Source organism: Saimiri boliviensis, chromosome 12 (assembly GCF_048565385.1).
Source record: "Saimiri boliviensis isolate mSaiBol1 chromosome 12, mSaiBol1.pri, whole genome shotgun sequence".
Taxonomy (NCBI): domain Eukaryota; kingdom Metazoa; phylum Chordata; class Mammalia; order Primates; family Cebidae; genus Saimiri; species Saimiri boliviensis.
In genome coordinates, this window is record NC_133460.1 from 11,249,593 (window position 1) to 11,491,296 (window position 241,704).

General features: G+C 56.0%; 9 protein-coding genes and 2 pseudogenes across 19 annotated transcripts; 4 read left to right on the forward strand and 7 right to left on the reverse strand.

Annotated features, from left to right (window-relative positions):
- Positions 1 to 5,400: 5,400 nt before the first annotated feature.
- On the reverse strand, positions 5,401 to 17,773 carry PIGQ (phosphatidylinositol glycan anchor biosynthesis class Q). Of its 2 annotated transcripts, none has more exons than XM_039477995.2 (11): positions 17,489 to 17,773; positions 13,457 to 14,145; positions 12,317 to 12,448; positions 12,051 to 12,189; positions 10,108 to 10,234; positions 9,805 to 9,958; positions 9,613 to 9,724; positions 8,945 to 9,025; positions 8,270 to 8,384; positions 7,238 to 7,299; positions 5,401 to 6,563 (listed from the first exon to the last, which is right to left on the reverse strand). In XM_039477995.2, the coding sequence occupies exons 2-11, from the start codon at positions 14,134 to 14,136 to the stop codon at positions 6,411 to 6,413; spliced, it is 1,755 nt and encodes a 584-aa protein (XP_039333929.1). In that variant the 5' UTR covers positions 14,137 to 14,145; positions 17,489 to 17,773; the 3' UTR covers positions 5,401 to 6,410. The 2 variants fall into 2 exon arrangements, with proteins under 2 accessions (XP_039333929.1, XP_039333930.1); XM_039477996.2 differs by having other exon boundaries at positions 12,051 to 12,171; positions 17,489 to 17,770.
- On the forward strand, positions 5,412 to 6,277 carry LOC101051712 (uncharacterized; annotated as a pseudogene).
- A 1,448-nt stretch (positions 17,774 to 19,221) lies between the features above and the next one.
- On the reverse strand, positions 19,222 to 19,680 carry NHLRC4 (NHL repeat containing 4). The gene is given in 3 exon segments (XM_003945168.3): positions 19,222 to 19,507; positions 19,509 to 19,620; positions 19,623 to 19,680. Coding segments are annotated over 3 exon segments (456 nt in total).
- Positions 19,681 to 22,105: 2,425 nt separating this feature from the next.
- On the reverse strand, positions 22,106 to 28,568 carry PRR35 (proline rich 35). Of its 2 annotated transcripts, none has more exons than XM_039477733.2 (3): positions 27,110 to 28,568; positions 23,198 to 24,321; positions 22,106 to 22,925 (listed from the first exon to the last, which is right to left on the reverse strand). In XM_039477733.2, exons 2-3 carry the CDS (start codon positions 24,280 to 24,282, stop codon positions 22,307 to 22,309), a joined length of 1,704 nt encoding a protein of 567 aa, XP_039333667.2. In that variant the 5' UTR covers positions 24,283 to 24,321; positions 27,110 to 28,568; the 3' UTR covers positions 22,106 to 22,306. The 2 variants fall into 2 exon arrangements, with proteins under 2 accessions (XP_039333667.2, XP_039333665.2); XM_039477731.2 differs by having other exon boundaries at positions 23,198 to 24,631.
- Positions 28,569 to 32,738: 4,170 nt separating this feature from the next.
- On the reverse strand, positions 32,739 to 59,399 carry CAPN15 (calpain 15). 5 transcript variants are annotated; one of them, XM_039478172.2, is made up of 13 exons: positions 58,894 to 59,399; positions 47,196 to 47,474; positions 38,278 to 39,721; positions 37,456 to 37,664; positions 37,188 to 37,371; positions 36,846 to 37,069; positions 36,017 to 36,142; positions 35,781 to 35,933; positions 35,248 to 35,409; positions 34,931 to 35,160; positions 34,690 to 34,856; positions 34,422 to 34,600; positions 32,739 to 34,009 (listed from the first exon to the last, which is right to left on the reverse strand). In XM_039478172.2, the coding sequence occupies exons 2-13, from the start codon at positions 47,375 to 47,377 to the stop codon at positions 33,832 to 33,834; spliced, it is 3,438 nt and encodes a 1,145-aa protein (XP_039334106.1). In that variant the 5' UTR covers positions 47,378 to 47,474; positions 58,894 to 59,399; the 3' UTR covers positions 32,739 to 33,831. The 5 variants fall into 5 exon arrangements, with proteins under 5 accessions (XP_039334106.1, XP_074237930.1, XP_074237929.1 ...); XM_074381829.1 differs by lacking the exon at positions 58,894 to 59,399 and adding an exon at positions 52,919 to 58,878; XM_074381828.1 differs by lacking the exon at positions 58,894 to 59,399 and adding an exon at positions 47,674 to 58,878.
- A 4,257-nt stretch (positions 59,400 to 63,656) lies between these two features.
- Positions 63,657 to 173,371, reverse strand: RAB11FIP3 (RAB11 family interacting protein 3). 2 transcript variants are annotated; one of them, XM_003928533.4, is made up of 15 exons: positions 172,307 to 173,371; positions 127,750 to 127,843; positions 115,694 to 115,788; positions 102,622 to 102,833; positions 95,453 to 95,602; positions 92,130 to 92,264; positions 87,050 to 87,085; positions 82,074 to 82,167; positions 79,291 to 79,394; positions 73,842 to 73,982; positions 67,101 to 67,182; positions 66,235 to 66,372; positions 65,844 to 65,999; positions 65,550 to 65,690; positions 63,657 to 65,422 (listed from the first exon to the last, which is right to left on the reverse strand). In XM_003928533.4, the coding sequence occupies exons 1-15, from the start codon at positions 172,991 to 172,993 to the stop codon at positions 65,309 to 65,311; spliced, it is 2,379 nt and encodes a 792-aa protein (XP_003928582.3). In that variant the 5' UTR covers positions 172,994 to 173,371; the 3' UTR covers positions 63,657 to 65,308. The 2 variants fall into 2 exon arrangements, with proteins under 2 accessions (XP_003928582.3, XP_010337262.2); XM_010338960.3 differs by lacking the exon at positions 92,130 to 92,264.
- On the forward strand, positions 112,483 to 113,076 carry LOC141580681 (small ribosomal subunit protein eS10-like; annotated as a pseudogene).
- Positions 173,372 to 179,175: 5,804 nt separating the features above from the next.
- DECR2 (2,4-dienoyl-CoA reductase 2) lies at positions 179,176 to 191,210 on the reverse strand. Of its 3 annotated transcripts, none has more exons than XM_039477972.2 (9): positions 191,072 to 191,210; positions 187,795 to 187,863; positions 185,503 to 185,554; positions 182,781 to 182,916; positions 181,881 to 182,005; positions 181,571 to 181,664; positions 181,283 to 181,387; positions 180,786 to 181,003; positions 179,176 to 180,475 (listed from the first exon to the last, which is right to left on the reverse strand). In XM_039477972.2, the coding sequence occupies exons 1-8, from the start codon at positions 191,149 to 191,151 to the stop codon at positions 180,786 to 180,788; spliced, it is 879 nt and encodes a 292-aa protein (XP_039333906.1). In that variant the 5' UTR covers positions 191,152 to 191,210; the 3' UTR covers positions 179,176 to 180,475. The 3 variants fall into 3 exon arrangements, with proteins under 3 accessions (XP_039333906.1, XP_039333905.1, XP_039333907.1); XM_039477971.2 differs by having other exon boundaries at positions 179,176 to 180,555; XM_039477973.2 differs by lacking the exon at positions 180,786 to 181,003 and having other exon boundaries at positions 179,176 to 180,555.
- Positions 191,211 to 192,634: 1,424 nt separating this feature from the next.
- On the reverse strand, positions 192,635 to 195,923 carry NME4 (NME/NM23 nucleoside diphosphate kinase 4). Of its 2 annotated transcripts, XM_039477974.2 has the most exons (6): positions 195,784 to 195,923; positions 194,238 to 194,371; positions 193,882 to 193,983; positions 193,638 to 193,750; positions 193,065 to 193,140; positions 192,635 to 192,979 (listed from the first exon to the last, which is right to left on the reverse strand). In XM_039477974.2, exons 1-6 carry the CDS (start codon positions 195,872 to 195,874, stop codon positions 192,794 to 192,796), a joined length of 702 nt encoding a protein of 233 aa, XP_039333908.1. In that variant the 5' UTR covers positions 195,875 to 195,923; the 3' UTR covers positions 192,635 to 192,793. The 2 variants fall into 2 exon arrangements, with proteins under 2 accessions (XP_039333908.1, XP_039333909.1); XM_039477975.2 differs by having other exon boundaries at positions 192,886 to 193,140.
- Positions 195,924 to 211,149: 15,226 nt separating this feature from the next.
- PGAP6 (post-GPI attachment to proteins 6) lies at positions 211,150 to 222,231 on the forward strand. The gene is made up of 13 exons (XM_039478334.2): positions 211,150 to 211,434; positions 215,718 to 215,895; positions 215,994 to 216,201; positions 216,410 to 216,537; positions 216,788 to 217,056; positions 217,154 to 217,473; positions 217,830 to 217,920; positions 218,006 to 218,129; positions 218,353 to 218,489; positions 218,840 to 219,018; positions 219,085 to 219,231; positions 220,421 to 220,537; positions 220,851 to 222,231. Exons 1-13 carry the CDS (start codon positions 211,308 to 211,310, stop codon positions 221,145 to 221,147), a joined length of 2,322 nt encoding a protein of 773 aa, XP_039334268.1. The 5' UTR covers positions 211,150 to 211,307; the 3' UTR covers positions 221,148 to 222,231.
- A 253-nt stretch (positions 222,232 to 222,484) lies between these two features.
- On the forward strand, positions 222,485 to 226,076 carry MRPL28 (mitochondrial ribosomal protein L28). The gene is made up of 6 exons (XM_039478390.2): positions 222,485 to 222,545; positions 223,178 to 223,472; positions 224,252 to 224,404; positions 224,832 to 224,966; positions 225,051 to 225,137; positions 225,712 to 226,076. Exons 2-6 carry the CDS (start codon positions 223,185 to 223,187, stop codon positions 225,817 to 225,819), a joined length of 771 nt encoding a protein of 256 aa, XP_039334324.2. The 5' UTR covers positions 222,485 to 222,545; positions 223,178 to 223,184; the 3' UTR covers positions 225,820 to 226,076.
- The last annotated feature ends 15,628 nt before the right edge of the window (positions 226,077 to 241,704 follow it).

Genomic DNA, 241,704 nt, shown 5'->3' on the forward strand with positions numbered 1-241,704 from the left:
GGTGGGGCGGCCAGTCGGCGCTGGGCGAGGCAGAATTTCCTCTCCGGGGTGGGGTGGAGTGGGGTGGGGCGGGGCGGGGCGGGACTTCCGTCTGGCGGCGGCGGGGCGAACTGTCGGGTCACCATCCCGTCTGTGAAGGCGCTGAGGTTCTGGAATCCCGCGGCGTCGGCGATCGTGAGCCTTCCGCGCGGGGAAGTGGCCGGCGCGAGCGCAGGACCCGGCCCTACGTGCTCCCCGCGGCAGCGGCGCCTCTCGGGCGGGGACCCAGGTCCCGGACAGCCCTCTTCCTGGGGGCACCGTGGAGCGCTCGGCCGGGCCGGGCCCGGGAGCCGCAGGTGCGTGGGCGAGCGAAGCGGCTGCCCCCGCCTGCCCCGGCGCGGAGTCGTGCGTTGCATGGGCACATGGCTCTTTCTGCGGTGACGAAGAAGCCCTGCCGTCGTGGGGATGGTCCTGCCGCTCGGCGAAGTTACGAAACGTGACTCCCGCACTCGGAACGGGGGAGCTTTGTGATTGGTGCTCTGCGCTCAGAGGCGCTGTTGCAGCGGGAAGTAAAAGCAGTCAGCCCGCAGCGCCGACCCGGCACGGCCCTCTCCAGACCGGCGCGGAGCAGGCCCCGACCCGGCTGCACCTCCGGGAGCAGGTGCTGTTCACACAGAGACCCCAGGACCGGCAGCTCCACACCCAGTGACCTGCCCCGCCCCCAAAAGCTGAAGACATGGCCTTGATTAAGCGGCCACCACAGGGACACCGGATTTTTTCTCTTTTGAAATGGACTCTGTCGCTCAGGCTGCAGTGCAGTGGTGCAATCTGGTTCACTGCAGCCTCTGCCTCCCGGGCACAAGTGATCGTCCAGCCTCAGCCTCCTGAGTAGCTGGGACTACAGGCATCACCATGTTCAGCTTTTTTTTTTTTTTTTTAACCGAGTGTTGTTCTGTCAGGCTGGAGTGCAGTGGTGCAATCTTGGCTCACTGCAGCCTGCGCCTTCCAGATTCAAGCGATCCTCCAGCCTCAGCCTCCCGACTGGCTGGGATTACAGGGACCACCATGTTCAGCTAACTTTTTTTTTTTTTTTTTTTTTTTGAGACAGAGTTCGCTCTTGTTACCTAGGCTGGAGTGCAATGGCGTGATCTCGGCTCACCGCAATCTCCGCCTCCTGGGTTCAGGCAATTCTCCTGCCTCAGCCTCCCGAGTAACTGGGACTACAGGCACACGCCACCGTGCCCAGCTAATGTTTTGTATTTTTAGTAGAGACGGGGTTTCACCATGTTGACCAGGATGGTCTCGATCTCTTGACCTCGTGATCCACCCGCCTCGGCCTCCCAAAGTGCTGGGATTACAGGCATGAGCCACCGCGTCCGGCTTTTTTTTTTTTTTTTTTTAATGGAGTGTTGTGTCATCAGGCTGGAGCACAGTAGCGCAATCAGCTCACTGCAACCTCCGCCTTCCAGATTCAAGCGATTCTTCCGCCTCAGCCTCCCGAGTAGCTGGGGCTACAGGCACCTGCCACTACACCCTGCTAAGTTTTATATTTTTAGTAGAGACTCGGTTTCACCATGTTGGCCAGGATGGTCTTGATCTCTTGACTTCGTGATCCTCCCACCTCGGCCTCCCAGAGTGTTGGGATTACAGGCGTGAGCCACCACGCCCAGCCAACTTTTGCATATTTTATACAGATGGGATCTTGCCAAGTTGCCCAGGCATTAACTGACCCGGAATCACAACCTGGCATGTCAGGGAGGGCCTCTCCTGCCCAGCGGTAACTGCACCCAGACTGGAGCCCTAGCTGTTAAGTCCCTCAGGGCCCTCCATCTAGGGATTGGAAGCATCAGAGATGTGATATTTCCTCCTTGGTTTCTAAGGCTGCCTGGAATTGGGGATGGTGGTGAGCAGCTGTCTCCCCCTTTCCTGAGAACATCAATCAGAAATGCTGAGGCCAGCCACGGTGGATCACCAGAGGTTAGGAGTTTGAGACCAGCCTGGCCAACGTGGTAAAACCCCCTCTCCACTGAAAATACAAAAATTAGCCAGGCATGGTGGAACGTGCTTCTGATCCCAGCTACTTGGGAGGCTGAGGCAGAACACTTGAACCCAGGAGGTGCAGGTCACAGTGAGCTGAGATCGTGCCATTGCACTCCAGCCTGAGCTACAGCTACAGAGCAAGACTTTATCTCAAAAAAAAAAAAAAAAAAAAAAAAGCTGCGGGGAGGCGCTCAAAGATAAACCAGTTTAAAAGGTTGTCATGGTTTTCACAAAAATAAACTTTTTTTAAAAATGGAAAAAAAAAAAAAAGAAACACTCTCCACACCCAGCTGCAGGCTACTGCTGCCTGGTTCCCACCTCCTGGGACAAGAATGGGGCCGTCCCCCGGCTGATGAGAGAGCCAGGCATCTCCTATGGGACTTGCCCAACACAGCCTGCGGAGCCATCACAACCATCAGCACTTTGTAGGTGGGGATCTGTGGTTTGAGTTCAGGAACCTTTCCATAGGGTGGGATCCTCAGCAAGCTACTATGCCCTCCGACCTCGTAGCCGCAGAGCAGAAAAGCTTCACAGGGAACCCAGAGGGGTCTGGGGCAGTGGGCCCAGTGAAGGGAGGGACAGACAGAGGGTGCCATCCTCTGGCATCCAGGCCTTGTGGACCAAGGAGCCATGCCTCCCATGTAGCTGTGTGCATTTCCACAGGGTGTCCTGGGGTCCACCATGTTCCAGACCAGGCCTGGGCCCCAGGGACAGGACACCATCCCTGCTGCTGAGGGACCTCGGGCCAGGGGCAGGGCAGCCAAAGACAGTGGAGTGTGGGAAGAGACCACCCAGAAGCTCTGGGTCAGCCACCCGCCCCCTCAGAACCCATTTGCTGGGCAGTCAAGGGTAATTCTAAGCCCATGTTGGAAGCCTGAGTAGTGACTGGTAGAGACCCTGACAGCCCGTCCTGCCACACGCCATACGCTCTGGCCTTAGCAGGGATGGGCCAGGCCATTAGGCAGAGGGGCTTGGGGGGCAAAGGGAACAGTCTAGGTGTCCACCCTGCCCCTGGGGTGCCCAGCGGCTGCTGGGATGTCCTCGAAGCCCTGCTAAGGGGTGGGCAATTGCCCACTGGGGCAGACAAACTTTGGCCCCTGAAGCTCTGTGCCTAGGGAGTAGCTACAAAAGTTTCGGCTACTCAGGGACCCCCAGCACTGGCCTGGGGCCAAGGGGAGGCCTCACTCACATCCCATGAATGAACAGAGCCCAGCACCTTAGAGGAACCGGTGTCCGTGGCTAACGGCGGTGAGGGACAGAGCGTCAACACGGTCCTGGCTCCATGGACAAGTTGCTAATTACAAGGGAACATGGCTTTGCCGTGGAAAACCCCACAGACAGCACCCTGACCAGGTGGTCATGTTGGCATCACCTGGGATAAACAGATGGGCACCGCATGCTTCCATAGGTGGTCCCCTGCTGCTGCTGCCACAAGCACGAGTGAGTCTTCTTGTGACGGTCATAAGCACACCCAACTAGGGATACTCCTGAGTAACCGGCTCCATCCCTCAAGCACCAGAGGCTTTGGAGACTGGCCCATCACTCATGGGACACACTAAAATAGGGCAGGTGGCTTGGGCGGGCATCCGTGCACTGGCCCTGGGTTCGAGCACTGCTCTGGTGGTCTTGTTCTGAGGAAATGCATGCTGCAAATCCTGGGGGCAAAATGGGCAGCTGACTCGAACGGTGCAGAAAAATATAAAGAATGTCCTGGCCAGGCGCAGTGGCTCACGCTTGTAATCCCAGCACTTTGGGAGGCCAAGGCAGGTGGGTGGCTTGAGCCCAAGAGTCTGAGACCAGCCTGGCCAGCATGGTGTAACTCCGTCTCTACTAAAAACACAAAAATGAGCTGGGCATGGTGGCAGGCACCTGTAATCCCAGCTGCTTGGTAGGCTGAGGTGGGAGAATCACCTGAGCCCAGGGAGGTTGAGGCTGCAGTGAGCCGAGATCGTGCCACTGCACTCCAGCCTGGGCAACAGAGTGAGACCGTGTCTAAAAAAAAATACACGTGGCCAGTGTTCATGAGGGGGTGTGGGTTAGGGGTGCTGGGGAGCACCCTGTGTTATTCTCACAGTATTTAAGTTTGAATCTGTGAAGTACTACGGGACCCTTCTCTGTGGACGGCCCCAACTCTGAAAGGGGAGATATCTGCTTCTTAGGGTGTCCTGAGGGTCCATAAATGGTCCTGGGTAGGCCTTGGAAAAGCTCCGGGCCAAAGCTCTGTCTGGGTCAGTGAGGCAGGGGTGGCCAGAGCCCTGGTGGAGGGAATGAGGGACGTCCACAGGGGCACTGAGGACAGACTGACCTGGGAGGTACAGGCAGCTTCTCTCGGTGGCTCCAAGTGGCTGGGGTGACAGTGTTCCCTTGGCCAGCTCTGCTGCCAAACCTGGGCTGGCCCTCGGGATGGGCAGTCAGCCCAATGCCCAGCACAGGGGGTGACAGCTGCCAGGCATGCCCCATGACATGGCCATCAGAGCAGCGGGCTGAGCTGTGTCAAGGGCCTCACCTGTTGGAAGCCCCAGGAGGAGGGGTGGCGACCCAGTGGGGAGCTGGGGGTAAGTGGAAGGCACAGGTGCAGGAGTGGGCTCAGTAGGCAGCTAGAGGGGGAGTGGGGGGTACAGGTGGAAGGTGTGGAGGCAAGATGAGCAGCTGGGGGGGAAAGGGGACACAGGTGGGGGTGTTCCAGGCCAGGTGGGCAGCTGGTGGGTAAAGTAGGGAGTATAGATGGCGGGTGCCAGGCCAGGTGGGCACCTAGTGGGTAAAGTAGGGTGTACAGATGGGTGGTACCAGGGCAGGTGGGCAGCTGGGGGCTGCAGGGGACAGATAGGGGCTGGTGGGCCCTGGGTGCCTCTGAGTCCAGCCTCTGGTTGCCCAGAAGCCCAGGTTGGCAGCCTGTGCACTTGGGGCTGGGAACGGGCTGTGGGACCCACCTGGTGGTCCCCCAGCACTGCAGGCAACAGAGACGGTTCTCAGCAGATGTGGCAGACGCAGGCTCTACAGGGCCAGGACCCGGGAGGGCCTCACCCTGCACGGAGTCCACCGACTCTCAGCAGGAGCTGCCTGCCCCACCTCCGGAGGCCTGCACCCCTGACCCCGGCCCTGCTGGGGGCTTACAAGGCAGGGTGCACGGGAGGTTGGGGGTCCCGGGGGAGCCCTCCATGTCGGGGCAAGGCCACGACCCCAGGGTGGGCAGCCCAGGTCCACCCACCTCCACCGAGGTCCCCGAGGGCCCATCATCAGGGCCCGGAGCAGGAGGCCGGTGTAGACTCCCCAGGGCTGACCCACGCGAGGCAACCAAGTCCCTCCAGTAGTGTCCGCACCCCCACCTGGAGCTTCCCCGGACCCACGGCGCATATGGCGAGGGGAGGGGCCGAGCCTGCGTTCCAAACACAATGCAGGTTTTATTGTCACAGCAGCTGGCAGCTCCCCAGTTGCCGGGTCACCAGGAGAGTCCCAGGCAGTCCTGGTGCTGTCGAGGTGGGCGCTGCCCCCTCCCCACCCAGCCCGCACCTGCAGGCTCCCCTCCCGAATGGGACTTGGGCTCACAGGGAACACCTGTGCCCAGACCGTCCGGCAGGCACTTTCGGCCTCAGCGCCTTGGCCACTGTCCAGGCTGCTCACACCCGAAGGCCACTGCCCAGCAGGGCTTTCTCCTTCCCTGGGAGACCCGTGAGGGGACACGCAAAATCCACCCTGGGGCACCTCGCAGGGACAGGTTCGGCTGGTTGGTGGGTGGGCGCTCCACTTCCAGTGAGGCTGCTCCTGCCCTGACAGCAGCCTGGCGATGCCCACGGCCTGCTGACAGCTCTTTCACAAAGCAGCCTCTCCAAGGAGCATCAGCAGATAAACCCCGCATGGTTCAGGGAGTAAGGACCCCAGCCCGCTGGAGTTGAGGCCGGGGCCGGGGGTCTGTGGCTACTTCTATCCCCCAGACGGGGCTGTTCAGCTGAGGGAGCTGCAGGGTGCCTGGGAGTGGGGGGTTCATCCTGGGAGGGTTCCTCCACACCCCAAGCCAGCACAGAGCCATTGGGGAGCCCCCAGAGAGACCAGCCAGCCCCTCCACCGGGGGCTGCTGTAGTGAATGGGCCTCTGGACCTGGATGTGGAGGGTGGGCATGGGGGGTGCTCGGGACACCTGGGGCTGCTGTGCTTGCCAGCATGGTGACTGTAGCAGGCGGGAGGGGGTTCCCAAGCCAGCCAGTCAGTGCTGCCCACCCTGCATCTGCTCACCCCTAGTGACCTACAAGCCGGAGGTGTGAGAGCAGGGCCCGCCTGTGTTCAGGAGCACCCAGCAGCATGGGGCATGCACTGCCACTGCAGGCTGCTGGCGCCACCCTGGCAGAGGGGAGGGCTGACCGTGGCTGTGTGGCGGTGCTGGGCGAGCCGGCTGCCTCAGTCCTGCCTGTCCGATCTCTGCCTCCAGGGATAGATGAGCTCCCCGGAGAACAGCCTGCGGCACAGGGAGCCCCAGGAGTGCTGGGGGTGGCAGCCACAGCTGGGGAGACGGTAGGTGTGCACCACGCGGCTGTAGGGCAGTGGGTTTATCTAGAAGGACAAGGCACGGTTAGCGGAGTGGTCCCTGCTCCAGCCCCGTCTGCAGAGAGTGGGCAGTGTGTGCCTGGCTGGCCCTCAGGGTCCCTGGTCTGGATGGTTGCGAGGCAGGCCCAGCGCTGTCCCAGACATTCCCTCCCCTGTGGGACAAACCTGCCCCAACCCCCAGGGAGGCAGGTGAGTGTGCAGCTGGAAGGGAGCGCTGGGGCTGCAGGGCCAGACACCCCGACTCTGCTCTGAGCCAACATCTGCTCCCGCATGCATGGGCAGGCTGCAGGGAGGAGAGACGGAGGCAGGAGCTGCGTGTCCCCTCGGGGCTATCCAGCTCTGAGAGGCCGTTCCACAGGGACATGCGCCTCACCCCAGGACTCACTCAGTCCGCTCTGTTCCACCCAGAACTTGAGCCCTCTGGGGCCCAGGGCAGCCCCAGGCAGGCAAGGGCGCCTCCAACAGAGGGCAGAACAGACCCCATCCACAGGCCCACACCAGGATCCTCAGGCTCCTTCGGGGGATGAGGGTGGGGGTCCCAGGTGGGCCCTGCCCCTCAGCCGTCCCTGTAGCTTATTGCAGGCCATCCTTGGTGCCACCCAGACCTCACACCCTACTGACCCCACTGTCCCAGAACAGGGGCAGCAGCCTGGGGGCTTCCCTACCACAGGGGGCCTCACCTGCATCAGAAGACGGAGGGGCCTGCCAGCCTCGTGCTCCAGGACACGGAACTTCACACCAGCTGCAGGGAGAGCAAGGGGCTTATGAGGCAGGGTGCATGGGAGCTGGCTTTGAGCATCAGCAGAGGCCTGAGGTGCCTTCCTCTCTGAGGGACACCCAAGTGCTGCTGGCTGTGGCCACCCAGGTGGCTCTCCCTGCCCGCTCCCGCTCAACTCCTGGAGCTGGCTGGTAGGCCAGCATCAAAGCCTCCTGCAGCTGGGCGCCGCGGCTCATGCCTCTAATCCCAGCACTTTGGGAGGACCAAGTGGGCGGACCACCTGAGGTCAGGAGATCAAGACCGGCCTGGCCAACACGGTGAAACCTCGTCTCTACTAAAAATACAAAAACTAGCTGGGCATGGTGGTGGGCGCCTATAATAGCAGCTACTTGGGAGGCTGAGGCAGGAGAATCGCTTGAATCGGGGAGGCAGAGGTTGCAGTGAGCCAAGATCACACCACTGCACTCCAGCCTGGGAGAGTGACTCCCTCTCGAAAAAAAAAAAAAAAAAAGGCCACCGGCAGAGCTCCACTGACAGACAGAAGCCAAGTGTCCAGCCAGCAGGGAAGAGCCCGGTGAGAGGCAGGCTGTGCTGCTGAGTGGACAGGCACTTGCTGGGTGGCGGCCGCTCTCTGGCTCTCCATGCCTTCTGACCTCGGTATGCTTGGCTGACTCAGGGCCCTCCACGCCCCTGGCCTGCAGCTCAGCCTCCTGAGCCCAGGGACTCCCGAGGCAGAAGAACAGAAGGAGGCCTGTGGCCTCAGGCAGCTGCGTTTCTGAGCCTGTGTGGCAAGTGGGTCTCTCCTCCACCTCACTGGAGGCAGCTGGTCCTGCAGACCTTTGGGACCAGGAGGCCCTTCATCGCCTGCACGCTCAGACACACACCACAGCTCCAGGCCAGAGGCGCCGTGGCCTGTGCAGTCCCTGCTTCTGTGGGGCCCACAGGTGTGGTGCCCATCTGTCTGCCCAGGGTCGGCTGCTCAGTATGCACTTACCTGCCAGCCTGTAGGGCCGGCAGAGCCGAAGACCGAGTGAGTACAGCGGCAGGGAATTGATGAGGTCCACGAGAAGATGGATCAAGCCCTGCACGGTGACCATCAGCAGCCGGAGCTATGGCAGAGGGGCATTTAAGACCACCCACCGAGCCCGGCCAGACGTGCCTGAGAGCAGAGCAGCCCGACCCCATCCTAGGCCACAGTCAACAGGGACCAGAGGCTGCAGGGCCTGGGGAGACATGGACCCCACCCAGAGCAGGGCAGAGTCTGCTGTGGGGCCTCACCCTGGAGCAGAACTGGAGGCCGAGCCGTCAGCCCTCCTGCAAGTCAGAGGTGCCTCCCACAGCCTCACATGCATGGGCCGCCTGGGTGCCACCTGCCTCCTGCTGTCCACCCCAGCACCAGGCACCAGGGGGTGCTTCCCGCATGACCTCACCTGCTGTGGGTCCTCCCACCAAGCACCCAGCGGCATGTCCAGGGCAGTGAGGGGTCTTCCTGGCCAAGCTAGGGCCCTGCCCGCTCCAGGGCCCACCACACACTGCCCAGAGGGTCCTGAACAGCCACCCATGCGACCTGCAGGGGGACTGCCCACCCCACAGCTGACTGCTCCCAGCCAGCGCTGACAGCAGCCACAGAGCACTGCGTCTAGGCCCGGCGGCCACAGCCACAGCTCACCAGGGTGAACACCAGGTAGTACAGGGCCGTGGTGGGCAGGAGGAAGAGCAGGATGGTGAAGAGCAGAGTCCCGATGAACAGCTGTGGGGGGGAGGGCAGGCACGCTGGGCATGAGCAGGACCCCAGGCCCAGAGATAGCCTGGCACTGTGCCCTCCCCATCCCGGAGCTGCAGTCGGGACCCTGCGGCTTGAGGGAACTTGGGACGGCCTGCTCAGCAGTCCCAGTAGCAGGAAGGCTGTATCTGTCCACACCCCATGGACTAGGGGACTCGCAGGGGAGGTGGGTGGGGGCCAGACCAGCGGAGAGAGTGCGTGGCCAGAGTGTCACCAAGAACGCACCCTAGATGGCAGCATCCAGGGGCTGTGTCAGATGAGAGCAGCAGATGGGACAGCCAGAGCCAGCCTCTGAGCCCGGGTCACCCCGCCTCCCATTTCTGTGCCTGGGCACCTCTAGGCCCTGTGGCTGCATCACCCTCAGGTTTCTGTGTCTGGGACCCAGCGTCCCAGGGAAGCTCTGCGCTGCTTCGGAGCCCACAACACAGCCCACAGCACATACTGGGACCTCTTCCCAGGGCCCGCACCGCAGGACGGAAGCAAGCTGCCCCCTTGTGGTGCCCACGCAGCGGCACTGGCTGGGTGGCAGCAACTCGGGGCAGCCAGCCACATACCTGGTCCAGGTCATAGGAACAGGAGTCCACGCGCCGGCGCAGAGCGTTCCACTTCTTCCCCCGGAACAGACGCCAGAGCGAGGACAGGCCGTGGATCTTCAGGCGGTACAGCCTGCCAGACGCAGTGCGGTCAGGCCGGGCCGCGCCCCCCAACCTCTGCGTCCCGGGGGAGGGAGGTAAGCCCACGCCCACCTGGCTCCATAGACGTAGAAGCAGTAGATGTGGAAGGTGAGGAGGGCGACGATGTCGGAGAGGAGGGACAGGGCCACCGTCAGGCCCAGGCAGGCCGAGAGGCCCACGTGCCACAGGATGTGCTCCACGAACGGGGACATGAGGTGGATGTAGCCTGGCAAGGTGGGTCGGCCCTCAGGAGGCGCCCAGGCCCCAGCCCTCGGCCTAGCACAGCAGGCCTCACACACACAGGACGCTGAGGGCAGAGCTGGGGGTGCAGGGGGCGGAGTCTGGCTGGGCCCCGCCCACCCGCCCGGCACTCACTGATCCACAGGTGGATGTGGTAGAGGAAGAAGCGGCCCAGCACCTGATCCAGCGCGCGGTTCATCTTGAGCCCAGCAGGGGCGCCCATCAGCCACTGCAGCAGGTGCTGGAGTTCCTCGGCCACGTGCTGCAGGGACACGGGGGACACCCTGGGACCGGGCAGCCCGGGTCAGCACTGACATCTCCCCTGGCCCTTTCGTAACGGCCCCCACCCTGGCCAGCCTGGCTCGGCAGGGCACAGGAAGCCCAGGTGTGCGTCCTCCGAGGGCCCGGGCCGCTGCGTCCCAGCGTGGACAGCACACAGGTTTCCCAAGCGCATCCAGACAGGGGATCCCCTTCATGGAGGGCTCCAGGGTCTGAGGAGCCTGGTCTGAGGGTTCTCTCCACAGGCGTGGGTGACACAGCCTGGGAGGCGACGTTTTGGCCCTGGCCCACGGCGCACGGTCCCCTGCATGCAGACACCCAGGCCGCAGGACCCACTGCAGCTCTCAGCCCCAAACACCTGGACACACCGAAGCCCGGCAGACCCTGACTCAGGACCAGCCCTGCAGGGGAGTCCACGGCCGACACCGTCCCCTCCAGAGACCGCACCACAACACAGAGGCTCGGGCCTGCCCCGGCTGGCCACAGGTGAGCGAGACAGTGCCAAGCCTGTCAGGACCCTCGCAGCAGGGCTGGAGGGCAGGTCCCCAGAGGGAGGATGGTGTCCAGATAAGGGCACACACAGGCCCTCGAAGGCCCTCTGCGGCCCCAGCACAGGTGTTACAGAATCCACAGGGCAGGAAGTTCGAGCTGACTGACACAGGCAGCCCTGGACAGGAAGCTTCCATGGCCCTGACTCTGGAGAGCCCCAGAGACCCTGTAACCCCAGCTACTCAGGAGGCTGAGGTACCCCCAAGAACAAGCAAGGAAGCGGGGTCCTGGCTGCCCAGGAAGACAGCCAGCATCCAGAGGCTGTGTGGGTCCCAGGAGGCAGACCCCGAGGAAGCCTCAGCCTCCCCACCCAGGCAACACTGACACTTCGGCCCCCACCTGCCCAGTGGCAGGCCCCTTCCAAGGCTGGGCCAAGGCCTCAGCCACAGCAGGACTGGCAGGAAGGAGAAAAGAACATTCTTTATAAATAGAGCTTACTTAATATTTAAAGGCTAAGAGCTCGGCAGCAGGAAGAGACTTTCATTTTTGAATTAAATATTTATATCTCTGAGCTCTTTTGCAAAAGGAAGGTCTAGGACAAAGCAGGCCAGGGCGGGGTGCTGGAGAGCACAGGCACAGCTGCCCGCCCCTCCCTCCTGGGCTGGGGCTCCCTGCACCCCCACAGCCCACGTAAGACACAGGTGCCTGCTGCTGCCCCCGGAGGCCTGGCCTGGCCACGGCAGGCCGAGTCCACACCTGCAGCCTACACAAGACACACCCAGCCAGACCGAAGGGAGGGCTCTGTGAAGGCCCGCAGGCAGCCAGAAATGTGCCCGGTCTGCCGAGGAGAGGCTGCACCTGGCCGGACTCAGCACAGATCGTTCAGGGGAAGGTGGGAGAAGATGGGAGACGGGAGAGAAGCTGAGCCCCTGGCACTAGAGTCAACACTGGGCAGCACCCGGGCAGCTCTGGACAGGGAAGGTTTCGTGACCCCAGAGGGTTGGGGAGTGCTAACCGCAGGTGGGTGCCACAAGACAGACACCACGACGTGGGCCCACAGGGAGAGGCGGGCTGCCCAGGGCCTCAGCCACAGTGGCTCCCGCACACGGCCCCTTCAGAAGGAAAGGGGGCCCCTGCCAGGCCTGCCTGCCCAGTCCCAGCACCCTTGCAGTTCCCACTCCAGTTCTAGGGGAGGGCCAGGTCTCCAGAGCATGCAGAGGGTGGAGCTGGCTCTGGGGTGGGGGCAGCTCTGGTCCGGGAAGGGTCCCCACAGCCACCCAGGACATGGGGCTCCACCCCAGTCTACTCACGTCAGCCACAGGGACAAGGGCGTCAGCCAGATGCCCAATGCGGCTCCTCCCATGGAGCCAGGACAGCAGCAGGAGGCCCAGGGTCACGTCCAGCAGCACAGAAGCCACCGTGTTGGCCTTCCTGGAAGGGAGGTCCGGCCTGGTGGGTGTGAGGGCGGCTGGCACACCCTGGGCCACAGGAGGAGGCCTGCCTGGCCAGAGGGAGAAGGGGAAGGGGCCGGAAGGCACGCACCGGCCCCACAGAAGAGACCAGGGCAGGCCCGCACCTCATCAGCTGGACAGGGTTCTCTGCCTTCTTCATGCTGAAGATGAGCCTGAGATGCTCCAGCCGGTGCCGGAGCTGTTCACAGGTGGAAAGCTTGCTCCCGAGGAAGGATAGGGGCCACAGCTTGAACACCCTGCGTGGGAGCGGAGAGGAGGGATGGTCCCCACTGTGCAGAGAACCACGAACACCCAGGCCACACTCCAAGCTCAGCAGGGTGGGGGCGGGTAGGAGGGGCCCTCAGCGGCCCGGCAAGGGGAACCAGGGGGTGACCGGCAGCACTCGACGCGCCCACCACACGGTGCACGCGGCTAACACGGAGCCTGGCCTCCTCGCAAGGCACTGACCCCGGGCCACCTGGCCACCACAGGCTCCCAAAGCCAGCGCCTTCGAGCCAGCAGCAGCCCCCACCTGCCCAGAGCCTCGCCCAGCCGACGGGGCCCAGAAGGCTGGGCAGGGGTCTCCTGGGCTGGCCTGGCTTCTCACAAGGTTGAGCACCCCAGGCTTCCACAGTAATCTGGATCTAAGGCCTGGGCAGCTGAGAGTGACCCACAGCCAGTCCCCATGGGCACCTCCGCCAGGCAGAGGGCTCCTGTTGGAAGGTTCCCTGTGTTCTCAGCCACAGCTGGGGGCTGCCCTTGGGCTTACGCTGACCCTTGGCCAGCAGCACCTGTGAGTGGAGAGCAGCAGGGCCTGCAGACCCTCCCCCAGATGACAGCCCAGGGGAATGCTGGGGGTACGGGTGGGGCTGCAGGAGGCCAGCAGGCCTATGTGCCCTCAGGAGCGCCCCTGGGCAGCAGTAATGCATTCTCATCTGTGCTCACCGTCTGATTTCTCTTTCAGGGACCTGAACCACTGAAGTTCACCCTCCACGCCTACTGGGAGGGCCCCGCAATCCCTGAGGCTGCCAGGAGACCCGGCTCTACCCAGGGGTGAGGGACAGAAGCCACAGCCACCACCAGACACCCTCTGAGAGGCCAGGGCTGGGAGGGCAGGATGGGGCCAGGCCCAGGCTTTGGGAAGCAGGGAGGGGGCTGGGCCTGGGAGAAGCCCGCCTGGGCCTCCATGCCCACTGCAGACAGACGGATTTGCCAGCGCTCATGTGGCCCCACTGTATGCCACCTCTCCATTCCGGGACACCTACCGGCAGGCGCCGACAGTGGAGACCAGTGACAGCAGGCTGGCCAGCAGCAGGCAGACGGGCCCCGAGGCCCGCTTGGCCAGCTCGGCGAGGATGCTGGCCTCCACGCCCTCCGACTGCCAGTGGCTCAGCCGCACAGGGCCCTCGTCGAACCGGTCACTGCGGAACAGCGCCTCACTGCGCGACACCGTGTGGAAGACGGCGGCCAAACCCCCCGTGCTGGTGGGGTCGGCTCCCACCTGGCAGTCGGGCGGGACGGCGGGCGGGTGCAGCTGGGACAGCAGCACCTGGCGCTGGTCATAGAAGATGAGAGTGACCTGGTCCTCGCCGGGGGCACTGGGGGCTTGCCGGCGGGTGGCCTCACAGCTCCAAAACGTGCCGCCTCTCTCCCGGCACAGCCGCAGCCAGGGCTCATGGGGGAAGACGGCAGCCAGGCCCTCCAGGAAGCGGCCCAGGCTCTCCTCGGGCTCCTGCCGGCAGTGACACCAGGTGCCCAGCACGGCCACCCCCACCTGGCTGTCCTGCTGCACCTGGGCCAGGAGCTGCTTGACCTGGATAGGGATGAAGGGAAAGTGCACCACAGCCAGGACCACGGCGCAGCTCTGCTCCGGCACCCACCGGCCCACCAGCAGCCCGCTGTCAGCTGAGGCGCAGCACGTGGGGAAGAAGGCCTTGAGCACCATGCCGGGAGGCTGGAAGAGAGGGAGAGCTTGGCTCCAGCTGCTGCCGCCCTGCCCCCGAGGGCTGGGGCACAGACGGACGGCCTGCCAGGCTCGGCCACAGGGCTTCCAGTTCCGGGTCGGAGGCCACAGGGTCCCATGGCTGCTACCTCACGTGGGCCACGCTCCTCCAAGGGGCAGCCGGAGCACAGCCCCCACCTCCACCCCAGGCCCAGCACCCCCCAGCCGCACGGGGCACCCCCCCAGGGCTGTTCTCTCCACTTCCAGACAGGCCGGCCCAGGGCACTGGCCGCCTCAGCACCACCTGCCCGAGGTGTGGGGCTGAACTGAACTCTAGGCTTCTAATTTGTTTTTGAGAAACCTGATTAGAGAGGTGTTCTTAAAGGTGTAACACGTGGAGAAAAACAATCTCATCAACAAGGTCACACAAATTAAAATCTTGACAAGCCATGATTTACTTATTAAACTAGCAAGAATGAAGATGAAAATGTAAGACGAAGTGCTGATGAGTGAGGAAACTGCCCTTGTGCGCACAGCAGGCAGTGCCCCACAAGGTCCCTGCCACCCACGAGCCCCTCCGTGGTGGCAGGAAGGGCCCGCCTCACTGCCGGGGAGCAGGCTCGGTGCACACAGGGCTTCGGCCTCCACTCTGACCTCACTGTGGCACCTGGACAGTGCCTGGTTCTCCCTGACATGCCCACAGCCACTCCAGAGCAGGCCTCCCCCAGCGGAGCACTTTCTCTCCCAGGATCTGTTTCTCCAACCCTGCGGCTGCCTAGAGACGGGGATAGAGGCTCACAGGTCCTGTGCCCTCAGGCTGGACACGGCAGCCTTTGGGGTGGCCTCTGAGTAGGCAGCCACCCGAGACACTGCAGTTCTTAGGCCCTGGGCTCCTCCTCCCGCTTTCTCTTGGGCCCCTGCCAAGCCTCACAGCCAGCTGGGGCTTCCTCCTCCTCCACGGAAGCCCTCCCTGCCAGGGCCCCACAGGGCAGGAGGACCTTGCTGCAGTGGTGGTGCTGCTGGCCGGCTAGTGGGCCACACGTCTTCCTCAGACTTGGAAAGCCCCATCTCGCCTGCCCACCTGAGCTGAGACCCCTCACGCCCAAGGGAGGGACACAGCTTGCCTGAGCCTGGACTGTAGGTCCCAGTGCCCACGACGCCCTTAAGGGACGAGGGAACAGAGCAGGACACACACATCGGGGTCGTGTGACCGGGAAGTCCTCTCCTGAAGTTTGGAGGGGCTGTGGAAGACGCGTCACACAGAAATGCCCAGGGCTTAAGAGGCCAGCGCAGCTGCTCTCCTCCCCTGCAGGAGCCCGCACCAGGGGTTCTCACAGGAAAGGGCTCTTCTGGGTCCGGCTGCAGAAGCCCCCAGATGCCCACTTCCTCAGTGGCTGGAGAGAGCAGGCAGCAGGTACATGCCTGGAGGCCACATGATGTGGGCACCAGGCTCGTCGTGAAAGCAGCTCTGCCCGTGAGGGACCAGCGCTTCTGGCTAAGTGACCACCAGCGGGGACCACCCTGCACAGCCCATCTTTCAGCATCAGCCAGCCGGGACACCCCAGCTCAGCCCAGGGACCCATCACGCCCTGCTGGGAAACAGCTTTCACTGGAACTAAGGAAAACTGCCCACAGATATAGGCAGAGAAGAAACACAATCAGCTTAACAGTAAACAGATGTTGGGGGGAGCGGGTTCTGCATTGGGCTCACTTTGGGTAAATTCACCGAGCTACGCAGGTGCTCACGATACCAGCGCTTTCTTTGTGTGTATTCCTTGTGCTTTATCTACAAACTTTACCTTAAGAAAAAAAAGCAGCAGCTCCTTGTGTCTACTGAAGGAGCTGGGAGGGCCGTGAGAGAGAACTCAAGCTACTACGGGGCAAACGCCCATCACACTCCCACCACAGCCTCTGGGAGGGCCGGCTGCACAAAGAAGCCTGCGCTAGCGGCTGCCGGGTTCACACAGCCAGAGGAAGATGAAAGAGCAGCAATCGATAGCAGAGGAGGTGCGGGACTGGAGGAAGAGCGCAGAAACTCGGGCAGTGTGAGCTCCTTTAAAGACTGAGATTAAAAAAAAAAAAAAACAATAAAGGGCGCCAGGCTAGCCAGAAAAGCTTCCTCTGCTAAGAAGGATCCTGAGTGCTCTTGTGAAACCATTCCCAGAGCAGGCAGGTAGGGAGGGCTCCAGGACACCCCTCCCCACAGAGCTTAGGATCAAAACTCGACCACAGAAAGTAGTAAGACTTTCCTCTCTTCCCCTGAATGCGGGAATGGTGGGACGTCAGCCCAGTTAGGACAGGCCAGGGCTATCTCTGACTGAGCGCCCCTCTCTGCCACTGCTCCACAAGAGCTCAGGAGAATTCGCGTTTCCCAGCGCCTTGTTTGAAAAAATAACCATGAGCCTGGCGCAGTGGCTCACACCTGTAATCCCAGCACCCTGGGAGGCCAAGGCGGGCGAATCAACTGAAGTCAGGAGTTCCAGACCAACCAGGATTGGGGTGAAACCCCGTTTCAACTGAAAATACAAAACTTAGCTGGGTGTGGTGGCAGGGTACAGGTCCCAGCTACTCAGGTGGCTGAAGCAGGAGAATCGCTTGAACCCGGGAGGCAGAGGTTGCAGTGGGCCAAGATCACACCACTGCACTCCAGCCTGAGAGACAGGGCGAGACTCCCTCTCAAAATCAATACATAGGCCGGGCGCAGTGGCTCATGCCTGTAATCCCACCTTGGGAGGCTGAGGCGGGTGGACCACGAAGTCAGGGGTTCGAGACCAGCCTGGCCAACATGGTGAAACCTCATCGCTACAAAAAATACAAAAAATTATCCGGGCGTGGTGGCGGGTGCCTGTAACCCCAGCTACTCCGGAGGCTGAGGCACAGAACTGCTTGAACCCGGAGGCGGAGCCTGCAGGGAGCCGAGATGGCGCCACTGCCCTCCAGCCTGGGCGACAGAGCGAGACTCTTGTCTGTCTCCAACAACGAAAACCAAACACGCGTTCAGCCTGGGCAACGTGGTGAGAACCCGCCTCAGGAAAACCCAAAAAACAAACACGTGCTTGCCTTCCTCAGGCCGGGTTCTCCCCTCTCCTTTGGGGAGGGCCTATGATTCTTCTTTTCGCCCTTTCCTGCGACCCGGGGCAACTGCGAAGGGCCTAGGGCCCGGCCCGGACCCCGACCGCCCCTGCGCAAGGTCTGCGGGGGCCCGGGTCGGAGGCGCAGGCCCAGAGGCCGCCCCGCTTCCCGGAGGAGGAGGAACCAGCAGCCCCGCGGGGGGCGTGCGGGGCCCCCAGCCCGGGCCCGGAGCCGCAGGGGCGCTGCCCGAGGTCCCGCCGCGCCCTCCCACCGCCCTGCTCACCGGCTGCTCCCGGGGGGCTGCGCGCTCTAGCGGGGGGTCCGGAAGGGGTTGAACCCCGCTGGGCGGGCCCGGGCAGATGACAGCGCCCGCAGCCCCCAGCCTCGCCGCGGGACCCGAGCCCCACTTCCGCCGGCTGCACACGTTGCCTCGCGACGGTCCGGCCCCCAAAGGCGCCCGGGCTGCCCGCCCGCCTGCCCAGTCCGAGCGTTCCGCGGCGCAGCGCGCCCGCCCGGTCCCCAGACCCGGACCCCCCGAGCCTGCCTCAGCTCGGCTTCCTCGGGCCAGAGAAGCCGACGACCTGGCCTTCGGGGAACCCGGACCCCGCCTCGCTCCCGCCTCCCGGGGTGAACGGGCCCCCCGGGGCCCAGCCCGCGCCCGCCCCCTCCCTGCAGTCTGCAGAGGGGCCGCCCCCAGATCCCCAAGGCCGGTGGCGCCGGGAAGGCTGAGCCCTTGTGGGACCGGCCCGGAGGCTGCAGCCAGCGATCGTCGGGCGGGAACTCCCCGGCGTGGCAGCAACTCCGGTTTAGTGAGCACCTACTGCATCCCCCGGTTAACCCCGCACCCACAGGGCTCGGACATATGAGGGACCTCTCAGGGGTGGTGTCCCGTGACACAGGCGAGCCCCACCTCCCCACCCCACAGGGGTAGGGCGGACACTGTCCCTCCCAGCTCCCTTCCCCATGCTAGCCCTCCCTGGACCCCAGACCCACAGAGTCACCCAGAACCCTCTCCTTTCACGCCTTATTTCCTCTGTTGTAAAATGTAAGCAGAGGGTTAGCTCCCTGTTTTTTCTCAGTGTGTCCCCACCCCACCCCCCAGACAGAGTCTTGCTCTGTTGCCCAGGCTGGAGTACAGTGGCACAATGTCGGCTCACTGCAACTTCTGCCTCCCGGGTTCAAGCAGTTCTCCAGCCTCAGCCTCCTGAGTAGCTGGGATGACAGGCACGTGCCACCACACCTGGCAAATTTTTTGTATATTTAGTAGAGACGGGGTTTCACCGTGTTAGCCAGGATGGTCTCTATCTCCTGACCTTGTGATCCGTCCACCTCGGCCTCCCGAAGTGCTGGGATTACAGGCCTGAGCCACCACGCCTGGCCTTTTCTCAGTTTTCTAGAGCAGCAGGAGTCTGTCCTTAGAGGAAGGCTCTCCCAGGCCCTCGCAGCACGACTGCACCTCGAGTGCAGAGCTGTTTGTCCCCCTTTGCAGAATGAAGGCTCAGACAAGCCTTCATTCACCGGGACGTGGAAGAAAAGGCATCCAGGCTTCAGCCATTCATGGGCCTCCAGACACCTCCAGGGCTGCCTCCCCCTTACCTCTGCCAGGCCCAGAGAAGCTACTGGAGGCTCAGGACTGTAGGTGCCTCTAACTGGGGACACTTAGTGCTACACCCCTGCCCCAGGTCGCCCAGCCCCGCACAGCTGCACCCTCCCTGCCTGTCTGCCTCTGATTAAGAGGCCTGGGCGGGGGCATCTGGAGAGAGCCTGCCTAGCCATGTGCTGGCAGCTGGCCCGACATGCCAAGGGTCTCAAGGCTTCAGCTGCCAGCTGCAAAGTTCATGCACGGGGCCTGAGTGGACATGGGGTACGTACATGCAGGGGCCAGGGCACTCAATGGGGACAGCAGAGAGTGGCCCCGGCTGGGGAGGCTGCAGGCCTGCCAGGGGCAGCCCGGGAGGCACTGACTCAGGAGCCTCACCAGCAGGAGGACGGGACCCAGCCCAGACAGTGCTGGCATCAGGCAGGCAAGGCCCACAGCCTGCAGGCTCCACCCACACTGAGGGTTCCTCCCATGGTGATAAGGTGTTGGAGCTGGCCCCAGGCACAGGAGGGCTGCTCCTTGAGGCCCTGGTACACCTTGATGAAGTTGTCCTTGGCATTGGCCACCAGGAGCTGGCCCTGGGGTGCAGAGGCCGCTTCTAAGGGCTGCCCAAACCCCTGTGACACCAGGCGGATGGGTGGCCCAGACCGGGGAAACAGGGTCACCTGGCCCCTCTGCTCATCTGCCACAATAATGTTATCCTGAGTTGGAGCAGATGCCTGCTGGGCAGCCAAAAATGTGCCCCGTCCAGCCCCCTAGGGAGCCCAGTGGCTGGCGGGCACTGCCAAACAGCCGCACATCCCCAAACTCTTCACCACAGCAAAGCCCCCATCAGGCCCCGGGCCCACCCAGCAGGGGTCCCCCAGACCCAGCATGGAAGCCCGGGCTAGGGGCTCCCAAGCAGGGCCCAACATGAAACTGTGCACAGCCCTGGGCACGTAGTCCGTCACCAGGAGGCGACTGAGGGCGTCCACAGCCAGCCCTTGGGGAGACGGGAAGGTGTCCACCGTCACCCAGCGGCCCCCCGGGTCCTGGGCTGTGTGCCGGAGCACATGGACAGCCCCATGGATGGGTCGCTGACCACCACGAGCCCTGACCCTGTCACAGCCACATCCTCTGGAACAAAGGCCCTGACCCCTGGAGCACGGCAGGGCAGGAGGCAGACGGGGCGTCCCTCCAGATCCAGCATGTGGACACAGGGCGCAGCCCCGACTGGGACAAAGAGCAGGCCGGCCCTCCTGCAGCTCCTGCGGGCACCCAGATCCACCCAGGCAGCTGGGGCTTCCGGGAGCCAGTGGGGGCTCCAGGAGGGTCCAGTGTGAGGTGCAGACGCCGGAGTCCAGGCAGGCCAGTCACCGTCCCCGATTCTCTGCAACTGGGCCAAGTTTCGGGTGGCGTGGGAGAGAATAAGGCCCCACTGTGTGCGGGAATGGGGAAGTCGCTCCTCCTGGTGCCCTCCAGGCGACCCAGGGCCCAGCAGCCACCCCAGCATCTCTGTGCCTGGAACTTGAGTCTGGGAGGCGCCGTCCATGGAGCTCGCTGTGGGTTTTGCTCTGGGCCCCAGATGAGCTCATGGGCATCACAGCCTTGTGGGGACAGACCAGCAGCATTTCTCAGATCCATCTGCCTGTGAAACCCTTTTCTGCTTGGGGGTTGCCCACACTTAGCCCTTCTCCCTGAGTCCCTCAGTCAGGAAGACTTTTGACCCCTGAGGGGTGAGGGAGCCTGTTCCGAGGGCTTCCACCTGTCCTGCAGAGAGAGGCCAGGCAGGGACGCTTCTTCTACGTGGGGCCTGTCGCGCTGGACGCTTTCCGGGGCTGGGTGGCTGCAGTCTCTGTTGTTGGAAACTAGAGCCCGAGGAAGGGGGAGGAGCCAGTGGCAGGGACGCAGCTGGGCCCGTTGGAGGAGGGAGAGAACAGCCTTGGGCCTCAGCCCCGGAAGCTTCTGTGGAATAAAAACCCAAGTTCCCCAAAGACTCCCGGTGCTGCCTCCGTGCAGACGCCGCCCTCTGGCCGGACGCTGTTCCTTCTTCCCTGCACAGCCCGATGCCACGCAGCCCACCCGCTTCAGGGAGTCCCTCGTGGCCTGCCATAGACAGCAAGTTCATTACTCCAAGTGGCAAGGCAGCCCCAGGCCACCACCCCCAAGCAGAGTCCTTGCGTCTGAACCACGGGCGGGTGACCTGCTGGCTGAGGTGCCCTCTGCAAAACCTGTCCTGCTCCCCACGGGTGACAGAGGAGGTTGTGTCTCCACACCTGTGAGACGGGTGCCGTTGCCCCCAGCAAGGCCATGCTCACCTGTCTGCCCGCGGGGGTGAGGAACTGGGGTGCAGTGGACACATGGAGGTGCCGGGGCTGAGGACAGGGAGTCTCCCTCAGATTCGGGACTTGGGGATACTTCCTGACTGCCCGGGGCCCCTTGCAGCCCCTCCATGAAACCTCTGGGTAGAGGAGCCCAGCCGGGACCTGTCCCCTCTACCCCCCCGCCGCGCTCCGAGCCTGGGCAGCCAGCACCCCAGCTCTGGCCGCCCCGAGGCAGTGGGTTGGGGGTGCCGATGCTATCTCCCTGGCCAGGCAACTCCCCAGCTCTGGCCGCCCCGAGGCAGGGTCTGGGCTGATGCTATCTCCATGGCAGTTAATGGGGCCGCTGCCAGCCTGCTTGGACTGCCCCAGCCCGGCCGGTCCAGCCCAGCTCAGTTCAGGGAGCCGGGCACAGGCAGGAACTGCTTCTCCTCCTCCGGGGCAATGTGGGCTCCAAGGCCCCTTCCAGGGTGGGTGTTGAGGGCGTGGCCAGCTCTCCCAGGAGGGAAGTGATTTGCTGTGGGGGTCCCGGGTGCCCCTCCCTGCCTGCCCATCCCGTGCCCATGGGAGGCTGAGCCAGGCCATGCCGGGAGGGAGGCAGTGAGCTGTGAAGGCTGATGCCTATCGTGGCTGCAGGGGCTGGCAGAGTCCAGCAGAGCCCACGCTGGGTGAGCAGCCTCCAGCCATGGAGCCTTGGGGCCACCGTTTAACTGCAGGAGAGCCGATGTTAGTGCTGCCTTGCTGGATTCAGGGGTCTGTGCCCACCCCCCACGCACTACAACACAGGCCAGATCACCCCAGGCAGCCCAGACCACACTCCTCTCCTTGCTCAGCTCCCCACGCCGACGTCCCCTCCCACCCCCAGACTCTAACCCCCACAGGAGGGGACCGGGTCTGAGGACAGAAGCGCACCCAGGACTCCCAGGCCAGGACGTTTCCTCAGGCAGGTGTCCAGGTGCCTACACCAGGGCCCCAAAAGGAGGAAGCACAGGCGGTGTGCGTGAAGACAGTTTCTGTTTTAATGTCCACAGTTGCGATTAATAAATAACCGTGACCTCCCCTGTCTCTGTGTGGCCCCAGGGACAAGCCTTGGCCACGGCCCAAGGGGGTCTATCCACATGCATGCTGAGTGGGGACGGGTCCCAGGCCCTGGCCACGGGGCTGGACCAGGTGAGAGTCGGGCTGCTTCGGGCGGAGACAGTCAGACCTCGGCACCCGGGGGGCTCTGCAGGCCGCAGACAGCCTCAGGGTTCTGGGAACTCCCCGTCCCGACACAGGTGCCCCAGCCACTGCCAGGAAGGACAGGGTCGTCCGGGGCCGGGAGGGGGAGGCCTGGTGGGGGGACGCTGGAGTCGGCTTCACACTTGGTGGTGTGGCCAGAGAAGGGTTGGGGTGCTGCCAGGCCCAGCATGCTGGGGCGCTCGGGGGTCCCTCGAGCCAACATGGGACCCAGCTCCGGCTGCCCCCAGGCCTCTCCAAGAGCCTCGGGCCCCTTGGCAGGTGCGCGTTTCACAGAGAGGTCGAGGGGTGCGTCAGGTGGCCTGGAGGCCCGCTCCAGCGCCTGGTGAATGGTGAGCAGCTCCAGGCGGATCTTGCCCAGCTGCTCCCGCAGGGGACTCGGGGCTAGGCCCCCAGCGGGCACCAGCTGCCCCAGGCGTCGCTCTAAACTGGCGTAGTCACCGAGGGCCCGGGTCAGGTCCTCACCCACGCGCCCTGGGCTTCCCGGCGCTGAGCCCCGTGGCTGCGGCGGGAAGGGACCCTCGGGGCCGCCCGGCTCCCTGTCCTCAGGCCACATCATCGCAGAGGAGCCGGTGGGCAAGCTGGGGGTGTGGGAGCCAGTTGTGAGGCTGAACTCCCCCAACGGTGCCCCCAGCCCTGCCCCACCCCCCTCATGTCCTCTGCCCCATGGCCCCAGCCTAGAGCCCGGGCTCTCCCGGAGACCCCAAGGACCCCCGCACTGGCTCTTAGGTCTCAGTTGTCCTCTGTGGCCTGGAGCCCGCTTTCCCAGTGGCTGAGCTGAGGATGGACCCCAGCCACCATGCCCAGCCCCCCGGCCCATCCTCCCCAGGAACTGGGCGCCCAAGACACCTACCTGCTCCGGGAACAGAACTTTGTGAGGCCAGGGGGCGCCTTCGGGAGCTCCAGCCTGCTTTCCAGGGACAGCCTCCTCCTGGGGTCACTCCGGGCCGCCCGCTCCAGCTCCCCCTCCTGTCCTGAGTCCCTGGGGGTGACTCGGGGCCACGGCCCCAGCCCTGGAACGGGTGCCTTCAGCAGGCCAGGAGCCAGAGTCCCAGGGGGACCCTTCGGAGGAACGGGGGCCTTGGTAAGGGCAGCTTTGCCTGTGGGCAGCCCCAGAGTGTGCTCCAGGAGCAGCGGGTAGTACAGGCGGGGGACCGGGGTGGGGCGCTGAGGGGGCTGCAGGGCTGGGAATGCCGCAGCCGGGGGCAGCAGGGGGCTGGCTGAGGCCAGGAAGGGCACGTGGGCCGCAGCGGCCAGTGAGGGCCCCAGGTAGGAGAAGAGGCCCGAGCTGAGTGGGTAGTTGACACCCAGCAGGGACAGGTGGAGGCTGTGGGCCTCCGGGAACTCCCCTGGAGCAGGTGGGGGGTAGCAGGGGACGCTGCCTTCAGGGCCTGCTGAGGCCATGTCCCCCACAGCCACGCCCCTTGGGGCCCCTCCCATCCCTGGCTTCCACGACTCAGGCAGGAGCCCACCAGGGCTGGGACCTTTCCGGGTGGCCCTAGCCCCAGGGGGTGGTGGCCCTGGGGACCCCTCAGCCCTGGGCTTGGGGCCCCTGCCACGGTGCAGGGAGTGGACAACAGCATCCACGACGTGGTCAGGCGTGCGGGCAGCATCTGGGGGCCGCGCTCCCCGGGGCAGCCTGCCGGCGTCGGACTCCCCAGGGCGGTCTGGGGTGGGCGCGTGGGGCCTGGGCGTGGTGGGGCGGCGGCGACACGCCCAGTCTGGGGAGTCCAGCAGCAGGGAGAGGGAGTCTTTGCAGAGGCTGTACTTCATGTGGTTGTAGAGGTGCGACTTCTCCAGGCAGGTGAAGGGGCACTGGAAGCATTTGTAGTTGTAGGGTTTGCCCCAGGGCCGCGGGATGTAGTGTGGCTTCTTCGGCTTCCGAGACCGCGCCCTCGCCCCTGTGCCCATGCGGCACGAGCCCGCCTCCCGAGACATGGCAGCCTGCTATGCAGCAGGTCCGGGCACCACGGCCACCTGCAGATGTGGCCACAGTCAGCGCCCAGCCCACTCCCCACTGCTCCCCATGCAGGGCTCGCGAAGCTCCAGGGACGGGAGCCCAGGGTGCCCCCTGCCTCCTCCCTGCACTGCCCGGCCCCCTCTTGTGGCTCCTCCCCATGCACACTTCCAGGGTGGCCAGTGCAGCAAAGTGCAGGGCACCAAAAAAAACACAAGTCCAGACACTCAGCGGCTTCTGACTGAGACCAGCAGCAGCACGTCACTTCTGAGAGTTCGTGTAGCCTGGGCAGCATCGGAAACACACACGAGAAACGCGTTCCTTGTTTATCTGAAATTTGATTTTAACTAGGTGTCCTTTATTTACCGGCTGACCCTACACAAGTCCCCACCCCCGAGGCCAGGCCCGCTCGCTGGCCGATTTCTAGAATAATTCAGCCCACACCCGTCTCCCCACAGCATGTGAGTGGCTAAAAGAGTCAGCGTGACCAGGTCTCACTCCAGGAAGGCATCAGCCTCCGAGTTTCAGGCCCCCCGGCAACCCCTGCTCGCCCCTGTTCGAAAACGAGGGAAAGGCACTGAGACGAGACACCAACACTAGGGCCTGCACGGGATGACGCTGCGGGCGCGCGTGTGTACGCGTGTGTGCGTGTGTACATGTGTGTGCATGTGTGCGTGTGTATGTGTACGTGTGTGTGCACCCGAGCATGCAGAGCCTGTTCCAGCAGGGCGTCAGGTGGACACTGGGGGTCTCTGAGGGGGTCAGCCTCACATGGGGCCAGGCCAGGCTGTGGGGAGTGGACGTCCCAGCATGGCCCCGTGGCTCAGCCACCTGCTCAGCTCAGCTCCATCTGGGTGGCTTCAGGCAGGTCAGTGGCCAAGCCTGCAGCGGCCACACTCAGCCAAGACCCGCTCCTCCCCACGCCCCACACGGTGCTGGTATGCGCTCCACACTCCATCTGGGCCACCACCTGGGCTGCCCACCGCCCCGGCACTGCCTGTGTGGGGTGCACGGCACGCCTGCGCACACGAGCTTCGAGCGTGTGTGCACAGGACACAGGCTCACGTAGAGCCCTCACCCAGTGCCCGGTGGAGCCACCTCTGTGCCATCTAGCCAGCGCAGAACAGTTTGCCACCAAGGGCAAGGACCCTGGCCGCACACACGCCTCGCACCCTGTCACGGACATGGCTGCTCGTCTGTGATAACACACAGCACACCCAGGGTGTGGGAGGCTCTCCGACCCACTCCTACACGGCACTCACGCGTGCACACAGGCACCACACACCACCCAGGACACATGCAGACATGGCTGGTCATGCATGGCAGGTGGGCTGAGCTGGTAGGGCTGGGGCAGTGCTGTCTGCTGCCCCTAGAACCCGGGTGAGCATCGCTGGGGTGACCGCTAACGGCAGGAGAGGGCTGCTCGTCCAAAGGTTTGGGGCCCTGCAGGGGGTCACGGGCTGCGTGGGCAGGCAGAGGCGGACTGGCTGGTTTGTGGCTGAGACAGGGTGGGGGTCGAGAGGCGAAAGCTGGGCCAGGAGAGGGCCTGGGGCTCCCTGAGGGGCTGCACACGACCTGGACTGGGTGATGGGTGCAGAGGCGGCCCCTTCTCCCTGCCTGCCACCCCCCCACCCCATGTGGATGACAAATTGTGGGTGCTCCGGCGACAGAGGCGGCTGTGCGGGGCCATCGATCACCCAGCCCTGCGAGCCACACAGCTGTGCCGACTGGTGCCACAACCCATCCCGCCTCCCAGCAGAAACCCGGAGTTCCTGGGTCAGGGGCTTCTCCGAGGGGCTGTTATCAGCAGCTGCCGACCCCATGGGGGCCGGGAGGATGCCTGGCACTCACCTGGTGTGTGTACACAGAGCAAAAGACACCCCCGGAGAGCAGGCACACGGACGCACACAAAAGCACAGGCACTCACACGCACGTCCCAGCCTGACCCAGCAGTGGCTGCCTGGGCACCCTGCACCCCTGTGCCTGGCCAGGATACCCGGCCCCACTCACCTTTCCCTGTCTGGGGGAGAACTGGTGGCAGAAGGGGCACAAGGCCCCACCCTGGGTCAGGAGGTGGCGCCCAGCAGCCGGGTACCCTTGACCAGCCACCCTCAGACCCCGCTGCCCCCCACCCCGGAAGCGGGGAGCCCCACACAGGCGGGTGAGGAGAGCGCCAGGGCAGGCTCCCGTCCCAGACCGCAGACCCGGCCCCTGCCCTTCCCGCCCAGCCCCTGAGAGCGGACCTCCCTCCCCTCGCGCAGCTCCTGGACGCCGAGAAGTGGGGTGCAGGGTCCAGCCGCCCCTCGCGCCCCCACACTCCTGGCCACCCGCCGCCCCCGAAGCCCCCGAAGCCCCCGCCACCCCTACCTGCGCCCGGCTGGGAGCGGAGCCCGCGGAGCCGCCAAGTCTGAGGCCGCGCGTGGGGCGAAAACTTCCCGCCCTCCCCGCCCCGTGCCGGCAACGACTCGGACCCCGCGGACGCGCTCGGGCTCTCGAGGTAGGATGTGGCTCCCGGGGGGAAACTGAGGCCGGGCGCCCGGAGCCGGACCCCTCGGGCCGGCGGTCAGTCTCGCGGCAGCGACTCCGCAGCCTCCGCCGCCGCCCGCGAACCCCCGACGCCGCTCGCACCCGCTGAAGTTGGCGGCAGAGGCGGGCGCGCGTGCGCCTGGGCGCCGGGCTCCGGGGGGCGCTGCGACCTCCGACCGCGCTCGCGGCGGGAGGGGCGAGCAGCCCCTCGGCGCCCCGGGCCCCCCGCCCCCGCCGCCCCCGCCGCCCCCGCCGCCCCCGCCGCTCCCCGAGCGCACTCACCTGCATCGTGCGCCGGGACCCGCTCAGCTCTCGGGGCGACGCGCGCGGTGGGGCGGCGGGACCCCGGGAGGCAGCGCCCGGCGAGCGGACTGCGGCACAGGTGTGCGGCCGAGTGAGGGGCGCCCCGCGCCTCCCGTCCCCGTCGCCCGCAGGCTGCCGCGGGGGTGCGCAGAGGCCGCCAGGTCTCCCGGGTCCCCGCCCGGCGTGATGGGTGTCAGCGGCGCGGGGCGCGGGAGAGGGGCCGTCAGCGCTCATCCGTCAGGGCTCTGGCCCCTGACAGCCGCCGGCCCACCCAAGCCAAGGCCCGGCGGGCTGAGCCCCGGGACAGGGGGGCCGCGGCCGGAGCTGGCCGGGGAGGGCAGCGCTTGGCGCGGGGCTGCAGAGCCGGGCTCCCTTCGGCGCCCTCCCTGGGCGAGCCCTGCCCTCCCTTTCTCTTTTCCTCCAAACGGGAGGCTGCCAGGCCCGGCCCCTCGCACCCCGCCCTGCGGCTGTCGGCCTCCACCTGGGGCTGATTTCCAGGCATCCTCCCCGCTTTCTGAGTGCAGAAGCCCCTCCAGCCCCCATTCCCCACTCCCCTGGGAGGTGCCTCGGGCTGCACCACCAGACTCTGCACTTCCGTGCCGCCGTTTGAAAGACCCCCTCTCCACGGGAGTCCCCTCCTGAGAGGACGCGGGGGGCGTGGAGGTGGGAAGCAGGGCCAGGGCGGGGCCTGGACCCCCGGCCACACCACGAAGCCCTTCCCCCAATGTCCTCTGGCCAGGGCACCTCCCAGCCCCACCTCCCTCGCTGCACCAAGTTCCAAGTCCCTCCCTGAGCTGCCGGAACAGAGAGGTCTGGAGTCCCACTGCTCAGCTAGGTCCTAGGGGAGGTTGACCTGACCGGCCTGCTCCCTTTCAGACACACACACAGGCACGGCTGGGGTAGAGCCCGACACGACCTCTCCGGAGAGCTCCTGCCTCCGCTCAGGAGAGACGTCCTAAACCCTATGCATGTGATGGGTGGGCCTGGGGGGTCTTCAGCCAGAGGGGAGTGCGCTGTTCCGGGCTGGCTCTGAGGAGGCACAGGGAGCCCCGACTCACGTGGCCGCCCCGGGACCTGGGACTCCCTGCAGGCTCAGCAGTGGGCTCCGGGGCTGTCTCCAGCTCAGGTTAGGGTCAGGGGAGCCCTGGGGAAGAAGGGAAGACCCCATGGGGCTGCTGGGTGTCCCTCCTCAAATGGGACGGAGAAGAGAGTCCAGCAGCATCTCCGTGGCCGCGGCCTGGCTGAGGAGTTCCTCTCTGTGCACTGGGCGGATGGCCAGGCCTGGCGTCTGGCAGAGCACACCCAGGGTCCATGAGGAACGGCCCCTGGTTCTGGGGTAGGCGTGGGGCTCTGTCTCCCTCCTGCCCCCATGCCACCTTCTCTGACACAGCCACCCACACGCGTCTGAGGGAAGTCCCTGGGGTGGGGCCGGGGACTGGGAGGGGTGCTGTGGATGGCAGAGCATGCCAATCTTCTCTCTGCCCGCCTGGCCTGGCCCAGCTGACCAGCTGACCGTGCAGGCAGCCCCGGGCCGGGAGACAGCTTGGGCTCCGTCACGCCAGCAGCCCTGTGGAGAGTGGGGGCCAGGAGGCCGGCTGCTTCTGTGCATAGACCCTGCTCTGGACGTGTTCAGCCGAGCACTGCCCGGCGACACTAGGGGCCGAGGTCACCCTGAGACGGTGACCCGAGGGACTGCTGGTCACCCGGACACCAGTAGCCCCTCACTGGTCAGCCCGAGGCTGACCCTCTGAAGGTCTGGAAGAGGCCACAGCTGACAGCACAGGAGACTGGCTGGCTGGAGGCTCTGGCCATCATCCAGGGGAAGGACAGTAAGGGAGCAGGGAGCCCTGGTGTTGGGGGGCCTCGATCTCAGCAGCAGGGAATGAAGTCCAGTGAAGCTCAGAGGACCGAGGAGCCCCAGAGGGGGACAAGGCCGTGCTCAGTGCTGAGCAGGCCGGAGGGAGCAGCTGGAGCCCCCCACGCCCCTCCTCACCACGGACGAGCCTTTGCAGAAGTTTGGGTGAGAAGAGTAGAGGTGGCAGCCCCCAGGGGAGCCCAGGGGCACAACCCAGACACGTTTCCATCCTCCAGGGAGGGCTCTGGCCAGGAGGAAGAGGGCCTGCACTTGCTGGTGGGGGTCGTGAGACTCAGCCGTGGCTGCACCCAGACAGCCCATGCATGGTGGGGGTGAGGGGTGTGTGAGGCCGGTACCTCGGGTGCCCAGATGACTGTCCCCACCACGAACAGCCCAGAGAGGCTGGGTGGTCAGTGTCAGCACCCCCTAATCCCAGGGCTTCCTGGGCACAGCGGCCTCCTTACTGTGGCCATGACCCACCTGCTGGGACCCAGCCCTTGCAGACAGGGCCGACCTTGGGTTTGGAGAGGTGGCCTCTCCTGAGGTGGTGACTGAGACTGTGTTTGGGCACCTGTGCCCCCCACTTCCTGGGCCACAGCCCCCTTCTGCAGAACGGGGCAGGCACTTCTGCTCTGGTGGGTCCTCGTGGGTGCCCTGATGTCTCGTTAGCCAGTCCCAGTGCAGGGTGGGATGGCGCCCCCACGGCCCCTCCTTCTGCCTTCAGCCAGAAGCTCATGTTGGCCATTAACCTCTTCTGCCCGGTCTGCCCACGGCTGCCCGCCTGTCACCTCCATTAACACCGAGACTGTGTGCCGGGGGGGCGCGAGGCCAGGACGGAGAGCTGGGCTCAGGGAAGGCAGGGAGGCAGCGCCCGGCATGGCCAGTGCCCGGGGACAGGCCTGTCTCATCCCCTCAGCGTCGGCTCAGCCAGTGTCGGGACGGAGGCTGTAAGCCCCACGCGGGGCCTGAAACCCCGGCATGTCTGTCCAGTGGCAGTTAGATGGAGCCCCCCACCCCGCCCCGAGTGGGCTCAGTGCTGTGCAGGGTGCCTGGCCATGGCTGATGTCTGCCCTTTCGCTAACGGACCCAGGGCCAGTGGCCACCTCAGAGCACTTCAAGGACCACAGGCCTCCTGGGGGCTTTCTCCTTCCCACCCACCCAAGGACCCCAGGTTGAGAGGGCAGCCTGGGCCTTGGCCGAAGGGGTCAAGGCCACACATGAAACTGGCACCAGCCCAAAGCTGCCAGCCGTGATGGGCAGGCCCACAGTGGGCTGCAGGGGGATCACGGATGGGGCTGGGCCGTCGAGTTGGCTGGAGTGCCCAGGACAACGGCCCATGGGTATGGGGGGCACACGAAGAGCCTGGGAAGTTCGGGGGTCCTCCACCTGATGGAAAGGGGACCCTGTTAGGAGGTGCCTGCATGGGGGCTCCAGGAGGAGTCGTTGGCTCTAGCACCCTGGGCCTGCACACAGCTCTGCCAGGCGGAGTCCTCCAAAGCAGCTCCGACCGGCCCAGAGCCCACTCCGGAGGGTCCGAGCGCCCCCTCCCCGCCAGCGGCTCAGCTCCAGAAGACCCCGGCTGGGCCCTTCCCCACGCAGTGCAGTCCTCCCCTGGACTTGCCGGACACTGGCCACCCTGGGCTGGGTGTGGGGCTGACCCTCTGTGTGTCCTGGGCGTCTGGGACGGACGGGGCTGCTGGACGCTCCTTGGAGGGCCGAGCTGCTGGAGTGGGAGAGTGAGCCCCCATCCCAGGAGGCTGGGAGCTGGGTCGGAGCCTCGAGCCCGACAGAGAGGGCAGCCGGCCAGGCGGGTGTGATGGGAGGCTCCGGCTGCCCGAGCCCCCACTGGCTCCCAAGGCTGGCACTGGCCAGCAGTGCCCGGGGCCGACAGCAGCCATATGTTGGGAAGAGGAGCTGTGCGCGTCTCTCTGCGGCCCCCGGGGCCGGCCTTCCTGGGCCTGTCACAGATGATTTTCCCCGCCTGAGTGGCAGGCCGGCTGGCGGGTGGGGTGGCGGGGCCTCCGATGGGCAGGTGGGGCGGTGGGGCCCCAGCATGGCCCCCGGCACCAGGGCTGGCCACTCGGGGTGGATGCTGGGCCATGGCCTCCCACCCCCCATACCTCACTAAGCATCCCCCGCCCGATGTGGTCACCCCTGCCCGGGTCTAGGTCGGGGTTCTGGGGGAGCCCCAGCCGGCCAGTGGGGAGCGGGAACTCCTGCTAGGACGTGGGGAGGCAGCCAGGGGTCCACACTGGGCAGCGTGCGCCCCGGGCAGGTGCGAGAGGGCCTGGAGCCTCGGCCCAGTCAGCCCCGCGCCCAGAGCTGTGGAAGGAGGCGCGGAGGCCACGCTAATTTGTACACTAAGTGCTTCTGACAGGGATGCTTCACAAGTGAGAACTCGCCACCGCCCGCCCCGGGAAGGCCACTGTGGCCAACAGTGCCAACAAGAGGGGCCAGGAGAGGGCATGGTGGGGGCACAGGGCTGGCAAAGGCCAGACACATGGGGCAATGGCACTGTTGGTGGGGGTGAGACCCAGGGGGACATGTGGGGAAGGGGAGAGGTCCGCACGGAGGAGGAGGACTGGGGGGCAGCCCCTGACACTCGCCCCCAGGGTCTGCCCTGTACCAGGGCTATGCGTCCTGGCCAGCCAGTCCTCCCCGCACCTGCAGGACGCTGGCACCTGTCCCCCAACCTGCTCCTAACCACCTCCTCCAGGCCCCCACAGTGGCCCTCAACACCTGCTAGGGTCTGAACTGTCCTCCGCAAATGCCCCCCTCCCTCACCACGTTCCTGTTGGAGCTGCCCCCAGCATTCGGGCTTCCATGTGGAGGGGAGGCTGCTGGCTGGGTGAGTTGGGGCTCCGGGTAGCTGTGCGGGTGGGCACAGCCCCCTTGCCTGCTGTGGGGACTCCTGCCCTGACTCCAGAGGGTTCTTCTCGTGGGCCTCTGTCCTGAGCACCCCAGTGCTGGGGTAGCACAAGCCAGAGGTGGGTGCCGGGTGGGGTGGGGGTCCCAGATGCCCCAGGGCTGGACAGAGCCAGCCTGTGCCGGACAGGAGTGGGTGCAAGCCCGGCCCCCGCCCACAGGAGAACTCTGGTGTGGCCTCGCAGCCGCGCAGCAGCGGGGCAGGCGTCCGCCAGCGCCGAGGTGAGATGTGTTCTGGCAGCTCCCCGCCGCCCGAGGCCCGCCCGGAGCCAACACTGCTGGTGGCTTTAATTGCTTTCACATTCAATACGCTGCCCGTGACAGCCTCTTACCCCGCGCCGGCCGCGCCCCAGCCCCCAACTCTGCCCAGGGACGGCCTGGCTGCCAGACAGCAGTCTGACCGGGTGCTCTGCTCAGCAGCACCTGCCTGGGGCAGAGGCCACCCTGAGACGGGGCTGGGAAGGACCAGAAAACTTTTCTCCCCATGCGCCCCCTGCTCCGTCTGCTTCTGCCAGGAGACTGATGGGTTCAGACAGGGCCTCCACTGTAGACGCCTCGCTGGGAAAGGCCGCCCGGCTACTGTCCCATCTGCCCAGTCCTTGCTGGCCCCACAGCCACAGGTTCTGGCCCTGCCCCTGCCCGGTCATCAGTCCTTCCTGGCAGGCTGGTTGCCCCTTACAGGTTTGAGTCACCCACCATGGCCGTCTCCAGGGGTCCCCACATGCAGGCCCTGCCCAGGACACCTGGGCAGGGCCTCTCCCTTGGACCTGCAACCTTCCCGCCCCTTCCACAGGGTCCTGAGTGGGGCAACAGCAGAAGGGAGCGAGATTACAAAACAAAACGCTTTTATTTGGTCCATTGGAGCCTGAGTCGGAAGCCACTGTGGAGAATCCTACCGTAAAGGAACGGGCTGACAGTTGATAAAATAGTCTCTGTGTCACAAGAGCTGGCCATATTTACAGGGTTAAAAATATTCACAGCTCGGAGTACAGGGAGGCCAAAGGGGAGAGGGGAATGTTTCTCCAGGTGTCAAAGCCCCGGAAGCCCCTGAGGGGGCAGGGTGGGGAGCGAGGGCAGGACTGGCCTGCTGCCTGGGGGCCAGGAGGGCTCAAGAGGTCTGCGTGTCTATACTCCCCGGGCTGCAGGGGCCGGTGTGAGCAGTAGAGCCCTGCTGATGCCCTCGATGGGCCAGGCCAAGGGATGGGACTGACTGAGGAGCCCGCTGGTCCCCGGCCTGCTGGGCATCGGAGAGCGGTGCTGAGGACTGGCATACCCACAGCAGGCCTGGCGCCAGCTGCACCCGTCATGGCTTCGATCCTGGCGTGCGCTCCAGGAGTTGCATAGTGTCGCTGGGGGGTGGCTGGCCAAAGGCCCCCGCTTCTGAGACAGGCACAGCCCCCGGGATTTGCCGCTCCACGCCAGGGCTCCAGGGACCCCGCCTGCCTGTGGGGGACAGGGACCCAGGCTCTGGGGGAAAGCTGACCTCATGTCCCGTGAGGGGTGGTCCCTGATCCCACCCCAGGGCCTTGGCTCTGACACCCAGATTTGGTGTGGACAGAGCTGCTGGCCGCCTCCCTGGCAGGAGACCCTAAGCCCACAAGGAGGGTCGGCCTGACCTCGGCCCCCCCACCCTGCAAGATGCTGGGCTCAAGGCTGGCAGGTCAGCTGGGCTGGCTCACAGCTCGCCTGGTTCGAGGTATTCTGCGTGGCAGCTGGGAGGCCTGGCCAGGCGGACTGTGGGTGCTCAGGGAGGGGAGGGAGGGGGGCGGGGTGCCCATGGGAAGCTGCACTGTGGGCTTGGCAGCTCCCTGGGCAGGGTCCTGAGATTCTGATTCAAGCGTCCTCTGTCGGGGTCTCCCTCATAAAGTGCGTGTGGGGGGTGGGGGTCCATCTGTGCACAGCCCCTGCCCAGACATGGTGGTCACAGCGGCCGGGGTCCATGCAGACCGGCAATCTCTGGCGTGAGCGGGGGGCTGTGGGTGCCCTTCGAGGCCGTCCAGTCGCTGAGGAAGGCCTGGGCTGCTTTGCGATGTGCCAGGCGGTGGGTGATGGAGAAGCCGGCATTGCCCTCTAGCTGGGACAGGATCACCAGGACCTGCCTGGGGGAGAGGACCAGTGAGGACCAGTGGAGGGTGGGGGTGGGGTGGGGCTAGGCCCCGCCTGTGCAGAGGCAAGGGCAAGGGGAGGGGCAGGTGCAAGACACCTGTGCAGGGTGGGGACATGTGTTTTGGTGGGGGGATGCCTGTGTAGGGGTGGGGGGCGTGGGCACACCTGTGGAGGGCTTGGGGTGGGGTGGGCACGGGTGCACCCGTGCAGGGGTGTTGGTGGGGGCATGGTGCACCTGTGCAGGGATGGGGGCAGAGGCGTGGGTGCACCTGTGCAGGGTTGGGGGTGGAGGTGTGGACACACCTATGCAGGGGTAGGATCATGGGCACACCTGTGCAGGGGTGTGGCTGGCGGCGTGGGGACACCTATGAAGGGGTGGGGGTGAGGGTGGGACCATGTGGGCACCTATGCAGGGGTGGCACGCTGTCCTGGGTGCGCAGGCTGCCGCGCGTGGATACCACGTTGAAGCTGTCGCTGCAGTCACACTGCACGTGCAGGTAGGCCTTGGGGTGCCGGTTCTCCACCACCACGATGAGCCCCGCCCAGCCGTGTGTCAGGTAGTAGCAGGTCATGCCCTCTCGGCCCTGGACACAGGCAGGGCCATTGTGGGACAGGTCAGGGCCCAGGCACACTCCCCCCGCCCCACACCGCCCTCCCCCGGCCCCCCGCCCACCTCATGCCGCTCCCCGCGGCTCTCGGTGAGCAGGATGATGGCGTCTGCCAGCGTTGTGGGCTGGGCTTCCACGGGCTCCACCATGACCAGCCTTGAGCTGTACACGGCCAGCACGTGGCCTGGCGGCTCCGGGGCAGCTCTCGGGACCCCCGCTGAGGGGCTGGAGGCTACAGGGAAAGGTGTGTGAGCTGCAGCCCTCCCTGAGGGCCCGGGGCGTGGGCCTGGGGCAGGGGGCGCGTACCTTGCGGGGCAGGGGCGCCCGGCGGGGGCGGCCCCCAGTGGTTGAAGGCACAGCACACCACAGCGTACTCGCCCGGCTCCAGCATGACGTCACAGCTGACAAACTTCTTGACGGCACGCTTGCTGTGGGCCAGGAGCCGGCCGAGGCTGAGGTGGCCGCCCCTGCCGAACGTGGCCCGGAACACCAGGATGCACAGGTCCAGCAGGTGGCTGTCTACGGCGTCCGAGCGCCTGTGCCAGACACCGCGGGCCAGGGTCACATGTCATCACGGCCGCCAGCCCAGCCCAGCCCAGCCCAGCGGGGCCCCGCAGCCCCACCTGCTGCCCTCCTGGAAGAGCGCAAACTCCAGCGAGGCCCGCTCCAGCACCGTGAGCGCCGTCACCCCCACGGGCGCGCTGGCCGAGCTGGGAAAGCAGCCCTGCACACGGGCCTCCTGCCAGTCTGAGTGCACCTTACAGATGTCCACAGAGTCGAAGTACCTGGGGGCAGTGGGAGGATGCAGCCCTGAACACACCACGGCCCACACCTCCGTGGCCCAACTCCCGGCGCCCCCACAGGCCGGTGACCTCTTGCAGCCCGGCCCTGGGGACCCATCCCTGAGGCCTACGCCGAGGCGGCTCTTCAGGGCGCTGAGCCCTGGTTGACTTGGGGACAGTGGGGCTCTGCTGACCTAGGTGGACCTGGATTCTGAGGCCAGTGCTCTGGAGCCGAAGCCCCAGGTCCCATGTGCGCTGGACCACGGGCAAGCCATGGTCTCCACCCCAGGTCAGCAGTAGGGCCAGGCTTGTTCCCGAAAAGGACCCAGCCCTGGGGAGGTGGGGTGTGGCGCACACTCCCACAGAGCTGGTACCTGACGAAGTCCCCGTACTCCATCCAGAAGACGCCCTCGCTGCTGCCGTGTGGCATGAGCTCGCCACGCAGGTGCCCCGGCCAGTGCGGCCACTCATCCGACCAGCTGCCGTTCCAAGAGAAACGACCCCAGGGGTTTCGGAGCCGCAGAAGCCTGGAGACCAAGGGGTGAGGGTCAGAACCGCGCCGCCCGAGGCTCCACGGCACGCCGCCCACCCTCAGCCAGCCCGGCCCCACCTGGTACCCTGGACGTCTCGCACATCCAGGATGGAGTAGGCATGGCGGGGGCGCAGGCCCAGGCTCTCATAGGCTGAGTCGTCCACCTTCATGTTGCCCCCACCGCAGGAGGCGCCCATGAGGAACCTGTGTGGCAGAGCAGGCCTTGCTGATGGGGGTCCTCGCTGACCAGGGACCATCACTGGCAGAGGTCCTCACTGACCAGGGCATGGCTGATTGGGGGGCTTGACGGCCGAGGCCCTCGCTGGCCTTGACCCTGCCCCCAGGGCAGGCAGGGGCAGCAGAGGAAGGCCCCGTCCTGCCTGTGGGGACCAGGTGAGGTGTGTTCAGGGGCTTCTGGCCCAGCGTCCTCCACCGTGCCTGAGGCGCACAGGGCCTGAGTTGGGGTGGCTCCGGGCTCCGTGGCTCCTGAGCAGGCAGGCAGCAGCACTGCCCAGGGTCAGCTTAGAGGAGGGGTCTGGGAGCTTCGAGGTGCTTTGTGCCAGGCCACTCCCCACAGGCCTCCTGGGGTCGAGGCACAGACCCGCTGACCAGGGTGTGGCCAAACTCAGAACACACCCCTCATGTCTGCTCTGAGGACGGTGATGGCATTGGGCTCACCCCACAGCCTGGGTCAGGATGTGGCCTTCCTGGCATGGGAATGCTGGTTCCAGCCCCGCCTGAGGAAGGGGAGGTGATGGGGGCTGCAGCCTGGCCACGCAGGGTCAGCCCACTCCAAGGGCGCCTCGTGGACGCAGAACTGGGTCAGAGGGCGCCAGCCCCACGTCTCCCACCGTCCGCCTCGCCTCTCCTCCCAATGCGGCTGACCACGCAGCGCCCCCCCTCTTACCCAGCCTCCTTAGAACTCAGCATTTTGGCCCAGATGAGGTCAGTGTCAACGGGCTCCTCGCGGGGGTTAGTGGAGCTGACCTGCAGCGCCAGGCTCTCGCAGGGGGCGCCGGTGAGCGTGGCCAGGCCTTCGATGGCGCGGCCCGCCTGGAGCGCGAAGTAGGAGCCGTGCAGCTTGGCCAGTGCCTTCTCGATGAGGGCCACCCACAGCTGCTTCCGCTGCGCCTGCAGAGGGCTGGGGTCAGAGGCCACCCTCCCTGCTCCCCACACCACCCCCACTGCAAGGAGAGGAGCTGCCGGCCTCATCGGCAGGGCAGGGGGCCGGGGTCAGAGGCCGCCCCACCTGTGAGAAGAGGAGGCAGCCGGCCTCGTCACAGGGCAGCATGTCGTCCACCAGCACCGTGGTCCACGTGCCGTCCTTACACAGCCGCACCTGGTAGGCGCCCTCTGCGCACAGGCTGCGCGTGACCATCACCCGCTCCACCAGGTCTGGCCGCTCCGCCAGCACCGCCAGGGCACTCAGGAACCTGCAGAGCGTGCGGGTGCCCTCGGGGTGACCGCAGCGGGACACCCGCCCACCTGCCCCACCCCGGCCTCCGTGCGGGCCTCACCAGCAGTTCCCCAGTAGCCCCTGCAGGATGTCCGAGGGCCGCAGTGTGTGGAACACAGACCACGAGGCCCTGTGGTCCCTGAAGACGGAGCAGTTGATCTCCTGGGGCCGCAACCACTGCTTCACGCGCTGCTGCACGCTGTCACCCATGGGGAAGCCCACAGACTGGGGCCCGGGCGGGAAGCTGTCATCCACAAAGTTCACGTTGTTCTGTAGAGACCATGGCCATGTGCTCAGGCTGGGCAGGGTGGCCTCACTCTACCCGGCGGGGACAAGACCCCACCCAGGAGAGCGCCCGAAAGCAGTGCCTGACACCGAAGGAAGGGGTGGAGCGTGTACAGCCCACAGACCTGGTGCTTGGCTGCCCTGCCCTGTGGGGAGGACGCCCTCACCCTGGCGATGGGTGGGGAGCAGGGAACATGTGGGCCCAGGGGCACAGCACAGCCCCTAGGGGGAGGTATGGGGATGGCAGCACAGCTCTTGCCCTGGCCCTGTTGGAGAGAGTGCAGGACAGAGCCAGGCACATCCCAACCCCCCACTTCAACAGCATCTCCATGCTGCCCCTGGGAAGCCCTAGCCTCCCTGTGGCCAACACATCAGAAGGGGCTCTGGGCCCTCCTGGCCACGGAGGAGGGCTGAGGTGGGTAAAGGTCGTGCATCGTGGTCACCAGCAAGGACCTGGGGTCAGGAGGCCAAGCAGGACCTCAGGGCAGCGGGTGCTGCCCTCTCCTCACGTCTTGGGCCTCGTGGCTTCTCCCTAGACGATAGCCAGAGCCCGGCCTGACGAGGGGGAGGGCAGGAGGAGGGCGAGGGTGTGCCTCACCTCCCGGCAGAAGGCCACGATGTTCTCCCAGAGTGCCTTGGCCTCGCCCTCATCCGTCTGCCGCCGCTGCTCCACGTGCATGCTCTCCCTGCGCCGCAGGGGTGCGGCCCCCCGCCGCTGGGCCACCAGGAGCTGGGGCGTGTGGCAGGCGGCGCAGTGCTTGGCCCGCGATGCGTTGAGCAGGGTGCAGGCTGGGCAGGCCCACTGGCCTGGGCGCTCGGGCAGGAGGCGGGCGGCCTTCTGAGCCGAGGGGACCCGTCCGCAGCTTCTGCCACAGGGGCCGGGCTTGTCGGCCCCGCAGTCGGGGCAGTGGGCAGGGGGCTCGCCATGCTCCTGGAAGCCGTGCAGTTTGGAACAGCCGCAGGCCGAGCACCTGGGGGCTGCGGTGGGGTTCCTGAGTGTGCACTTGGCACACGCCCAGGTGGTGAAGTCGGGGCTGGAGGGGCTGGCGGGTGTGTAGCGCACCGTGTCTCCGGCCAGGTCGATGACGTCGCTGCCCAAGGTGGAGCTGCCGGCCTCTGTGCGGCTGGAACCACCCTCCGCAGCCTCTTCCTCCAGCACGCTCAGCCGCTTGCTGGACAGCAACTCTGCCAGGCGGGCGGCCCCAGCCCAGCCTGCGCCCTGGGGTCCCCTGCAGCCGGTGGAGGGTGAGGGCTGGGCAGCCTCAGGCACCGGCGGCTGCAGCTGGGGGGGGACCTCACGTCGGCTTCGAGGCACGGGGTTGTTCTGCAGGGTGGACGAAAAGGGACTGAAGGGTGGGACCCGGGGCGGCTCCGGCTCAGCAGCTGGGCCCTGGCTGGTGGCTGGGGGGTTGGCCTCGGCACCTTCCCCGGGGAGGCCAGGTGGAGGCGCAGCAGGCACAACGTGGAAGCCTGCTGGGGCCACCACTTCCGGGACCACCAGGGCCTCAGGAGGGATTCGTGGCAGCGAGAGCCTGCGTGGGCCCCCGCAGGCGGAGCAGGAGCTGGCCACGGGCGTGTTGTGCAGCGTGCAGCGTGGGCAGGCCCAGCCCCCTCCGGGCTCTGCCACCTCCTCCTCTTCCTCCTCGTCCTCTCGTTGCCCGCTGGCGGGCTCTGTGGTCACCAGCCCCGAAGTCCTCACTGCACCAGCTTCCTCCTGGCAACTGCCCTTGGGTTCCCCCAGGATGGCGGGCGGCCTGGGGAGGACCCCGTTGAGCACAGGCAGAAGGGCAGCCCCAGGCGCAGGCTCTGGGGCGAAGCCGCACACCTCGCAGGCCTCCTTGCCCAGGAAGTTGCGGAAGGTACAGCGGGCACAGGGCCATTTCTGCTCCTCCACGCTGAGCCGCAGGATGTGGTTGAGGTCGGGCTTGTGCCGCGGGGCCTCGCAGATGGAGCACTGCAGCTGGCCAGCTGGGTTCAGGAAGGTGCAGCGCGCACAGGACCACTCTCCGACAGTGGCCATAGACCCAGGCGAGTGGGTGTGGCTGCAAGGGAAGGGGCTCGTCAGGGCCACCCTGGGAGGTCCTGCGCAGCTGGACCCCATCCTCCCCTTGGACTGGGGAAGGACCCGTGGCTCTGCACCCCAAAGCCGGACTGCTCCTCAGGGGCACTGCCTTCTCCGTCACCAGGCCTGTGGCTGTGGGGTGGGCACCCAGGGGCTGCAGCACAGATGGCAGGGAGGGCCCAGCCAGGCTCAGGATCAGGTCTTCCCGGGTGTGGAAGAAGAGGTGCTCAGGCCTCGGGGAGGGCAGGTGGGCTATGCCTCTGGCCCCTGCACACCTTGACAGGCTGGCCAGGGCCTGGGGAAGCCACAAGCTGATCTGAGCAAGGAGCCTCCTCATGCCACAGCACAGCCTGCGAGACAGACTGGCCGCTCTGCCTGGCAGAAAAATCAATTGTTCTTGTTAATATGGCATGAATCTTGCTCTTCTAACGGCAGGCTCCATCTAAAACCTTTTGGTTCAGGAAGAAAGAAAACTTGCCTCTTCATAAGAAGAAAAAAAAACCCAAAAAGTCTCCACAAGCAACATGAGTGTTTGCAGAGCTGAGTGGACTCTGACGCTGCCTTCCCTGTGCTCGGCCCGCATGGCAAGGGCTCTGAGCTGCTCCTGGCAGAGTGGACGGGGAGGAATGCATCGGGCGATGCTCAGTGCATCCAGCTGGAGCAGAGACCCAGGGCGGGGACCTGCTCTAACCGTGGGCTTGTGAAAAGCCCAAGGAACCTGCGTGCAGACAGCCATGCCTCTCCCGGATGACCCACTTGGAGAAGGGCGTGGATGCCGCTCAGCCCGCACAGATCATGTGCAGTGGCCGGGGGAGGGGGGCCCTGGCCGCACCTGCACACCCCCGGCCTGGCTGCTCAGGCATCCGGACCGGTCTCCTGCAGGTGGCAGAGTGGCCGTGACCTTCGCGGCCCCCACTCTGGGAGGTGCCCTCGCGGACTCAGCACCCCCTGACCGCAGGTAAAGGCTGAGGTGGGTGGGGCCTCCTGAGACACGCCGTCTCTTTGGCCCTTAGCCGCAGCGACTGGCAAGGGCAGTGTCAGGCTCCAGAGAGGAGAGAGAAAACGCAGGTCCCCGGGACCAACAACTTGCCAGCAAAGTGTCTGCTGGTCCTGCCGGTGCCTGGGACACATGAGAAGACACCTTTCGGAGCCATCCTGGAAAAACCCAGGCGAGGCAGGAAGATAGCCTGCAGCCCAGGAGGGTTTAGATGAAACAAGGCTGAGGTGGGCAGAGCCTGTGAATGGAGCCACCGCCCCTGCAGCCTGCGCTGTGGAGGCCTCTCTTGTTGGGCCGACGTGGAAGCGGGTAAGGGGTCAGTGGCCGGGAGACCTGGGCAGGCCCCCACCCTCCTCCCTTCCCTCGTGCACTGCTCTGGTCTCCGCAACCCCTCGCCACTCCCTCAGCCGCCCTCTCCTCTGCAGGGCCTGGGCAGGCTCATGGGCTCAGAGACCTGAAATCCTCACGACAATTTGGATGAAGTGCAGCGGCTCGATCACGGCTCACTGCAGCCTTGGCCTCCGGAAGCCAGACCCCCAAAGCCCACAGTAGGAGTCCAAAGACCCAAAGCAAGGACTCAGCAAGGTCCTTCAGGAATTCTCAACCCAGAGCGCTCCTACAGCTGCGGCACACACCGCTCAGCAAGGCGTCCCCGCCACTGTGGGATGCACGCAGGCGTGCCTTCGAAGGAGACAGCTCGGGAGACGGTGGAGCCGCTCCTTCCCACACACAGGCCAAGTTGAATAAAAAATGGAGGCAAGTGTCCAGAAAAATCCAACACAAAAGACTCGCGTGCCCCAGTCAGCTGGGTGTTACTGACACTCAGCTCCAATGAAGTCGCTCGCTGAGTGCAACAAAGAGCCCACCCTGAAGCCGCTGGGACGGCAGCACCCAGAGCGTGGAGGCCATGGGCCTGTGACTGTGCACGGAGTGCAGTCCAGGTCCTGGGATGTGGCCTCTTTCTTAGAAAAAGTGAGGAGGAGGAAACTCATTCAGTCTCCCAGGGCCTCGGCCACCGGAGCCCTGAGGCTGGGGCTCCCTGGGGAGCTGGCTGAGGAGGCCACACCCAGAAACACAGATGCCCTGTCTGGTGGGGACAGCCTTGCGCCAGGCAAGCTCTCAAGGCCCCCTGGGGTGCTTGACATGGTCAGCAGCTCTTCCTGCTGTGCCCAAGGTGGCTGATGCCACAGGGGCTTCTGCCCAGAGCTCTTGTGGTGGGGGGTGCTCAGGTTGGGCTGCCCTCTCCTGGGCTGGCCACAGCCGAGTGCTGCTCAGCCTTTCCGGATGGGGTCTGCCCTTATTGCCTCTGTACCAAGCCGCCGCTGCCTGACCTGCTACTTACTGATTAAGGGAGCTGCACCCAGCAGTCAGCTGCACAGGGACCTCTGGCCCGTGCCAGTGACATGCTGTGGAAGGGAGACAGGGGCTGTGCCCAGCTCTCCCAGGCTCCACAGGCTGGTACACCATCTTTTTCTCCTTACAGGGAAGTGGTCACTGGGGCCACAGCACCTGCTCTCCTGAGGGGTTGTGAGAATGCAGGGGTCACCAGGGCCGAGAGCCGGGCACGCAGCTCTTCAGTCAACACAAGGGTCGTCCCTGACCTTCCCTCATCCCAGCGCCCTGTCACCTGTGTGTGGGGAGGGCTCTGTGTGTCCCTCGGGTGGAGCAGGGGTCATCTGTGTGTGGGCAGGGCTCTGTGTGTCCCTTGGGGTGGAGTAGGGGTCACCTGTGTGTGGGAAGGGCTCCGTGTGTCCCTTGGGGTGGAGCAGGGGTGGTGGTGTACACGGTGGGGAGGGCTGTGTGTGTCCCTCAGGGTGGAGCAGGGGTGGTGGTGTACACGGTGGGGAGGGCTCTGTGTGTACCTCGGGGTGGAGCAGGGGTGGTGCGTGTACACAGGGCGCAGGGCTCTATGTGAGCCCCTGCCCGCCTTCCTGCAGCGTGTCGCCCGTGTCCTCTCTCCCACTGCTCTCATCTGTCTCTAGCCTGGGGCCTGCTCGCCATGCACCTTGGGGGCCTGCTTGCAGCAGCAGACAGGAGCTGCCTGGAGCTCAGGCGCCACAGCAGCCAGCCGTGGCAGGGGTAGCCCCAGGGATGCCCACCCATGGGAGAGGCTGGCGGGAGGCCAGGTTGAAAGAGAAAGAGCCATGTGGCATCCCCAGATACCTTGGCCTGACCCTGCGGGCCAGATCCCAAGTCTAACACATACCCGCCACGCCCGGCACAGCAGACCCCATGCCTCCCCCATGGCTCCGCCCCTTCCCCGTAGCCAGAACCACGGCTGCCACCATTCTACTCCCTGATAGTCCCAGGCAGTCCCTGGGAATCCCAGGCGTGTGGCCTGTGGCCACTGGGAGCTACAGACTTAACAGGCCCGCCTGAGGTCTGAAACTCTGGCCCAGTGCTCAGAAAGAAGGGGCCAAGAATCTTCTGCCCTCTTGAAAAAGAGAAAGGGAGTAACAACTTTTTTATGTTTTTCTATACTACTTAAGTTGTTTTTTTGAGACAGGGCTTCACTCTGTTGCTCAAGCTGGAGTGCAGCAGTGATCACAGATCACTGCAGCCTCGGCCCTCCCAAGCTCAGGTGATCCTCCCACCTCAGGGCTTATATTTTTATGTATTTATTCTTTTGGGATGGAGTTTCACTCTTGTTGACCAGGCTGGAGCGCAGTGGGGAGCTCTCGGCTCACCGCAACCTCCGCCTCCCAGATTCAAGCAATTCTCCTGCCTCAGCCTCCCAAGTAGCTGGGATTACAGGTGCCCACCACCTAAGTTTGTATTTTTAGAAGCATTGGGGTTTCTCCATGTTGGTCAGGCTGGTCTTGAACTCTCGGCCTCAGGCAGTCGCCCATCTCAGCCTCCCAAAGTGCTGAGATTACAGGTGTGAGCCACCACTCCAGCCTGTTTACGTATTTAGAGACAGAGTCTCACTCTGTCACCCGTGCTGGAGTGCAGCGGCACAATTTTGGCTCACTGAAACCTCCACTTCCCCGGTTCAAGCAATTCTCCTGCTTCAGCCTCCCTGCTAGCTGAGATTACAGGCATGCGCCACCACGCATGGCTAATCTTTTGTTTTTAGTAGAGGCGGGGTTTCACTACGTTGGTTGGTCTTAAGCTGCCCACCTCAGGTGACCCACCCGCCTCGGCCTCCCAACGTGTTGGGATCACAGGTGTGAGCCACCGCACCTGGCCTGCTTGAATTCTTAATGAACGTATGGAGCCTCTATGATGAAAAAAATTCTACTAAGGTAAAATTTTAAACTGTAACTTGGAAAAACACAGCCCTGAATTTCAAAACCTTGAACTTTCTTTTGTACACATAAATTCAGTAAAAAAATAAGAGCAAAAGCAGACATCACCCTGTGGAAAGTGTGTGGGGTGCTTGCTGCCTGGCTGCCACACGGCACTCAGCATGCAATCCAGCCACGCAGCCACTGCCCTGGGAGCCACGGCCCAGCCCAGCAGCTCTTCTCTAAATGGAAAGGTAAGGACACGTGTAAAGCCGGACATGTAATCCGGCTTTGGGAGGCCGAGGCAGGAGGACTGCTTGAGCCCAGGAGTTTGAGACCAGCCTGGGCAACAGAGTGAGACCCTGTCTCTACAAACATTATTTATTTATTTATTTTGAGACGGAGTCTTGCTCCCTCACCCAGGCTGGAGTGCAGTGGCGCAACTTTGGCTCACTGCAACCTCTGCCTCCTGGGCTCAAGCAATTCTCCTGCCTCAGCCTCCTGAGTAGCTGGGACTACAGCCGTGCACCACCATGCCCAGCTAATTTTTGTATTTTTAGTAGAGACAGGGTTTCACCCTATCGGTCAGGCTGGTCTCAAACTCCTGACCTCAGGTAATCCACCCACCACAGCCTCCCAAAGTGCTGGGATTACAGGCGTGAGCCACTGCACCTGGCCAACTCTTTTTTTCTTAATTAACCAGCTATGGTGGTGCACACATGTAGATCCAGCTACTTAGGAGGCTGAGATGGGAGGTTCACTTGAACCCAGGAGGTAGGAAGTGCAGTGAGCCGGACCGCAGCACTGCACTCCAGCCTGCGTGACAGAGTGAGACCTTGTCTCAAAAATCAACCAGTCAGTTAAGAAAGAAAAAAAAGGCTGTGTTCGGTGCTTCACACCTATAATCCCAGCACTTTGGGAAGCCAAGGAGGGCAGATCGAGAGGTCAGGAGTTTGAGACCAGCTTGGCCAATGTGGTAAAACCCTGTCTCTATCATAAGGATACAAAAATTAGCTGGGTGTGGTGGCACATGCCTATAATCCCACTTACTTGGGAGGCTGAGGCAGGAGAATCACTTGAACCCAGAAGGTGGAGGTTGCAGTGAGCTGAGATCACGCCATTGTACTCCAGCCTGGGAGACAGGGCAAGACTTTGTCTCAAAAAAAAGAAAGGAAGAAAAGACAGGTGTGGGTGGATGAGACGTGGCCGGCCACCAGGGAAACGCAGAGCAAAGCTAAGGAGAAACCAGCTCCCACCCGCTGGGATGGCCAGAATCACAAGGACAGGCAACAGCAGGCGCTGTCGAGGGGGGGATGCCGGGACCCTCCCCAGCGTTGCTGGTGGGAACCAAGTGGCATAGCCCCTGTGGAAAACAGCTGGGTATTTTCTTTTTTTTGAGACGGAGTTTCGCTCTTGTTACCCAGGCTGGAGTGCAATGGCGTGATCTTGGCTCACCGCAACCTCCGCCTCCTGGGTTCAGGCAATTCTCCTGCCTCAGCCTCCTGAGTAGCTGGGATTACAGGCACGCGCCACCATGCCCAGCTAATTTTTTTTTATTTTTAGTAGAGACGGGGTTTCACCCTGTTGACCTGGATGGTCTCGATCTCTCGACCTCGTGATCCACCCGCCTCGGCCTCCCAAAGTGCTGGGATTACAGGCTTGAGCCACCGCGCCCGGCCTTCAGCTGGGTATTTTCTTAGGAACCTGCGGAGCTTTACCACACAGCCCCACAATCCCACTCCTAGGTACCTACGCAAGACAAATGAAAACAGGACCACGCAAAACCTCGTCAAGAATGTCCACGGCATCGTTCACAGAAGCCAAGCGGAAGCAACCCTCGCGTCCACGAACAGACAGAACGCGGTTCATCCTGACACGGAACAGTGAATGGCACCGCCACGGCGGCAATGTGCGTGAACCTGGAGGGCATGGGGCCGCGTGAAGAAGCCAGACACCGGGCCACGCGTCCTGTGGCTCCACAGCCACGCACCTTCTGCACAAGGCAAACCCGGGCAGGAGCCGGTGGGTGGCCATCTGGGGCTGGGGTCTTCTGGGTTGTGGGATGCCGTAACTCTGGACCGCATGATGGCTGCACAGCTCTACAAACGTCCAAAAGTGACCGAACTGCACCCTAACAGGCGAATCTGGTAAGTTCCACTTCCACAAAGCTGCTGTCAGCACACGTGGAGACGCTCACTCGGACGCCGCTGGTGCAGGAGCACCAGGAACTAGGGACGGGCTCCGGTGCCACCACGTGCAGGAGGAGCACAGAGGCTCTTCCCCTGCCGACCACCAGGCCCCACACGGCCCCTCCATGTCCTGCCTCTGCCATGCCTCCCTGTCCATCAGGGTAACTCTCAGATGGGGCTGCAGGGTTCCCCCACGTGGCCCCTGGCTAATCCTGTGCATTCTCAGCCCTCACTGGCCAGAGCTCAGGCCTTGGCGTGGATGCCACCTGGAGGCTGGTACCCCAGGCCTGTCCACCCACCGTGGCCTTGCCCACTTCCTGCAGCTCCACACCCATCCCTCCCACCTGGGGGCCAGCAGAGAGCAGGACGCCGTCCCACGTGGGAGCGTGGCAGGCCCTTTTGAGGGCTAGACGCAGGCACACTGCCTGTAGAAGCCTGTCCTGGACACTGAGAGGAATGGCTGCCACTGCAGCTCCGGCCCCAAGGCCCCGGGCCCCTGAGTGTCTCTGCCTCCAGTGAGGGCACAGGACGGGGTGACGGCAGGGGCATCAGTAGGGTCCACCCAGTTCAGAGCTCACCACCTCGGGCTCCCCAGGGACCCAGTTGATAGCCAAGGCCACGGCAACAGCTACGAAGAGCCAGCGTGTGGAGGAGCCCGCACCAAACCATGTGGTCTGTGACCCCCGGGGGGCAGCAGGCAGAGCCCAGCAAGTGCCGGCAGCTCTGAAACCGTGGTTGGCAGGCAGCATGCCCAGTGCCTGCAGCCGGCGGGGACCCCAGCTCACAGAGAGGCTTCAGAAACAGCCTCTGCATGGAGCAGCACAGCCTGTGAAAAACAGGGCGGCTGGACCGGACACACACGCCCCATCCCACCACTGACCAGAGGCCGGGGTCCCGGACCTGCTCAGCTCCTGCTTAGCGGGGAAGAGAGCTGCCACAGCTGCCAGGGGCAGGGACCCACTTCTCTGCAAGCACCACTGCCATGGAGAAAGGCCTCCTGCCCCAGGGACCCCTCCGGGGCCGCCCCTCCCCACCTCTTACCTTCGGGCCCGGGGGCGTGGGGGCTGGTGCTGCCGGCTGACCAGGGGACCTCCCCAGACAGGACCCCCTGAGCCGCTCCTACACCAGCCAGCCGCTGCCGGGGGGCCTGGGTAGGGCGGCCCCCCGGGAAAGCTGTGGTCCGACTCGGTCTCTGCGGCCAGGGAGGAGGCGGAGCTCCCCATGGCCCCCCGGCCGGCGGCCGTGCTGACAGCCGGACCTGGTCACCTCTGGCCAGCAGCGGGCGAAGCGGAGCATGGAGGGCAGAGACAGGGCGGCCGGCTGGTCAGAGTGACACACAACAAAAATAAACAGACAGACAGAGAAAATAGAGAAGAAACAGCATGATTCACACATGTGGCCCGGGAGGACTTCCCAGCACGCCCAGCCATCTGGGTGGACTGAGGGGATGTCTCGGTGCAGGGCCTGGGGCCCAAGTTCAGCACCCACGGGGCTCCTCCCTCAGGGGCCCAGGACGCACCCTGGCCCCCAGAAGCGCAGCATCACATCTGCAGTATTCAGAGATGTCTGATTCCTTGTTGAGAAAAGAGATCACACTCTTGTGCTTTATCACAGACGGGACAAGGGGGCGTCCACCCCAGCGGAGTGTGGGAGGTAGCAGAGGGTGTCGGGAGCTGCTGCAGGCCCAGGCCAGATGGAGACCTGGAGCTGGGTCACACATCTGCCCACATGCCATTCTGGAGCCTTCCAGAAGGACGGCAGCCCAACCGGGTGCATCCGCAGAGCCACCCCTGCTGGGAGGCCCGGGAGAGGCCCGGGCTGTCAGGGTTTCTGGCAGGCGGCCCACCTATGCTTCCGGGAAGGCCATTTTGCCCACTCTGGCTGAGGAGAGATCAGATAGGGCTGAGAACAATAACCCTGAGAAGGGAAAACCCTGCCAGCTGCAGGCAGCTGCTCTGTCCCTGAGTCCGACACGCCCCCCTCTCCCCACCAAGATCGGGGCCAAGGTGGGCATCCAGGCAGGCTGGCTGGCAGTGGGTTGACCAGCAGCCCACCTGGCCCAGCAGTTCCTGCCCCTGGGGTCCTCCATCACACCCTCACAGCCCTTCTTCCAGCTTGTGATTTAGTCTCTGGGACACAGCCTGTGTCAGGATAGAGCTTGGGAGGAAACGGTAAAACATGTGTCAAAGCTGTCGTGCATGGAGGATCACTTGAGCCCAGGAGTTTGAGACCAGCCTGGGCAACACAGTGAGACCCTGTCTCTACAGAAAATTTAAAAACCACCTGGGCGTGGTGGTGTGTACCTGCAGGCCTAGCTACTCAGGAGGCTGATGTGGGATGATGGCTTGAGCACAGGAGGTCAAGACCGCAACCGTCCAAGATCCCAACACTGTACTCCAGCCTGGGCAACACAGTGAGAACTCTCTCTCTCTCTTTTTTTTTTTAAGGCAGAGTTTCGCTCTTGTCGCCCAGGCTGGAGTGCAATAGCACAGTCTTGGCTCACTACAACCTCCGCCTCCGGGGTTCAAGCGATTCTCCTGCCTCAGCCTCCTGAGTAGCTGGGATTACAGGTGCCCAATACCACGTGGTTTCACCATGTTGTTCAGGCTGGTCTTGATCTGCTGACCTCAGGTGATCCGCCTGCCTTGGTGGCTCAGGGCACAGGACGCACGGGTCCAGTGTGGGGTGCGGACCACAGCCCAGCCCAAGGCCTTGTCCAGCCTGCAAGTCAACAATGGCTTTTAAATTTTTAAATGGTTTGAAAAAAATCAAAAGAAAAACAATCCTCTGTGCGAGGTGACAGTTACATGAAATTCAAGTCTCGGAGTCTGCAGGAGTCTGAATGTGCACAACCTGGCTCACTCACCCGCAGGTGCTTCTCCCCAGGGACCACCCTGTGCTCACATCTGCCCTCAGAGGGGCACCTGCAGGCCAGGCCGGAGAGCGCCGCGCACAAGAGTCGTGGGTCTCCTGGCAGCCACGTGAGATGGGAGAAAGGAACAGGTAAAACAAGCCTTGGTGATGTGCTCAGCGTGCTGTGCAGTCTCTGAGACGTGCCGCATCCGTATGAAACGAACATAAAACACAATGCAGACATTCAGGACCCGTTCTCCAGTCCGAGTTCCCGGACGCGACTGTGCCCAGCAGCTCATCTCACGCGGACGCGCCACGCTACAGGCCCTGGAGCCACGAGTGCTGACGGCCTCCACAAGGGGCGGCCCTCAAACATGCAGGACACAGGCAAGGTCCACGGGGTCTCAAATGCCACATGGAAGCAAGGCCAGGAGCCCAGCACACACGGAGCAGGCTTGCCAGCTGGGAGCCCACATCAACCCAGGCCTCTTGCGTGGCCATGCCAGATGCTGGAGCAACCCAAAGAGCTCCTGCACTCCACAGCCCATGCCACGCAGGCGTCGCTCACGGGAGATGGCTGGACATTTCTGACACTCCTCTTCTGCAGCCAAATCCTGAGCAGGGTAGGACAGGGCTTGGGTGGGAGCCTGGACTAGTGGAGGTGCCCACGGGCAGACACTGCTTGCACCAGGCCCTGAGCTAGTTTGGCTCTGACAGGAGCCCTGCCCCTGCTCTCTGTGAGGACTGCACACCCGCAGGGGCCAACCTCAGCTCCTTCGACACTTGCCCACCCAGCCACCCACCCATTCACCCTCGTGGCACCTGGAGTCACGCGCAATGCCAGAAACACAGCCTCCCACAAGGCCCCGCCTGCTCCTCACTGATGCCTTCAGCAGGCCGACGGCAGAAACAGTGCCCAGCTGCACTCGGGCAGGAAGTGAGCTGCTCTCGGCCTCCCGCTCCCTAAGCTTGCTCAGAAAACCCTCCTGGAGCCAGAGCCGGTCTCAAGCAACTGACCCTGCGGGACCCACCTGGACAAGAGGGAGGCCTGTCCTTGGAGTGCAGGGACAGCACAGTCCCCTCTCGCGGGTACTCGCAAGACAGGAGCCTGCCCAGAAGAGCAAACGCCCCTGCCACCGAGCCTGGACGGCCAGTTCTGGAAAGGACTCTCCAGGGTTTTCTAGCGCACTCCAGGGGATCTCCAGAGATAGCATCAATGAACCACCCCCGACCCACTGCCAGAGGAGTCCAGAGCCCCGTGCAGATGGCGGGGTGCCCTGGCTGGAGAGGCCCACTAAGGAGCAAGGCCTCCTCCATGCATCTGGGGCTCCTTCGGCACAGCCGCCACCCACGTGCAGACCTGAGGATCCCATCACAGGGGTGGCTGCGGGAAGCTGGCACCGATGCTGCTCCCAAAGCCCACCCGCCAGCTGCCGAGTGCAGCAGTGGGTCCTGTCCCCCTCTGTCCCTGTCCACTCACAGCTGGACAGGTGCTAGTACCAGGTGAGCAGCCTGCGTTCCCCTAGAGGGTGGGAACTGCATTTACGAAAGACTTTGAAGGGCAGGGACCCCAGGAAAGAGGGGCAACGAGTGGTGAGAAGGAAAGAAGGCAGAACCAACCAGGGATAGCCCCCAGGCAGGGGGTCAGAGATAGGTAACTCTCAGGTTCCGCAATGCCATCGCTGGAGGTCCCCTAGAAAGGGCTGGAAAATCTAGGCCGTGGGTGCTAACTCCAGCCAGACCTCGGGAGGGCGGTCATCACACCAGGGCCACTCGCCTGAGGACACCAGGGACAGGGCCTGCTGCAGCCAGCCAGAGGTTGTCAGGGGGAACCTCACTCGCCACTCCCAGGGCCTGGGCACACGTGAAACCCTGAGGAGGGCTGGACGCAGGTCAGCTCACTCTGTGGTTCCCATCCTGGCTCCCTGTCCCAATAACTGGGGAGGTGTGGGGCCACTTTCACCAAGTAGTGCGCCAGGTAGGTCCCCCAGGGACACGCCCTGTGCCACTGTGCTCCTGTGGGCCTGCTGGTGGCCGAGCATCTGTGCTGCTCCTGTGGGCCACACGTGCCCCTACTGGCTTATCTGCCCACGTGTTCAGGCCTCTGCGGTGGGAATCAGCAGGAGGCCTGCCTGCAGGGGCTCACTCTCAGGGCAGTGCCTCAAGAGTGGCTGTGACATACGACTGTCACAGAGCCACGCTGCAGCCACGCCCACCTCCGGGCTCCCTGGAGGGGCAGGGTGAGGAGGGCCCAGGACTGTGCGGACCTGTGCCTTCCCCTACAAGTCCAACCATGCAGCTCCCTGCCCTCGCTGGGAACCGCTGTCCTCATTTTAAATGGGGCGGTGGCCTAGATCCAGCCTCAGGGAACTGGGGAGGTGGGGCTGCCACTATCCTGTGGGGACAAGTGGCTAATGAGCAGGGCCAACTGGCGGGTCCCTGTCCTGCATGAGGCGTGCCACACATGCACCCTGTGAGGGCCTCAGGGAGTGTCCAGCCAGGGGACAATGATGAGAAGGGCCAGGGTGACCACACTGCCCAGGACTCAGCACAGGGCTGGGTCCTGGAGGTGACTGTCACTGCCCCGCTCCATCTGCAGCCGCTGAGGTCTTCCGGGGGTCTCTGGTGCCTTGACAGACCACCCGGGGCAGGACGGGGTCTTTGGGTGCCTCTCAGTAAGTGCTGGGCTCAGCAGGGGTGACAAGCAGGGATGGATGTGTGCTCCTGAGGCTCTGGTGGGTGCAGGCAAAGGCAGCTCCCAAGGCAGCGCCCCATCTGGGGAGCTGGTAGCCCACATGGGAGCGAGGCTGGCACAGCGATCCCCCCTTGCGCATGTGGAACCCACAGCTGTGTCCACTCCACACACACTCCCCACATTCTAGCTGACTAATGACGTACACGGCTGTACTCCCTGGGCCTCCCTGCCTCCCCTGCCCTACAGGTGACACAGGCGTGTCCCACTCACACGGCACCTGCTCCCAGGGGCCTAAATCTCCATCAATCTTTCAGAGCCATATTGACACCATGAGAAACGCAGCAACCCCAATAAGGATGCCCCGATGTCACCCCTGCTCAAGTCAGGGGAGTGGGGGTGGCAGACAGAGAATGGAGGCCCCTGTGTCCTGGCAACTGGCAGCCTGTCCTGGCCCCGTGGCAACCCCACTGTGCCCTAGGAATGCACCCACCAGACCAGAGGCTGCTGGTCAAGACAGGAAGCAAGAGCCAGCCACTACCAGGACGAAGCTCAGGGGTCCCCACGACCCGAAGACCGGCACCTCTGCCTTCATCCCCACTCAGCTAGGGGTACCTGTGGAGGAGATGGCCCTGAGGACGTGAAGCTCCTGCATGAGACAAGTGGGAGGGTTGGGGACAGGGCTTCCCATCACCCCTACAAGAAACCAGGGCCCCGCCTGGGTGAGGACGCGAACTACGACTGTTCACCTCCAACGAGAAACGGCAGGACAGCAATTCTCCAGACACGGAGGGAGGCCGCTCCCCAGGGACCAGGCACCCTACGTGCCCGTACTGGCCAGTGCCCAGCCAGGCCCCCTCCTGGCTGAGGAAAGCAGGGGGGCCGTGCACATGCTCCTCACCAGCCCTTCCAGCACTGCCCCAGCAATGCCATGGGGGGCGGGAGGCTCCATTTGGGGGCCAGAGCCACAGCACAGGGGAGGCCACCAAAGGGACAAGCACCCCCTCAGGATCCCTGACCGCCCTCACAGTCACCTCCCACCACAGGACCACAGCCCAAACGGCTGGGAGAACCAGGCTCTGCAGGGCGGGCAGGGGTTCTGTGAACCAAGGGCTCTCAGAGGGGCCACCAGCCCTGGCACTCCGACCCTGCTGCTCCGCAAACGTCTGCAGCCCGTATAAACCCACACCTGAGCCGCAGTGCTAGGGAACAAACTCACCTGAAGCTGCAGCTGCTCCCCAGCCCCGGTTCCCTGTCTGGCTGCTGACTAGGAAGGGAGGAAGGGAGGCATCTAATCAGGCATCTGGCTTCCTCCGGGAGGACTCTGACCCTGGAACACCAAGCCCCACCTCCGGGCCTCTCTGCAGGAGTCAGAGTCCTTGGAAATCAGTCCTAGGGAACCCTTCGCCTTAGAAGCTGTGACTCTCCGAGAGCCAAAGGCAGCCTGGGGAGCAGCATGGGCTCAGTCGGTTCCTCACTACCCTGGTTTAAGGCCCCGGTCCAGTGCAGTCAAGCCCCAGCCAGCCAGCACCGTGGACAGGGCCGCTCGGGAGCCCGTCCCAATCGCCCACAGCCTGGCTCTGCTGCAAGGAACAGGCCATGGGCCAGAGTCCACGGGCAGGGCCATGGAGCAGCACCAACCAGGGAGGCAGCTGGGCTTCCTGCCAACGGCCAGGGAAAGGTGTCCAGCTGGGCAGAGCTCAGGCACATGGCCAGGCAGCCACCTCGCCTCCGCTGGACCCGGCCACTCTAACCGCCACCAGGGCAGCCACGGCCTCCAGCCAGGTGGCTCTGCTCCTCTCGGCACATGCTTCCCATGGCGGTGCCACGGCGGTGGGTAGGACGCTCACCCTCCCTGCCCCCTCCTTCCTGGGCCATGTGGGGCCCACTGTGGCCTTCTCACTCAGTCATCACTTTCTTTTTTTAAAAATTTTTAAACTTTTTTCAGACAGACTCACTGTCTCCCAAGCTGTAGTGCAGTAGCAAGATCTCAGCTCACTGCAACCTCTGCCTCCTGGGTTCTAGTGATTCTCCTGTCTCAGCCTCCCAAGTAGCTGGGACTACAGGCATGTGCCACCATCCTGGCTAATTTTTGTATTTTTAGTAGACGGAGTTTCACCATGTTGGCCAGGCTGGTCTCAAACTCCTGACCTCAAATGATCCGCCTGCCTTGGCCTCCCAGAGTGCTGGGATGACAGGTGTGAGATGCTCTCCCGGCCCAGCACCCTCTTCTGTGATCAGCACCGAGGATGGTGTGGTGAGGTGTGCCTGTGGCACAGAGAGGGGGGCCCAGGCCTCACCTCGGAAGAGTGGTCCACAGAGCTCAGCCGAGAGTCAGAAAGCATACCCGAGAGCCGAGCACAGAACAGAGGCCTCGGGACTAACCTCTCGCTGACAGCAGGAGGCTCTTCTGGGGCTCTAGATCTCTGTATTTGCCAGGAACCTTGCAGTCTGCAGAGGCACCAGCCACCAGCTCTGGGTGGAAGTCAGAGGACTGGGGGCCCGCACACCAAGAGGGCTCAGAGCAGCACTGGGGCTCCAGCCATTCAGGCTGTGCTGTCCCACCTGGCTCCCCAGACAGGGCTTCACTTCCTTGGCCCGTTCAGAGCTGCTCTGAGACACCTCCGATGTGCTCACTGGTGAACACCCGCACCTTCTGCTGGGCTGGATCCTTTCTGCCTTAGAGCCGCCTGGCCTTCGAGGGTGGGAGGAGAGCAGAGGCGTCTCTGCAGTGAGGGTGAGGAGCTCGGGCTGAGCTGAGCAGGTTGTCTGGAAGGACACACGGGGTAATGGGGTCACTCCTGCGCCCCTTATTGTCTCTAGGGTGGCACACCCCCTCAGTGAGGCCTTGCACGTTTTTCAAAACGATATTGTCAGGGAAATGGGAACACTCAGGATTTTGACTTTTAGTTTCACAAGTTCAGCGTTAACGCTGAATTCTTTTTTGTTTTTTTGGAGACAGAGTCTCGCTCTTTTGCCCAGGCTGGAGTGCAGTGGCACGATCTTGGCTCACTGCAACCTCCACCCCTTGGGTTCAGGCAATTCTCTTGTCTCAGCCTCCTGAGTAGCTGGGACTACAGGCATGCACCACTATGCCCAGCTAATTTTTGTATTTTTAGTAGAGACGGGGTTTTGCCGTGTTGGCCAGGCTGGTCTCAAACTCCTGACCTCAGGTGATCCACCTGCTTCGGCCTCCCAACATGCTAGGATTACAGGCGTGAGCTGCCGCACTCAGCCGAATTCTTTTTTTTTTTTTTTTTTTTTTTTGAGACAGAGTCTTCCTCTAGGCTGCAGTGCAGTGGTGCAATCTCGGCTCACTGCCACCTCTGCCTCCCAGGTTCAAGCAATTCTCCTGTCTCAGACTCCCGAGTAGCTGGGATTACAGGCACGCACCATCATGCCCAGCTAACTTTTAGTTGAGATGGGGTTTCGCCATATGGGTCAGGCTGATCTCGAACTCCTGACCTCAGGTGATCCACCTGCCTTGGCCTCTGAAAGTGCTAGGATTACAGGCAGGAGCTACTGTGCCCGGCCCCAAATTCTATTTTTAACAGGAAAAAAAGGACCAGACAAGCATGTGTGTTTTGGCGCTTCTCTGTTTCTGTGCTTGCCAAGTGGTGGCAGGAGCAGCCCTGATCTAGGCAGCCTGGTGACCTTGCCAGTGGGCCAAGCAGGAGCCACAGGGACGCAGGGGCACCTCTCATCCCAGAGAGGGGGACTGGGGCCTCGGGAGCCGTGCGGTCCTGGGCCCCAGAGGAGGCCTCTTGGCACCTCCTCCCCTACCAGCTCCAGCCTCTCTGCGGCCATCTTTTCAGGAAGGGCAGGGGATCCAGAGAGCCCCAAAGCTTACTGCCTTCTCATTACAGGGGCTGGGAGGTAGGGGATAGGGAGTGGGGATCAGGCAGAGGGCAGAAGCCTGCCTGGGAGATTTTACTTCCAAAGGGCAGAGGCTGGGTGTGGTGGCACACGCCCTCGGTCCCAGTGCTTTGGAAGCCTGAGGCAGGAGGATCACTTGAGCCCAGATGTTTGAGGCTACAGTGAGCTACGATCACAACTGCACTCTAGCCTGGGCGACAGAGCCTGACTCAAAAAAGTAAAATTTAAAACATCTTAAAAATAAAGGGCAACTTTTTCAAGAAAAGTGAGGGGAGGGCATGAGGAGGAACTCTCTCTGTCGCGGAGGGAGCTCCTTCCACAGAGCAGGCGGAAGTGGCAAGCACCACCTGCAACTGGGCACAGCCGCCGAGATAGTTCAAAACGCAGTGATCGGCCTGCCTCCTCCTGACTCCTGACTAGACCCGCTAGGGAGGCGGGGATGGCAACCCTTGTGGCTTCGCTGTGACCTCGGGGAATCTGAGAAATCACTGTGTCTGGAGGCCGGTGCGGAGGGACTCAAGGAGTCTACCCTGGTGCCCTAGGTAAGTCCTGGGGAGTGCGGCCACACTGGCCTCCTGTGCAGCACTCAGGCAGGCCCCGCCGAGAGTGTGCGAATTAACCGCCTGATGCAGCTCATCGAGGGGCCCCTGTGCCAGGCCAGGATGCCCCTGTCCTCCCACAGCCCCTGCTCCCTGCATCCTGGGGACCCAGCAGCAGCCCCTGTCCTACTGGCACAATGCAGCCATCCACAGACTCCCACCTGGGCCATGCACCGTGAGGTCTGCGCCCAGGAGCATGGGGCCCACACGTAACAGGGTGTGGATGAACAGGTCTCCAGACCCAGCCTCCACCCACAGCCTCCCTGCAGGGAGACAGGCATACAAGTCTGTTCTCTCAGACTCAGAAACCAGCCGAAGTCAGGGGTGGCCACTTCCACGCCACAGGTGCCTTTCTGGAGCACCCAGGAGTCCCCCTTGGCCACCAGAACTCAAATATCCAGAACTGCCTGTGGCGAGGGCTGACCATGGTGCTCACTGACCGTCTACTCTGCACACGGCTGGACGGTGCTGGGCACTGGGCCTACCAAGAAACAGAAACGGCCCCTGACCTCCCAGCGCCACATCGAGCAGGGAGATAGGACGGTCCCAAGTGTAACTGCTGCAGGCAGATCCCACGGAGGGGAGCCAGGGACCGCTGGAGGGCAACATCAGAGCCATGCACAGACTTGAGCGTTCTCGCCAGCCGGGGCATGAGCGTCCAGTGGCTCCACGCAGCCGAGGCATAGGCAGGTGGTAAGGAAGCGCACGTTCACAACAAGAGGTTACGAGGGATGTGGAAGAGCTTTAGGGAGAGAATGAGTCCCACTGGGCTTCTGGGCAGTCCGGCTGTGCCGGGGGTCAGACAACGAGGTCTAGGGCGGGACCAGAGGGGCAGAGTGGAACAGGAGAGCAGAGCGCCCGCGGCAGCCCCCAGGCACGGGGTCTCCTCCTTGCGTGTCTGATGAAGAAACCACCCAAGCCGATCCCGTGTTTCTCGTCACGTCAGCCGCCCTCCTGGGCTTCTGTCACTGTTTCTCAGAGACCCCACACTGTGTTGTCTAACGATGTTCTCCTTCTCAGCACCTGCCCACACCCGGTGCAGTGAGGAGAGGCGTCGCAGCGGGGGACAGAAGGCTGGACCATGGGCTGCTTGGCCACCAATGGCCACGTGGGCGGCAGACTCCCTCAGGGTCTTCAGCAATGGCTCAGGCCCATGAACAACTGGGTTTTGGAGGGTTTTTCGGGCAGCAGAATCCTTCCCTCCAATCGCCTCATATGAGGTGGTGGAAGAGGCCCCAGCCCTCAGCCTCCCTCCGCCCCTCCCCTGCCATCACAGACGTCCTGCAGCGTCGGTTTCCTCGCCGGTGGCAATGGGGTGACCAGAGGGCTGCCAAAGGCCTGGGCAAGGATAAAGTGCGGGGTGCCCAGAGAGAGGTCCAGCAGGGCTGAGGCTCTTACACAGAGGCAGTATTAGAGGGGAACGGCCACTTCCTGCTCGCAGAGACCCCAGTCTGTAGAGGCTCAGACAGGAGGCCCTGTGCAGTTGTACAGTCACTGAGCCTTGGGCTCTCCTGGGGACTCAGAGGTCACTGGTTCCTCGTGCCAATCAAGCCGCTCTGGAGGGCCTCAGACACAGAGACAGAAGCGGGAAAAAGAGGGGTGCTCCTCCCAAGAGCAGAAGAACCTCAGAGGAGGCAAGACACACCCAACCCAGGGCCAGGCCAGGCTGGTTTCCTGCAGGACCTGCCTCCCCCTGCCAGACCAGAAATACAATCTCTCTTGCCCTGCTTCACAGTTGAGAAGTCACTCCGAACCCGGAGGCAGAATTACCCCTACATCCTTGCCTGGCCCCAGACTCTGGGAGTGAGGAGGCAATCGTGGGACACGACACTCCCACACTGAACCCTGACTCAAGCTTCCGCACCCCTCAGACCTGGGCAGAGGAGGAGACTCGGGTTTCCCAAAGCAGCACACAACTCTTCAGCACCCGACTGAGCCCCCGTCTTCCCCACACACCCAGGCATGGCCTCAGGTTCCGGGCGTCACCATGGCTTTCTGGGTCCTGTTACCAGCAGTCTGGTAACAAACTCCAGGGCAGTAAGGGGACCCCGAGAGCTCACCGGGCCAGGCAACCTGACCACGCAAGAGTTCTTCCGGCCAGGACGAGACGGGCCTCTTCTGCAGCCAGTAGGAAGGGCGCGCTTGTCAGAGAGCAGAGTGTGCAACTTCCCATTTGGTGCCGCAGCAGCCCCGGAGGGACAGGGAAGGCAACACTGGCATGGCTGGCACAGACAAGGCTCCTGCCGGCCCCTCCATGCCGGGTGGCCGCCCCCAGGCCGTTCCCCAAGTGACCGGGGAGCGATGCCTGCACCAAGCACCACATCCCAAGTACCAGCACCGCACTCTGGGCCCGGATATAAGGGCACTCAAGGGCAGGCAGGACCGAGGCCGCCTCCTGCGTGCGCGGACCCCGGAGCTGGCCTCGAGTGACCCACATGGCCCCGGTCCCTGCCGACTTCCCGCCTTCCTCTGGGCTCCTCTCGGAAGCATCGCCCGAGCCCAGCCCTGGCCCCCACCGGCCTGGAGGCGCCAGCGGGAGGCGAGCTGACCCCACTCCGAGGGCCCGGACGTCCCTGCCCTGGCCCGGAGCCCGGCGCGCTCAGACCCCGAGGCCTCCCGCGCCCCGCCGGGCCCGCGCTCCCCGCCGCCCACGGAGCCCGCACTCCCCGCCCGGAGTCCCCGGCTGCGCGCCCGGCCCAGCTCCGCCGGCGGGTCTCACCTCCACAGCCCGGCGGCGCCGCCTCAGTCCTCGCGGCCCGGGCAGCGCGGCCCCGGCCCCCGGGCCCGCTCGCCCCCGCCGGCCGATCCACAACTTCTGCCTCCGGAGAGCGGCGGGGCCCCTCTCGCCGCCGGCCGCGCTGCCCGGACGGCCTCCCGCGCCTCAGCCGCGGAGTGCCCTGACCCGGCCCCGGCCACTGCCCGCGTCTGGCGCTCGCCTTACGCCACCTCCGTAGCGTAGCGCCTGGCCTTGGCCCCGCGGCTACGGCGCGCCCGGGGCGCACGCGGCGCTGTGAATCGCTCACACGGACTACGGCTCCCACAGGGCCGCGCGGCGCCGCCGGGGCGGAAGCGCTGGGCGGTGCCGGCGAGAAGCATGCCGGGAGTTGTAGTCCTCCGGTGGCGCCTTCCCGGTCCGCCGACCGCCCGGGTTACTCCTCCTGCCCGCGCTGCTGGAGACGGCCAGGCCCCGGGCCTCGGTCCCGGGGAGGTGCCGCGCTCCCGGCTTATCGGGGAGTGGCTGGGACTACAGCTCCCAGAAGGCCCTGCGAGGGGCACGGAGGGGCGGGGCCTCCAACCGCCGCGTCGGCGCGTCCACGGCGACTCGGTCCCGGGAGTCTCGGGGCTGGCCGGGCCGGGGACGTCAGTGTCCCGCGGGGCTCGAGGAGGCCCCTGGACCGAGGACCACGACGCCGCCCTGGGCCCGCCGTGTCCGCGAGGCCCAGAAACCCCTTCGGGCCTCCCAGGGCCGCCCCCTCGCGACGCTGTCGCGGCGGCCAAGAGCAGCAGTGGCAATGGGACCGCCCCGGCCCGAGACGCGGCCTGGCCGCGCAGCGTCGCTTGGGCACAGCCTCTCTAGGTCCCTTCCTCCTCGGCCGCGGAGGGACGCCATTAAACGGCCTCGCCGGGCTCAACGGGGACGCGGCCAGGACCCGGAGGCGGGGGGGCGGGGCGACTCCCGGGTCCTTCCAGGCCCCTTGCTCAGGCCCGATTCTCCCCCACCCGCCCCGAGGGCCCCTTCCCGCTGCCCCGAAGCCGCGCTCCCGGCAGCTGCCGGACGGGCTCTCGGGAACGTGCCTGGGCTTCAAGCTTAGCAGGCTGCAGGGTGGGACGCGAGTGCCGAGGGCAGCCAGGTTACCGCTCAGGGGCAGGTGAGGAGCCTGCGAATGCACTGGCCGTGCGGCAGAGGGAGACGCGGGAGCAGGGCTGGTCAGCTGAGATTCCGCAGAGACTGGCTGTGGTCCGATTCTGTGGGATTTGCAGGTGGGAGGTGGGGTGACGATGGCTCCGGGCCGGAAACTGCGCCAATCTAAGCAAGATCTACACGGCCAGGGCCGGTGCTCCTCAGAGGATATTCATGCTCCAGGAAAGCCAAGGTTGGGCCTCCGTCATGCTCTGGGTGCTGCCATAGGCACATCTGTGCCCCACGTGGAGCTCGGCTTCTAGCTGCAGTCAGGGTAGAAGCTGGCAGGAGGTTTAGTTCTGTCCTGGGAAGCTTTTGGTAAGGAGACTTCATTCCTGTGTCTTGGACACCTCCTAGGGCTGCTGCCCACTCTGTGAAGACAGGCAGGGCAGCTGGATGTGCTGTGTGTTCCCAGCCTATATCCATACCAAGGCATCCCAAGGGCAGGAAATGCCTCCCCGGGGGCCAGCGGGGGTCTGGGGGCACAGAGGACTGCAGTGAGAGCTGGCTCTCCTCTCTGCAACCTGAACAAGGCTCTGGGACGCTGTCCTCCCCAGCAACCTGCATGGCAGGTTACCGGCCAAGTGTGGCCTTAGAACCACGAGAAGACCCCGTCCAGGGCTGAGTGTGGGCTCAGTGACTCCAGCTTCCCTTACCTTCCCAGTCTTTCACTGGCACTGCCTAGGGTGGCAATCTGGCCAGGGGCCAGTGGTCTAGCCAGCAGAAGGTTCATGGTCTTACAACCACCCAACCCGAGAAACAGCTACAGTTGAGCCTGTTGATCTGACGCCGAGGCCCCTGCCAGCTTGTTGCAGAGTGGCCAGTTCGGGCAGGTTTGGCTAAGCCAGGCCCATCTGGGGTGAGGAAAGGGTGGGAGCACCCCAGCCCCACTGAGTAGGAGGCCTGTCATGGTGAAGGAGGAAGCCCATTCACCCAGAAGAGGGCCTCAGCAGACGTCTTCAAGATGACTGAGGTTTCCCTGCACAAGGATGCTGAAGGGAATGGGTGTGATGAGAGAAAAGGGTCTCCCATGCACCCTCGAGGCCAGCCTGTGACTGTCTTGAAGATGAGTCACAAGACAGGCACACAGGTGTGAACTGTGAAAGACGACACAGCAGAAGGTAGGTGACTGGACTATCCAGACCACTGACCAAGCCCTGCTCCATGCCAGTGCAGTACGGGCCTGAGGACACAACCCCCACATCCAGACAGACCTGAGAAGCTAACGAAAGCGCCCAGAAGAGCCAAGGGGCAAGCCATGAATACCCCCCTGGAGGAGGAGAGGATCGGGAGGCCCGAACAAAGAACTGAGGCTGGAGACATCTGTTCAGGCACCGGAAAAAGCCTGACGTGGACACAGCAGCCAACAGCAGACCCCAGTGCCAACGTAGAGCCCAGACAGGCACATAGGGACCTTGCCATGGGGCGTGAGGGTGCCAAGGCCCACAGGCGGCTGACTTGTGTGCTCTGGCGCCGTGCTTGGTTTTGATGGGATGCCCTGCAATCACCTGCTTTATGATCCACACAGGCCTGGGTCAGAAAGACAGAGTGAGACCTGTCTCTACTTAAATAATTAGGCAGGTGCGGTGGTGCATGCTTGTGGTCCCTGCTACTCGGGAGGCAGACAGGAGCCTGGGAGGTCGAGGCTGCGGTGGGCTGGCATGTCACCTGGGTGACAGAAAACAAGAACAGGTGGAGAAGTTCTTGCCCTTCTCTGGGCCCTCCAGGTTCCTGGACTGCCAGCAGGTAGAAGGCCAGGGTGCCTCTGGGGGGCTGCTGAGGGGGTGAGGCCTTCCTAGACCTGCCCTTCAGCAGACAGGCTAGGTCAGGCCTCATATAAGTGGCTATGCACCCACATCAGGGGGTCTCCTTCCAAGGCAAGGACAGAGCCACTCCTCCACTCTGCCAGGCAAGACTCCTTAGTGCTCTTCCGTGCATTCACTGTCAGGAGCCAGCCAAGGAGACTCTGCCTTGGGAGACTTGGCAAGCCCAGTGGCCTGCCCAAACACTGCACAGTTGGGGGTGGGGAGCCGACCTCCCAGGGGAGTGCAGGTTTCTGCGCATGTCCACCAGGTAAGCACACCTGCACACGGGCCACCACACCCTGCTGTCGCTCACCCACAGGGTCTCTGGCAGCCCTTCCGGAGTCTGTTTCCATTTCATCCTATTTCAAACTCGTTTGGGCTGGAGACCCCAGTGGGCCAGCACAGTGACAGCATTGTTTGCTGGTGGGGCCAGGTGGACTGTGGACGGGGCCCACGTTTAAAATCTAGAGTGGAAATGAAGCTGAGGTGCTCCTTGACCACAGTGGGGTATCAGGAGGACACTACCCCTCTCCCCTGCCTGGCGGTGGCCTTGCAGCACCGACTGGGTCCCTCTCCCTACCACCAGCTTCTCCCTTTAGGCAGAGATGGACTCTGCTGGCGCCACACAGAGACCCCTGGGTAGGTGGGAGGGCAGGCCCTTTTCCTGGGAGCAGGAACTTGGCCTTTGCACGCCTGTACATCCCATGTTCTCAGTTCGGCAGCAGCTGACCTGAGGGGACTGGCAGACCTGGGTCCTCAGACTCTCTGGGCGTTGGTTTCTCTGTATCTGAGTGTGACGGGCAGGTGGGCAGCTTGGGTGGGGGCGGGAGGGGGAGAGCTGCAGATGCACAGTCTGCTTCCTGGATGCCGGGCCAGGTGGTCCAGGTTTCAAGGCCAATGCTTTGGGGGAAACTCCTGATCAGATGGGACCACTTCCCCAGGCCATTATTTGTGGCTACAGCGGCACTAAGTTCTCCCAAGCTGCCTGTCTGGCTGCCCCTGTGACCTTGGGAGTCCACTCCCATCGGGCCCTGCCTTCTCACCTTCCTGTGCCTGTGCTTGGTGCTGTGTGTGCGTGCGCCCCCTCTTCTGGGGGAGTTCTCCTACCACCCTGCACATCACTACCCTTTTTAATTTTTTTTTTTTTTTCTGAAACAGGGTCTCTTGCTCTGTTGCCCAGGCTGGCAGTGGTACAATCACAGCTCACTGCAACCTTGGCCTCCTGGGCTCAAGCAGTTCTCCCACCTCAGCCTCCCAGGGAACTGGGACTACAGGGGTGCACTACCTTGCCTGGCTAATTAAAAAAAAGAATTTTTTTTAAGAGATGGGGCCTTGCTATGTTGCCCAGGCTAGTCTTAAAACTCCTGGGTTCAAGGAGCCCTTCTGCCGTGGCCTCCGAAAGTGCCGAGATTATGGCATGAGCCTCTGTGCCCTACACCCCACTCTTCTCTTCCTCCCAGGGACATGACACTCCGACCCAGAGCCATGATGCCCACAGCCCTGTGCTGCCCCCTTTGCCTGGACTACCCTCGATGCTGTCTCAGTAGCTCGTTAGGGTCCAGAACCTGTCCAGAAAGCTGCCAGGCTCTGCTGAGGTGCAATCCTGGGGCCTCGGAAGAGTCTTGGTCTGACCAAGCTGCAGAGCCAGGGAGGTCTCCTGCAGTCTGAGCTCAGACAACTGATGGCCCGGGATGCCTTGAAGGAAGCTCGGCCAGGCCCATGAGACTTCCACCCCACCCTGTGGGCCCCCTGGAGGAAGGAGCCGGCCTCTGCGTGTGCAGTAACAGCTTTAATCTGTGGTGGCCCCTGCCCTCCTGCATCCAGGCAGGAAGGGCCGTTTCTCAGGGAATTAAAGCAGGAGCATGTGCAGGTGGTGCTCAGCGTGTTTCCCACACTGTCTCCTGGGAGTCCATGTTTACAGTTACAGCACTGCTGAGTGGTCAGCAGAAACGACACAGCCATGTCACCAGGGCAGACCTGGGCATAGAGAGGCAGGGTGCCAGTATTTATATATTATACATATATATATATATATATATATATATATATATTTCATGTGTATACACAGATAGTTTTCTCTCTTGAAAGTATTAAAAAATTGATCAACCTTCAATCTATAAAAAATACCTACTCTACATGATAGAAAAATCTCTTCCAAGTTTACACTGATTTACACCCAAGGCTTTCCCCAAATGTACAATAGGAGGCAACCTCTGACATCCTGGTGTGGAAGGCGGTGGATGCGGGGCCACATGGTGCACACGCGCACACGCGCACACACAGATGGTGGCCAGTCTTGGTGATGGGGTCTTGGCCCACCAGGGAATGCTGGGGCCTCAGGGGCAGGCCCACAGCCTTGCAGGATGACACCACTGTGCCTGGGATGCAGGCCCCAGGTAGGCCCACTCCTGCTCTGCTGAGAGCCTTCCCTGCCATCTCTCTGCTGCAAAATGCACCCTCGGGAAGAACAATGATTTCTAAGTTAGACCCAGAAGAAGACAGGATTCCCGATGTTTGGACTCTGGCCTGGGAAGTGTGTGGTAAGGGTGTGCCCTTTAGGAGGTCAGGTCAGGCCGCACCTGTGGAGAAGCAGCACCTGCATGCTGGAGCCAGAGGGGCCTGCAGCATCCACCCTGCCCAGGGAGAGAGCTCTACACAGCCGGACTTTTGGGTCCCGACGTCAGAGTGGAGGGCCCCAGTGGTCAGAGCCCCCAAAGGCTACTGCAGTGAAGACTGGGCCAAAGGATCGGCTGCATGGCCTGGAGGCCCCAGGGCCCAGAGCTGGACTGAGCTGACCACGTCTGGCTGAGCAATGGCCTGAGCAGCGCAGGGAGAGCTGGGGGATACACCAGCCTTGCCTGCCCGTCCTTCCTGCACCACCATGTCTGAGGTGAGGGTCCGGGGGCCCACCGGCCATCAGAAGCAGCCCAGCATGGATGACACGGCACCAGGGTACTTGTGCGGGTGGTGTAGGCAGCAGCACCCCTGGAGGGACCCGTTTTCTTCCTTTCTTCCCAATAGGGCTGCACGTGGGAAGAGGGCACACCACAAGGAGGCCAGTGGGGCTAACCCCACAGCTCTGCACAGAGAGGCTCTCCAGCCCATCCCGCTGAACCAAAGTGTAGGCGTTCACAGCCAGGCTGACCTAGGACTGAGAAGGTCAGCACTGACTGACGGGCGGCCCTGCCACACCCTTCACCCTCTGTGGGCTCCGGGCCCAGGGACTTCCCTTTCTCCCTCTCCTCTGTACCACTCTCTGCCCCTTCAGCAGCCCGTCTTCAGTGGCCTCAGCCCAGCTGCACGAGGGCTCCCTGCATGCTCTGGGCTCTGTCGGCTGTGGGACCTGTGGGTCCTGGCTCCTCATGGTGTGACAGGGCCACTCCCGGTGTTGGAGTCCGGAATCCAGCCCAGGCTGGGCCTTCCTGCCTCTACTTGACCTCCAGGATGGACGGGTTGGTCTCCATGATGGCCACGATGATCCTGTCAATGTAGTCCTGCAGGCGGAAGTTGATCTCCTCCTGCTTCTGAATCGCCTCCATGAGCTGCAGGGTGAGCAGGTGGTCAGAGCTGAGGTGCACAGGCCACAGGCCACCAGGCCTAACCACAGTGCACAGACAGTGCACAGGCCGCAGACCCCAGGCCGCAGTGTGCAGGTGGGGGATGTGTTACCTCATCTCGGGAGACGGAGCTGATCTCTGCAGCCAGGGACTCAGAGAAGGCTGTGGAGAAGAGGCTCTTGGCGCCCTGGATGCTGAGGGTAATGATCTGCCCGTTCAGCTCCTCGTTTTGCTCCTTCAGGTTGCGGTTGTCCTGGGAGGGCACAGCAACATCACTATGGGGCTGGGGCCCCTGCTGGTGGCTGAGCAGGGACAAGGACTGGCCAGGGAACATGGCCTCCAGCTCAGATGCTGGCCCTCCACGTCTCACCCCTTCCCAACCAGCCTTCTGGAAGCTTCTGCCTACCTGCTTCAGCCTGCGGACCTCCTGCTCCAGCTCACTCTCCCGGGCGCGGCTGTGGTACTCCTGCAGGCCCATGCTGCTGCTGCGGCCCCGCCGCTGCTCAGCCTCCAGCTTGAGGAGCTGCAGGTGCTCCAGCTGCTTGCGGAGGTCCTCGATCAGCTGCAGGCCAAGGTGGGGTGAGCCGGGGGGCCTGGGCTCCCATCGGCCACTGTCAGCCATCACGTGGCTGTAGAACCTTGGGGTTGATCTAGCCACCATCTCTCGGGAAGACCACACACACCAGCAGCTATGCCCAGAGCAGTGCAGCCAAGAGCTGGTGTCCAACAAAGGCTCCCCATGGGTTGGGGGAGCGCCCAGTGCTGGGTACAGGGCTGGGGGTGGGGCGCCAGCTCACCTCCTGGGTGGCCTCCTTGTCCCTCTGGAACTGGTGCCTCTCGTGACTCAGCCTGTCCCCCATCCTCCTCTTGTTCTCCTGCTCTTCGCTGAGCCGCAGCGTCAGCGACTCTATCTCATCCACCAGCTTCTGCTTCTCCTGCAGGGGTGGACACCTGTCCTGGATGCGGGTCGCCCGTCCACTTGCACATGCAGCTTGCCCTGGCCGTCTGTCCCTCCCATCTCTCCGTCTCCCAACAGCAACATGGTGGCCCCCGTGCTTGGAGCACGACAGGGCTGGGTCTCAGCTTTCCTGCCTCTCAGTGGAGGTCAAGGCCCCCTGCCTCTGGGGGAAGGCGCATACACAGGCCGCAAGGGCTATTTTTCGTGAGGGGCAGGAAGGACCTTTGTGTGGACAGAACCTGACTCAGTGACTGTGGGGAGCTCCAGTTGGGCCCAAGTGTTCTGAGAACGCCCTCTGGTTTCGGAGCTTCCCAGAAGACACCTGGTGAGCTGGGGGAGGGAGGCCTGGCAATGACCAGCTGTGCTGTGGGAGCCCCATGTGCAGCCTTTGCCTCCACATCTGCAGGGGCGGGGCACGAGTGGTTTGCTGACGTCTTCCCTTTGGAGGACACTTCCCAGATTCAGTACCCTCGGTCCATCTAGGAGTGAACCTCTGGGCCCTGTGGATTGTGAGTCCCTGGGGGAGCTGCAGGCAGAGCACGGCCCAGTGTCTTGCAGCAGCCTGGGTCCTGAGGTGGCCCTGTTCCCTCACAGCACAGTGCAGCCCAGGGGTTGTCATCTTGCTCAGGACAGAGCCCAGGGTAACCTCGGTGCCCACAGGAAGGGCACAGCCCGGGCCTGCTGGTCACAGCTCGAGGCACTCACCTCCTCCAGGCGCTCAATGTTGGCCTTCAGACAGGGTGTGCAGGATCGGAGCTCACTGTTCTCCTCGTCCAGCTGCTGCAGCCTGGGACACAATCATGAAGCTGGAACTCACTCCAGGAAGTGTGCCTCTGCTGGGCCAGGTGCCCCATGTCTCAGGAAAACACTACTGGGGCTGCCCTTGGCCCACAGATGACCCCAGATGAGCAGGGGCAGTCCTTAGGCGCCCACACAGGTGCTCCAGGGCATAGCTTTTCCGTAATCCATGTTTTTTTAAACTATTATTTTTTTTACCCAGGCTGGAGTGCAGTGGTGTGATCTCGGCTCACTGTAACCTCAGACTCCTGGGCTGAAGCAGTTCTCCTGCCTCAGCCTCCCAAGTAGCTGGGACTACAAAGCAGCGAAATGCCCTGCCACCCCTTCTAATTCAACCCAACCTGCACCTACGACTAGAATTTGGCCACCATGTCTGGCTAGTTTTTATATACTTTTTTTTGAGACAGAGTCTCGGTCTGTCACCGAGGCTGGAGTGCACTGGTGTGATCTCAGCTCACTGCAACCTCCAACTCCCTGGTTCAAGTGATTCTCCTGCTTCAGCCTCCCAAGTAGCTGAGACTACAGGCACACACCACCACGCCCAGCTGATTTTTGTATTGTTAGTAGAGATGGAGTTTCACCACGTTGACCAGGCTGGTCTCGAACTCCTGATCTCAGGTGGTCCACCTGCCTTGGTCTCCCAAAGTGCTGGGACTATAGGCATGAGGCACCACGCCCGGCCTTCTCTGTTTATTAATAATCATTTATTTGTGTCACTGTGGACTCACACACTTTATGTTTTGGATTGTAATCCAATGCTATCACTATCAGTTTGTTGTTTTTTTTTTTTTTTTTTTTTTTTTTTTGAGACGGAGTTTCACTCTTGTTACCCAGGCTGGAGTGCAATGGCGCGATCTCAGCTCACCGCAACCTCCACCTCCTGGGTTCAGACAATTCTCCTGCCTCAGCCTCCTGAGTAGCTGGGATTACAGGCACATGCCACCATGCCCAGCTGATTTTTTGTATTTTTAGTAGAGACGGGGTTTCACCATGTCGACCAGGATGGTCTCGAACTCTCGACCTCGTGATCCACCCGCCTCGGCCTCCCAAAGTGCTGGGATTACAGGCTTGAGCCACCGCTCAGTTTGTTGTTTTAACTGTCCCAGCTTTGGCATCTGGCAGCTCCTTCAACTGACCCGTCCCTCTGACATACCCTCAAGTGTCTGTGCTAATGGGGCTTTTTAGGGTAAGCACCTCCTCATTTTCAGGTGCTGTAAGTTGCTGCAGGCTCAGCCTGTATTTTCCCTGTCCCGGCCTCAGAATTGGCCATTTCTCCAAGGAGCCGTGGATAGTCTCCATAATCCAGCTGTCCGTCCCTTCTAATTCAACCCAACCTTCACCCACACCCAGAATTTGGTGTCAGATGGAAACCCAGGGGCAGCACAGGGCTGGGCGGGAAGGGCTTCAGGTGTCCTCATCACAGGAGGGGACCTGCTCTTGCCCGACACTTGAGACGAGGAGCAAAGCAGATGCAACCCTTCCCAAGAGCACCGCCAGCCTCTGCCCACCGGGAAGGCCACGGGGTGCCTGGGACAGGAGCGCCTCCAGGACTCATCTGGGGCCGATCAGACCCTTGGCCACAGGCGTTGGTCAGGAGGACACGGTGGCTCCATGGTGCCACTCTGGTGTGTGCTGGTGCCCTGCAGTCCAGACTTTCAGGGCGGGGACCCTGTTGGTGAGCCTCACCTTTACCCAGCCTCCACGGTTCCCGGTGCTGCCCACTACTGAGCCTTCATGTTCCGGTACTTCTGGGTTGTGCGGCAGCTGATGCGGGGTGCTGTGTGCTTTCGGGGCTAAACCTTTGCCATCTGCCTTTCCTGTTGTTTTGCTGCGTGCAATACACTAAGTTCCATTGCCCACCTCTAGCCCTAGAGTCCTCATGGCTCTACCTACAGCTATTTTCTCCTTCCAAAGTAACACTTGCATTTTTGTTCATAATTATAAAAGCAAATTATGTTTTAATTCTATTGAATTTCAAAACTACAGATAAACAAAGAGAAGAAAATAAACAGCTGGCAGTGTCACGCAGAGCAGCTTTGCCCTCCAGAGGCCTGACCCCTTTCTTTCCTCCTCGTCCCAGCCTCTCGCCGTCTGACACACACACTCAGGTCTGCCCAGCACTGGGGTCAGTCTTTCTGCCTTCTCTCCTTTCATTATCAGGCTAGGGGGAGTCTGCCTATGCGTTCCGGAAGGACGAGCTGTGCTACATGGCACGAGTGAAGGCTTCTCTGGGCTTCCCTGGCTCACACGCTGCTAGAAAGCACCACACACCAGGGCCACGCTCACCCAGGTCACTCTGTGTCTCTGACAGAGCATGTCTCCCAGTGCCGGGGGTACAGCAGAGCACACCAGGGCCACGCTCACCCAGGTCACTCTGTGTCTCTGACAGGGCATGTCCCCCAACGCTGGGGGTCCCGCAGGACACATCAGGGCCACATTCACGCAGTTGACTGTGTCTGTGACGATGGGCCACGTCCCCCAACGCTGGGAGTACAGGAGGGTACATAAGGGCCACATTCACGCAGTTCACTCTGTCTCTGATGATGGGTCATGCCCCCCCAGTGCCGGAGGTACAGCAGGTGCCGTAAGCTGCACGTCAAGTCCTGGGCTCCGTGTTTGCTGCCACCATCAGCCTTCACACCAGGTCTCTGCAGCCTGCCAGGGGCTCCCATACTTTCTGGGTGCCCCGCTCCCAGAGGTATCTGGCTTTCCTAGAACCTCTCCTGGACCCGGTGTCCTGAGATTCAGATCTCTGCCTGTGACTTTTGCACAACCCTATCCTGCTGATGACACACATTTTTCCTTCCCCATCCCTCCAGAAGGATGTCCAAAGTTCCGGCCCCCGCGGCCCCTCCGTCTTCTCTAGGCCCTTTCAGCTTTAACTCTTGCCTCTACTAAGACCCCACTCCCAAAATCCAGCTGTTTTCTCGGCACTGCAATTGTACAGACAGCCACCCCTGCTGCTCCTAGGGGGTTCCAAGGTAGGTGCTGGGGGGTCCTGCCTCCAGATCCTCTGCTCCTAAAGGACCCTGGACTGAGACAGTGTCACTGCACTGGCCAGAGTCTTCCTATACACCAGATGGGCAGAGGCTAAGCTGTGGACAGTCCCCAAGACGCCAGAGGCCCCTGTGCTGGGCTGACCGCAGATTGCTGACCTGGGGCTGCAGGAGCCCTGAGGGCGTGAGCAGCCCTGAGAACCACAAGGTTCCTGGTGGCTACCCCACGAAGCTGCAGGAGGCTGACAAGGTCCAGAACGTGGTGGCACTGACCCCAAGGGCATGGGGCAGGTAGCCGGCTTGCTCACAGAGGCAGTGACATGCAGCCCTGCTTGCTCCCTGAGGGCGTTGTGAGACCTGTCTCTTGTGCCCCCCCACACCGGAGCAGACAGAGAGGGCAGCTTGTCCACAAGGCTGTGCCCCAACCTCAGCCCCAGCTGAAAGGTCCCACAGGAGGTGCTCCCTGGTACTCACAGACAAGAAACATACCTTAATTTCGAGCCCACTCGACTGCACTGTGCCAAGGCCAGGGCGGAACACTTTTTCCTGGCTGCCCTGACCTTGCTCCCCAGAAGATGGTGCCCCACTGCAATGGCAGGCACAGAGGGGACCCCACACAGCCCTCTGAGTGCAGGCCCCTTCCTGCTACCCACTTTTGAAAATGCCTAAGAGCTCTTCTTAGATAAGGCAGATACGAACTTCTTAGCTTTAACAGCTGGAACACAAGCAAAAGAACCTGAAATCTTCTTTCATGACTATTTAAAGCTACTGTATTTTGAAATCTAAAAGTAGTACACTCTCAGTTTAAAAAAGCCGTGTGAGGCGGCTCATGCCCACAATCCCAGCACTGTAAGAGGCTGAGAGTATGAAGAGGAAAACAACAGCAACAAGAAGAGGCCGAGGTGGGAGAATCGCTTTATGCTAAGAGTTCAAGAGTTCCAGCCTGGGCAACACAGCAAGACCTCATCTCTACCAGAAATTAAAAGTTAGCCAGGTGTCACAGAGCATACTTGTAGCCCAACAACTCAGGAGGCTGAGGCAGGAGGATCGCTTGAGCGCAGGAGTTCAAGGCTGCAGTGAGCCATGACAGGGACACTGCACTCCAGCCAGGGACACAGAGCAAGATCCTATCTCAAAACAAACAAACAAACTGTATAAAACGGCTTCCTCCACTCTCATCACCCAGACACACAAGGAGCCCTTAGGACTGAGGCATCATGCTCAGGATCGAGAACTCTAGATTTCTCTGACTACAGACAACTTAAGTTACCTGATACTTTGTATTTTTACAGAAAATGAAGAACCATCCCTTGCAAGTGTATTTGTAAACACACACCAGGTATCCACAGCATCAGGTCCTGGATGTGGACTACTGGAGGCGCCCTGAAGGAGTACTGTGCTGCTTTAATTTAGTGCCTTGGCCGGGCGCGGTGGCTCAAGCCTGTAATCCCAGCACTTTGGGAGGCCGAGGTAGGCGGATCGTGAGGTCAAGGGATCGAGACCATCCTCACCAACATGGTGAAACCTTGTCTCTACTAAAAATAGAAAAATTAGCTGGGTGTGGTGGCGCACGCCTGTAGTTCCAGCTACTTGGGAGGCTGAGACAGGAGAATTGCTTGAACCCAGGAGGCGGAGGTTGTAGTGAGCTGAGGTTGCGCCACTGCACTCCAGCCTGGCGCCTGGCGACGGAACAAGACTCTGTCTTAAAAAAAAAAAATAAATAATAATAATAATTTTTGGCTGGGCATGGTGGCTCATGCCTGTAATCTCAGCACTTTGGGAGGCCAAGGTGGGTAGACCACAAGGTCAGCAGTTCAGGACCAGCTTGGCCAACATGGTAAAACCCTACCTCTACTAAAAATACAAAAATTAGCTGGGTGTGGTGACGGGCACCTATAATCCCAGCTACTCAGGAGGCTGAGGCAGGAGAATCACTTGAACCCAGGAGGCGAAGGTTGCAGTGAGCAGAGATAGCACCACTGCACTCCAGACTAGATGACAAAGCAAGACTCTTAAAAAATAAAAATAGTTTTGGCCAGGTGTGATGGCTCATGCCTGGCCAAAACTATTTTTGTAATCCCAGCACTTTGGGAGGCCGAGGCGGGTGGATCACCTGAGGTCAGGAATTCAAGACCAGCCTAGCCAACACGGTGAAACCCCGTCTCTGCTAAAAATACAAAAAATAGCTGGGGGCAGTAGCACGCACCTGTAGTCCCAGTTTCAGGCAGGAGAACAGGTTGAACCCGGGAGACAGAAGTTGTAATGACTGTGCCACTGCATTCCAGCGTGGGCAACAGAACAAGACTTCAACTCAAAAAATAATAATTTTTAAAATCTTCATTATATATATATTTTTTTAAATTAGTTTTTTTTTGCAGATGGAATCTCACTGTATCATCTAGGCTAGACTACAGTGGCACGATCTCAGCACACTGCAACTTCTGCCTCTGGGGTTAAGCTACTCTCAGGTCTCAGCCTTCCGAGTAGCTAAGATTATAGGCACGTGCCACCTTGCCCAGCTAATTGTATTTTAAAACATTTTTTATTTTTATTAATATTATTTTTTAGATGGCATCTGGCTCAGTCACCAGGCTGGAGTGTAGTGATGTGATCTTGGCCCTCTGCTATATTCACCTTCCGGGTTCAAACTATTCTCCTGCCTCAGCCCCTCGAGTAGCTGCGACTACAGCCGTGAGCCACCACGCCCAGCTGTTGGCCAGGATGGTTCCGATCTCTTGACCTTGTGATCCACCCGCCTCGACCTCCCAAAGTGCTGGGATTATAGGCGTGAGCCACCTTGACCAGCCTTAATTTTTATTTTTAGTAGATACAAGGTTTCACCATGTTGGCCAGGATGGTCTAGAACTCCTGACCTAAGTGATCAGCCTGCCTTGGCCTCCCAAGGTGCTGGGATTAAAACTGTGAGCCACCACACCCAGCCTCCTTTATAATATATCTTAATATCGTATCATGAATCCCCGTCCTCTCTGTTTTCCTCCTTTTTCTGATTCATCCAAGGCTATGTCTCCAGAAGAATGTAAAAGTAATTTTATCAAGTACCTTAAAAAAACATTGGTATTTTAAAAAGACTGACTGTATTGATTCAACAGATTTAGAGAAACTGACACCCACATAGGGTCAGTCTTTTAACTGATCTCTTGTGTCCTTTGGCAGAGTTTTAAGGTCTTCTCCACATACCTTTTTCCCTTTTTCTAAAATTAAGGTTATTCCTAGCCACTACAGCTTTCTGGGGTGGGCAGGCTGTCGGGAACCTTGCCTACCTGGCCTGCAGCTTTCTGAGGTGAGTGGGCTGTAGGGAACCTTGCTTACCTGGCCTGCAGGTTCTCGGGTGAATGGGCTGTTGGGAACCACCTACCTGGCCTGCAGGTTCTGGGGTGAGTGGGCTGTTGGGAACCGCCTACCTGGCCTGCAGGTTCTGGAGTGAGTGGGCTGTTGGGAACCGCCTACCTGGCCTGCAGGTTCTGGGGTGAGTGGGCTGTTGGGAACCGCCTACCTGGCCTTCAGGTTCTGGGGTGAGTGGGCTGTTGGGAACCGCCTACCTGGCCTGCAGGTTCTGGGGTGAGTGGGCTGTTGGGAACCGCCTACCTGGCCTGCAGGTTCTGGGGTGAATGGGCTGTTGGGAACCGCCTACCTGGCCTGCAGGTTCTCGATCTCGATGCTCTTCTCCCTCTCCATCTTGCATAGGAGCTCCTTCTGCCTCCGGGTCTCTTCCAGGACCATCTCGCAGGCTCTCAGCTCCTGTTCCTTCAGCTGCTCCTCCAGGGCATTTGCTCTTGAAAGACAAAGGCAGGAGTTGAGCTGTCTCCAGGCAGGGTGTGCAGTGACTCCACCCCTGCCCAGAAGCTGTATCAGGACCTCCAGGGAACCTTTCCCAGCCTGGAAGGGAGAATGGGAAGGGCATTCCCAAACTCTGGTCAAGGCAGTTCTGAAGCAAGGACCACACCCCAGATGGCCTCACCTCCCAAACTAAAGGCACCTGGGATGACTAGAACAGTGTCCACTGCACCCCAGCCCAGCTGATACCCACAGGCCCTGCTGGCTTGTGGCCTGTGGACCACAGCACCCAGAGGGCCTGAGCCCACCAAGTGACTGCCTCTGAGACGCTCTGTATTGAAGCTAGCAGCTGTTCCACCGGCAGCCACTACATACACCAAGTGCACTCTGAGCCCAGATGCAGGCGGCCTCAGCAGGGAGCATGAAGGCACAGGGCCCAAGGACCACAGCATTTCCAGGGAGTCAGTGTCTGATCAAACACGTGGCCTGTGGCAGTTGACCACTGAGGAACTGAGTATGCTGGGGATGTTTGGGCTTCAGCTGCAGAAAACTCAGCTCATAACACATCTCAATGGTGCTCAGGAAACTTCCTGAGTTGCTGGGTCCACATCGGAGACAGGCTGAGTCTGGCTGTGGCTGCTGGGCACATCCAGGCCCCAAAGGCTGTGAGGCGCCACAACTGGAAGAGGGCCCACTCTGCTCCCAGGCTCCTATAAGCTGGGGAAGTGGGTAGAGAGACCAGTCCCATCCAGGGCACCTCAGAGCAGAGGCAGGGCAGGTGTCAGCTAGACCACAGGGAAAAGGGAACATTCCCACAGGGCCGGGAGACCCTGGGCTTCCCTATATCATCATGTCCCAAAGAGAAGGGCCCAGGCCCCACCCACTGACACAGCACAGCCCATGCCCGCAGGCCCTGCCTCACACAGACCCTCTTATCCTGTGGTGCCTCACACATGCCAGCAAACAGATGGCCACAGATCACCAGACACAACAGGAAAGCTTTCGACAAGAAGTGGCCGAAGCAAACACCAGGCGAGTACCCCAGGGAGACACATCACACGGGAGACAGCAGGGGAAGGCCCCAAAGCCAGCACAAGCCATCACTCTCCGAGAGCCAAGAGACACAGCTGCAGTGTCAGGGCAGCCTGCTACACAAGAGACAAATAAGGAAGAGCTCCCAGGAATTGAAAGCATGGGGAGAACAATGTAAACATCTGATTAAGATGCCAGGCTCACACCTATAATCCCAGCACCTTGGGAGGCTGAGGTGGGTGGATCACCTGAGACCAGGAGTTTGAGACAAGGCTGGCCAATATGGTGAAACCCTGTCTGTACTAAAAATACAAAAATTAGCTGGGTGTGGTGGCAGGTGCCTGCAGTACCAGCTATTTGGGAGGCTGAGGTATGAGAATCATTTGAACCCGGGAGGCAGAGGTTGCAGTGAGCTGACATCGTGTCACTGAACTCCAGACGCGCATGGTGTCACTGAACTCCAGACTCAAAAAAAAAAAAAAAAAAAGAAAAAGAAAAAGAAAAACAAAAAGCAATCAGATCAAGAGCTGAAGGAGAGCTGGGAGCAGCAGCTCATGCCTGTAATCCCAGCACTTTGGGAGGCTGAGGCGGGGTGATCACCTGAGGTCCAGAGTTCGAGACTGCATGGAAAAACCCTGTCTCTACTAAAAATACAAAATTAGCTGGGTGTGGCAGCACATGCCTATAATCCCAGCTACTTGGGAGGCGGAGGCAGGAGAATTGCCTGAACCCAGGAGGTGGAGGTTGCAGTGAGCTGAGATCCCACCGTTGTACTCCCGCCTGGGCAACAAGACTGAAACTCCATCTCAAAAAAAAAAAAAAAAAAAAAAAAAGAAAGAAAAGAATGGAAGGAGAAAACTGAGGATTTTACATTACATGGAAAAAAGAAAAGACAAAGTTAGAGATGAGGGAAGTTTAAAAACGTCGAAATAACCAAAAGGCCCACTATGTGACTAGCAGCCGTTCAGATAGATGAGAGAGGGAGACCGCACGTGAAATAACTTTAGAAGTCTTCCTAAAGCAGAAGTGTGCATTTTCCAGATTTAAAGGCTGAAAACCTAGGCCTGGTGTAGTGGCTCATGCCTATAATCCCAGCACTTTGGGAGGCCGAGACACGCGGATCACTTGAGGTGGGGAGTTCAAGATCATCCTGGACATGGTGAAACCCCGTCTCTACAAAAATTAGCTGGGTATGGTAGCACGTGCCTGTAATCCCAGCTACTTGAGAGGCCGAGATAGGAGAATCGCTTGAACCTGGGAGGCAAAGGTTGCAGTGAGCAGAGATTGTGCCATTGCACAACAGCCTAGGCGACACAGCAAGATTCTGTCTCAAAAAAAAAAAAAAAAAAAAAAAAGCAAGCAAGCAAGCTAAAAACCAGGTACACAGCACTGCAAATAATACAAGATCCTTACCTAAGTATCTAGGGTGGGAAACAGAAGTCACGGAGAACAGCAAGACTCAGCAGCACCAGGCATGGGGTCAGAGGTCTTCAAATTCTCAGGGAATCCTATTTCTGACCTAGAATTTTACGCCCAGCTACACTATGGATTGGAACGGGGTGGGAGGAATAAGCACTTCCAGACAAGCAGTTCTCAGAGCATCTGGCTCCTGGGCTCCCTTTTCCAGGCAACTATCAGTGATGTTCTAAGAAAATGAGTCGGCAAAACACAAGAAAATGTGCAACCCAGAAAATACAGAATCAAACACGGGAGAAAGCACTTGGAATTCCTAGGATGACAGCTGTGTAGCAGGGCTAGCGAGCAGAAAGCTCTTCAGTAGCAATGTCAGATGACGCTGAAAATGGGAAATGTGTTGTTTAGGACAGCACAAGTGAGCACCACAGAGAACAGCCACAGAACTGAATGTGGCCAGGGCTGTGGCTGTGGCCGTGGATGAGCAGTGGGAGGAGCAAGGCAGGAGTGTGGACTTCACACCACACACAAACGGAAAACTGACGAACGTACTCTAGACTCAAATGAAACCTTGACAGTCAACTTGAGAAGGGCATCTAGGCAGGACACAGTGGCTCATGCCTCTGATCTCAGCACTTTGAGGGACAAAGGTGGGAGGACTGCTTGAGGCCAAGGCGTTTGAGACCAGAATGGGCAACATGGTGAGACCTCATCTCTTCAAAAACTTTAAAAATTAGACCAAGCACAGTGGTGGCTCATGCCTGTAATGGCAGCACTTTGGGAGGCTAAGGTGGGCGGATCACGAGGTCAGGAGTTCAAGATAGGCCTGGCCAACATGGTGAAATCCCGTCTGTACTAAAAACACAAAAATTAGCTGGGCCTGGTGGCTCACACCTATAGTACCAGCTACTCGTGAGGCTGAGGCAGAAGAATCGCTGGAACCTAGGAGGCGGAGGTTGCAGTGAGCCGAGATCACGCCACTGCACTCGAGCCTGGGCAACAGAGCAAGACTCCATCCCAAATAAAATAAAATAAGCTGGGCGCGGTGGCTCAAGCCTGTAATCCCAGCACTTTGGGAGGCCAAGGCGGGTGAATCACGAGGTCAAGAGATCGAGACCATCCTGGTCAACATGGTGAAACCCCGTCTCTACTAGAAATACAAAAAATTAGCTGGGCATGGTGGCGCGTGCCTATAATCCCAGCTACTCAGGAGGCTGAGGCAGGAGAATTGCCTGAACCCAGGAGGCGGGGGTTGCGGTGAGCCGAGATCATGCCATTGCACTCCAGCCTGGGTAACAAAAGCGAAAACTCCGTCTCTAAAAAAAATAAAATAAAATAAAATAAAATAAAACAGCTGGGTGTGGTGGTGCATACCTGTAGTCCCAGCTACACGGAAGGCTGAGGCAGGTGGGTTGCTTGAGCCTGGGAGGTAGAGGCTGTAGTCAGCACTCTTCCTGAGCAACAGAGTGAGACCCTGTCTCTTAATACAAGCACACCCGGTGGCCCCTCTGGATTCTCCTTGGCAAGGAGCCAGTGGTCTTTGGAGGTACGGCATCCATGTAACACACTACTGGAGCTCAGCCTCTTCCAGTGTGCCTGGCCCCTCTCCCCACTGTGCAGCAGGTGCTGGCGGCAGGTCCTCCTCTGCTGAGAACCTGTAGAAAAGGCAGCCGCCGCGCCCAGGGTCTACACTTCACAAGAGAACACACTTTACTTGGTTAAAATTAAAGCAATGTGCAAGGTATGCCACAATCCCATGAGGCATTCCAGTTCTCAGCGTTCACAGGGCAGACTGATCTGAAGCTGAAGGATGGGTCAGGAATGTTAGTATCATGCCGGGCGAGGGCTTGGGGGCTTTGGGGGTGCTGACCGCAAATGCCCTGCTGCCAACACATCTGCGTGCAGGCCTGTGTCCAGGCTGCTCAGAGCCCTGAATCTACCTGCTCAGTGGTGATGAAGACACTGAGACTGAGCTGAGAATATGTGCAGGAGCCAGGATGTGCCCAGGCGGCTGGGCAGGGACAGAGGCTCACAGGAAGCAGCTCTTCTGCAGATTCCACAGGTGCCTCTCAGGCCTCCCGGCTGCCTCCTCTGACCCCAAGAGGTTGCTTGTGCCTCCCAAGTGCCCAGCTCCAGGTGGCACAGTCTGAGTGGCTGACTCCTGAGACAAGCTCATCTTACTTTGCATGAAAAAGAGTACTGCCAATCGGTTATGATACACAGCGTGCCTGGTTTGAAAAATGCTGAGAATTACAAGGTATTCTAAGAAAAGTCTGCAAACAGGAGCCGGGTAAGCAGCTCCCACTCTCCCCCTGCAAACACGGCTGTCACACTTCACTTCCTCCCTGGCACGCCTGCCCACCTGTGATTAGACTGCACATTGCCTCACGTATTCAGTAGTCTCTGCTCATTTTGCTTGCTGCTGCTGAGCAACTTTTCTCACCTGCATTCTTCCCAGACGGGCAAACCCCATGTGGACCAGCCTGGTGGGAGAGCTGCACTCCCGTCCTGCTGGTGAGGCTGCACACCGCGCCCTTGTGCATTCAGTCAGTTCCTCCTGTGGGGGCCAGGTCTCAGCGGCTCCCAAGAGGGAGGCAGTGCCTCCCCTCTGGGGCCCTATGTGTGCCTAGAGTTCCATGGATACCTCCCCTCGAGAGCACCAGTCAGAGCCTCAGGTAGCCTGCCTGCAGCCCACTGGGTAGCTTCAGGTGACCACTTGGCACCACCCCCTCAGCCGGCTCCCAGACTGGGATGGACGGGTGGCCAAGCCCCTGCTGTGTGAGGTAGAGAAGTAAATGGGGGCTGCCAGGCGGGCACAGGAGGCACCGCGGAGGGGCCCGGGTCTCCTGGTCCAGGCTCACCTGTGCACCAGCTGCAGGTTCTCCTGCCTCAGGCGGCTGTGCTGCTCACCGGTGGCAGCCGTGTCCTTTTCCAGCTCCAGCACGCGCCTTTCCAGGAAGACGACCTTGGCAATGAGACCAGGTTTCAGGGTCAGGTAGCAGGAAGCAGAACTACCTGGGAGGCCACCCAGGGATTTTCTCAGCACAGAATCAGATCCACCCAACTAGGCTAGAGTTGGGTCCAACTTATCCTTGGAGACTGTCCCATAAACCCACACCCACGAAGGTGTAGCTCCTAATGGGGTCAGGGGCTCGGGGAGCACTGTCATCTCGATGCCAAAAATGCACGTATTGCTGCGGCTCTAAGGCCTAAGGGCCCAGGGGCGCTTTTGGACTGACTGGCCAGTAGGCAGCAAGACTAAGCCCCCTACGCACAGGTGGGATCTCTGCTCAGCCAGACGCAGCTCACAGAGGCAGCCCAGGCGCCCATGGATGCAAGGGATAGACAGACTCATGTCTTAGTCCCTCCCTCCCTCAGAGAGTTCACAGGAAGATGAGAGTCAGACACCTGCAGAGGTAGGAGGAGGAGTGAAGTGAGCAGAGGAAGACTCAGGCTGGGTCAGCAGACTTGAGATGCTACAGATGTCGTAGGGAGCAGGAAGCGGAGGTCCAAGGGGAAGTGAGCTGCAGGAGGAGGTGAGGGTGTAAAGGGGGAGGTGAAGTGGTTCAGGAGGAGGTGAGGGGGTACAGGAGGAGGTGGTGGTACAGCAGGAGGTGAGGGGGTGCAGGAGGAGGTGAGGGGGTACAGGAGGAGGTGAGGGGTACAGGAGAAGGTGAGGGAGTACAAGGGGAGATGAGGTGATGCAGGGGAGGTGAGGGGGTAGAGGAGGTGAGGGAGTGCAGGAGGAGGTGAGGGGGTGCAGGAGGAGGTGAGAGGGTACAGGGGGAGGTAAAGGGGTTCAGGAGGAGGTGAGGGGGTACAGGAGGAGGTGGTACAGCAGGAGGTGAGGGGGTGCAGAAGGTGAGGGGGTGCAGGAGGAGGTGAGGGGTACAGGAGGTGAGGGGGTACAGGGGGAGGTGAGGGGATGCAGGGGGAGGTGAAGGGGTTCAGGAGGAGGTGAGGGGGTGCAGGAGGAGGTGAAGGGTACAGGAGGAGAGGGGTACAGGAGGAGGTGAGGGGGTACAGGGGGAGATGAGGGGGTACAGGGGGAGGTGAGGGGATGCAGGGGAGGTGAAGGGGTGCAGGGGGAGGTGAGGGAGTGCAGGAGGAGGTGAGGGGGTGCAGGAGGAGGTGAGGGGGTGCAGGGGGAGGTGAGGGGATGCAGGGGAGGTGAGAGGGTACAGGAGGTGAGGGAGTGCAGGAGGTGAGGGGGTACAGGAGGAGGTGAGGGAGTGCGGGAGGAGGTGAGGGGGTACGGGAGGAGGTGAGGGGGTACGGGAGGAGGTGAGGGGGTGCAGGGGGAGGTGAGGGGGTGCAGGGGGAGGTGAGGGGGTACAGGGGGAGGTGAGGGGGTACAGGAGGAGGTGAGGGGGTGCAGGAGGAGGTGAGGGGGTGCAGGAGGTGAGGGGGTGCAGGGGGAGGTGAGGGGTACAGGGGGAGGTGAGGGGGGTACAGAGGGAGGTGAGGGGTACAGGAGGTGAGGGGGTACAGGGGGAGGTGAGGGGGCACAGGGTAGGTGAGGGTATGGGGGAGGTGAGGGATACGGGCGAGGTGAGGGGGTACGGGGGAGGTGAGGGGGTGCAGAGGTAGGTGAGGGTGTACAGGAGGTGGCGAGGGGTGCAGGAGGAGGAGATTGCAGTGCAGGAGGAGCTAAGGGGGTGCTGGGGGAGCTGAAGGGTAGAGGAGGTGGGGGTACAAGAGGAGGTCAGAGGGTGGAGGAGAAGGTGAGGGGTAAGGAGGTGAGGGGGGCACAGGAGGAGGTGAGGGATTGCAGAAGGAGATGGAGTGGGTGCTTCTTTACCCTCCCCTTCTCCTGAGGGTCAGACTGGTCCTTGAAAAACGGGTCTTTTTTTTTTCTCTTTTTTTAAGAAGGAGTCTTGCTCTGTCACCCAGGCTGGGGTGCAATGGCACAATCTCAGCTCACTGCAACCTCCACCTCACAAGTTCAAGTGATTCTCCTGCCTCAGCCTCCCGAGTAGCTGGGACTACAGGCGTGTGCCACCACGCCCGGCTAACTTGTATTTTCAGTAGTAGAGACGCAGTTTCACCATGTTGGCCAGGCTGGTCTCAAATTCCTGACCTCAAGTAATCTGCCCGCCTTGGCCTCCCAAAGTGCTGGGATTACAGGTGTGAGCCACCGCACCCAGCTGAAAAGCAGCTCTTGAGTAGGGCAAGGCTGCCTTGCCTGGCTGCTGTCAATTATTGCATTCGGTCCCCAGGAGAAGCCCATTCCTCAGGTGTTGGCTCTGCAGTCACTGCCGGGCCAGCCCTCTTCTCCCAAATTGTGAATGCCCCAGATGCTGTCTCCATGGGCCTGGTGGACCGAATGTCTGGGTGTCCCCAGACCTGACTCAGACACAGTGGGGGGCAGGATACCCAAGGGCTCTCACTCTCACTGTCCGGTCCACTGCTCCCAGCTGGCCCTTCGCGCAAATAGGACGGCTCCTCCTTATCACACAGCCACAAGGTCCCCTGGGGAAACGTGCCACAGCATCGGCACTGGACGGAGACGGAGGGTCTGGGGAGCCCTGGATGACATGGGGCCACCTCCAGCTGTGCTGTCCTTGGGGTATCTGCAGAGGCCCTCAGGTGTGGTGTGTTCTAAATCCCCCACTTGCCACCTGCCCAGCCCTCCAGGGCCTACCTTGTCGGCAATGTCCTCCTCTGGGATCTCCACGAGCTCGGGCGAAGGGTCCTCCAGAGCCTCCATGGTCAGGGCCCCTGACTGGTGCAGGTACCTATGGAAAAGACACAACAGCAGAGGGAAGAAAGGGAAAAACCACAGGACAAGCTCAGTCAGCAGGAGCACTTCCAGGTCAATCTGAAAAGCAGGCAGCAGCATTGTGGGGGACAGGTCCTCCACCTGTCCTGGGCGGTGGTCTCCTCCCAATTAAAGCACTACATACAGTGGGGGTCCCAGGCCGGACATCGGTACCAGGGGCTGGGAGCAAGCAGCCCGTGCTCTGTGATCTCAAGAGTCCTCCTGGTGCTCTTTGGAGCCTGACAGAACACGACCTCAGTCCCAGCCAGTGAATAGCAGAGAGGACTTTGTACTCGGGTACAATAAAACATGATGCCCTTCTTCGAGGAGACATGAACAATCTTGTCTCTACCAGAGGCCTGTGAGATATCAGCTCAGGACCTCGACCTGCATACACCTCCCACATGCACATTCTCGATCTTGAACTTTCACAGGTGCTCTCTGTGGCAGGAACGGTGAGGATCCTAGGAAAGGTGTGGACCCCAGAAGTCTCACTCAGTGTCACCCTCAAGGACACACTGGGAACCTGGTCCAACCAAGTCCAGGAAGGCACCAGACGCAGTGTCCTCTGCGGCACCAGCTCCTGTGGATGCACCCACAGCCCTGTAGGCCATGCCAGGTACTACCCAGGCCAGGCTCGGGGACACTCAGCCCTGTGGTCCTGTGTGGACCCAAAGGCTGCTCTAGGGAGCATGAACTTAGGCGTGCAGTAAACGGGTGCTCATGATCACCTCATGGCCAGATGAGCTGCAGTGAATCTGCACGAGCCCTAACTTGCTGGGAGTACAGAAAAGGCACTTGCACGTAAGTGCCAACAGTAAAGTGGCGTGTTGAGTTCTTTATACACCCTGGGAGCCTCAGTACTGAGCCATGTGACCCTGAGAAAGCACTGACCCTCTCTGAGACTTCCTTGCCTATGAAATGGGGAACCTGAGGAAATCTGAGGTTTAACCAAGGTCAGGCACACAAACAGCTTGGCTAGAAACACAGAGCAAGAATTCAATAAAACGTGAATATTTTTGCCCTGAAAACGTCTATCAAGCGTATGAAGTTCCATTTGCTTTTCAGTACCGACTGAGCTTGAACGTTTTCATTTTTTCCCCATAAATGCTCTGAGAGGGAAAAAAGAAGGGTATCTTCACCCCTGGAGACCACAAGCCCTGTGAACGTGCACCAGCTGGAACACACGAGCGCCCTTCTGGGACTCTGCGGATTTCATCAACTTCTCAAAAGCTGCTGTCGATAGACATCACGCTCTTGGCCAGTCGCGGCTCTTTAACACCCACGACCTTGCCCTCAGACATGAGCCACTCCAGGCAGGACACTGCATCCCAGAGCCCATCCTGAGGAGAGGCCGCAGCCTGGGGCCTGTCAGCAGTTCTCAGCTGTCCTAGAGGCGCAGGTCCTCCTGGGGCTGACTCAGGGATGGGAGGCATGGCCATCCCCAGGCACCCAGTGTGCAGCCACCAAACAAGGCCACCAGCGCGAGGCTGAGGGTCCTCGCTTATTTAAATCCCCCAGAAAGACGGACTCTCCAGCTACACCCCACCCTCACTTGGGAGGACTCTCCCCCACCCCGAGAGGGAGCTGTGGAAAAAGCCTGATCTGCCCTAAAGGGCAGTACAGTAGGTCAAACCTGGTCAGTGAGCCAGGAGGTACGGGGGTTCCTGAGGCCTCCCACCCAGGGCCACGGGAGCCCGCCTGCTTTGAGCCCTTCCTCCTATCCTGATGGAGTCCACTCTTCCCGGAGCCCTGTCCCTGCACACACAGCTGACTGGAGAAAGCCCCTTCCATCTCGCAGACGGGGAGGAGCCAGGCTGAGAGCTTAGCAACACAGCAGGCCGGGGAGCTGTAACAGCTGCCACAGGGCCCACCATTGCAGCAAAAGTGCAGTGAGAAGGGCTGAGAACTGTGAGAAGCCAATCACCATGGTTATTTTGTGCTTTAGCCTCTTGTGGCCCATGTGGGGCAAAACAGCAGATTACATGTTACGTTACATATATTTACATGTGGACAGACATATACACTGCACAATATGCCTCTTTTTGTAAACTCTAACTACACATAACTGCAGATTGGGCTTTTTTTTATACTGCAGGGTATCCATGAAGGAAACATTAAATTTTAAAGGGTATTTCTGACACGAAGCCGTGACAGCCAGCTGCAGGCTGCACCCCATCCTAGGCATGGAAGGCCTCAAGGAGATGCTCCAGCTGGCCTTGACTGGCCTTTCGTGTCACCAGCTGCAGCCTGTCTGGAGTAAAAGACTTGATGAAATGAGAAGGGAGGTGATGCTGAAGTGGTAACAGAAGTGTAGCTAGAGTTCATGTCACATACCTAAGAGCTCAATGCTTTTCTAAGAGGGGTGAGCAGGAAGATGGTTAGAAAAAGATGCATGTTGACATTCACCTCTGCTTCCTCCAGCCCCCAGCCTCTAAGACAGGCGTCCCCAAACTTTTTACACAGGGGGCCAGTTCACTGTCCCTCAGACCGTTGGAGGGCCGCCACATACTGTGCTCCTCTCACTGACCACCAATGAAAGAGGTGCCCCTTCCTGAAGTGCGGCAGGGGGCCGGATAAATGGCCTCAGGGGGGCGCATGCGACCCGCGGGCTGTAGTGTGGGGACGCCTGCTGTAAGATGATAGAAAATGGAAAACAGGTGGGGTGCATGTGGCTCACACCTGTAATCCCAGCACTCCGGAGGCTGAGGTGGGGAACTGCTTAAGCCCAGGAGTTCAAGACCAGTCTGGGCAACTGAGTACAACCCCTGTCTCCACAAATTATCTAGGCATGGTGGCATGTGCCTGTGGTCTCCGCTGCTCAGGAGGCTTAGGGGGAAGGATTGTTTGAGCTGGGAGGTCTGGGAGGTCAAGGCTGTAGTGAGCTGTGATCATACCACTGGACTCCAGCGTGGGTGACAGAGCAAGACTGTCTCAAAAAGAGAAGAGAAATGAAAAGAAAAAGGTTTCCATCCTTGGCCAGGTGTGACAACTCATGCCTGTGATCCCAGCACTCTGGGAAGCCAAGGTGGGAGGATCGCTTAAGCCCAGGAGTTTAAAACCAGCCTGGGCAACATAGTGAAAATCCATCTCTACTAAAAGTTAAAAGACTAACCGGGCCTGGCAATGTGCACCTGTAGTCCCAGGAACTTGGGAGGATGGAGCGAGCCTGGGAGGTACAGGCTGCAGTGAGCTGTGACTGCACCATGGTACTTCGGCCCGGTTGACAGAGCAAGACAATGTCTCAAAACAAAAGAAAATGGAAAAACAAAAGGTTTCCGTCCTTGGCTGGATGTGGTGGCTCAAACCTATAATCCCAGAACTTTGGGAGGCTGAGGTGGGACGATCACATGAGCTCAGGGAGTCTGGGGCTATCGTGAGCTATGGCTGCACCTGTGAACAGCCAATGCACTACAGCCTGGGCAACACGGCAAGACCTTGTCTACTTTTATTTTTATTATTATTTTTTTTCCCTAGAGACAGGGTTTCACTATGTTGCCCAGGCTGATCACAAAGAAACCAAGTCAAGAAGGTTCAACTTTATGGTAGCAACTTCAGCTCTAGAAGATGAGCAATGTCTTCAAAATCTTACCAGAAAACTATCCACACTCACAGTCCAAACCAACACAGTCTCAACTTTATCTTCTGGACACCCCTTTTCACAAGAAGCTACAGAAAGATGTGCTGGACAAAAAAAATGGAGAAAACAAACAAGAAGGAAGAAGGGGCCAGGGCGCTACAGAATCCAACCCCCAAAACAAAGGAACCCACTGCTGTGAGGAGACCTGCCCAGGACCACAGCCACGAGCACCACGGGCAAAGAGGAGGCTCCGGAGGAGATGCTCCAGAGGAAGCTGGAGAGGCCTCTCCTGGCCCTGCTAGAGGCTGGGCCACGAAGCAGGACAGCCACTGGGAAAGCAGAGCACATGAAGATGAGAAGGCAGTCCCTGACGGCAGCAGAGGCCACCTGGCAGCCACATTTCGAGGCTCCCTGGGAAGAGCCTCAACCCTGCATGTTTATTTCACTGAGAACTGGCTGGGGAGGAATATAAAAGTGTGTGTTGCCATCTTTCACAGCAGGAAGCCAACAGATCTACACACAGCTGGAAAATGAAGAAATGGTCTTTAGGAATGGGAGTCAGGCCGACCCCTCACCTTCAACTCACCTTAGGAAGCTGCCCAGACCCAGCTCTGAGAAGCCAGGCTCTCACTGGGTCTCGCCACCTCAGAGCCAACCTAGGGCAGATATTTGGAAATCTGGCCCCTTCCACATCTTGCAGTTAGCACAGAACAGGCCCAGCACCAAAAGGTTCTGACACGTACCTCCTGGTCACAAATCCGGGTCCAGATTCACAGCCCTGGAAACCCCTTTCCCAACACCCCTCTCAGGATACCTTCAGCCCAAAGCCATGAAAAGTAACTTGCAGGAGTTTAAAAAATTCTATGAAAAAGAACATTTTCGCGCTGGGCGCGGTGGCTCAAGCCTGTAATCCCAGCACTTTGGGAGGCCGAGGCGGGTGGATCACGAGGTCAAGAGATCGAGACCATCCTGGTCAGCATGGTGAAACCCCGTCTCTACTAAAGGTGCAAAAAATTAGCTGGGCATGGTGGCGCGTGCCTGTAATCCCAGCTACTCCGGAGGCTGAGGCAGGAGAATTTCCTGAACCCAGGAGGCGGAGGTTGCGGTGAGCCGAGATCGCGCCATTGCACTCCAGCCTGGGTAACAAGAGCGAAACTCCGTCTCAAAAAAAAAAAAAAAAAGAAAAAGAACATTTTCTAAAATGATTCTTTTTTAAAAACTATGATTAATAATCTACTTCAGAAGATTGTTTTTCAGTAGGAACCAGAGACCCACCTACCTTGCCACCTTCTTGCTGGAGAGCCGCTTTGTCGGACTGTGCAGAAAACAAAATAAACAGGAAAACTGTTAGAGAGGAGCAGGAGGAAGCAGGAAACTCAGGCCATGGACATACAGGGCGGGCGGTCTTTCAGTGGCGCTCCTGGCATGCAGGGCCCCCCAGGCAAGCCCATGCACAAACGCTCACTCAGCAAGACAGCAAGGACATCGGCAGTGCCGGGTGAGGCCGCGCACCTCTTGTTACTCCAGCCCCGAAAGAGGCTTCCAGATGCACCCACTCCAGACCGCAATTGAGGGGCCAGCGCCACATCTGCTCCCGCCAGCTGGCCACCCTGTCCCAACACTTCTGAAGCCAAATTACCCCCAAACACTTGGCCTTTGGAGGCCCCCATGTGAAAAGTGACCCAGGGCCCACCATGACAGGAAAGTCTGCCTCTGGCTTCAACCCTGATGCGTCACGCTCAGAGCGCCTGCCCAGACATCAGTTTGGAAACTTTTCCCACTGCCATTTCAGGTCAGTAAATGTAGCCAAGTACAAATCTTCTGTCTGATTTAAACATCTGCAGTGGCACATGGGCCAAACTTACCTTCTCTCCCATTTCTGAGGTCCATAGTTGTAATTTCCAATCTAGCTGCTAAACTATTAGCCTCAGCCTGCAAGAAGACACACGTCCCCTGGGGCCTGAGAACCATCATGGTCCTGAAACTCAAAAGCCACATCTCTCTGCAGTTTACTTGTCTGAAAAACTCTTAGGATCTTTTTTCTAAGAGTCAGGCAGAAAAATCTCCTGAAGGAGTCAGCTCCTGTGCCTGCTGTTAACGTAGGGCCCCTCAGCACCAAGTCCATCCTTTTTACCTGCCTGGTAGAAGCAGAGCTGGGCCCTTAGCTGGCTCTTCCTCCGTGTAGAAGAGGGAGCCATGGAACGAGCACAGCAGGAAGCAGTTGCCTCCTGGATCTGACCACTTTCTGCAGGGCCCTCCAACACATGCAGCCTCCCTGGCACCCACTCCAGGGAGCGTCCTGCCCACTGCAGCCAGTGGCCAGACTCCCCTCAGGTAGCTGTGCTCTAGTGGGTGCCTCTACCAAGCATCCTGCAAGAGAAAAGCTTTCCTGGCAGCCAGGAGGCAGGTTCCCCACAAAGCCTTGACAGCACAGTGGTCTCACTCACCGACCCAGCGAATGCACCTGTGGCTGCTGTCCCTATGCTCTGCAGAGTTCTTTTACTCATCCTAGCTAGTGCCTCATTACTCCAAATGCCTGTGAAAGTCATTCTTTTTCTTTCCCTAATGATTTTTAAATTTTTTCTTTGTTTGTATTATTATTATTATATTTATTATTATTTTTATTTTTTTAAAGATGGGGTTTCACCATGTTGGTCAGGCTGGTCTTGAACTCCTGACCTCAGGTGATCTGCCCACCTTGGCCTCCAAAGTGCTTGGATTACAGGCGTGAGCCACCATGCCCAGCCTATTTTTTTTTTAAGACAGATTCTTGCTTTGTCGCCCAGGCTGGAGTGCAGTGGCACAATCTTGGCTCACTGCAACCTCCGACTCCCGCGTTCAAGCGATTCTTCTGCCTCAGCCTCCCAAGTAGCTGGGATTACAGGCGCAAGCCACCACTTGGCTAATTTTTTATATTTTTAATAGAGGTGGGTTCTCACTGTTAGCCAGGATGGGCTCGATCTCCTGACCTCCTGATCCTCCTGCGTCAGCCTCCCGAAGTGCTGGGCTTACAAGCGTGAGCCACTGCACCCGGCCGTTTGTTTGTATTATTATTATTATTATTTTTTTTTTTTTGAGACGGAGTTTCGCTCTTGTTACCCAGGCTGGAGTGCAATGGCGCGATCTCGGCTCACCGCAACCTCCGCCTCCTGGGTTCAGGCAATTCTCCTGCCTCAGCCTTCTGAGTAGCTGGGATTACAGGCACGCGCCACCATGCCCAGCTAATTTTTTGTATTTTTAGTAGAGACGGGGTTTCACCATGTTGACCAGGTTGGTCTCGATCTCTCGACCTTGTGATCCACCCGCCTCGGCCTCCCAAAGTGCTGGGATTACAGGCTTGAGCCACCGCGCCCGGCCTTGTTTGTATTATTATCTTTTTTTAGAGACAGGCTCTGTTGCCTGTTGCCCAGGCTGAAGTGCAGTGGTGCAACCACAGTTCACTGCAGCCTCTATCTCCCAGTCATGTGATCCTCCCGCCTCAGCCTCCCAAAGCACTGGGATAACAGACGCGCACCACCACACCCAGCTCATTCTTTGTATTAAACTTTCCCTGTTCAAATTACTGTGTAACTCTCCTTTCCTGACTGGAGGCTAATAATATATATTCTAATACAGCTCTGTTTTTTAAAAAACGTTTTCTTTTTGAGGAGTCTCACTGTGTTGCCCAGCCTGGAATGCAGTCTTGTGATCTTGGCTCACTGCAACGTCCACCTCCTGGATTCAAGTGATTCTCGTGCCTCAGCTACCTGAGTAGCTAGAATTACAGGCATGTGCCACCCTGCCTAGTTAACTATTGTATTTTTAGTAGAGACGGGGTTCCACAATGTTGGCCAGGCTGGTCTACAACTCCTGGGTTCAAGTGATCTGCCCGCCTTGGCCTCCAAAAGCACTGGGATTACAGGTGTGAGCTGCTCTGCCTGGCCTTAATACAAATCTAATTTTATCCTATTATTATTGAGACTCCCTAGAACTAGTATGACAGGACAGACTTATCATTCACTTTACCTACTGACTCTCAGGGCCTAGACTGGCAGCCCAGCAGTGTTTACAATTTGAAAATATACCTTCAGGTACAGCACACTTCTTAGTTTCTACAAAATGGAGTGTTTTTAGAGGCTCCAGGTTACCTGGAAAATACAACAGTTGTGGGCCTGTTTTGAGGTTTACCACTGGACACTGTATCCGACATCAAAGCTTCCAGAGGTGAGCTGGACTAAATCACCTCTTGTCGCCCACAAAGCATGACCAAGTTAAGTTTACTTTCAGGAAATTCCATGGAAACCGAAAGGCAAGATTCACCTCTCCTCCACTAAGTGTTATGGGGAGAACTTTCTGACTGGCAGCTGTATGTCCTGATTATGTTGAATTGAATAGCATGTTAACCACTTGGTAGTTTTTTTTTGTTGTTTTTTTTTTTTTCCAGTTAGAGTTTGGCTCTGTTGCCCAGGCTGGAGTGCAGTGGTGCACTCTTGACTCACAGGAGCCTCTACCTCCTGGGTTCAAGTGAACCTCCCATCTCAGCCTCCCAAGCAGCTGGAACTACAAGCATGCACCATTGCGCCTGGCTAATTTTTATATTTTTAATAGAGACGTAGTTTTGCCATGTTGGCCAGGCTGGTCTCAAACTCCTGGCCTCAAGTGATCTGCCTGCCTCAGCCTCCTAAAGTGCTAGGATTACAGGCGTGAGCCACTGTGCCTGGCCCACTTCGTTGAGTCTCAGGAAAAGGGGTGGGAGAACCCGGACGTGAGGCACCACAGGACTTGCTGGTTGTTCTTAGCTACACCCTAGTCCCTTCTTCGCCCACAAAGCCTAGCAGAGGTGACCATGGCAATCTTGGAACTAGTCCTCAACGAGGAACTAAAGCACTTCTACGTAAAAAATCTTCAGAGAATGAGAGATGAGACCTGAGTCTTCAGGTTTACTTTCACATATGGAGATGACAGGCTTGAACTCAACTTATCAGTGGGTGGGAGGGCACGTCTCTGTGTGGGAAGAACAAATGGTCCCTCACCAGCCAGGCTGAGCCTTCATCCTCGAGGCCTGAACCCCAGCTGAACACATACAGCAAACCAAAACTGATTTCTCCTAAAATAGAGGGTAGCGGATCTTTGTAATCATCACCAGATTCTGGATGGCCTCGAGTCTCCCAGGAAGGCCCTCTTCAAAGAGCATTTCCGCTTTCTCCTCATGCTGCCAAGACCCCCTGGTGCTCCAGAATGGCCATCAGGCCTGGGAGCCAGCCCTACCCTCCCATCTGAATGGGCACTGGCTGGAGGCCCTGTGTTTCCAAGCATTTCACGGAACATAAGATGAGTTAAGTTGCACTGGAAATGGAACTAGAGGCAGGACAGAAGCTTCAATAAGACTGTGAGCAGTGAGCGTCCACCACCAAGGCCTTGGCAGAAGCCCCCTGGGGGCAGGGGCAGGCTCAAGACAGGTCAGCAGTTTCACACACACCCCTAAACATGCTGGAGCTATCAGGATAGCTTGCCTTTACAAACCCTCCCAATTGGCCAAGGCCCGTTCTTCAGGAAGCTGGCCCAGATCTCCAGCATGAGCCTTCCTGCTCACTCACCTCCTTTGCTAGGCTGGGGCTGCTGTGGACAGCTCCAAAGTGGCCCATTGCTTCTCCAGACCCTTCTTGAGAGCTGCCTACCCAGGGGTTTCCCCAAAGGCTTTACCACAAGCAAAATCAACAAGATCCCTAATGGGCACATCAATATGTGCAAACCACCCAAAAATGTCTTCTGTAACTGGAGGTTAGCTATGGGGAGTCAGCCACAGGAGCTCCCCTGCTGAGACACAGGGATGGAGCTCCCTGACACACTCACTGTGAGTATACTAAACCCCACTTAAACTAACATTCCTGAAAGCTGTTTACACATCTGTTCTTAAAGACCAAATCTTTATATTTCGAAACTCTGTCTCACGAGCTCAATGAAAGAAATCTTTTAGTAAAATTCAGAAAGTACCCTCTTTCAGACACAGAACAGACAGTACAGCTTGCAAAGACTGATCACCCTCCATGCAGAGGAGGCGGCCGGACCCCGGCGGCCCATGGCATGCAGAGGAGGCGGCGGGGCCCTGGCGGCCCACGGCATGCAGGGGAGGAGGCGGGGCCCTGGCGGCCCACGGCATGCAGGGGAGGAGGCGGGGCCCTGGCGGCCCACAGTGGGCAGGGGAGAAGGCCAGGCCATAGGGAGAGTCCCGAGGCCTGAGTGGCTCCTGGTCGCCTTGGGGCAACTAGGCCAGGGCTCAGGAAGCACTGGAGTCCGGTCAGGCCCTAGAGGGGGCTGTGGGCATCGCCAGTCCCCCGCACCCTGGAAACAGACAGCAAGGCCAGGCGCTGGTCAGTTACCTATTCATTTCAAGATCACTCAGGCGGGCGGAAAGATCCTCAAGGCGGTTGATTTGTTTGTGGCACTGGCTACAGTAAAACTCAAACGCCTCATCAGTGAGGATGCTGTGCAGCTTTGCGGCAAGGGGGTCAGAGCTAGAGAGACAGAAGCATCCGTTCAGGAGAGGGTGGGGACCCATGGGGCCATCTGTGACTCTGCACGAGGGGCTGAGGACAGGACAGAACAGGAAAGGACACGGTGCTAACAAAAGCAAGTGGTGAGAGAATGAGCTGTGGACTGTTCTGGCTCTTGCCTTTAGAAAGCAGTGAGCCCACAACCCTCAGGTGCCTCCAGGCATCCAGGACAGGCACCAGCTGGAGCAGAAGGGGGCCCTGCACACACCTGCTCCTCTGGGTCAGGCACCCAGAACAAAGCAGGAGCAGCCTGCGAGCATCTTCGAAAATCAAAAACCTTCTTAAACAAGAAGGTAAACAACCACACTGCTTTCTCTTTTGGCAAAAACACGTGAATGTGGCGGCAAAGCATGTCTCCAGGTACTTTTACTCAGTGTGCTGTTTATGATTACTCCAAAAACCATCTCTAGCAAAAGCTACGCATGAATGGTACATCTACAATAGTTGTGTGATTTTTAAGATGTGCATTAAAGTCGGGCACGGTAGGTAGCTCATGCTTATAATTCCAGCAATGTGGGAGACCTAGTTGGGTGGATCACTTGAGCTCAGGAGTTTGAGACCAACCTGGGCAACAGTGAGACCCTGTCTCTACAAAAAAATACAAAAATTAGTCTGGCGTGGTAGTTCGCACTTGTAGTCCCAGCTACTCAGGAGGCTGAGGTGGGAGGATCATGTGAGCCCAGGGAGGTTAAAGCTGCAGTCAGCAGTGCTTACGCCACTGCAGTCTGGGCAACAGAGTGAGATCCTGTCTTAAAAACAAAAACAAAAAAAAACCTGTGTTAAAACTCAGTGTTCTGGCCGGGCGCGGTGGCTCAAGCCTGTAATCCCAGCACTTTGGGAGGCCAAGGCGGGTGGATCACGAGGTCGAGAGATCGAGACCATCCTGGTCAACATGGTGAAACCCCGTCTCTACTAAACATACAAAAAATTAGCTGGGCATGTTGGCGCGTGCCTGTAATCCCAGCTACTCAGGAGGCTGAGGCAGGAGAATTGCCTGAACCCAGGAGGCGGAGGTTGCGGTGAGCCAAGATTGTGCCATTGCACTCCAGCCTGGGTAACAAGAGCGAAACTCCGTCTCAGAAAAAAAAAAAAAAAAAAACCTCAGTGTTCTGGCTGGGTGTGGTTGCTCACACCTGTAATCCAAGCACTTTGGAGGTTAAGGCTGGTGAATCACTTGAGGTTAGCAGTTCAAAACCAGGTTGACCAACATGGTGAAATCTTTTTTTTTTTTTTTTTTTGAGACGGAGTTTCGCTCTTGTTACCCAGGCTGGAGTGCAATGGCGCGATCTCGGCTCACCGCAACCTCCGCCTCCTGGGTTCAGGCAATTCTCCTGCCTCAGCCTCCTGAGTAGCTGGGATTACAGGCACGTGCCACCATGCCCAGCTAATTTTTTGTATTTTTAGTAGAGACGGTGTTTCACCATGTTGACCAGGATGGTCTCGATCTCTTGACCTTGTGATCCACCCGCCTCGGCCTCCCAAAGTGCTGGAATTACAGGCTTGAGCCACCGCGCCCGGCTTGTTTTTTTTTTTTTAAAAAAAAAACAAACAAACCCTCAGTGTTCTATTTCATGGTGGTGCGCTAGCGACCCTCCCTGTGACTTCACCTCCACGGGCTTCTTGGGCACTGGCAGGGGGTGACGGGCAGGCAAAGGAGCACTGGGACCCAGGGACTATGGGAAACCATGTGGAAGCTCAAGTTAAAGAAAGGTGAAAAGTGAAACATACAATGTAGCATAGACATTACACTTTTAACAGGCAACAGTGAAAACACTGAACAAGAGACAGGGACAAACTAAACCCTGTAGGAAGAGATGATTACCAAGCACAGAGACACGGAGTTTAGAAACACCCAGTCCTCTGGCCCTTGTCTCAACACCGCATGCGCTGGGAGAGGAAAGCACAGTGCCTCTGAGGACCCCCCACGATGCCTCACACATGCACAACTCTCCCAGGGCACTCGCCGGGACCAACCAGAACACAGGATACCTGTGCAGGGTCCCCACACCCAGGGCTGAAGGGCGGCCTGGGGAGGGCAAATGGGGAATGAGAGGGGGACCCTATGGGCAGACAAGGTGCTCAGCACAAGGAGTGGCCCCTCCTGCACTGCACTCCACCCCTTCCCTGGGCCTCTGGGCCTCAGTAACAGCGGGTGGGCAGTGGGCAAGGAAAGACTCTTGTGGCTGCTTAAAGAGGAGGCCTCAGCCAGGCGTGGTGGCTCACGCCTATAATCCCAGTGCTTTGGGAGGCCAAATTTGAGACCAGCCTGGCCAACAAAATGAAACCTAATTTCTACTAAAAGAACAAAAAATAAGCAGGGCATGGTAGTGGGTGCCTGTAATCCCAACTACTCCGGAGGCTGAGGCAGGAGAATCGCTTGAGCCCAGGAGGTAGAGGTTGCAGCGAGCCAAGATCACACCACTACACTCCAGACCAGGCAAAAGGTCGAGACTCCATCTCAAAAAAAAAAAAAAAAGACAAAGAGACTAAGCCTTACTGCTGGCAAAGATGGAGAACGAGAACCCCGTAGCAAAGGGGAGAGGGGATTGAAGTGACAGCTCCATCAGCCAGGCGAGGGTCTCCCTGAAGTCAGGAGCGTCCTCGAGGGACTGATCCCCAACTCAGGGGCCCCAAGCCCTCAGACGTGGGTACGCAGACCCCATGTTTGGATCCAAACCAAGAGGACTCTGGATGCCTGTGAGCAGCCTTCTTGGCTGCCGGATGTCATGCTTCTATTTATTCAAAGCCACAACCTTCCAGTTTGGGGATGTCAGGTATTTATAAGGAAATGAATCCAAAGACTAACTTTTGATCTCAAGGCCTCCCTCAAAAGCCTGCACAGGCCACGATGTGATCCACAGATCGCAGCTAAGGAACCTGCAAGCTGAGCGTCTGAACACAGCTCTATACCAAGATTCCGCTGAGGCCTCAGAGATTTGGAGTGATCTGGGATGTAGCTGGACAAGAGGAACTTCACCCAACTTTTCATTCAGGTATAAATTTAAAATTTTTGAATACGGTTTATTTAATCACGTTACATGAAGGAAAGGAAGTTCTCTTTTAGCAATGTACGAACCAAAAAGGGAAACTTCTAATAACCACAGCAAGGAGGAGGAGGAGTCTGTACCACCAGCACAAGGTGGCATTACCTGGGCGTGAGGAAAGTGGGGTCACTGCAGCCGAGCTGCCCGTTGCATAGGGTCTCTGGGGACAGCTCTGCCTCACTGCCTTCACCGTAGTCCTCAAAGTGCTCCTCACCCCCGATCACCGTGATGACAGACTGGCCACGTGGATAGGGCCTGCAAAGGAAAACAGAAATGGTATCTTCTGACTGAAGGCCATGGGCACCCCTGAGTTGAGGGGGTGGAAGGTGCTTTCCAGAGGGTGTGCTACAAGCCACACCTGAGTCCTGGGAATCACCTTAAAAAAAATGGGGGGCCGGGTACACTGGCTCACACCTGTAATTCCAGCACTTTGGGAGGCCAAGTCAGGCAGACCACGAGGTCAAGAGATCGAGACCATCCTGGCCAATATGGTGAAACCCCGTCTTTACTAAAAATACAAAAAATGAGCTGGGTTTGTAATCCCAGCTACTCGGGAGGCTGAGGCAGGAGAATTGCTTGAACCTAGGAGGCGGAGTTTGCAGTGAGCCGAGATCGAGCCACTGCACTCCAGCCTGTAATCCCAGCACTTTGGGAGGCCAAGGCAAGCAAATGACTTGAGCTAAGAAGTTCGAGACCAGCCTGGGAAACAGAGGAAGGCCTCATCTGCACAAAAGGAATTTAAAATCAGCCAAAAAACACCATTTTAAATGGCGGCACACAGCTGTAGTCCCAGGTACCCAAGAGGCTGAAATGGGAGGATCGCTGGAGCCTGGGAGGTGGAGGCTGCAGTGAGCAGTGATGGAACCACTGCACTCCAGCCTGGGCGACAGAGCAAGGACCTGTCTCAAGGAAAAAAAAAAAGTAAAGAAACAAGTGAAATAGATTATAAAAAAAAAATTTTTTTTTTAGATGGAGTCTTGCTCTGTCACCCAGGCTGCAGTGCAATGGCACAATCTCGGCTCTCTGAAACCTGTCCCTCTCAGGTTCAAGCAATTCTCTGCCTTAGCCTCCCAAGTAGCCAGGATTATGGCACGTGCCACCACACCTAGCTAATTTTTATATTTTTAGTAGAGACGACGTTTCACATCTTGGCCAGGCTGGTCTTGAACTCCTGACCTTGTGATCCACCTGCCTTGGCCTCCCAAAGTGCTGAGATTACAGGTGTGAGCCACCGCACCTGGCCCCAAAAATTTTATTTAGCTCGGCCGGGCGCGGTGGCTCACGCCTATAATCCCAGCACTTTGGGAGGCCAAGGCAGGTGGATCACAAGGTCAAGAAATCGAGACCATCCTGGTCAACATGGTGAAACACCGTCTCTACTATAAATACAAAAAGTTAGCTGGGTGTGGTGGTGCACACCTGTAGTCCCAGCTACTTGGGAGGCTGAGGCGGGAGAATTGCTTGAACCCAGGAGACGACGGAGGTTGCGGTGAGCTGAGATCGCGCCATTGCACTCCAGCCTGGGTAACAAGAGCAAAACTCTGTCTCAAAAAAAAAAAAAAAAAAAATTTATTTAGCTCAACATGCAGTCATTTCAAAAATTCCAGCCTCTTTACACTCCTCACCCTGCAGCAACTGTGCTCTCCCACATCCCCACACGGGACAGCACAGGTCAACACAGACCAACACCTGGGTTCAAGCACCTCTGCCTCCTCTTTAGGGAGCTGCTGTCCTCACACAACCACCGGGCAAGGGAGTTCAAACTTCTGCTTTCATCTAAAACTTAATAGCAAATTCCCACTGGGAAAAGGAAGGGGATTCCAAGTACCCATCCTCCTTCTGAAGGGAGTGACTCCTCCACAGTCACGCTCTGGAAAACACAGCGGCCGGGGGCAATGGGACACAGCCGTACCTGTATTTTTTAGGCTACAAGGCGGCAGCTACCTGTATGCTAAGTCCCCTCTAAAATTAGGCTACATTACAGGAAGACTCTATTTTCTGTTTTTTTTTTTTTTTTTTTTTTTGAGCCGTACCTGTGTTCCAGCACTCCCCCAGGAGTCCTTGGGAGAACCTGCTGTAAAGGCCAGGTGCTGCTCAGCTCCAGGAAAGAAAGGGGCCTGGGAGAGTGAGGCGACTCCCCAAGCCCAGGAGAAGGGTGCAGAGTCAGAAGGACCTTTCGCTCTGCTATGCCCAGACTGCTGTGCTCAGCTGTGAGAAGTTCCAGTTTCACACCCACAGAAATGTCCACCACACATTAGTCCTGGGGCAGCTCAGGATGAATCCCAGTGCCTTAAACACACATGCTTTCAGTAGAAATGACACAGAAACCAAAACTGGGAGGTCCACACCACCTCATGGCCCTCCCAACACAGTCTTCAAGGCGGCAGCTACCTGTCTGCATCATCAGTCCTCTGTAAAATTAGGCTACGTTACAGGAAGACTCTATTTTCTGTTTTTTTGTTTTTTTTTTTGAGACGGAGTTTCGCTCGTTACCCAGGCTGGAGTGCAATGGCGCGATCTCGGCTCACCGCAACCTCCGCCTCCTGGGTTCAGGCAATTCTCCTGCCTCAGCCTCCTGAGTAGCTGGGATTACAGGCACGTGCCACCATGCCCAGCTAATGTTTTGTATTTTTAGTAGAGACAGGGTTTCACCATGTTGGCCAGGATGGTCTCGATCTCTTGACCTCGTGATCCACCCGCCTCGGCCTCCCAAAGTGCTGGGATTACAGGCTTGAGCCACCGCGCCCGGCCTTTTTTTTTTTTTTTTTTAGATCAAGTCTCACTCTATCTCTCAGGCTAGAGTGCAGTGGCACGATCTCGGCTTGCTGCAACTTCCGCCTCCTGGGTTCAAGTGATTCTCCTGCCTTAGCCTCCCAAGTAGCTGGGATTACAGGCTCCCGTCACCCCGCCCACCAAGTTTTTGTATTTTTAGTAGAGACGGGGTTTCACCAAATTGGCCAGGCTGGTCTCGAACTCCTGATCTCATGATCTGTCTGCCTTGGCCCCCCAAAGTGCTAGAATTACAGGTGTAAGCCACCTTACCTGGCAAATTTACTTCTTAAAAACTAGTAAGAGCTAGACGTGGTGGCTCACGCCTGTAATCCCAGCACTTTGGGAGGCCAAGGCGGATGGATCACGAGGTCAAGAGATCGAGACCATCCTGGTCAATATGGTGAAACCCCCGTCTCTACTAAAAATACAAAAAAAATTAGCTGGGCATGGTGGCGCGTGCCTGTAATCCCAGCTACTCAGGAGGCTGAGGCAGGAGAATTGCCTGAACCCAGGAGGCGGAGGTTGCGGTGAGCCGAGATCGCGCCATTGCACTCCAGCCTGGGTGACAAGAGTGAAACTCCGTCTCAAAAAAAAAAAAGAAAAGAAAAGAAAAGAAAAGGAGTCTGTGATACACACACCTCATAAAGGACACATATCTGAAGGACTCCTATAATCAGTGAGAACAACACAGGAGACCCAATAGACCAGGGGGCAAGGCCAAATCCTGCCACGGCCTGTTTCTCAAAATTGTTTCACTAGGACACAGCCAGGCTCACTGACCCACATGCCTGTGGCTGCTTCAGCATCCCAACAGCAGGGCTGAGCAGTTGCCATGGGCGCCATGTGGCCTGCAAGTCTTCCAGAGAAAAAGTCTGCAGACCCCTACAATCAGGCAGCCAGCAGAGGAGCTCCCAACCCTAAGGAAAGGGGCATACCTTATTAGTCACCCAGGAAGCGCAAGTAAGAAGCACATGGTCCCACCTCTGCACGCCCCCCCACAGGTCAAGCAGGAGAGCACACATGGGACGTGCTGCTGAGGTCAGGAAGCCCAGGAGCCAGGGATGCCGGCAACAAGTGACCCTGCAGCCCCTGCAGGAACTTCCTAGGCTGAAGGGATGAGCTCCCGATGACCATCCTGCTTATGTGACATGGTAAAAGCCCCATAAAACTGCATACCTCAACCATATCTCTGCTTTCTGTTGAAACTGAGCTCTGTAACCCTGATGTGACAGGCGAGCAGTCCAAACCCACACCATCTTGGCCCCTGCGACTTGTAATAAGTAACTAAGGTCTGTAATTTCCACCCTACCCAAGCAGTGTGTAAACTAACGCTTATCTTGGCTTTTGTGAACCACTTAAGTAACAATCGGAATGTCCGAAACCCCTCACCTTCACCCCCCACCCCCAGGGGGTGGTTTACAGAATGTCCAAAGCCCCTGGCCCCCAACCCCGCCCAGGAGGTGGTTTAAGGGCATAAAACGTCTTGACACCCTCCTTTCAGGGCCACGGGTTGGACAGACGCAAGTCCTCCGTGGCCGCCAGCAATAAAGACCCTGCAATTTGGCACACTTTTGTCTTGGTGTTGACTTCCTATGCTCGCTCCAGCACAACACTTAGGGCCATAACATATCCCAAAAGACATGGAATTCCTACAGCAGCTCCACCTTCAAAGCCAAAAACAGTAAACTACTCATTGCCGTCAACAGGAGAATAAATTTCAAAGTCACAGCATCTTCATGCAATTTTATAATAATAAAAGTAAACGGTTTACAGCAATGCACAAAAATAGGGCTGAATCCACAAGCACAAGAGCAAGTGGAAGAAGCCAGGCACAGGAAGGGCCTCACTGTGTGAGGGCGCTGAAGGGAGAAGCAGGGCAGGTGGAGAGCTGTCTGCCAGCAGAAGCCTGGGAACCTAGGAGGTCCGCTAGTGCAGCAAGTTTTTTCTTGCCTGAGAACAGGCCCCTGGGAATGATCAGTTTGAAAAACCTGCTTTTTGTACATTCACAACATGGGCACTTACTTGTGGGTATATTATGTTGGCAAAAAGACTTAAACTCTAAAATATTTGAAGAGAGGCCGGGCGCAGTGGCTCATGCCTGTAATCCCAGCACTTTGGGAGGCCAAGGCGGTGGATCATGAGGTCAGTAGTTCAAGATCAGCCTGGCCAAGATGGTGACCCCGCATCTCTACTAAAAATACAAAAATTAGCTGGGTGTGGTGGCAGGTGCCTGTAATCCCAGCTACTCGGGAGGCTGAGGCAGGAGAATCGCTTGAACCTGGGAGGTGGAGGCTGCAGTGAACCGAGACCGCACACTGCACTCCAGCCTCAGCGACAGAGTGAGACACTGTCTCAAAAAAAAAAAAAAAAAAAAAAATTTTTTTTTAAGGGATTTATTCTGAGCCAAATATGGGTGACTAAGCCCATGAGGCAGGCCCAGGAAATCCTGAGAACATGTCCCCATGGGGATCTGGCTCCAGCTTGGTTTTGTTCATCATGGGGAAATATAAGGCATCCATCATACATGTAAGATGCATGTTAGTTCAGTGAGAAAACATGGGGCAACTCTAAGCAGCCTGACAGGAGGGCTTCCAGGTCAGAAGCAGATGGAAAAATTTTCTGATTGGCAATAGTTTGAAAGAGTTACTATCTAAAGACTTGGACTCAATAGAAAGAAATGATAAGGGGCTGTGGAGACCAAGGCTTTATCAAGCAGATGAGGCCCCCAGGTGGCAGGCAGCAGACCTGAGAAGGTGCCAGACTCCCTCCTGCGTCAGGGAAAAGACCAGGAAGGGAGGAGATTCTCTATAGAGTGCAGACTTTCCCCACAAGAGAGAGTCGTGTAGGGCTGTTCTGAAATGTCAAAGATGTATTTTGGGGTAAAATGCTTTGATTTCTTTCAGGGCCTGCCACCTGTCATGCGATGTTCCACTAGAGCCAGGCTGAAATGCGCGGTGCACTGCTGCTATAAAAAAGTCCACTTTGTCAGACTGTTGAATGTGAATGCTGGTCAGCTCGGCCTGAATTCCAAAGGGGGCGCCTAACAAGGCGTGCCTGACCTCCCCAACCAGGCATAGCCTGAACTAGATTTTCAGGTTTACTGAAGAATGCTCGAGGCTGAGACAGGGGTCCACCAGTTGGTTGAGGGGCTCAGAATTTTTGGTTTACAACTATACTTAAGCATGGTTCGTGGGCCTTTCCAGTAGCACATGGCAACACCTAAAACACTAATTCAGGTAAGCCACCCTACACCTCCCTGATCTGACCGTCTCCCAGACTCTGTCTGCCCTTCCCTCTACTCCAGCCCCAGTAACTCAATATGGGGGCTACAGAAATCTTGAGAGCGGGGGACAGGTAGGTAGAAAACATCCTCCTCAGGGGTGCTGCAAAGGTGACTGGGCTCCAAAACCCTGTTGAGACATTCATGTCTCCTATAATTTCCATCTCTCCTATAATTTCCATCTCTCCAGCTACAGATGCCGAGCAACATTTAAAACCAGTCGTTCTGACAGGGAAGTCAGCTAGGACAGGGCAAGGAGGTGTGGGCTCATCCCAGGAAAGTTGGTCAGGCCTCCATGTGCAAGCCGGGACCCAGGAAGTCTAAAGTCCTGCCTGCCTCGGTGGATCACCTCCCACCCCCACCTCACCCCCGCCAGCGATCGCCATTATCCCTGACTGGACATAAGCTTCCCCACACCCCACCCTGCCATTGTAACTGTTGTTATGATAATGTGAATACTCCTCACCCTACCCCACCATCTTAACTACTCTCATCCTACCTGCCATTGTAACTAAATTTATGGTAAAGTATACTCCCGGCCCCTACCCCGACCACTGTAACTGATCTTACTCTGTAACTTTCCACTGCCCACCCCAAACCTATAAAACCAACTCCTGTCCCACTGCCCTCTGCTAACGCCCTTTTCGGCCTTAGCCCACTTGTACCCAGGTGAATAAACAGTCATGTTGCTCACATAAGGCCTGTTTGGGTGGTCTCTTCATTCAAAGCCCACGTTTTTTTGTTTTTTTTTTGTTTTTGTTTTTTTTTGAGACGGAGTTTCGCTCTTGTTACCCAGGCTGGAGTGCAATGGCGCGATCTCGGCTCACCGCAACCTCCGCCTCCTGGGTTCAGGCAATTCTCCTGCCTCAGCCTCCTGAGTAGCTGGGATTACAGGCACGTGCCACCATGCCCAGCTAATTTTTTGTATTTTTAGTAGAGGCGGGGTTTCACCATGTTGACCAGGATGGTCTCGATCTCTCGACCTCATGATCCACCCGCCTCGGCCTCCCAAAGTGCTGGGATTACAGGCTTGAGCCACCGCGCCTAGCCCTAAAGCCCACGTTTTTAACAGTCAGGAGCTACTGCGGGGCCAAGCCCCACCCCCATGTAATGGATACTAAACAGCACGCACTCCTCCAAGACCCCTATCTGCCCATGAGACACCTCCACAGGGTGCCACATCCCAACAGCCTCTCCAGGAGGCCGGTGGTGAGGTACAGACCTGCCCGGGAGCAGCAGCAGGGCACCATGGTCGGGCTCCTCCATGGCATCCAGGCACTCAGAGGGCACTGCCGAGCCACCAGCGCTGTCTGCGTCCCCTTCCGGTTGCAGCTCAGGGTGCACCAGGGTGCTGGTGTCCTCGTCCGTGAAGGTCTCACACTCACTGTAGGTGCTCTCGGAGCCCATGTACGCGCTGTCCGTCACCTCGTTGGCCTAGGAGAGAGTGCGCCAGCAGTCAGTTGGCACTACGTGGGAAGGGAACTTCGAGGCCCCACACCTGACTGCTGCAAGGCCCGGAGAGGGCAGTGTGGAGGGAGGGGTCTGATGCTGGAAGTCCCAACTGTCTGTAGCAGAGACAGCAGAGACATTACTTAAAAAACAACAATTCAGGTCGAGCGCAGTGGGTCATGCTTGTAATGCCAGTACTTTGAGAGGCCCAGGTGGGTGGATCACCTGAACCCAAGAGTTCAAGACCAGCCTGGGCAACAAAGTAAAACCCATCTCTACAAAAAATACAAAAATTAACCAGGTATGGTGGTGCATGCCTGTAAGTCCCAGCTACTCAAAAGGCTGACAAAGGAGTTTGGGTTTGGAGGTTTTTTTGTGTGGTTTTTTTTTTGAGACAGGGTCTCGCTCTATTGCCCAGGCTGGAGGATAGTGGCACAAGCTCGGTTTACTGCAACCTCTGCCTCCTGCGTTCAAGTGATTATCCTGCCTCAGCCTCCCAAGTAGCTGGAAACAGGCATGCACCATCATGCCCGGTTGATTTTTTATTTTTAGTAGAGACAGGGTTTCACCATGTTGGCCAGGATGGTCTTGAACTCCTGGTCTCCGGTGATCCACCCACCTCAGCCTCACAAAGTGCTGGGATTATAGGAGTGAGCCACCAAGTCCAGCCAGGAGGACCCTTTAAGACCAAAAGCAGTGAGCTGTGATCATACCACTATACTACAACCTGAGTAACAGAAACCCATCTCCAAAAAATTAATTAATTAAAAATAAATACAATGGCCGGCCACAGGCAGATCACCTGAGGTCAGAAGTTTGAGACCAGCCTGACCAACATAAAGAAACCCCATCGCTACTAAAAACACAAAATCAGTTGGGCATGATGGTGTATGCCTGTAATCCCAGCTACACAGGAGGCTGAGAAAGGAGAACTGCTTGAACTCGGGAGGCAGAGGTTGCTGTGAGACAAGTTCATGCCACTGTACTCCAGCCTGGGCAACAAGAGTAAAACTCTGTCTCCAAAAAAAAAGGAAATAAATAAATAAATACATTAAATTAGCTGGGTGTAGTGGCACACACCTGTAATCCCAGCTACTCAGGACGCTAAGGCAGGAGAATTGCTTGAACCTGGAAGGCAGAGATCGCAGTGAGCCGAGATCGCACCACTGGGTGACAAAGTGAGCCACTCTCAAAAATGAAAGTGAAATAAATAAAACAAAATTGAACATTTTTAAAAATGAAAAATAGGTACATGTCTGAGAGCAAAAACAAGGTACTCTGAGTAATTTTTATTGTTGTTAGAGACCGTGTCTCTCTCTGAGGCCCAGGCTGGAGTGCAATGGTATACTCTCAGCTCACTGCAGCCTCAATCTCCTTGGCTCAAGCGATCCTCCCACCTCAGCCTCCAGAGTGGCTGAGACCACAGGCACAAGCTACCATGCCTAATTTTTTGAAATTTTGTACAGATGGGGTTTTGTCACGTTTTCCAGGCTGGTCTTGAGCTCCTGTGATCAAGTGATCCAAATGCCTTGGCCTCTCAAAGTGCTCGAAATGTACAAGTGTAAGGTATTGAGCCTGGCAAAGTAATTTTTTTATTTTTATTTTAATAAAATAGAGATAGGATCTAGCTGTAGCTGGGAACCACCACACCTGGCTCAGCTGTTGTGTATGTATGTATGCATGTATTTATTTAGAATCAGGGTCTCACTCCCAGGCTGGTCTTGAACTCTTCACCTCAACTGATCCTTCCACGCTGCTCAGATTACAGGCATGAGCCATTGTGACTAATTGTTTTTACTGTTTTCTTATTTTTGGCTTTTTGAGATAGGGTCTCACTCCGACCCCCAGGCTGGAGTGCAGTAGTGCAATCTAGGCTCACTGCAGCTCCAAACTCCTGGGCTCAAGCAATCCTCCTACCTCAGCCTCCCGAGTAGCTGGGACTATAGGTGCAAGCCACCACACCCAGCTAATTTTTGTATTTTTTGTAGAGATGGGTGTTGCCATGTTGCTCAGGCTGGTCCCAAACTCCTGAGCTCAAGTGATCTGCCTCCTTTGGCCTCTCAAAGTGCTGGGATTACAGGCATAAGCCACCGCACCCAACTTGTTTTTACTCTTAAGTATCCAGCACCTAGCATAGGACCAGGCATAGGAAGATAGTAAATATTTGTGGATCGCACAAATGAATATAAAACTAAAGAACTATTCAACAGGACATTTTCTTTTTCCAGTTCTTTTTGTTTGTTTTTTGAGACAGGGTCCCATTTTATCACGCAGGCCAGAGTGCAGTGGCACAATCACAGCTCACTACAACCTTTGCCTCTCAGGTTCAAGTGATTCTTGTGCCCAAGCCACCGAAGTAGCTAGGATTATAGGCATTCACCACTGTGCACAACTAACTTTTTATTTATTGATGGGGGCTTGCTCTGTAGCCAGGCTGGAGGGCAGTGGCGATCTCCACTCACTGCAACCTCCACCTTCCAGGTTAAAGCGATTCTACTACATCAGCCTCCTGAGTAGCTAGAACTACAGGCACGCGCCATCATGCCTGGCTAATTTTTGTATTTTTAGTAGAGATGGGGTTTTACCATGTTGGCCAGGATGGTCTTGATCTCTTGACCTCGTGATCTGCCCGCCTCGGCCTCCCAAAGTGCTGGGATTACAGGCGTGAGCCATCATGCCCAGCCTAATTTTTGTATTTTTTGTAGAGACAAGGTTTTGCTATGTTGCCCAGGCTGATCTTGAACTCCTGGCCTCAAGCAACCTGCCTACCTCGGCCACCCAAAGTGTTAGGATTACAGGCTTGAGCCACCATGCCCAGCCAACATTTTCAATTTATAATTTCAAACTTAATGAAAATGAAATTGCTGGTTAGGAAAAGTGGCCAACATTTCATGCCAGAAGACTCTAACAATTTGCAAATAAACAAGATCTCAGAAAAGCTGCAGTCTCAGCAGAAAAAGATGCCCTTTGCACTCTAGTTCTAGTATTGTAAGAAGTAGACAAAGGCTGGTTGCCATGGCTCACACCTGTAATCCTAGCACTTTGGGAGGGCTAGGAGGGCAGATGTTGAGGTCAAAAGTTCGAGACCAGCCTGCCCAATATGGTGAATATACAAGTATTAGCCGGGTGTGGTGGCACACGTCTATAGTCCCAGCTACTTGGGAGGCTGAGGCCTGAGTGACAGAGCAAGAATCCATCTCAAAAAAAAAAAAAAAAAAAAGGAGACCAAGTGTGCTAAGATCTGAGAGGGCTACCAGAGGGCCCCACCCCAGGCTGCACCCACCTGAGCCTCACTGGAAGAGATGTGAAGGGCCAGGCTGAGCTGCCAGGAGTCTGGTGTGGCTTGTGGGAGGCCCTAGTTCCATCTTTGGCCCCTTTATTAAAAGCCGTGTGAGGTCGGGCGCTGTGGCTCACGCCTGTAATCCCAGCACTTTGGGAGGCCGAGGCAGGTGGATCACAGGTCAAGAGATGGAGGCCATCCTGGTCAACATGGTAAAACCCCATCTCTACTAAAAATACAAAAAATTAGCTGGGCATGGTGGCACGTGCCTGTAATCCCAGCTACCTGGGAGGCTGAGGCAGGAGAATTGCTCAAACCCAGGAGAGAGAGGTTGCAGCGAGCCGAGATCGCACCATTGCACTCCAGCCTGGGTAACAAAAGCGAAACTCTGTCTCAAAAAAAAAAAAAAAAGCCGTGTGAGTTTAGACCCGTGACTCAACCATGTGGAGCACTGCCATAAACGGGGGTTATAAATTCTGATCTCACAAGGTGACAGCCTCACCGAACCAAGAGACAACCCAAGAAGGTGCTTTTCAAAGCACATAAATGAGGACTGCAGGGTGCGAGTGTCACTGGTGTGTGGAAAATTCGTGCCAGCTGCTTCTAAAGCCACGAGGGAATAGGGAGTGCTGTGGAGTGTACCTACTCCAGGTGTCCAGTTATGGGACTTACCCTTCCAGGGGAAAATCCAATCTCCCCTAGAATCTAAGGAAGTAATTCATAAAAACCAAGTCATTAAGTATCCACTGTAAAATCCAGAACCAAGAGAGCCTGGTAAGACATTAGGTCTCCTGCTACTCATCATCCCTGGGCAGCTCCCATTCCTGCAGTAAGGCAGGGCCCAGGGCCGACTCAGCAGAGAGCTGGGCTGTCCTGGGCCTGCGGGACTCCAGGCAGGAAAGGCTCAAGTGACCTGGAAAGCAGGCAGGCCCAGGATGTCTCAGAGACTGGGTCAGAGGGGAAAGCATGACAGAGTGGGACGCCAAGCCCAGAGCACAGGCCTGAGATGGTTTGAGGGCAGCTGGCAGCTACCCTAACAGGACTGCACACTCACAAGGGCTTTACTGTCTCAGAGTCATCAGTGACACAGCAGTGACAACTCTAAAGAGTATGGTTATTACAACATCAGGTTCAGCGGTTCATTACGTAGCCTAAATTTTTTTTTTGAGACGGAGTTTCGCTCTTGTTACCCAGGCTGGAGTGCAATGGCGCGATCTTGGCTCACTGCAACCTCCGCCTCCTGGGCTCAGGCAATTCTCCTGCCTCAGCCTCCTGAGTAGCTGGGATTACAGGCACGCGCCACCACGCCCAGCTAGTTTTTTGTATTTTTAGTAGAGACGGGGTTTCACCATGTTGACCAGAATGGTCTCGATCTCTCGACCTCATGATCCACCCGCCTCGGGCTCCCAAGTGCTAGGATTACAGCCTTGAGCCACCGCGCCGGGCTTTTTTTAATTTTTTAGACGGAGTCTCGCTCGGTCGCCCAGGCTGGAGTGCAATGGCATGATCTTGGCTCACTGCAACCTCCACCTCCCAGGTGCAAGGGATTCTCCTGCCTCAGCCTTCCAAGTACCTGGAATTACAGGCGCACGCCACTATACCCGGCTAATTTTTTGTATATTTAGTACAGATAGGGTTTCACCATGTTGGCCATGATGATCTCGATCTCCTGACCTCGTGATCCACCTGCCTCGGCCTCCCAAAGTGCTGGGATTACAGGTGTGAGCCACCATGCCCAGCCTTTTTTTTTTTTTTTGGATAGAGTCTCATTCTGTAGCCTAGGCTGGAGTGCAGTGGTGCAATCTTAGCTCACTGCAACCTCCGCCTTCCAGGTCCAAGGGATTTTCCTGCCTTAGCCTCCCAAATAGCAGAAGGCGCCTGCCACAATGCCCAACTAATTTTTGTATTTTTAATAGAGACAGGGTTTCACTATGTTACCCACGCTGGTCTTGAACTCTTGAGCTCGTGATCCACCTGTCTCAGCCTCCACTCCTCGCGGCTTCAGTGACTGCACCCACCCCTTTATCTGCTCTGGGGTTGTGGACATCCCACTTCCATGCCACCGCTATCCACACTCAGAGCCCCTGGCGGGCTGGATGCCACTGGGGGTTCCGGACAGCTCAGCTCACAGGAGCCACCCGCCTACGCTCTCTCCCCGGTTCAGGCCTGCAGCTCAGCTTCTGCTGCTCAGGGCCTCACCGCATGGAGTTTTCCAGGGCAGCCGTCACCTGCCTTCCAGAGACAAAACATACCTCAAAGCACAGTGCGTGCTCACTCCCTGCCTCCTGGATAAAACACTATGCGACCAACTTTTAATATTTTTACACATTACAAATGTTAAGATGAACTCACTTGAAAATCAAAGTGCATCTTAGAAAACCTTGCTATGTCTAAACGTTACATTCACTAGTTAAGTCCTCCAAATGACCAGTGGACAGAGAATAAGGCCCATGATCAGGGCCATCAGGAACTCAAGTGTGGCCAACACTGTCCCTATCATAGTTCCTTCTTCCCTGAACCTTTCTCCATCACAGAAAAAGGAATATTCCTCTTACCCTCAGATGCTGGGCCGGGCGGCCTCACAGGGGCCTGGCTCTGTGTACAGGTTCCAGAAAGGGCATGCTGCTGGGGATGGGCTCCCCATCGTGTCTCCGTCCCAACCAGGTCACTAGCTTTTCTCAAACAACAACGTCACCCCCTACTTGCTGGTCATGCTGGGGTTTCTGCAAAGCCTGTGTGCTCACCTGGAGGCACATCGCCACCCAGGAGAAAGTTTAACCTGCTGCAGACACGCTCTAATGAGCCTCCTGTTGGTGCTGGCCAGGGAGGGGGAGGCAAAGTTCAGGAAGTGTCCTTGCTGCTTTAACAAATGATTAGTTAGTGCTCACAACAGAGCGGCTTTTGTTTTTGGCTTCCTAAGCTTCTGATAATGGTTTGTACAAAAGACACATTTCGCCATCACTGCACTAAGGCAGCTCTTTGCTCCAGACACTGTGGGTAGTGGGAGAATGAGGGAGGACCGGACGTAGCTTGGCCCAGTGATTCTGTGAGACACACCTTACACTCCCTGACTTTCACTTCACTCTTTGAGAAACCTAGACAAACAGCCCCACCACCCCTGGGCTCCACGTGCTCAGATCCTCAGACATCACTATGCCTGAGAACTCAAGAGGTGCCACAGTCTATCGCCTTCCACTCTTCCCCCCTTACTCAGACACCACAGCAACAACACTCCCATTACAAGCTGCCTGCTGAAAGGATCCTTGGGAAGACATTTCGACCTAGCAGAGCCAGCAGAGCCAGTAACCTTCCCAGCCAGAACAACACAGCTCAACCATTACTTTTTTTTTTTTTTTTTTTGAGACAGAGTTTCGCTCTTGTTACCCAGGCTGGAGTGCAATGGCGCGATCTCGGCTCACCGCAACCTCCGCCTCCTGGGTTCAGGCAATTCTCCTGCCTCAGCCTCCTGAGTAGCTGGGATTACAGGCACGCATCACCATGCCCAGCTAATTTTTTGTATTTTTAGTAGAGACGGGGTTTCACCATGCTGACCAGGATGGTCTCGATCTCTTGACCTCGTGATCCACCTGCCTCGGCCTCCCAAAGTGCTGGGATTACAGGCTTGAGCCACCACGCCCGGCCACAGCTCAACCATTACTAACTGTACCCTTTACCCGACCAACACAGTGGAAGCACTGCAATGCTCCCAGTAAAAAGAAATGGATCTCAGCCAGGCACGGTGGCTCACACCTGTAATCCCAGCACTTTGGAAGGCTGAGGCAGCAGATCATGAAGTCAGGAGTTCAAGACCAGCCTGACTAACATGGTGAAACTTCGTCTCTACTAAAACTGCAAAAATTAGCTGGGCATGGTGGCACATGTCTGTAATCCCAGCTACTCAGGAGGCTGAGGCAAGGGAATCACTTGAACCTAGAAGGCAGAGATTGCAGTGAGCCAAGGGCCTGAGTGACAGAGCAAGACTCCGTCTCAAAAAAAAAAAAAAAAAAAAGAAAAAGAAAAAAAGAAATGTGTCTGACTAGAACCAACTTCACAACATCAATCAATAAAAGGTTTATTTATCTGAAGATCACCAGGGTAGGGTCTCCGAATAGGCTATCTGATGTAACAAACATATTCCCCACTCATATCTTTATTAGGCTTATTTTTTTTTAAGATTATATGATATGCAAGCTGTTTTTTAAAAGAACAATCTTTCCATAAGTTTCACAGTATTTAATTCCACTTTGTGGAAAACTACATCCCACCCTTAAAAAGCAAAGCAAGACATGGAGGAACCGTAAGTGCACATTTACTAACGGAAAGGAGCCCATCTGAAGAGGCTGCATGCCAGATGGTTCGAGCTCCATGACGTCTGGAAAAGGCAGAGCTGTAGAGACACTGAGGATCGGTGGTTGTCGGGGCTGGTGTGGGGGGACGAGCCAGAAGAACACAGGATTTTGTTTTGTTTTTGAGACAGAGTCTTGCTGTCACCTAGACTGGAGTACAGTGGCGCAATCTCAGCTCATTGTAACCCCCGCCTCCTGCGGTCAGGCAATGCTCCTGCCTCAGGCTTCTGAGCAGCTGGGATCACAGGTGTGCGCCACCACATCCAGCTAATTTCTGTATTTTTAGTAGAGACAGGTTTTCACCACATTGGCCAGGCTGGTTTAAAACTCCTGATCTCAATTGATCCACGCGCCTTGGCCTTCCAAGGTGCTGGGATTACAGGTATGAGGCATTGTGCCTTGCCCAGAGCATAGGACTTTTAGGGCAGTGAAACGACTCTGTGGCACATTAACGGTGGACCTGTCATTCTACATTTGTCAAAATATGGAATATACAACATCAAGAGCGAACCCTAATGTAAACTATGAACTTCAGTTAATAACGTATCAGGCCAGACGTGATGGCTCACGCCAGAAATCCCGGCACTTTGGGAGGCTGAGGCCGGCGGATCCCCTGAGGTCGGAAGTTCCACACCAGCCTGGCCAACATGGTGAAACCCCATCTCTACTAAAAATACAAAAATTAGCTGGGTGTGGTGGCGCATGCCTGTAATCCCAGCTACTTGGGAGGCTGAGGCAGGAGAACTGCTTGAAACCGGGACGCGGAGGTTGCAGTGAGCCGAGATCGTACCATTACACTCTAACCTGGGCAAGGAGTGAAACTGTCTCAAAAAAAAATAATAATGTATCAGGCCAGGTGCAGTGGCTCACAACTGTAATCCCAACACTTTGGGAGGCCAAGGCAGGGTATGCTTGAGCTCAGGAGCTGTTTGAGACTAGCCTAGGCAACCTGGCGAAACCCTGTCTCTACAAAAAAATACAAAAAATTAGCCAGGCGTTGTGGTTACTGGGTGTGGTCCCAGCCACTCATGAGGCTGAGACAGAAGGCTCACTTGAGCCCAGGAGGCAGAGGTTGCAGTGAGCCAAGATCGAGATTGTGTCACTACACTCCAGCCTGGGTAATAGAGCAAGACTGTCTCAAATAAAACAAAACAAAACAAAGAATAATGTATCAGTGTTAGAGTAGATCCCTAACTAATGTTTATCACGCCAATGCAAGATGTTCCTCACAGGAAAATTTAGGAGGGTACCAGAATGCTCTACAGTATGTTCGATTTTCTGTGAACCGAAAATTGCTCTAAAACATGAAGGGTACTAATTTTTTTAAGTAAAAAAACTTAAACATTTCCTCCATTCTAAAAAAGAAATTAGGATATAAAAATATGAGAAGGGGCCGGGTGCGGTGGCTCACGCCTGTAATCCCAGCACTTTGGGAGGCTGAGGTGGGCGGATCACCTGAGGTCAGGAGTTCGAGACCAGCTTGACCAATGTGGTGAAACCCCATCTTAAAACAACAACAACAACAACAACAACAACAACAACAAAATGAAATGGAGACTTATTCCAGTCACCACCAAAAAAAAACATAAAAAAAAGTTTGGCCGGGCACGGTGGCTCAAGCCTGTAATCCCAGCACTTTGGGAGGCCGAGGCGGGTGGATCACAAGGTCAAGAGATCGAGACCATCCTGGTCAACATGGTGAAACCCCGTCTCTACCAAAAATACAAAAATTAGCTGGGCATGGTGGCATGTGCCTGTAATCCCAGCTACTCAGGAGGCTGAGGCAGGAGAATTGCCTGAGCCCAGGAGGCGGAGGTTGCGGTGAGCCGAGATCGCGCCATTGCACTCCAGCCTGGGTAACAAGAGCGAAACTCTGTCTCAAAAAAAAAAAAAAAAAAAAAAATATGAGAAGGGTTCACTCTGAAATGTCAGGTTCCACCCTTCTGAAGTGACAAGTGTGAGGCTCGAGGGCCACGCCATTCAGACCACACGGGCCCTTCAGGACAAAATGCACAGCCCTGGCCCCAGCACCTACAGCCACCAGGTACTGATGCCTAAGAAGAACCAGATTGCCATTTATGAACTCCTTCTTAAGGAGGCAGTCATGGTGGCCAAGAAGGACATCCACATGCCCAAGCACCTGGAGCCAGCAAACAAGAATGTGCCCAAGCTTCATGTCATGAAGGCCATGCAGTCTCTCAAGTCCCGAGGCTACATGAAGGAACCGTTTGCCTGGAGACATTTCTACTGGTGCCTTACCAATGAGGGTATCCAGCATCTCCGTGATTACTTTCATCTGCCCGTGGAGACTATGCCTGCCACCCTACACTGCAGCTGTCCAGAGACTGGAAGGCCTAAAGGTCTGGAGGGTGAGCGACCTGCAGGACTCACAAGCGAGGAAGCCGACAGATGCCTACAGACGGAGTGCTGTGCCACCTGGTGCCAGTAAGAAAGCTGAGGCTGGGGTGGGTCAGCAACTGAATTCCAGTTTAGAGGCAGATTTGGTTGTGGACGAGGTCAGCTACCTCAGTAAAATCGGAGAGGATTATTTTGCACTGAATAAACTTGTAGCCAAATAAACTTTAAAAAAAAAAAAAAAAAAGGATAAAATGCATTGATGCCTTCAGTGCCTTGAGTAATGTAACAAGGTATCCATGCCCCAGGGCTGCCACAACAAACTAACACAGACCACAGGGCTTGAAGAAACAGAAGTTTATGCTCTCCGTTCTGGATTTTCTTCTATAATTAATGTTTTATGAGAAAAACTTTAAAGGAAAAGCTATCTTCTCATGACAGACAGGCTGTAATTCTTACATCAGCTACAGAGACATCACTTTGCAAACACAACCAATCCTGCAGCACCCATCTCTCCTGTAGGAAAAGGCATTGGCTTCCAGCCTCTTGGTGATATTCACAGTCAAAGCACCTTGCAGGGCCTGTGACTACGAAAGACACTTAGGTGTCCTCACACTGTCTATTAATTCAACCACTTGCTTAAAATATAACAGCTGCTTATAATGTAGCATTACTTACTCAACACCTTTAACACAATCTATGCTAACGTCAATCACTTATTTTAAAAGTGAAGGTTGGGGCCAGGCAGTGGCTTATGCCTACAATTTCAGCACTTTGGGAGGCTGAGGCAGATGGACGGCTTCAGCCCAGGAGATTGAGACCAGCCTGGGAAGCATGGTGAAACCCTATCTCTACAAAAAATACAAAGCCAAGGTGTTGGCGGGGCTGGTTCCTGCCTAAAGCTCTAGGAGAGGATGCATCTTTGCCCCTACTGGCTTCTGGGAGCTCCAGGAGTTCCCTAGCTGTGGCCAGTCTCTGCCCCCGTCTTCCTAATGTCTTCTCCCTGTGTTTTTGCCCTACTCTTCTGGGACACCTATCACTGGATTTAGAGCCCACCCAAAACCAGCATGATGTCATCTTCAGATCCTTAATGAACTACATCTGCAAAGAGCTTTTTCCAATAAGGTCACAGCCACAGGTTCTGGGTAGATGTATCTTTTGAGAGGCCCCTCTTCAGCCACTGCACCATAAGCAGGATATAAAAAATCAACAATGGGCCCAGCGCGGTGGCTCAGGCCTGTAATCCCAGCACTTTGGGAGGCCGAGGCGGGTGGATCACAAGGTCAAGAGATCGAGACCATCCTGGTCAACATGGTGAAACCCCGTCTCTACTAAAAATACAAAAAAAACTAGCTGGGCATGGCGGCGCGTGCCTGTAATCCCAGCTACTCAGGAGGCTGAGGCAGGAGAATTGCCTCAACCCAGGAGGCGGAGGTTGCAGTGAGCCAAGATCGCGCCATTGCACTCTAGCCTGGGTAACAAGAGCAAAACTCCATCTCAAAAAAAAAAAAAAAAAAAAAAAACCAACAATGCCGTAACAAACCTAAGAGGGGAACAGAAAGACAGATACAAGTGAGAAAGTGTACACAGGCACATGAACGCCCAGCTCCCCAGATGCTGCAGGCCAACAGCTCTGGGTAATACTGCAGGGCTGTGGGTTATCTCTTCATGAAGAAGCCAGGTTCTTCTCAGGGCATAGGAGCTGCCTTCTGGGGTCTTGGGGTCTCCCAGCACGTCCTGCACGCTGCAGACACGTGAGAGGGCTTGACTCCCACCACACATCCTCTGGGCCAGCACCTCACCGCCGCTTCACGTGCAGAAAGAACGCACCAAGACACAGCCGAACTTGGGACCAAGGGTGGGCGCCCTGCCCCAGAAGCTGCAGACCAGCTGATAATCAGGACATAGCTGGAAGGGAGGACCACCCGAGGGGTCTGGGCAGGGTCTGTGTGGGCACAAGTGAAGCTGGCCACCTGAGGTTGACTAATCCCTGGGGCAGCTTCTCAGAGCAAGGAACAGAGTAGAATCCCATGGCTCCCACAGTACAGTGGCAGCCAGAAGTGACTCAAAACCTACCCTCTGGCAGCCTTATCTTTCAAGGAGTCAGTGCTCAGAGGACTGACATGAGAAGCCCAGGCCCCACCGACTGGCAGCTCAGCCTCACTTCCAGTGCCTTTGCTCAGCAGCAGGCTGACCAGAGCTGCTGGCTGCCACCTCCACCTTCCCAGAGCCCCACAAGCGCTAAGGTTCAACTTAATGCATTTTGTGAAGAAGAAAACATTTCTGATGGCAGCCACGTGGCTCTCCTGGAATCCCACCCTCCAGACCAGCAGGCGTGGTTACACTCTGTAGATCACGCTGTGCTCATAGACCCTCTCTGCAGCTGTGTTATGAACACGGGACCCACAGTGACAGGAGACAACACAGCACCGTGACAACCCTGGCTGCATATGAGAGCAGGATGGAGGAAGCCACGCAGGGGCAGGCATTAGTCAGACATCCCCAAACACAGAAAATCATTTGAAAGTTGACAAAAGGAATCCTCCCAAGCTGTCTGCTCCACCTGTGCCTGGCAGTGGTCATGACATCACTGTCCACCCAGCCTCTGCTGGGTGACAGGCCCCGGGGGAGGACTCCTGCCCAAACTGAGGGCGTGTGGGACAGAAAACTATGGGCCTCCTGTCACAGCCAAAGCCCTCAGAGCCCACCAGCCACAGAGCCCCACGGTGCACATAGGCAGGAGGCCCTCCCTCCATGCCAGCTTCTACTGAAGACAGCCCGGGGGCAGGAGGCATGACCTGTGGGGCATAATGGAAGAGGTGGATGCCAGACTTCCCCTAAGCTCCAGGGTGAAAACCACTTGCCTCATAGGTAACGAAGTCATCAAACTCGTCCGGGCAGGCCAGGGGTTCCTCGTCTTGGGCAGATGCAACGCCGCCATAGCGCTGGCCATCGGGATCTGCGGGGAAAAGACCCCATGCTCAGCAGGCCACCCCCAGCCACCTGGTGAGGGGGCCCCTGCTAGCCTTGGGGATCCCTGAGAAGGATGCCCCCAGGGACTGATGTGTGGGAGTTGGGAGCCCTGGGGGGTCAGGACAAGCAAGGTAGTGAGCGTGAGAAATCCAGGGATAGAAGGCAGCCTGGCAGATGGGTCAGAGCCACATCCCCCACGGGAACAAGGCTTCTGGCTAGAATTCTGAGGAGGAAGCACGTAAGAAATTAACTTTTTATTTTTATTTATTTATTTATTAAGAGACAGGGTTTCACCATGTTGGCCAGGCTGGTCTTGAACTTTTGACCTCGTGACTCACCCACCTCGGCCTCCCAAAGTGCTGGGCTTACAGGTGTGCGTTACCGCACCCGGCCAACTTTTTATTTCTCTCTCTTTTTTTTTTTTTTTTTTTATGAGAGGGAGTTTCGCTCTTGTTACCCAGGCTGGAGTGCAATGGCGCGATCTCAGCTCACCGCAACCTCTGCCTCCTGGGTTCAGGCAATTCTCCTGCCTCAGCCTCCTGAGTAGCTGGGATTACAGGCATGCGCTACCATGCCCAGCTAATTTTTTGTATTTTTGGTAGAGACGGGGTTTCACCATGTTGACCAGGATGGTCTCGATCTCTTGACCTCGTGATCCACCCGCCTCGGCCTCCCAAAGTGCTGGGATTACAGGCTTGAGCCACCGCGCCCGGCCGAACTTTTTATTTCTTAAAAGAAATAATGAGCAAGATGTTGAGCTCTGTAAAACTGCTCACAGCCTTAAAGTGTTAGGTTTAAACCTTTAAAAACATTTACATGGGAAGGTGTAGGTATCATGAAATACTATGAAAACACCACCTTTTCCTGGGTGCTGGGCTCATGCAGTTTTCATTTTCTTCTTTTTGCTCATCTTCTGTAATCAATGTTTTATGAGAAAAACTTTAAAGGAAAAGCTACCTTCTCACGACAGACAGGCTGTACTTCCTACATCGGCTACAGAGACATCACTTTGCAAACGTAACCAATCCCGCAGCACCTGCCTCTCCTCCTGTAGGAAAAGGCACTGGCTTTTCCTTTTTTCCAGCCTCTCGGTGATATATTCACAATCAAAGCACCTCCTGAGGCCTGCGAGTGACAGAAGACAGGTGTCCTCACACTGTCTCACTATTCATTCAACCACTTGCTTAAAATATACCAGCTACTTGCAACATAGCAATACTTACTTACCAAGCCTGTCCCGGAACAGGGCTCCCAACCAAGCTGGAGCCTGCTTGCCTGTGAAGCCCACAGATTGTGTTAAAGGTATTGAGTAAGTATTCCACTTATTTTTAAAGTGAAAGTTGGGGCCAGGCGTGGTGGCCTATGTCTGCACTTTGGGAGGCTGAGGCAGGTGGACTGCTTCAGCCCAGGAGACTGAGACTAGCCTGGGCAACATGGTAAAACCCCATCTCTACAAAAAATAAAAAAATTAGGCCAAATGCAGTGGCTCACACTAGTAATCCCAACACTTTGGGAGGCTGAGGTGGGAGGATAATTTGAGGTTAAGAGTTCAAGATAAGCCTGACCTACATGGTGAGACCCCATTTCTACTAAAAATAGTAAAAATTAGCCGGGCATAGTGGTAAACACCTGTAATCTCAACTACTCAGGAGACTGAAGCAGGAGAACCACTTGAACCTGGGAGACAGAGGTTTCAGTGAGCCCAAATGGCACCACTACACTCCAGGCTGGACCACAGAGTGAGATTCTGTCTCAAAAAAAAAAAAAAAAAATTAGGTGGGCCTGATAGCACACACCTGTAGTCTCAGCTACTCTGGAGGCTTGAGCCATGGATACAGAAGATGCAGTTAGCCAAGACTGCAACCACGACTTTCCAGAGCAAGACCCCGTCTCAAAGAAAAAAGAAAACTGGAGATTGGGCATGGTGGCTCACACCTATAATCCCAGCACTTTGGAAGACTGATGCTAGAGGACTGCTTAAGTCCAGGAGTTCAAGACTGACCTGGGCAACATAGCAAAGAGCCAGTGTCTATTAAAAATAAAGGCAGGGCATGGTGGCTCACGTCTGTAATCCCAACACTTTGGGAGGCTGAGGCAGTGGATCACTTGAGATCAGGAGTTCAAGACCAGCCTGGCCAACATGGTGAAGCCCTGTCTCTGCTTAAAAAATCAGCCAGGTGTGGTGGGCGCACACCTGTAGTCCCAGCTACTCGGGAGGCTGAAGCACGAGAACTGCTTGGGCCTGGAGGCGGAGGCCACAGTGAGCTGAGACTGCGCCACTGCACTCAAACCTGGGTGACGGAGTGAGACCCTGTCTCATAAGTAATAAATTTAAAAATAAAAAATTAGGCTGGGCATGGTGGCTCATGCCTCTAATCCCAGCACTTTGGGAGGCCGAGCCGGGCGGATCACAAGGTCAAGAGATCAAGACCATCCTGGCCAACATGGTGAAACCCCATCTCTACTAAAAAATACAAAAATTAGCTGGGCGTGGTGGCGCGCACCTGTAGTCCCAGCTACTCCGGAGGCTGAAGGAGGAGAATTGCTTTAACCCGGGAGGTGGAGGCTGCAGTGAGTCAAGATCGTGCTGCTGCACTCTAGCCTGGCGCCTGGCGACAGAGCAAGACTCGTCTCAAAAGAAAAAAAAAAGGCCGGGCGCGGTGGCTCAAGCCTGTAATCCCAGCACTTTGGGAGGCCGAGGCGGGTGGATCACAAGGTCAAGAGATCGAGACCAACCTGGTCAACATGGTGAAACCCCGTCTCTACTAAAAATACAAAAAAATTAGCCGGGCATGGTGGCGCGTGCCTATAATCCCAGCTACTCAGGAGGCTGAGGCAGGAGAATTGCCTGAACCCAGGAGGCGGAGGTTGCGGTGAGCCGAGATTGCGCCATTGCACTCCAGCCTGGGTAACAAGAGCGAAACTCTGTCTCACAAAAAAAAAAAACAAACAAACAAAAAAAAAAAACAAAAAAAAATTAAATTAAATTACATTTTAAAATGCGAACAGTCTTGCCTGCATTCTCAGCACCAAAACGCGGAACTGAAACCTTTCAAAACACAGCCGAGCGTTTCGGACACAGTGGATGAGAGCTCAGGTTCTGACGGGGGCAAACAATCTGAGAGTCTTGCCCCAGATGGCGGAGCAAGAGACATGAACACAGATGGCGTTTTTATATTCTTGGTAGGAACTAAATACGATTCTCATGTCAGTTTTCTCCGTAAGAACTAAAACAATTTTCAATTAATTGGGAATTTTTCATGTGCATTTATCTTACTCTTCCAGAGCCTGAGGGGTGTGTGGGGGCACAGCAATGGCCTATTTGGAACAATTCCCTCTCTATCTCGTTCTATTCCTGAAACAAGGCCTGTGGCTGTGACGGTGAAGCCTCCTCGTGCTTCCCTGCAAACTAGGTCAGCACATCCTGGTGGCCACTCCCTGGCGCAGACCAGACGGGGCTGACAGACAACACAGGCTGCTGCAGCCACGCTGGTAACAGCTGAAGTAAATGTGGGCTGAAAGGCGGTGGGGTGATCACGTTTTCCTTTTTGAGACAGAGTTTCAATCTTGTCCCCCAGGCTGGAGTGCAATAGCAAGATCTCAGCTCATTGCAATCTCCACCTTCCAGATTCAAGTAATTCTCCCGTCTCAGCCTCCCAAGTAGCTGGTATTATAGGTAAGTGCCACCACGCCTGGGTAATTTTTGTATTTTTAGTAGAGACAGGATTTCACCATGTTCCAGGCTAGTCTTGAACTCCTGACCTCAAATGATCTACCCACCTTGGCCTCCCAAAGTGCCAGGAATACGGGCATGAGCCACCACGCCTCATCCATGTTTTCCTTTCTTCTAAATGCTATGAAATAATTTCAACATCATCTTCGACTTTGTTTTACTCTATTTTCACTCTCCTTCCTAATGAAACATAAATGATGACATTAAATTACACAAAAGCAAAGCAGAGCCTGCAGCCCCAGAGGCCATGTGTCCAATGCCATGGTGGCACATCCTCCCTGAAGCCCCAGCACCCCCCTCTCCCTGAAGCCCCAGCACCCCCCTCTCCCTGAAGCTCCAGCACACCCCTCCCTGAAGCCCCAGCACCCCCCTCTCCCTGAAGCTCCAGCACACCCCCTCCCTGAAGCCCCAGCACCCCCCTCTCCCTGAAGCCCCAGCACGCCCCTCTCTCTGAAGCCCCAGCACCCCCCTCTCCCTGAAGCCCCAGCACCCTCCTCTCCCTGAAGCCCCAGCACCTCCCTCTCCCTGAAGCCCCAGCAACTCTCCCTGATGCCCACCCTACTCTGTGGTCGGCTCAGTGTCCCACTTCTCACACCAGTTCTCAGGGATGTCCCACCACCTCTTCAGGAGCTTGGGGCTGGAGACAGAATCGTGAGGACTGCCTCTCACCTCCTCCTTCTGACCCTGCCTCCGTCAGGCCCCCAAACATGCACAGTGCAGCCCTGCTGGGATGCTGCCTACCCATTCGGGACATTCTGAGAGGCCTCCCTGTCCCTCTACCTCCCTAGCTCCCGTCTCAGTTTGTGGTCTGTCTCCCACCAGGAAGCCAGCTCCCAAGGACACTTCCGTTTCATGCTAGGTCGCAGAGCCTGGAACAGGCTGGTTCAACAGCACTCATGGGCCTGCTGCCCCATGTGTCGCCATCAACAGTCCTCACAAGTCCCAGCTGTGCTCTCCCTCAGCTGCAGCTACCTCCACCAGCTTGGCTCGAGCTCTCCTGCAGTGAAATAGGAGTGCCCTGGCTGGCTCATGATGACTAGCTCACTGTCCCATCAAGTAGACAGCCAGAGGAGCCCTCCCAGGCCCATCTATCCACTGCTGGGAAGGAGAGAGGGGTGCCCCAGCTGTTGTGGGATTGGTCCAGGTGAAGGCAAGGAGGGAGGAAGGGGACAGTGTCTGGGAGAAGGCCCACCTTGGTGTGTCAGGTGGCTGGCAGAAACATCTGGAGATGGGCTGTCCTCGGACGATCACTGTCTCACCTCTTCAGTCACTAAGCCAAGATGCCAGCAACCACAAGGCAGCCACAGTCCACGGCTAGCAGCCCCCAGGCTTCCCAGACAGAGTATCATGCTGTTCGAGAGCAGCAGGCTGGGATGGAGGCTTCATTTTGCTAGGTGGGCGTCTCTGACCCCAGGAAATGGGTCTGCTGGGAGGACACCCTGACTCCTGAGCTGAGAGTGGGCACCTTCCAAGCCAAGGCCTCCTGGGAACCTCTAGAGCTGAACCTGCCCTATTTCAAGTTAGCCACGGTCCACAGGAATAGATCAACCCCCAGCCGGTGGAGAGAACCATGGACCCAGGTGGCTCCCTCCCGCCCAGACCATGGTACCCGGGGCCACTGCTCTTCCTAGCGTTGACCCTGCAGAGGGATCTGAGCACCTCACCTGCCCAAGCCTACAAAACGCCCATCTTAACTCTCCATAACAGGTTGTATCCTTGACCCCTGAGAAAACATATCTCAACCCAAATCTCCTGCAGGCTACCCTCGGTTACAGGCCCAGGAACGCGCGCTGACAGCCACATTGTACAGAGCAAGTTTACCCTGTGACAAACCAAGACCAGCACCCACTGACTGGCCAGGGCACTGAGTGCTCTCAGTCCTTGTGGCACTGAGGAAATGAGTTATCTGTAACATTTATAACAAAATGAGCAGTCACAACAAAGACTTCCCAGTTTTATACAAAATACATAGAGTCACAGTCCTGTTCGCTGTGATTTCACACATGTGGCTGTCACTAGAAAATGAACCACTGCTGGCTGGGCACAGTGGCTCACGCCTGTAATCCCAGCACTTTGGAAGGCTGAGGCGGGTGGATCACTTGAGGTCAGGAGTTTGAGACCAGCCTGGCCAACATGACCAAACACTGTCTCTACTAAAAACACAAAAAATTAGACGAGCGTGGTGGCGCAAGCCTGTGGTCTCACCTACTCAGGAGGCTGAGGCAAGAGAATCACTTGAAACTGGAAGGTGGAAGTTGCAGTGAGCCAAGATATCATGCCACTGCACTCCAGCCTAGGCGACAGAGTGAGACTGCATCTCAAAAAAAAAAAAAAAAAAAAAGGGAGCCAGTGCTGAGAGGCCGTGGCTACTAACAGGCCACCCACAAAATACAAAACTTTTGTATTTTTTACAGGATCTCCAAATGTTGCCCAGGTTGGTCCACTCCCCTCTAAACTCATATCTACTTCCCTCTGTTTTTTTTTTTTTTTTTTTTTGAGACAGAGTTTCGCTCTTGTTACCCAGGCTGGAGTGCAATGGCACGATCTCGGCTCACCGCAACCTCCGCCTCCCGGGTTCAGGCAATTCTCCTGCCTCAGCCTCCTGAGTAGCTGGGATTATAGGCACGCACCACCATGCCCAGCTAATTTTTTGTATTTTTAGTAGAGACGGGGTTTCACCATGTTGACCAGGATGGTCTCGATCTCTTAACCTTGTGATCCACCCGCCTCGGCCTCCCAAAGTGCTGGGATTACAGGCTTGAGCCACCGCGCCCGGTCCCCCTCTGTATTTTCTAAACAGTATTTTTTACAGGATCTCCAAATGCTGCCCAGGTTGGTCCGCTCCCTCTAAACTCGTATATACTTCCCTCTGTATTTTCTAACCAATCCCCATGAGATGCCCTGCCACCCTACACTCTGCCGCGTTTCCCTTCCTCCAATCCTCCAGAACACTTACGTCGCCATCTTTGGTTGCATCAATATTCAATTTAATTATTATGACTATGTAAAATATGGTTTGTGGCTGGGCATGGTGGCTCACGCCTGTAATCCCAGCATTTAGGGACGCCGAGGCAGGTGGATCACGAGGTCAGGAGTTCAAGACCAGCCTGGCCAAGAAGGTAAAATCCCGTCTCTACTAAAAACACACACAAAAATAAGCTGGGAGCAGTGGCAGGCACCTGTAATCTAGCTACTCGGGAAGCTGAGGCAAGAGAATCACTTGAACCTGGGGGCGGGAGGTTACAGTGAGCCGAGACCGCACCACCGCATTCCAGCCTGGGTGACAGAGTGAGACTCCATCTCAAAAAAAACATATATATACGGTTTGTTACTGGGCCGGGAAGTATTCTTGAAGCACAGGCTCTCTCACTCCACTTCATGTTTTTCATGGAAGTGGTCATTGCCGCCTGGTGTCTTGTACTTGGCCTCCATGCACCCATCTCAGCCCCGAACAGAGGCCTCTCTGATGACAGCCAGTTCTGGGGGTCCCCAGCCTCCCTCACCATCAATCTAGAAGCCTGCACCCAGTAATCCTTGACTTAAGGGTGAAGATGAAACACAGCTACACAAAACAAAAATGACAAAGCTGCGAGCTTCATCAGGGGCTTTTCTCCTGCCTGCGACAGACCAAGCAGACGTGAGAGTCTCCAGGTGGCACCTACGTAAACTCAGGGGACCGATGGCTAGAAAGAAGTGTCCTCTCACACATGCCCATCACATGAATAAAAACCACCCAGCCACGAGGCCACAAAACCAACCCAACAAATACCAAAGCACCAGTGTCAGAAAGATCACATTCTTTATTACACACAAAATTCGGTTTGGAATTAATGGCAAAATTTTTTTCGTTTTTTATTTATTTTTGAGACAGGGTCTGTCACCAGGCCGGAGTGCAGTGGCGCAAACACAGTTCACTGCAGCCTCCACCTCCTGGGATGAAGAGACGCTCCCACCTCAGCCTCCCAAGTAGCTGTGACTACAGGCGTGCGCCACAATGCCCGACCACTTTTTTACTTTTTGCACAGCCAAGGTCTCACTATGTTGTTCAGGCTGGTCTCAAACTTCTGGGCTTAAGTGATCCTCTCACCTCAGCCTCCCAAGTGCTGGGATTACAGGCATGAGCCACCATGCCCAGCCAATGACAGGACTTGAAAATTCATTTAGAAATTAAGATAGCATTGAAATAACTAACTGATGCATCAAAGAAGAAAACATGATGGATTGTTTTTTTTGGAGACAGAGGCTTGCTCTGTCGCTCAGGCTGGCGAGCAGTGGCACGACCTCGGCTTACTGCAACCTCCGCCTCCTGGGTTCCAGCAATTCTCTGCCTCAGCCTCCCAAGTAGCTGGGATTACAGGTGCCCGCCATCATATCTGGCTAATTTTTATATTTTTAGTAGAGATGGGGTTGCATCATCTTGGCCAGGCTGGTCTTGAACTCCTTACCTCATGATCCACCTGACTCAGCCTCCCAAAGTGCTGGGATTACAGGTGTGAGCCACCATGCCTGACTGGATTTTTATTTATTTTTTATTTTTATTTTTTGTAGAGACAGGATCTCAAAATGTTGCCAAGGCTGGTCTTGAATTTCTGCCTTCAAGCGATCCTTGCATGTTGGCCTTCCAAAGTGCTGGGATTACAGGTATGAGCCACTGTGCCTGGCCCATAATGGATTTTTTAAACTAAGAGGAAAAAGCTTACACCTAGACTCTCCCTAGAGCTAACCAGTGAACCAGTCAGAGGATAAACTCATCCCTGAGGGTCATGGCACAGCTGCCATGTCCCAGGGGTAACCTGAAGAGAATGGGACTTTCCAGAAGGCCGAGACAGAGGACCTGCAGCAAGCCTCAAGGCACGGGATTCGAGATGCCAAATTCTCACAAAGCCACTACTGAAAGCTTTGTGCAGAAGGACGAAACTTAAATAAACTTTTGAAGTACACACCTATACTCAAAAAATGTTACTTAAGGGTTGCAGTGTATCAGTTAGACCGAGAGTCACAGCCCCATCAGCTTCAACCTCCTGGTACTCACTCTGCAGACTCTGAGGTCTCCTGACTGCCCTCTCTCTTCCTCCCCCTTCTCCTGCCAATGCTGTCTCCTGAGGGTCTGTGGCCACCTGCTCTGCAAGCCCCCTTGACCCAGAGCTTGCCTGCATAATCCTCTCAGCCTCCAGGGCTGGCAGTCTCTCTCCACCCTCATCTTGGGCCCCTCGCCCTACCTCAGGATGACTTCCTCACCAGGGCCAGGTGGTCTTCACCTGGTTGTCAGGGTATCCTTTCTCCCCTCCGCCTCTCCTCAGAAAGGGCTGCCTACCTAGAGCTGGGCTGCGTGGTTGCCATCTCAGCCCCAGCCTGCTACGTTGACAGTGCCAGCACCTCACCCATTTGTCCTCCTGCTGCCGCCTGCTGGCCTTGCTCTGGTGCTGGTTCACCACAGAGGCCTTGGGGCCAGCCTAGCACAGAGGCCATGCTGGTCCCATAACATGTTCATGGGTGAAGGAACACAGTCGAATAAAGAGTAATAAACGGGAGACAATACACAGCACGTTCCCCAGAGCGATCTAGGGACTTGGCATTTGAGAAAACACAGCACCTTAGAGACACCGTCAGGCAATCATTTTGTGGAGGAGACAGACAAGACCTGAGGTCCAAGGGCACCCGTCAACCTGACTGCACCTGCCGACTCGGCAGGCCCCAGCCAAGGTCTGAATTCTCCTACACGTGCAGGAAGGAGGGAAAAGAGCCTGCCACTGTCACTACTACACCAGCTGGCCAAAGATGAGGAAATGAGGCCTATGCAGAGCTTCAGAGCTTGACTTAAGATGGACAGTGTATAGGAAATGATGAGAGTGAAACAGCACAGCCTCTGTGAAGAACAGCTGGCAGTCTTACAAGAAACCAAGTACACTCAGTACATGACCAGCCGTCCCACTCCTAGATACAGGCCCCAAGGACTGGAAGACACGTGTCCACGCAAAGACTTGTACACAAATGTGCCCATTACCAGGAGAATAAAGAAACAAAATTTGGTACAAGCACACAGTGGACACTACTCCACACTGGACCAGAGAGTCCAAAACATGCAAACCACATGGAGAAATATCAGAGAAGCTGTGCTGAGGACAGAAGCCAAGTGAGAGCATACGAGTCCTCAAGAGAGCAGAAACTGGCCGGGCGCAGTGGTTCACGTCTGTCATCCCAGCACTTTGGGAGGCCAAAGCGGGTGAATCACTTGTGGTCAGGAGTTCGAGACCAGCCCTGCCAACGTGGTAAAATCCCATCTCTACTAAAAACACAAAAATCGGCCGGGCGCGGTGGCTCAAGCCTGTAATCCTAGCACTTTGGGAGGCCGAGGCGGGTGGATCACAAGGTCAGGAGATCGAGACCATCCTGGTCAACAAGGTGAAACCCCGTCTCTACTAAAAATACAAAAAATTAGCTGGGCATGGTGGCACGTGCCTGTAATCCCAGCTACTCAGGAGGCTGAGACAGGAGAATTGCCTGAACCCAGGAGGCGGAGGTTGCAGTGAGCCAAGATCGTGCCATTGCACTCCAGCCTGGGTAACAAGAGAGAAACTCCTTCTCAAAAAAAAAAAAAAAAAACCCCACAAAAATTAGCTGGGTGTGGTGGTGGGTCCCTGTAATCCCAGCTACTCAGGAGGCTGAGGCAGGAGAATCACTTGAACCTGGGAGTGGAAGTTGCAGTGAGCTGAGATGGGGCCACTGCCCTCCAGACTAGGCGACAAGAGTGAAACTCAGTCTCAATAAAAAAAGAAAAGAAAGAAAGAGGCAAAACTAATCCAAGATGACAGAAATCAGCATCAGTGCCAGTGGGAAGGAAGGCACTGCCTGAGGGCAAGGGGTATGCAGGACCCACGTGGGGACAGTGATATGCATGACAGGCTCTGCACTGCCAGGCACGGGACTATTGGAGTTCACAGAGGAGCACGCATGAGCTGTACATGGGACTCTGCACTGCCAAGCACGGGACTGTCAGAGCTCACAGAGGAACACGCGTGAGCTGTACATGGGACTCTGCACTGCCAAGCACGGGACTCTGTCGGAGCTCACAGGGGAGCATGCATGAGCTGTACATGGGACTCTGCACTGCCAGGCACGGCACTGTCAGAGCTCACAGAGGAACACGCGTGAGCTGTACATGGGACTCTGCACTGCCAGGCACGGGACTGTCAGAGCTCACAGAGGAACACGCATGAGCTGTACATGGGACTCTGCACCGCCAGGCACGGGACTGTTGGAGCTCACAGAGGAACACACGTGAGCTGTACATGGGACTCTGCACTGCCAGGCACGGGACTCTGTCGGAGCTCACAGAGGAGCACGCGTGAGCTGTACATGGGACTCTGCACTGCCAGGCACAGGACTGTCAGAGCTCACAGAGGAACATGCGTGAGCTGTACATGGGACTCTGCACTGCCAGGCACAGGACTCTGTCGGAGCTCACAGAGGAACACGCATGAGCTGTACATGGGACTCTGCACTGCCAAGCACGGGACTCTGTCGGAGCTCAGAGGGGAGCACGTGTGAGCTGTACATGGGCCTCTGAACTGCCAGGCATGGGACTGTCGGAGCTCACAGAGGAACACGCGTGAGCTGTACATGGGACTCTGCACTGCCAGGCACGGGACTGTCGGAGCTCACAGAGGAACACATGTGATCTGTACATTTCACTGCAGGTAAATTTCTATTCAAAGGAAGACTGGAAACAAACACTGAGACCTAGGGAACAATGGCAGTATGGGCTGCAGTGTTCAGGTCAGTGTGTGAGGAAGCATGCTGACTGTAAACTCATCCCACTCGAGAGGGGCTGGGGGACTGCATGGAGACTGACAGAGACATGGGGAGAAAAGTGCAACAAAGTACTGCCCGCAGAGCACGGGTGGTGAACACCCACGTGGATAGCCATGGTATCTTTCTTTCAATATTTTGAAAGTTTGCAAATTTCCATCATGAAATCTTTGAGGAAAGAGGCAGTAGTTTTCCAGCATTAAGGAAAAGTAGTTGATTCAGCCAATTCTGGAAGGCAGGGTATGTGTGGAAGAAGGAACAAGAAAGGAAGGAGACCATATTGGGGGCTTCAAGGAGAAGGGAAGATGTTAGAGTCGGCACAAGGAGCCTGGTGGTGTGCAGGTAGCTGAGAGGGTGGCTGAGGAAGGGGAGAGGAGGTGGGAGCTCACAGAAGGGATGACTGACCTCCATTTCTGATGGCTGTGATCCCTTGGTAGAAGTCTTCAAAGCTGATCACACCGAGCCCACTGGGATCCAGGTACTTAGTTAAGTCCTTCACCTGTAATTGCCAAATGAGACTAGGTTACCCTAAGCCTTTACAGCAGGGGTGCCCAACCTCAGACTTCCAACCGGCACAGGTCTGATCTGTGGCCTGCTGGGAACAGGACAGCAAAGCAGGAGGGGAGCAAGCATTGCCGCCTGAGCTCCCCTCCAGTCAGATCAGCAGGGGCATTAGCTTCTCAGGAGCACAAAGCCTACTGTGAGCTGTGCATGGCAGGGGTCCAGGTTGTGCGCTCCTTATGAGAATCTAATGCCTGATGATCTGAGGTGAACAGTTTCATCCCGAAACCACCCCCACCTCCTACCCCTGTCTGTGAAAAAGTATCTTCTACAAAATCAAACCCTGGTGCCAAGATGGCTGCAGGCTGCTTTAGGGAATCAGGATTATGTTGTATCACAAGCTTGGCTTTTCACTAAATGCAAAAAAGCAGCCAAAGGGCAGTGTTAAGAGGGACAGACTCTGACTCCTCACATCCAGGAGGTAGCGCGGCCTCCACAGGCCACTGCGCCACAGCCGCAGGATGGGCAACACCCTACAAATGAGCTACCAGCAGCACCTAGGGTAGTGAACCACGGGAGTGTGACCCCGGCCATTAAAAGCCAGCAGCCAGGGTCTTAGGTGGAGAGAGCAGTTCTGAAATTTTAGATACTATTCTGGCAAGGATCCAGCATATTAACATAAATACGTTACACAGATAACACAGATAAGCACACACGCCCATTCAGAAAAGCCTTCCTGGCTGTGAAGAGTCCTTGGAAGAGAACAACTGAAGAGACTCCTGATATCAAAAATCATAAATGCTTAGTAGGATAACTCACATATGGATGTTACAGAGAATGAAACTCTTCAGAAACAATGTAGGTTTATTCTGCCAAGTGTAAATTGGTTTCCATGAAAATTTAAAAATTTTCAGGAGGCGGGGTAGGAGAGCATTAGAAAAAATAGCTGGGCTTAATACCTAGGTGATAGGGTGACAGGTGCAGCAAACCACCATGGCACACGTTTCCCTAAGTAACAAACCTGTACATCTAGCACATGGACCCCAAAACTTCAAATATTTAAAACTTTTATACTCAAAAGACAACATTAATAAAAGCTAAAATGGACACTGACTAGGAGAAAGTATCTGCAAACCGTGTATCTGTTAAACCCCTTGTATGCAGAATGTATCAGGAAAACTTATAATTAAGAAGACCACTCCAAGGCCGGGCGCGGTGGCTCACGCCTATAATCCCAGCGCTTCGGAAGGCCGAGGCGGGCAGATCACCTGAGGTCAGGAGTTCAAGTCCAGCCTGACCAACATGTGCTGGTCTCTCCTAAAGAGAGACCACCCAGTCTCTATTAAAAATACAAAATTAGGCCGGGCGCCACGACACAAGCCTGTAATCCCAGCACTTTGGGAGGCCGAGGCGGGTGGATCACAAGGTCAAGAGATTGAGACCATCCTGGTCAACATGGTGAAACCCCGTCTCTACTAAAAATACAAAAAATTAGCTGGGCATGGTGGCGTGTGCCTGTAATCCCAGCTACTCAGGAGGCTGAGGCAGGAGAATTGCCTGAACTCAGGAGGCGGACGTTGCGGTGAGCTGAGATCGCGCCATTGCACTCCAGCCTGGGTAACAAGAGCGAAACTCTGTCTCAAAAAAAAAAAAAGACAGCTCAGGGCAGGTGCAGTGGCTCATGCCTGCAAATGCAGCACTTTTGGATCTCCCTCAGCCTGCGGTAGGGAGCTTAAGACCAGCCTGACCAACATGGAGAAACAACATCTTAACTCCAAATACAAAATTAGCCAGGTGTGATGGCACATGCCTGCATTTTCAGCTACTCAGGTAGGCTGAGAATCGCTGAACTCAGGAGGCAGAAGTTGCAGTTTTCCAAGATCACACCACTGCCTAGGTGACAGAGTGAGACTCTGTCTCAAAAAAAAAAAGAAAGCTCAATTTTTGTTAAGTGGGCAAAAGATTTAAATAGACATTTCATCAGAAAATATGTATGAATATATTTAGGCACATGAAAAGGTTATAGGCACAGGAAAAGATGCTCAATATCATTGGTCCTTAAATAAATGCAGATTAAAACCACAATGCAGCCGGGTACGGTGGCGCACACCTGTATTCCCAGCACTTTGGGAGGCTGAGACGGGCAGATCACCAAAGGCCAACATAGTGAAACCCCATCTCTACTAAAAATACAAAAAATTAACCAGACCTGGTGGCGCTCACCTGTAATGACAGGTACTTAGTAAGCTGAGGCAGGAAAATCGCTTGAACCAGGGAGGCAAGTTGCAGTGAGCAGAGACTGTGCCATTGCACTCCAGCCTGGGCAACAGAGCAAGACTAGCAAGACACCATCTCCAAAAAATAAAGTTTAAATACAGATAAATATTTGATGATATTAAGAACTGTTTGAGGCCGGGCGCGGTGGCTCAAGCCTGTAATCCCAGCACTTTGGGAAGCCAAGGCGGGTGGATCACGAGGTTGACAGACCGAGACCATCCTGGTCAACATGGTGAAACCCGTCTCTACTAAAAATACAAAAATTAGCTGGGCATGGTGGCGCGTGCCTGTAATCCCAGCTACTCAGGAGGCTGAGGCAGGAGAATTGCCTGAACCCAGGAGGCGGAGGTTGCGGTGAGCCGAGATCACGCCATTGCACTCCAGCCTGGGTAACAAGAGTGAAACTCCGTCTCAAAAAAAAAAAAAAAAAAAAAAAAAAGAACCGTTTGGCCGGGCGCAGTGGCTCACGCCTGTAATCCCAGCACTTTGGGAAGCTGAGGCAAGCAGATCATGAGATCAAGAGTTCAAGACCAGCCTGGCCAAGATGTTGAAACCCCATCTCTACTAAAAATACAAAAAATAGCCGGGCACAGTGGCAGGTGCCTGTAATCCCAGCTACTCAGAGGCTGAGGTAGGGGAATCACTTGACCCTGAGAGGTGGAGGTTACAGTGAGCTAAGATTGCACCACTGCCCTCCAGCCTGGGTGGCAGAGTGACTTTGTCTCCAAAAAAAAAAGAACTGTTTATTTTTGCAGGTGTAATGACATTTTTGTAATTTTTCAAAGAGCACTGCCTTTTACACATATGTCCTGAAAAACTTAGAAATACCTCAAGAATGTGAGATGAGGCACAGATGTCACCAAAGGTATGCCTACAGGTTGCTGCGACTGAAGCTGGGTACCAGTGCACCATTTCACTACTCTCCACTTTTATATGGGTTTGAACTCTTCCATAACGAAAACTTCAAGAGCAAAAGAGGAAAAACAGAACAAAGAATAAAGAAGTGTGGGCCAGGGAGAAAGGAAAAAGGAGGAGGCATTCAGCCACAGAGGGAGCTGACTCCAGAAGGAAGCCCCTCTTGGGTGCGGCAGCGGTGCTGTGACAACCCTCAGCTGTGACAGGGAGAGGGAACGGGTAGCCAGGAGCCCCGGCTGCAGCCACATCCATTAACCCACAAAACCCTGGGGCCTCGGGCAGGCTGTGGCAGATGCGCATCACTGAGTCCCTAGGAAGGCCCCCCAGGCCCTGCACTGAGGTCCAGATGCCAGGGCTGCCACCAAGTGGCAAGCACAGAACCCTCAAGGGCAGCCCCACTGGAGACACCAAGACACAGCCGCCAGAAACACAGCTGCTCCGTGTTTCAGGACAAGGGTGAGGGGGTGCAGCACGTGTTTAGCAAGGCTAATGCATCGCCCAGGAGGCAATCTAGAGACCCCAAAGCATGCAGGGCACCAGAGCAAGACCTGGGCCCCCATGGCTAGACCTCTTGCCACCATCTGCTAACGTGCTGCATAAAGTCAGGCTCAAACAGGGCCAGCCCCAGCTAACGGACCCCACAGTGCGGGATTCCTGAACCAGAGACCGAGTTTCTGCTTCCCCTCCACAATGAAAGAGGCCAGGGCCATCACCCTGATCCTAGGGGTGCCAATGTGTGCTAGCGCGACTCTGGGCTCAGAAGTCCATCATTAGCTGACTTCCCGGAGACAAACGGAGTCTAGAAAACGTCTCCCCACTTATCTCACAAGTCTTCATTCCTAAGAATGTAGAAACTTGCTGAGTACCTGAAGAGTTACTAATCCAGAGTCCAGACTGGTCAATCTGTCCTAAAAATTCCTAAGAATTTCAACACTGAGGCTACTAACTGAACACAAAGTACCAAGTTGTTCATCCTGAAACATTAAACAAACATTTTTTAAACAAATCATTAACTAAAATAGGCCTTTTTACATGTCACCATGTTAGAATGAACAAGAGTTAAAGTATACATTTTTATTTTTATTTATTTTTTGAGACGGAGTTTCGCTCTTGTTACCCAGGCTGGAGTGCAATGGCACGATCTCGGCTCACCGCAACCTCCGCCTCCTGGGTTCAGGCAATTCTCCTGCCTCAGCCTCCTGAGTAGCTGGGATTATAGGCACGGGCCACCATGCCCAGCTAATTTTTTGTATTTTTAGTAGAGACAGGGTTTCACCATGTTGACCAGGATGGTCTCGATCTCTTGACCTCGTGATCCACCCGCCTTGGCCTCCTAAAGTGCTAGGATTACAGGCGTGAGCCACTGCGCCGGCAAAGTATACATTTTTAAAGCTCCATTTCAGGGGGGTGGGGAAGGTGGGGAAGGATAACATGGGGAGAAATGCCAGGTGTAGGTGACGGCAGATGGAGGCAGCAAACAATCTTGCCATGTATGTACCTACGTAACAATCCTGCATGATCTGCACATGTACCACAGAACCTGAAGTATAAAAAATTTAAAAATATGTTACCAAAAAAAAAAAAACACCTCCATTTTCATTATATTTTCTTTATAATTTGTAGAACAGATCAACTTCATGTAATTGATGATTTGGGGATAGTTCTAATTCCCCAAACCCAAAATACTCAATTCAGAGGCTTTAAAAAAAAAAAAAAAAAAAAAAAAAAAAGACTGTGAAAAATAAAGACAGCCCACCCTTCTCTGCAAAATCCAGTAGCGGCAAAAACCAAGCCAAGAGACATAAACCAGAGTGGCCAAAGCCAGTCAGCACCACTCCAGCAGACGGACAGTAAGTTACAGAAACACCACTGGGGAGAATCTACTCCATCACCGGCTCCAGGGGGATGGACTGTCTCCCAGTAGGGAGATTCCAGTATGAAAAACTTACTGGCAAACCACAGTGTTTCTACTATCAGTGGAGAAACATGATCCACTAATCTAAAAGAAAAGAAAGCAGAACAAGTTCTCTCACCACAGTCAACTAGAACCCCAGAGGCTCCACAGGATTCAACACACTGTACTATGGCTTCACAGCACCTTTCAGAAGGAGAAACACCTACATTTCTGCATCTTGTGGTTATTATCGTACTTGAATTATAATTGTTTTCAACAAAGCTTACCTTATCAGAAACCATGGTAATAATAAGCTAAATGTTCCTAGAAGCTCCCGTTAGCTATTTGTAAACTTCACACTAAGATCAGCAAGTGGGCCAGAGTGGGCAGGGAGAGGGGCAGCTCTGAAAGCCTACCTGCACATAACCTCCCAATAGCACTGAAGCCAGCTGCTCAGCAGCCTATGGCATGGAAACTTTTTCTAAAAACGCAAGCCAAGCAGCTACACATATATACAAAGGGTTTTCCCTGCTGTTCCCAAGAAGTGCTCGCTCTTTTGATTTTTTGTTTGTTTTTGAGATGGAGTCTCACTCTATCACCCAGGATGGAATGCATTGGTATGATCTCGGCTCACTGCAACCTCTACCTTCTGCTTCAGATGACTCTCCTGCCTCAGCCTCCCAAGTAGCTGGGATTACACCACGCCCAACTAATTTTTTTGTATATTTAGTAGAGACAGGGTTTCACCATGTTGCTCAGGCTGGTCTTGAACTCCTGACCTCAGGTGATCCACCCGCCTCAGCCTCCCAAAGTGCTGGGATTACAGGCGTGAGCCCCTGCACCCAGCCAAGAAAGCCAATTCTTGTTAAGTTTGAATGAGAAAGAGCATGTATGTGACATTTCCTAAACCTACAGGAAAGTTAGATTCTGTTCCAAGTCACATTAGGCTCAGGGACCTTGTACAGAGTTCCAGACATAGGCGTGTTTCCAGGGTTAGTTTTGTGGGGTTTTGTTTATTTGGTTGGTTGTTTTTGGTTTACTTTTAAGGATGAGGTGTACAGGCCGGGCTTGGTGGCTCATACCTGTAATCCCAGCACTTTAGGAGGCCGAAGTGAGCAGATCATGAGGTAAGGAGTTCCAGACCAGCCCGGCCAACATAGGGAAACCCCATCTCTACTTAAAATACAAAAAAATTAGCCAGGTGTGATGGCAGGCACCTGTAATCCCAGCTACTAGGAAGGCTGAGGCAGGAGAATCGCTTGAACCTGGGAGGTGGAGGCTGCATCGAACCAAGATGGCGCCACTGTACTCCAGCCTGGGCAACACTGCAAAACTGTCTCAAAAAAAAGAGATGAGGTCTACAATACATTGCCCAGGCTAGATGTTAACCCCTAGACTCAGGCAATCCTCTTGCCTCAGCCTCCTGAGTAGCTGGGACTAGAGGTGTGTGCCACCATACCCAGCTAATTTTTGAATTTTTTTTACAGATATTGCTATGTTGCTCAGGCTGCTCTCAAACTCCTGGGCTCCAGCAATCCTCCCAATTGACCTCCAGAGTAGCTGGAACTACAGGGATGAGCCACCATGCCTGGCTAGACTAGACCGTTTTTAATTCCCATTTAGTCTGCTTTGCACCAATTACTATACAGGTAACTTTAAGGGAGGTTATGCTTGGCAGTTTATGCTTCAAGACCCTGCTCAGAGACTGCTCTAGAAGAGTGGAAGTCTTTCCTTTTAACTGGGAGTGTGGGCAAGGAACAAAGACCCACCTGCTGGATGCTTTACCCACCCTGGAATGATGGGTCCTGCTGGGAAAATGAAGTCATTTGAATAAATCTCATGTCTCTTTTCCTGACAACTTAAAAGGTATGGTGTGTTTACCTCTACATTGAAATTTGGAAGAAAGGTAAGCTGAATAATACAAGTTTTCCTACTCTGAATGTGCTCACTGGCAGCTTGGTTTTTCTGTTTGAAGTACAAAAACAGGTTCTTTCGCTAGGCGTGGTGGTATGCCTCTAATTCCAGAACTTTGAAAGGTTGAGGGGGATACACTGCCTGAGCTCAGGAGTTCAAGACCAGCCTGGCAAACATGATGAAACCCCGTCTCTACTTAAAAAAATAAAAAATTAGCCAGGTGTGCTGGCAGACTCCTATAATCCCAGCTACTTGGGAGGCTGAGACAGAAGAATCACTTGAACCAAGGAGGCAGAGGTTGCAGTGAGCCAAGACTGTGCCACTGCACTCCAGCCTATGCAACAAAAGCAAAATTCTACCTCCAAAAAAAAAAAAAAAAAAAAAAAAAAAAAAAAAAAAAAAAAGAGCTTCCTAACTCAGAGAACTGCTCTGATTACCGTGATGAAGAACTGATTCGCTTTCCCTGGTTTAGAGGGGAAGGTTTAGAAAAGTCTAGAATAAAAGCACTGTGCTGGTCTGACATGGAAAAGGCCTGTCCCCAAAGAAGCATATCATACATTCAAAAATCCACTTTTATCCATCAGAAATAGATGTGTCCAGGCCAGGCGAGGTGGCTCATGCCTGTAATCCCAGCACTTTGGGAGGCCAAGGCGGGTGGATCACGAGGTCATAAGTTCAGGAGCATCCTAACACAGTAAAACCCCATCTCAGGCCGGCGCAGGGCGGTGGCTCACACCTGTAATCCCAGCACTTTGGGAGTCCGAGGCAGGTGAATCACGAGATCAAGAGATCAAGACCATCCTGGTCAACATGGTGAAACCCCGTCTCTACTAAAAATACAAAAAATTAGCTGGGCATGGTGGCGCGTGCCTGTAATCCCAGCTACTCAGGAGGCTGAGGCAGGAGAATTACCTGAACCCAGGAAGCAGAGGTTGCAGTGAGCCGAGATCGCGCCATTGCACTCCAGACTGGGTAACAAGAGTGAAACTCCGTCTCAAAAAAAAAAAAAAAACACCATCTCTACTAAAAATACAAAAAAAATTAGCCAGGCATGGTGGCGGGTACCTTTAATTCCAGCTACTTGGAAGGCTGAGGAAGGAGAATTGCTTCAACCTGGGAGGCAGAGGTCACACTGAGCCAAGATCATGCCACTCAAGGCACTCCAGCCTGGGAGACAGAGTGAGACTCCATCTCAAAACAAAACAAAACAAAACAAATGCCGGGCACGGTGGCTCACACCTGTAAACCAAGCACTTTGGGAGACTAATGCGGCCAGATCATGAGGTCAGGAGTTCAAGACCAGCCAGGGCAACATAGTAAAACCCTGTCTCTACTAAAAACACAAAAATTAGCTGGGCATGGTGGCTCACGTCTGCAGTTCCAGCTACTAGGGAGGCTGAGGCAGGAGAATTACTTGAACCCAGGAGACTGGGGTTGGGGTGAGCTGAGATCATGCCACCGCACTCCAGCCTGGGTGACAGAGTGAGACTCCATCTGAAAAAAAAAACCAGCACAGAGGCTTACAGCTGTAATCCCAGTACTCTGAGAGGCCAAGGTGGGTGGATCATGAGGTGAGGAGTCTGAGACCAGCCTGGCCAACATAGTGAAATCCAGTCCTATTAAAACTACAAAAATTAGCAGGGCATGGTGGCATATGCCTGCAGTCCCAGCCACTTGGGAAGCTGAGGCAGGATAATCACTTGAACCTGGGAGGTGGAGGTTGCGATAAGCAGAGATTGCACCACTGCATTCCAGCCTAGGCAACAGAGCAAGATTCTGTCTCAAAAAAATAAAATGGGGCCAGGCGCAGTGGCTCAAGCCTGTAATCCCAGCACTTTGGGAGGCCAAGGCGGGTGGATCACGAGGTCGAGAGATCGAGACCATCGTGGTGAACATGGTGAAACCCCGTCTCTACTAAAAATACAAAACATTAGCTGGGCATGGTGGCGCGTGCCTGTAATCCCAGCTACTCAGGAGGCTGAGGCAGGAGAATTGCTTGAACCCAGGAGGCGGAGGTTGCGGTGAGCCGAGATCGTGCCATTGCACTCCAGCCTGGGTAACAAGAGCGAAACTCCGTCTCAAAAATAAAATAAAATAAAATAAAATAAAATAAAATAAAATAAATAAAAAGAAACAGACATGTCTGCCCATCAGTAGAAAGACGCCTGCTCAGCATCCAGCTCAAAGTCCTTTTTTGTTGTTTTTTTTTTTTTTGTTACCCAGGCTGGAGTGCAATGACGCAATCTCAGCTCACTGCAACCTTCACCTCCCGGGTTCAAGCGATTCTGCCGCATCATCCTCCCGAGTAGCTGGGATTACAGGTGCCTACCACCACATCCAGCTAATTTTTGTATTTTTAGTAGAAACAGGGTTTCTTTTTTTTTTCACCTGGGTGCAGATGAGCTAAGGCCAAAAAGGGTGTTAGCCGAGACAGGGTTTCACTATGTTGGCCAAACTGGTCTCAAACTCCTTACCTCAGGTGCCACCTGCCTTGGCCTGCCAAAGTGCTGGGATTACAAGCATGAACCATTGCACCTGGCCTTTCGTTTTTTGTTTTTGAGACACAGTCTTGCTCTCTCGCCCAGACTGGAGTGCAGTGGCGTGATCTCAAGTCACTGCAACCTCCACTTCTCAGGTTCAAACAATTCTCCTGCCTTCGTCTCCCAAGTAGCTGGGATTACAGGTGCACGTCACCACGTCTGGCTAATTTTTTGTATTTTTAGTAGAAACAGGGTTTCACCATGCTGGCCAGGCTGGTCTCAAACTTCTGACCTCAGGTGATCCACCCACCTGCCAAAGTGCTGGGATTACAGCTGTGAGCCACTGCTGCTGGCTGATTTTTTTGTATTTTTAGTAGAGATAAGGTTTCACCATGTTGGCCAGGCTGGTCTCGAATTCCTAACCTCCAGTGATCCACCTCCCCAAGTGCTGGGATTACAGGCATGAGCCACTGTGCCCAGCCTAAGTCCTTCTAATCACAGCGACAGGCTACCTCTTCGTGAAGAGAATGTGATGCTCCTCCACACCACAGCTGCCCCTCCCTGAAGCCTTTCCACCTTTGTTGGGATTCGGTAGGCTGCTGCTCTCCACCCCACTCTGTGTTTGAAAAGCTCCCTGGTACAGGAAGGGTGGGGAGGGTGAGGTGCAGTGGGATGTGGGATGTGGGATGGGTCGAAGGGGAAGAAGGGGTGGCCGGGGGCAGAGTGGATTCCAGGTACTGCAGGAAACACAGCAGTGCTGACTCCACGCTAATTCTGTTAACAGCATTATTGGAATAAAATGCACATGCCACAAATTCACCCATATGAAGGGTACAGTTCAATGGTTTTTAGTATATTCAGAGCTGTCTCCATGTTAAAGACAGAAGACTCTTAAAATGCCAAGAGAATACTTGGAAAATAGACAAGTGGATACACTCAAGCTTTCAGCAAACACACTGAGGAAATAAAACAGAATTTATGAAAGCAGCCAAAGAATACACACATTCAACGATGGCAGGCACATCGCTGCAGGAAACAGAAGGCCGTGGGGCTCCCTTATGCACTTCAGGTCTGGTGCCTGCAAAAGCAGGTGTGTGCCCCAGGCGAGGGAAGGTGAGCCGCTCCTGGGGGGCTGCTCCTGGCCGTGGCACCCCACGGGGCTGGTTCTCTCCCTGGGGATAATGAAACACTCCCTTGGTGGCTCTTCTCTAGAACGCAAGCTAGCTGGTACTCCTTAGCTCACAGAACTCCGTTCCCGCTTTGCTTTCAAGGTCAGCATGTCCTCTAACCTAGAGATGCCACTCAGATCCTCCGTCCCTCCCCTGTACGCAACAAAGAAGTGGAGCCCTCACCCACCAGCCCAGCCAAGCCCTGATGCCTTGTCCTAGGTAACACCAGCCCAAATGGGGACACCCTCAAGTCCTGGCTCAGACCTAGACCCCTGAGCAGAAGTAAAGGAGGAAGAAAAGTAAATCTAAAAGGTTACCCAGTACTTGGTTAGGCGCCATGGCTCCCGTCTGTCATCCCAGCACTTTTGAAGCCGGGGGTGGGGATCACTTGAGCTCAGGAGTTGAAGACTGACCTGGGCAACACAGTGAAACAAAAATACAAAAATATCTACCAAAAATACAAAAAATTAGCTGGAGGTGGGCATGGTGGTGCATGCTTGTGGTCTCAGCTACTTGGGAGGGTGAGACAGGAGGACCGCTTTAGCCTGGGAAGCAGAGGTTGCAGTGAGACAACACTGTACCGCTCACTCCAGCCTGGGCAACAGTTTTTTTCCCTGTCTCAGGAAAGAAAAAAAAAAAAGCTGATGTGCTCGGTAGGCAGGTCAAATGATGGACTTCCTTGCAGTTGGTCTGGGTAGTATGACCTGGCTTCCATGTTGTCAAGGAAGGTATGCCAGGACTACACCACGGTAGCAGGCAGAATTCTAACAGGGTTCCCAAGAGCCCCTCTTTTTTTTTTTTTTTTTGCTTTTTTTTTTTTTTTGAGACAGAGTCTCACTGTCGCCAGGTTGTAGTGCAGTGGCACGATCTCGGCTCACTACAATCTCCACCTCCTGGGTTTAAGCAATTCTCCTGCCTCAGCCTCCCAAATAGCTGGGACTATAGGCATTACGCCATCATGCCCAGCTAAGCTTTTTGTGTGTGTGTATTTTTAGTAGAGACGGGGTTTCACCATGTTGGCCAGGATGGTCTCGATATTCTGACCTCATGATCTGCCTGCCTCGGCTGTCAGAAGTGCTGGGAGTACAGGTGTGAGCCACTGCACTCGGCCGAGCCCCTCTCTTCAGTGAGGCAAAGCCTGTGCATATGGTGAGACAGTCACTATGATTATGTTAACTTAATCTTTAGAAAAAAAAAAACAGCCGGGCGCGGTGGCTCAAGCCTGTAATCCCAGCACTTTGGGAGGCCGAGGCGGGTGGATCACGAGGTCAAGAGATCGAGACCATCCCGGTCAACATGGTGAAACCCCGCCTCTACTAAAAATACAAAAAACTAGCTGGGCGTGGTGGCGCGTGCCTGTAATCCCAGCTACTCAGGAGGCTGAGACAGGAGAATTGCCTGAACCCAGGAGGCGGAGGTTGCGGTGAGCCGAGATCGCACCATTGCACTCCAGCCTGGGTAACAAGTGCGAAACTCCGTCTCAAAAAAAAAAAAAAAACAAACAAACACACATTTTTTTTTGTGAGATGGAGTCTCACTGTCGCCCAGGCTAGAGTGCAGTGGCACAATCTCAGCTCACTGCAACCTCCGCCTCCCAGGTTCAAGCAATTCTCCTGCCTCTGTCTACAGCAGCTGGAAATACAGACATGTGCCACCACGCCTGGCTAATTTTGTATTTTTAATAGAGATGGGATTTTGCCATGTTGGTCAGCAGGTCTTGAACTCCTGACCTCAGGTGGGTGATCCACCCACCTCAGCTTCCCAAAGTGCTGGGATTATAGCTATGAGCCACTGCACCCAGACTAAAACATTTTTAAATTTTATTTTGTTTGAGAAAGGGTCTCCCTTGTCACCCAAGCTGGAGTGCAGCAGTGTGGTAAACATCGCTCACTGCAGCCTCAAGATCCTAGGCTCAAGCAATCTCCCACCTCAGCCTCCTGAGTAGCTGGGACTACAGGTGGGGGCCACCACACCTGGCTGTGATTATGTTAACTTAAGACTCCACTGTAGCAGCCTGCTGGTCTCAAAAGTAAGCTGCCATACCTGGGAGGGCCACGTGGTTGATCCTGAGGGTTCTCTAGGACCTAAGAGCCATTACTGGCCAATGAGCAACCAGAAAACCTCTGGTGGTCTCAGTGGACAGACCAGACCTGGCTATCTTTGGGAGCCATTATTTGGTCTACCATGGTCATCTTACTTTTTAAATTTGAGGTATAATTTCTATCCTGTTGTTTTATGTGTTTATTTTTTTGAGACGAAGTTTCTCTCGTCACCCAGGCTCAAGTGTAATGGCACCATCCTGGCTTACTGCAACCTCCCAGGTTCAAGCAATTCTCCTGCCTCAGCCTACCAAGTAGCTGGGACTACAGACACATGCCACCACGCCCGACTGATTTTACCAAGTTGCCCAGGCTGGTCACAACCTCCTGGGCTCAAGCAATCCACCCACCTCAGCCTCCTGAGCAGCCAGGACTAAAGGTGTTAACCACCCAGCCTGGCGTAGTTCAGTTTTTCCAGGTACACCAGTCATGTAAACTTCCATTTAATATCATAAATGTGTTTACTTTTCCTGCAGCTAATCTTTAGGTGGAGAGTTTCCTTTTTACTAATGTTTCTGAAAATGTAACAGAATTCACAGGCAAAATGATTCATTCTATGAAACAATCTTTAGGAACACATCTATTTTGTTATTCAATACTTTGGAAGGCTGTAAATTCAGTTTATCTAAAACACTTAGGAAAAAGATGAAATTGTGGTCCAACCTTGTTCACTGTTACGTGAGCTGAGCAAAATGAGAACAGTGCCTGGCCTACAGCAGGTGCTCAGCACAGGTGCTCAGAAATCTTATTTCTACAATAATTTTTTTTTTAATTAACAAGGTGCAGCGGTGCACACCTGTAATCCCAGCTACTCAGGAGGCTGCCACTGTGCCACTGAACACCAACCTGAGTGACAGGGCGAGACCTCTGTCTCTCCTCTTTTCTCCTTTTTGGAGACAGGGTCTTACTCTACTACCCAGGCTAAAGTGTACTGGCACAATCATAGCTCACTGCAGCTCAAGTGATCCTCCTGCCTCAGCCTCCTAGGTAGCTGGAACTACAGGCGTGTACCATCACACCTGGCTAATTTTTATATTTTTTGTAGCAAGAGAGCCTCACTACATTGCTCAGGCTGTTCTCGAACTCCTGATCTCAAGTGATCTGCCCGCCTTAGCCTCCCAAAGTGCTGGGATTACAGAAGTGAGCCACCACACCCAGCCTAAACCCAATCTCCTTTAACAGAGACAGGGTCTCCCTACAGTACCCAGGCTGCTCTCAAATTCCTGGCCTCAAGCAATTGTTACTTTGGCCTCCCAAAGTGCTGAGATTACAGGTGTGAGCCATGGCACCCGGCCAGAACCTAATCTTGAGAGGACTACAGAATTCCAGCTCTAAAATTAGAAGTATGAGACCTTGCTGAATAAAGTAACTGCAGAACTGGCCGAACTGCTATGACTATCATAATTCCTTTTTTAATTATAAAGAGATCATCCAGCTGGGCATGGTGGCTCAGGCCTGTAATCCCAGCACTTTGGGAGGCCGAGGTGGGCGGATCACCTGAGGTCAGGAGTTCAAGACCAGCCTGGCCAACATGGTGAAACCCTGTCTTTAAAAAAAAAAGAAAAAAAAGAAAGAAAAGAAAAAAGAGATTATCCAACAGTAGAGAAAACTTTTAAGTCAGCACAAAATGGAGACTTTTCAGACCCGTTCTCAGCACCATCCTGCTGCTGTCTGCCTCAGCCTCCTACCCTCCACCCTTTATAAGGAGAACGTTACACCAGAACAAAGGCAGTAAAAAGTAGGCATTTCCATGTTCTTTATTCCTTACTGAATGATGCAGACTGATGGCCTGTATCGGAAACTTTTAAGAAAGGGTAATAGCACAAAAGAAAGAAATCCTACAGAAACTCAGGGCGCTGTGCAGGGCTCCAGACTTCAGAGGCTGCCTTGGTTCCACACACAGGTTGAGAAACAGAGGCCTCAGGCTGCAGAACACCACACCACAACACAGACACACGCATGCACAAAAACACCTGTTTATTAATCACACAGAGGAACATCAGCTCAAATCCACTCCATAAAAATACAAACTAAAACTACGCTGATATGCCATTCTTCTTGTATCAGATTGGCAATACTTTTCTGGAGGACAATTTGGTGATGGAAAACATTTTCTTAAATGCTTTAAAACCTATATATCCATTCCCCCAGCAATTCTGTTTTTAAAATTTAAACCTGCCGGGCGCGGTGGCTCAAGCCTGTAATCCCAGCACTTTGAGAGGCCGAGGCGGGTGGATCACGAGGTCAAGAGATCAAGACCGTCCTGGTCAACATGGTGAAACCCCGTCTCTACTAAAAATACAAAAAAAAAAAAAAAAAATTAGCTGGGCATGGCAGCACGTGCCTGTAATCCCAGCTACTCAGGAAGCTGAGGCAGGAGAATTGCCTGAACCCAGGAGGCGGAGGTTGCAGTGAGCCGAGATCGTGCCATTGCACTCCAGCCTGGGTAACAAGAGCGAAACTCCTTCTCAAAAAAAAAAAAAAAAAAAAAATTTAAACCTAAGAAAATAATATTGTGCAGGAAGATTCAGCTACAAAAAAGCTCATAATTTCATATATATATATATATATATATATGCATATACATATATATACACACATATATGAAGGAAAAACCTAAAATATCAAAGATAAATAGTCAAATTCTATCATATTCATAAAGCAGAAACGCTATTGGCCATTAAGGTCATGCTGCAGGGCTGGGCATGGTAATCCCAGCACTTTGGGAGGCTAACATGGGCAGATTATTCAAGGTTGGGAGTTTGCTACCCACCTGGCTAACATGGTGAAAACCCATCTCTACTTAAAGTACAAAAATTTGGCCAGGTGTGGTAGCTCACTCCAGTAATCCTAGCACTCTGGGAAGCTGAGGCGGGTGGATCATGAGGTCAGGATTTCAAGACCAGCCTGGCCAAGATGGTGAAACCCCGTCTCTACTAAAAATAGAAAAACTAGCCAGGCACAGTAGTGGCTGCCTGTAATCCCAGCTACTCGGGAGGCTGAGGCAGGAGAATAACTTGAACCCGGGAGGCTGAGGTTGTGGCAGTGAGATGAGATGGCACCAGTGCATTCCATCCAGGCCAAACAGGGAGACTGTCTCAACACCACCACCACCACCAACGAAATCATGCTGCAGAAGCAGATGTACTGATGTTGAGGTGGTAACAATACGTTGACTTAATCTAGGTTAAAGTTGCTAGTCAATTATGACTCTGGTTTTAACTGTCCTATACAAAGAAAAATGTAAAAGCTAGAGGGCTGAAAAATTCACGGTGCTAGATGGAATTTTTATTTTCTCTTTTATTTGCATATTTTTATTTTAAGTGTGCATGATCTGTGACGTTTTCCTTCCAAGCTTCTTGCTTTCAATTTAAAGGCACTCACAAACCAATGAGAGCAGGTTCTTGATTCACTTGTTCCAAATGCCAAGACTCCTCCTGCTCGGTATTTCTTAGTCTGCAAGAGAGAGCCAAGTGTTCCTCAGTGCTGACTAAGACTCACTAACTGCTTTTTCTCTTAAAACGCATCACAAGGCAGGCTTCCTGAAGGGGGTTCTCAAACATTAAATCACCAGAAGGGTGTGTTCTGATGGCTTTTTCTCTTCTTACCAGACAGAATAAGCCATGCTGACAGGGATGCACTTTGTCATAAAAGGGCTTTTCATTTCTAACAGCAAAAACCTCAGCCTTGTTTTTCTTGGATTTCAGTAAAGTAAACCAACCCACCCGACAATGGAATGAAATAAAACTTTGTAAACAAGCGTGAAAAAACACAGGGTGAGAGTGGTGGAAGAAGAAATGAAGAAACATTTGCAGAGATAACTGCTTTAGCAGAGTCTGCTCTGATTCTCAGAATTACTCCCAAAAAGAAAGACCTGCTCTCTTTCTTGTTCAAAGGCCATCCACCAAAGCAGCAGGGTGAAACTCCAGCTCCTGCCCACGGAGACACAAAATACCTTCTGCAGATCACATCTCTGTGCTTTGGGACAACTCAACAGATATTGCCTCTACGTCAGAAAAATGCAGCATGACACAGAAAAGCAATTGACCCCTGCCCGACCACCTCGTATTGCTGCCTCAGAAGTAGAGAGCCATGGACACATGCAGACACCAGGAATGGCAGCCCAGGTGAGCAGGGGGAAGAGCAGAGAGGTGACCTAGCGCACTCCTGGTTGGCCACTGCAGCTCCTTCTGAAATAGCAACCCCCTTCACAAGGATTCTAATAACCATCCAGGATGAAAGAAAAGACCTCAGTTGAACTTATAACTCCAACTACCATCCCCAAAATCCCCCAAGACACTCACCATAGGAATAGTAATGCTATTTCAAAGACTGGCACCATAAGCTGGGTGCAGTGGAGTGGGCCAGGAGTCCCAGCTACTCGTGAAGCTGAGGCAGGAGGGCTGTCCAGGAGCTGGAGGCTGCAGTGACTGTGAAGGAGCCTGTAAACAGCCACTGCGCTCCAGACTGGGCAACACTGTGAGACCCTGTCTCTTAAAATAAACAGCATGATTAGAGAACGTCATAGTTCCAAGAGTTGTGGAATTCCTTCTCTAGGTAGACAAATCAAAAGTACATGGCATGACAGAGTATCAGTCACTCAAGTGCTGTTATTCTGTCACCGAAGGAAGGATGCCTGGTGTGGGAACACAAATGCGTGTTTGCTGGATGCCCAAAAAAGGAGCAGCACGGGGTGGAAGGCTCCAGCTGGGGGCAGCTGGCACTGACTCCAGGCTAGTCCCTGTGCATAGGAGGGTTCATGTGTATGAAATCAATGAACAGAGGAAACGAGAGTACCTGGCATAACGATTATTTTATTACTGTTATAGGATATTTCAAATAATTAATTGTCATCACTGGTCTAAATTCGGGCCTTTGAATCAATCAGCAGAACTTACTGGAGGGTGACACAGAGGGGAAAACTCACCCACTGTGAGAACATGCCAGCATGCCAACAATGACAGGAAGAACTCAGGTCCCCTGCTATGCACACCTGTAGTATGTGTCTGTTTAATTATGGAGATACATAACTTAGGGAACAGGAACATGAGGCTACTGAGTGACTGGGAATACCAGGTTATTGAGTGCTCAGGAACAGGCTTGAAGAAAAACAAGACCAGTCATGACAACTAACACCTGTAATCCCAGCTACTCAGGAGGCAGAGGCAGGAGAATCACTTGAACCCAGGAAGGAGAGGTTGCAGGGAGCTGAGATCGCACCACTGCACTCCAGCCTCAGGGACAGAGACACCGTCTAATGGGGAAAAAAAAAGGCTTGGTGCAGTGCTGATGCCTGTAATCCCAGCACTTTGGGAAGCCGAAGTGGGCAGATCACGAGGTCCAAAGTTCAATACCAGTCTGGCCAACATAGTGAAACCCCGTCTCTACTGAAAATACGAAAAATTAGCCGGGTGTGGTGGTATGTGCCTACAATCCCAGCTACTTGGGAGGCTAAAGCATAATTGCGTGAACCCAGCAAACAGAGGTTGCAGGGAACCAAGATCGCACCACTGCACTCCAGCCTGGGTGACAGTGCAAGACTCCATCTCAAAAAAAAAGAAAAGAAAAATGGACCCAGCTGACCTCCCTATGTTCTGGAGGATGGCTGGAGGAGCAAGAAGGTGGGATGAGGGCAGCCAGGGGGGCCCGTGCCACCACCTGTTCCCACCTCCTCACTTCTTGCCACACGCACGGCTCCAGCTGCAGCCAACAGGGATGGCAGGGATGCCTTCCTGATCCCCCAGCATGACTGGTCTCCAGAACTTCCCAGATTCAGCACATAGCATTTTCAGAAATCCTTCTTACCATAAGGGATAAAAGAATCTGTATCTTTTGAACATCTTTGTGAGGAAGACTCATCACTGACCTAAGAAATAGCAGGCAGGACGTGGTCAGCAAACCAAGGGGATATGACAGCGAAGAGAAAATCCTTCAGGAAATTAAGATACCAGCTGGCCAGGGATAGCCAAGAATGCCCACTAGGTAGGAGAAAAGGGGGAAGGTGGGCAGGGCAAGAGCCACCTGTGGACTTTGGGCTGATCTTAGGTGAGGGAACACAGCAGAGGGGCTAGACGAGGTGGCTCACCCCTGTAATCCCAGCACTTTGAGAGACCAAGATGGGCGGATTGCTTGAGCTCACGAGTTAACAAACCAACCCGGGAAACAGCGAAACCCTGTCTCTACTAAAAATACAAAAATTAGTAAATCTTTAATAAAAAGAAAAAGGAACACAAAAATTTATTGTAGTCCAGAAACATTCCCAATTTATATAATTATAAGCCCCAGAATGAGACCCTATCTCAAAAGAAAATAAAAGTAAAGAAATAAATATTAAATATAAATCAACCAAGAAGGCTGGGTGTGGTGCCTCATGCCTGTAATCCCAGCACTTTGGGAGACCAAGGCGGGCAGATCACCTGAGGTCGGGAGTTCAAAACCAGCCTGGCAAACATGGCGAAACCTCATCTCTACTCAAAATACAAAAACTAGCCAGGCATGGTGGCACAGGCCTGTAATACCAGCTACTCAGGAGGCTGAGGCAGGAGAATCCCTTGAACCCAGGAGACAGAGGTCACAGTGAGCCAAGATAAAACCAAGATGACAAAGTGAGACTCTCTCTCAAAAAAAAAAAGAAAAGAAAAGGCCAGGCATGGTGGCTCACACCTGTAATCCCAACACCTTGGGAGACTGAGGCGGGCAGATTACCTGAGGTTGAGAGTTCGAGACCAGCCTGGCCAATACGGTGAAACCCCATCTCTACTCAAAATATAAAAACTAGCCAGGCATGATGGTGTGCGCCTGTAATACCAGCTACTCAGGAGGCTGAAGCAGGAGAAGCACTTGAACCTGGGAGGCAGAGGTCACAGTGAGCTGAGATATGATCACTGCACTCCAGCCTGGATGAAAAAGTGAGACTCTCTCTTAAAAAAAAAATAAAAATAGGCCAGGTGCAGTGGCTCATGCCTGTAATCCCAGCACTTTGGGAGGCCAATGTAGGCGGATCATGAGGTCAGGAGATTGACACCATCTGGCTAACACTGTGAAACCTCTTCTCTACTAAAAATACAAAATATTAGCCAGGCGTGGTAGCACACGCCTATGGTCCCAGGTACTTGGGAGGCTGAGGCAGGAGAATCACTTGAACCTGGGAGGCAGAGGTTGCAGTGAGCTAAGACCACACCACTGCACTCCAGCCTGGGTGACAGAGTGAGACTCCACCTCAAAAAAATAAATACATAAATGTCCGGACATGGTGGCGCATGCCTGTAATTCCAGCTACTCGGGAGGCTGGTGAAGGAGAATCTCCTGACCCTGGGAGGCGGAGGTTACAGCAAGCTGAGACTGCGTCATTGCGCTCCAGACTGGGCAACAAAGCAAGACTCTGTCTCAAAAAAAAAGGGTATTAGGCCGGGCACGGTGGCTCAAGCCTGTAATCCCAGCACTTTGGGAGGCCGAGGCAGGTGGATCACGAGGTCAAGAGATCGAGACCATCCTGGTCAACATGGTGAAACCCCGTCTCTACTAAAAATACAAAAAAATCAACTGGGCATGGTGGTGCGTGCCTGTAATCCCAGCTACTCAGGAGGCTGAGGCAGGAGAATTGCCTGAACCCAGGAGGCGGAGGTTGCGGTGAGCCGAGATCGCGCCATTGCACTCCAGCCTGGGTAACAAGAGCGAAACTCCTTCTCAAAAAAAAAAAAAAAAAAAAGGGTATTATTCAATTTTTCCATAAAGTAAACACTTGATTAGAAGTACAAGCTTTTCTTAGAGCACTGACCTGTTCTTCCACAAAAAAAGTAAAGGGTTATAAAAGGTTTTTAAGAATCTGACCTTATGGTTAAACATTAAAATTGGGTAAACATAAGGTTTATAAGGTCTAAGGTCTAATATAAGGTTTAAATATAAGGTCTATAAGACGTTATTAAAAATTGGGTTTAGGTCGGGCACAGTGGCTTATGCCTGTAATCCCAGAACTTTGGAAGGCCGAAGCGGGTGGATCACCTGAGGTCAGGAGTTCAAGACCAGCCTGGCCAAGATGGTGAAACCCCATCTCTACCGAAAATTAGCCAGGAGTGGTGGCAGCACCTGTAATCCCAGCTATTCAGGAGGCTGAGATAGAAGAATCTCTTGAACCCAGAAGGCAGAGGTTGCAGTGAGCTGACATCACACCACTGCACTGCAGCCTCAAACAAATAAACAAAAAAATTGGGTTTAACATTCATAGTACATTAATGTAAAGGTGAAATTTGGCTTCTTTGGTAAAAAAATCATAGAGTAAACATAATCAACTGTGAAATGTTTTCCTTTCTTTGGACTATATTTGCATAAATGTGTTATTGGTGTATGTTATGGGAAATTCCTATGTTATTAATAATTATAATTGTTATATAAAATATTGTGTGCCACAGAAGCAACCAAATTTCCTTATCAATTGTGGCATTAATAGTTGCTTCCCTGGCGGGGTGCAGTGGCTCACACATATAATCCCAGCACTTTGGGAGGACGAGGCAGTTAAGATCACGAGGTCAGGAGTTCAAGACCAACCTGGCCAACATAGTGAAACCCCGTCTCTACTAAACATACAAAACTTACCCAGGCATGGTAGTGTTCGATTGTAGTCACAGCTACTAGGGAGGCTGAGACAGGAGAATTGCTTGAACCTGGGAAGTGGAGATTGCAGTGAGCCGAGATCACGCCACTGCACTCTAGGCTGGGCATCAGAGCAAAACTCCGTCTCAAAAATAAAATAGTCGGCCGGGTGCGGTGGCTCAAGCCTATAATCCCAGCACTTTGGGAGGCCGAGGCGGGTGGATCACAAGGTCGAGAGATCGAGACCATCCTGGTCAACATGGTGAAACCCCATCTCTACTAAAAATACAAAAAATTAGCTGGGCGTGGTGGCACGTGCCTGTAATCCCAGCTACTCGGGAGGCTGAGGCAGGAGAATTGCCTGAACCCAGGAGGCGGAGGTTGCGGTGAGCCGAGATCGCGCCATTGCACTCCAGCCTGGGTAACAAGAGTGAAACTCCGTCTCAAAAAAATAAAAAATAAAAAATAAAATAGTCACTGCCCTAAAAATTCCTTTCATTCACAGACAATTATTGTCTTGTTTTAATCCTCTTTAAAGGGCGATTCATAGGCCAGGTGCAGTGGCTCATGACTGTAATCTCAGCACTTCAGGAGTCTGAGGCAGGTGGATCTCCTGAGGTCAGGAATTCAAGACCAGTCTGACCAATATGGTGAAACCCTATCTCTACTAAAAATACAAAACCTGCCCAGGCGTGGTGGCGTTATGACTGCAGTCCCAGGTACTAGGGAGGCTGAGACAGGAGAACTGCTTGAACCCAGGAATCAGAGGTTGCAGTGAGCCAAGATTGCGTCACTGTACTCCAGCTTGGGCATCAGAGTGACACTCCACCTCAAAAAAAAAAGTCACTGCCTTAAAACTTTCTTTCACTCACAGGTAATTGTTGTTCTGTTTTAATTCTCTTAAGAAGGTGATTTACAGGCCACCCTCAGTGGTTCATACCTGTAATCCCAACATTTTGGGAGGTCAAGACAGGCGGATCACCTGAGGCTGGAAGTTCAAGACCAGCCTGAACAACATGGAGAAACCCCATCTCTACTAAAAATACAAAACTAACTGGTCATGGTGGCGCACGCCTGTAATCCAAGCTACTTGATAGGCTGAGACAGGACAATCGCTTGAATCCGGATGGTGGAAGTTACTGTGAGTCAAGTTCACGCCACTGCACTCCAGCCTGGGCAACGAGCAAAACTTCCTCTTAAAAAAAGAAAGAAAGAAGGCTGGGCGCGGTGGCTCAAGCTTGTAATCCCAGCACTTTGGGAGGCCGAGGCGAGTGGATCACGAGGTCAAGAGATTGAGACCATCCTGGTCAACATGGTGAAACCCCGTTTCTACTAAAAGTACAAAAAAAGTTAGCTGGGCATGGTGGCGCATGCCTGTAACCCCAGCTACTCAGGAGGCTGAGGCAGGAGAAATGCCTGAACCCAGGAGGCGGAGGTTGCGGTGAGCCAAGATTGCACCATTGCACTCTAGTCTGGGTAGCAAGAGCGAAACTCCGTCTCAAAAAAAAAAAAGAAAGAAAGAAAGAAAAAAAGAAGGTGGTTTATAATCAACTATAAAACTCTAGCATGTGGGCCGGGCATGGTAGCTCATGCCTGTAATCCCAGCACTTTTGGAAACCAAGGCAGTCAGATCATAAGGTCAGGAGTTCAACACCAGCCTGGCCAACATAGTGAAACCCATCTCTAATAAAAAATAAACAAAAAATTAGCCAGGCACGGTGGTGCATGCCTGTAGTCCCAGCTACTCGGGAGGCTGAGCGAAGAAAATCTCTTGAAGCCAGGAGGTGGAGGCTGCAGTAAGCTGAGATCACACCACTGGACTTCCGCCTGGATGACAGTGCGAGACTCTGTCTCATAAAAAAAAGAAAAAGAAAAAGAAAGAAAAAACGCTAACAGGTGCTCTTAAATGCAGGTTTCTAGTAACTTTAACAATTTTAACATTAGAATAGGGGAAACAACTTTCAGAACGCTCATGAAAAGCTGAAATGTTCATGAATATCAAATAAAAGAGGAATTAACTGAACCAATGGAAAACCGAAGTAATCTTTTTTTTTTTTTTTTTCCTTGAGATACAGTGTTGCTCCATCGCCCAGGCTGGAGTACAGGAGCATGATTTCAGCTCACTTCAACCTCTGCCTCCCGCATTCAAGCAATTCTCCTGCCTCAGCTTCCTGAGCAGCTGGGACTACAGATGCCCGCTACCACACCTGGCTAATTTGTGTATTTTTAGTAAAGACAGGGTTTCACCATGTTGGCCAGGCTGGTCTCAAACTCCTGACCTTGTGATCTACCCACCTCGGCCTCCGAAAGTGCTGGGATTACAGGCTCAAGCCATCCCGCCTGGCCCAAGTAATCTTTTTTAATTTTGCTTAAATCGTTGCTGATCCTATTTTGTTTTTCAGAGTCAAGGAAACTTTCCTTTGGAGCTATTTCCAACTTGTAGCATTTTAGTAAAGCACACTGTTGCTGAACAAAATTTGAAACATACTTGTTTCTCTCTAATTTCTCCAGAATTTGGAAACCAGTTGTGAATATTCTTAAGGCATTATAGTTATTTGCGTAAGTACAATAAGAATCTGTTTTCTTTTCTAACAGGACACAATTGGAGAAACTGGTCATTTCATCAAGGTTTTCACTGGAATGGTATATTTTGCTTTAAGGAGTTAAACTTAACTTATAGAGCCAATAAAAGCCCCTTGGGGAACTGGCCTCATGCCTTGCCTACAAAGAACCCCCATAGAGGGTTTCTGACCTGTGGTAAGTAAAGAATGTCACTTTCTAGCAGGCCCAGAAGCCACAAGTTACCTAGGGACCTTAAGAGGAAAGAAATGTATCCAACTCACAGGTATTTGAGGGTACAAACCCACGGCAGGGTCAGACTTAAAAAGAGTCTTATCTGAAATTTCTTCTCTTGAACAGAGTTCCATCAAAGCCAATTTCTGAAAAAAGCCTATGTGAAAAGCAATTATTTTTGCTGCACTTTATACAAATAATCAGGCAACTGTAATAAAGCAAATGTCTTACCATGATTTGTCCTTAGTAAAAATGGGAAACTGAAGAAATACATACATGTTTCAAAAATTATAGTACACTTGTTATTAAATTCGAGTCTCATTAGTTGCTTTTAAGTTTGTTTCTGCAATTTAAGCTAACCCTGCTTATTCCTGTAAATCAACCAGTGACCTCTGACCACTGCTCAAAAGAAACAAGAGGGATGGGTAATGTAAAAATCTGGATCAGTATTTTAATTACGGGCACATTAAAATCACCTAACAACGCCACATCAGCTTAGTTCCAACAGTTGCCCAGATCTTGAAAGGCCTTCTAACTTAGTTTACTTGGAGTAACTTTACTTATTTTGCTTTACTCTTGTATAATACACTGCTGTTGTAGTGTTGTAGTACTGGTGTAGGAAAACAGAACAAGTTTACTGAATGTTTTCTTTTTTTTTTTCCTTTTTGAGATGGAGTCTGGCTCTATTGCCCAGGCTGGAGTACAGTGGCAATCTCGGCTCACTGCAACCTCCGCCTCCCGAGTTTAAGCAATTCTCCTGCCTCAGCCTCCCAAGCAGCTGGTACTACAGGTGTGTGCCACCACACCCAACTAATTTTTGTATTTTTAAAATACAGACAGGATTTCACCATATTGGCCAAGCTGGTCTTGAACTCATGATCTCGTGATCCACTCACCTTGGCCTCCCAAAGTGCTGGGATTACAGGTGTGAGCCACCACGCCTGGCCTACTGAATGTTTCTTAAACACTTAATAATCTTCCATCTATCGCCTTCTGTCAAAACTCATGAGTTATAAATGGACTTTAGCATAATGGTGGTTTTTATTTTTATTTATTTATTTATTTAAGAAGGTGTTTCACCATGTTGGTCAGGCTGGTCTTGAACTCCCAACCTCAGGTGATCTGCCCGTCTTGGCCTCCAAAGTGCTTGGATTACAGGCATGAGCCACCATACCCGGCCTCTTTTTTTTTTTTTTTCTGAAATGGAGTCTTGCTCTGTCGCCCAGGCTGGAGTGCAGTGGTGTGATCTCGGCTCACTACAACTTCTGCCTCCCAAATTCAAGCTATTCTCCTGCCTCAGCCTCCTAAGGAGCTGGGACTACAGGCACATGTCACCAACCCCACTAATTTTTTGTACTTTTAGTAGAGAGGAGGTTTCACCGTGTTAGCTAGGATGGTCTTGATCTCCTGACTTCGTGATTCGCCCATCTTAGCCTCCCAAATTGCTGGGATTACAGGCATGGGACACCACTCACAGCCCAATACAGACGCTTTCTAGCTAAGCTCCTCACTACCCTAAATGCAAAAGACCCTCATAGGCAGAAATATCATCACCCCTATTCAGCCTGAAGAAGTCAGAGAAACTATCTTCGTCCCTCTGTAACCCTTACAATTAAGGTTCTCTTATAAAAGGGAGCAGGGAAATGTCAGAGGCGCGTGAACCAGAGCAACTACCTCTTACATAGGAGCTAGGCAAAATGCGGCTGAAGCCTACTGGGCTGCATTTCCCGATAGTTAAGGCATTCTAAGTCACAGGATGAGATAGGAGGTTAGCACAAAATACAGGTCATAAAGACCTTGCTGACAAAACAGGTTGCAGTAAAGGAGCCAGTCAAAACCCACCAAAACCAAAATGGCGACAAGCGTGACCTCTGGTCATCCTCACTGCGACACTTCCACCAGTGCCATGGCAGTTTACAAATGCCATGGAAACGTGAGGAAGTTAACCTATACGGTCTAAATAGGGGAAGCAGCTTGTATCCACCCCTTGTTTAGTGTATCATCAAGAAATAACCATAAAAATGGGCAACCAGCAGCCTGTCTATGTCTATGGAGGCTGCTCTGTCTATGGAGTAGCCACTCTTTCATTCCTTTACTGTCTTTTTTTTTTTTTTTTGAGACGGAGTTTCGCTCTTGTTACCCAGGCTGGAGTGCAATGGTGCGATCTCGGCTCACTGCAACCTCCGCCTCCTGGGTTCAAGCAATTCTCCTGCCTCAGCCTCCCTAGTAGCTGGGATTACAGGCACGCGCCACCACGCCCAGCTAATTTTTCTATTTTTAGTAGAGATGGGGTTTCACCATGTTGACCAGGATGGTCTCGATCTCTCGACCTCGTGATCCACCCGCCTTGGCCTCCCAAAGTGCTGGGATTACAGGCTTGAGCCACCGCGCCCGGCTCCTTTACTTTCTTAATAAAGTTACTTTCACTTTGCACTGCGGACTCGCCCTGAGTTCTTTCTCCCACGAGATCCAAGAACCATCTCTTGGGGTCTGAACTGGGACCCCTTTCCTGGAACACCAGCACTTTGGGAGGCTGAGGCAGCAGATCTCTTGAGACCCGTTAGAGGATGCAGTGAGCCATGCTCGTGCCACTGTACTCCAGCCTGGGTGACAAAGCAAGACCCTGTCTCTACTGAGGGAAAAAAAAGGATTAAATGTCCCTAAGAACACTGTTTTTTGTTTTTTGGGCCTTTCTTGAGTCAAGGTCTCACTCTGTCACCTAGGCTGGGCTCAAGCAGTCCTTCTTCTATCTCCGCCTCCCAAATAGCTGTGACCACAGGCATGTGTCAACACCCAGCTAATTTTCTATTTTTTTAAAAACGGGGTTTCACCATGTTGGTCAGGCTGGTCTTGAACTCCTGACCTCAGGTGATACACCCGCCTTAGCCTCCAAAGTGCTTGGATTACAGGTGTGAGCCACCGCACCCGGCCAACACCCAGCTAATTTTTAAATTTTTTGTAGATACTGGGTCTCGCTATGTTGCCCAGACTGGTCTTGAACTTCTGCACTCCAGCAATCATCCTGCCTCAGCCTCTCAATGTGTTGGAATTATAAGTGTAAGCCACTGTGCCTAGCCTGTTTTGTTTATTGACCTAATGATCCAATGATCTACAGCAATAAGGCCTTTACAATATACTTACCAATTCCTCTTGTCTAACCAGATAAACCACCTATAAACAGACTTAGCCAACAGGTACCACATCCTTCACAACCTCATTTTTAAGCTTTAAGCTGGGTAAAGTTGCTTACACAGAAATCAGAGTAAATTATGTGAAACGAAAAATAACAATAAATCATAAAAGTCTCTGACATGAACAACGATAAGCTCCCAATACCACAGAACACTAGCTCAAAAAAAAAAACAAGGGTAGAAACAGGCAAGCTCACTTTTGATTATGGCAGGACTATTACCTGTGGACACAGCGAGCTCTAGGCATCTTTTGAAAGGTTTTGTACAAGTTGTTTTTAAAAAATTATTCAAAAAAAAAGAAAAACAGATCATTTAGTAGCAAAGCAGAGTGCCAGAAACTGTGTATCCTTAAATCCTTCTGAAGACATGAGTCAGAAAAAGGACTTCAAGTTACCCACATACAGAAGCTGTGTGCAAAAATGGTTTAAACTAATGGGCAGTGAGTGCTCACTCTGCTTACAGCTACTAGTGCTAAAATGTTACTTGAGGCTAGGTTCTCATGCCTGTAATCCCAGCACTTTGGGAGGCTGAGGTGGGCAGATCACTTGAGCCCAGGAGCTCGAAACCAGCCTAAGAAACACAAAGAAACCCCATCTCTACAAAAACTTTTAAAAATTAGCCAGACATGATGGCACACGCCTGCAATCCTAGCTACTTGGGAAGCTGAGCTGGAAAGATCACTTAATACTGGGCTGCAGTGAGCTCAGATCGTGCCCTGCACTCCAGCCTGGGTAACACAGTGAGACTCTGTCTCAAAATATGGTTAGGAGGAAACAGTATATACGAACCACCCCGCCCCCCAAAAAAAGTGTTACTTGGCCCTTCAGTTTGTCTCCTATTTAGAGCATCCTGACCACACTATGTCTCCGCAGAAAAAGCAGCAGCACAGAGCCAAGGCCTGTTGTTGGGAACCCAGTGCTTAGCTTGCCCTGCTGAAAGGAAGATATTTATCTTGGGCCCCCAAACTCACTAAGCTAAAGGGAAAATTCAATAACCGCTTAGGGCAAACCTGCCTCTCATTCTATTCAAAATCATCACTCTGCTCATGAGATAAATGCAGGTCTGATTGCCTCCTCTGGAAAGGCTAATCAGAAACTCAAAAGAATGTAACCCTGAAGGGAGGGAGCCCCGTTTAAAAAAAAAAAAAAAAAAAAAAAAAGGAATGCAGCCCTTTGTTTCTCACCAATCTGTGACCTGCCTTTGCTTCTAGTTCCCAGGTTTCCAGATAGAGCCAATGTCCTTCTTACACATATTGACTGATGTCAGAATTCTGTCTCCCTAAAATGTATACAACCAAGCTGTGCCCCGACCACCTTGGGCAGAGGTGGTCAGGACTTCCTGAGGCTGTGTCACTGGCGTGCATCCTCAACCTTGGTAAAAAATAAACATTCTAAATTAATTGAGACCTGTCTCAGATTTTGTGGGTCCACATCCATCAGGAGACTTAAAGACTGACAGCTTGGACGCCTGTTTTAGTGGCACACAGAGGACACTGCCTCAACATGAGCTCTGTTTTGAAACTTAAGAAAAACACAAGAGGCCGGGCGCGGTGGCTCACGCCTATAATCCCAGCACTTTGGGAGGCAGAGGCGGGTGGATCACGAGGTCAAGAGATCAAGACCATGCTGATCAACATAGTGAAACCCCGTCTCTACTAAAAACACACACACAAAAAAAAAAAATTAGCTGGGCATGGTGGTGCATGCCTGTAATCCCAGCTACCAGGGAGGCTGAGGCAGGAGAATTGCTTGAACCCAGGAGGCGGAGGTCGCGGTGAGCCGGGATCACACCATTGCACTCCATCCTGGGTAATAAGAACCAAACTCCGACTCAAAAAAAAAAAAAGTAAAACACAAGAATAACACAAGATGGTAACCAGAATAACACCAACTTGCTAAAACAAGTTGAGCTAGTCCTGGTGCAGTGGTGTTTACAATTGATTAATCACAATCAATTACGGGTTTCTTTGGTCCTTCTCCAGTTCTACTGCTTCACTTGACTAGCCATAGATAGAAAGATGGATGGATGGATGGATGGATGGATGGATGGAAGGATGGAAGAAAGGATGGAAGGATGGAAGGATAGAATGATGGATGATGGGTGAATGGATGGGTGAATGGCTGGCTGGGTGTTTGGGTGGGTAGGTGGTGGATAGATGAAATATTTCAACAGAAAATTAAAGCTGTACCTACTTATTTTTTATTTATTTGTTTTTGTGTGTGTGACAGAGTCTCACTCTGTGCCCAGACTAGAGAGCAGTAGTACCATCTCAGTTCACTACAAACTCTGCCTCCCGGGCTCAAGTGATTCTCCTGCCTCAGCTTCCTAAATGTCTAGGATTACAGGTGCATGCCACCACACCCGGCTAATTTTTGTATTTTTAGTAGATATGGGGTTTCATCACATTGGTCAGGCTGGTCTTGAACTCCTGACCTCAGGTGAACCACCCACCTCAGACCAATGCACCTAGCCCTTTTTTTTCTTTTTTGAGACAGAGTCTAGCTCTGTCACCCAGGCTAGAGTGCAGTGGCGCGATCTTGGCTCACTTCAAACTCTGCCTCCCAGGTTCAAGCAATTCTCCTCCCTTAGCTCCCAAGTAGCTGAGATTACAGGTGCATGCCACCACATCTGGCTAATTTTTCTTTTTTTTTTTTTTTGTATTTTTAACAGAGACAGGGTTTTACCCTGTTAGCCAAGATAATCTCAATCTTCTGACCTTGTGATGCACCCACCTCGGCCTCCCAGGGTGCTAGGATTACAGGCATGGGCCACCGCGCCCAGCCTCCTAAGCTTTTCCTTTTGAGATGGAGTCTTGTTCTATTGCCCAGGCTGGAGTGCAATGGTATGATCTTGGCTCACTGCAACTTCCACTTCCCGGGTTCAAGCAATTCTTCTGCATCAGCCTCCTGAATAGCTGAGATCACAGGCACACGCCACCACGCCCCACTAATTTTCATAAAGACAGGGTTTCACCATGTTGGTCAGGTGATCTTGAACTCCTGACCTCACAACCTGCCCACCTTGGCCTCCCAAAGAGCTGAGATTATAGGAGTCAGCCACCACGCCTAACCCCTCCTTCTAGCTATTTGGAACAATATATTTCTCAACACTTTGGGATGCCAAAATAAAAGAATTGCTTGAGGCCAGTTCACCCGGGTAAGATAGTGAGAACTTGTCTCTACAAAATATAAAAATGAGGCTGGTGCAGTAGCTTACATCTGTAATCCCAGCACTTTGGGAGGTCGAGGTGGGCAGATCCCTTGAGCTTAGTAATTTGAGACCAGACTAGGCAACATGCCAAAACCCCAGCCCTGTCTGTACCAAAAAATACAAAAGTTACCTGGGCCAGGTGCGGTGGCTCAAGCCTGTAATCCCAGCACTTTGGGAGGCCGAGGCGGGTGGATCACGAGGTCAATAGATTGAGACCATCCTGGTCAAAATAGTGAAACCCCGTCTCTACTAAAAACACAAAAAATTAGCTGGGCATGGTGGCGCGTGCCTATAATCCCAGCTACTCAGGAGGCTGAGGCAGGAGAATTGCCTGAACCCAGGAGGCGGAGGTTGCGGTGAGCCAAGATCGCACCATTGCACTCCAGCCTGGGTAACAAGAGCGAAACTCCGTCTCAAAAAAAAAAAAAAAAAAAAAAGTTACCTGGGCATGCTGGCATGTACTTGTAGTCCCAGCTACTCAGGAGGCTGAGACAGGAGGATCTCTTGAACCTGGGAGGTGGAGCTTGCAGTGAGTGGATAGCACGCCACTGCACTCCAGCCTGGGCAACATAGCCAGAACCTGTCTCAAAAATAAATAAATTAAAAAAACATTAGCTGGGTATGAGGGCATGCCCCCGGAGGCTAAGGCGGGGGAGAATCCCTTGAACCCACCCCAAGAATTCAAGACTTTAGTGAACCATGATCACACCACTGCTCTCCAGCCTGGATGACAAAGTGAGATCCCATTTCCTAAAAAAAAAAAAAAAAAAAAAAAAAAAAAATATATATATATATATATATATATATATATATACACACACACACACACACACACACATATATATATATGAAAAAGGATTACAAGCATTTTTCCCCTCTACAATTTCTAATATGCATTTTTTCAAATATCAGTAAAAATAGCCCATCTTCATAAAGCATCTACATATGCTAATTCAATGTTCTATCAAGTTCTTTCATTTACTACAAAATCCAAATTTCCTTTTTTTTTTTTAATTGAGATGACGTTTCACTCTTTTTGCCCAGGCTAGAATGTAATGGCGTGATCTCGGCTCACCAAAACCTCTGACTCCCAGGTTCAGCTGATTCTGCTGCCTCAGCCTCCCAAGTAACTGGAATTAATTATAGGTATGTGTCACCACACCCAGCTAATTTTGAATTCTTAGTAGAGATGGGGATTCTCCATGTTGGTCAGGCTGCTCTCAAACTCCTGACCCCAGGTGATCAGCCTACCTCAGCCTCCCAAAGTGCTAAGATAACAGGCGTGAGCCACCGCACCCGGCCCCAAGTTTCTTTTTTTTTTTTTTTTTGAGACGGAGTTTCGCTCTTGTTACCCAGGCTGGAGTGCAATGGCGCGATCTTGGCTCACCGCAACCTCCGCCTCCTGGGTTCAGGCAATTCTCCTGCCTCAGCCTCCTGAGTAGCTGGGATTACAGGCATGTGCCACCATGCCCAGCTAATTTTTTGTATTTTTTTAGTAGAGATGGGGTTTCACTATGTTGACCAGGATGGTCTCGATCTCTCGACCTCGTGATCCACCCGCCTCGGCCTCCCAAAGTGCTGGGATTACAGGCTTGAGCCACCGCGCCCGGCTCCCCAAGTTTCTTTAGATGTATTTTGTATATACCTTAATGGAGTCAAAATATGTAAATATTTTATCTTTAGTGCTTTTTTTTTTTTTTTTTTGGAGACAGAGTCTCACTCTGTTACCAGGCTGGAGTGTAGTGGCACAATCTCATCTCACTGCAATCTCCACCTCCCGGGTTTAAGTGCTTCTCTTGCCTCAGCCTCCTAAGTAGCTGGGACTACAGGCGCATACCACCATATCCAGCTAATTTTTCTATTTTTAGTAGAGACGGGGTTTCACAACGTTGGCTGGGTTGGTCTCAATCTCTTGACCTCATGATCCACCCGACTCAGCCTCCCAAAGTGCAGAGATTAAAGGCGTGAGCCACCAAGCCCAGTTCTACATTTTTTTATTTCTACAGAGTGTAATGATTTTTTTTTTTTTTCCCAGACTGAGTTTCACTCTTGTTACCCAGGGTGGAGTGCAATGGCGCGATCTCGGCTCACCGCAACCTCCGCCGCCTGGGTTCAGGTAATTCTCCTGCCTCAGCCTCCTGGGTAGCTGGGATTACAGGCACGCGCCACCATTCCCAGCTAATTTTTTGTATTTGTAGTAGAGACGGGGTTTCACCATGTAGACCAGGATGGTCTCGATCTCTCGACCTCTTGATCCACCCGCCTCGGCCTCCCGAAGTGCTGGGATTACAGGCTTGAGCCACCATGCCCGGCTAAAAAAAAATCATTAAGGACTATTGTAGTTTAGGATCTCTAGTAGAGACGGGGTTTCACCATGTTGACCAGGATGGTCTCGATCTCTCGACCTTGTGATCCACCCGCCTCGGCCTCCAGAAGTGCTGGGATTACAGGCTTGAGCCACCGCGCCCGGCCCAAATAATTTTTTTTAATGGAGTTTTGCTCTTGTCGCCCAAGCTGGAGTGCAGTGTTGCAAACTCGGTTCACTGCAACCTCCGCCTCCTGGGTTCAAACGATTCTCCTACTTCAGCGTCCCAAGTCGCTGGGATGACAGGCACCTGCCATCAGGCCTGGCTAATCTTTGTATTTTTAATAGAGAGTAGAGTTTAGGCCAGGCATGGTGGCTCACATGGCTGTAATCCTAGCACTTTGGGAGGCCAAGGTGGGTGGATCACCTGAGGTCAGGAGTTCAAAACCAGCCTGGCTATCATGGTGAAACCCCACTTTTTTTATTAAAAAAAAAAAAAATTTTTTTTTTTTTAAAGAGAGAGAGTAGAGTTTAGGTTTTGCCATGTTGGCTAACTCCTGACCTAGGTGATCTGCCCACCCTGGCCTCCCAAAGTGCTGGGATTAAAGGCGTAACCACTGCGTCCAGCCATTCTTCACAATTCTGAATCTTCTTGGAAACAAGTAAACTTGACGTATCCATTAAAGTATACACCTTCCAGGCCAGTGCCTCACGTCTGTAATCCCAGAACTTTGGGAAACCAAGTTGGGAAGATCGCTTGAGCAGAGGAGTTGGCAGATGAACATGACAAAATCCTGTCTCTACAAAAAATAGAAAAATTAGCCAGGCATGGTAGCACACAACTAGAGTCCCAGCTACCTGGGAGGCTGAGATGGGGAGGATCACCTGGGAGGTCAAAGCTGCAGTGAGCAGTGATTGCACTACTGCACTCCAGCCTGAGCAACAGAGTGAGACCCTATATTGAAAAAATAAATAATGTATATGCCTGGCCGGGCTCAGTGGCTTATGCCTGTAATCCCAGCACTTCGGGAGGCCAAGGCGGGCAGATCACTTGAGGTCAGGAGTTTAAGACCAGCCTGGACAACATAGTGAAACCTTGTCTCTACTGAAAATACAAAAAATTAGCCAGGTGAGGTGGTACATGCTTGTAACCCTAGCTACTCGGGTGGCTGGGACAGGACTATCACTTGAACCCAAGAGGGGGAAGTTGCGATAACCTGAGCGCTCGCCATTGTACTCCAGCCTGGGTAACAATAGCAGAACTGTTTCAAAAAATAAAAAATAATGTTTTTTAAAAAATAAGTAAATGAAGTATATACCTGATATCAGAAGACCATCAATTTCAAAAAATTTAGGTATATAATCCAGCAATCCCATTACTGAGATTTATCCAAAGGAAAGGAAATCCATATACCAAAGGGATGCCTACATCCCATGTTTACTGCAGCCCTACTCATGATAGCAAAGATATGGAATCAATCTAAGTGTCCACCAACAGTTGAATGGATAAAGAAAATACGATATATATACAGAATGACATACTATTTAGTCATGTAAAAAAGTGAAATCATGGCCGGGCGCGGTGGCTCAAGCCTGTAATCCCAGCACTTTGGGAGGCCGAGGCGGGTGGATCACGAGGTCGAGAGATCGAGACCATCCTGGTCAACATGGTGAAACCCCGTCTCTACTAAAAATACAAAAAATTAGCTGGGCATGGTGGCGCGTGCCCGTAATCCCAGCTACTCAGGAGGCTGAGGCAGGAGAATTACCTGAACCCAGGAGGCGGAGGTTGCGGTGAGCCGAGATCGCGCCATTGCACTCCAGCCTGGGTAACAAGAGCGAAACTCCGTCTCAAAAAAAAAAAAAGTGAAATCATGTCATTTGCAGCAACATGAAAGGAAACTGAGGTCCTTATGTTAAGTCAAAAGTCAAATAAGCCAGGCTGAGAAACACAAATATCGCATATTTTCACTCTTATGTGAGAGCTAAAAAAAGTGGATCTCATGGAGGTAGAAAATAGAATGATAGATACCAGAGGCTGGGAAAGGGATCAGGGAGGGTAAAGAGAGGCCAATTAATGGCTACAAACATACAATGAGATAGAACAAGTAAGTTCTAATGTTCGGTAGCAGAGTAGAGTGACTAAATTTAACAATATATTGTATATTTCAAAATAGCTAGAAGAAGGGACTAGAAACTTTCCCAATATATAAAATTGATATAGAAGATATAGAAGTGACAGATATCCCAACTTGATCACTACAGTGTACACCTGAAACAAAATATCACGTGAACCTATCTCATGAATATGTACAAAGATTTCTATCAGTTAAAAAGAAATAGGGGGCTGGGCGCAGTGGCTCACGCCTGTAATCCCAGCACTTTGAGAGGCCGAGGTGGGTGGATCACGAGGTCAAGAGATCGAGACCATCCTGGTCAACAAAGTGAAACCCCGTCTCTACTAAAAATACAAAAAATTAGCTGGGCATGGTGGCGCATGCCTGTTAATCCCAGCTACTCCGGAGGCTGAGGCAGGAGAATTTCTGAACCCAGGAGGCGGAGGTTGCGGTGAGCCAAGATCGCGCCATTGCACTCCAGCCTGGGTAACAAGAGCGAAACTCCGTCTCAAAAAAAAAAAAAAAAAGAAAGAAAGAAGGGCTGGGCATGGTGTCTCACACCTGTAATCCCAACACTTTGGGAGGCCAAGGCAGGTGGATCACGAGGTCAAGAGATCAAGAACATCCTGGCCAACATGTTGAAACCCTGTCTCTACTAAAAATATAAAAATTAGCTGGACGCACACCTGTAGTCCCAGCTACTCAGGAGGCTGAGGCAGGAAAATCACTTGAACCCAGGAGGCGGAGGTTGCAGTGAGCTAAGATCATGCCACTGCACTCCAGCCTGGTAACAAAGTGAGACTCCGGCTAAAAAAAAAAAAAAAAAAAAAGTAAAAAAAACAGGTCAGGCCAGACATGGTGGCTCATACCTATAATCCCAGCACTTTGGGAGGCAGAGACCAGTCAATCATGAGGTCAGGAAATCAAGACCATCCTGGCTAACACTGTGAAACCCTGTCTCTACCAAAAATACAAAAAATTAGCTGAGCATGGTGGGACGCGACTATAATCCCAGTTACTCAGGAGGCTGAGGCAGAAGAATTGCTTGAACCCAGGAGGCGAAGGTTAAAATGAGCTGAGATTGCACCACTACACTCGAGCCTGGGTGGAAGATCGAGACCATCTCAAAAAAAAAAAAAGAGTTTCAAGACCAGCTTGACCAACATGACAAAACCCTGTCTCTACTAAATATACAAAAAATTAGTGGGCCGGGCGCGGTGGCTCAAGCCTGTAATCCCAGCACTTTGGGAGGCCGAGGCGGGTGGATCACAAGGTCGAGAGATCGAGACCATCCTGGTCAACATGGTGAAACCCCGTCTCTACTAAAAATACAAAAAATTAGCTGGGCACGGTGGTGCATGCCTGTAATCCCAGCTACTCGGGAGGCTGAGGCAGGAGAATTGCCTGAACCCAGGAGGCGGAGGTTGCGGTGAGCCGAGATCGCGCCATTGCACTCCAGCCTGGGTAACAAGAGCGAAACTCCGTCTCAAAAAAAAAAAAAAAAAAAATTAGCTGGAGTAGTGGTGTGTACCTGTAATCCCAGCTAAGTAGCTGAGGAAGTGTGAGGCAGGAGAATTGCTTGAACCCAGGAGGCAGAGGTTGCAGTGAGCCAAGATGGCACCAATGCACTCCAGCCTGGGCCACAAAGCAAGACTGTCTTAAAAAAACAAACAAACAGCCAAGCGTGGTGGCTCACATCTGTAATCCCAGCACTTTGGGAGGCTGAGGCGGGTATATCACGAGGTCAAGAAATCAAGACCATCCTGGTCAACGTGGTGAAACCCCGTCTCTACTAAAAATACAAAAAATCAGCTGGGCATGGTGGCGCGTGCCTGTAGTCCCAGCTACTCAGGAGGCTAGGACAGGAGAATTGCCTGAACCCAGGAGGCAGAGGTTGCGGTAAGCCGAGATCACGCCATTGCACTCCAGCCTGGGTAACAAGAGTGAAACTCCGTCTCAGAAAAAATAAATAAATAAATAAATAAATAAACAAAGGCCAGGTGCGGTGGCTCAAGCCTGTAATCCTAGCACTTTGGGAGGCCGAGGCGGGTGGATCACGAGGTCAAGAGATCGAGACCATCCTGGTCAACATGGTGAAACCCCGTCTCTACTAAAAATACAAAACATTAGCTGGGCATGGTGACACGTGCCTGTAATCCCAGCTACTCAGGAGGCTGAGGCAGGAGAATTACCTGAACCCAGGAGGCGGAGGTTGCGGTGAGCCGAGATCGCGCCATTGCACTCCAGCCTGGATAACAAGAGCGAAACTCCGTCTCAAAAATAAATAAATAAATAAATAAACAAAATAAAGGTGCAGGGCACAGAGGTTCATGTTAGTAATTCCAGCACTTTGGGAGGCCGAGGCAGGTGGATCACAAGGTCAGGAGCTTAAGACCAACCTGGCCAAGATGGTGAAACCCGGCCTCTACTAAAAATCCAAAAATTTAGGTGGGCATGGTGGCAGGTACCTGTAATCCCAGCTACTTGGGAGGCTGAGGCAGGAGAATCGCTTGAACCTGGGAGGCGGAGGTTGCAGTGAGCTAAGATCATGCCATTGCACTCCAGCTTAGGCAACAGAGTGAGATTCTTGTCTCGGGAAAAAAAAAAAAAAAAAAAAATGCCCAGCACAGTGGCTCACACCTATAATCCCAGCACTTTGAGAGGTCAAGGCAGATAGACCACAAGCTCAGGAGTTCCAGACGAGCCTGGCAAACATGGTGATACCCTGTCTCTACTAAAAACACATAAAATTAGCTGGGCATGATGGCACACGTCTCTACTAAAAATACAAAAAATTAGCTAGGCATGGCGGCGCATGCCTGTAATCACAGCTACTCAGGAGGCTGAGACAGGAGAATCTCTTGAACCCGGGAGGTGGAGGTTGCAATGAGCCGAGATCACCAGGCTGGAGTGCAGTGGCATGATCTTAGCTCACTGCAACCTCCGCCTCCTGGGTTCAAGTGATTTTCCTGCCTCAGCCTCCTGAGTAGCTGGGACTACAGGTGTGCGTCCAGCTAATTTTTATATTTTTAGTAGAGACAGGGTTTCAACATGTTGGCCAGGATGTTCTTGATCTCTTGACCTCGTGATCCACCTGCCTTGGCCTCCCAAAGTGTTGGGATTACAGGTGTGAGACACCATGCCCAGCCCTTCTTTCTTTCTTTTTTTTTTTTTTGAGACGGAGTTTCGCTCTTGTTACCCAGGCTGGAGTGCAATGGCGCTCACCGCAACCTCCGCCTCCTGGGTTCAGAAATTCTCCTGCCTCAGCCTCCTGAGTAGCTGGGATTACAGGCACGTGCCACCATGCTCAGCTAATTTTTTTGTATTTTTTTAGTAGTAGAGATGGGGTTTCACCATGTTGACCAGGATGGTCTCGATCTCTCGACCTCTTGATCCACCCACCTCGGCCTCCCACAGTGCTGGGATTACAGGCATGAGCCACCATGCCCGGCTCAAAAATGATTTTTTTAATTAATGGAGCATGGTCATGTGCGCCTGCAGTCCCAGCTGCTCAGGGGCTAAGACAGGATGATCTCTTGAGCCTAGGAAGTGGAGGTTACAGTGAGCTGAGATCTGGCCACTGCACTCCAGACCGGGAGACAGAGTAAGATCCTGCCTCAAAACAAAGAAACAAAAAAGGGGCAGTCAAATATCCCTAGGAACTTCCCACTGCCAACAGTAGAGGTACAGAAATTTTAAAAGTGGCCGGGCGTGGTGGCTCATGCCTATAATCCCAGCACTTTGGGAGGCTGAGGCAGGCGGATCACGAGGTCAAGAGAGTGACACCATCCTGGTCAACATGGTGAAACCCCGTCTCTAACAAAAAAATACAAAACTCAGCTGGGTGTCGTGGAGCGCACTTGTAGTCCCAGCTACTTGGGAGGCTGAGGCAGGAGAACTGCTTGGACCCAGGAGGTGGAAGCTGCAGTGAGCCAAGATCATGCCACTACACTCCAGCCTGGTGCCTGGTGACAGAGCAAGACTCTGTCTCAAAAAAAAAAAAAAAAGGCTGGGCGCAGTGGCTCACGCCTGTAATCCCAGCATTTTGGAAGGCTGAGGTGGGTGGATCATGAGGTCAAGAGATCGAGACCTTCCTGGCCAACATGGTGAAACCCCATCTCCACTAAAAATACAAAAATTAGCAGGGGGTGGTGGCGCACGCCTGTAGTCCCAGCTACTCAGGAGGCTGAGTCAGGAGAACTGCTTGAACCCAGGAGGCGGAGGTTGCAGTGAGCCGAGATCTCACCATTGCACTGCTGCCTGGCGCCTGGCAACAGAGTGAGACTCTGTCTCCAAAAAAAAAAAAAAAAAAAAAAAAAGGTAGGGAGATCTGAGCATAGATCTGCAAGTACTGAAGACAGACAACGCTTACCAAGGTTACTGAAGGACATTCTCTGAAAAGAATCAGTGACTATTAAAATAGAAATGCTTAAGTGACTGTAAAAATAACACGTAAAGTCATAATCTTAAAAAAAAAAAAAACAGTAATCTTTTCTCACAACACTCTTAGAATTTATTTTACAATGTCTGCTTCACAATGGGGATGGGTGGTAGTAAACACGAAAGCATCAGTCCTCTCAGTATGAAGGGGTCACATCAATCTCCAGAGATAGTGTAAGCCTTAAAAAGCACCTATTCCAGCTTCACACCTAATTCCTGGACATGTCTGACTATAAATTCCTGTTTCAAGAAGATAAAACCAGAAAGCTCCACTTACTCCTTTCATCTGCTGATTCCTGCTAACATAACACTGTTACACTACACCACACCTGATCTATCACCAGATGATGTAATTAGATCCAAACACACCATGACATTGCTAAAGAGGGACACAAAAGCCATCTATATCATAAACAGGAGCTGCTCCTATTAAAAATTCAAGCCATTTGGCCGGGCGCGGTGGCTCAAGTCTGTAATCCCAGCACTTTGGGAGGCCGAGGCGGGTGGATCACAAGGTCGAGAGATCGAGACCAACCTGGTCAACATGGTGAAACCCCATCTCTACTAAAAATACAAAAAATTAGCTGGGCATGGTGGCGCGTGCCTATAATCCCAGCTACTCAGGAGGCTGAGGCAGGAGAATTGCCTGAACCCAGGAGGCGGAGGTTGCAGTGAGCCGAGATCGCGCCATTGCACTCCAGCCTGGGTAACAAGAGCGAAACTCCGTCTCAAAAAAAAAAAAAAAAAATTCAAGCCATTTAAATAATTTAAAATGCTACCTTCATAAACAGATTACATAGAAGACATTGAATATGCTACCTCTGAAAATTTGATAAAAATTAAGATAATTGGCTGGATGAGGTGGCTCATGCCTGTAATACCAGCACTTTGGGAGGCTAAAGCAGGTGCATCACCTGAGCTCAGGGGTTTATGAGACCAGCTTGGCCAACATAGTGAAACCCCGTCCTACTAAAAATACAAAAGGCAGCTGGGTGTAGTGGAGGGTGGCTGTAATCCCAGCTACGCAGGAGGCTGAGGCAGAAGAATCACTTGAACCAGGGAGGCAGAGGTTGCAGTCAGCCAACATCGTGCCATTGCACTCCAGCCTGCATGACAGAGCAAACAAGTCTCCACCTCAAAAAAAAAAAAAAAAAAAAAAAAATATATATATATATATATATATATATAAAATAAGATAATCTAGTTATCATGAAGACAGTAATGTGACTTGTCTAAGAGTCTCATGTGCTCAGTCTGTCGAAATCTCAAGGTGGAAAGTACAAAAACTTATGATCTTATTGTTATTATCCAGTTATTTGAACTGTTGCAGGGTTTTTAAAAAATCATTAATGTTTCTCTTCTTTTTTTGAGACGGAGTTTCGCTCTTGTTACCCAGGCTGGAGTGCAATGGCGCGATCTCGGCTCACCGCAACCTCCGCCTCCTGGGTTCAGGCAATTCTCCTGCCTCAGCCTCCTGAGTAGCTGGGATTATAGGCACGCGCCACCATGCCCTGCTAATTTTTGTATTTTTAGTAGAGACGGGGTTTCACCATGTTGACCAGGATGGTCTCGATCTCTTGACCTCGTGATTCACCTGCCTCGGCCTCCCAAAGTGCTGGGATTACAGGCTTGAGCCACCGCGCCCGGCAAAAATCATTAATGTTTTTAAAAGAATTGTTTAGCACTAAAAAAAAAAAAAGAATAAAAATAAATAAATAAAAAGAATTGTTATCTTGGCGGGGCGCAGTGCCTCATGCCTGTAATCCCAGCACTTTGGGAGGCCGAGGGAGGTGGATCACCAGCTCAGGAGTTCAAGACCAGACTGGCCAAGATGGTGAAACTCCATCTCTACTAAAAACACAAAAATTAGCCAGGCGCAGTGGTGGGCACCTGCAGTCCCAGCTACTTGGGAGGCTGAGGCAGAGAATTTCTCGAACCTGGGAGGCAGAGGCTGCAGTGAGCCGAAGCAGAGATCGCGCTACTGCACTCCAGCCTGGGCAACACAGCACTCTTGTTCTCAAATGAAAAAAAAAAAAAAAATGGTTATCTTTTGGAAATGTATACTGAAACATTTATGGAAGAAATGATATAATGTCAGGAATCTGGCCGGGCGCGGTGGCTCAAGCCTGTAATTCCAGCACTTTGGGAGGCCGAGGCGGGTGGATCACGAGGTCAAGAGATCGAGACCATCCTGGTCAACATGGTGAAACCCCGTCTCTACTAAAAATACAAAAAATTAGCTGGGCATGGTGGTGCGTGCCTGTAATCCCAGCTACTCAGGAGGCTGAGGCAGGAGAATTGCCTGAACCCAGGAGGCGGAGGTTGCGGTGAGCCAAGATCGTGCCATTGCACTCCAGCCTGGGTAACAAGAGCAAAACTCCGTCTCAAAAAAAAAAAAAAAAAATAATAATAATAATAATAATAATGTCAGGAATCTGCCTCAGAAATCACCTAGGGGTGCGGCCGGGTGCAGTGGCTCAAGCCCGGGTAACAAGAGCGAAACTCCGTCTCAAAAAAAAAAAAAAGAAATCATCTAGGGGTGCCGGGCGCGGTGGCTCAAGCCTGTAATCCCAGCACTTTGGGAGGCTGAGGCGGGTGGATCACGAGGTCGAGAGATCGAGACCATCCTGGTCAACATGGTGAAACCCCGTCTCTACTAAAAGTGCAAAAAATTAGCTGGGCATGGTGGCACGTGCCTATAATCCCAGCTACTCAGGAGGCTGAGGCAGGAGAATTGACTGAGCCCAGGAGGCGGAGGTTGCGGTGAGCCGAGATCGCGCCATTGCACTCCAGCCTGGGTAACAAGGGCAAAACTCAGTCTCAAAAAAAAAAAAAAAAAAAAAAAAAAAACAGAAATCATCTAGGGGTAATGAGTAGGTAGTTTACAGATGAACCAAGACTGCTGAAACTGAGCGATGGCTACAGGGTTACATAACATGAAAATCAACCTTTCTATATCCTGTAAATTACCTGATGCAAAACAGTAACTTAGCTTGAGGAAATCAAGAGCTCTCCTCTGTCCCAGGAAGCAGGCCCAAGTCCAGGCACTCAGACCATGCCCAGAATTGCTTCTTCCTAAGCCGTCCAGAAGAACAGACAGAAGGAGTAACGCCACAAGAAATCCCTTCCACTTTTCCCATCCTCACCGAACGCCAAGTCACCCAGCCCTTGTCCCCAACCTTCAAATTCCACCAAGTGCCCTCAGACTAAAGAATTCTCACTCATTTCTACTTTGTGATGACAAGAAAGCTCAGCCCCAAATAGCAACCCAAAGGCTTTCCCACTGTGATCAATAAGGGAGGTTATGACAAAAGATGTTTCTTGAATAAGAAGAGTTGTATGAAAAGTCAACAAGATAAAATAATATCACAATAGGGATATTGTGAGCCACCAAACTAAGAAGAGCCATCTAAGGCCTCAGAGCCAAAAGACCTAGTTCTACTTGGGAGAGCTATTTGACCTTTCTGGGTTTCGGGTTTCTTACCTGTGAAGTGGGATGAATCCTGCTTGACTAGTTACCATCTCAGAGGACTGCGGTGATAATCCAGTGGAAACATACCTGCGCCTCACAGAAGCTCTCTATCAGAGTTGGGTTACGGTAATGAAGAGCAAACCTGGTACTCTAACTACTCTGCTGTACTGAAGCAAAAGTATGTTCTGGAGAGGACAGGGCGCACTAGCCAATAGCAACCAAGGGAGCTCAAGGTGCTCTCCAGCCCAGAGGCAAGAAGGAAACGCAGGAAAGCACCTGGACCAGCAACCACCATCGACGCTGACCATACAAGAAACTATCAGTGACATATTTCAGTGCCCATTAGACTAGATGGAAACCGATCCTGATAATATCACAACCGGAGGTAAGCAAGTGAGCATTGCCAGCATCTGTCTGCCCGTCTTAGTGTGAACTTGGCAAGGAGCCCTGAGTTATCAGGACTCTGTTCTTCACACTCTCAAAGGATACAGTGGATGCTCAGGGGGCATATGGATTCCTCATCAAGGTTCTTAATGTTATGACTGACACCCTAAATAGCAATGTGCCAATTTTACCACTTTTCTTACAGACCTCTTGGCTTAAACATGCATCTGTACTTGAACACCCACGTAGCAGATGTCTGCATGTGTGAAAAGTCAACAAAAAATTGACACATCAGCACCTTAGGGATTTCCTACTAAGTAAAATATTTACAAGTGAACACTAGTATTATCTGATGTCCACCGGGTCATTGGCAGAACACACACAGCCCTGCTGTTAACCTCCACTTAAAGTTTAAGTGCTGAGGTAGACGTAAACGACTCCATCTTGGGGCCCACCTTCCCCCCAAGAGCAGGCGCTCTGAGGACCGTGTGGACCCCTGGCACACCGTACTGTGCATGGTGCCTGTCCATGCATTTCACCTCTCTTTCGAGAATGGAGGTGGCCCTAATGATGTTCTGCTAGACTTCTGTATTTGCCACCGAGCATTTCACACACGAGCTTGGAGGCTCATTCCCTTCCACCCCAAAGGCACCAAAGTGAAAATATTTAATTTCAGGACCTTTTACAAGCATTCACCATCTCCCAAACAATAAAAGATGAAATCTAAGTCGAAAAGATGCTAACCATACATAGTAAAGTAACTGTGCTCCAAACAGGTGTCTATCGATAGGATCTCAAGGTGCCTCTGCGGCTTGAAGTTGGGTGGATTCAGCCGAGCAGTAAAGTATCTGGGCCCTCGGGTGGGAGAATCGCAGGGAAGTTCGTTCAGGGGCATCTGGATCAGGTCCCTGGGAGGGTGTCCCCAGGCCGGGAGCTGACCTCGGTTAGATCCAGCTGACCAGGTGCTGGGGGGAGGGGAAGAAACTGACTCCCCAGAATAGAACCTCCTTTTAAGGGGGGAAGAGGGACTCCAGCGAATTCAACCAGAAATCCAGGGCCGAAGTGGTGAATAAGCAAAAAAAAGCAGGACCCGCAGGTCTTGACAGTGCCTTTCCCGACTCCAGTGGCGGCGTCGACCGGTCCCCCCGTCAATCCTGCGGGCCAGCGGCGCGCCCGCCCGGTTCCCACGCCCCGGCCCGGGCCACCCCGTACCTGCTCTGCCCCGTAGACCGTGGCAAACTGGACGAAGTCCTCGATGCGGACGAAGCCGTCCCCATCCCCGTCCAGGGCATCGAACACGGCTCGGAGGCGGGGGCCGTCCTCCTGACTCGCCGCGGGCTCGCTCGAAAGGGGGTGCGCACGGCCGAGGTCCGAGGGCTGCGGCGGGGCCCCGGGACCGTCCTCCAGCGCCAGCTCTCCCGGCGTGGGCGCGGGGAAGGGAGGGAAGAGGTCGACCTCGCCCCGGGCCCGGTGGCTGCGGCTGCGCCCCTGCACGCGGAAAGGCGCGCTCTCCGGGCAGCTCGGGGGGCCGCACTCCTCCGGCTCCTCAGTCCAGGAGAAAAACGGGTCGAGCTGTGGAAGCGGCGCCTCGAAGCAGGGCCCTGGGCCCGGGGAGTCGCGCGGCGGCGGCGCAGGCGGCCCGGGATCCCGCGGGCTCCCCTCCAGCCCCGGGGCCGGCCCGGCGCTCCAGCGCGCCCCGCCATCCGCAGCGGCTCCGGGCGCAGGCTCGCCCCGGCCCGGGGACTCCGCGTCGGGGCCGGCGGCTGGCACTCTGAGGCGCAGCTCCGCGGGGCCCGGCGCCGGCTGCTGCGCCGCCCCCGGCCAGTCCGGCCCGCCAGGCTCAGGGTCAGGCCCCGGCGGCGCCGAGCCCGGGGGCGAGGCCGGCGGGGCCGACGCCATGCTCCCGAGAGGCTAGTGGTGCGGCGAGCGCGGGCGGCAGACAAAGGCGCTCAGGGCGCGGCGGCGGGCGCGGGCATCCCCTCGGCGGCGCGGGCGGGCGCGCGCGGGGCGCCCGGGCTGCTGGGGCTGGCGCTCGGGCCCTGCTCCGTCCTCGCCCATCTTCGCGCCGCGCCTCAGCTGCCCTCAGCCCGGCGGCGCGGCGGGCGCGGGCCCATGGCGGCGGGGCGGCCTGGGACGGGCGGCGAGGGGCCGGGCGGCGGGGGCCCGGGGCCGAGGGGACTGGAGGCCTCGGAGCCTAAGGCGCAGGCTGAGGAGGCTGAAGCGCCGGAGGCACCCGGAGAACTAACGCCGCCGCCGCCGCCTCCACCGCCGCCCCGGCCCCGCCCTCCGCTGGGCCTGACGTCAGCACGTCCGGGCGGCGCCGGCTCCGCCCCTCGCGGTTTGCTATAAAGGCGGGCGCCGGGACTGTCGCGGCAGTGCGGCGGCCGTCACCATGGGGTTGGCTGGCCTTTGCCGTTTTCCCAAGCGCCGGACGTGGAGCTGCTCAGAGGCTGTGAGCGCGGGCGTGAAGTGACGTGACGTCCCCGAACAGGGGCGCGCTGGGTCAGGGCGTGCAAGGTGCGTTCCCGCCGCCCAGCCACGAGCGGGAGCGACCGCTACCTGCGCGCGGTGTGGACGAGTAAACGGCACCGCGCGGCGAGCGAAAGACGAGAAGGCACGCAGCCCGCTGGGAGCAGAGCCCTTCCGGGATAAAGCGGGAGGAGGCGCACGCCTGGCTCCGCGGCCCCGGTGGTTGCAGGTGCTCCAGAAGTTGCGGGGCGCAGACCCCGCAGAGGGCGAGGCCCTGCCCGGGCCCCGCGCGGACCCGTGGAACGCAGGGTCTGAGACCGAGTGCGGAGGGACCCCAGACGCGCAGTCCATGCTCCTGACAACCAGAGGCACGCGCGGCCTTTCCCTTGAGCCTGTAACCAAGGTCTCCAAGACGCACTGCGTTGGAACAGGCGCGGTTGCCCACGTCCAAGCGGGAGGATCGCTTGAGCTCAGGTGTTCGAGACCAGACTGGGCACCTCAGCAAGACTTGTCTCTACAAAAAGTAAGACTATAGACACCCAGCGTGAATCGCCTGTCCTTAGCCAGCCTCCCGGGCACCGTGGCTGCGTTTGGCAACTGACCTCTGTGTCCAAATGTCCCTGTCCTCAGAGGGACATAGGACCTCAGACAGGACCACAACCTTCGCAGCAGGCATGATGGTGGGACAGGCTAGTTAGGAGCAGGTGAGGCGCTAAATTTAGCCTGTCATGAAATGTATCAGGGAAATGGTCAACTTGTATTTTTACACACTATGGGCAGCAAGACAAGATACAGTTTCATAAGCAGCTTTGGCAAGATCCAAAGGAACGGAACCTCTGCTTCCAAATGTACAGTCAAGAGCAGCGTGTTAATTAACTGAGTCATCTCCCTGGCAGAATCCCAGGGTACATGGGACCAGACTTTGTGAGGCTGGCATTGGGAAAAGAGAGATGAGGGGTCCTCCTCCCCAAACTATATTCACATTTTCTTGTAAGAGCTGTATGTGTTCATGAAGAAGACACTGCAGTCAAAGAATGAAATCACCTCCAGTTTGGGCAATAATTCAAATTTGAGCTGATGCCTTTGGCCAGATAAAATTTTCAGAAGCAGTCAGTGATGTGTCAACCTTTCTAAATGGGGGTGTTAGTGTGGGTGAGGCTAACACAGCAGGCTTCCTCTGCTTTTATGTGCCGGTGCTGCCAGAAGCAGAAGGATGGCTTTCTTTTGTTTTGAGACAATCTCACTCTGTCACCAGGCCAGAGGGCAGTGGCATGATCTTGGCTTACCACAACCTCCGACTCCCTGGTTCCAGCAATTCTCCTGCCTCAGCCTCCCAAGTAGCTAGGCCTACAGGCGCATGCCACCAAGCCCAGGTAATTTTTGTATTTTTAGTAGAGACGAGGTTTCACCATATTAGCCAGGATGGCATCAATCTTCTGACCTCAAGTGATTTGCCCGCCTCGGCCTCCCAATGTACTGGGATTATAGGCATGAGTCACCTTGCCAGGGCACAACATGAGTTTTGGAGGGTATAAATATTCAAACCAAAGCCGTCTTGTCACTCTGTCCTCACATGTTGGAGAAAGACTGTCTCTTCTGGCCCAGGCGTGGTGGCTCACGCCTGTAATCCCAGCACTTTGGGAGGCTGAGGCAGGTGAATTACTTTATGTCAGGAGTTCGAGACCAGCCTAACCAATGTGGCAAACCCCATCTTTACTAAAAATACAAAAGTTAGCCAGGCATGGTGGTGGCCACGTGTAATCCCAGCTACTTGGGAGGCTGAAGCAGGAGAATTGCTTGAACCTGGAATGCAGAGATTGCAGTGAGCCTAAATAGCACCACTGCACTCCAGCCTAGGCGACAGAGAGACTCTGTCTCAAAACATAAAAATACAAATACAAATAAAAAACAAAATAGCAGGCCAGGCGCGGTGGCTCACGCCTATAATCCCAGCACTTTGGGAGGCCGAGGCGGGTGGATCACGAGGTCAAGAGATCGAGACCATCCTGGTCAACATGGTGAAACCCCGTCTCTACTAAAAAATACAAAAAATTAACTGGGCATGGTGGTGCGTGCCTGTAATCCCACCTACTCAGGAGGCTGAGGCAGGAGAATTGCTTGAACCCAGGAGGCGGAGACTGCGGTGAACCGAGATCGCGCCATTGCACTCCAGCCTGGGCAACAAGAGCGAAACTCCGTCTCAAAAAAAAAAAAAAAAAAAAAAAAAAAATAGCAGCAGAGAGCAAATTAGCAGTCGCTTGGGAAATAAGGGGTAGGGACAGCTGAGAGGGAGGGATTACCAGCTGCACTTGTGACCTGGATAGTGCTGATTCCTTCATGGCGTAGATACAGAAGACCCCATCAGACTACACACACTACATATGTGCAATTTGCTTTGTGTCAACTATGCATCCATAAAGCTGTCAACGAAAATTGCCAGGCTGGCGTGGTGGCTCACGCCTGTAATCCAAGCACTTTGGAGACCAAGGTGGGAGGATCACCTGAGGTCGGGAGTTCAAGACCAGCCTGACCAACATGGTGAAACCCTGTCTTCATTAAAAATAAAAAAGAAGAAAAGAAAATTGCCTGCATACTATTTTTTAATCGAAAACTTTTTTTTTTTCTGAGAAGGAGTCTTGCTCTGTCACCCAGGCTGGAGTGAAACGGTGCAATCTTGGCTCACTGCAAGCTCCACCTCCCAGGTTCAAGCGATTCTTCTGCCCCAGCCTCCCAAGTAGCTGGGATTTAATGCACCCGGGACCACACCCGGCTAATTTTTGTATTTGTAGTAGAGATGGGGTTTCACCATGTTGGCCATACTGGTCTCGAGCTCCTGACCTCAGGTAATTGGTTTGCCTCAGCCTCCCAAAGTGCAGGGCTTACAGGCGTGAGCCACCGTGCCTAGCCCTGCCAGTTTATCACACAAGAGCCAGACGCCTGGCCCCAATGATGAACTTGCATCTTTCCTCAGGAATGTGGACATGAGGCACAGAAGGATCACTGTCCCTCTCTTCAGTGGCTGGGCCACGGCTTGTGGAGGTGTTTCCTGGGGCTGGGATCCAGAGGCAGCAGAGCAGGCCCAGGTTCACAGGGGCTGGTGGAGGGAAGACACTCCTGGCTCAGGGCCCTGCATCCCAGCTTCTTCCCTGAGCGCCACGGCATCCCTCCCTCAGGGCCTGTGGAGGGACCCAGGACCGCCCTGTGAGGCTCCCCAGGTTCCCTGACACCAGAGACGGCCCCGAACAGTGTGAAACCACCAACACTGTGAAAGCATTCCTATGTAGCATCTGTCGTCTCCTGATTGTTTTTTTGAGACGGAGTTTTGCTCTCATTGCCCAGGCTGGAATGCAATGGCACCTTCTTGGCTCACTGCAACCTCTGACACCCGTTTTCAAGCAATCCTCCTGCCTCAGCCTCCTGAGCAGCTGGAACAACAGGTGCACCACCACAGCCAGCTAATTTTTGTATTTCTAGTAGAGACAGGGGTTTCACCATGTTGACCAGGATGGTCTTGATCTCTTGACCTCGTGATCCGCCCGCCTCAGCCTCCCAAAGTGCTGGGATTACAGGCTTGAGCCACTGTGCCCAGCCTGTTGTCTCCTGATAGTTTAATGATTGCCATTCTAACAAGCGTGAGATGGCATCTCAATGTGGTTTTGATTTTTTTCTAATAACCAGTTATGATCTTTTCTTCATGTTTGTTGGCTGCATAAATGCCTCCTGAGAAGTGTCTGATCACAACCTTTACCCACTTTTTGATGGGGTGTTTTCTTGTAAATTTGTTTAAGTTCTTTGTAGGTTCTGGATATCAGCCCTTTGTCAGATTGGTAGATTGCAAAATTTTTTTCCCATTCTGTTGGTTGCCAGTTCAAATGATACTTTCTTTTGCTGTGCAGAAGCTCTTTGGTTTAATTAGATCCCATTCGTCTATTTTGGCTTTTGTTGCCAATGCTTTTGGTGTTTTGGTCATGAAGGCCCTGCCTGTGCCTATGTCCTGAATGGTATTGCCTAGGTGTTCTTTTAGGGTTTTTATGGTGTTAAGTCTTATGTTTAAATCTTTAATCCATCTGGAGTTAATTTTTGTGTAAGGTGTAAGGAAGGGATCCAGTTTCAGCTTTCTGCATATGGCTAGCCAGTTTTCCCAACGCCATTTATTAAACAGGAAATCCTTTCCCCACTGCTTGTCAGGTTTGTCAAAGATCAGATGTTGCAGATGTGTGATCTGTGGTGTTATTTCTGAGGCCTCTGTTCTGTTCCATTGGTCATATCTGTTTTGGCACCAGTACCATGCTGTTTTGATTACTGTAGCCTTGTAGCATAGTTTAAAGTCAGGTAGCATGACGCCTCCAGCTTTGGTTTATTTTTGCTTAGGATTGTCTTGGCTATGCGGACTCTTTTTTGGTTCCCTATGAAGTTTAAGGTGGCTTTTTTCAATTCTGTGAAGAAAGTCAATGGTAGCTTGATGGGTCCTGAAGCCCATGCAGTCACTGGAAGGAATTTGCTAAGAATTTACCACACAGGGTGTGTGTGGGTTGTGGCAACACCAGCCTTCGAGAGGCTGAGGAGGGCAGATGGCTTGAGCCCAGGAGTTCAAGACCAGCCTGGGTAACATGGCAAGACCTCTTCTAGAAAAAATGCAAAATTTACAAAATACAAAAAATACAAAATGGCCGGGCGCGGTGGCTCAAGCCTGTAATCCCAGCACTTTGGGAGGCCGAGGCGGGTGGATCACGAGGTCAAGAGATCGAGACCAGCCTGGTCAACATGGTGAAACCCCGTCTCTACTAAAAATACAAAAAATTAGCTGGGCATGGTGGTGCGTGCCTGTAATCCCAGCTACTCAGGAGGCTGAGGCAGGAGAACTGCCTGAACCCAGGAGGCGGAGGTTGCGGTGAGCCGAGATCGTGCCATTGCATTCCAGCCTGGGTTAACAAGAGCGAAACTCCGTCTCAAAAAAAAAAAAAAAAAAAATACAAAATGTACAAAATGCAAAATACAAAAAATACAGCTGGGCACTGCAATGTATGCCTGTGGTCCCTGGTACTCAGGAGGCTGATGTTGGAGGATCGCCTGAGCCCAGGAGTTTGGAGGATACGGTATTGAGCTATGTTTGTGCCACTGCACTCCAGCATGGGTCACATAGCCAGACCCTGTCTCTGACAAAAAACAAACAAATCTTTTCTTCTCCTTGTCAGGAAGTAAAGCCTGAATACATTCAGTCTGGTGTGACGGTGAGCCAGGAGCTTGGAGGAACAGAGTGGGAACCACAGGGCTGAGGGGCATCCCTGACGGAAGCTGCTCCCCTCCTGTGAGGGCAGCCATGGGGGCCCTGGTGGGCAAAGCCACACACCTCCCTCCAGCCCCTGCTGCTCAGCCCCTCCCATGTGCAGCAGGCCTGGGGGCCGTGTTAAGAGAGGAGGAAAGCTGTAGCAGTGTGAGCAGTGGCCTGGCTGGTCCTGGGACCAGCATTCACTGTCGGCTGCATCCGAGCACATGGCCTCTGCCAGGGGAGCAGGACCTGCCTGTAGACTGGGCTTCCAGCACCAGGCAGGGAGAGTGCCCCGAGCTTCACAGAAAAGATAGGAAGGAAACAGTGCCCCTAAACGACAGGATCACCAGCAGTTTCTTTTAATCGTCTTTCTTTTCCTTCTAAAAGCTTTTGCAAGGTCCAATTTCTTTTTACAGTAAAGAGATTATCTTTTTAAGAAAATAGACTTGGCATGTGCCTGTGATCCCAGCTACTCGGGAAGCTGAGGGTGGAGAATCACTTGAACCCAGGAAGCGGGGTTGCAGTGAGCCGAGATCAAGCCATTGCACTCCAGCCTGGGTGACACTATGTCTTAAAAAAAAAAAAGGCCAGGGCCGGGCGCGGTGGCTCAAGCCTGTAATCCCAGCACTTTGGGAGGCCGAGGCGGGTGGATCACGAGGTCGAGAGATCGAGACCATCTTGGTCAACATGGTGAAACCCCGTCTCTACTAAAAGTGCAAAAAATTAGCTGGGCATGGTGGCACGTGCCTGTAATCCCAGCTACTCAGGAGGCTGAGGCAGGAGAATTGCCTGACCCCGGGAGGCGGAGGTTGCGGTGAGCCGAGATCGCGTCATTGCACTCCAGCCTGGGTAACAAGGGCGAAACTCCGTCTCAAAAAAAAAAAAAAAAAGGCCAGGCGCGGTGGCTCATACCTGTAATCCTAGCACTTTGGGAGGCCAAGGTGGGCAGATCACCTGAGGTCAGGAGTTCGAGACCAGCTGACCAACATGGAGAAACCCCATCTCTACCAAAAATACAAAAATTAGCCAGGTCTGGTGGCGCAGGCCTAAAATCCCAGCCAGCGGGGAGGCTGAGACAGGAGAATCTCTTGAACCTGGGAGGCGGAGGTTGTGGTGAGCTGAGACTTTGCCACTGCACTCCAGCCTGGGCAACAAGAGTGAAACTCTGTCTTTGAAAAAAAAAAAAAAAGAAAAGAAAATGCACTTTCTGGCAAGACTGTAGGGAAGTGTGTTTATGCTAACAGGTGGTGCAGAAGCAGAGGGGCGGACCCTGTGGGCAGCCTGAGGGCCATGCCAGCTCTTGGGCCACACAGACAGGAGCATCTCTGTGTTTTGTCAAGAGAACACAAGTTTCAGGATCCACGTGGCTCCCTCAGGCCCTGAACCCAGGCAGGCAGGACAGCCTTGACCTCGGGCAGGGGACCTCCCAGCATCCCGTCCGCAGCCTCACCACCTGCGTGGCAGCTCCACAGGCAGGCCCACTGTCCAGCTGCTCCTGCCGCGGAGGTGGGGCCATGGGGAGAGAGGGAGAGGGTGGAAACAGCTGGGTGTCCAGAGGAGGGGCTGGACTGCGGGCACTGCTGGTTCAGACTGGCACCCCACCTGGCTGCGCAAGGCGGTGGGAAGCAGGGCCCAGAAGAATCCTGCAGGAGTTATAGATCTTAGAGCCGGCTGAGGACGGCTTCCCCCTCAAAACACCTCGGCTGCCTTGGCCATCCAGCACCTGCCAAAAATGCCGGCAGAGGCTGAGTCCTCTACGTAAGACCAAGCACACTAGCACCTGCCTTCTGCCCAGCCCCCGTGGGCAGCACCCAATGTGGCCAGGCTGGTGCAAGGGCGAGGCGGATGGGGGAGAAGGAGACGCCCGCCCCGTGGGTCCTGCGGAGAACTGCCCATGCAGCAGCCAGCATCCAGGGACTCAAGTGACCCCAAGAAGTGGGAGTGGCACCTCACCTAGAGCTTAGCAGAAAAGGATGCAAAATCCGCCAGCCCTTTCACATCGTTTGGGAATGTCAACCACGCCCCGCCATCGGCCACCAGCACGGCCCCCGTCACGAAGGAGGCCAGAGGACTGGCCAGGAAGAGCACACAGTGGGCAATCTCCGTCTTGTTCCCTAGCCTCTGCAGTGGGCTCACAGCGACCCTGGTGCTCAGACTGGCCTGGGGACCACCTGGAGGGCAGCAGAAGGCTCAGGCCCCATCAGCCCCAAGACTCAGTACCCTCCCCTCTCCCCCAGCTCATTCTGAGTGGCATCTGGGAACAGCAGGGGCACAGTCAGTGTCACCAAGGCCTAGCATGGAGCAGGATCAGGCCAGGCACAGACCGCAGCCGCCACCATAGAACCAGGACAAGGTTTTTCAACGCACCCCCTGCCAAGGTTCTGGAAGCTTCCATGGGCACCCTGTGCCTCAGGAGAGGATCTGTGAGAGGCTTGGGCTGAGAGCCTTACCCAATCGCCGGAGCCCCTCCGTGCCACTGATGGGGCCTGGGGCGAGGCTGTTGACACGGATATTCTGGGGACCCCACTCCACAGCCAAGTGCCGCGTCATCGCGTCTGCACGGGAGAAAGTTGGATATGAAGGGGCCGCTGTGCCCTCTGTGGGGTCTCAGGGCCAAGGCCAGGCCTCGCTGCCTGCAGCTGAGCTGAGCTTCACGTGGAGACTGCTGGCCTCCTGGGATGGAAGCAGAGGGCCTGGGGGAACCCACGTGGGCAGACCCGAGGGAGGGGGCGTCATACCCACAGCAGCCTTGGCAGAGCCGGCATGCACCTGGAGCACCTGCCCCCGGTGTCCCAGGGTGGCAGTGATGTTCACAATCACCCCTCCGTGGTCCTGCAACACACAAGGCATGGGGCAGGGAGCTTCTCACAGAGCACCCACCCAGAGGAACCCCTCACGGGGCACCCACCCGGAGGAGACTCTCACGGGGCACCCACCCGGAGGAACCCCTCACGGGGCACCCACCCGGAGGAGCCTCTCACGGGGCACCCACCCGGAGGAGCATCTCACGGGGCACCCACCCAGAGGAGCCTCTCACGGGGCACCCACCCGGAGGAACTTCTCATAGAGCACGCGAGACACGTTGAAGGTGCCGCTGGTGTCTATGTCCAACACGGTCTTGAAGGCGTTGAAGGACAAGGCGCCGGCAGGGCACAGGAAGTTTCCAGCCGCACCTGCAGAGTGGGAGACCTCAGGAGGTGCTGGAGCCTGGGGAGAGGGACGCCGAGTGGGCGGTGGCCCCGATAGGAGGGTGCAGGAGGGAGCCCAGGTGTCCTGTGGCACAAGGAGGAGACCCATGCCCTAGGATAGCAAGATGGGACATTATGGGCTGAACCATGGTTTCCGAGAAGACATGCTGAAACACGGACCCCTGCTACCTGTGACTGTGGCCTTGTTTGGAAATAGGGTGGGTGCAGATATAATTGAATTACATAGAAGTCACTCATTAGGGTGAGCCCTAAATCCATGACCGACATCCTTTTAACAAGAGAAAGGACACACAGACACACCCCATGTGAAGACAGTGGCAGAGGGTGGAGCGACGGTCTCTGAGCCAGGGAGGGCCGAGGACTGCCACCGCACCTGAAGCCACAGGAAAGGCATGGAACAGGCTCCTGGCTGGGGCCTTCAGAGGGCACAGCTCCGCCAGAACTGGAGGTGATACTGTTTTAGCCACACAGGTTGTGGTACTCTGTTAGCCCAGGAAACGAATACATGGGGTGTTTTTAAAAGGGAATTTCTGTAGAGTGAACCCAATAGCGCTTCATCAGTTGTACAAACACAAGATGTTAATAGGGAAAACTGTGTGGGTGGGGGTATGGAATTCCATGCACTATCAATGAGTCTATAAACGTAAAACTGCAGTAAAAAATAAAAGCCAGGGGCCAGGCATGGTGGTACCGCCGGCCTGTGAGAAGCCACCCACCTCCTCACTCAGCATCGACTCACAGTTAATGAGAATGTCGATTTTGCCGAACTCCTTCAGAGCCTGGTCCACAGCAGCCATGACAGCCGGGGGCACTCGGACGTCCATAGAGAGAGGGAGGCAGCGCCGGCCGGTGGCAGCAGCCAGCTTCCTGGCGGCCTAGAAGCCAGACAAAGAGGCAGACAGTAGCCCTGCAGCCTCGGCCAGGAGAAAAGGCCTCTGGAAGCCACAGAGGATGATACATCTGTGTTCCGCTGGGATCCTGGGCTTGCTGCTGGGCCCCCTCTCTGGGGAGGCAGGGCCTGCAAGCGCCCACCACCCTGGGGGACGTTTATAGGATCCTGCCCCACTCTGCCCACACCTGCCACCCCTCCTAGACCAGAGGCGCACAGGTGACTCTCCTTCCAGGTTGAGGGCTCTGGTGGGTGGGATACACCAACCACCTTCACAACCCAGGTAAGCCCAGAGACCCTTCTTGGGGCCATGTTACTCCAAACAGGAAGGTCCCTTCCAGGACCCAATAACTAGACTAAAAAAAAAATAGTTGGTTGGCCGGGCGCCGTGGCTCATGCCTGTAATCCCAGCACTTTGGGAGGCCGAGGCGGGTGGATCATGAGGTCAAGAGATCGAGACCATCTCGGTCAACATGGTGAAACCCCGTCTCTACTAAAAATACAAAAAATTAGCTGGGCATGGTGGCACGTGCCTGTAATCCCAGCTACTCAGGAGGCTGAGGCAGGAGAATTGCCTGAACCCAGGAGGCAGAGGTTGCGGTGAGCGGAGATCGCGCCATTGCACTCCAGCCTGGGTAACAAGAGCAAAACTCCGTCTCAAAAAAAAAAAAATAGTTGGTCGGCTGGGCACGGTGGCTCATGCCTGTAATCCCAGCACTTTGGGAGGCCAAGGGGGGTGGATCACGAGGTCAAGAGATCGAGACCATCTCGGTCAACATGGTGAAACCCCGTCTCTACTAAAAATACAAAAATTAGCTGGGCATGGTGGTGCACGCCTGTAGTCCCAGCTACTCGGGAGGCTGAGGCAGGAGAATTGCCTGAACCCAGGAGGCGGAGGTTGTAGTGAGCTGAGTTCACACCATTGCACTCCAGCCTGGGTAACAAGAGCAAAACTCCATCTCGAAAAAAAAAAAAAAAATAGTTGGCCGGGTGTGGTGGCTCACGGCTGTAATATCAGCACTTTAGGAAGCCAAGGCAGGCAGATCACAAGTTCAGGAGATGGAGACCATCCTGCCTAACATGGTGAAACTCTACTAAAAGCACAAAAAATTAGCCGGGCGTGGTGGTGCGCACCTGTAATCCCAGCTACTCGGGAGGCCGAGGCAGGAAAATCTCTTGAACCCAGGAGGCAAAGGTTGCAGTGATCCGAGATGATGCCACTGCACTCCTGCACTCCAGCCTGAGCAACAGAGCGAGACTCTGTCTCAAAAGAAAAAAAAAAGTCCACAACCTATGGAATAGATTTTTTTTTTTGAGACAGAGTTTCGCTCTTGTTACCCAGGCTGGAGTGCAATGGCACGATCTCGGCTCACCGCAACCTCCGCCCCCTGGGTTCAGGCAATTATCTTGCCTCAGCCTCCTGAGTAGCTGGGATTACAGGCACACGCCACCATGCCCGGCTAATGTTTTGTATTTTTAGTAGAGACGGGGTTTCACCACGTTGACCAGGATGGTCTCGATCTCTTGACCTCGTGATCCACCCACCTCGGCCTCCCAAAGTGCTGGGATTACAGGCTTGAGCCACCGCGCCCGGCTCAAACTAGATGGTTTTTAAGTCAAAGACGTCTCTGAGAGACCACTGACACTGCAGCTCCATATTTAGGAAAGCTGCAAGTTTTGGTGCTGGCTGGGTGCAGTGGCTCACATGGGTAATGCCAGCACTTTGGGAGGCTGAGGCAGGCAGATCACCTGAGGTCAGGGGTTCGAGACCAGCCTGGTCAACATAGTGAAACCCCATCTTTTTCTTTCTTGCGCGATCTCGGCTCACTGCAACCTCCGCCCCCTGGGTTCAGGCAATTCTCCTGCCTCAGCCTCCTGAGTAGCTGGGATTACAGGCACGCACCACCATGCCCAGCTGATTTTTTTGTATTTTTAGTAGAGATGGGGTTTCACCATGTTGACCAGGATGGTCTCGATCTTTTTTTTTTTTTTGAGACGGAGTTTCGCTCTTGTTACCCAGTCTGGAGTGCAATGGCGCGATCTCGGCTCACCGCAGCCTCCGCCTCCTGGGTTCAGGCAATTCTCCTGCCTCAGCCTCCTGAGTAGCTGGGATTACAGGCACGCGCCACCACGCCCAGCTAGTTTTTTGTATTTTTAGTAGAGGCGGGGTTTCACCATGTTGACCAAGATGGGCTCGATCTCTCGACCTCGTGATCCACCCACCTCGGCCTCCCAAAGTGCTGGGATTACAGGCTTGAGCCACCGCGCCCGGCCAAAACCCCATCTTTAACAAAAAAATACCAAACTTAGCTGGGCGTAGTGGCGATGCCTGTAGTACCAGCTACTCAGGAGGCTGAGGCAGGAGAACTGCTTGAACCCGGGAGGCGGAGGCTACAGTGAGCCAGGATCACACCACTGCACTCCAGCCTGGGTGACAGAGCAAGATTCCTGCCTCAAGAAAACCAACAAACGTTTTGGTGCCAACATCTCCTCAGCCTCTGGACCCTCCTGGCCCAGGCCCAGCACCCCCCACAGCCACTTGCAAACGGAACCACGGGAGAGGCCCTCTCACCGTCAGCACTCGGGGCAGGCTCCTGCTGGCGATCGCCGTGTGGCAGCCGTGCCTGCAAAACCAGAAGGAGGCGTGAGGTCACTGGGGGCGAGGGGCACTCCCAGGGGGCATCTACCCAGCTCCTGGACAGGAGTCTCTCAGGTGAGGTACCATTCCAGGGCTGAAGGCCTGGCTGGCAGAGGGCACGGGGCGTGAACAGGACTGAGAAACTCTGGAGGGACCTCGGGTTGTGCTCACCCCCAGAGTTTCTGGAAGGGGACATCCCACCCACACAGGCCTGTGGGCCCTGCCCTACCTGTACCCCAGGTACAAAGGCAACTGTGAGCCCCTGAGACCCAGTCCAGACGTCTGCCAGGGGCCTATTGGACCCCATGCCCCCCGCCTCCTCCTCCCTGTGGGGTTGGCGTGGAGGACCAAGAGCCCATTCTGAAGCAGGGTGCTCCCCGCTCCCCTTCCTGATCACCGTGGACGTGAATCCACCACACTGGCCTCTCATGAACCCAGTTCCAGGAATGCTGCTACAATTTTCCAGTTTATCTACTGTTCTTGCAACAGAGCCGAAAGATAATCATGCCCTTAGGTCAAAACAATCTTGATATTATCCTAAACAAATTCCCACACACTCCCTCTGAGGCAGGACCCCTTTCCCTGTGGTCTAGCAGCCCCAGGCCTGGGGGGAACAGCAGGGAGATGCCTGTCCCACAGCCACCCAAGACGACGCTTCCGTCCATAAATCCCCCACAAAATCACCCCATATGGACAACTGGGATCTGTGTGCCTTTGGTGTCTCGACTCTTCTGGTTTGGGGGCTGCTTCCCCACAGTAACCACAAAGGCAGCTACCCCTACTAGGCAGGTCCCACTGGAGCTGCCATGTCCCATCCGGTCCTCAGACCCCGAGCACAGAGCCACCAGTGGAAAGGCCAAATCTCTTCCTGTGGGACTCACCTTTCTGGTATGGAAAGGGCCTCCGGGGACCTGAGAAAGGGTCCTTCTCCCCCTCCTTATCCTAACTCTAGCTGCTGTCAGGTGGGATGAGTTGCTGACCCCGGCCTGAAGCCACAGAACTTGCATCCCAAGAGAAATCTCTAAAGGGTAACAGCACTGGGGCCTGACACAGCCCCAATTCTCAAGGTCCCAGCCAACCCCAGACCTGAGCCACACAATCGCCACTGAATTCTAGGAGCCCTGGAAGTCCTGACTCCCCCAAGGCAATCCTCAACCCCTCCCCAGCTCCTCTGGCAGGCACCTGGACCCTGTGGGGTGGGTGTGTAGGGGACCCTGTCGGGTGGGTGTGTAGGGGACCCTGTCGGGTAGGTGTGTAGGGGACCTGTCGGGTGGGTGTATAGGGGACTCTGTGGGGTGGGTGAGTAGGGGACCCTGTTGGGTGGGTGTGTAGGGGACCCTGTGGGGTGGGTGTGTAGGGGACCCTGCGGGGTGGGTGAGTAGGGGACCCTTTCGGGTGGGTGTGTAGGGGACCCTGTGGGGTGGGTGTGTAGGGGACCTGTCGGGTGGGTGAGTAGGGGACCCTGTCGGGTGGGTGCGTAGGGGACCTGTCGGGTGGGTGTGTAGGGGACCCTGTGGGGTGGGTGCGTAGGGGACCCTGTGGGGTGGGTGCGTAGGGGACCCTGTGGGATGGGTGTGTAGGGGACCTGTCGGGTGGGTGCGTAGGGGACCCTGTCGGGTGGGTGCGTAGGGGACCTGTCGGGTGGGTGCGTAGGGGACCCTGTCGGGTGGGTGCGTAGGGGACCTGTCGGGTGGGTGCGTAGGGGACCCTGTGGGGTGGGTGTGTAGGGGACCCTGTGGGGTGGGTGTGTAGGGGACCTGTCGGGTGGGTGTGTAGGGGACCCTGTGGGGTGGGTGTATAGGGGACCCTGTCGGGTGGGTGTGTAGGGGACCCTGTGGGGTGGGTGTGTAGGGGACCCTGTGGGGTGGGTGTGTAGGGGACCTGTCGGGTGGGTGTGTAGGGGAACCTGTGGGGTGGGTGTGTAGGGGACCCTGTGGGGTGGGTGTGTAGGGGACCCTGTCGGGTGGGTGTGTAGGGGACCCTGTCGGGTGGGTGTGTAGGGGACCTGTCGGGTGGGTGTGTAGGGGACCCTGTCGGGTGGGTGTGTAGGGGACCCTGTGGGGTGGGTGTGTAGGGGACCCTGTGGGGTGGGTGAGTAGGGGACCCTGTCGGGTGGGTGTGTAGGGGACATCTGCCTCCCACCAGCATCTTCCCAGGGGTCTGGCATCCAGCAGGGTCCAGGCAGGAAGAAGCCGGGAACAGCAAGGGGACACAGAGCAGCCTCACCGCATGAAAATTTCAGCAATCCGGAACCCGATCCCAGAGCCGCCACCTGTGATGAAGGCCACTTTGTCCCTGAGAAAATTAAAAAGGAGGCTCTTTTAAGATCGAGACCATCCTGGTCAACTTGGTGAAACCCCGTCTCTACTAAAAATACAAAAAATTAGCTGGGCATGATGGCTCGTGCCTGTAATCCCAGCTACTCAGGAGGCTGAGGCAGGAGAATTGCCTGAACCCAGGAGGCGGAGGTTGTGGTGAGCCGAGATCGTGCCATTGCACTCCAGCCTGGGTAACAAGAGCGAAACTCCGTCTCAAAAAAAAAAAAAAAAAAAAGGAGGCTCTTTTAAAAGAGCCCTGTTAAAATACACCCCACATATTGCCATACGGCAATGATTTAAAATGAAAATTCATAGAATTACGGTATTTTATTTGAGACTCCCAGACCAGAGTGCAGTGGCACCACCACAGCTCACTGCCACCTCGACCTTTCAGGGTAAAAGGATCCTCCTGCTTCACCCTCCCCAGTAGCTGAGACTACAGGTGCATGCCACCGTGCCCAGCTTATTTTTTTTCTGCTTTTTCTAGAGAGGGGTATTGCTTTGTTGCCGAGGCTCGTATTGAACTTGCGCTGACACACACTTGCAAAGTGCAGTGAGGGAAAGTGTATTTTGGTGTCTTTTGACAGAAATTGAGTGAAGAAGATAAAACAAAAAATTAACCCTGGGTTAAATAAGATAGAAGTTATAGTTTCCTCCCTCCTTAGCACTGCATGGCACAAATATCAAAGATGATTCCTGAGATTCAGTGAGCTAGGTGAGGATAATATGGCTTTTTTATTCATTAGAGATTGTCTTGTATGTATCAAATATGTACTGATTGGTATCATAGCCACAAATTGTACCAGATGGATGAGCAATCTTTTTTTTTTTTTTTTTTTGAGAGGGAGTTTAGCTCCTGTTGCCCAGGCTGGAGTGCACTGGCACAATCTCAGCTAACCGCAACCTCCGTCTCCCACGTTCAAGCAATTCTCCTGTCTCAGCTTCCCAAGTAGCTGCGATTAAAGGTATGCACCACCACACCCCGCTAATTTTGTATTTTTAGTAGGGACAGGGTTTCTCTATGTTGGTCAGGCTAGTCTACAACTCCAGACCTCAGGTGATCTGCCTGCCTCGGCCTCCCAAATTGCTCGGATTACAGGCGTGAGCCACTGAACCTGGCCTGCAATTCTCCTACTTTTGCAGAGTTCCAAGTTGCTTTTTTTTTTTTTTTTTTGAGACGGAGTTTTGTTCTTATTGCCCAGGCGGGAGTGCAATGGTGTGATCTCGGCTCACCGACACCTCTGCCTCCTGGGTTCAAGTGATTCTTCTACCTCAGCCTCCCAAGTAGCTGAGATTGCAGGTGTACACCACCACACCCGGCTAATTTTGTATTTATACTAGAGACGGGGTTTCACCATGTTGCTCAGGCTGGTCTGGAACTCCTGACCTCGGGTGATCCGCCCAACTTGGCCTCCCAAAGTGCTGGGATTACAAGCATGAGCCACTGTGCCCAGCCTTCCTATTCTTAATTATTAAAGATTAATTTTGGTACAGCTGTGGTACCAATTAAAAAAAAAAGAAAAAGGGGTTTCCCTCTTTCAGCTTTGGAGTCCCCCTCCCTTTGTCTCTGTACAGGAGAGCTGCTTTCTTTCTTCTCCCTTCTTTTTTGCCTATTAAACTCCCTGTTTCTTAAAACTGAAAAAAAGAAAAAACAGATCCACCTGTTAGCCAAGTGAAAGCAGGTGGCCAGGGAGGACTCTGACCTTCACAGGGCCTCCCTTGTGAACACCAAGGCGTTTGCAGGAAAATCAATAGTTGCCGGGCAAAATTCAGCATTCCTGGGCCTTCCTGGGTCTTATAGAAAAACGATTTCAACCTAAAATTTTCTTTTTTTTTTTTTTTGAGACGGAGTTTCGCTCTTGTTACCCAGGCTGGAGTGCAATGGCACGATCTCGGCTCACCACAACCTCCGCCTCCTGGGTTCAGGCAATTCTCCTGCCTCAGCCTCCTAAGTAGCTGGGATTACAGGCACACACCACCATGCCCAGCTAATTTTTTGTATTTTTAGTAGAGACGGGGTTTCACCGTGTTGACCAGGATGGTCTCGATCTCTTGACCTCGTGATCCACCCGCCTTGGCCTCCCAAAGTGCTGGGATTACAGGCTTGAGCCACCGCGCCCGGCCTTCTTTTTTTTTTTTTTTTTTTTTTGAGACAGAGTTCCACTCTTGTTACCGGGGCTGGAGTGCAATGGCGCGATCTCAGCTCACCGCAACCTCCGCCTCCTGGGTTCAGGCAATTCTCCTGCCTCAGCCTCCTGAGTAGCTGGGATTACAGGCACGTGCCACCATGCCCAACTAATTTTTGTATTTTTATTTTTTTTTTTGTTATTGTTGTTGTTTTGAGACGGAGTTTTGCTCTTGTTACCCAGGCTGGAGTGCAATGGCGCGATCTCGGTTCACCGCAACCTCCGTCTCCTGGGTTCAGGCAATTCTCCTGCCTCAGCCTCCCGAGTAGCTGGGGCTACAGGCGTGAGCCACCGCGCCCGGCAATTTTTGTATTTTTAGTAGAGACGGGGTTTCACCTTGTTGACCAGGATGGTCTCGATCTCTTGACCTCGTGATCCACCCGTCTCGGCCTCCCAAACTGCTGGGATTACAGGCGTGAGCCACCGCGCCGGGCCTTCAACCTAAAATTTTCTGTAAAGAAAGAGGTTGGGCCGGGCGCAGTGCCTCATGCCTGTAATCCCAGCACTCTGGGAAGTTGGGGCGAGTGGATCACCTGGGGTCAGGAGTTCCAGACCAGCCTGCCCAACGCGGCGAAACCACGTGTCTACCAAAATTAGAAAAATTAGCCGAGCGTGGTGGCGAGCACCTGTAATCTCAGCCACTTGGGAGGCAGGAGAATTGCTTGAACCTGGGAGGCGGAGATTGCAGTGAGACGAGATGGCGCCACTGCACTCCAGCCGGCGTCTCAAGAAGGAATGATAGATGGACGGAAGGGACGGACGGAAGGAAGGAAGGGAGAGAAAGGAAAGAAAGAAAGAAAAAAAGAAAAGAGAAGGAAAGAGAAAATAAGAAAGAGAAGAAAGGTCGGTAAAAAAAGCAAGCCAGGCGAGACAGGTTTCCAAACACAGGAGACCTCGGGCGGGGACGCGTCAGCCCTCTCGGTGACGCAGTGACCATGTGGGGGCGCCCGCGGACGGACCCCGCACCGAGGCTGCGCCCGCTCCCCGGGCCCCGCTCACCGCAGCAAGTCCGGGCAGAAGAGATGGCGGTATGCGGGGAGGCAGTCGTCCCCCTCCACGTCGGGCGGCGGCTGGGCCATGGCGCTCGTGGCAGGGACTGCAGGGGCAACAGGCAGGGGCAGCCTCGGCCCCGGGGATCCTGGCGCAGAGGACAGAGCGCCTGGAACCGGGAGTCCCGCCCCTTCCCGGACGCTCCGCCCCTCACTCTCCCCGAGGCCACGCCCTCTCGCCCGAGGCCTGCTGGGATTGGCAGTCGGGGCGCGGGGCGCAGGCGCGGAGCGGGGCCGTTCGCGCTGCGGGAACCCGGCGCTCTCGGTTTGCCGCGCTGGAGTCTTTTCCACGAGGTTCGGCGTCGGCGCCGCGGTCCGAGCCTGCAGGACTCGTGGGACACCCCTGGGTCCAGGCTGGGCTCGCAGCCTCCGGGACCCCCTCGCCTCCCCGTAAACACCATGGGAAGCGCGGGTGCGGGAGGGAAGTGTCCTGGACGCCCAGGAAAGCGCGGCCGCTCCGCGCCGGTTCCCAAAACGACCCGTTTCGGGGCCAAGAAGGAAGAGGCCCCGCACTTTGGGAGGCTGGGGCGGGCGGATCACGAGGTCGAGAGTTCGAGACCATCCTGGTCGACATGGTGAAACCCCGTCTCTACTAAAAATACAAAAAATTAGCTGGGCATGGTGGCTCGTGCCTGTAATCCCAGCTACTCAGGAGGCTGAGGCAGGAGAATTGCCTGAACCCAGGAGGCGGAGGTTGCGGTGAGCCGAGATCGCGCCATTGCACCCCAGCCTGGGTAACAAGAGTGAAACTCCGTCTCAAAAAAAAAAAAAAAAAAAAGGCCGGGCGCGGTGGCTCAAGCCTGTAATCCCAGCACTTTGGGAGGCCGAGGCGGGTGGATCACGAGGTCAAGAGATCGAGACCATCCTGGTCAACATGGTGAAACCCCGTCTCTACTAAAAATACAAAAAAATAGCTGGGCATGGTGGCAAGTGCCTGTAATCCCAGCTACTCGGGAGGCTGAGGCAGGAGAATTGCCTGAGCCCAGGAGGCGGAGGTTGCGGTGAACCGAGATCGCGCCATTGCACTCCAGCCTGGGTAACAAGAGCGAAACTCCGTCTCAAAAAAAAAAAAAAAAGAGGTCGAGACCACCGTGGCCAACATGGCGAAACCCCGTCTCTACTAGAAATACAAAAATCAGCCAGCGTGGTGGCGCCGCCTGAGCTCCCGGCTACTCGGTTGAACCCGGCAGGCGGGGGCCGTGAGCCGAGATCGGGCCCCTGTGCTCCAGCCTGGGTGACAGGGACTCTGACTCGAAGAAAAAAGGTTCCGGTACTTCCGTTCCTTGTGGGGGCCCGGGCGGGCGGATACCGCGAACCCAGGATGGGGCGCTGCGACGGCCGCCCCCCGCTGCAGTGAAGGCGGCCAGGCTTTGTGCACTGGGTGGTCAGCCCGCTGGCCCCTTCCCAGGGAAGGTAGCCCTGGCTTGCGCCCAGCTTGGGTCCCCCACCCAGATTCTAGGTTGGTGGTCTCTGGACCCCTTCCTGGCTCATACATCCAACAAAATTACAGAACTAGGCGTGTAAAACTTCATTTTTACTCTTAAACTGCATACAACTTGCATAAAAGCATCATTTCGACCTCAGAGTTGGTGGAAACCATACTTAGTGCACCTCCCCATTTGCCGGGCACAGTGACTTTTAATGCCTCCCCTTTGGAGAAGGAGAAGTCACCCTAACTTGTGAAGACCCCCTCAAAAAAGGTTGCCTGGCACTTTGGTGCAAAAAGGATTGGTCCAATCTTGTGCTGGCTTGGGGTACAGAAAGGCACTGAAGTTGGTGGCTCAAACTCCTCTGGGCTGGGGTGGGGCAGGCGGGTAGGGATGTGGGCTTGGGTTCTTGCTGAGCGAGGTAGTGGGTCCTGCGTAGAGGATGGGGTGGTAAAGGCAGCCTGAGCCTCAGGCAGGGTGGGTGCTGCTGTGCGGGGCTGCGTCTGCCCAGCTCACCAGCTCACTGCTCTGGAACCACAGCTGGATCTCTCGCTGGGCCCCCTCCACGCTGTCGCTGGCGTGGATGACGTTCCTGTGCCATGACAGGAGCAAAGTAAGGCTCAGGCTTCATGTGCACCGTGGGAAGCCCCAGGGGCCATCCGCCGCTCCCCTGTTCCCCTCTGTCTAGGGGAGCAAGCCTGTGACTGCAGACGGAAGGAGGAGCAGTGGAGCTGGGAAACAGTGCCAGCCTGGCCTCAGCCTCTCACCACCTCATGGACCCACCCAGACCCCAGTTTTGGGGAGGCTAATTCCCCCCCCCAAGTTGCCCCATGCCAGCCCCTTGGGGTGTCAGGTAACAGGCAGTGATGGCACTGTACACACAACACAAAGGGAATGCCTCGTTGACCTGAGTGCAGGACAGCCTGGGAGAACATGGCTCTCACCAGCTGAGCTGTCAAGTCCCACCTGGCCCCATCCCAGCAAAGCAAGATACCCCAGTCCCATGGATTGTGCTAGGAACAGGCTGCCACCCCAAGTGCTTGCCCGCCTCACCCCCAGCAGCAGTCTGGTGTGTCAGGGCCCCCGTACCTGCTGATGTGGACGCTGAAGTCACCCCTTATGGTTCCTGGGGCAGCCTCAGCCGAGTCAGTGTGTCCAATCATAGCCCTCGAGGCGCGGACGACATTGTACCCTTCCCAAACCTGCAGCAAGAGATAACAGTTGCGCAGAAGTGGGGGACACCAAGGGCCCCTGGGCTCAATCCAGGGCCCTTCCCTTTGCTGGGGGGGAAGACATACCCACATGCCCCTCCACTGCTCCTGCCCCACCATACCATGGCCACCATGGGCCCAGAGCTCATGTAGCGGATGAGGGCAGGGTAGAAGGGCTTCCTCTGCAGGTCCTGGTAGTGCTCAGCAAGGACGCTCTCTGGTGCCTGGGTGGCAATGAGGGGAGGAGGAGGAGCCCCCAAGAGTAACCCTGGGCACTAGCGCAGCAGCTGTGGTGCCCTGACCTCAGGCACCTGCAGATAACAGCAGCATGGGTGGTGTCCCTGCCACAGCACAGATCCCTCCTGCCCCTTCAGCTGCTAGAGCTAGTCCCCGCCCTGGCGCTGGCTGGGATGTGAAAGGCTGAGGACCCCCCAACCACGTCCCCACAGGGACACCCACAAGCCCAGAGCCGCGCTACCTGCAGCATCTTCATCCCCACCAGCGTGAAGCCTCGCCGCTCAAAGCGCTGGATGACATCCCCCACGAGCCGCCGCTGCACTCCATCTGGTTTCACCGCCACCAGGGTCCGCTCCCGGGTCCAGGAGGGCCCTCCTTTAAAAGGCGAGGGGTCAGGGGCACTGACCCAGGTTTCCCTGCCAGAGCCCAGAGGTCACCAGGCTTCAGGGTGTCTGACTCTATGCAGGGTGCTCTGGAAGGGACAAGGATGGCGCCCACACCCAGAAATGTCCCCGTGATAATCCCAGTCAGGGATACCCAAAGCAATGTGTCCACTGGGCTTCTAGCTTCTCCCGGGGGCCATGGCTCCTCCCAGCAGAGGCAGAAGCTGCCTGAGATGGCGTGATCACCCCAAGGTCCACCAAGGCACAAACCAGCTCAGGGACCACCAGGAGTTCCACGGAGGCACAGCCCAGCTCAGGGGCCGCCAGGAAATCTGGAGATGCTGCAAAACTTCCAGCTTCACTTTTGACTCCAGCCCTTCTGAGTGAGGACAGATCCAGTCTGAATCCCAGACTTTCCATACTAGGAGGAACCCAGAGCCTACCCTCTGTGTCTGAGATGAAGGAGAGGCAAGGAACCAGGGAGAAATACACTTTCTCCACCAGGTGAGCCCTGGAAACATGGACAAAAGGGGCCTGAGGATTGAAGAGGGAAGGCAGGAGGGTTCCTGTCCCAGCCAGGAGACCAGCCCTCTGCTGCTGTGGAGTTTCAAGGCCTGCGGCTTCCAGACCCAGAGTCAGCACTCTGCCCCAGCCTTCCTCTTCTGGAGGGGACTCTGCCAGGAAGACAGGAGACGTCCTCACCCTCCTACAGTCCCAGGCGCTCCAGAGCCAAGCTGACCCTCGGCACTGGCTCCCTGGATGTCCTACAAAGGCTGGACAGAGACTAAGGGGCCCCGCCAGGCCAGGAGGGGGCTGAAGCCCATGGGAGGAAGGCCCGATGGTTCGTGTGTTCCCCCAAAACCCAGTTCGCAGGGTGCCTTGTCTAGCCTGGGGCTCTGCTGCGGCTGGCGCGGGCGGTGGAGGCGAGGGCTCACTTTTCAGAGCCACGGAGGGAGGGCTGAGACCTCGGTCCCGCTGTGAGGTGGCAGCTGGGGGGCCGGGGCCAGGACAGCCTGGCCTCCCAGTTAGACTCTGGCCTAACCTGGCCTTCGGCGCAGGCCCTAGCAGAGCGGCTCCCTGGGAGGTGTTCCCCGGCTGGGGAGGGATCCCCCACCCTCACCCCGACTCTCAGCCGCCCAGTGCGGCCGCCGGCCTCTCCCTTCCTTTCACTCCCAGGCCCTCGGTCGCCCAGGATGCCAACTCGCAGGATGCAGCCTGGGGCAGGAGAAGGGGCGCAGGCCGGGCGGGTGCGGGCCGCCGCCTTCCCCAGCTCGAGCGGACCCCGCGGCCCGCGCCCGAGGCCTCCGGGGAGTGGGGCCCCCGCCCCGCACGTGCGCGGACAAAAGGCGAGCGGAGCGCGCCCTCCGCCCCCGTGTCCTCGCCGGGGCGCGCGACCTCACTCACCCGAACTGGGGCGCACGAGCAGACTCCGGCCCGGGTCCCGCGGGCCGCCGCGAAGCCCGCGCAGCGCCAAGCGCCAGAAGAGGCCGCCCATGACGCCCGGCCCGGGGGCCGCTGTGAGCGCCGGTAGCGCGCGGAGGGCGGTGCCAGCCCCAGCCCCGCCCCGGAGCCCCCACCCTCCCGGGACCCCGCGTGGCCCGGCGCTCAGGGGGCGCGTGGAAATGTCCAACGTCGCTTTCCGTCAGAATCGGAAGAAAAAAAACACAAAATAAGAAGGAATCTCTCGTGAGTTGTATTAACTATCGTTTTTTCTGTTTGTTTTTGTTTTTTTTGAGACGGAGTGTCTGCCCCTGAATGGAAGTTACCCCTTAATACACAGGATAGAAATGGTTACGTCTGTCAAAAGATGGCACAATTGCGGGGTGCGGTGGCTCATGCCTGTATCCCAGCACTTTGGGAGGCCAAGGTGGGCAGATCACCTGAGGTCAGGAGTTGGAGATGAGCCTGGCCAACATGGCGAAACACCTTCTCTGCTAAAAATACAAAAATGTGCCAGGCGTGGGGCCTGGCACCTGTAATCCCAGCTACTCAGGTTGCTGAGGCAGGAGAATCGTTCGAACCCAGGAGGCGGAGGCTGCAGTGAGCGGAGATTTCACCACTGCACTCTAGCCTGGGTGACAGAGCAAGACCATGCCTCAAAAACAGGCTGGGCACAGTGGCTCACACCTGGAATCCCAGCACTTTGGGAGGTCAAGGCAGGTGGATCAAAATGTCAGGAGTTCAAGACGAGCCTGGTCATGATGGTGAAAGCCCGTCTCTACTAAAAATACAAAAAGTAGCTGGGAGTGGTGGCTGGCGCCTGTAATCCCAGCTACTCAGGAGGCTGAGGCAGAGAACCATTTATACCTGTGATGTGGAGGTTGCAGTGAGCCAAGATCACACCAGTGCACTCCAGCCTGGACCCCAGAGGAAGACTCTGCCTTAAAATAAATAAATAAATAAATAAATAGGAGGAGGAGTCGGCGAAAAAAAAGAAAAATAAAGCAGGCCGGGTGCTCTGGTTCACGCCTGTACTCCCAGCACTTTGGGAAGCTAAGGTGGACAGATCACAAGGTCAGGAGTTCGAGAGTAGCCTGGCCAACGTGGTGAAATCCCCATCACTACTAAAAATAAAAATTAGCCAGTTGTGGTGGCACAGGTCTGGTGTCCCAGCTACTCAGGAGGCTGAGGAAGGAGAATCGCTTGAACTTTGGGAATCTGGGGTTGCAGTGAACCAAGACCACACCACTGCGCTCCAGCCTGGGTGACAGAGTAAGACTCTCTCTCAAAAAAAAAAAAAAAAAAAAGAAAAAAAGAAAAACAATAAAAAACGTACTCTGCCAAGGTGGGGTGTAATGTTCTATAAACATAATTGTTTCTAGTGGGAAGTTATCCCATTCACTTGTTCCCCGGACTGGTAATGTGTCATCTTTCCCTGTCTGCTTTTAATATTTTCTCTTTAATTTTGTTTTCTTTCTTACTCTTTTTTTTTAAGTTCATTTTCCAGCAGTTTGACTATAATATAATTGGTGATGGTTTTCTTTGCATTGATTCTTGTTAAGGTTCACTAAGCTGCTTGAATCTGTAAATTAATGCCTTTCCCCAATTTTATAATTTTGAGGTATTTAGACCCAGCTCTATGGCTCTCGCCTGTAATCCCAGCACTTTGGGAGGCCGAGGCGGGCAGATCACTTGAGGTCTGGGGTTTGAGACCAGCCTGGTCATCATGGTGAAAACCCATCTCTAAGAAAATTTAAAAGGAAAAGAAAAAATAGCTGCGCATGGTGGCATTCACCTGTAGTCCCAGCTACTTAGGAGGCTGAGGCAGGAGAATCGCTTGAATGCAGGAGGCAGAGGTTGCAATGAGGGAAGATCGTGCCACTGCACTCCAGCCTGGCAACAGAGCCAGACTCTATCTCAAAAAAATAAAAATAAAAATAAAATAACTCTCTTGGCTGGGCGCTATGGGATGGCTCACGCCTATGCCCCCAGAAGTGTGGGAGGCAGAAGTGGGAGGATCACTTTGAGCCCAGGACTTTGAGACCAGCCTGAGCAACATAGTAAGACCAGTCTCTACAAAAAAAAAAAAAAAAAAAAAAAAAAAAAATTAGCCAGGTGTGTTGTTCTGCGCCTGTATTTCCAGCTACCTGGGCGGCTGAGACTGGAATATTGCTTCAGTCCAGGAGGTCCAGGATGGAGCGAGCTGTGATCACACCACTGCACTAAGCCTAGACAACAGAAGGAGACCTTGTCTCAAAACAAAACAAAGCGAAAAAGAACTCTCATAACAGTAAGAAAAGTCCGGCCAGGCACGGTGTCTCAAGCCTGTAATCCCAGCACTTTGGGTGGCCGAGGCGGGTGGATCACAAGGTCAAGAGATCGAGACCATCCCGGTCAACATGGTGAAACCCCGTCTCTACTAAAAAAAAATACAAAAAATTAGCTGGGCATGGCGGTGCGTGCCTGTAATCCCAGCTACTGGGGAGGCTGAGGCAGGAGAATTGCCTGAACCCAGGAGGCGGAGGTTGCGGTGAGCCGAGATCGCGCCATTGCACTCCAGCCTGGGTAACAAGAGCGAAACTCCGTCTCAAAAAAAAAAAAAAAAAAAAAAGTCCACCCAGTTCACAGCCTTGTGTAAGCTGTAACCCCGTGAGTGTGGACTGCAGCTGGTGACTCACTTCTGACACAGCAAAGGAGACGGGCTGTCACTTTATTTTTATGTCTTTGAGGCGGAGTCCTGCTCTGTCACCCAGGCTGGAGTGCAGTGGTGTGATCTCACTCACTGCAACCTCCGCCTCCTGGGTTCAAGCGATTCACCACGCTCACCTAATTTCTGTATTTTTGGTACAGACAGGGTTTGGCCATGTTGGCCAAGCTGGTCTTGAACTCCTGACCTCAGGCCATCCGCCAGCCTCGGCCTCCCAAAGTGCTGGGATTACAGGCGTGAGCCACTCCACCTAGCTGGGGGGGTCACTTTTATGATCTGGTCACCAAAGACTGCAGCTGCTGCGACCTCTCTTCCTCCTGGGAGAAGCAGCTGGTCTGACGTGAGCAGCCTGTGGAGAGACCCCCATGACATGGAACTGATGTTTCTGGCCAAAAGCAGCATAGGTGGGCTCAGAAGTGGATCTGCAGGAGGATTGCTGGAGCCCAGGAGGTTGAGGGTGCAGTGAGCCGTGATTGTGCCTCTGCACTCCAGGCTTAACTACAGAGTGAGACCCCATCTCTTAAAAAAAGGGGGAGGGGGCCTTGGGCAGTGGCTCACACCTATAATCACAGCACATAGGGAGGCCAAGGTGGGCTAATCAGAAGTTTGAGACCAGCTTACTCAATGTGACAAAATCTCCTTTCTTTTTTTTTTTTTCTTTAAATACAGGGTTTCACCATGTTGGTCAGGCTGGTCTTGAACTCCCGACCTCAGGTGATCCACCTCCCTTTAGCCTCTAAAGAGCTTGGATTACAGGCATGAGCCACCATGCCTGGCTGAAATCCCTTTCCTACCAAAATTACAAAAATTATCCCGGTGTGGTATGGTGCATCTTTTAGTCCCAGATGCTCGGGAGACAGGGGCGCTAGAATAGTTTGAAGCTGGGAAGCAGAGGGAGCAGTGAGCTGAGACTGTGTAACTGCACTCCAGGCTGGGCAACAGAGCAAGACCCTCTCTGAAAAAATAACCAAAAGTCAAGTACATCCTCCCCCAGTAAAGCCTTAGGATCACCTCAGCATGGCTGTCACCTTGACCCTAGACTGTGAGAGCCTCTGTGTCAGAGGCACCCTACTAGGCCCCATCCGGCTTCCTGTCCACAGAATCTGTGAGATGGTGAACCTGTGCTGCTTACATTACACAGCTGTGGGCTATTTGTTATGCAGCATAGATGACTAATACAAAGACCAGCTGGGGAAGTGCAGAGTGGCCTCACCTGGAGCCAGAGCTGGGCTCCGCAGTTCCATGGAGCCATACTGCCCCTCAGAGGCCAGCGCTGGAAGTGCATCTGGGTCTCACCTCCAGACTGAGCAAAGGCTCCCTCCATCCAAAGCGTGGGCTGTCTCTCTGGTTTCACTCTTGGGGTACTGCCAATCTGAGGGCTCCAGAGCCTGACTGAGGATGACATGGAATGAAGAATCAGGGCTGAGCAGAGCCATGGATTTCTGGAACATTCCTATGGATGTGCAAGATGGTCCTGGTAGAAGGTGCTCAAAAAGACACCTGCAAGCTGGGCACGGTGGCTCAAGCCTGTAATCCCAGCACTTTGGGAGGCCGAGGCGGGTGGATCACGAGGTCGAGAGATGGATACCAACCTGGTCAACATGGTGAAACCCCGTCTCTACTGAAAATACAAAAAATTAGCTGGGCATGGTGGCGCGTGCCTGTAATCCCAGCTACTCAGGAGGCTGAGGCAGGAGAATTGCCTGAACCCAGGAGGCGGAAGTTGCGGTGAGCCAAGATCGTGCCATTGCACTCCAGCCTGGGTAACAAGAGCGAAACTCCGTCTCAAAAAAAAAAAAAAGACACCTACAGAGTGGGACAGGTGGTGCATGAGGATCCGTCCTGCCCTGCTGCTGTTACACACATGCAGGGAGGGCACTGCCCCCTGCAGAGGTCTCCCACCTGTTTTTTATTTTATGTCTTTTTTTTTTTGAGACGGAGTTTCGCTCTTGTTACTCAGGCTGGAGTGCAATGGCACGATCTCGGCTCACCGCAACCTCCGCCTCCTGGGTTCAGGCAATTCTCCTGCCTCAGCCTCCTGAGTAGCTGGGATTACAGGCACACGCCACCATGCCCAGCTAATTTTTTGTATTTTCAGTAGAGACGGGGTTTCACCATGTTGACCAGGTTGGTATCCATCTCTCGACCTCGTGATCCACCCGCCTCGGCCTCCCAAAGTGCTGGGATTACAGGCTTGAGCCACCGCGCCCGGCCTTTTTTTTTTTTTTTTTTTTTTTTGAGACAGTTTCCCTCTTGTTGCCCAGGCTGGAGTGCAGTGGCACAATCTCGGCTCACTGCAACCTGCGCATCCCGGGTACAAGTGATGCTCCTGCCTCAGCCTCCCGAGTAGCTGAGACTACAAGTGCACACCACCACGCCTGGCTAATTTTTGTATTTTTAGAAGACACAGGGTTTTGCCAGGTCGTTCAGGCTGGTCTCAAACTCCTGAGCTCAGGTGATCCACCCGCCTCGGCCTCCCAAAGTGCTAAGATTACGGGCCTGAGCCACCGTGCCACCTTTTGATAGACTTCACAATTTCTTTTCTTTTTTTTTTTTTTTTTTGAGAGGGAGTTTCGCTCTTGTTACCCAGGCTGGAGTGCAATGGCGCGATCTCGGCTCACCACAACCTCCGCCCCCTGGGTTCAGGCAATTCTCCTGCCTCAGCCTCCTGAGTAGCTGGGATTACAGGCATGCGCCACCATGCCCAGCTAATTTTTTGTATTTTTAATAGAGACGGGGTTTCACTATGTTGACCAGGATGGTCTCGATCTCTTGACCTCGTGATCCACCCGCCTCGGCCTCCCAAAGTGCTGGAATTACAGGCTTGAGCCACCGCGCCCGGCTAGACTTCACAATTTCTGTCACGTGTAACGGGGGTGGCTTTTATTTAAGGGCAAATTTCAGGCTTCCACACTTTATTCACCATGACCTGTGAGCCAGAAGCCAGGGTCCTTAAATGATCTTTATTTATTTATTTACGTATTTATTTAAGATAGAATCTCTTTTTTTTTTTTTTTTTTTTGAGACAGAGTTTCACTCTTGTTCCCCAGGCTGGAGTGCAATGGCGCGATCTCGGCTCACCGCAACCTCCGCCTCCTGGGTTCAGGCAATTCTCCTGCCTCAGCCTCCTGAGTAGCTGGGATTACAGGCACGCGCCACCATGCCCAGCTAATGTTTTGTATTTTTAGTAGAGACGGGGTTTCACTATGTTGACCAGGATGGTCTTGATCTCTTGACCTCGTGATCCACCCGCCTCGGCCTCCCAAAGTGCTGGGATTACAGGCTTGAGCCACCGCGCCCGGCCTGATAGAATCTCCTTCTGTTCCCCCAGGCTGGAGGGCAGTGGTGTGATCTCAGCTCACGGCAACCTTTGCCTCCCGAGTTCAAGCAATTTTCCTGCGTCAGCCTCCCAAGTAGCTAGGATTACAGGTACGTGCCACCATGCCCAGCTAATTCTTTGTATTTCTAGTAGAGATGGGGTTTCACTGTGTTGGCCAGGATGGTGTTCATCTGCTGACCTCATGATCTGCCAGCCTCAGCCTCCCAAAAGTGCTGGGATTATAAGTGTGAGCCACCATATCCGGTCATGATGTTTATGTCTAGATATGTTATTGTTATAAATGTCCAGCTTAATTCCACTGTGGTCAGAGAAGACATTCTCTTTGGGAGGCCTATGTGGCTGGATGACCTGAGGTCAGGAGTTTGAGAGCAGCCTGGCCCACATACTGAAACCCTGTCTCTACTAGAAACACAAAAATTAGCCAGGCATGTTGTGGGCACCTGTAATCCCAGCTACTCAGAAGCTGGAGGCAGGGGAATGGCTTGAACCCTGGAGGCAGAGGTGGCAGTGAGCCGAGATTGAGCCATTGCACTCCAGCCTGGGTGACAAGGGCAGAACTCTCTCAAAATAAATAAATAGGTCGGTCTCAGTGGCTCCTGCCTGTGATCCCAGCACTTTGGGAGGCCAAGGCAGGTGGATCACGAGGTCAAGAGATGGAGACCATCCTGGTCAACACGGTGAAACCCCGTCTCTACTAAAAATACAAAACATTAGCTGGGCATGGTGGCGCGTGCCTGTAATCCCAGCTACTCAGGAGGCTGAGGCAGGAGAATTGCCTGAACCCAGGAGGCGGAGGTTGCGGTGAGCCGAGATCGCGCCATTGCACTCCAGCCTGTGTAACAAGAGGGAAACTCAGTCTCAAAAAAAAAAAGAATCCATCAGAAAGGAAGGAAAGGAGGAAGGACGGAGGGAGGGAGGAAAGAAAAAAAAGGAGAAAGGACGCACAGTCTCTATCACTTAATGTATTTTAAATTAATTGAGCCTTGGTTTATACGCAGCATGTGATCTGAATTGGGAAACAAATTATGTTCTCGTGTTCACTTTAAATGCTTGTTTGCAAAGAAGTTTCCTGGGAAGAAAATAAATTTAAAAATAAATTAATTAAATAAAAATAAAAAAAAATATTTATTCCGGTTCAGCTCAGTGGCTCCTGCTTGTAATCCTAGCACTCTGGGAGGCCGAGGCAGGCGGATCCCTCGAGGTCAGGAGCTGGAGACCAGCGTGGACAACGTGACAAAACCCCGTGTCTACAAAACACTCTTTTAAATTAGGTGGTGTGGTGGTACACACCTGAACCCCATTAGAAACCACGAAGCTGTTGTTGGTGCTTCTGTCCGGGCCTCTACGGTGCTGGGATTACAGGCGTGAGCCACTGCGCCCGGCCCCCGAGCCCATCGTTTCTAATCAGAAGTTATATTCCGTGGGGAATACAGTGTCTGCCCCTGAATGGAAGCCACCCCTTAATACACAGGATAGAAATGGTTACGTCTGTCAAAAGATAGCACAATTGCCGGGTGCGGTGGCTCATTCCTGTATCCCAGCACTTTGGGAGGCCAAGGTGGGCAGATCACCTGAGGTCAGGAGTTGGGGATGAGCCTGGCCAACATGGCGAAACACCTTCTCTGCTAAAAATACAAAAATGTGCCAGGCGTGGGGCCTGGCACCTGTAATCCCAGCTACTCAGGTTGCTGAGGCCAGAGAATGGTTCGAACCCAGGAGGCGGCGGCTGCACTGAGCGGAGATTTCACCACGGCACTCTAGCCTGGGTGACAGAGCAAGACCATGCCTCAAAAACAGGCTGGGCACAGTGGCTCACACCTGGAATCCCAGCACTTTGGGAGGTCAAGGCAGGTAGATCAAAAAAATGTCAGGAGTTCAAGACCAGCCTGGTCAATATGGTGAAAGCCCGTCTCTACTAAAAACAGAAAAATTAGCTGGGAGTGGTGGCTGGTGCCTGTAATCCCAGCTACTCAGGAGGCTGAGGCAGAGAATCATTTATACCTGTGATGTGGAGGTTGCAGTGAGCCAAGATCACAGCAGTGCACTCCAGCCTCGGTGACAGAGCAAGACTGTCTCAAAAAAAAAAAAGCAAAAAACAAACAAAATACAGGCCAGGTACAGTGATTCATGCCTATAATCCCAGCACTGTGGGAAGCTGAGGTGGGCAGATCACAAGGTCAGGAGTTCGAGACCAGCCTGGCCAACATGGTGAAACCCCCATCTCTACTAAAAATACAAAAATTAGCAAGTTATGATGGCACAGGCCTGTAGTCCCAGCTACTCAGGAGGCTGAGGAAGGAGAATCGCTTGAACCTGGGAATCGGAGGTTGCAGTGAGCCAAGACGACACCACTGCACTCCAGCCTGGGTGACAGAGTAAGACTCTCTCTCAAAAAAAAAAAAAAAGAAAAGAAAAGAGAAACAATAAAAAACGTACTCTGCCAAGGTTGGGTGTAATGTTCTATAAACATAATTGTTTCTAGTGGGAAGTTATCCCATTCACTTGTTCCCCGGACTGGTAATGCGTCATCTTTCCCTGTCTGCTTTTAATATTTTCTCTTTAAGTTCATTTTCTTTCCTTCTTTTTTTTTTTTTTTTTTTTTTTTTTTTTTGAGGCGGAGTTTCACTCTTGTTACCCAGGCTGGAGTGCAATGGCACGATCTCGGCTCACCGCAACCTCCGCCTCCTGGGTTCAGGCAATTCTCCTGCCTCAGCCTCCTGAGTAGCTGGGATTACAGGCACGCGCCACCATGCCCGGCTAATTTTTTTGTATTTTTAGTAGAGACAGGGTTTCACCATGTTGACCAGGATGGTCTCGATCCCTTGACCTTGTGATCCACCCGCCTCGGCCTCCCAAAGTGCTTGGATTACAGGCTTGAGACACCGAGCCCGGCTCCTTCTTTTTTCTTTTAGTTCATTTTCCAGCAGTTTGACTATGATATAATTGGTTATGGTTTTCTTTGCATTGATTCTTGTTAAGGTGCACTAAGCTGCTTGAATGTGTAAAATTAATGCCTTTCACCAAATTTTAGAATTTTGAGGTATTTAGGCCCGGCGTGGTGGCTCACGCCTGTAATCCCAGCACCTTGGGAGGCCGAGGTGGGTGGATCATGAGGTGAGGAGATCGAGCTCATCCTGGCTAGCACCATGAAACCCCATGTGTACTAAAAATACAAAAAATTAGCCAAGCCTGGTGGCATGTGCCTCTAGTCCTGGCCACTTGGGAGGTTGAGACAGCAGAATCGCTTGAATCTGGGAGGCAGAGGTTGCGGTCAGCTGAGATTATGCCACTGCACTCCAGCCTGGGCAAGAGAGCAAGACTCCATCTCTCTGTTTTTTTTTTTTTTTTTTTTCAAATAAGATGGGGTTTCACCATGATGGCCAGGCTGGTCTTGAACAACTGACCTCCGGTGATCCACTCACCTCAGGCTCCCAAAGTGCTAGGATTACAGGTGTGACCCACCGCCTCCGGCCAAGACTCCATCTCAAAGAAAAAGAAATTGCAGCATTTCCTCACCACATATTTTTTTCTGCTTCAGTTTCTCTTTCCTGTCCTCTTGGAGTTCCTTGTGTGCACATGCTAGACCTCCTTCACCTCCACCGAGCTCCCAGTGGGAGGGTCCAGGAAGGGTGGGCTCCCTCTGCAAGGAGGGGCGCAGCACAGCGTCAGTCCCCTCAGTCAGCCCAGGCACACTGCTGAGGGATGCCCAGGGGAGCCCTCAAAGCAGAGAGCAGCTCTTGGACCCCTGCTCTGGCAGCCTTCTCTCTGTCACCTTTCCCCCCACCCCTTGGAAGGGACAAGGACACTGGCTGTGGCTGCAGGCTCCGATGCTGCTGGACTCACTCCAGGCTCCCTGCAGGCCGAGCGCTGTGCGGTCACCGCCCTTGCCCTTCATCCTCCAGTCACTCACACCCATGCCCAGGACAGGCGTTCATTTACTCAGACAAAAGGGGATAAATAAGCACATTCCACGGCGTGGTGGTGTTGGCCTGTCATCGCAGCCACCTGGGAGACTGAGGCAGGAGGATCCTTTGAGCCCAAGGGGTCCACACTGCAGTGAGCTGCACTGGTTCCACTGCACTCCAGCCTGGGTGACAGAGCAAGACTCTGTCTCAATCTGGAAAAAAAAAAAAAAGAGTCTGGGCTCGGTGACTCACTGCTGTAATCCCGGCAATTTGGGAGGCCAAGGTGGGCAGATCCCCTGAGGTCAGCAGTTCGAGACCAGCCTGACCAACATGGAGAAACCCCGACTCTGATAAGATCACAAAATTAGCTGGGTGTGGTGTCACGTGCCTGTAATCCTAGCTACTTGGGAGGCTAATGCAGGAGAATCACTGGAAGCCGGAAGGCAGAGGTTGTAGTGAGCCCAGAGCCACCATGGTACCATTGGATTCCAGCCTAGCGACCAAGTGAGACTGTCTCAAAAAAAAAACAAAAAAACAAAAAAACCCGTGGCCGGGCACGGTGGCTCAAGCCTGTAATCCCAGCACTTTGGGAGGCTGAGGCGGGTGGATCACGAGGTCGAGAGATCGAGACCATCCTGGTCAACATGGTGAAACCCCATCTCTACTAAAAATACAAAACATTAGCTGGGCATGGTGGCACGTGCCTGTAATCCCAGCTACTCAGGAGGCTGAGGCAGGAGAATTGCCTGAACCCAGGAGGCGGAGGTTGCGGTGAGCCGAGATCGCGCCATTGCACTCCAGCCTGGGTAACAAGAGTGAAACTCCGTCTCAAATAAAAAAAAAAAAAAAAAAAAAAAAAAAACCCATATACTGCCATGTGTTGAATGTCAAGCAATGACAAAAAAACTCATCTTCATTCAAAATTCTAAGAGTAAGTACTTCCTACTTTTTTGGTTGGAAAATGACCTTTGGGTTTATTTATTTGTTTGTTTGTTTATTGAGACAGTCTTGCTCAGTCACCCCGGTTAGGGTGCAGTGACACAGTCTTGGCTCCTTATAACCTCTGTCTCCTGGGTTCAAGCGATTCTCATGCCTCAGCCTCTCCAGCAGCTGGGATTACAGCTGTGCACTGTGCCTGGCCAATTTTGATTTTTTTGAGATGCAGTCTCTCCCTGTTGCTCAGGCTGGAGCACAGTGGTGCAATGTCAGTTCACTGCACCCTCCACCTCCCAGATTCAAGGGATTCTTCTGCCTCAGCCTCCTGAGTAGCTGGGGTTACAGGCACCCACCACCATGCCTGGCAATTTTTTTTTTTTTTTTTTTGTATTTTTTAGGTAGAGATGAGGTTTCACCATGTTGGGCAGGCTGGTCTCGAACTCCTGACCTCTCGATCCACCTGCCTCGGCCTCCCAAAGTGTTGGGATTACAGGCATGAGCCACCGTACCCAGCCTCTCCATTACATTTGAATGTTGCCACAATAATTTTCAAAAGTTTTGGGGGGTTCACATTCCTGCCAGTAAAGTGTGAGCGCCTGTGTGGCGAGGACTTCATGTGCTGTTTTTGACAAAGCGGTTGTTTTGTTTCCCAGCCACTCGTGTGATTGGGCAGTTTCCTGTTACAGAATTCTCTCCATTGCCAAACCTCTGACTTAGCGGATGTCGCTGGACCTCTCTGTCTGGGGATTGTTGCCCACCTAGAAGTTCACCAGCCCTCAGCTGGAGTGGGGGTTCTGCTGCATCTCTCCCTCTCTGGTGGGGAACCTGGGGCACAGGAACCTCAAACTAAGGTGACTCATTCACGGGAGGGTGGTGGTCGTAGGTGGCCCAGCCTGGGGTAGGGACTGGGTTAGATGGAGCAGTCCCCAGCGCTGGCGCTAACCACGGCTGCTGTCTCTGCTTGACTCCAGTTGGCTGGTGGGTGCAGACCAGCACAGCACACTAAAATCACAGCTCAGTGGCCAGGCATTGTGGCTGATGGCTGTAATCCTAGCACTTTGGGAGGCTGAGGCGGGTGGGTCACAAAGTCAAGAGATCAAGACTAACCTGGCCAACATGGTGAAACCCGTCTCTACTGAAAATACAAAAATTAGGCAGGGCAAGGTGGCTCATGCCTGTAATCCCAACACTTTGGGAGGCCGAGGCAGGTGGATCACTAGGTCAGGAGTTTGAGACCAGCCTGGCCAAGATGGTGAAACGCCATCTCTACTAAAAATACAAAAAGTTAGCCCGGCGCATTGGCAGGCACCTGTAATCCCAGCTACTTGGGAGGCTGAGGCAGAAGAATCGCTTGAACCCTCGAGACGAAGGTTGCAGTGAGCCGAGATCATGCCACTGCACTCCAGCCTGGTCACAGGGAGACTCCGTCTCACCAAAAAAAAAAAAAAAAAAAAAAATCACAGCTCAGCAAAATCCACAGTCTGATCTCTGTCCCTTTAAATTGAGAACCACCTGGGATACCCCCAACCCTACAATCGAGGCAGAGGACAGCTCAGCTGGGATTCCCAGGAGACAGAGGGTCTCTAAGTCTCAGCTGGGGCTTCCTTCTGGCCAACATCCTCCACCTCTGCAGCTCTGGCCTTCAGGGGCCTGGGCTCCAAGAATCAGAGTCCACTCCCCCTGCTCAGTAAAGCCTCCCCACCCACTGCGTGTTGAAAAGGTGCAAACAGGTATAATCCCTTCCGCCACCCGAATTTCTCCGCCCCCAGGGTCAGCCAGTGGAACCGGTGCTGGGTCATTCCAGACGTTGGTTGCCTTTGACACACACAAATGAAAGGTATTTTTCTCCCTTTTCTACACCAGTGGTAGCTCTCTGAACACACTTTTCTACACCAGTGGTAGCTCTCTGAACACATTTCTTTCTTTCAGCTGCTGCTACATCTGGTAGACCACTTCCAAGCAGCACAGCTTCCTGTCTTTCCTGTTTCGGCCAGAGCTCCGTCTCATCAGGACCCCGTATGAATGATCCGAATGTACCACCAGCTAGTGACCAGCATGCAGGCGGTGCCACATAAGTGAGTGGAGGTATGCGGTGTCACTTCTGTGAATGTGTCTGCAGGGAGAATTCAGAGGTGGAATATTCCCCCAGAGAAGGCCCCCTGCGGGGGACAAGTCCAGGGGTTCTCAGGCGGCTCCCGCATCCTCCATGTTGCCAGCAGTGTCTGTTGGCCAGTCCCACCTGTCAGTATAGTTTTTATTTGCCAATGTCTTAGGTGAAAGAGAAAAAAAAGTCACTTTAGTGGGGTTTTCCTTTTTTTTTTTAAACTTTTTTGCCATCACATCCTGGGAAGGACACTTTAGTTTTATTTCTTAGTTTGTTTCTTGTGTATTGTTTTTGTTTTGTTTTGTTTTGTTTTGTTTTTTGAGACGGAGTTTCGCTCTTGTTACCCAGGCTGGAGTGCAATGGCGCGATCTCGGCTCACCGCAACCTCCGCCTCCTGGGTTCAGGCAATTCTCCTGCCTCAACCTCCTGAGTAGCTGGGATTACAGGCACGCGCCACCACGCCCAGCTAGTTTTTTGTATTTTTAGTAGAGACGGGGTTTCACCATGTTGACCAGGATGGTCGCGATCTCTCGACCTCGTGATCCACCCGCCTCAGCCTCCCAAAGTGCTGGGATTACAGGCGTGAGCCACCGCGCCCGGCCTTTTTTTTAAACTTTTTTGCCATCACATCCTGGGAAGGACACTTTAGTTTTATTTGTTAGTTTGTTTATTGTGTATTTTTTTTGTTTGTTTTGTTTTGTTTTGTTTTGTTTGAGACGGAGTTTCGCTCTTGTTACTCAGGCTGGAGTGCAATGGCACGATCTCGGCTCACCGCAACCTCCACCTCCTGGGTTCAGGCAATTCTCCTGCCTCAGCCTCCTGAGTAGCTCGGATTACAGGCACGAGCCACCGTGCCCAGCTAATGTTTTGTATTTTTAGTAGAGGCGGGGTTTCACCATGTTGACCAGGATGGTCTCCATCTCTTGACCTAGTGATCCACCCACCTCGGCCTCCCAAAGTGCTGGGATTATAGGCTTGAGCCACCGCGCCCGGCCGGTTTTCCTTTTTTTTTAAAACTTTTTTGCCATCACATCCTGGGAAGGACACTTTAGTTTTATTTGTTAGTTTGTTTATTGTGTTGTTTTTTGTTTTTTTTTTTTGAGACGGAGTTTCGCTCTTGTTACCCAGGCTGGAGTGCAATGGCGCGATCTCGGCTCACCGCAACCTCCACCTCCTGGGTTCAGGCAATTCTCCTGCCTCAGCCTCCTGAGTAGCTGGGATTACAGGCACGTGCCACCATGCCCAGCTAATTTTTTGTATTTTTAGTAGAGACGGGGTTTCACCGTGATGACCAGGATGGTCTCGATCTCTCGACCTCGTGATCCACCCGCCTCGGCCTCCCAAAGTGCTGGGATTACAGGCTTGAGCCACCGCGCCCGGCCTGTGTATTGTTTTTGAGATGGAGTCTCGCCCAGGCTGGAGTGCTGCGACCAGAGTCACCGCTTACGGCAACCTCTGCCCCCCGGGTTCCAGCGATTCTCAGGCCTCAGCCCCCCAGGTAGCTGGAATGGTTTTTAGCAGGCATTTCTGCGCTGAGGGAGGAGTACCCGCGGATCCCTGGCAGCTGTCCTTCCGTGCTTCGTACGGGAGCGTTGGCACGGTCGTTTCAGGTGAGCTCTGCGATGTGAGCTGCAGGCTGGGTCCCCCATCTCCCAGATGGGGGCTTGTCTTTTTGACTTCGCTCACGCAGTTTTGCTCTGCAGACGCCACCCCCACAACCCACGACCGAGTGGAACCTCTGGGTTCGGTGCCACACTTGGAAAAGCTGCCTTGTTCCCAAGATGGAAACAGCTTCCCCGAGTTTTCTTCTAGGTTTCATCGCTTCCTTCTTTAGGCTTAAATCTTGATGATGGGAATCCATCCCGGCGTAAAGAGCCAGGAGCTGATGCCGCGCACGCGTGTGCATGGCCACCACAGCGGTCACTACGGCCCCTGGCACAGAAGCCTTCTCGTCCGGGCGTCACGCGTGGATCTCACACGCACCTGCTGCGGCTCTGCGGCGTGAAGGCTGGGGAGGCCGGCCCGGGGGCGCCGGTGCTGAGGCGCCTGGCTCAGGCCCACGCGCGCGGGGAAGGGCGGGGCAGGGCGCGGGCCCCTCTCGGTCCGGGCGGAGGTCGGCCCCTCTGCGCCTCGCGGGCTCCCCGCGCCCGCCACGGAGGTCCCGGCCGAGCGGGGCTGGGACTCGGCGACCTGGAGCGTCAGCCTCGGGGACAATGTCCTGCGTGTTCCCATCGCGCCCAGCGCGCCCCCTCCGTCCCGCGCGGCCCCTCGGCGCCCCCCGGACCCAGCGCGTCCCACGTGACCCCGCCCAGCGCCCGGGTTCCCGGAGGGGCGGGGCGGGGCCTGCGGGCGGAAGTGCCCGGGGCGACGGCGAAGGGGACCGGCCGGGCCATGGGCGCCGGGGGCAGAGGCGGCGGCGGCGGAGGCTGCCCGGGCGGCGGCGGGGGCTGGCGGCGCGGGACGCGGGCCGCGTAGCGCCGGGCGGAGCGCGGAGCCATGGGCCGGGCTGGCACCGGGACCTGGGGCGAGGCGGTGGCCGCGGTGGTGGCGGGGCCGCTGCTGCTGCTGCTGCTGCTGCTCGCCCGGCCCCCGCCTTCCGCCGCCGGCGACAGCAGGAAGAGCGGTGAGCCAGCGGCTCGGGCCATCGCGGGCGCGGGGCGGTCATCGGGGGCGCGGGGCGGTCATGGCGGGCGCGGGGCGGTCATCGGGGGCGCGGGGCGGTCATCGGGGGCGCGGGGCCACCATCAGGGGCGCGGGGTGGTCACCAGGGGCGCGGGGCCAGCATCGGGGGCGGGGGGCCATGAGGGGCTAGGGCGGGCGGGGCGGGATTGTGACTCGGGCGTACCTGTGCGATCACCTGGCGCTGGCTTAGGGCGGGAGTTGGGGGCTCAGGGTGGCCCTTTTGGGCGCTTCGTGTTCGAGGGGTCGAGGCGGACGGGACCCCGCGCTCCCTTCTCGGTCCCCCGAACCCAGTTCGGCCACATCGGCCCCTCGGAGCGCTCTCTCCCCTCTCTCCTCCTCGCAAAACGCTCAGGTCCAGAGAGCCCGCCGCGCTCGGGGCAGCGAAGTGGAGGGGCCAGGGGGACTCTGCCCCGGACTTCAGCTGGGAGGGAGGAGTGGCTGCGTTGTGAGCTCCCCGGCCTCGTCCGGCCTGGGGAGGGCCAGCGCCGGGAGAAAGTTGTTAGACCCTGGAGCGGGGCCGGGGGACATGATGGCTCCCACAGTGGCCACCAGCCCTGAGGCAGCTGCTTCCCACCGCCGGCCTTGCTTCTGGGAGGAGGGACTCGCAGCTGGCAGAGGAGCCTGGTGGTCCAGGGGACTGAGGAGGACTGGGCGACCCTCTCCCCTCTTGTTCAGAAACTTGCGGGGCTGCCTTTGCAATTCTGTTCCCTGAGGGTCCCCGCCCCTGACTTCGGGGAGAAGGTGTTACCCTTCAGGGTCTCCACAGGGTAGGCGCGCTGGTGTGGAGCCCACCCGGAGATGGTGAGGACTTGCCCTGGCTTCTGTGGCCTGGGACTCCCGACGGCCGTGTGGGCCGAGTCCTTGCCAGGCAGCTGGAGGGGCTGACACGTCCAGGTGCCCGGCAGCTGCTCCTTGCTGTTCCCCAACTTCCCGGTCCCTAGCCCCTCCCCCTTCCCTGAAATATTGCTCCTTTGAGCTCCTGTTTCTTTTGGGGGCTGTGCCTCCTGATTTCTGAGCTTGGCACATCTAGAGATGAAAGGCGGTTTTCCCCGAGGACCCTGTCCCTGATTAAATGGCTCCATGGTGCCCCCTGCGGTGGCGCGTGCCTGTAGTCCCAGCTACTCGGGAGGCTGAGGCGGGAGGATCACTTGAGTCCAGGAGTTCTGGGCTGCAGTGCGCTATGACCATCGGGTGTCTGTGCTAAGTTCGGCATCAATATGGTGACCTCCCGGGAGCTGGGGACCACCAGGTCGCCTAAGGAGGGGTGAACCGGCCCAGGTTGGAAACGGAGCAGGTCAGAACTCCCGTGCTGATCAGTAGTGGGATTGCGCCTGTGAATAGCCACTGCACTCCAGCCTGGGCAACATAGCGAGACCATATCTCTAAAAAAAAAAAAAAAAAAAAAAGATAGATACTGTAGATACAAAAATAAATAAATAGGCCGGGCATGGTGGCTCACGCCTGTAATCCAAACACTTTGGAGGCCAAGGCGGGCGGATCACCTGAGGTTGGGAGTTCAAGACCAGCCTGACCAACATGGTGAAACCCCATCTTTAACTAAAATACATAAAATACATACATACATGGCTCCATGACGGGCTCAAAGCTCACGCCTAATCCCAGCACTTTGGGAGGCTAAGGCGGGAGGATCCCTCCAGCCCAGGAGACTGGTCTGGGCAACAAAGGGAGACCCCATCTCTATAAAAATTCAGCTCGGGCCGGGCGCGGTGGCTCAAGCCTGTAATCCCAGCACTTTGGGAGGCCGAGGCGGGTGGATCACGAGGTCAAGAGATCGAGACCATCCTGGTCAACACGGTGAAACCCCGTCTCTACTAAAAATACAAAAAATCAGCTGGGCATGGTGGCACGTGCCTGTAATCCCAGCTACTCAGGAGGCTGAGGCAGGAGAATCGCCTGAACCCAGGGGGCGGAGGTTACGGTGAGCCGAGATCGCGCCATTGCACTCCAGCCTGGGTAACAAGAGCGAAACTCCGTCTCAAAAAAAAAAAAAAAAAAAAAAAAAAAATTCAGCTCGGTGTGGTAGTACGCGCCTGCGGTTCCACTACATGGGAGGCTGAGGCTGCAGTGAGCATGTTCATGGCGTTGCACTCTAGCCTGGGTGACAGTGAGACCCTCACAAAGACCTTACTCCATTGGAGGATGGCAAAGGAAATTCTCTGTCCCAGAGCTCAAGCCTGGTGAGGGTCCCCGGGAGATGGAATGCCTGGGTGTGGGCAGTGGAGAGGCCTGGTGGGCTGGCTCAGCCCCTCGGCTCCTCCCAGCCTTCTGCGGAGCAACTGCTCTGTGCCCCTGGTTTCTGGCTCTGTGGGAGGTCAGGGTCTCCCATGGGTGCCTGTCCTGGTTTGGGGGATATGGGAGACACCCTCCTTCACTCAGGTTCCCAGGACAGGCTCAGGGACTTTCACTCCCTGCTTCCCTGCCTGGCCCTGTGTCCGCGGAGGGGCTGTGGGGCAGGCAGCGGGGTGTGTAGCTGGCTCTCCTCGCCCTGTGGTCACTTTGGGCTCAGAGCATCACTAACAGCCTGGAACGTGTCAGTGTCTCAAGCAAGGAGCTTGGGTTGAGAGCCCTGGGAGAGACCTGGAGGGGCTGTGAGCCCTGGGAGTTGGGGACGGGGTGTTAGGACAAGCTTGAGCAGATCTCTTATCTCCATGCACCTGCTGAAACTTCACAGCCACTAGCTGGGTTCTAGGTGTCCTCAGGCTGGTGCTCCAGGGCCAGAGAGGCCCAGGGCTTTGCTCCAGCTGGCCCAGGAGCTTCGAGCTGCAGGTGGCCTCCCTTGCCTGCCCCGCCACCCCCCAGGCCGGCTGTCTCTCCAGGAAACCGTGGTCCTTGGGGGTTGCCTGCTTCAGCTCCCAGCACCCAGCTTTTCCTGCCCACATTATCAGGCCACAGCCGGGTGGGTGGGACCTGGGGGCAAGCCGACACCTGGAAAGCCCAGGAATGCATCGTGGGTGTGGCCTGCCCCTGCCCAGCCCCCACACCAGGCTCCCCTGAAGCTTGGCCTGGCTTTGCCAACAGGCTGCTTTTGGCAGCGTGTCGTTTCTTCAGGTGTCACGAGGCTGGCAGCAGAGCCCAAGGTTCACCTGTCTTCCTCAGGAGGGGCCTGGACCTGACCTGGCCACTCTCCTAGCGAGACAGAGGGAGGCTTTCTGAGTGTGCCAGATGGGGAGCTGCAACTGAGGGGGAGGAGGCTGTACCCTGCAGGGTCCACTGTGCTTTTCTTTCTGAAGCTTTTGTCATTCATTAACCTCTGAGGGAGGGGCCCTCTGAGGGACCTGCCCTCCACCCTGGCCTTCCCAGGAGGAAGCTGGGACCCAGGGAGGGAAGGATGTCCAAAGTCACTAAGGCTTGAGGCTAGGGCTGGCCCCAGGCTGGGGGTGGGAGCCTGGGGATCCTCCCCTGGGGCCACAGGCAGGGTGTCTCCCTCGGGTCCTCCCTTGGAGCTACAGGCAGGCTGTCTCCCACGGGTCCTCCCCTGGGGCCACGGGCAGGCTGTCTCCCACCGGCCTGCCTCCACCCCAGCATCAGGCATGGGCACGTGCCCTGAGGACAGTTAGGAGCCTTGCCCACTTGGAACGCAGCAGGCGGCTATCCCCTTGTTCTCATGGCTGGCCAGGTTTCTGGCCTGGGGTCTCTCCCACAGGCAGGGTCTCCCTCTGGGTAGCGGGGAATCTGGGCTCCGGTCTGGCTGTGTCCAAAGACATCATAGCCCACGAAGGCAGCCAACCCATCCCGTGAGGGGGACGTGGGAGGCTCAGAGGAGGTGGAAGGACTGTACCCCAGCATCCAGGGCAGATGTGATGATGCCTGCTGTGTCCTTCAGCTTTGACCTGGGCTGGAGACTGGCTCTGGGGAGGGGGGGGGTCTTCTGAGGCTGGAGGCAGTTCGGGTGGCAATGGGTGCTGGGTGCCCTGGGGCTTGTTTGGAAGCTACTGCAGTGAGGCAGCAGCTGTGAAAGGCCCAGATGCCTGCAGGGTGGAATGTAGGCGCTTTGGGGAGAGGAGCCAGAGGGCTGGCTGAGGGGCAACGATCTCTAGGGGCCAGAGGGTAGCCATGGCCTTTGCCAGGCTCAGAGTTGGTGTGCCAAGGGCTCCAGGTGGGTCCCCGGGGTCTCCTAGCCCTTTTTCTCTGGGGTCTCGTCCTCCGAGTCTGTGGCCCTAGATTAGGGCTCCCAGCCCAGCTGATGCCTCCTTCTCCTCGCAGAGGCGGGGCTGGTGTCCGAGCACTTCTCGCAGGCTCCGCAGAGACTGTCCTTCTACAGCTGGTACGGCAGCGCCAGGCTCTTCCGCTTCCGCGTGCCCCCCGACACCGTGCTGCTGCACTGGCTTCTGCAGGTCTCGCGGGACAGTGGCGCCGCCTGCACCGACGCAGAGATCGCCGTGTATGTGGCAGCCTGCCCTCCCGCCCCCCGCCCCTGCCCAGCCTCCTGCGCCAGGCCCAGGCCTGCGTCTGAGCCCTGCGCTGCTCTCCCGTCTGCAGACACTTCCGTTCCGGTGCCCCTCCTGTCATCAACCCTCTGGGCACCCGCTTCCCTGACAACACGTCGGTGCAGCCCTCCTTCCAGGTCAGGGTGCCGCTGAGCGCCACACCGCTAAGCAATGTCTCGGTCAACATTTCCCACCCGGCCCCCGGGGATTGGTTCGTGGCCGCCCACCTGCCCCCCTCATCCCAGAAGATCGAGTTGAAGGTGAGGGGGACTGTCCTCTGGGGATGGAGGCAGAGAACCTTAGGCACATGGCTGGCCCCTGCCGGTCACTTCTGCAGGGTGGTCCTTGATCTGGGCTCCACAGCGCACTCTGGGGCCAGCCCTGCTCCCTGCTCGCCTGGGGTTCTGGGGGGACCCTGTCTCCCACCTGCATCCTCTGACCCCACCACCCCACCTGTTCTTTCCCTAGGGCTTGGCTCCCACCTGTGCCTATGTCTTCCAGCCTGACATGCTGGTCAAGCGGGTGGTTGAGATTTCCATCGTGGAGCCGGATGTGCCCCTTCCGCAGACCCTCGTCTCCCACCCTAGCTACCTCAAGTGAGTGGGGACCAGGGGCAGCCCAGCTCGGCCCTCCAGCCCTGCCTTGGATTTGGTGGGGTGGGTGAGAGAGCCTGGCCCTGGACCCTGGGGTTGGGAAGTGGTCCAGATGCCCAGACCCCGTTGGCCCCCACCTGAGTGGGCTGAGGGATGGAAGAGCCTGGGCACACCGCGCCCCCTGGCTGCAGAGTCTCCCCGCCCTCGGGTGGAGGGATGGCGCACCTGAGCCAGTGGCATCCCCTCACCACAGGATCTTTGTCCCCGAGTACACGCGGGAGCTTCTGCTGGAGCTGCAGGGCTGTGTGTCCAATGGGAGCCTGGGCTGCCCCGTGCGTCTCACCGTGGGCCCGGTCACCCTGCCTGGCAACTTCCAGAAGGTGCTCACCTGCGCCGGGGCCCCCCAGCCCTGCCGCATGCTGCTGCCCTCGCCGCCCTGGGACCGGTGGCTGCAACTGACAGCTGAGAGCCTGGCGGGGCCCCACCGAACAGTGGCTTTCAGCGCCGTAGCCACCCTCACAGGTGGGCCGCATGGGGGCGGGGAGGGATGGCCTTGTCCCCTGCCCCTGCCCCCGGACACCCAGACTTCTTCCAACCCAGCCCCTTGTCGTCTCGGCAGCCTGCAGGCCGTGGAGTGTGACCGTCCAGCCGCTTCTGCAGAGCGGCCAGAACCAGACCTTCAACGCCTCTGCTGGTTGGCCGTCCCCAGGCCCTGAGCACCCGGACCCGGGCAGGAGTGGTGGGGTGGGCGGCGGCCCCTTCTGCCTCAGGAACCACCCAGTCACACGGGAGGACACGGACGTGGTGTCTGCGCACTTCCAGCCCCTGGACAGGCTCTCGGTGACGGTGCGTGCGGACACGCCCTCCGTCCTGCGGCTGCGCCTCAACACCGGCATGGACAGTGGCGGCTCCCTCACCATCTCCCTGTGGGCCAACAAGGTAGCCGCCATCCCGCAAGGGGCCTGTGGCCCGGGCTTGGGCAGGGCTTCCTCACTTACCTTGGCACTGGGACGGGCAACGTGGTGACAGCAGCGGGTCCAGGCCAGAACAGAGGCCCGTCAGAGGGGCCTCCCCAGCTGGGCGGCCTTGCTGCTGTCAGCAGGCCCCAGGGCTGTGGGGTGGCTAGGGTCAGAGGTGGGGTTGGGGCAGGGAGTGCCAGCACCCAGGGAGGAAGAGTCCCGGTGGGCCCCCAGGAGTCTCAGTGCCAGGCTGAGCTGGCAGGTGGGCCAGATGCCACTGCTGCCTCTGGGGGGCTGCTCAGTGCCAGGCTGAGCCGGCACGGGCTCCCTTTCCAGACAGAGATCAGGAATGAGACCCTCATTGTGGCCTGCGTGAATGCTGCCTCACCCTTCCTCAGCTTCAACACCTCGCTCAACTGCACCACAGGTAGGACGGACAGGTGTCCCTTCAGTGTGGCTCCGGCCAGACCCCCGCCCCGGCCGCCTCTGACAGCTTCTCTGGCCCCCCGCAGCCTTCTTCCAGGGACACCTCTTGTCTCTGAGCGCCTGGTCTCGCAAGGCCAACCTCATCATCCCCTACCCAGAGACGGACAACTGGTACCTGTCCCTGCAGCTCATGTGCTCTGAGAACGAGGAGTGAGTAAGCCTGGGGCAGGGGCGGGAGGCAGGCGCCCTGTCATTTCGCTCAGGACCACGGCCCTGGCTGCCCGGCGTTGGCGTTTGGAGTGACCCGGCGGCCAGCAGGGTGCTTCCTGCAGGGCTGCTGAAAGCTGGGGGCCTCCATGCTGGGCTCTCGTGTCCACTGGCCGGGTGGCTGACAGATCCCTGCACCAGCTTTCCTGTTGCCCCTTCCTCACAGGGACTGTGAGCAGGCCGCCGTCCACGTGGAGACCACCTTGCACCTGGTGCCCTGTTTGAACGACTGTGGACCGTATGGCCAGTGTCTCCTGCTCCGCCGGCACGGCTACCTGTATGCTGGCTGCAGCTGCAAGGCAGGTGAGGATCAGGCCTGTCCGCCCCGGGACACTGTGGCTATGGGCTTCCCAGTGCTGTGCCATGCCCTTCCCCTGGGGCTGCAGAGAGACCCCTGCAGAGCGACGCAGGGGCAAAGCCTCCTCCTTACTTACCTGTTCCCCGCCAACAAGCCGTCTGCCGGGCACAGGCACGAGGTTTCCCCAGGGGTGGAATACCTGACCTTGCCTCCCAACCTTGGCTCCCACCCGCCTCGCCTGCCCAGCTTGCTCCTGGGGGAGGAAGGGGCTTTTCTGCAGGGTCCTGGGCAAGGCGGGGGGCCCTGAGGTTCGCCAGTGCCCCCAGCCTCTGCCCTGGGGGTTGTGTGCGCCCAGGCTGGCGTGGGTGGAGCTGCACAGACAACAGCACGGCCCAGACGGTGGCCCAGCAGAAGGCGGCCACACTGCTGCTGACGCTCAGCAACCTCATGTTCCTGGCCCCCATCGCCGTGTCAGTGCAGCGCTTCTACCTGGTGGAGGCCTCCGTCTACGCCTACACCATGTTCTTCTCCACGGTAGGCCGGACCCTCCTGCAGGGGTGTGGGGTGGGAGGGGGCTGTGCTCACTAGGCCTCCCCACAGTTCTACCACGCCTGCGACCAGCCCGGGGAGGCCGTGCTGTGCATCCTCAGCTACGACACGCTGCAGTACTGTGACTTCCTGGGCTCCGGGGTGGCCATCTGGGTCACCATCCTGTGCATGGCGCGGCTCAAGACACTGCTGAAATACGTGAGTGACCCTCGATGCTGGAGTTTGGGCTCTGAGGGAGCAGGACCCCCAGATACAGCCTGTGCAAGGCAGTACAGAGGGAGAGGCCGGAACCGACTGTGGGCATGGCCCTTGGAAACTGCGTATCTCGTTGAGCATGGTGGCCCACACCCATAATCCCAACACTTTGGGAGGCTGAGACGGGAGGATCCCATGAAGCCAGGGGTTCAAGAGCAGCCTGGGTTGTACAAAAAAAACCCAAAAAGTTAGCTGAGCGTAGTGGTGGGTGCCTGTGGTCCCAGCTACTCGGGAGACTAAGGTGGGAGGATGGGTTGATCCCAGGGGTTGGATGCGCTGGGGTGAGCTGAGATCACAGCACTGCACTCCAGCCTGGGTGACAAAAGCAAAGGAAAAAGAAACCTCGTGTCTTACGTGATGCCGCATGGAGACGTGGCTCTGAGACTCCGCGGGCAGTTGTGAGGGAGCACTACTAGCTGTTTGGAGGGTGCCAGGAAGGAAGGTGGTAGACAGGGGAGGCCAGGCCCCCAGCCCTCAGGAAGCCCCCACCTGTGCTCCCTGGGTCCTTGGCGCCAAGGATGCCCTGGGGACTCTGGCAGCCAGTGCTGTCACAGGGAGAGTTGTGCCCTGGGCCTGTGAGCTGCATGCTCTGCCCTCCTGTCTGCTCTGAGAACTGCAGGCTGGGTACTGCCCCGAGGGAGTGCCCATGGGAGCCCCACTGCCAGGGTAGCGGGGAGGCTGGCAAGCACCAGGGTCCTACAGGGCTGAGTGCAGGGTCTGAACCTGCAGATGGGTGGAGAACTGTAGGTTGTGAGCAGAGGTATCTGATAGACACTCAGGGATGGAACCTCCTTCCCGTGGAGCAGTGGGTGGGAGACTGAACCTGCCCTAATGGGAGACTCCTGGAAACCCAGGGGTGCAGGGGGCTGGTGAATGTGTGGGTGCAGAGCTGCCACACATGGCTGTCCAGTTTGTGTGACCGCCTTCTAGTCCCCCAGAGGCGTCTGCATGGCCGCACTCACCTGTGGATGCCGTACAGAAGCTGAAGGAGGGGTGTTTCCCGGCCAGCTGGCAAAGCTGGTCAAAGGGTGCCAGCAGCTCCAAGGGGGGCAGGCAGAGGTGCTGCAATGCCCTGGGGTGTACCTGGTCCTGCCGGGCCTGGGGCCCTCAGTCATCCCTGTGTCTTACCCAGGTGCTGTTTCTCCTGGGCACACTGGTCATCGCCATGTCCTTGCAGCTGGACCGCAGAGGCATCTGGAACATGCTGGGGCCCTGCCTCTTTGCCTTTCTGATCATGGCCTCCATGTGGGTAAGGAGCCGGGCTGGCTGGCGCTCCTGCCCAGATGGTTGGAGAAAGGGGCCTGGCCCCTTGCTCTGGCCATGTTCCTGGTCCCGTTCCAACCACTGAATGCCCGCATCTGCTGGGGGCTGCTGGGGCGCCCATAGGAGCCCAGCACGCTGTATCCCTGAGGACCAGTGGGCTTGAGCCCCCTTGAAGCAGCCCGCCCCTGTGGTTCAGCTGCCCAGACCTGGGCAGGCCCCCAGTAACCACTGTTCCCGGGCCCTGGGAGCTGCAGCCACGGCCCCACCTGCACTGAGGCCTGCGTGGCTGTTTTCTCCAGGTGTACCGCTGCGGGCACCGGCGCCAGTGCTACCCCACCTCGTGGCAGCGCTGGGTCTTCTACCTCCTGCCCGGTGTCTCTATGGCCTCCGTGGGCATTGCCATCTACACCTCCATGATGACCAGCGACAACTACTACTACACACACAGCATCTGGCATGTCCTGCTGGCCGGGAGCGCTGCCCTGCTGCTGCCGCCGCCCGCCGAGCCCACTGAGCCCTGGGCCTGCTCGCAGAAATTCCCCTGCCACTATCAGATCTGCAAGAACGACCGTGAGGAGCTGTACACAGTGACGTGACACCGGCCCGGGGACCCCCGCTGCTCCGACAACCTTTTCAGTCAGGAGCTGTATGGGGTGGGGGGGGAGGCGCCCTGTCCAGCCCTGGGGAAGACTGATTTCCAGCTGAATAAAATTGGCCCGCGCACCCTCTGTCTTCCTCCTACCGAGGGAGGTCCCCCACCAGTCCCACCTCTCCCCGGCGGCCGCCCGCCCTCTGGCTCTCTGCTGAGTTCGCTCGTGTCGCTTGCAGAGGACAGGTGTCTGTGTGAGGGTGGGGCCCTGTGCTCTGCCGGCCCGAGGAGGGCTAGAGACCAGGAGAAGGACTCCCTGTGATCCTGCTCCCTGGCGAAGCTGGGGCTAAGGAGGCCTAAGCCCAGCACTGTGGCTGGGAGCTGTGCCCTCCCCGAACCCTGCTCCTGGCCCCCGGGTGCCCCTGGTGCCAGCCTGCCTGGAGCATGGAAGATCCTCCTCTGCTACTGGGGTCATGATAGGGACAGGGAACCAAGGTCCCCCCGAGAGCTGACAGGGTGCTGGGAATGCAGGCTCCTGCCCTGCCCCTCACTTTTTGCTAGCTCTGGAGCCAGGGTCTCTGAGAAGAGCCTTCTGGGACTGGGCTGCTCTGCTGCTCTCGGGGTGTGGCCCACAGGGAACCCCTTCCCAGCCCGGTCCCCCCCACCCCAGCCTCCTCTGGGTCCCAGGAGCTGCGGTGGTGGCTGCCCCCTGCATCAGGCTGTCTGTGCTTGGGAGGTGTTGGAGACTGGGCTGTCTCTGCTTGTCTTGCAAGCCTTACATGGGAAGCAAGGACCAGGAGCAACACCTGGCCCCTCCCTGAGGCCTGTGAGTGTCTCCCGTCCTGCCGTGGAGACCTGCTCTGGGGGCTTCCCTTCTGGGTCTTGTCCTGAGCGTGATCTTCCCCAGGGTCGCACCTCCCCAGCCACCCTGCACTTGGCCACCAAAGCAATCTCTAGGCTTACAAAGGAGAAACGTGTATATATGGAGTTTTTTTGGGTAAAAGAAAATTCTAAGATATTAAGACATATTTTTATGTAGATCTGATTTATCTGTGATTGGTGAATTTAATATTCTACAGTGATTTTTCAAACTAAGCGAGTTTTTACATTTTTTCTGCGCTCCTTTCCGGGGAGGGGAGGTGTGTCCCGGGAAAACGGGCCCCGCGACGCCCTTCGCGGAAACGCCGGGGCCGCACATTGCCAACGGTGCCTGGAGCGGCCGCTGCCGTCTCTGCAGGGTGTTTTTCACGGTCCCTAAAGGCGGGAGATGGGGCGGGACCAGGGGTAGACGGATGGGTTTTGCAGCCAGTCAGCGGTGGGAGGTGGGGGGGGTCAGGCCCGGCAGATCGGCTTCCGGTTCCGGTGGGGCGCCGGGTTCAGAGCTCCGAAAAGTGGGCTCTGGCAGGTGGGTGGGCGGGGGCCGCGGCAGTAGGGGAGGGGCAGGTGGGCGCAGGGCGGGGGACGAGGTGAGAGCCGGGCGGGGGTAGGGGGCGAGAGCCGGGGGCAGGGGTAGGAGGTGAGAGCCGGGGCAGGGGTAGGGGGCGAGAGCCGGGAGCAGGGGAGGGGGTGAGACCCGGAGGCAGGGGGAGGGGGCGAGAGCCGGGGGCAGGGGGAGGGGGCGAGAGCCGGGGGCAGGGGGAGGGGGCGAGAGCCGGGGGCAGGGGGAGGGGGCGAGAGCCGGGGCAGGGGTAGGAGGTGAGAGCCGGGGCAGGGGTAGGAGGTGAGAGCCGGGGCAGGGGGAGGGGGCGAGAGCAGGGGGCGGGGGTAGGGGGTGAGAGCCGGGGGCAGGGGTAGGAGGTGAGAGCCGGGGCAGGGGTAGGGGGCGAGAGCCGGGAGCTGGGGAGTGGGTGAGAGCCGGGGCAGGGTTAGGGGGTGAGACCCGGAGGCAGGGGGAGGGGTCGAGAGCCGGGGGCAGGGGGAGGGGGCGAGAGCCGGCGGGAGGGGAGGGGGCGAGACCCGGGGCAGCGGTAGGGGGCGAGAGCCGGGGGCGGGGCCGGGCCGGGCTGCGGGTGAGTGTGAGCCCCCACCTTCCTCCAGGCTCGCGATGCCCCTGCACAAGTACCCCGTGTGGCTCTGGAAGCGGCTGCAGCTGCGGGAGGGCATCTGTGCCCGCCTGCCCAAGCACTTCCTGCGCTCCCTGGAGGAGGAGCGGACGCCTACCGCCGTGCACTATAGGCCCCATGGAGCCAAGTTCAAGATCAACCCCAAGAACGGGCAGCGGGAGCGTGTGGAAGATGTGCCCATACCCATCTACTTTCCCCGCGAGTCCCAGCGGGGGCTGTGGGGCGGCGAGGGCTGGATCGTGGGACACAGATACGCCAACAACGACAAGGTGGGTCAGCGGGCGGGCTTCAGGGGCTCCTCCTAGGGCTCAGCTGTGCCGGTGCTGTGCAGGCCACCAGGGGTACCTGGAGAGATGCCACGGGTCCCGGGGGTTACAGCCTGGCAGAGACGCCGCTCTGGCAAAGGAGCACGCTGAGAGTGAAGACGGCAGTTATGGGAAACAGGACTGATGAAACAGGGGTGAGGTGGAGTGATCCAGGCTGGGGGAGCAGCCAGAAGGCCCTGGGGAGTCGGGTACAGTTAGAATGGGGAGGAGGCCTGTGTGTGCAGCAGAGCAGGTAGGGGAGGCGAGGCTGGCAGGCGGCTGCCTGCCGCCCACTAAACTCTCCTGGGACGCCTGTGAGGCCCTCCGGCTCCCAATCTGTAGTTGGATGAGGATGTGAGGGTCGGAGTCCTCTGGAGGGCAGAGCTTCCAGGCTGCTCGGGTGGCCTTCCTGGTGGGACTGTTGACACCTCTGGGGAGACTTGTGTCACCTCTAGCTTGGAATGGGCTGGCCTATGAACCGCAGGGTTGCACTCATTTCTGAAGCGCAGCAGCAACCATGTGGCAAGGGCAGGAGTGGCTGACCTCTGGGCATGCAGCCAGGTCCAGGGGTCAGGCTAGGGCAGCACTGGGCTGGCGGCCCAGCCCACCCAGCTCCAAGTCCCCAGCCTCACAGCAGTGCTTCTGTGATGGAGTCGCCCGGGGAGGGTGAGGGCAGTTCCCTAGGGCCCCCTCGGTCTGTAGGGGAAGCAGCAGCACTCACGGGGGCTCTGTCGCACCCTCAGCTCTCCAAGAAGCTAAAGAAGGTGTGGAAGCCGCAGCTGTTTGATCGAGAGCTCTACAGTGAGATCTTGGACAAGAAGTTCACCGTGACCGTGACCATGCGGACTCTGGACCTCATCGACGAGGCGTACGGATTGGACTTCTACATCCTCAAGGCAAGCAGGGTGGGGTGTGCTGTGCCAGCCAGTGCACAGCAGGGTCCGGGAAGGGCCAGTCAGACGCAAGGGATCCCCAGGTCAGCATCCCACCAGGGCACGCCAGCGTCTGCGCAGGAGGGTCACTGGCAAAGCGTGAATGGGGCCATGCCCCTTTCTGGGGGCGCCAGTGGGGTTTCCTGACTGCAGGAGAGGTCTTTGCTCTGTGGGTATCTGACTTGCCCGTGGGGCCTGAGTGAGCAGAGCCGCCTCTCCCTGCTCGCTCTCTCTTGATCCCACCCCCGTGCCCGGGGCTTAGGTGGCCCCACCAGGGCCTTCTCTGGCATGTCCTGACACCACCAGCTGCTAGAGAGGAGCCCAGTGGGTTGGCCGGAAGGGTAGGAGGGCCCTGCCACCGGCACCTGGTCCCATGTGAGCCTCCTGCCAGACCCCGAAGGAGGACCTGTGCTCCAAGTTCGGGATGGACCTGAAGCGAGGCATGTTGCTTCGGCTTGCCCGGCAAGACCCCCAGCTGCACCCCGAGGACCCCGAACGGCGGGCGGCCATCTACGACAAGTACAAGGTGAGTGTTTCCATCCGGCTCCCTGCGCCTGCAGCCTCCTCCCAGCCCTGGGCCTCACCGCACTTTCCACCTCTGCCTGCCTAGGAATTTGTCATCCCAGAAGAGGAGGCAGAGTGGGTGGGCCTCACTCTGGAGGAGGCCATTGAGAAGCAGAGACTTCTGGAGGAGAAGGTGAGAGTGTGAGCACCAGCCGCTGCTGCCCACCCAGGGCCTGGCGTCCGGGGCTGGGGAGAGTGCTGCTTGGACAGAGCCTGCACGAGGGGCCGCTGCGCTGGGTGGGCCTGGGGAAGAGCTGCTGCTCTGCATTGCCCCCGCAGAGGAGCACGGCCTGCTCCCTCCCCTCTGAATCCCCACCCTCTCCCACCTCAGGACCCGCAGTAGGAGGGCTAGGATTCCTGCACGGAGGGTTTGGTCGGCCACCAGCATCCAAGAGTCTTCTTCCTTTTTCTCTCTGTTCCCTGGAGGGCTCTGGGGCCTGTGGTGGCCGTCGGGACAGGGAACCCCTCATGGGGTGGCAGCTGGCTGTCCCCATTCCCTCTCTTTACGACCACAGGGACAGGACAGGGGCAGGTGTGTGCCTCAAGTGTCCCCAGGGGAGGGGGCTCCTCATCTCACGGACGGGGCTCTGCCCTCCAGGGCCTCTCAGGCTCAGGTTCCTCGGGTAGCAGCTGCTGGTCCCGTTCCTGCCAGAACTCCAGCTGCTCTGGGCTTCTCTGGTCTCACCGTGGGCCCCTCTCTCCTTCAGGACCCTGTACCCCTGTTCAAGGTCTACACGGAGGAGCTGATCCAGCGGCTGCAGCGGCAGGCACTGTCGGAGCCGGTGCTGGTGCAGAAGACAGCCAGTGGCCAGTGAGCGCACAGCCCCTCCAGTGCCTGTCCCCAGGCTCAGCTTTCCACGCCAGGCCTTTTGCACTGAGGATACAGATTCTGGGGGACCGTGAGGGCCTCCGGTGGGTGGATCTTGCAGCTTCTAGCCTGGGGCCAGCTTCTGTCCCCTCCAGGGATCCCCAGGAGGCCTGGTGTCAACGAGGCCCTCCCAGGGGCCCATGCTCAGGCAGTGCTCCTTGTGCCCGTGGGGCCGGGAGCGAGTAAAGTCTGGGCCAGGCTGCACGTGTGCCTCTTTGCTTTGAGGACTGGGGTTCTCTTTGGGGATCCTGACCCTGTCACCCCTGCCCCTGCTGCCCCTGAGACCGCTGATGGGCCGTGGGCATTGACTCCGGCTGCCCATCCCCAGCTGAGCCGAGAAGACCCAGGTTCCATTCTATGTCTTTTTTTTTTTTTTTTTTTTTTTTTTTTTTTTTTTTCTGAGACAGTCTCGCTCCGTTGTCCAGGCTGGAGTGCAGTGCTGCAATCTCAGCTCACTGCAACCTCCGACTCCTGGGTTCAAGCAATTCTCCTGCCTCAGCCTTCCGAGTAGCTGGGACCACGGGGTCCCACCATTATGCCTGGCTGATTTTTGTATTTTAGTAGAGACGGGACTTCACCATGTTGGCCAAGCTTGTCTGGGACTCCTGACCTCAGGTGATCTGCCCACCTTGGCCTCCTAAAGTGCTGGGGTGACAGGTTGGAGCCACTGCCCCGGCCCAGTCCTGTGTGTCTTTCCTCTGGTAGAGGGGTCTAGTGTAGCTGGGGGCACCCAGGGTGCACCATAGTGACACCCATTCCCTTTCCATTGCACATTCCTGCCTTTCTGGAACATTCTCCAGAGCAGGGCAAGGGAGGCTGTGGCCTGGCTCTGCCGGGACTGGCAGGAACCAGGAGGGGCAGGAACGTGCTGGTGGCAGCTGCCTGTCAGGAGCCTCTGCCCGGTCAGCACTCTCGTGGCATAGTGTTGCAGGAGCTGGGGGCGACATGAACTTGGGGGGCCTGCGACGTTAGTGTCCCCTCCTCTGCTACCTCCCACCTGACCTGCAGGGTGGGCGCGTGGCCAGCAGGAAGCCGGGCTGTGTACCTTAAGACTTTTCCCGCCCTCAGGTTTAGGGGTGTCCAACCCTCTCCTCCAACCCTTACCTGGAAATCCTGATCCTCCAGACCCATTCGGTTCTGCCACGGAGCACAAGGAGGGCTTCCCCAGACACATGTGCAGGATGACAAGGGGGGTTATGTCTTCTGAGCCTAAGCCCGCCCCAGCTGGTGGCAGGATGGGGTGAACTGGAGGCAGCTGCTCAACTGGGGCCTGATGGCTGATTGAGGGGCCCTGGCTCCCAAGGGGATGTGGCAGAGTCCAGAGGGAGTGTGCAGCTGGCCATGCTGCACCTCAGAGGAGCCCGCGGTTCCTGGGGTCACAAGGGGTCACTGGGTCAGGACCTGCCTGTCAGCCCTGGGATTGCTCTGAGGTCTCAATCTGTCCACATGGCACCTCTGCCCACATGTTCTGGTGCTCCCTACACACCAGTGCCTTTGCGCGACACCCCTGCTCTGTGAATGAGCGGCCGAGGCAGGTGGATCACCTGAGGTCAGGAGTTCAAAAACAGCCTGGCCAACGTGGCAAAACCCCGTCTCTACTAAATACAAAAAATAAGCTGGGTATGGTGGCAGGTGCCTGTAGTCCCAGCTACTTGGGAGGCTGAGGCAGGGGAATCACTTGAACCCAGGACACAGAGGTTGCGGTGAGCTGGGATTGCACCACTGCACTCCAGCCTGGGCAACAAGAGCAAAACTGTCTCAAAAAAAAAAAAAAAAGTATGAAAAGCAGACAGTGCTCAGTCAGTCCCTCCCCCAGCTCTAGGAGGCAATAAGGCTCAGCCAAGCTGCCCACACTATGGGTGCTGATCCAGGCCCCAGCTCTAGCCAGAGTTGTGTTCTGGCCACTCCCTGCCTCCAACTACAGTTACCATGTTCAGCCCTGAACTGAAGCCTAGCCCTCTCCAGCCCCTCCGCCTGCCCCGGCACGTCCCAGCTCAAGCCTTGGGGGCTGCTCCTAACTCACCGCCTGCTCTTTCCCACCCCAGCCAAGGACCCAGGGCAAGCAGGGCTTCTGCCAAGGGTTCCCATGTCAGGCTCAGGGGGTCCCGAGAAGTTAAGGGCTAGACTTGGAGGTGGACTGGTAGGCGCTGGCCTTGGTCCCCGTGGGCCGTGGTGGGATGTGCATGTCAGTGTCCTGACCCGCATGGACTGGGTTGTGGGTCTGGGCCCAGGCTGTCCGCTGGCCAGTGGGAAGAGCTACATATGGCCTCAGCAGGTCACCTGTGCCAGTCAGCTCGCTGAGGCCCAGGGCTGTTCAGTCCTCCCACAGGGCGGCCAGGCCAGACAGGTGGGGTCTGGGTGTGGTCAGGGCCCTGACTGCTTTTTGGTCAGAGGCCACAAAAGTCCTTGATTGAGAAAAGGGTAAGAGGCCTTCAGTGAATGCCATCCCCCAGGATCACACAGTGAGCCAGGGACTGTACCCACTCAGACATGCACGTACTCAGGGCACGTGCGGAACCAAGAACAGCTGGGAGCCCGGGAGCTGACCTGGGAATGGCTGCCAGCCACTCTTCCCTCCCTCCCTGCACCCACCCCTTCCAGAGCCAGGCCAGGCCAGGGCCACTGGACCCTCCTTCCGACGTCCTCACCAATCACACCTGTCAGGCTACTTCCTGAAGGGCTGGGCTCCGTCTCTGAGAGCGTCCAGTTCCCCTCACTGAGGCCTGCATATCCTCAGGTGCCTGAAGCAGCAGGGTGTCTGTGCAGAGCAAGGTCAGCTGCACAGGAGGCAGAGCTGCAGTGCACTGGCCCAGCCTCTTGGAGCTCTCCGGGTGCGGGAGTCTCTAGCACGTGTCCCAGGCTTGGCAGAGCCCGTGTGTGTCCGTGACCACAGTCAGCCTGGGTGTCGGGCAGAGGCTGCGCTGTGGATGTGATGGTGGACCCTCGCCTTGGCTATGGGCAGGGTCCCTTGAGAGGCCTGGAAAGGCTGTCCGTGACCCTATCACTCCACCTAGAGATGGGGAAGCCAAGGCCAGGAACGGTAGGGTGGAGTGGATGTGAGGCTGGCCTGGGGTACCCAGTCCCAACTCCATGCCTGACCCTTGACCCCAAGGGTCCTGCCTGCTTCCTGACTCCTGCTTAGGTGCACAGAAGCATCAGGATAGTGGAGGGAAGGGTGAGGAGAGCCAGCAGGCCCTCCAGGTCACCTGGTACCTCTGCTTCTGCCCTGTGCCTGTCAGGGTGTTGGGAGCCCATGGGAGCTACCAGGAGGCCACTCCGTGTCCCGTAGGCCTGCACCAGGCTGTGCCTCCACCCTCAGTCCTCGTCCACCCTCTCCCTCTCACCAGTGCCTGTCTGTAACTCTGCCCCAGACATGGGCTGGGTTGTGTGGGGCTCCCAGGCTCCCTCCAGTTCTTGTCCCTCTGACACCAGCCACTGAAGCTGGAGCCCTGGCCACATGGCCACGTGCAGAAGCCTTGGCTCCATGCAGTCCTGGCTCCTCTGGTGCAATGCCCTATAGCCCTCCCCAGGCTGGCTCTGCGCCCAGCAGGGCACTCCAGCCTTGGACCGTCCTCCGCAGCCACTGCCTGCTGTCCCGGGCTGGCGTCTCTGCCCACACCCGGTCTGCTGGTAGCTATTTTTTTTTTTTTAGACGGAGTTTCGCTCTTGTTACCCAGGCTGGAGTGCAATGGCGCGATCTTGGCTCACCGCAACCTCCGCCTCCTGAGCAATTCTCCTGCCTCAGCCTCCTGAGTAGCTGGGATTACAGGCACGTGCCACCATGCCCAGCTAATTTTTTTTTGTATTTTTAGTAGAGATGGGGTTTTACCATGTTGACCAGGATGGTCTCGATCTCTTGACCTCGTGATCCACCCGCCTTGGCCTCCCAAAATGCTGGGATTAACAGGCTTGAGCCACTGCGCCTGGCCTGCTGGTAGCTCTGAGCATGGTATGGGAGGGCCTTCAAGACTAAGCTCTATTCTGGGACAGGCAGCCCAGGACCAGGCCAGGCTAGTGTGAGGAAGCCCAGAGCCAGGTTGAGTCCTGATAGCGCAGCTGTAGCCCAACACCGCTGGCACTCAGGCCATGCCAAGCCCAAATCCCTGGGGCCGGCCCTGAACTCGCTCTTGACTGTGGGATCCCCACAGACCCATGCTGCAGGCTCCCCTGGCGCTCAGGCCCCCCGGCCGTGGCGGCAGCCTCTCTGGGCTGCAGCAGCCCTGGCTTCTGCACAGAAGCCCACGGCTCACGCTTGCTCCTTGTGGCCCTGGAGCTGTTCACCACCAGATCCGCTCATCAGGTACGGGTGGGCCTGGGCCAGGATGGGCGACTCAGCTTCCCCAGATTATGGGAGGCCTCCAAAGGGGCCTTGGCCGGGTGGTGCTGCTGCAGGGCGCTTGGACAAGCCAGCACTGTTTCTGGCTGTCACAGGGCTGGGGTGGGGGTGGCTCCGGGGACACTTAGTGTCCTGCGAGGCCCAGGATGTCCATGGGTGATGCTTGAGAAGCCCGGTCTCCAGACACAGACACGGGGGAAGCCTTGCAGGGGTGGAGGTTGCTGCGCCCTGGCGGGAAGAGGCGTTCTCGGGACACAAGAGGGCACTGCAGCCCAGGGCAGAGCAGGTGTGGCCATGGGTGTGCAGCTGCTGGCGGGACAGTCTGCTCAGCATGGCCCAAGTCCCAGAATTCTGCCCAGCGGGAACCCAAGGTCCGGGGAGCAAGGCCACGGGAGGGGCCTTCGGAGGGCTTGTGAGACGGGACGTGTGAGCACATGTATGTGTGTGTTCCACGGGCTGCAGCTAGCGAAAGGGCCGTAAAGTGGATTGTGGGAAGGTAAAGCTGGCAGCCTTTGCCGTTGGAGGTGGGTGAGAGCTTGGCTCTGCCCACTGGGGGGGTGGGGACTTCTCCCTACTCTCCCACCCACTGCTCCCACCCTTTATTTTCCCACCAGACTTGGCCTGGCCTTCAGCCCCTGGGGCAAGCCTGACCTGAAGTCCTCCTCTCAGCAGGGGCTGGAAGGCCAGTGCTCCCACCTCCGCTGGGGGTCAGGCAGGGCATGGAATGGCCCCGGACAGGCCAGGAGAGGGACAAGGACCCCACACACTGGACATGAATGAAACACACGCAAACGCTTAACAGCTGTTGTGGGAACAGCTACCATGCAGCCGTGCCCGGCTCGTTCCTCCAAGGGGACCCTGGCATGGGCCCACGGGCAGCACTGCCTGCTCCCTCGGCAGTCAGGAGTGGCTCGGGGGTGGCGGTGTCTAAAGGGGCTGGTTGCCATGGCTACCATAGGGTTCCGAGGCCCGTCATCTGGTCCCTGCTTCAGCCAATCGGCGGCGGGAGCCCAAGCTGCAGCCCAGAGTCACGCTTCTGCCTCCCAGCCACACAGTGGCCAAGAGCAGGGACCTGCTTCCTGGAGTGGCTGGAAGTGCTCGGACGGACGTCCAAGCCCATCATGGCGGACAGCGGGACGGTGGGGCAGAAGCAGGCACACGGAGCCAGGCAGGTGAGGTAAGCCGGGCAGGCGGCCGGGCGGACAGGTGGGCGCGCCTCCTCTGCCCATTGTTCTCGCGGCTGCGGCCCTGCCCTCGGCCCACCCCACCCTCAAGCGCAGCCCATGTGCAGCGCTGGCACCCTCACCCCAACACCCTCTCCGGGCGTCCCAAGGAAGGGTCGGGGAAGAGACAAAGGGAGCCGTGCAAGGCGGGACGGATCCCGTGGCACCACGGACCCCGAAACCGCCCCGGTGGGTCCTCCACGTCAGGTTTCACATGGAGGCGGCATCAAAGACCCCTGACCGATCCAGGCTGGCGTCCCGGCCACTGCTCCAGGGCTCGGTGACAGGCCATGTCAAGTCAGTGCCGTTTAAGCAGCATTTTTTTCGAGAAGAAAAAAAGAAAAAAGAAAAAGAAGCGATAAAAAGAAAAAAAAATGTCCACCTATGACGGGGAGCGGCCTGCCCAGATGGATCAGAAGCGCCAAATCCCATTACTCGGGACTTCAGGGACAGGCCCTGCAAGGGCAGCTGCGATTAAGAGCTTGTCAATGGGGTCTCCTTTGGAGATCAAAGCGGGGCGTGCTTGTGTGTGTGTGTGCGCGTGCACGTGTGTGCGCGGGCATGCGTGTATGTGCAGGAGCGGACACTGTAGGTGACAGTAGAGAGGTTGTGCCCGCAGCACTGTGGGCCCAGGTGTCACTTGCGAGGCCGTCTCTAGGCTGCTCATGTCCTTGCTGTGGACCCGGCGGGGGCCTGAGCTGGGCACCTGGTCCCAACACCCACACCCTTCGGAAGGTGGTCCAGAGGGCCTCTGCCTCTTCCTAGAGGCCATCCCTTCCCTGAGTGCTGTGCAGAGGAGGCCGGCAGGAGCCGTGCGTGCCAGCCGAGCGGGGCCAAGCCGGGGGTGAGGACAGCCGTGGCTGTGTCTCTTCCCTGCCCGACCACGCCCTGCTGTCCACAGAGGCCTTGAGCTCTCAGTTGGCCTGGCAGGCGCGCCCTGGGGGTTCAGAGCTCCCGCCGACACGATTGTGAGGTTACTAGGTAAACTCTGAGGAGCAAATCTTTTAATCCACTGTGGCTAATCCAGTGCACTTTTGTTTGCCACGACAGACGCTGCGGCAACAAAGGGGCCGGGGGCCCGGCACACACAATCACACCCTCAGAATTCGGCTGCGGCCTCGGGGTTCCTAGGCAGCCGAGAGAGACATCTCAGGACAGCCGAGCAGAGGGAGGCGGTGGAGGGCACAGGTGGGTGAAGGCAGCTGCCCGCCGGGCCCTGCTTCCTCACCTGCCATCCAGTGTCCCCTTGCCAGCCCGAGAGGCAGCTGCTGGGCTCTTGGGGCTACTGGGGAGAGTCGGGTAGAAGGACAGATGAGTACTGACGGTCAGGGATGGCCGTGTGGGGAGAGGCCTGTGGGACGGAGGTTCTCAGGGTTGGGAGGCGCGTTCGGTGAGGGAACAGCGAGGAGAAGCATGGGTCACTGTGGCAGGGGCAGGAGTGCCCCAACAAGGACAGGAATCGGCCTGAGGCTGCCTGGGGAGGTGCGACTTCACCTGCTGCTTCCCAAAGTCAGTGCCAGGCTCCTCAGGGGCATGGCCCCTGCACTTGGATGCCACCTTTTTTGGGAAAACTGCACTGAGGTTGGGAAAGGCCAGCGGGCTTTCCCTGTGCTTGAGCTGTGCCCGGGACAGCAGACCTGGGCCACGGCCAGCGTGGGCCGAATCCCGCTGGCCGGTCTGTCAGGGAGGGTCACACACGAACCTCCGGGTCAGGACGGTCACTTTGCCGAGGGGACACTGGCTCAAGGAGGTGCCTGCTTTGCCCAAGGCTACAGGCTGGCCCCAGACAAGGACGGGCACTCAGGTCTCCAGGGAGGCTGGCGCGGGGCGGGGCCCGCCGGGCCCACCGGTCCCCTGATGTCTGTGGCTCCCAAGTGGGGAGGTGTTGGGTGGTGGTGAGCAGCTGTCCCCTTCTCCTTCCCCAGCCCCTGCAGCCCGGCGGGTGGTCAGTGGCTCTTCTGACCCTCCAGGCAGGCCTACCTGACCATATCCTGGCATCTACCTGGCCCCAGTCCCAGCTTCTGGACCTCCTGGGGTCAGAACCCTTCAGAAAAGCAGCTCAGGAGGACTCCCTCAGGACACCAGGAGGTGTGGACAGTACCCTGGGATGGAGGGGCTGCCTCTGGGGCCCACCAGCTGGCTGAGCCCCCACCCTGCTGCCAATGCTTTTCTGTTGACCTTGGCGGCCTGACCTTTGACCCCTGGAGGCCAGCAGGGATGTGGGACTGTCAGGTCTGCTGGATGGGGCTGTATGCGGGCAGCGTGGAGGGCAGCTCTGGGGTCTGCCCTAGGGAACAAGCATGGACCTCAAGCCAGTGGGGACAAGCACTGTGGCCACAGCAGCTGTTCCTTTTTTTCTTTTCTTTCTTTTTTTTTTTTCTGAGATAGAGTCTCGCTCTGTTGCCCAGGCCGGAGTGCAGTGGCACAATCTTGGTTCACTGCAACCTCTGTCTCCTAGGTTCAAGAGATTCTCCTACCTCAGCCTCTGGAATAGCTGAGACTATAGGCACTTCCACCATGTCCAGCTAATATATGTTATTTATTTATTTATTTATTTTGAGACGGAGTTTCGCTCTTGTTACCCAGGCTGGAGTGCAATGGCGCGATCTTGGCTCACCGCAACCTCCGCCTCCTGGGTTCAGGCAATTCTCCTGCCTCAGCCTCCTGAGTAGCTGGGATTACAGGCACGTGCCACCATGCCCAGCTAATTTTTTGTATTTTTAGTAGAAACAGGGTTTCACCATGTTGACCAGGATGGTCTCGATCTCTCGACCTCGTGATCCACCTGCCTCGGCCTCCCAAAGTGCTGGGATTACAGGCTTGAGCCACCGCGCCCAGCCAATATATGTATTTTTAATAGAGATGGAGTTTCACCACATTGGCCAGGCTAGTCTCGAACCCCTGACCTGAGGTGATCTGCCTGCCTCAGCCTCCCAAAGTGTTGAAATTACAGGCATAAGCCTGGCCTGTTTTTTTTTAATATTTAGTAGAGACGGGGTTTCACCATGTTGGCCAGATTGGTCTCAAACTCCTGACCTCAGGTGATTCCCCCACTTCAGCCTCCCAAAGTGCTGGGATTACAGATGTTAGCCACCACGCCCGGCCTCACACAGCAGCCGTTTCTCTGGGCCCCTGTCCCGCATTGGCTGAGTGGTTTGTCCTCCACCTCTCTGTGGGTGGGCTGTCCTGACCACAGGTGCCCAGTCGATGGTGGGTCCCGGGAGCAGAGGCTGTCAGGTCATCCAAGGCCATGGTGACAGTTGCACTGACCTGACTTTGGAGCCAGGGCATTTGAGGCAGAGCCCTGCTCCCCTTCCCTCTGGCTCTGCCTTTCATAGGGTCCAGGATCACTCCTGGGGCATCTGCCCTGCCGAGGCAGCCTTGGCTGCAGAGCTCTGTGGACAACTCCAAACAGCAAGCATGCTGCAACACAGCTGGAAGACGCAGCTGCCAGACAGGCGCAAGGGTGACAGGTGCAGCTGGAAGATGCAGCTGCCAGACAGGTGCGAGGGTGACAGGTGCAGCTGCAGACAGGCGCGAGGGTGAGAGACGCAGCTGGAAGACGCAGCTGCCAGATGGGCTTGAGGGTGAGAGGCGCAGCTGGAAGACGCAGCAGCCAGATGGGCGTGAGGGTGAGAGGCGCAGCTGGAAGATGCAGCTGTCAGACGGGCGCGAGGGTGAGAGGCGCAGCTGCCAGACGGGCTCGAGGGTGAGAGGCGCAGCTGGAAGACGGACATGAGGGTGAGAGGCGCAGCTGGAAGACGGGCGTGAGGGTGAGAGGCGCAGCTGGAAGACGCAGCTGCCAGACGGGCTCGAGGGTGAGAGGCGCAGCTGGAAGACGCAGCTGCCAGATGGGCGCGAGGGTGAGAGGCGCAGCTGGAAGACGGGCGTGAGGGTGAGAGGCACAGCTGAAAGACGCAGCGGCCAGACGGGCGCGAGGGTGAGAGGTGCAGCTGGAAGATGCAGCTGTCAGATGGGAGCGAGGGTGAGAGGCACAGCTGCCAGACAGGCGCGAGTGTGAGAGGAGGAAGGACCTGTGGAGGGGCACAGCAGTGTTAAGGTGGCTGCCAGAGGGGGAGGCCCCAGGCTAAAGTGACACCAGGAGCTGAGCTGGCCCAGGAACCCACGGTAGAGTGTGACTCTGAGGAAGTTGGTGGAACCTTCATGCCAGGCTCCAGGCCACCTTGGGGCGATGTGGCTGCCGTCAGCTGTGACCACCACCCTGCTGGACACAGATACTGCCCATTGGTGGGCTCCACCCCTCTGGTCCTGAGCCTTGGTGCCCCTCTCCTTCCAATGGGTTACACAGGCTGCTCCTTGTAACCATATCCGTAACATCACTGCAGAACATTCCTGAACATGCAAAGAAGAAAATGGAACACAGTAGGCCAGGTGCGGTGGCTCATGCCCATAATCCCAACACGTTGGGAGGCTGAGGTGGGCGGATCACAAGGTCAGGAGTTTGAGACCAGCCTGGCCAACATGGCAAAATCCCATCTCTACTAAAATTTAAAAAAAAAAAAAAATGCTGGGTGTGGTGACAGTTTCCTGTAATCCCAGCTACTCGAGAGGCTGAGGCAGGAGAATTTGCTTGAACCCGGGAGGTGGAGGTTGCAGTGAGCTGAGATTGTGCCACTGTACTTCAGCCCAGGCAACAAGAGCAAAACTCCATTTTTTAAAAAAAGAAAAAAAAAGTAACACTTGGACCATTTTGAGTCTTCTTGCCTTTATAAACATATTTCATGTATTCCTTTTACTTATTTTTTATTTGTTCAGAGTCAGGCTTTTTGGTTTTTGTTTGTTTGTTTGAGACAGAGTCTCACTCTGTTGTCCACCCTGGAGTGCAATGGCGTGACCTTGGCTCACTGCAACCTCAGCCTCCCAGGTTAAAGCGATTCTCCTGCCTTAGCCTCTGAGTAGCTGGGACTACTGGCGTGCACCACCACACCCAGCTAACTTTTTGTATTTTAGTAAAGATGGGCTTTCACCATGTTGGTCAGGCTGGTCTCGACCTCCTGACCTCAGATGATCTACCCGCCTCGGCCTCCCAAAGTGCTGGGATGACAGGTGTGATGCACTGTGCCCGGCTCAGAGTCAGGTCTTGCCCTCACTCAGGCTGGAATGGAGTGGCACCATCTCGGCTCAGTGCAGCCTCCACCTCCCAGGCTGAAGCCATCCTCCTGTCTCATCCTCCGGCGTACCTGGGGTCACAGGTGCACACCACCATGCCTGGCTAATTAAACGTTTCTGTAGAGACAGGGTCTTGCTTTGTTGCCCAGGGTGATCTTGAACCGCTAACTTCAAGTGATCCTCCTGCCTGAGCCTCCCAAAGTCCTGGGATCACAGGCGTGAGCCACCACACTGGCCCACATTTTCTACTTACACAGAAAGTGGTGCCCTGTGTTTATGGCCTTGCAGCATCTCTCCTGGGTGTCATATGTCCCTCTTTTCTGTCGGGCTTGGGATGGGGGCACAGGCAGCACTCGGCCTCTGCCCTGAGCTCAGAATTGAAGGTAAAAGAAGACTCAGCGATGAGATCTGGGGCTCGCCTTACAGCCTGGAAGGCGGCAGAGTAGTGGGGGCCTGTGCTTCTGATGGAAAGTCCAGTCCTCCCTCACCTGAACGGGAGGGTCCAAGGCCTCCCTCCGCCTACAGGGGCCTCCCCTGTCTGCGCACTCCCACCTCCCACACCTAGGGACTGGGCAGAGGGGTGGGGAAGGGACAGACAGGAAGAGGCTGAACCCAAGGCTTCCCTTGGCCTCCAGAACCCTAGATCTGAACCGCCCCATCCTCTCTCCCTGCTCCCCTTACTCTGGGGCAGGGATGGTGGCTTTCTGCCGCAGGTGTCCCTCTCTGCTGCCGGCAGCTTCTGTCACACATCATACGGTGCAGACGCTCCTCAACTCATGTCTTTGCTGTGTCTGCCAGGATTTCCTTTGGGTCATTTAATTTTATTTTTATTTTTAGTAGAGATGGGGTTTCCTCCATGTTGGTCAGGCTGGTCTCAAACTCCTGACCTCATGATCTGCCCACCTTGGCCTTTGAAAGCGCTGGGATAATGAGTATGAGCCATCATGCCCAATCTGAGTCTTTTTTTTGGGGTGGGGGGATGGAGTCTTGCTCTGTCACCAGGCCCGAGTGCAGTGGCGCGATCTTGGCTCACTGCAACCTACATGTCCCAGGTTCAAGTGATTCTTCTGCCTCAGCCTCCTGAGTAGCTGGGACTACAGGCAGTGCACCACCACGCCCAGCTAATCTTTGTATTTTTAGTAGAGATGGGGTGTCAACATGTTGGGCTGGATGGTCTCGATCTCTTGACCTCGTGATCTGCCCACCTTGGCCTCCCAAAGTGCTGGGATTACAGGCATGGGCCACTGCACCTGGCCTCTGAGTCATTTTTTATAAGTAGTCTTCCTCAGTTAAGTGGATAAACACATCTAAAGCATCAAAACCCACTTTATTATTTTCTTAATTTAATTTTATTTTTTTTGAGACAGGGTCTTACTCTGCTGTCCAGGTTGATGTGCAATGGTACAATTGCAGCTCACTAAAGCCTCCAACCCCTGGGTTCAAGTGAACCTCCTGCCTCTGCCACCCGAGTAGCTGGGACCATCAGTGTTCAACACCATGCCCAGCTAATTTTCTATATTTTTTAGTAGAGACAGGGTCTCACTATGTTGCCCAGACTTGTCTTGAACTGCCAAGCTCAAGCGGTCCTCTGGCCTTGGCCTCCCAAAGTGCTGCGACTACACCGTCCCTAGCCTCCACTTTATTTTCAAAGCATTCCTTAAAGGTCGGGCGTGGCGGCTCAGGTAGCACTTTGGGAGGCTGAGGCTGACGAAGGCAGGTTGCTTGAGCTCAGGAGACTGAGACCAGCCTGGGCAACATGATGAAACCCTGACTCTAGCAAAAATACAAAAAATTAGCAGGGTGTGGTGGTGCACACCTGTAACTCCAGTTACTCGGGAAGATCACTAAAGCATGGAAGGTGGAGGCTGCAGTGAGCCAAAGTCACACCACTGCCCTCCAGCTTGGGCCACAGAGTGAAACCCTGTCTCCAAAAGCAAATTTTAAAAAAGCATTCCTTTTATGTCTACATTGAAGAAAATAATTTCATGTCTGCTCTTAAGTTTTTGTTTGGTGCCTAGAAACAAAGCCTGATTAAAAGTTATCTACAGTCTCAAGCCTGTAATCCCAGCACTTTGGGAGGCCAAGGCGGGTGGATCACGAGGTCGAGAGATGGAGACCATCCTGGTCAACATGGTGAAACCCCGTCTCTACTAAAAATACAAAAAAATTAGCTGGGCGCGGTGGCTCAAGCCTGTAATCCCAGCACTTTGGGAGGCCGAGGCGGGTGGATCACAAGGTCGAGAGATCGAGACCATCCTGGTCAACATGGTGAAACCCCGTCTCTACTAAAAATACAAAAAAATTAGCTGGGCATGGTAGCACGTGCCTGTAATCCCAGCTACTCAGGAGGCTGAGGCAGGAGAATTGCCTGAGCCCAGGAGGCGGAGGTTGCGGTGAGCCGAGATCGCGCCATTGCACTCCAGCCTGGGTAACAAAAGCGAAACTCCGTCTCAAAAAAAAAAAAAAAAAAAAAAAAAAAAATTAGCTGGGCATGGTGGCGCGTGCCTGTCATCCCAGCTACTCAGGAGGCTGAGGCAGGAGAATTGCCTGAACCCGGGAGGTGGAGGCTGCGGTGAGCCGAGATCGCGCCATTGCACTCCAGCCTGGGTCACAAGAGCGAAACTCCGTCTCAAAAAAAAAAAAAAAAAGTTATCTACAGTCAATCAAAGAAGAGCCCCCGGGTGCCTCCCTGACCCTCCTCAGGGCCTGCCTCTGGTCTCTCCTGCCTGCCTGTGGTGGGGTGTCCCTCGGTCTGCCTCTGGTCTCTCCCTACCCCGCCAGGCTGAACCTCTCCCCTCCACACCCACCCCACAACCGGCTTTAGCAGGGCTGCTGCGTTTCCTCCAGGCTTTCTGACCCCCTTCCTGTCCCTGCAGGGCAGGTACCCCGAGGAGCTGGAGGCCCAAGGGCCTTGTTCTGGTCCCAGGGCTTGGGGACCCCCGCCACCGAGGGCCAAGAGGAGGATGGACACGGACACAGCCCCGAGAGCCTGGCCCAGCCACAGCGGCAGCTCCGCAGAACCAAGGCAAGCGCTGGGGGCCCGTGTTGGGAGTTGGGGGGAGCCCATGGGCCAGTTTCTGAGGTCCTGCTGTCTGGCTGGCAACTCAGGACTCCCTCATCACTGGAAACTCTGCTGTGCCATGGAGGCCACCCACTCTGTCTCCTCTAAGGTTCTGAGGCTGAATGGGCTGGGGGGTTTGGGAAGAGGCCCCATTGTCCTGCACTGTGAGACCTGGCTGGATGTGAGTCAGCAAGGTGCCTGCTGCCAGGACCGGTGGGGCCAAGTGTTGGCCCCGAAGTGCAGCTTGGTCCACATCCCCCACCCCTGCTCACCTGCTCTGAGCATGGTGATGGCTCTAGGAGGTGGGCCTGGGTCCTAGGCAGGCTGGGGACCGCCTAGCGGCCCTTGTTCCATGCTGCCCCCTTTCCCACATCAGGCACCATGCTGGCTGCTGTGAGAGGCAAGCTGGCAGGGGTGAGGGCTGGGAGGCCACAAGGGGCACGTGGTAGGGGGTGGGCTGGCAGCTCAGGGAAACTGGAGCTGGGACTTCTGAGCTCGCCTGGGAGCTCTGAAGGATGAGGCTGGGCACCCAGGGTGGCGGTGCCCAGGGGAAGACATGGGGGTGGCGTGAGAGGCGCCTGGAGGGAGCTCAGGGTGTGTGGACATGGAAGTACTGAGGCAGGCACGTGGCCAGACACAAAAGGGGAGGGTGTGGGGGAGGTGCCATTAGGAATGGCCCTGAAGGGCTTCGTCGTGCACCAGGGAGCCTTGGGAGGCCTAAAGCAGAGGGCAGGCAGATGAGGGCCCCTGGCTCAGGTGGACAAGGTGGGAAGCCCCGTCCCAGCAGGAGGTGAGCTGGTCCTGTGTGGCCTGAACTGCAGCTGCCTCATCTGTGAAATGGGAGGTTGACCCCAGGGGGCTGCCTGGAATGTCCTGGGAGGTGCCAGGCCCAGTAGCACTCTGGGAAGGACAGGGCCCTGGGCCGTCGTGGGAGGTGGCTGATGGATTCCTGGTGCCCACATCACCGTCCTTGGAGAGAGCTGATTCGGCTGAGGCCTGGGTGGAGAGCAGAAAGGTGGTTCTGACAGTGTTGGGCTGGCCAGAGCTGGCGTGGGGGCTGCTGCTGTGGGCCTGTGCCTCTCTGCTGTGAGGTGCCTGGGGCCGTGGCCTCATGCCTTCTGGCCTGCAGGGCAGGTGACACGGAGCTGGGCAGCCAGGGTGGCAGAATCAGACTGGATCCCTTGGCAGAGACGACCGAGGGGAGGGGGTCCAGGGGTGGGGACACTGCAGTGGCCTTGCTGTCTCAGGGTGGCCTGGGCAGTGGAGGGAAGGAGAACTCGTCTCTGATCCTAGATGGTGCCTGGCAGAAATCAAGGCAGAGGGTCCCAGCTCCGAGTGACAGCTAGCATATATTGGGGCCTACTGTGCGCCCTGGCGCTGTCTGAGTCCCGGCTGCCTCAGGACTCAGGATGGTGGAGCCTAGCCCACCTTCCCGGTGCCCTGGCCAGCCCCGCCCGCCGACCGCACCACTCCTAGGAGCCGGCTCCCTTGTGGCCGCGGACAGGCCATGGTGGTTCCTGCGGGGGACTCCTGTTCAGGCCCGGCTGCGCCCGCAGCTCCGAGGCCTGCAGCCCCCGGATTGGCATCCGATGTACTGGCGGCAGAGAAGGGCTGCGCCCCGCGAGCGCCCGTTGGGGCGGGCAATCAGCCCAGCGCTCCCCACGGCCGCGGCCATTCCAAGCACCTGCAGCGACGCCTCGCCCACTCCGCGCTCGCCGCCGCCACGCCCGCCCCGGCTCCGCTTTCGCGCCGCCCCTGGGGAAGACCGTGCGACCTGGTCCCCGCCGCGCCCCGCCCCCGACAGGCACTGGCCACGCCCATGTCCCAGCCCACGCAGAGGCCCCGCCCCATGCTTCTCACCTCGTCCTCTCGCTTCCGGCCTCGCCCAGCGCCCGAGGCTCCGCCCCACGCTCTTACCTCGTCTGCTCGAGGCGGGTCCCGCCTTACTCCCTAGCTCCGCCCCACGCCTGAGGCCCCGCCCCGTGTCCCTCACTTCTCCACTCGCTACCGGCCCCGCCCCGCGCCCAAGGCCCCGACCCACTCCCTGGCTCCCGCCCCAGACCGAGGCCCCGCCCCGCGCTC

Coding starts and splice junctions, on each gene's coding strand:
- PIGQ (XM_039477995.2), bottom strand. CDS start 14,136: ATGGTGCTCAAGGCCTTCTTCCCCACGTGCTGCGCCTCAGCTGACAGC. Junction 12,449..13,456: donor TCCACTGTCGGCGCCTGCCG/GTAGGTGTCCCG, acceptor GCTCCCACGCAG/GGTGTTCAAGCTGTGGCCCC. Junction 9,026..9,612: donor GTTCCTATGACCTGGACCAG/GTATGTGGCTGG, acceptor TCCCCCCCACAG/CTGTTCATCGGGACTCTGCT.
- PRR35 (XM_039477733.2), bottom strand. CDS start 24,282: ATGTCTCGGGAGGCGGGCTCGTGCCGCATGGGCACAGGGGCGAGGGCG. Junction 22,926..23,197: donor AAGTTCTGTTCCCGGAGCAG/GTAGGTGTCTTG, acceptor CCACACCCCCAG/CTTGCCCACCGGCTCCTCTG.
- CAPN15 (XM_039478172.2), bottom strand. CDS start 47,377: ATGGGGAGCTCCGCCTCCTCCCTGGCCGCAGAGACCGAGTCGGACCAC. Junction 36,143..36,845: donor CTGAGTTCTAAGGAGGCTGG/GTAAGAGGGGGG, acceptor TCTGCCACACAG/GTTCCTCATGGGCGCCTCCT. Junction 34,857..34,930: donor GGGCGCCCCTGCCCCGCAAG/GTACGCGCCCCC, acceptor CTTTCCCTGTAG/CCTCCAGCCCCTCAGCGGGG.
- RAB11FIP3 (XM_003928533.4), bottom strand. CDS start 172,993: ATGGCGTCGGCCCCGCCGGCCTCGCCCCCGGGCTCGGCGCCGCCGGGG. Junction 102,834..115,693: donor ATGACTTCGTTACCTATGAG/GCAAGTGGTTTT, acceptor ACTCTCTCCTAG/GCCAACGAGGTGACGGACAG. Junction 65,423..65,549: donor GCTCCGTCTCCCGAGATGAG/GTAACACATCCC, acceptor CTCACCCTGCAG/CTCATGGAGGCGATTCAGAA.
- DECR2 (XM_039477972.2), bottom strand. CDS start 191,151: ATGGCCCAGCCGCCGCCCGACGTGGAGGGGGACGACTGCCTCCCCGCA. Junction 187,864..191,071: donor TTCTGCCCGGACTTGCTGCG/GTGAGCGGGGCC, acceptor TAATTTTCTCAG/GGACAAAGTGGCCTTCATCA. Junction 185,555..187,794: donor ATTGCTGAAATTTTCATGCG/GTGAGGCTGCTC, acceptor CTGGTTTTGCAG/GCACGGCTGCCACACGGCGA.
- NME4 (XM_039477974.2), bottom strand. CDS start 195,874: ATGGGCGGCCTCTTCTGGCGCTTGGCGCTGCGCGGGCTTCGCGGCGGC. Junction 193,141..193,637: donor TTCAGCGTCCACATCAGCAG/GTACGGGGGCCC, acceptor GTCATGGCACAG/GAACGTCATCCACGCCAGCG. Junction 192,980..193,064: donor GGTTCCAGAGCAGTGAGCTG/GTGAGCTGGGCA, acceptor TCCTCTACGCAG/GACCCACTACCTCGCTCAGC.
- PGAP6 (XM_039478334.2), top strand. CDS start 211,308: ATGGGCCGGGCTGGCACCGGGACCTGGGGCGAGGCGGTGGCCGCGGTG. Junction 217,474..217,829: donor TCTCCCTGTGGGCCAACAAG/GTAGCCGCCATC, acceptor CTCCCTTTCCAG/ACAGAGATCAGGAATGAGAC. Junction 220,538..220,850: donor TGATCATGGCCTCCATGTGG/GTAAGGAGCCGG, acceptor TGTTTTCTCCAG/GTGTACCGCTGCGGGCACCG.
- MRPL28 (XM_039478390.2), top strand. CDS start 223,185: ATGCCCCTGCACAAGTACCCCGTGTGGCTCTGGAAGCGGCTGCAGCTG. Junction 223,473..224,251: donor GATACGCCAACAACGACAAG/GTGGGTCAGCGG, acceptor TCGCACCCTCAG/CTCTCCAAGAAGCTAAAGAA. Junction 225,138..225,711: donor AGAGACTTCTGGAGGAGAAG/GTGAGAGTGTGA, acceptor TCTCTCCTTCAG/GACCCTGTACCCCTGTTCAA.